The sequence below is a fragment of the Arvicola amphibius genome, chromosome 2, assembly GCF_903992535.2.
Source record: "Arvicola amphibius chromosome 2, mArvAmp1.2, whole genome shotgun sequence".
In the NCBI taxonomy this organism is placed as follows: Eukaryota; Metazoa; Chordata; class Mammalia; order Rodentia; family Cricetidae; genus Arvicola; species Arvicola amphibius.
Genome location: NC_052048.2, coordinates 63,953,004 through 64,241,361, shown reverse-complemented (window position 1 = coordinate 64,241,361; position 288,358 = coordinate 63,953,004). Strand labels below are relative to the sequence as shown.

Genomic DNA, 288,358 nt, shown 5'->3' with positions numbered 1-288,358 from the left:
ACTGTGGCCTAACCAAACCCCAGTCCACAGACCATGCCTCAACTCCACCATTGCACACTACCTGTTCAAGTCAAGGTTTACTGCAGAGAGGCATGCCCTCTGTGCCGGCTGTCAGACTACAAGGGTGGTGTTGAGTAAGTTCAGCAGGAACCAGATGGCCTTTGAGGAGGAAAGAACTTCTCTGGCTCTTCACGAGGCTTGGAGAACCGTTGACCAAGCCTATCATCACTAATTCAATCAAAATAAATATAAAGTGAAAGAAAAATGAAACCACCAAATATGGTTAAATACTAGTTACATGATTCTGAGACTTAGTTAATATTGCTATACTATTTTACTTGTCCTGCACTAAGACATACACACCTAAGGTTGTTATGAGAAGTGGTTTATTTATTTGATATAGAATCACACATGGTCCTATAGGCTGTTCTGGAACTTGTGGCTTTCTCCTGACCCAGCCTCCTGAGTACCTGGGCTGGAGGATGGAGTCACCACACCAGGTTTAGAGGTAAAGAAATTCTTACACATAAAATACCAAGGATCCAGAAGCTGAGAAGAGCCATGTGGACAAACCAGCAGTACAGGGGAGATGCAAACTGATGCAAGAACTCACTGAGCAAGAACCATGGACACTGTAGCTATAATTAGGTGCTTACACTTTTTATTTCAATTGTATAAAAAAATAAATATGTTGAAGTACAAACAGAAAACTAGAAGACAATGACAAATACCTCGACAGGAATTATCTCTAAGAAGTGAAAAAGCAGGCTGATATAGTTTCTTTTTCCCTTTTTTGGTGATGAATATGTTAATTTCATAACCAGGAAAGAACAGCTAATGGTTAACTCTGAGATCATGTGTTGGTATTTGGGAATCTTATAAAACATCCTTTGTTGACATCCTACAAATGATAGCATCCAATAATGTCCCAGTACTCTCTTCTTGTGGTGACAGTTTATACGCCTGTAAAAGTGTATGAGAATCTATGAGTGCTGGCGTGTCCACTCACTGTTAGTACACACATTTCTATGTGGCATCATCCCTTTACTATGGCATTAATGATTTGAAATTACATATATGTTTAAAATGTTCAAAATAGGTGGCAATTAGTCACTCATATCAAATATCCTTTTTAAAAATTATAGTTATTAATATAAAAAACAAATCTCCTGAACATGCAGATCACATTATATCAAACAGTCCACACTATGGATTAACTTCATATAGCCACTGCATATTGAAGAGATCCCTTTTCTTAGAGTTCTCAGTGACTCCATTCTGAATTTTTTCCACACAAACTTGTACGTCCCAGTTCTTTTCACCCACAAATACTTTCCAAGCATCTGTAAAGTTATTTTAGTATTTCTCAACCTCATTTTACTTGTAAGGGTGTTTTGCATGTATGTATGAGTACTGCATGTATGCAGTTCCAATGAAGGCCAGAAGATGGCATCAGATCCCCTGGAACTGGAGTTACAGAAGGTTATGAGCATGCTGGGAATCAACCAATGCCCTCTGGAATAACAGCAAGTGATCTTAACTGCTGAGTCTCCTCTCCAGTCCCACACTATTTCTTAGACGTTCAAAAGGTAATGGGAATGAGAGAAAGCAATGGATTGAACACCATTATTGTATGCCAACTAAAGAGTTAACAGTTCAAAATTCATAACAGTAATGAGCAACCAGCATTGGTGTAATTCATCTACTGAGCTCGTGAAAATGTGCACTACAAACCTTTCTGACTTCCGAGAGCTTTGTGATTTCTGGAAGGCTTTCCAAAGGCACCTGCTGGCCTTCCACTTGAGATATTAGGTGTTGCTGGTGTATCTGTTTATCTCCCTCCTCAATGTAAACAATCAGAACTGAAGTGTCCCTTTCTGAGATGCCAAATTTTTTCAAAGCCTCTGAAATCTATGATAAAAACAAAAACAAACAAATTAACGAAAAAAGAAAGAAAAGGAGGTAGTGCCTTCTGTATGGCCCTGTCTCTGCCTGCTCCCATGGCTGTCCCTGTGCACAGCTGCACTCGGTCCTCTGGACCAAGCCCTGACTTCTTGGTTTGCACATAACCACCCATGCCTCACCTCCAAGTGACCGTCCAGGTCACCATTTGTACTCCCATTGTCATTTCTCTTAGGGCAGCTAACTTTGCCTTATGCATCTGCTTCTCAAGACTGCACCTGTCTCTTCTGCCGCTAGAGCTCTGTCCTGTGCAGGAACATGATGTCTTCATTGTTTCCAGTGACTCTATTAATGGTGACTCTGCTGCCGTGCTGACTGCATTTATAAACTTTCCAACCAACTGTGGTTTAATTCTTGCTTCCTAACCTTCCCCTTGATAATATTAGCACGTGGTTCTTAGTAACAGCAGTAGTAATACGGAAACTTCATCATCAGAGTTCAGACTTTGTCATATGTCACACACAGAATGCCAACACCTCGGTAACTTTCATTTGAAAAGCACTCTTGGACTGGGGAGATGGCTCAGTGGGTAAAGTACTCACCGCACAAGTGGGAGGATTGTGGTTCAAATCCCTAGCTCCCCTGTAAAGCCAGGCACAATAGCGGTTGTCTGAAACCCCAGTGCTCCTACAGCAAGATAGGAGTTGGGGACACAAAAATCCAAGAAGCTTGAAGGCCAGATAGCCTGGTGTACACAGTGGAGAAAAACAGGGACCTTTGGAAGACGGCAAGGACCACCAGGGGTCATCCTCTAGAGCTCCACAAGAACACTGTGGCAGTCAACACATGAACGTGCATACCTCACACACAGACATGCATTCACTCGCATGTCTGGGGGTGGGGGGAGCATTCCTATGACGATTTCAAACCATGGGTTTTCTATGCCCTGGCTGTGTGAGTGAGCAGGTGTCAACTGCTCTACCAGGTTACAGAATTTCTATTTTACAGGGAGAGTGACACAAAATGCATCTATACCTCACACTCTTACCACGTGGGCTTTTGCCAGTTTCTTCAGCAAAAATGCTCAAGGGGTCTACTTAAGACAACGTGGGCAGGGCAGAAAATACCAAGCTCCTGTAGTTTAAACTTTGATGACCAGGAAACTGAATCCACAGCAGTATATGGCAGGCAGCATACACCTCTCTACATATCTACTCTGGCTTAGTGCTAACATCTGTCTTGGAGGACTCTGACCCCGGAGCTACACTGCAGGAGGGGCACCTGCTACCATGACGAGGACAACAGAAATAAAGAGTCACCACATTACGTTGTTATTAGGGGAGAGGTTGAAGATAATTTCAGTAGACAGAGTTCTTGTCTTCATTTTTCCCAGCTTGTGGAGATGAACGGCTTTGTTTGCTGCCACAAGTACCTGAAATGGATCGACAATCTACCAGAGAGAAAACAAGGATTAGCACAGAGAATCAGCAGCTTCCCGCACCATGTGCCCTGTCTGAGGAAACTCTAGTCCAGTCGTTCAGTGGATCACCATTCTTATGGTCTGTATTTAAAAGAGCTGCTGCAACACACACACACACACACACACACACACACGAAAGCTTGTATAAAATCCAAATTTCAAAGCTGCAAGATTATTGAAGCCTAATACGGAACAGGCCCAATCTTAAACTTCAACATCATTTTCTTTAATCCACAATAGTCAATGATATCCGTGTACTTGTGTAACAGATGAGGTAACCAAGGCAAAGATGCTGGAGAGGGGGTGTCGTGGCTGGGTGAGGTGTTCAATCCCAGCCCTGTTGTTACCATGTGGGGAATCAGGCAAGTTGGTACCTGTCTTACATAGCAGAGGAGAACAATGCACAGTCCCCCCCTTGAAGGAATACTGACGGTCATGTTAGGATATGCACCATGGACACAACAGCACACATCTTTATGTGCCAATCAAAGATGGCTGTGTCTTTCTCAGCCACAGTAGGAAGCTCGGGCCTTACTGTGCGCTATTAACCACTCTGCCATTGTGCTGGTTGGAATAAGAATGGTTCCCACAGGCTCCTATACTTGAATATTTGGTTCTCATTGGTGGATTGTTCAGGAAGGACTGGGGGTGCACTGGCTAGTTTTATGTCAACATAACACAAGCTGGAGTCACTGGAGAGGATGGGGCCTCAGTTGAGAAAATGTCTCGTAAGATCAGGCTATCGGCAGACGTTTCCATTAACTAGTTGTTGATGTGAGGGGCCCAGCTCATGGTGGGTGGTGGCACCCAGGGCAGGTGCTCCTGGGTTCCATAAGAAAGCGGGCTGAGCAAGTCATGGGAAGCCAGTGTTAAGCAGCACCCCTCCAAGGCCTCTGTGTCAGCTCCTGCCTCCAGGATCCAGCCCTCTGAGTTTCTGTCTGAAATCCTTTGACAGTGAACAGTAATATGGAAATGTAGATCAAGTAAACCCTGTCCTCCCCATGCTGCTTTCGTCATGGTGTTTCATTGCAGCAGGTGTGACCTAACTAGGAAGAAGCTGGTACCAGGATGGTGGAGTACTGCTGCCACAGTTCTGACCGTGTTGTTGTGGGGAGGATTGGACAAAGACTTTGTAACTGTGGCCTAGAAAAGCCACCAAGAGTTGAGAGCTCAGTGCGCTGTTCTATGGGATCTTGGGAGAGAACTTGAGAGCAATACAGATGATGGAGGCCCAGTTTGTGAAGTTTCAGAGGAAGCAAAGGCTCTACAGGGCCTTCTGTATGAAAACTCTGTGGTATCTGGAAGCTGGGACTGAGGAGTCGGCCGTGATTAAGAGAACAGCACTACTGAAAGAAACCTCTGAGGCACTGGGATGATGGATGCTGGTTGGCTGGAAAGGAGAAATTCTCAGTGATTAAGAAGAGACCAGTATTGCTGAGCCCTTCAGACTCTATATGCTGTTTTAAACTTAAAACACCAAGTGTGACTAGAGTCAATATTTTCTACCTAAATATCAGAGAAATCTAAGGTAAAATTAGCATATTCTTAAATGCCTGGCATGGTTAATTCATTCTCATATTTTGTACTTACCACATTAGGGTTTATCAGTGAGCCATTGAGAGATCCTACCATGGCCTTTTTTCTCAAGTCTCCTGCATTTTTTACGTCTTTAAATAACAGAAGGGTCACTCTGCATTCAGGAAACAGGTCCAGCTGCTGAGAGAACTCCATTTCCTAGACAAGGAGGACGCTACGGGACAAAAGGAAAAGACCACAGCAGGGAGTTATATGTCAAAGATGGTATCCACCTTCCCCACTGGTTTCCTCTCTGTCTCTCGCTATCCTAGACTTGCTCTGTACCTCCATCCCCAGGACCTAGAAATGCTGGTGAAAATACACTCCTCTGTAACCAACTTAACAAAATCCTTGCATTCTAATTTCCTGTTTTTGTCCTAGCTTCATTTCTGCTGCTGTCATGAAACATTGTGACTAGAAGCAACTGAGGGAGGAAAGGATTTATTTGGCTTACACGTTCAGGAACCCAAAGGTTTCTACTACAGAGGAACACTGCTTGCTGACCCAGTCACTAGCTTCTGCTTAATTAGCGTTTTTAATGCAGTCTAGGACCATGTGCCTGTGGATTGTGTTGCCCTCAGTGGGCTAGGCCCTTCTACATCACAAGAGTCAAGGCATCTATCATGAAAGATCAACAGACCAGTACAAGCTGCACAATCCCTCAGCTGAGACTCCCTTCTCAGGTGACTCTGAAGGCTATTGTCAAGGTGGAGGTTAGAGTAACAAGATAATCCTATAAACTACACAACTGTTAACACAAAAACGTCATCATTGGCATCTTCGTAACTGGAGTTCCTAAGTGCGGCTCTTCCATTCATGGGAAAAGCCAAGGGAAGTGGATGGAGTTCTGTCTGGAAAGATGGGTGGCTTCTAAGCATGGCCAAGCGGCCACTGCCCAGGCAGACCCCAAGTGGAGGATGCCAGAAAACGATGGCTCTCTGATTACCCTAGCATTGTGAAGAGCATAATTCACTGCATCTTCCCTAATTCCTAATCTCTTTCATTTACACCTTAGCAAAACCTGGCCACAGATATAAGAAATTAAGTTAAAATGCTCAAATCAATACTTTACCCAAAGATACGGTTTCCAACATGGAATCGACTCACCATGTAAGACTGTGAACTAATTCTCATCAGGTGTGCGGGCTCACACCTGCTATCTCAGACGACCAGCGGGGTGCAAAAGCAGCACAGGGTGCACTCGGTGTGAGGGCTCAGCTGCTGTGAGTAACGTCCTCGGTATGACGGACAGGCCACACTTACACAAAGTAGATTCTAAAAACAATCTCAACCATCACTCTTTTAAAGGAGATTGCGGGTAGGGCTTTATGAAGGCTAAGCATGCTCTCTTACTGAGCTTCAAAAGTACCGTTTAGCTTATTCTTTGGTGGGCCAATCTGCTAAGCTCTATTCATCCCTTATTTCTGGAGGATCCAGTTTTAGTTTTCTTCCTTAAGGAACTAAATGGAAGTCTGAGGACGATAAAATGTTCTTTTATCACCGTGAAAGATTGAGAACAATTTATCCAGCCAATGGCAAGATTTGGTGTGGCTAAATAGCCATAAAAGCTGTCATGTTGGCAGGGAAAATGTCTTAGTGATCAAGCACTTGCTGAGCATGGATAAGGCCGTGCTTAATCTTCAACACAACAGCCCAGCCTTCAAACAAAACCAAACCAATGCTGTGGTGTTGACCAGACAAACCAGGAATAACATTAAGAAAACCACAGAAAAAAAATGGCTAAATGTGTCATTTTAATATTTGTTATTCTCATCTTCCGAGCCAGGCTGGCCTGGAACTCTCAATCCTACCGCTTTTCTGACACTAGCAGTGGGGTCACAAACTTGATCCACCATGCTTGGCCTATGTTCTGTTTAACCAGAGTTTTTATAAAAGTTCCTCATGGGGCTGGAGAGATGACTGAGCAGTTATGGGCACTTGCTGTTTGTGCAGAGCACATGAGTTTGGTTCCAACAGATACCAGGTGGCTCACAACCACTTGTAACTCCAGCTCCTAGGGCACCCACAAATGTTCACATACATATGTAGATACACATATAAACATAAATTGAAAATAAAAATCTTAAAGTAATTAAAAAGCTGTTTATAAAGAAAAGATCCTGAAGAGAGAGCCTAGAACACAGTTCAGTTGGGAGAGGAACAGACTAGCATGCACAGAACCATGGGTTCAATCCTGAGCACTGTGTAAAACCAGTGTGATGCTCATCTACAACCCAGTTCCTAGGCAGTCAGAAGAGGGGTCAGAAGTTCAAGGTTGGAGGAGGTGGGGAGCGTGGGTCTTTACAGTCTTAAAAAGAACTGAAAAGAAAACTAATGTGTTTTGGTCCTTCTCTTGAATACTTGTAGGTAAACAAAGTACTCTAAGCCAAACTGCCCTCTCCACCAACCATGGCAGCCTACCTACTGCACAGAGGCTTCTCCACCAACCATGCAGCCTACCTACTGCACAGAGGCTTCTCCACCAACCATGCAGCCTACCTACTGCACAGAGGCTTCTCCACCAATCATGCAGCCTACCTACTGCACAGAGGCTTCTCCACCAACCATGCAGCCTACCCATTGCACAGAGGCTTCTCCACCAACCATGGCAGCTTACCTACTGCACAGAGGCTTCTGCTCCCGTCATTCAGAAACGAAATATTTTGTCTTTTTTTTTTTTTTTTTGGTTTTTCGAGACAGGGTTTCTCTGTAGCTTTGGAGCCTGTCCTGGAAATATTTTGTCTTAACCATGTCCAGACTGCTTCCAAATACACACAACTGAGTTTATAGGAAGAGGAATTACGTGTAATTCTGACCTTGGTCCCTGGAGCACAAGAAAGAGGCAGCTGGTATCAAGACCTTCCATGTGAACTTGGCGGTGACACCTCTATTAGGTAATGATGTTGGAATTTGTGAGCAGGAATTAAATGAGGGGACCCTGAAGTCATTTTGTGTAAGGGTCATGATGGAAAAAATGGGCTCAGACTGAAATCCAATGATGATGGTCTATCTGATCAGTTAGTCAGGTTAACTATTCGCTGGTTGGTGTGAGATTTGGAAAAGGAGCGACCGGATGAATGGTGAAAACTCCCTGGACTGGAGCTCTGATAAGGTACACAAGGTGCTCACAACAGGCTTTGGAGAGATTAATAAGACGCCTGCTGGAGACAAACCCTTCAAACAGATACTCATCATGCCTAAGAATAGCAGTGGACATGTTCTTTTATCTTTAAAAGCATAAGAAAGCATTCTCAGTGAAAAACAGTCCTCTGGACAGTCTTTCTCACTCAACACAACCTCTGTGAAATCAATGGGCAGAGCACCAGTGGCCCGGAGGATGGGCAGACATACTGCCAACACCAGGAATGCAGTTACTATTACTCCTATGCCTATTTTTATCTCTGCAAATCATTAAGCCTGATGAAGACCTACTCCCGAGGCTCCGATATCATGCACGTACACACATGGCTGGACTCTGCGCCTGAAGCTCCTCCAGAGCAGGGAGCATGACTGAAGGAGGGCCTGTTCATCGCTGCAGATTCCAAGATGTAGCCTCGGCCTGGTTTAACAGACATAAAACTATCAAGAGCCTTTACTGACTTTTCTAGAATAGCTTCTCTCCTGGAAACCTGATGCCTTATCATCCTGACATGCATGGCTGACAATGCTGACTGTGTATAGAACAGTCATGCCCCTGCCCATCCCTCCCCCAGCCACATTTCTGTGACTTTCATTTGTAATACATTACCATAGTGTACTTAGGGTAGATTGCCTTTGACAGCTGGGGTTTTGTTTGTCTTCATTTTCTTGGCTGATGTGTGTAAAATGCCAATTAATCAATACTGGTTCATTTTGTATAAGTATTATTTCAAGAATTACCATGATTATCATTAAAATTCAACTATCTTCACTTATGTGTATCAACTGTTGTCTTAACTATGGTGAGCATCATCAGCTAGGCATGTTGGCACACGCCTTTTACCCCAGCTCTTAGAAGGCAGAGGCAGATGAATCTGTGTGGGTTTGAGGTCAGCCTGGTCTACAGAGAGTTCCAGGACAGTTAGAGCTACACGGTAAGACCTTGTTTCAAAAACAAAAACAAAGCTATAGTGAGCATCTAGAATAAAACCCAAAATATAAAAATGGCTGCCATTAAAAAACATGAAACATGGCTCAGCCAGCAAATCTAGGCCCACAACTAAAACAACAAAACCTAAAATGTTACTTCTATTTACACTGAACGGTTCACTTCCTGAAGCAGCTTACTGGTGCTGAGGACAGCACAGCTAGTTAACAGAACTTGACAGTTTCTAGTATTTGGTAACAGAAACCACTTCTAAAAGCTGTCCTGTCACTTTCTGAAGTGATTTTTATTATGTTCTTAAAATATTATGTTGTACATGTTATGAACTTTCTACAGTCATCAAACAAAACCTAAGTACATATAATCAGGGGAAAATGATGTTCCCTGTTTAAATATCCATTTCACAAAACCGTTTATCTCGAGTGTTTGCCTGCACATATGTCTGTACACTGGATTCTTGCCTGGTACCTGTAGCAGCCAGAGGAAAGGATTCAATGCAACTAGAATAACAGACTTTTGTGAACTGCAATGTGGACATTGGGAATCAAACCCTGGCCTGATTTCTCACAGTAAGGGAGAAGAACTCAGAATAGTCTGTTCTGGTTTAGTGTAAGAGTCACTTAGGCCAGAAACATGGAATCATCACTTAATATTGATCTGGTTTGACGCCTGTAAAATTCATATTGAAATCAGCTCCCACTGTGAGAGCTTAAAAAGTGGGGCCATGTGGAGACTTCAGAAGATGTCAAAAATCATTAATCCCCTCGTGACTATAAAGTTAATGATTTATCTCCAGAGCAATTAGGACTTTGCACTCAAAAATTCTTTAACCCCAGTAATATTATTATCAAAATAATGGTTTATATCTTCAGAGCGATTCTATTATGAATGCAAGTTTTCCTAGCCTTCTAACCTGAGCCCTGACTAGGAGGCAGGCAGATCTCTGAGTTCCAGGCCAGCTTGGTCTACAGACTTAAGTTCCAGAGAGACCCTGCCCCAAAAAACAAAACGAACAACAAAACACCTCACCGTGCCATGAGGTATTAGTAAAACTGTAGTATTAGCAACAGAAGGTAGTTCAATATAGATGCCTCTCTATACACAAGGTCGAGTGCCTGAGTGCTGACTCTACGTCCAAACAGAATTCTGATTCACCACAAGAGCGTTCTCATCAAGGGCCTGCTCACCAGTAATAAAATCCTAGCCTATCAGGATGGTCACAGGGTCCTTCAGGAGGAATCAGGGCTGAAGCAAAAGCCCTAACTTTATGGCACCGGTTTCCATAGGTAGCTTCTGGACCTTGCTTGACTCCTCCCCCGCCCGATGTCCTGCCACACTTTTCAGGGGCCAGATTTCCCAACGGGGTGTCCCTGTCTTCGGGTCATCCTTCTTCGGTCCCTCCCGACAAGGTCCCTGTCCAGGGCACCGCCGGGCAGTTCTCCCACGAGGTCCCTCCCAGTGCTGGGGCCTCTCCGGGGCTTCCCGGTACGCACGCGGCTCCTCCTGCATTAGCCTCGGACACCGCCTGCAGGGGGCGCCCAGGAGCGAGGAATCGAGCGGCCTTCCCGCACGACCGGCGATTCTAAAGTTACATGGCTCTCCACCCGAGGCCTGGGAGGGATCGCGACAAACACTGGCGACAGGAGATGCACATAACGCCAACAAAGCTGTGACGGCGAAGAAAGAGCTGCCATTCGCGCAGGCGGAACTCACCATCAGTCTCCGGTCCGTACAGGAAGATCGTCCCCTCGGAAACTAAGCTGCCACTCCCGGAAGTTCCTAATAGTTTTTCCGGTAATTAGGTTCCGAGCCACCCTGTTTCCGGATCCCGGTGGGAGTAGTCAGCCTAAATCTGTATGAATTGCTGTGAACTTTCTCCACTACTTGCCGCTGCTTGCGGACTCCAAGGAGAACTGGCTTGATTCCGTCTCCTTGTCGGGAGTTACAAAGGACCTAGAAGTTGAGGTATAGCGTTGAGTGTCGGCTTTATTCTCAGCCTATGTTTAACGTCCTCAAGTTCTTCATGTGAACTGAAAACTCTCAGCCAGAACGAGAGTCACAGCTTTTCAGAGACTTTGAGGCTCAGTTTACTGAGTGTAGTCTCGGTAGGAACCGGAGATGCAATCTCACATTGAAAGAGCTCCTCCCGTGCTCGGAGTCTGACAGAGGAAAGAGGCAAATCTTTTGAGCAGACCTGAGGATAGTGAGGCTTCTCTGAAAGGATGCTGGGGTCAAATCCCCGGAAACCACCCGCCTTAGGCAATTTGTGCAAGACTAGAGCACCACTACTCTTGGGGAAGGATGACCGCGAAGGGTAGTGAAACCTGATTTTGGTTTGTGCTACCTGCCAGAGAACCCAAGAAATAGAGAAAGGATTGAATCTTAACATTACGGCTTATCCAGAGAGCCTGCAGTCTGCGGAGAGAGCAGATTAACTATCCTAGACACATGTATTCCATCATCCTCAGCCAGCAGATTATAAACAGAGGAGATAGAGCTGGAAGCAGAGGCAGCCAACTGTCCTGGAGCTCTGTGTTACCTCCCTGGTCAGGTGGTTATCCCATTTCTGAGAGGTGATGTCTCTGTTTGTTTTATTATCCTTGCACTCTTTCCTTATCTGTAGATGTTTAAACTCAGGCACTTCTTGAAACTCGGAATCTTGGTAGTTTCTAATGATATTAACCTTATACTCCTTCAGAGGCATGGGCTAAGGTGGGAAGTTAACTCAGAACAAATGACAGTGTGTCCATGCTAAGCTAATATGTGCATTTTGACTCCTCCTACAGTATGGAGTACAAGTGTTCCTTCATAGTTCAGAATATGAAAGTGTCCCCATCTGTCCCCAGTCTTTCTTCTATGCTAGTAGTAACTCTGAGATCTGTGTCATACGAAAGATGACCATGTACCTGGTTGATTGTCAGAATGGCTTCTTACTTGTAAGAGGAATTCTCCAGCATGTAACCATGTACGTGAGAGCTCACTCTAGCAGGAGCAGCTATAACTTGGAGTGAACATTGCTCAAATATGCCTTTGTCTGAAACAAACATAAACAATAAAATATGAACCAGCATTGGAAAACAGAACTGTTTCTCTGTAGCTTCTTGGTTTTATCTCTGGAGAGTCTGTCACAAGTGACTACATTTTTTTTTATTTCTTTATAAGTAATACCAATCAAAATTTCCACTTCCTCCCCTCCTCCCACATCCCTCCCACTCCACCCCCAGCCCCTTTCCCCTACCCCTCTCCAGTCCTAAGAGAGGGCAAGGTACCCTGCCCTAGCCCTGTGGGGAGTCCAAGGCCTTTCCCCCTGCATCCAGACTTAGGAAGGTATGCATCCAAAGAGAATAGGCTCCCTGAACTGGCCTTGTCCCTTACTCAGACTGATGACTATCTTTTTTTTTTTTTTTTTTTTTTTTTTTTTGGTTTTTTCGAGACAGGGTTTCTCTGTGGCTTTGGAGCCTGTCCTGGAACTAGCTCTTGTAGACCAGGCTGGTCTCGAACTCACAGAGATCCGCCTGCCTCTGCCTCCCGAGTGCTGGGATTAAAGGCATGCGCCACCACCGCCCGGCTACTGATGACTATCTTAAATATCACTATAGTACCTTAGTCTGACGACAGATGGAGATAGAGACAGAGACCCACATTGGAGCACTGAACTGAGCTCCCAAGGTCCAGTTGAAGAGTGGAAGGAGGGAGAATATGAGCAAGGAAGTCAGAACCACCAGGGGTTGGTCCACCCACTGAGACAGTGTGCCTGAGCTAATGAGAGCTTACCAACTCTAGCTGGACTGGGACTGAACGAGCATGGGATCAAAGTGGACCCTCTGAATGTGGCTGACAATTGGGCAGACTGAGGGGCCAATGACAATGGCACTGGGATTTGGGACTACATTCTTGCTGTTGGTTTTGTGTCTAGCCCCCATGAGGACACTCTCCTCCAGCTGTCCCTCTGTCTATTGCCACTTCTGGAGTGCAGGATGGCAAACAAACAACATCTTGTGCAGGGTAATGTGATTCTGACACCTTTCCACATCTCTGAAGAATGTTCTCAAAAGATACTGTTGATTTACTAGAGTGGTTTGATCTTCTCTTTCATCCCTGGGATTCGATCTGCCTCAGTTGGTTTGATCTGATTCTGTGTTGTGTGTGTGTGTGTGTGTGTGTGTGGCGGGGGATATTGACAGATGTCAAAGAATCAGTGCCAATAAAATGTTTTATGTCAAGTTTTAGGCAACTAAGAGGGATAGAAGGAATACTCATAGGCCCAGCTGGAGTCTGTTGTATCCATTTTGTGTTTCTTGTTGGTGATGTTGTAGCATCTTTAAAAACACTACTGGGGTTTCCCATTCAAGGCTGTACTTCTGCAGAGTGTCTGCACACAGTAGCTACGCAATTCTTTAAGGAGAACACAGAACAGAACTAATGGGCAAATATTTAAGGAATGCTAACTTAAAAATTAGGAATTTGATTCAGGAGCTAGCCTAGCAGGCCTGAAATGTGAATTTAATCTCCTGAACACCCCCTAAGGTGGAAGGAAAGAACCAACTCGACAGACCTGTCCTCTGCCCTCCACACCAGGCCGTGACACACACACCGTAACAGTGATAACAACTAAAACTTAAACTTCTAAACCTACTTCTGTATTTAAATCCCAATACCTAATGCCTGTTAATCACTAGAAGCATTGCTCAGAATGTGCACTGTTGGGTCATGTCGAGGTATCCTTCCTTCAAGAGAATAGTCGATAAAGTTAGGAGCACATGAACACAAGCCCAAGTGGCATTGACCGTTTTGATTTGGAGGACAACAGTTTTTAAAACTTTTACCTGCTTTCTACCTGCTGTGGTTTAGGAAGTTTCTATAATACAGGAGGCATAAATTTATATAAAGGAGCCAGCAACAGCATCACATGGAAGAATCACACAAAGACAAAGTGCCCCCCACTTTGTTTATCTATATCAATCTGTCTAGTGGTTTGTTTTTTTTAAAGCAAAATTGATGTGGCTGGGTAGGGTAATAGGTCTACAGTACTGATTATTTTAAAATCAACTTTTGAGCCCACATAGATGTAGCAAGTGGATTATGTATACAGCAACGAGGTATGTCGTTTGTCAAGGTGAAGACATTGAGAACAGGATTTGAAATAGCAGGACTCCCAAATGGCAACATTGTGATTTGTTTTTGTTTTAATTCTGAGTGGTACTGACTAAAATAATACAAATTTCAAAAGAATTATATTGGCCACGATGAATTTTATATAAAAGTGGAGACATGGATCGCTCTGTATGAATTAAATGTCTTTAACTGTAAGCAAATTCAGACACAGATCTTTATACACAGATACATGTGTATTGAATTTACTTGGAAATAATTATTCATAAAAGGGGTTATTTTTAAGTGCTTCATTAAAGATGTAAACATAAATTAGATTTAATGAACGTTGACGTAAGACTGGGTATACTAAGTAGTTAAATTCTGTCAAACTTAACAAAAAGTGTAAGCAATCATCTTAAATACTTAAATTTTTGCAATGTTGAGGGCAGATTAACATCTTACAGGAACTCACTGTTTTAGAATGTGTGGATGTGCTTAATTCTGTCTAAGGACCCCAGTAACATTGTGGGAGCACAGTGCCCATGACTAAGGACTCAGTAACATTGTGGGAGCACGGTGCCCTCTGACTAAGGACCCAGTAATGGCGGCGGCAGACCTTGTACATCCACTTTTTCCATTTGCGACTCAGTTCAGCTTCCTGCTTTAGCCCTCATATTTTCTTCTTTCTTTTTCATTTTCGAAAAATGCAGTCATTTTATCCAGGGCAAAATCTATTTTGCCATACAAAATCCTCCAGTATCTAAAATATTCCCTTTCATTGAGCATGGTGGCACATACCTTTAATCTCAGCACTGGGCAGAGGCAGGTAGATCTCTGTGAGTTTGAGGCTAGCCTGGTCTACATAGTTCAGTGCGGCGAACCCCCCTGGCCAGCAGGGAAGAACGACCACCTAGTTGAGGATTCTTCTCAAATCACGCTTTATTGGAGCCTCTTGGTTAAGGGAGAGCTGAAAGCGAAGGGCCCCGAGCACTAAACGGCAGCCGCTTATATAGGGAGAGTGGACACGGGTCATGCCTGTGGGAGGTTCTGTCTAGAGCCTTGCCTAATATGGAGTTGTTTACTCGGCGCTGCAGGGGCTCAGCGCCATCTTGTGATGGTGGCCAGCAAATCGGCTCCCTGCAGTTCCCCCTTTTAGTTTTTATAGCAAAGTAGGCAACAAGGGGTCTTATTCCTGTTCTGGCTCCTACCTCATGATGTGGGGGCCGATCAAGGGAGGCCCAGGCTTGTGGTACTCCTTCTCCTGTGCAATGGGACAAACCCCTAGGAGGTGCAAAGGCAGTACCTCAAGCGTTGTCTCAGCATACCTTCCCTGGTGCAATGGGAACAAGCCCTACAGGGGTGCAAAGGCTATGCAGGACAAATGCCTACTGGTTCTTAAGAACCGATAACCAAATTTGGGGAGAGTCACCGCACTCCAAAGCGGCTAAGGCCTGTAGGACAGCAACCTTATCCCTATTTGTTTGGGCTCGAAGACGGCAAATCAGCCACAGGCAGACCATGCATCCTCCCAGACAGCATGCCAGAAATATCCCAACCACCACCCATTCCTTAAAAAAGGAGAAAGCGGAATATAGCCAGTCAGAAATCTGTTCAAGGGTGATGGGCTGGACACGAGTATTATTTAGGATAGTGATCTGGAACAATTGATTCTGGAGAAACAGCTCCGCTTCCCGCGACCAGTTCCCTGCCAGATACTCCCCAATTCTTCGTGACTCATTCCTGGAATTGTTAAAGATAAGAGAAGTAATGCACACATGTTTCTGATAGGAGACACATTCGATCTGGACCAGACGGGTCAATTTATCCACCTGAGTCTGTACATAATCTATCCTCTGATTGGCAGCTATTATGCCAGAAAGGATACGATTGTTGATTTTATTCTGGGTTTCTAATGCATCAGCTGTCCTTGAAACCACGTCATTAATTGTGGTTGCCGTTTGCACCTGATTAATCATGGCTATGAACTCTTATATTTTTGGTTGTGAGCCTAGCCTTTAACGGCTGAGCCATCTCTCCAGCCCTGTGACTCTGATATGCTACCAGAAACATTAAGGAGCCAAGTCTTAGTTAATTGTAGCGTCGCCAGGGCTGAGATGTCCATCGTGGCTCCTACTTCATTAGAGAGCAACCATTGATACCAGGACCATCCTGATCCGATAGTAGAATTTTGATTAGACTGATTATAAAGGTATTGGTGACGCCCTAAAACGAGTGGCATTTTTAGGGGTGGATGCACCTCCCAACGGTACCATGGACTCCACTCTCATGGCCAAGGTGGTAGCATTACTGGGCCCTCCTCACCCTGAGGTGGCACCCTGAGTCACCTGGGCTAATGCTGCGCCCAGGGACCCTAACCCAACTTTACTCTGCATCAGGGGATCCATCCAATTGGTCAAGTTTTTGCGTTAAAACCTTATGCAGGATCCCTTCCCCTCAAGGGAGAAGCACAGAGTCCCATTTAGGGCTATCCTTGTAGCATTAAACAACTCCTGTTTAGCGTCCGAGTTAGGCAGACAGGGTGCCTCCAGATCGCAGGAGGTGGAAAACAGTATGGGCAATATGGAGGAATTAGCATGAACAGGCATCGGCATGGGCCAGGCCCTCGTTACCGCCCATAACATCATTGGACTCGCGTTCAGCAGGGCTGTCTCCATTGCCAGGATCAGCATCCATGTTGTTGCAGCCCGCATCTTCAGCTGTTGGTGTCAGGCTCCTTGTCAGCCGTGTCGGTACCCAATGAGGGACTTCTTGACTCTGTGGGAAAACACAAACAGCTCCCCCGGATCCCGCAATGACTGGATCCGGTCCATACCATTTATTATCCAACACATCTTTCCACATAACAGATACTCCCTTATCTTCGGGGGTCATGTTAGCAAGTCTATCAGCCGCTGTTCGGCCTTGACCATCAAAAATTAAAAAATTAAATGTAAAAAATGCCAAGGCAATTCTATCCCTGGGGGATGCTGTTTCTGCTATTCCCCCTTTTTGTATTGTTAGAATATCTTTGAGGCTTCTGTTAGCCCTTTCAATGATCCCCTGGCCTTGGGGATTATATTTTTTATATTATATATATTATATTATATTTATTTTATATATTTTATTATATAATATTATTATATTTTATATTATATTTTATTTTATATTTTATTATATTTTATTTTTCTCTGTCCAAGGGCTCTCTTTGGCCCATTTTCCTGAACTTAACTTTTGGATCCTTTTTCTTTTCCTTTTTTCCTTTTTCTTTTAGGCCTGTCCAAGTCTTCCCCTTTTGATTCCGATTCTGATAAGCTGTCCTGGTGTGTCATTAATGCCTCTCTACCTTTTCTAATTAGATCTGTATTATCACCCTCCCATAAGCAGTTGCCTATTCTTTCCTCATGTTTAGCTCTTTCCAAGTCCTGTCCTAATTTTTCCCATGAGGGCAAGGTGAAATCCCCAGAGACCTTGAACCACGGTGCTGCGTTCTGGTCAATGTCCTTTACGACCGTTATCAATCTTCCTTAATGTGCACTTATGCACGGGCGCCCTACCCGGGGAGCCGCTTAATTTACGGCAGTCTTACTTCCCCCTCAGAGAAAAGCCGTTTTATCTACAACGGACTTACTTTCGATTCTGACTAGGCGCTGTCGCAATAACAAAGGCACTCTCTTGACCAGGCTTCTGGCAGCTCAGTCAAAAACAACACAGGAACACACAGATCACAATTACCACAAAAGCTAGGCAGAACACTCCAGGGCTCAACTCCAGCAATCATTATACCTGGGAGACTTGTTTACCGACGCGTCCCGCTCCGCGTGTTGAGTTCTGGATCCTCTGGCCCCTCGCCCGGTGACTGAAAAATGTCCCGGCGTCCCGGGTTTCCGGCACCAGTTGCGGCGAACCCCCTTGGCCAGCAGGGAAGAATGACCACCGAGTCGAGGATTCTTCTCAAATCACGCTTTATTGGAGCCTCTTGGTTAAGGGAGAGCTGAAAGCGAAGGGCCCCGAGCACTAAACGGCAGCCGCTTATATAGGGAGAGTGGACACGGGTCATGCCTGTGGGAGGTTCTGTCTAGAGCCTTGCCTAATATGGAGTTGTTTACTCGGCGCTGCAGGGGCTCAGCGCCATCTTGTGATGGTGGCCGGCAAATTGGCTCCCTGCAGTTCAGACCACCTATGTAGCTATGTAAAGAGACCCTATCTTAGAAAATAAATAATGCAAACAGAATATTGTCCTTTCTATTTTTCCTGACACAAAAAAATCTCTTACTTTCTTAAAAACTATTCTCATGTTTATGTGGAGAAGGGTACCTCTTGCCTCTATGGTGAGGTGGTGCAGGGAGCCGATTTGCTGGCTGCCATTACAAGATGGCACTGAACCCCTGCACCACCGAGTAAACAACTCCATATTAGGCAAGGCTGTAGACAGAACCTCTCGCATGCGCAGTAGTGCGCAGTAATCATGGCCAATCCCGTGGCCAGGGCATCGAAAGATGAACGTGTAGCCAATCCAGGCACGACCTGTGTCCGCTCTCCCTATATAAGTGGCTGCAGTTTAGTGTTCGGGGGCCCCTCGCTTCCTGCTCTCCCTTTAACCAAGAGGCTCCAATAAAGCGTGATTTGAGAAGAATCCTCGACTCGGTGGTCGTTCTTCCCTGCTGGTCAGGGGGGTTCGCCGCAACTGGTGCCCAAACCCGGGGACGCCGGGACACCTTTTGGTTACCGGGTGAGGGGCCAAGGAGGATTCAGAACTTGACAGGCAGAGCAGCGACGTTGGTAAGCAAGTCTCCCAAATATGATGATTGCTGGAATTGAGCCTGGAGTGTTCTGCCTCGCTTTCATGGTGATGGTGATCTGTGTGTTCCTGTGTTGCTTTTGGTTGCGTTGCCATAAGCCTGGTCAAGAGTGCCTTTGCTGTTGCAACCATGCCTAGTCAGAATCGAAAGTAAGTCCGTTGTAGATAAAACGGCTTTTCTCTGAGAGGAAAGTAAGACCGCTGTAGCTTAAGTGGCTCCCTGGTAGGGTGCCCATACATAAGATCGCATTATGGGTAACACTCATGGCGCTGGTCCTGGTACCATTGACCTGATTAGTCCCTTGCAGGCACTGCTTAAACAGCGTGTCCTGAAGGTTTCTCGGAGCACGCACGATTGATACGGTCGTGAAGGACATTGACCAAAACACACCGTGGTTCGTGGTCTCTGGGGATTTCACCTTGCCCTCATGGGAAAAATTAGGATGGGACTTGGAAAGAGCTAAACATGAGGACAAAATAGGCCGCGGCACTATGCCGCTATGGCGACTAGTGAGGAGCTGCTTACGAGGGGGTGATAATACAGATCTTGTTAGAAAAGGTAGAGAGACATTATTGGCACACCAGGACAGCTTATCAAAATCGAAATCAAAAGGGGGAGACTTGGATAGGCCTAAAAGAAAAAAGGAAAAGGAAAAGAATCCAAAAGTTAAGCCCAGGGAAAAGGGCCAAAGAGAGCCCTTGAGCACAAAAATGGAGGAGAGGAATTGGCTTTATCAGGTTCTTGAGGAGTTCGCCAACCTAGACTTGTTGGACGATGAGCTGAGTCCTCAGGAAGAGGAGGACTTAGAGGAGGAAGTTGCTAGATACGAGGAGGAGAGGTGTGGGCGGTGATGCCTGCCGCGGGTTCCTGCAGTTGGAGGCGGGGCCAGAGGAGGGCCTGGGAGGCTGCTGGGTGAGTCTCCACCCACAGTGCTGCTGCCATCTTCTGCGCAGGCAGCAAAGCCTGACGAAGGCTATCATTTCATTAGCAATAATACTTGGGCTTGTTTGGGCTCAGCCTTCCCAGTGTTTTAGGATGCTGATACACATCATAGGTGGTATGAGCCGGTGCCCTATAAACAGCTGAAAGACATAGTGGCCACAGCTAGGGACTTTGGGCCCACCGCAGACTATACCATTGCGTTATTGCGCAGGCTCTGTACCCAGGTCCTAACACCCACAGACTGGACAGAGATTGCTAGGGCATGCCTGTCCCGAGGACAGTTTTGGAGCTTAAATCCCTGGCTGCTGACAAGGCACAGGTTCAGGCTCGGCTTAATGCACAAAATGGCCACCCAGATTAGACTGCCAAGATGCTTTTGGGACAAGGACAGTTTGCTGGAAACCAAGTTAATCACCCTCTTGAGGTGTACCAGCAAATTAGTGATATTTACTTCCGTGCTTGGAAGGTCCTACCCAATAAAGGGGAAGTGACAGGCAATTTGACCAAGATCGTCCAAGGACCCACAGAGCCATTCGCAGATTTTTGTGGCCAGGATGACTGAGGTCTCTGAAAAGATCTTTGGAAATTCAGATGTGACCCTGCCATTTGTGCAGCAGATAATTTTTGAACAAAGCACTAAAGAATGTCAGCGAGCCATAGGACCAGTCAGGCATAAAGGACTGGATGATTGGTTGAAGGCTTGTAGGGAAATTGGAGGCCCTTTAACAAATGCAGGCTTAACAGTGGTGGTGCTTTCGGCCACTAGATCGGCCCGGGATACAAAAAACAAAGGATGCTTTCGATGTGGCCAGATGGGACACTTAAAAAGAAATTGTCCTAATGGCAGCGGACCGCCCGAACTGCCTACAAAGTCTGGTCCGCGTATGCCAGGCACTTGCCCCCGCTGTAAGAAGGGAAAACACTGGGCCAATGAATGCCGCTCAGTGAAGGACATTAATGGTCAACCTATCCCACAAGCCTCTAGTTCTGAGACAAAAAACGGGATGAGGGGCCCCAGTCCCTGGGGCCCGAAAATATTTGGGGCACTTCAGGCTTCAGCCCCACCTCTGAGTCACCAGAGGCATGCCTGCCAGTCCGGAGAGCCACCATCGGTTCCGCAGGGTTGGAACTCTGTGCCACCTCCGGAATGGTATTAACACCAGACATGGGAGTTCAGATTATGGAGACTGACATGTCAGGCCCCTTGCAGGAGGGGCATGTAGGAATTGTTTTGGGGCGCTCCTCATCTACTATGAAAGGACTGATAGTTCACCCAGGTGTTATTGACCCTGATTATACGGGGCAGATTAAGATTCTTTGTCACGCTCTCCGTGGCGTAATTTCTGTTGCTCCCGGTGACCGGGTTGCTCAATTGTTAGTTTTGCCCTCCAAGCATGAATCATTCTCCTCTGCAGACAGAGTAAGAGGGAATGAGGGCTTGGGGTCCACAGGAGTTGACCTTGCCTGTTTGTCCATGGCCCTTAAGCCCTTAATGATAGACCGATCTTAAAATTGACTATCGAAGGAAAAGTTTTTTCGGGCTTGGTAGACACTGGCGCGGATCGAAGCATTATCAGAACCCAATCCTGGCCTAAGCAATGGCCTTTACAGCAATCCTGCCAGTCCCTACAGGGGCTAGGGTACGCACGTACACCTTGCATCAGTTCTAAGGAATTGACTTGGAGAATAGAAGATCAGCATGGGAAAATACAACCTTTTGTAGTAGACCTCTGGGGGAGGGATGTTCAGCAGCAATTACAGCTCAGGTTGACTAATGAATTTTCAGATAAAAGCAAAGATATGATGAGGTTGCAAGGATTTGTTCCTTCTCGAGGCCTGGGAAAAAATCTCCAAGGCATACCCGACCCAATAATACTGGTCAGTAAGACAGATCGCAAAGGAATGGGTTTTTCTTAGGGGCCACTGACATATCGGCTTCCACAATGGGCTCCATACCCATACATGGACAACAAATAAGGCTGTATGGATCCCCCAGTGGCCCCTTTCCCAGGAGAAATTGGAAGCCGCCAGATAACTAATTGAGGAACAATTGCAATTAGGTCACATTGAGCCTTCTGTATCACCATGGAATACCCCGATCTTTGTTATCAAAAAGGCATCAGGAAAATGGAGGTTATTACATGACTTGTGGGCTGTAAACAGTCAGATGCAAGTCATGGGGGCAGCCCAAAAGGGTCTCCCATTACTCTCTGCTCTGCCAAAGGATTGGCCAATTATAGTACTAGATATCAAAGATTGCTTCTTTCCCATTCCGCTGTGTTCCCAGGATAGGGAAAGGTTCGCCTTCACTTTGCCTTCTGTAAATCATGAACAGCCTGATGCCCATTATCAGTGGAGAACCCTCCGCCAGGGGATGTCAAACAGTCCTACTATGTGCCAGCTATTTGTAGACTCTGCCCTGATGGCTGTAAGGAGACAGTTTCCCACTGTAAAGGTCATTCATTACATGGATGACATCCTGTTGACAGCTTCATCCCAACAGGTACTTAGGGAAGCTTTTCAAAATACTGTTCAGACCTTGGAAAAGCAAGGGCTAATTGTAGCCCCTGAGAAGGTACAGTGTTCTACACCCGCACGGTTTCTGGGTTCCATTATCTCCCCAGATACAATCAGACCCCAGAAGGTCCTTATTCGTACCCAAAACTTAAGGACCCTTAATGATTTCCAGCAGTTACTAGGAGATATTAATTGGATCCGAGGGTATCTACATGTACCAAGGTCGGAGCTACTGCCCCTATTTTCTATCTTAGAGGGTGATCCTGACGTTACTTCCCCACGGACGTTGACACCTGCCGCTATGCAATCTTTACGCAAGGTTGAGGGGGCTATATCCAAGGCACAGCTGTGCCACCATGACCCGTCTTTGCCAATTTCTCTTTGTAAATTAAAAACAAAAAATATTCCAACAGGAGTTTTATGGCAAGAGGGACCTCTATGGTGGCTGCATGGTAATTCAGTTGGGGCAAGAACGCTTAAATATTATTCTGACTTGGTGGCTAATCAAGCCTTAATGGGAATAAAATTTTGCTTGACCTGTTTTGCAAAGATGCCTGATAAGCTGATTATACCCTATACTAAAGAGCAAGTGGAGGTCTTGGCCGCCACTGTGGACAATTGGGCTATTTTGCTTTGCACCTTTTCTAACACTATTGATAATCATTTTCCTAAGCATCCAATTTTGAGTTTTGTGGAAAAGAAGTTGGTGTACTTTCCACAAGTTATCTCCCCTAAGCCCTTATTGGGAGCTGTAACCATATTTACTGATGGCTCAAAAACAGGAGTAGGGGCTATGGTGGTGGAAAATCAGCCACCGGTGGTATTTAATTTTCAACCCGATGCCCCTCAGACTACCTCCATTGTCACACACTCCAGATCTTGGCCTTGGTTTACAATTATTCTGGAGCCACCAAGGAGCTGCCTCTCCGGGTCTGCTGTCCAGAGCAAGGGCAGACGTCAGTTTCTACTTAATACTACTCAGAGGCAGGCACCATTCCAGACACTCCTGACTGTGCTGCCAGGTGAGGGGAGGGAGAGGTAAGGCTGGGCTTCTAGCCCAGTATTTAAAGGTGGGGTGTTTGCGGCTAACCCTTTGCCTTTCCCTGGATCTAGTCTTTCCAGTAGGGAAGGAGAGGCTTTTCTGGAACGTGATCGTGGGAACACAGCTCTGTGACGCAGGGACCCTGAAGAGGAAACACAGTTCTAGGGACCTCACATCTTCGTGCACAACGGTGCCATCTCAGTACAGAAGACCAAAGAGCCTGCAACTGGGTAACGACAGAGAAGGGAAAGTTTCTATGTGTGCCACATACAAGCTGGAGCGCTAACACCAGGGGCTCTTTCTTCCTGGTCCGCGGATGGAGACACACACTCAGGGAGGAAAGGGACACATCCAGGGTGCCTTGACTGGGGTGGATCGGGGAGGACGTAGGGGAGTGATCAGGTGCTGCTGACAGTCTCTCTTCCCAGTGTCAGCATCTGCTTCCTCAGTGGCCACAGCAGAGAGGAACAGGGCCCGCATGGGTGTTGGGAGAGGGATGCTCAGGAGACTCACATTGGCTTCTCTGCAGCACTACATTTCAGCTAAAAATAAGCAGCATTTGCAAAGCACAACATAGATTCTGAACTTAACACTTAATGTAGAGAACACTGTTCTTAATGGGCTTAAAACTACCCTTCGAGAGACACAGGCGCTTCCTCTAACTTCTTCCTGGGAAACGGCAATATTTTATTCATTTTTGAGAAGCTCACAAGGATGGAACACAACCCAAGGAAAGAAATAAAAGCTTCACAAATCATCTCTGTAACGTGCATATTAATAAAAGTACACATTGACTACAGCAGCAGTGCACCGTCCACCGTGCACCATGGAGATGTGTTTAGTAACTGCATTGCTTGCAAGACTGCTGTGGTGCTGCCTCACCCCTGCACTGGCATTCGTAGCGCTGTGGGGCAGCCTCGCCCCTGCACTGGCATTAGTAGATCCATGGGGCAGCCTCGCCCCTGCACTGGCATTAGTAGCACTGTGGGGCAGCCTCGCCCCTGCACTGGCATTAGTAGATCCATGGGGCAGCCTCGCCCCTGCACTGGCATTAGTAGCGCTGTGGGGCAGCCTCACCCCTGCACTGGCATTAGTAGATCCATGGGGCAGCCTCGCCCCTGCACTGGCATTAGTAGCTCTGTGGGGCAGCCTCACCCCTGCACTGGCATTAGTAGCGCTGTGGGGCAGCCTCGCCCCTGCACTGGCATTAGGAGGGTTGTGGGGACCCTCATCTCTGCTCTGACATTAGGAGTACAGACAGCAGTCATCTGGAATATGAAAAAATAAACCACTGGGGAGTTTGTGTCTTTTCTTAATCCCACTCTCCATTAAGGGGAAGCTAAGTTCAATGCCAGGATCCTATGCTACAGTGAAATTAAAAAACTAATTATCAGAATTGTCCTCCGACTCCACATGCACACTGCGGCACACTTGTTCTCCTCCCGCGTAAATAAAGTGAAATGAAGTGAGTCTGGGCGTGGTGGCTCCTGCCTCTAACGCCAACCTTCTCTTTTTACAGTGCTGCTTTGGGAAGAGGCAATGTTACAGTAGCACTGGAGGCCACTAAGGTAAAGCCACTGCCTCCTGAACAGAAGAGTGGACATGTGCCGTCATCTGCTACCTTAAGGGTTAACCCAGGGGCTGGAGAAATCATTCTGTGACTAAGTGTGCTAACTGCTCATCCAGAGCAGGTTCAATTCCAATTCTCCACATGGCATCTCACAGCTATCTGTAACTCTAGTTCCAGAGGATGCAATAGCCTCTTCTGATCTCTGTACAGTCAGATACCCAGACACGCATGACGGCAAAACACCTATCCACGAACTATTACTAAAAACAAAACCATTTCCTCTAAAAGGAGTTAATCCAGTTTGTACATGTCCAAGAGACCATCCCTCAGGATGGTGGATTTACCTTAATGTGCACAGAAGAGATAAGAGGAATAATTATTTAGCCCTTTAATAAGCCAATACCTTTCCTTCCCAGAATCCTTGGCCCTGAAAGCAGTCTCTGTGGCAGCCATGAGGTTGCCTTGTGTCTGCCCTTCTGTCCCTTTAGGGTGCTAGCCAGTGCCTAAGTCCACTTCCGCTGGTGTTCTGGGCTCCCTCACTCTGTCTGTGCAGCCCCCAGTTCTACCATGTGTCTGCTTGTTCGCCATGTGGCTGACCTCGACACCAGGTTAACTCAAATGGCATGTCTGTCTGTCTTCCTCGTAAGCGTCTAACTAGAAGGCTATAATAATCTTGTTTCTAAACTTACCCTCTGTGGTCCATGCATTTTAGTCTTTGAATTCTCAGGATGAGCACTCAGAAGCCACCACTAGAACTGCTTTTGTGACTATCAAGTTACCCAGGATCCTAGTCCTCCAGGCTATTAAGCCTCTATTATTCTCAACAACACCACAGAATTCCCACATCAATTATGTTTAATCTGTACAATTGAATAAGATTCTCTTTTTTCTCCTTTGAGACAGCATCTTGCTACATAGCCTTGACTGGCTTCTAATTCTCAGTCCTCCCCTTCTCAGGCTCCTGAATACTGGATTACGGGGCCTTCCACCAGGCCTAGTTTGAAATCTTATTTTTTTCTGAGACAGGCTTTCCCTTTATAGCCTTGGCTGTCCTGAAACTCACTTTATAAACAGGCTGGTCTCAAGCTCAGAGAGACCCACCTGTCTCTGCCTCCAGAGTGCTGCTATTAAAGGCATCCATCACCACTGCCTGGCTAGGATTTTTTTTAAAAGTAAACAGAATAAGTGGGTTTCCTCCATCCTAGCATCTCAGAGGTACAGTAAAGACTAAAGGTGCACCCAAAACATGGAGCACAAGAAGCCTGAAGGAAAGCTGTTTGTGCCAAAACAAACTTACCAAGTTAGGCTAGGCTGCCTGACTGTTCTATGCTTCTTTGTTTCTGGATTCCCAGAACCAAAATAATCACACTGAAATTGTATTCATTACAACACTGCTTGGTCTATTAGCTTATGCATATTTCTAGCTCACTTTTATCTCTTAAATCAACTGATTTCTATTATTTTATATTTTACCTCAAGGGTTATAGCCTACCAACAAGATTCTTGCTAGCAGCTTGCGTCCTTCTCTTCTGGTGGTTTCACGGCATCTCCTTGACTCTGCCTTATTTCTCTCAGCATTCAATTTAGTTTCCCCACCTAGCTCTGTTTTGCCCTGTTATAGGCTGAAAGCAGTTTTTTATTCATTAACCAATAAAAGCAACACATATAGAGAACTTCCCACATCATTTCCCCTTTTCTGTTTAAATAAAAAGAAAGATTTTAACTTTGACATAGTAAAATTACACACAATAAAACAGCTATCAAGCAAGAATTATAGTCTCAATATTTATATCTATTTTTATTTTAACTAAGGAAAATCCTATCTATCTAGTCTTTAGCTCCATCAAAAACTCCAGAAGGATATAATATCACCTAAGTAAACAGGAAGTTACATTGTAAGCAACTTCCAAAACTCTAGAATTGACAGAGACGCCTCGCTGCCTGGACAGTCACCCAAAGTTCTTCTGTAACATTGGGGCATCCATCTTGAGCCTACAGGCCCATAGTATCCATCAGAGTTTGCCATGAAGCAGGAAATTTTAAGATCTGTTTTACCTTGTCATAGCAAAGTCTATCTGTTGCTTTCTTTTGTGTCCTGAAGAATGTCTGGCAGACTTTTTCATGAAGGAGCTTGAAAGACTGTCTCATCTTTAGGCAAGTTCAGGAGTCATTTCTCTTGGTCCTGCATATCCAGTTCATATAACATAATATCAAGCAGTCCAGGCAAGAGCAGTTACTTGTTCAAGTGGCTACCAAACTGCATAAGTAGCCTCTTCGATACCCATCTTCCTCTTGAAGTAATTGGTGCTACCAGGAGCAGATGTGTCTCATTGTCACAAAAAGTAGTAAGTTCTTAAAACATTTTAAATGCCATATTCTGAAGCTCTCTCAACGATTTGAAGAATATCTATCAATTTTCCTTTTATAATTAATTCAGAGACTTTTTCCATATAAATTTTTAATTTTTTACTTTGTTTATGTGGTAAAAAGATCCATCCTAAGATAATATCTTCCATTTCAATTAAAATTCCTGTAGGAGAAATTCTGGAAGGCAATATGACTAGAATACAATTAAGATTTGGATTCACTCTATCTACATGTGCCTTCTATACATTCTCTTCAATGACTGTCAATTCTTTTTACACTTCAGCTGTTAAATCCCTGTGACTATTTAAGTCCTTGTCACCATCTAAGGTTTTGTTTAAATGAATTATTAAATCAGGTGGTTTAGACTGGAAATGTCTCCTAACAATCGTTGATAGTCATTAATAGTTCGTAATTGGTCTCTCCTAATTTGGGCCTTTTGTGTTCTAATTTTCTGTAAACCTATTTTATAACCTAGGTAATTGACAGAATTCTCTTCTCTGTATTTTTTAGAAGCAATTTGTAATCCCCATTTAGGTAAAACTTTCTTTACTTCTTCAAACATTTTTTCTAAAGTATCTGCATTTGAGTCAGATAACAAAATGCCATCCGTGCTATGGTAAATTAAAGATGGGATTACAAACATGTAACACCACACACAGCCTTTCTTTCTTTCTTTTTTGTTTTCTTTTTAAGGGTGGGATGGAGAGATCCAACTCAGTTTTCTGAGTTGCAAGGCAAGCACTTTAGCAGTTAAGTTATATCCCCAGTGCTCACTTCAGTTTAAGCCAGTAAACTCTTGTAAAGAGCTTATATCAATTCACATACAGAACTGTAGGGCATGAGGCTGTCTTCTTTTGAAACTGGACTCATCCATGACTGAGGTTGAGACTCTTTTCATATGAACTGTTTTATTTTTTTTTAACAGATTTTTTGCTAAGCATTTATCATCTATTCTGATTAGGTTTTCTTTACTACTTTTTGGAATATACATATATGTATATATGTATATATAAATATTCATTTTTGTTTTTAAAGACAGGGTCTTATTGTATAGCTGGAGCCTTAAACTCAGAGGCCTGTATCACCATGCCAGGTCTTGGATGCCAGACTTCTTATGTAATAATGAATTTAAAAATTAAAAGCAAAATGTGGATGTAGCTTGGTGGTAGAGTGTTTGTCTCCTAGCATAAACTGTGGGTTTCACCCCCAAAACTAGGGAACACAAACATACACATATCATTGTATGTAAGACTGCAAGCCAGTTTTCTGTCTGAGAGTTTTTTTTCTTTGTTTGTTGGGTTACTTTTTGTCTCTCTCTTTTTTTTTTTTTTTGAGATGAGTTTCTCTAGCTGTCTGGTTTTCTGAATTTCTGCAGCTCCTGGAACTTGCTCTGTAGATCAGGATGGCCTCAAACTCACAGTGGTCTGCCTGCCTCTGCCTCCTGAGTGCTGGAGTTCTTAAACTGTCGCCTGAAGGCTTGCTCTGCCAGATACACACAGGACTTCCTTCATAGGGGCAAGGAGTCAGCAGAAGCAGTCTTAGGATGATCAAATGTTTTACTTGGGCAGATATCCGGCACTTCTGGAAATGGCGATCTTAGTTTCTGAGGGGAAGGTCTTCCTGTGCAGACAGGAGACTGATAGTGAGTTCCCCTGCTTGTGTCTCCAGTCTCCTGTGCCTCTGTTTGTCCTGAGCCCTCATAGGCCTGGAGTGGAGAGCAATGTCCTATCTGGAGCACAGCTTGGGCAGAAGGTCACCAGGTTGTGAGCACCAAGTTGCCCCCTACAGGCAGTGCCCGAGGCTGATGCAGCAGGAGAGGTGTGCTAACCACAAAGTCTTAGCGAAGTCCAGTGCTGGGAAGGAGGCGCTATGAAGAGCAGCCCAGGCTGTGCCCTGGGCAGTGACCTTGGCAAGAGGGACCTAGGCAGTAAGGACCTAGGACAGGGCTCCCCCTTACTCCGTGGGGAAGAATGGCCACTGAAGCTGAGGGCAGGACATTGGGCAGGAGAGGAGTCAGGCAGTGTTCAGAAGTTATATGCAGGACCCCATGCCGTAGAGTTAGGGCTTTCTTTCAACCCTAACTTCCTTATGAAGGATCCTGTGACCATTGGGATAGGTTAGAATTGCATTACTGGTGGACAGGGTCTTGGGGAGGACGCTCTTGCGGTGCTGTGATGAGGGGTGAGTCAGAATTAGACTTCAAGGTAGTCAGGATATGGACATTGGACGTGGTATTAGAGGCCTTAGACCACCTTCTGTGTTTTGGGTTTTCTTGTGTGTTTTGTTTTGAATGGCTTATTTTGGTCAGGGGATTGGGTCTGACACTATGGGACTAAATAAGCAAGAGATAGGTGGCAAGAAAGACTTAGCCAAATTAGCTATAAAAACATACTCACTTTGGAGATAAATAAATTTTGATCATTGTTTTATGGGATTAGTGCATTTATGAGGACAAAGTGCACATTACGTTGTAAATGGCCTGTGTTTAAAATATCTGATATTGATAAACTTCAACATGAATTTCATGGTGAAAAATGGGAGTTGTATCTACCTCTTGTAAGGGAGGGGGGAGACACATTTTCCTCCCTGTTGGAAATCCTTAGATTGTGTTTGTTCACTGTGCAATGACCAGAATGAAGAGCACAGAATGCTTTGAGAGGATAGCGCTAATCTCAGTGCACACGACAGCTGTGCTGCCAGAGAGCACCTCTGTAACTGACAGCTTCTTGGCCAAGCTCTCTGTACCCTCTTATCTGACATTAGCAACACTAACGATTGAATGTGTATCAAGAATCCATCCCCCCTTTTTTAAAACCTTAGGCAATTTAGGCAAATCAGAAATGAAATTTAACTTTGTGGTGTTTGTTCTTTTTAATATATATATTTTTGTCCATGTTTTTAAATAGACACTGCTTAGTGCTGCATGTGTCTAATCCAAGCTCTTGTGAGGGAGAAGCAAGAGTCTGTGAGTTCCAGGACAGTTTAGACTACATGATGAAACCTTCCAAAAACCCATATAATTACAACAACAACAATAAACTGGACACTTTTGGATCCCCTTTCAGTGACCAAGAAATTTACTTTTTGCTTAATAAATCCTCTCTGTTTTGTGAAATAAGAAAAACTCCACGGTTTAGCTGTGTCCCGTGTTCTGTGCTCAGGTGATATAACCTGTCCTTGCTCTCTCCATTGCTGTCAGCATCACAGCTGTCTAATGGGGAGGGAAGGCAGTGCTGGGGAGGGAAGCCAGGGTTTTCTGCTGTGTCAAACCCAGAGCCAAGAGTGAGCCCAGAACTCTGCTGCAGGGTACTGCAGGCGGTGAAGCTGCCCTGCTTATCCCTACCTGACTGCTGCTGACCCTGGTCATTTCTACACTAAATGTCCTCAAGTTGTACAGATGTCACTGTCTGGCCTGTGTCCTAATGGACAGGCCACACGAATCTTCCTCACACAGCTAGTGCTGTGTCTCCTCAGTCTATACTGAACGAGGCTCCCCTTGCAAACAATAACCCAACTAGGTCCACAGTGTTTTAGACAAACAGGACCTTTAAGCAATTAGGGAACAAAGTGCTTCTCACAGTGCCTAACTCTCAGTTATGGGACAGGGTTCCCTCTTGGGAGCCCAGACTGATTGAATTTCCAAGACACCTTGTTGGCCAGGGGCTTCTGCAGCATGCCACCTGCACACCTAGGACCCTTGTTTAGCCAGGATCACCACATGCCCCCACTACTACACTTGTCACTTTGCCTCCCTGCTGACATGCATCCTCATGGCCTCACGTGCATCTGGAATGGGATATGTGCACTACTTGACTGTGTTCTGGGTCCTGTATAGCCAGGTCCCTGCTGGTGTTAGACACGCGTGCCTTTAAGGGCACTCTTCCCAAGGGCTGTCTCAGGAGCTTCCCTGCCTCTCTCCCCTCCCTGCTCAGGAGATGAACCTTTTCTGAGGTGTTGGCTCTGCTCTGCTCATCCTTCTGAGAAGGCTCACTGTGCTGACATCTCAGCATCTTCTCCACTGGACCTTGTCACAGTTCTGAGAGTGTCCCATTCTCCGCTGGCAGGAAAACTTCCTCAAAGTAAGACTCTGCCCTAGCCTTCACTCCACCTCGCAGAGAGTGTGCTTGTCACAGTGGTTCTGGGGGAAATGGGACCAGTGCAGCTCTCACTGGCCTTCAGGTCAGGGTTGGAGGCAGAGGCCGAGAACACCTTCCACAGGGACACTCTGTAGAGACGGATGTCGCCCTTTCTTGTTGTAGGGAAGCAACACCTCGGCTCACCCATGCGGGACACATGATGTGCAAGCTCTGAGCAGGCCCAGAACTCAGGCAGCTGTGCCCTGTCTAGTGCCCGCCATCTGGATGGCACCATAGCTGGTGCTGAAAAGGACACTAGCACTGACTGAGGCTAGTGGTGAGGAGCAGGGGAGGAAGGGCAGTGTGGGGTCCCCTAGGGTTTATTTTACAGGACCAGGCACAGCATGGACAGGGAAAAGTCCAGCTATAAGGCCCTGTGGCTGTGGCAGGACATGGGAGTCCAGTGTGTGCGTCCAAACAGTAGGCTGCTCTGAGCAGTTACGTGAAGGACCAGGCTGTCCTTGAAAGAGGACAGGGAAAGCTGCAGTCTGGAGGGAACAGTGCAGGTGACAGGCCTTCCATGGGGGTGAAAACTGTTGATCATCCACATTCTGCTGTGCTCTACAAATTATTAACCCAGAGTTCACAAGCTGAATGGGGTGACCTTTCTGATGTCACTTTCCAGCTCTGTGACGCTGAGCTTTATGATTAACGAATATCCAGGAGCCAACCAGTGAGGTGCAACTCAGGTCTGCTCACCAGTTGTTAGGCAGACCCAGGCTCTCTGTACTGCATGCGACCAGAGGCTGATGCCCTTCCAGACACTCTTGGTTGTGTAGCAGCAGGTAAGACTTGCAGCGCTGGTGTTAGGGTCTCAGCCTGGGACTGGAGTCCTAGAACCTGCCTGAGGGCTCAAGGATAAGGGTTTGCAGCAAAGGGGGGTTGTTTCTTTTTGCCAAATCTGCCATCTGAACATTCATAATTCTTCAGTAGGAGATTTGCAGGAATACAAACCTGAGAACACAATGTCTACAATATACAGTCCACAGCAATGAAAAGTAATGGGTACATGGGGTCCATCTGCAGCACTGTGCTGTGTCTATGTATACGCAGATGTCCAGAAGGCTTCTAGTAGTGTAAAGAAGGATGTAGTCAGGTGTTGCTGGACAGGCATTCTCCCAGTGTTAGTGTCTGTTTCCCCTCTGGTGACAGCAGAAATAGACAGCCTATAAGAGGGTCCTGGGATGTTGGGAGGCAGAAGGTCAGAGGACTTACATGGTTTCTCTCCTCTGCAGGACTCAGGGAAAGTGCCAGGCAGGCATACCTGCCTCTTCTTGATGCCGAGATTTGAGACCCAGAAATCTCCCATGGCTCCTTATCACATCCGCCAGTACCAGGACAGCGATTATAAAACTGTCCTGGATTTGTTCATAAGTGGCATGGAGGAGCACATCCCTGCCACCTTCCGCCACATGCTGACGCTACCCCGAACCCTCCTGCTATTACTTGGGGTGCCGCTTGCTATGGTCCTGGTGTCCGGCTCCTGGCTGCTAGCAGCTATGAGCATCTTCTTTGTGCTCCTTCTGCTGAAGCTCCTTGCCAGACAGCCATGGAAGGAGTATGTGGCCAAGTGTTTGCACACAGACATGGCTGACATCACCAAGTCCTACATGAATGCCCGTGGCTGCTTTTGGGTGGCTAAGTCTGGGGGAGATTTGGTGGGCATCGTGGGCTGTCTACCAGTCAAGGATCCCCCATTAGGGAGGAAGCAGCTGGAGCTCTTTCACCTGTCTGTGTCCTCACAGCATCGAGGTCAGGGGATTGCGAAAGCACTGATCAGAACTGTCATCCAGTTTGCACGGGATCAGGGCTACAGTGACTTTGTCCTCGAGACCAGCGTCTTGCAGCAAGGTGCTGAGGCCCTCTATGTGAGCATGGGCTTCCGGAGGACAGGACAGTACTTCATGAGTGTGTTCTGGAGGTTTGTGGATATTCTTACAATTCAATTAAAGCATCCCCTGCCTTCTGCCTAGGAAGTGGGGCTGAGATCTATGGTCCTGTGCAGCAAGCAGGTCCCCTCCACTCTGCAGGAACCAGTGAATCCTGTCATGTCAGAGTAATGAACAATAAAAGCTTCTTGCCGTTGCATACCAGATTTTATTGCATGTTATGTCTGAGTTGGGGGTTTGGGGGTTCTATCACACTCTTGGTTTTTCGGGTGCCTGTGTTTTTTATGTACCTAGCTCCATATTCCTGAAGCATTAGGAACAATGTCAAAAACAATGCATACATTTTGCTGTTGAGTCTGTGCACTAGAATTTTCAGTCAGGCCAGAGGGGCTGTTCACCTGAGCCTAAGGACATTTTGCTGATTGAATGTAAGTGTGGGAAATGAACATGGAAGTCGCTCTGTTCCTATGTCCCGGGAAGCCATGAACTTTGGCCTGTGGTCATTGACCTTCTCAGATTAGTGGCTGATACTTTGAGGCCATCTTTTAAAACTCTATGACAGTTTAACACAGTGACTCAGCAGAAATGGGAATGCTCCCTCTACCTCATGTCATGGCCCTGCAGGATGTCTCCTGCCCTGCAAGATGGTTGCCCACCTGCTAGAAACACACTGGATAAATGTTCCTGAGAGCCAGAAGCATGTGCCTCACTGGGCCTCTGGGAGGAAGAAGGCTCTGGTCTCTGTGACCACGTGCACATGGAGCCATGCCTGAGGGCAGCCACTGTATAGGAGCTGTCTTTGCCCTTGGACTCAGGACTTCTCAGGTGGGTTCTTCCCCCAACTCCATTCTGACTAAGGGACCGAGGACATGCTAGCTCCTTCTCACCAAGGTATCCATTCACACACCCAGGTTGCTCTGAAGTCAGCATGTTGTGGAGTTTGAAGTCATCAAAAACAAAAGGGGAGGGAACAAGTTTGTAGTGATCAAGGACAGAGAGGAGGACAGAAGTTTGAAGACATCAGGATAGAAAAGGAGGGAAGGTTTGGGGAATGCAGACAGCTGGGAATAGACCCTGTCCCCAAGCACGTCCTGGACACAGCACCAGCTCACTCTCCCTCCATCCCCCAATCTCTTCCAGGCCTCCCACCCCATCCCAACACCCCACAGCCAAGTGAAGGCTGGAAAGCGGCCTCTTGCTGCTCTGGCCCTGGCAGAGAGAAGGCCAGTCTCTAGGACAGAGGTGGGAGGGCAGGGAAAGTGGTGGCCTTGGTACAGAGGGCTGGGAAGGCATCTAGGACAGGCAGTCGTGATGCATCTAAATTTTGTCCCAAAGCAACTCACCCAGGAGGCCATGCTTTGCTCTCCACGGTGACTGGACAGAGCTGCAGTGAGGCCTGAAAAAGGGAACAACAAAGCCAGGAGTGGCCTTGAGCCAGCATAGCCCCAGGCTGCTGAGTAGGCACAGATTGTGAAGGGGTGAATTAGGAGGCTGGCAGCAGGAGGCCATAGAACCTCTGAGCCACTGGGATCTTCTCAAATGAAGCTGGAGGCTCAGGGCAGGCTGGGTTCTGAATGGTGGGTGGTTTTGTGCCAAAGATACCTCCTCCATATTGGCTCATAGCCTTGTTTGTCCTTCTCAAGCCTTGGGAGAAACAATGCCCATTGGTTACAAAGCTCTTCATCCATCTTTCCCCTGCTGGCTTTTCAGCCAAGTGTCAGATACATGTGACCCAAGACACCACCACTTTCTGTCTTTCTCTTCCCTCATTCACCCTTCCCCCTCCCTCTCCCCTTCCTCCCCCTTCCCCTCCCCTCCTCCTCCTCCTCCTTCTCCTCCTCCTGCTCCTCCTTCTCCTCCTCCTGGTCCTCCTTCTCCTCCTCTTCTCCTCCTCCTCTTCTTCTTCTTCTTCTTCTTCTTCTTCTTCTTCTTCTTCTTCTTCTTCTTCTTCTTCTTCTTCTTCTTCTTCTTCTTCTTCTCCTCTCTCTCTCTCTCTCTCTCTCTCTCTCTCTCTCTCTCTCTCTCTCCCCTGTATGTAGGCTGTTGTACTTGTGCAGGTGCACACCCATATGGTTACAGAGGTTAGAGATCAACCTCTGATCTCATTCCCCAGGGGCCATCCACCATCTTGTGAGAGTCTCTCCCTGGGACCTGGAACTCACCTAATAGACTACACTGGCTGACCAGATAGCCCTAGGTGTCCACTTGTCCTTCCTCCTCAGAGCCAGGATGACAAGGGCAGGCCGACATACCTGGCATTTTAACATGGATGATGAAGATCCAACTCAGGTCCTAATGCCTGTGTGGCAAGCGTTTGTCTGACTGAGCCATATTCCCATCCCCCACATCCCCTTCCCCCCAGCACCACATTCCAGCTAGAAATGAGCAGCTTTTGCCACAACAACACAGGTTCTGGACTTAACTCTCAATGTAGAGAACACTGCTCTTAAATGGGCTTAAAACTACCCTTCGAGAGACACGGGCACTTCCACTAACTTCTTCCTGGGAAACGGCAATAGTTTATTCGTTTTTGTGGTCAGAGGCTCACAAGGATGGAACACATCCCAAGGAAAGAAATAAAAGCTTCACAAATCATCTTTGTAATGCGTGTATTAATCAATGTACACATTGACTGCAGTAGCAATGCAACCGTCCACCGTGGAGATGTGTTTAGTAACTGCATTGCTTGCAAGACTGCTGCGGGGCAGCCTCGCCTCTGCACTGGCATTAGTAGCGCTGTGGGGCAGCCTCGCCCCTGCTCTGGCATTAGTAGTGTTGTGGGGGCAGCCTCGCCCCTGCACTGGCATTAGTAGCTTCTAACTAGAAGGCTATAATAATCGTGTCTCTAAACTCACCCACTGTGGCCCATGCATTTCCAGTCTTTGAATTCTCAGTTCAAGCACCCAGAAGCCACTGCCAGGGCTGTTTTTGTGACTATCAAGTTCCCCAGGACCCTAGTCCCGCAGGCTAAGCAAGCCTCTGTTGTTCTCAACACCACAGAAGTCCCCATCAATTATATTTTACTCGATAGGGTTGAAGAAATTGTTTTTTCCCCTTTGAGACAGTATCTTGCTGCATAGCCCCCACCTTCCTCTAATTCTCAGTCCTCCCTCTCTCAGGCTCCCGGACACCGGATTACAGGGGTCTTCCACCAGGCCTAGTTTAATTTTTTTTTCTTTCTGAGACAGGGTTTCCCTGTAGAGCCTTGGCTGTCCTGAAACTCACTTTATAATCCGGCAGCCTCAAGTTCACAGAGACCCACCTGCCTCTGCCTCCAGAGTACTGCCAGTAAAGGCATGCACCACCACCACCTGGCTTGAATTTTTTTTTTAAGTAAACAGAATAAGTGGGTTTCCTCCATCCTAGTATCTTGGGGCTGCAGTAATGACTAAAGGTGCACCCAAAGCATGGAGCAGGAGAAGCCTGCAGGAAAGCTGCTTGTGCCAGAACAAACTCACCAAGTGAGCTGGGCTAGCTGAGCAGTGAGCTGGGCGGTGCCCCTGTTTCTGTCTCCCTTAGAGCTGGGGTTACAAGCGTGCAACACCACACACAGCCTTTCTTTCTTTTCTTATTTTAAGTGTGGGATGGAGAGATCCAACTCAGTTTTCTGAGTTGCAAGGCAAGCACTTTAGCAGTTGAGTTATATCCCCAGTGCTCACTTCAGTTTTTTAAAGCAGTAAACTCTTGTAAAGCACTTGTCTCATTTCACATGCAGATCTGTAGGACAGGAGGCTGTGTCTTCTTTTGAAACTGGACTCATCCATGACTGAGGTTGAGACTCTTTTCATATGAACTGTTTTGTTTTGCCTTTAACATATTTGTTAAGCATTTATAATCTATTATAACTAGGTTTTCTTTACTACTTTTTAGGATATATATATGAATGCCAGTCTTTTTTTTTCTAGATATGGTCTTATTATGTTGCTGGTTAGCCTTGAACTCAGAGGCCTGTACCACCATATCAGGTCTTGGCTGCCAGACTTCTTATCTCATAATGAATTTAAAAATTAAAAGCAAAATGTGGATGTAGCTTGGTGGTAGAGTGTTTTCCTACTAGCACAAAGTCCGGGTTTCAGCTCCTAACACTAGGGAACACACAGATACACACATTATTGTATGTAAGCCTGCAAGCCAGTTTTCTGTTTCAGAAATTTTTTTCTTTGTTGGTTTTGTTTCTCTCTCTCTCTTTGAGATGAGTTTCTCTAGCTGTCTGGTTTTCCTGGATTTCTGGTTGAACTTGCTCTGTAGACCAGGATGGCCTCAAACTGACAGTGGTCTGCCTGCCTCTGCCTCCTGAGTGCTGGAATTCTTAAACTGTTGTCTGAAATGCTGCTCTCCCAGATACACACAGGACTTCCTTCTCGACCTTCTCCAGTACTGATTCAAGCTGTGCTTTTGATGTCCTTTCTTCATTATCCTAAGTAGAAGAGTAACGGCAGCAGCCTAGCGTTCTACGCTTCCATTTGTCTTTATTGCACATATCACTATACACCTTCCATGCAAAGAAAACCATAAAGATAAACTCCGAGCAAGGAAAATGGAAAACAAGTTATGTCACATTTAGTCTAGCTGGAAGGCTCAGGGATTACACATCACCTTCTTTTGGGCCCAGATTACGACCCCCCAGAGAGAGACCACCAGAGAGGCCCAGACTGTAATAAGCAAGGTTTAATCAGCATAGTACAAACATGTTTGGAACTCATCTCCATCCCCATTACAACAAGGTAGAGAGGAGTTGTATATCCTCTGTGGGGTAAGCTTTTAAAGGCATAACTACAAAGAGAATCTTTGAAGATGCTTTGGCACGGACTTTTGCTCCCTCCCATTCGGTTAAGTCAGTTTTCTCCTTGTTCTTAGAGCAAGGCCACTGTTCTTGAGTTAGGCCATCTTTATCAGCCTGTACCAGGTGGTTGGCTGGGCTGAGGTAAGTGACCTTGTGCTTGGAATCTCCCGGGTGGGAGGGGGAAGACCACTATCTTCCTGGGAAAACATTCTGCTAGGAAATTTTTTCTTGCCCCTTTGAGAATAAGGGGTGGGGGCTGGAGAGATGGCTCAGCGGTTAAGAGCATTGCCTGCTCTTCCAAAAGTCCTGAGTTCAATTCCCAGCAACCACATGGTGGCTCACAACCATCTGTAATGAGGTCTGGTGCCCTGTTCTGGCACGCAGGCTTACATGTAGACAGAACATTGTATACAAAATAAATAAATTAAAAAAGAGAGAATAAGGGGTGAGGGTCCCACACTTCCTAAACTATTCTAGATAAAGTGACCATATTTTATATTAAATAAGCCTTGGAAGTAAACCGCTGAGGGCTGTGGGGTCCAGGCATGCTCCCCGTGACTGCCGGAACAGCACAAAGCAGAGTCCCCAAGTGGGGTCTCTAGTAGTGGAAAGGTGTGCTGGCTTCATTAGGCTAATATTTCTCACAGGAAGGAAGTGGGGACATCTCTCAAATGCCACAACTTAAACCTTTAGTAGACTCAAAACCTGACATCAATTTCCAGCCTCCACCCATGGCTTGGATCCTTCTACAGGAAGGTTCTGACATGACTGCTCCCCTTCGCATCCACGAGAGAGGAGTCTGCAGAAACACACTCAGGATCATCACCGGCTTTATTTTGGCGGAGCCTGGGCACTTCCGGAAGTGGCGATCTTAGTTTCCGAGGGGAGACTGATAGTGAGTTCCTCACGGTCACAGGTTTGTGGGCTCTGCTTGCATCTCCCGGCCCCTGTGTTTACCAGAGCCCTCCCTGACCCGTGTGGAGAGATATGTAGCTTTCGGAGCGCAGCTTGGCAGTTTAGGCCAGAGGTTCGCTCGGTTGCGCGCGACAAGGCGCCCTCTACAGGCGGTGCCCGAGGCTGATGCAGCAGGAGGAGTGTGCGAACCTCACAGACACTGCGAGGCCCAGAGCTGGAAGAGAACGCATTGGAGAGCAGCCCAGGCTGTGCCCTGGGCAGCGACTTTGGTAAGAGGGACCAAGGCAGTAAGGATCTAGGACAGGGCTCCCCCTTCCCCTTGGGGGAAGAATGGCCTCTGGAAGCTGAGGGCAGGACATTGGGCGGGAGAGGAATCCGGCAGTGTTCAGAAGTTACACGCAGGAAACCATGCCCTAGAGTTAGGGCTTTCTTTCAACCCTAACTTCCTTATGAAAGATCCTGTGACCATTGGGATAGGTTAGAATTGCATTACTGGTGGACAGGGTCTCGGGGAGGACGCTCTCGTGGTGCTGTTGATGAGGGGTGAGTCAGAATTAGACTTCAAGGTAGTCAGGATATGGACATTGGACGTGGTATTAGAGGCCTTAGACCACCTTCTGTGTTTTGGGTTTTCTTGTGTGTTTTGTTTTGAATGGCTTATTTTGGTCAGGGGATTGGGTCTGACACTATGGGACTAAATAAACAAGAGACAGGTGGCAGGATTGATCTGGCCAAACTAGTTTAAAAACAACTCACTGTGGAGATAAATAAATTTTGATCATTGTTTTATGGGATTAGTGCATTTATGAGGACAAAGTGCACATTACGTTGTAAATGGCCTGTGTTTAAAATATCTGATATTGATAAACTTCAACATGAATTTCATGGTGAAAAATGGGAGTTGTATCTACCTCTTGTAAGGGAGGGGGGAGACACATTTTCCTCCCTGTTGGAAATCCTTAGATTGTGTTTGTTCACTGTGCAATGACCAGAATGAAGAGCACAGAATGCTTTGAGAGGATAGCGCTAATCTCAGTGCACACGACAGCTGTGCTGCCAGAGAGCACCTCTGTAACTGACAGCTTCCTGGCCATAGCTCTCTGTACCCTCTTATATGACATTAGCAACACTAACGATTGAATGTGTATCAAGAATCCATCCCCCCTTTGTTAAAAACCTTAGGCAATTCCAGCAAATCAGAAATGAAATTTAACTCTGTGGTGTTTGTTCTTTTTAATATATATATATATATATATTTGTCCATATTTTTAAATAGATACTACTTAGTGTTGCATGCCTCTAATCCCAAACCCTTGTGAGAGAGATGCAAGAGTCTGTGAGTTCCAGGATAGTCTAGGCTACATGATGAAACCTTCCAAAAACCTAAATAATTACAACAAGAACAACAACAACAACAAAAGAGTTGACAATTTTACATCACCTTTCAGTGACCAAGAACTAACTCTCTCTCTCTCTCTCTCTCTCTCTCTCTCTCTCTCTCTCTCTCTCTCTCTCTTGCTTAATAAATCCTCTCTGTTTTGCTAAGTAAGCAAAGCAAAACTCCACGGTTTAGCTGTGTCCCGTGCTCTGTGCTCAGGTGATGTAACCTGTCCTTGCTCTCTCCATTGCTGTCAGCATCACAGCTGTCTTCTGGGGAGGGAGGGCAGTGCTGGGGAGGGAAGCCAGGGTTTTCTGCTGTGTCAAACCCAGAGCCAAGAGTGAGCCCAGAACTCTGCTGCAGGGTACTGCAGGCTGTGAAGCTGCCCTGCTTATCCCTAGCTGACTGCAGCTGACCCTGGTCATTTCTGCACTACATGCCCTCAAGTGGTGCAGATGTCACTGTCTGGCCTGTGTCCTAATGGACAGGCCACACGAATCTTCCTCACACGTCTAGTGCTGTATCTCCTCAGTCTATACTGAACGAGGCTCCCCTTGCAAACAATAACCAACTAAGCCCACAGTGTTTTGGACAAACAGGACCTTTAAGCAATTAGGGAACAAAGTGCTTCTCATTGTGCATAACTCTCAGCTATGGGACAGGTTTTGTCTTGGGAGCCCAGACTGATTGAATTTCCAAGACACCTTGTTGGCCAGGGGCTTCTGCAGCATGCCACCTGCACACCTAGGACCCTTGTTTAGCCAGGATCACCACATGCCCCCACTACTACACTTGTCACTTTGCCTCCCTGCTGACGTGCATCCTCATGGCCTCACGTGCATCTGGAATGGGATATGTGCACTACGTGACTGTGTTCTGGGTCCTGTATAGCCAGGTCCCTGCTGGTGTTAGATATGCGTGCCTTTAAGGGCCCTCTTCCCAAGGGCTGTCTCAGGAGTTTCCCTGCCTCTCTCCCCTCCCTGCTCAGGAGATAAACCTTTTCTGAGGTGTTGGCTCTGCTCTGCTCATCCTTCTGAGAAGGCTCACTGTGCTGACATCTCAGCATCTTCTCCACTGGACCTTGTCACAGTTCTGAGAGTGTCCCATTCTCCGCTGGCAGGAAAACTTCCTCAAAGTAAGACTCTGTCCTAGCCTTCACTCCACCTCGCAGAGAGTGTGCTTGTCACAGTGGTTCTGGGGGAAACGGGACCAGTGCAGCTCTCACTGGCCTTCAGGTCAGGGTTGGAGGCAGAGGCCGAGAACACCTTCCACAGGGACACTCTGTAGAGATGGATGTCGCTCTTTCTTGTTGTAGGGAAGCAACACCTCGGCTCACCCATGCGGGACACATGATGTGCAAGCTCTGAGCAGGCCCAGAACTCAGGCAGCTGTGCCCTGTCTAGTGCCCGCCATCTGGATGGCACCATAGCTGGTGCTGAAAAGGACACTAGCACTGACTGAGGCTAGTGGTGAGGAGCAGGGGAGGAAGGGCAGTGTGGGGTCCCCTAGGGTTTATTTTACAGGACCAGGCACAGCATGGACAGGGAAAAGTCCAGCTATAAGGCCCTGTGGCTGTGGCAGGACATGGGAGCCCAGTGTGTGCGTCCAAACAGTAGGCTGCTCTGAGCAGTTACGTGAAGGACCATGATGGAGGAGAGTTATCTGTCTATGTTTCTTTCATTGGTTAATTAATAAAGAAAACTGCCTTGGCCCTTTAAGAGAACAGAAAATTAGGTAGGCGGAGTAGACAGAACAAAATTGTGGGAACAAGGAAGCAGAGTTGGGGAGACGCTTCAGGCAGTCTCCATAGGAGTCTCCATGCTGCTCCTCTCCGAGACGGACACAGGTTAAGATCTCTCCTGGTAAGGCACACCTCGTGGTGCTACCCAGATTACTAAATATGGGTTAAAGAAAGATGTAAAAATAAGCCAATAAGAGGCTAAAACTATGGGCCAGGCAGTGTTTTAAAAGAATACAGTTTCCGTGTAATTATTTCGGGTGTAAAGCTAGCCGCTGCCGGGTGGCGGGACATGGCCCCGCCGCTTCACACTACAGGACCAGGCTGTCCTTGAAAGAGGACAGGGAAAGCTGCAGTCTGGAGGGAACAGTGCAGGTGACAGGCCTTCCATGGGGGTGGAAACTGCTGAACATCCACATTCTACTGTGCTCTACAAATTATTAACCCAGAGTTCACAAGCTGAATGGGGTGACCTTTCTGATGTCACTTTCCAGCTCTGTGACGCTGAGCTTTATGATTAACGAATATCCAGGAGCCAACCAGTGAGGTGCAACTTAGGTCTGCTCACCAGTTGTTAGGCAGACCCAGGCTCTCTGTACTGCATGCGACCAGAGGCTGATGCCCTTCCAGACACTCTTGGTTGTGTAGCAGCAGGTAAGACTTGCAGCGCTGGTGTTAGGGTCTCAGCCTGGGACTGGAGTCCTAGAACCTGCCTGAGGGCTCAAGGATAAGGGTTTGCAGCAAAGGGGGGTTGTTTCTTTTTGCCAAATCTGCCATCTGAACATTCATAATTCTTCAGTAGGAGATTTGCAGGAATACAAACCTGAGAACACAATGTCTACAATATACAGTCCACAGCAATGAAAAGTAATGGGTACATGGGGTCCATCTGCAGCACTGTGCTGTGTCTATGTATACGCAGATGTCCAGAAGGCTTCTAGTAGTGTAAAGAAGGATGTAGTCAGGTGTTGCTGGACAGGCATTCTCCCAGTGTTAGTGTCTGTTTCCCCTCTGGTGACAGCAGAAATAGACAGCCTATAAGAGGGTCCTGGGATGTTGGGAGGCAGAAGGTCAGAGGACTTACATGGTTTCTCTCCTCTGCAGGACTCAGGGAAAGTGCCAGGCAGGCATACCTGCCTCTTCTTGATGCCGAGATTTGAGACCCAGAAATCTCCCATGGCTCCTTATCACATCCGCCAGTACCAGGACAGCGATTATAAAACTGTCCTGGATTTGTTCATAAGTGGCATGGAGGAGCACATCCCTGCCACCTTTCGCCACATGCTGACGCTACCCCGAACCCTCCTGCTATTACTTGGGGTGTCGCTTGCCATGGTCCTGGTGTCTGGCTCCTGGCTGCTAGCCGCTATGAGCATCTTCTTTGTGCTCCTTCTGCTGAAGCTCCTTGCCAGACAGCCATGGAAGGAGTATGTGGCCAAGTGTTTGCACACAGACATGGCTGACATCACCAAGTCCTACATGAATGCCCGTGGCTGCTTTTGGGTAGCTAAGTCTGGGGGAGAGTTGGTGGGCATCGTGGGCTGTCTACCAGTCAAGGATCCCCCATTAGGGAGGAAGCAGCTGGAGCTCTTTCACCTGTCTGTGTCCTCACAGCATCGAGGTCAGGGGATTGCGAAAGCACTGATCAGAACTGTCCTCCAGTTTGCACGGGATCAGGGCTTCAGTGATGTTGTCCTCGAGACCAGCGTCTTGCAGCAAGGTGCTGAGGCCCTCTATGTGAGCATGGGCTTCCGGAGGACAGGACAGTACTTCATGAGTGTGTTCTGGAGGTTTGTGGATATTCTTACAATTCAATTAAAGCATCCCCTGCCTTCTGCCTAGGAAGTGGGGCTGAGATCTATGGTCCTGTGCAGCAAGCAGGTCCCCTCCACTCTGCAGGAACCAGTGAATCCTGTCATGTCAGAGTAATGAACAATAAAAGCTTCTTGCCGTTGCATACCAGATTTTATTGCATGTGATGTCTGAGTTGGGCGTTTGGGGGCTCTAACACACTCTTGGTTTCTCGGGTGCCTGTGTTTTTTATATACCTAGCTCCATATTCCTGAAGCATTAGGAACAATGTCAAAAACAATGCATACATTTTGCTGTTGAGTCTGTGCACTAGAATTTTCAGTCAGGCCAGAGGGGCTGTTCACCTGAGCCTAAGGACATTTTGCTGATTGAATGTAAGTGTGGGAAATGAACATGGAAGTCGCTCTGTTCCTATGTCCCGAGAAGCCATGAACTTTGGCCTGTGGTCATTGACCTTCTCAGATTAGTGGCTGATACTTTGAGGCCATCTTTTAAAACTCTATGACAGTTTAACACAGTGACTCAGCAGAAATGGGAATGCTCCCTCTACCTCATGTCATGGCCCTGCAGGATGTCTCCTGCCCTGCAAGATGGTTGCCCACCTGCTAGAAACACACTGGATAAATGTTCCTGAGAGCCAGAAGCATGTGCCTCACTGGGCCTCTGGGAGGAAGAAGGCTCTGGTCTCTGTGACCACGTGCACATGGAGCCATGCCTGAGGGCAGCCACTGTATAGGAGCTGTCTTTGCCCTGGACTCAGGACTTCTCAGGTGGGTTCTTCCCCCAACTCCATTCTGACTAAGGGACCGAGGACATGCTAGCTCCTTCTCACCAAGGTATCCATTCACACACCCAGGTTGCTCTGAAGTCAGCATGTTGTGGAGTTTGAAGTCATCAAAAACAAAAGGGGAGGGAACAAGTTTGTAGTGATCAAGGACAGAGAGGAGGGCAGAAGTTTGAAGACATCAGGATAGAAAAGGAGGGAAGGTTTGGGGAATGCGGACAGCTGGGAATAGACCCTGTCCCCAAGCACGTCCTGGACACAGCACCAGCTCACTCTCCCTCCATCCCCCAATCTCTTCCAGGCCTCCCACCCCATCCCAACACCCCACAGCCAAGTGAAGGCTGGAAAGCGGCCTCTTGCTGCTCTGGCCCTGGCAGAGAGAAGGCCAGTCTCTAGGACAGAGGTGGGAGGGCAGGGAAAGTGGTGGCCTTGGTACAGAGGGCTGGGAAGGCATCTAGGACAGGCAGTCGTGATGCATCTAAATTTTGTCCCAAAGCAAGTCACCCAGGAGGCCATGCTTTGCTCTCCACGGTGACTGGACAGAGCTGCAGTGAGGCCTGAAAAAGGGAACAACAAAGCCAGGAGTGGCCTTGAGCCAGCATAGCCCCAGGCTGCTGAGTAGGCACAGATTGTGAAGGGGTGAATTAGGAGGCTGGCAGCAGGAGGCCATAGAACCTCTGAGCCACTGGGATCTTCTCAAATGAAGCTGGAGGCTCAGGGCAGGCTGGGTTCTGAATGGTGGGTGGTTTTGTGCCAAAGACACCTCCTCCATATTGGCTCATAGCCTTGTTTGTCCTTCTCAAGCCTTGGGAGAAACAATGCCCATTGATTACAAAGCTCTTCATCCATCTTTCCCCTGCTGGCTTTTCAGCCAAGTGTCAGATACATGTGACCCAAGACACCACCACTTTCTGTCTTTCTCTTCCCTCATCCACCCTTCCCCCTCCCTCTCCCCTTCCTCTCCCTTCCCCTCCCCTCCTCCTCCTCCTCCTGCTCCTCCTCCTGCTCCTCCTTCTCCTCCTCCTGGTCCTCCTTCTCCTCTTCTTCTTCTTCTTCTTCTTCTTCTTCTTCTTCTTCTTCTTCTTCTTCTTCTTCTTCTTCTCTTCTCTCTCTCTCTCTCTCTCTCTCTCTCTCTCCTGTATGTAGGCTGTTGTACTTGTGCAGGTGCACACCCACATGGTTACAGAGGTTAGAGGTCAACCTCTGATCTCATTCCCCAGGGGCCATCCACCATCTTGTGAGAGTCTCTCCCTGGGACCTGGAACTCACCTAATAGACTACACTGGCTGACCAGATAGCCCTAGGTGTCCACTTGTCCTTCCTCCTCAGAGCCAGGATGACAAGGGCAGGCCGACATACCTGGCATTTTAACATGGATGATGAAGATCCAACTCAGGTCCTAATGCCTGTGTGGCAAGCGTTTGTCTGACTGAGCCATATTCCCATCCCCCACATCCCCTTCCCCCCAGCACCACATTCCAGCTAGAAATGAGCAGCTTTTGCCACAACAACACAGGTTCTGGACTTAACTCTCAATGTAGAGAACACTGCTCTTAAATGGGCTTAAAACTACCCTTCGAGAGACACGGGCACTTCCACTAACTTCTTCCTGGGAAACGGCAATAGTTTATTCGTTTTTGTGGTCAGAGGCTCACAAGGATGGAACACATCCCAAGGAAAGAAATAAAAGCTTCACAAATCATCTTTGTAATGCGTGTATTAATCAATGTACACATTGACTGCAGTAGCAATGCAACCGTCCACCGTGGAGATGTGTTTAGTAACTGCATTGCTTGCAAGACTGCTGCGGGGCAGCCTCGCCTCTGCACTGGCATTAGTAGCGCTGTGGGGCAGCCTCGCCCCTGCTCTGGCATTAGTAGTGTTGTGGGGGCAGCCTCGCCCCTGCACTGGCATTAGTAGCTTCTAACTAGAAGGCTATAATAATCGTGTCTCTAAACTCACCCACTGTGGCCCATGCATTTCCAGTCTTTGAATTCTCAGTTCAAGCACCCAGAAGCCACTGCCAGGGCTGTTTTTGTGACTATCAAGTTCCCCAGGACCCTAGTCCCGCAGGCTAAGCAAGCCTCTGTTGTTCTCAACACCACAGAAGTCCCCATCAATTATATTTTACTCGATAGGGTTGAAGAAATTGTTTTTTCCCCTTTGAGACAGTATCTTGCTGCATAGCCCCCCACCTTCCTCTAATTCTCAGTCCTCCCTCTCTCAGGCTCCCGGACACCGGATTACAGGGGTCTTCCACCAGGCCTAGTTTAATTTTTTTTTCTTTCTGAGACAGGGTTTCCCTGTAGAGCCTTGGCTGTCCTGAAACTCACTTTATAATCCGGCAGCCTCAAGTTCACAGAGACCCACCTGCCTCTGCCTCCAGAGTACTGCCAGTAAAGGCATGCACCACCACCACCTGGCTTGAATTTTTTTTTTAAGTAAACAGAATAAGTGGGTTTCCTCCATCCTAGTATCTTGGGGCTGCAGTAATGACTAAAGGTGCACCCAAAGCATGGAGCAGGAGAAGCCTGCAGGAAAGCTGCTTGTGCCAGAACAAACTCACCAAGTGAGCTGGGCTAGCTGAGCAGTGAGCTGGGCGGTGCCACTATTTCTGTCTCCCTTAGAGTTGGGGTTACAAGCGTGCAACACCACACACAGCCTTTCTTTCTTTTCTTATTTTAAGTGTGGGATGGAGAGATCCAACTCAGTTTTCTGAGTTGCAAGGCAAGCACTTTAGCAGTTGAGTTATATCCCCAGTGCTCACTTCAGTTTTTTAAAGCAGTAAACTCTTGTAAAGCACTTGTCTCATTTCACATGCAGATCTGTAGGACAGGAGGCTGTGTCTTCTTTTGAAACTGGACTCATCCATGACTGAGGTTGAGACTCTTTTCATATGAACTGTTTTGTTTTGCCTTTAACATATTTGTTAAGCATTTATAATCTATTATAACTAGGTTTTCTTTACTACTTTTTAGGATATATATATGAATGCCAGTCTTTTTTTTTCTAGATATGGTCTTATTATGTTGCTGGTTAGCCTTGAACTCAGAGGCCTGTACCACCATATCAGGTCTTGGCTGCCAGACTTCTTATCTCATATGAATTTAAAAATTAAAAGCAAAATGTGGATGTAGCTTGGTGGTAGAGTGTTTTCCTACTAGCACAAAGTCCGGGTTTCAGCTCCTAACACTAGGGAACACACAGATACACACATTATTGTATGTAAGCCTGCAAGCCAGTTTTTTGTTTCAGAAATTTTTTTCTTTGTTGGTTTTGTTTCTCTCTCTCTCTTTGAGATGAGTTTCTCTAGCTGTCTGGTTTTCCTGGATTTCTGGTTGAACTTGCTCTGTAGACCAGGATGGCCTCAAACTGACAGTGGTCTGCCTGCCTCTGCCTCCTGAGTGCTGGAATTCTTAAACTGTTGTCTGAAATGCTGCTCTCCCAGATACACACAGGACTTCCTTCTCGACCTTCTCCAGTCACTGATTCAAGCTGTGCTTTTGATGTCCTTTCTTCATTATCCTAAGTAGAAGAGTAACGGCAGCAGCCTAGCGTTCTACGCTTCCATTTGTCTTTATTGCACATATCACTATACACCTTCCATGCAAAGAAAACCATAAAGATAAACTCCGAGCAAGGAAAATGGAAAACAAGTTATGTCACATTTAGTCTAGCTGGAAGGCTCAGGGATTACACATCACCTTCTTTTGGGCCCAGATTACGACCCCCCAGAGAGAGACCACCAGAGAGGCCCAGACTGTAATAAGCAAGGTTTAATCAGCATAGTACAAATATGTTTGGAACTCATCTCCATCCCCATTACAACAAGGTAGAGAGGAGTTGTATATCCTCTGTGGGGTAAGCTTTTAAAGGCATAACTACAAAGAGAATCTTTGAAGATGCTTTGGCACGGACTTTTGCTCCCTCCCATTCGGTTAAGTCAGTTTTCTCCTTGTTCTTAGAGCAAGGCCACTGTTCTTGAGTTAGGCCATCTTTATCAGCCTGTACCAGGTGGTTGGCTGGGCTGAGGTAAGTGACCTTGTGCTTGGAATCTCCCGGGTGGGAGGGGGAAGACCACTATCTTCCTGGGAAAACATTCTGCTAGGAAATTTTTTCTTGCCCCTTTGAGAATAAGGGGTGGGGGCTGGAGAGATGGCTCAGCGGTTAAGAGCATTGCCTGCTCTTCCAAAAGTCCTGAGTTCAATTCCCAGCAACCACATGGTGGCTCACAACCATCTGTAATGAGGTCTGGTGCCCTGTTCTGGCACGCAGGCTTACATGTAGACAGAACATTGTATACAAAATAAATAAATTAAAAAAGAGAGAATAAGGGGTGAGGGTCCCACACTTCCTAAACTATTCTAGATAAAGTGACCATATTTTATATTAAATAAGCCTTGGAAGTAAACCGCTGAGGGCTGTGGGGTCCAGGCATGCTCCCCGTGACTGCCGGAACAGCACAAAGCAGAGTCCCCAAGTGGGGTCTCTAGTAGTGGAAAGGTGTGCTGGCTTCATTAGGCTAATATTTCTCACAGGAAGGAAGTGGGGACATCTCTCAAATGCCACAACTTAAACCTTTAGTAGACTCAAAACCTGACATCAATTTCCAGCCTCCACCCATGGCTTGGATCCTTCTACAGGAAGGTTCTGACATGACTGCTCCCCTTCGCATCCACGAGAGAGGAGTCTGCAGAAACACACTCAGGATCATCACCGGCTTTATTTTGGCGGAGCCTGGGCACTTCCGGAAGTGGCGATCTTAGTTTCCGAGGGGAGACTGATAGTGAGTTCCTCACGGTCACAGGTTTGTGGGCTCTGCTTGCATCTCCCGGCCCCTGTGTTTACCAGAGCCCTCCCTGACCCGTGTGGAGAGATATGTAGCTTTCGGAGCGCAGCTTGGCAGTTTAGGCCAGAGGTTCGCTCGGTTGCGCGCGACAAGGCGCCCTCTACAGGCGGTGCCCGAGGCTGATGCAGCAGGAGGAGTGTGCGAACCTCACAGACACTGCGAGGCCCAGAGCTGGAAGAGAACGCATTGGAGAGCAGCCCAGGCTGTGCCCTGGGCAGCGACTTTGGTAAGAGGGACCAAGGCAGTAAGGATCTAGGACAGGGCTCCTCCTTCCCCTTGGGGGAAGAATGGCCTCTGGAAGCTGAGGGCAGGACATTGGGCAGGAGAGGAATCCGGCAGTGTTCAGAAGTTACACGCAGGAAACCATGCCCTAGAGTTAGGGCTTTCTTTCAACCCTAACTTCCTTATGAAAGATCCTGTGACCATTGGGATAGGTTAGAATTGCATTACTGGTGGACAGGGTCTCGGGGAGGACGCTCTCGTGGTGCTGTTGATGAGGGGTGAGTCAGAATTAGACTTCAAGGTAGTCAGGATATGGACATTGGACGTGGTATTAGAGGCCTTAGACCACCTTCTGTGTTTTGGGTTTTCTTGTGTGTTTTGTTTTGAATGGCTTATTTTGGTCAGGGGATTGGGTCTGACACTATGGGACTAAATAAACAAGAGACAGGTGGCAGGATTGATCTGGCCAAACTAGTTTAAAAACAACTCACTGTGGAGATAAATAAATTTTGATCATTGTTTTATGGGATTAGTGCATTTATGAGGACAAAGTGCACATTACGTTGTAAATGGCCTGTGTTTAAAATATCTGATATTGATAAACTTCAACATGAATTTCATGGTGAAAAATGGGAGTTGTATCTACCTCTTGTAAGGGAGGGGGGAGACACATTTTCCTCCCTGTTGGAAATCCTTAGATTGTGTTTGTTCACTGTGCAATGACCAGAATGAAGAGCACAGAATGCTTTGAGAGGATAGCGCTAATCTCAGTGCACACGACAGCTGTGCTGCCAGAGAGCACCTCTGTAACTGACAGCTTCCTGGCCAAGCTCTCTGTACCCTCTTATATGACATTAGCAACACTAACGATTGAATGTGTATCAAGAATCCATCCCCCCTTTGTTAAAAACCTTAGGCAATTCCAGCAAATCAGAAATGAAATTTAACTCTGTGGTGTTTGTTCTTTTTAATATATATATATATATATATATATATATTTGTCCATATTTTTAAATAGATACTACTTAGTGTTGCATGCCTCTAATCCCAAACCCTTGTGAGAGAGAAGCAAGAGTCTGTGAGTTCCAGGATAGTCTAGGCTACATGATGAAACCTTCCAAAAACCTAAATAATTACAACAAGAACAACAAGAACAACAAAAGAGTTGACAATTTTACATCACCTTTCAGTGACCAAGAACTCTCTCTCTCTCTCTCTCTCTCTCTCTCTCTCTCTCTTGCTTAATAAATCCTCTCTGTTTTGCTAAGTAAGCAAAGCAAAACTCCACGGTTTAGCTGTGTCCCGTGTTCTGTGCTCAGGTGATGTAACCTGTCCTTGCTCTCTCCATTGCTGTCAGCATCACAGCTGTCTTCTGGGGAGGGAGGGCAGTGCTGGGGAGGGAAGCCAGGGTTTTCTGCTGAGTCAAACCCAGAGCCAAGAGTGAGCCCAGAACTCTGCTGCAGGGCACTGCAGGCGGTGAAGCTGCCCTGCTTATCCCTACCTGACTGCAGCTGACCCTGGTCATTTCTGCACTAAATGCCCTCAAGTGGTACAGATGTCACTGTCTGGCCTGTGTCCTAATGGACAGGCCACACGAATCTTCCTCACACAGCTAGTGCTGTATCTCCTCAGTCTATACTGAACGAGGCTCCCCTTGCAAACAATAACCCAACTAGGTCCACAGTGTTTTGGACAAACAGGACCTTTAAGCAATTAGGGAACAAAGTGCTTCTCATTGTGCATAACTCTCAGCTATGGGACAGGTTTTGTCTTGGGAGCCTAGACTGACTGAATTTCCAAGACACCTTGTTGGCCAGGGGCTTCTGCAGCATGCCACCTGCACACCTGGGACCCTTGTTTAGCCAGGATCACCACATGCCCCACTACTTCACTTGTCACTTTGCTTCCCTGCTGACATGCATCCTCATGGCCTCACGTGCATCTGGAATGGGATATGTGCACTACGTGACTGTGTTCTGGGTCCTGTATAGCCAGGTCCCTGCTGGTGTTAGCCATGTGTGCTTTTAAGGACCCTCTTCCCAAGGGCTGTCTCAGGAGCTTCCCTGCCTCTCTCCCCTCCCTGCTCAGGAGATGAACCTTTTCTGAGGTGTTGGCTCTGCTCTGCTCATCCTTCTGAGAAGGCTCACTGTGCTGACATCTCAGCATCTTCTCCACTGGACCTTGTCACAATTCAGAGTGTCCCATTCTCCGCTGGCACGAAAACTTCTTCAAAGTAAGATCCTGCCATAGTCTTAGGCTCTGCTCAGAGCCTGCTTCTATGGCTACAGTGGTTCTGGGGAAAATGGGGCCATTACAGCTCCCACTGGCCTTCAGGTCAGGGTTGGAGGCAGAGGCAGAGAACACCTTCCACAGGGACACTCTGTAGAGACAGATGTACCTCTCGCTTGTTGTAGGGAAGCAACAACTCAGCTCACCCATGTGAGAAGCATGATGTGCAAGCTCTGAGCAGGCCCAGAACTCAGGCAGCTGTGCCCTGTCTAGTGCCCGCCATCTGGTTGGCACCATAGCTGGTGCTGAAAAGGACACTAGCACTGACTGAGGCTGGTGTTGAGGAGCAGGGGAGGAAGGGCAGTGTGGGGACCCCTAGGATTTATTTTACAGGACCAGGCACAGCATGGACAGGGAAAAGTCCAGCCATAGGACCTGTTGCTGTGGCAGGACATGGGAGCCCAGTGTGTGCGTCCCAACACCAGGCTGCTCTGAGCAGTTATGTGCAGGACTAGGCTGGGCTTGAAAGAAGGCAGAGGTGGCTGTAGTCTGGAGGGAACAGTGCAGGTGACAGGCCTTCCATGGGGGTGGAAATGGCTGATCATCCACATTCTGCTGTGCTCTACAAATTATTAACCCAGAGTCACAAGTTGAATGGGGGTGGACTCCCTGCTGTCACTGGAGAACTCTGTGACCCTGGGTTTTATGATTAACAAATATCCAGGAGCCAACCAGTGAGGTGCAACTCAGGTCTGCTCACCAGTTGTTAGGCAGACCCAGGCTCTCTGTACTTCATGCGACCAGAGGCTGATGCCCTTCCAGACACTCTTGGTTGTGCAGTAGCAGGTAAGACTGGCAGCACTGTGGGAGGGTCTCAGCCTGTTACTGGAGTCCTAGAACCTGCCCGAGGTCTCAAGGATAAGGATTTGCAGCAAAGGGGGGTTTTGTTTGTTTCTTTCTGCCAGCTCTGTAATCTAAAGTTTTATAATCCTTGGGAAGGAGATCTGCAGCAAAACACCTGGAAACACAGTGCCTGTAATGCACAGTCCACAGACAGTGACCTAATGTGTGCATGGGGTCCATCTGCAGCACTGGGCTTGTTTATGTACCCAGAGCTGCAGAAAGCTTCTAGTAGGGTGAAGAAGGGTATAATCAGGTGTTGCTGGACAGACATTCTCCCAGTGTTTGTGTCTGCTTCCCGTCTGGGAACAGCAGAAAGATACACCTTTGAAGAGAGGCTAAATGGGTCTTGGGAGATTGGGAGGCAGAACATCAGGGGACTTACATGGTTTCTCTCCACTTCAGGCCTCAGGTAAAGTGCCAGGCAGGTATACCAGTCTCTCCTGGATGCCGAGATTTGAGACCCAGAAATCTCCCATGGCTCCTTATCACATCCGCCAGTACCAGGACAGCGACCAGAAAAGTGTCCTGGATTTGTTCATAAGAGGCATGGAGGAGCACATCCCTGCCACCTTCCGCCACATGCTGACTTTGCCAAGGACCTTCCTTCCCTTACTTGGGGTGCCGCTTGCCATGGTCCTGGTGTCTGGCTCCTGGCTGCTAGCTGCTATGAGCATCTTCTTTGTGCTCCTTCTCTTGAAGCTTCTTGTAAGACAACCGTGGAAGAGATATGTGGCCAAGTGTTTGCACACAGACATGGCTGACATCACCAAGTCCTACATGAGTGCACGTGGCTCCTGCTTCTGGGTGGCTGAGTCTGGGGGAGAGTTGGTGGGCATTGTGGGTGGTCTACCAGTCAAGGATCCCCCATTAGGGAGGAAGCAGCTAGAGCTCTTTCACCTGTCTGTGTCCTCACAGCATCGAGGACAGGGGATAGCGAAAGCACTGGTCAGAACTGTCCTCCAGTTTGCACGGGATCAGGGCTACAGTGATGTCATCCTTGAGACCAGCATCTTGCCCAAAAGCGCTCAAGCCCTTTACATGAGCATGGGCTTCCAGAAGACAGGACAGTACTTCATGAGTGTGTTCTGGAGGTTAGCGGGTGTTCCTGCAATTCAATTAAAGCATCCCCTTCCTTTTGCTTAGGAAGTGGGACTGAGTCCTATGCTCTTGTGCAGCAAGACGGTCCCCTCCACTCTGCAGGAGTCAGTGAACCTTGTCATGTCAGATAATGAACAATAAAAGCTCCTAGCTGGTGCACACCAGATTCTAATGCTTGTGATGACTGATTTGGGGGTTTGAGGGCTCTAACTCACTCTTGGTTTCTGGGGGTGCCTGTGTTTCATATACCTAGCCCCATTGTACAGTTCTGCCTGTCTACCATGGGACAGTTCATGAGTCAGGCAAGGGGCTGGAGATTGAAACACACACACACACACACACACACAAACACACACACACAGAGAGAGAGAGAGAGAGAGAGAGAGAGAGAGAGAGAGAGAGAGAGAGAGAGAGAGAGAGAGAGAGAGAGAGAGGGTTCACCCTTGAAACAAGAAAACCAATTGTATTGTGTTTCAGGGCAGCTTATATAGGTCTCTCCTTGACTAAAGGTCACACCCTGCACTGGCTCAGGACAATTGTGGGGCAGCCTCTTCTGTGTTCATGCATTGAGAGTACTGTGGAGCAGGCTAAATTGTGCACTAGCATTTGAGTGCAAACAAATGCTCATACCAAAATCCACTCAGCAGTTAGTTCCTTTTCTTCCTCTCATTCTTTCTACTGTGAAGAAGCTAAGTTCAATGCCGGATCCCACATTGGAAGGAAAACCAATTTGCAAAAGTTGTCTTCTGACATGTACTTGCCAGCTGTGGCTCCCTAGCCAGCCCCTTCCCCAAAGAAATTTCTTAAAAAGTGGAATTTGGGTGTGGTGGTTCTCAGCCATAACCTCACGACTTCGATGGTTTTGAGTCAGTGAAGTAGTGGTGTTGTGGTCACTGGATCCAGGAATCGCTCAGATCTGAATCTTTATTCTGGCACAACACTCAGAGTTGGAGAGAGTTTTCAACTCTGGTCACAGCCGTGTGATGCCTTTATAGTGGAGAGACCAGGGTCCCCTCAACCAAGAGTCTAAAACTTGATTCCTCCCTAATGGGGCCAGCAGTGTATAACTCCTGATGAGAGGCCAAAGGAGGAAGTGTGATGTGGTCCGAAGACATTACTCATGACTACTGTTCCAAAGAATCCTGAATAAACCAATAGAGAGTTCTGAAAGACAGGGCTATCTTTAAAAAATCTCAACTTTGATCCTTTTTTTATCATTTTCAAAAGGATAGTTTTAAGTGACAAGGCACACAGGCATTGTAGAGAGATGTGCCATGATGTGAACATCTTACTTCAAATACTTTAAGGGGCACATGCAGGCAGGTAAGTGGAAGAACCCCAGAGAGCAGGCAGCAAGCTGTAGGTAGTGGTGAACTTGTATGAAAGGCACAAGACATACCATTAAATGTTGCATTTCTGTTTTATTCTGTAGCTTTTTTCAGCAGGGGGACAATAATCTTTTTGAGACCCTCTCTAGCTACATAGCCCAGATTGGCCTCAAAGTCTCAATCCTCTGTTTCACCAGGCTTCTGAGTACCAGAATTACAGGTGTCTTCCACCATTCCTAGTTTGAAATTTATTTTGAAGTCAAGAAAGAGCAAACCTGTTTCCTTCCTCTAGTATCCTAGAGCTACAGTGAAGACTAAACCACACACATAGTGTGCCTAGCACGAGCAGGGAGCACAGGAAGCCTGCAGGTAACCTGAGCAGGTGCTGGAGTCCCTAGGACTCTCACTTGTCCGCGTGTGCCAGCACCACACTGCTTATTTTAAAGACTTGTTTTATATGAAGTGAACGAGTGTCCTGCTTCCACTCTGTATGTGTGTGGACTGTGTGCCTGGTGGTGAGCGAGTGTCCTGCTTCCATCTCTGTATGTGTGTGGACTGTGTGCCTGGTGGTGCAGTGAGAAGAGGGATTCAGCTCCTTGGCACTGGAGTTACAGGAGGTTGTAAGCTGCCATGTGGGCTCACACCTGCCTGTATCTCCAGGAGACCTGATGCCCTCATCTAGCCTCTGCCAGCATCTGCAAACACCAAGGCATTAACTCAGACACACAAAGAAAAACAGCATAAACTTTACAGTAAAAGCAGGACAGAGAGTCATCATTCTTCTAAATACTATTCTTTGTTTCAAACCTTTATACCGTGAACATATGTTAATAACCAGGGATGGAAAAAGTTAATGTTTTTATCATGTTGAGATTTTCAGAGATTTCATAAAACCTCTTGCTGACATTATACAAATGACATCATCAAATAATTTCTCAATACCGTCTTCTGTGATAAGAGTTTATATATCTGTGAGGAGAAATGGTAATTTATGGCTTGCTGATATATTTAAGTGCTAATTGTTTTATACAAGCATTTGCATGTGAAATCATTTAACCATTCAGTTAATGGTATAAGGCTAAAAGTGATCAAAAATGCTCAAAAGAGATCCAGCAAGACAGCTCAGCAGGTGATGGCTACTGCTGCCAAGCCTGATCACCTATTCCTGTGACTCATGTGGTACAAGGAAAGAGCAGGGTCTGGCAGTTGTAGTCCATATCTACACCTGGACTCTGGTGCACAAATGCCCAAGGATACACATATAACATAATAAATATAATATACTATAAATGATAGATAAATAAATGTAAGTTAAAAGTATTCAAAGCAGGTGGCAATCCATTACTCATGCCAAATGTTCTATTTGTTATGTACAGTTATGATCGTAAGAAACTGAATTCTCTGAACACAGAAACCAAATGCGGCCTGATCCTGGGCTACATAGTGAGTCTGAGGTGAGCTTGTCTACCTCAATTTCTGTCTCAAAAACAAAACAACAAAAACCTCATTTGATTCCATTTTAAAACACATTTAGATACCAACTTCAAACCACATTCTACAAGTACTTTATAGATTTAATATTTGTTTATTTTAAAGACATTTAGTTTTAATTTATGTATATGAGTGTTGTTTTGCCTGCATTTATGTGTGTATACCATAAGTGTGCCTACTGTGCCCATGGAGGGAAAATGAGGGCGTTGGATTCCCTAGAACTGGGATTATGGATAGTCATGTGTAGGAACTCCTTCAGTCAGTAGCATCTAAGTTATCAGCCTGCTTGGGCGTGGCCTCTTTTACTATAAATGCCAATGTAAAGCACACACTCCCTCTCTCTCCCGGCTCCAGGATTCGGTTGCTATTTCCCGTTCATGCAGAGGACTGTGATCTGTGAGTCTATCCCTTAGTAAATAACCCTTTATTATACTCAATTCTGAGCTAGTGTGGGATTTCTTTTTAGCATCTGTCTTCATCTGGTGCCCGACATGGATCCCAGCTCTGCACCTACCAGGTGGACCAGTCTAAAAGGCCCAAATGGTCCATGGCCCAGAAGGTCTCCTACCCCCACCCGCCTGTCTTGCTTTCACCTACTAAGGGGTTTTTTGTAAAACCCGCAACAGCAGGGCTAAGCACAGTGACTTGGAAATTTCCCAGGCTGGTGCACATTTTCCCCCTCCCCATTGCTGCATTCTGTGCCATGCAGCAACTTGTGCAACTTCCAGTTCGTGTTCCCTTCTGATAAGTTTTGGGCTCCTTGCTCCATGTATGGAGTTGATTTAATCGATTTTAATTTGTCAAGCAAAGCATATTTGTTGGTATTTAACCAGGCCTCAAGGTGAAAAACCAAAGCAACGCAGGACTGCCCATCCACCACCAGTCGTGACTCTTCGCCATATGGCTGCAACCGCAACACCTGCTGGACAATAAAGATTATTAAACTTAAAACAATTTACTGAATCTCATAACAAAGGTAACTATTTGATTAATAAATAAATCAATAAACTTGAAAGTTATATAATTGCAGATAATATTACCATGCAAAATTTTAATAATCATTTTGCTGATACTATGGATTGTATTCTACAAGACTTATATGGTTATTGTGATACATCTATTTATTGGATATTGGGACTCAGTTTCTTTCTTCATGTTATATCCTTTAGAAAATGGTTTTATAGCAGAGCCAAGAATGAGGCACTTTTACAAATAATGCAGTCTTTACAGACTAATAATGAACAGCTAGCTGACAGGATTAATATCATCGAAAAATCAAAGTTACCTGAAAAATTTAATACTCTTGAAAAAGATAACATTAGTTTGACAAGCAAAATTCAATCCATGTCAAAGGGTATCTGAAAGAATTCATACTGCTAAATTTGACAATCAAAATCTGTTAAAAATTATGATAGATTAACAGATAGAGTATCTTTCCAGGAAGGCAATCTGCACACTATCCAAATAATGTCCACAGATAAAATGTTATCTTTAAAGGAAAAACTTCAGACCTTGGAATCACATGTACAATAGGAGTACCAGAGAATAGGTGCCTCAGTGAAATCACCAGAAATATATACAGGCCAAAAGATAGTAGTAAAAAGATTAGAAATGATTGAGGAAATTATTGGAGCTTATGAGCAGGGAAAGAAGGTACAAGGGCAGAATTTAACATCGCTAGTACCTGTCAGAGATGACTTACTAGGGTTTTAGCTTCCTACCCTGTAATCTACTCTGAAAAAGCATCAAGTTCTAAATGCCCAAAAGGATCCAAAGAAGTTAGGTGGTTATCTATAGGAATGAATGACCTAAAAGAAATTAAGCAAGCAGTAATATTTTATGGCTTACATTCTGCATTTGTTAGGGAGATGGTAAAGTCATGGGCTTCTATCATTAAGGATCCCTCATATGACTGGTGTCAATTAGTTTCAGCAGTCCTGGGTGATGGGCCACAATTACTGTGAAAATATTATTTGTGAGAAAAGGTAAAAATTTTAGAACAATAGGGGAAAGCAAAAGGACTTGAGACTTCCCAAGATCAAATTCTTGGCAAGGGCACTTATGCTGGCCCACAGGTTCAATATCTTTATGATGAACAAATCTTGTCCCTATGCCACAAAGCAGCCTTAAATGCTTGGGACAGGATTAAAGGACTAGGAAAATGAATTGAATCATATGCCAAGGTTAAACAGGTCCAGAGAGAACCCTTTAGTGACTTTTTTTTTACAAAGATTAACTAAGGCTGTACAAATAGGAGTATCAGACACAGATGCTAGATGAGTACTTACCGAATCTCAGTGGAACGTCCTCCCACAGGGAATGTTCAATAGCCTCCCTGTGCCAATACTTTGTAAGTCAGCAATTGGAAATAATTTCCTAAACAATTTCCTAAATCTATAACTTACCATTACATGGGTGACATTTTGCTATCTGATTCAAATTTAGATACTTTAGAAAGATTGTCTGAAGAAGTAAAAAAAGTTGTGCCAAAATGGGGAATATAAATCGCTCCTGAAAAAATATAGAGATATTCTCTCAATTATCTAGGTTATAAAAAAATAGGTTTACAGTAAATTAGAACACAAATGCACAAATTAGGAGAGACTGATTGCGAACTCCTAATGATTTTCAAAGATTGTTAGGAAATATTTACATTCTATGACCAGGTGTTGGGATAACACCTGATCCAATAGTTCATTTAAACAAAACCTTATATTTTATAAAAAAATAAAGAATTAAAAAAATAAAAAAACCAAAACCTTAGATGGTAACAAAAACTTAAATAGTCCCAGGGAATTAACAGCTCAACCTGAAAAGAAATTGATTGTTGTTGAAGAAAAATTACAGGAAACACATGTGGATATGGTGAATCCAAATCTTAATTGCATTCTAGTCATATTGCCTTCCAGAATTTTCCCTACTGGAATTTTAATGCAAAGTAAAGATATTATCTTAGAATGGATCTTTTTACAATATAAACCTAGGGAAAAATTAAAAATTTATGTGGAAAATGTCTCTGAATTAATCATAAAAGGAAAATTGAGACTTTATCAACTAGCAGAAATAGACTCAGCAGAGATTATAGTGCCCTTTACTGATGATGAAAAATAATATGCAAAGACAATGAACATTGGCAAAGAGCTTGTGCTATGTTTTTTTGGAAAGATGAATAGCAATTATTCCAAAAGTGTCAGAATTAACCTTATAAAGATAACTACTTGAATCCTTCCCCACATTATGTAACCCGCCAGCCGGTCAGCTATTCAGGGTCTGAAGAGGTGCTACCTGCAAGAAATCATGGGCGGGAGAGAGAAAGGAGACCAAGCAAGATTCTGTTGTCAAGGTCTTCCTTTATTAGGGTTATGGTTGCGGCTTATATAACCCTTGAATGAGGAACTTGGCTTGGGGTGGGGGTAGGGGTAGGAAGAAACTTTGCCGGGGTAGCGAAGGTCATCAGTCAGCATCCCTGGTATAAGCTGAAACATGTGATTCCATTAACAAACATTTTTCAAGATAGTTGAAATATGGGGCAGGTTCCGTAAACAAAAAGTTCTCAAGATAGTTGGAATGTGGGGTGGGTTCTCCTCAAACATCCTTAGGACAATGATCCCTGCTATCTTTTTTTAGGGCAATGGCCCAAGACAACATTATACACGACACACCAATAACTGGAGCCCATACATTCTATAATGATGCATGAAAACCAAGAAAGGCAGGCTACACATCAGAAGATGTAAGCAAGGTAAAACAAAGCCCTTATAATTCTGTCCAAAAGGCAGAATAATATGCTATTCTCATAGTACTAAGGGATTTTTAAAGAACCTCTATTTATAGTTACTGATTCACAATATGCAGAAAGAGTTGTGTTGCATATTGAAACCACTGAATTTATACCAGATGATACAGAATTGACTTCGTTACTCATACAGGTTCAAGACAATCAGAAATAGGGTTTGTCCCATATACACAATACATCTGATCCCATATGGGTCTGCCAGGTCCTCTAGTGCAAGGTAATGCAGAAATTGAACTATTATTGATTGGAAGTATGTTGAAGGTCTCAGAATTTCCTAAGAAACATCATGTCAATAGCAAAGGTTTAGAGCCCTGGATGCCTTTGGAATTGTGGAGTCAGAGAGTGTACCCTTCTCCTATATTCCCCCTACCTTACTAAACCATTACATTCTTAAAGCTTCCCATCATGGTCGATTCCATTATTTGGCCACTTCCTCCTCCTGAGGCTGACTGCCAAGGTCCAGCTATCAAAGAACTGAAGTCCAGATATCAAAAGCCCCCTTTGGCTGCCCTAATTAACATGCCCAATCAAAGTTAAGCACCTCATCCTAAGACAGGGTTTCCCTCTTTCCCTTTCTGTCTCGGCAATCCAGTGGCAGTCCTTTGTCCCACCTGGGCAAATATCCTTTCCTTCTCTCCCAGAAGCTCCATAACCTACCAAAACAGTGGCACCATCTGGACAGCAGATATTCAAACACATGAGCCTGTGGGGGAAGTGCTGGCATTCAGGCTGTAACAGGAGCCTCCCCCAGGAACTCAGCTGCAGCTTCTGGTTTGCCATGAGGAAGCTAAAGAATCATTGACAGTCAAGCAACGAGCTTTCCAAATGTGGCCTTGACCTAGCATGACCCTCGATGCTCTGCCAAAGACTTGTGTGTTCATCCCCATCTGAATCATGTTAAATTTGCTGCCATTGTGGCTCCAAAATGTATGCCCACATGGTGGAGGCTTAGCGGTCTTGATACCTATACTCTGGTCTTAGCTACCTCCATGTTCCTTGAACCTCAGCCAACCCCATGACTTCTTTGTCAACTCAGACAAGACTCTCCTACAAAAGACTCTAAGGTGCTGGCAGACCATGAAATGCAAGATAGTTACTGATGTGGGAGAGTCTTCTGTTTGTCTTGATTTCATTCATTAATAAAGAAACTGCCTTGGCCAGCCCTTAGGTGGGTGGAGTAGACAGAACAGGAAGAAGGAAGTGAGGTAGATGGCTCAGTTAGATGCCACGCCTCTCCTAAGTTAGCCAGACTGCTGTGCCCCTGCTCAGGGAGACAGACGCGATGAAGCTCCAGCCCAAGATGGACGTAAGCTAGAAACTTCCCGGTAAGGCTTCATGGTGCTACACAGATTATTAGATATGGATTAATCAAGATGTGAGTAAGAGGCAGAAAATAATGGGCCAGGCAGTATTTAAAAGAATACAGTTTCCGTGTAATTATTTCGGGTAAAGCTAGCCGGTGGCCGGGAGCTGGGGCGGCGGGAAGGCGGCCTGCAGCTCCACACTACAAGTTACAAGCCTCACCTCTGAGTGAATTAGTGATAATGACATTTCTTCTAGCCAGGCTTACTTTGTAGCTGTGGCTCAAGTGTTGACACTGGTGGGTAGCTTGATTTCACTCATGGTTGCTCTGTGTAACCAGCTGTTTTGTGAGCAAACGGCACACCTTCAATTCACTAGCTCAGATGCTACACCCACCTTTGGGAAAGTCGGCTACAATCTTCTCCACTGATTGATTCCTACATATAGATCAAGTCTCATAAACATACACAGAGTTCATGCATCTCACTAGTTAAAAGGCCTAGTTATCTCTTCCTTGTAAGGGTCCAAATTACATCAGCTTGAAGCTGGTGTTCTCTCCCTTACCTCCCTCCCACATTCCTCCTTACATCCTACCCTTCCTCACTTAGAATCCATGTAAGATGTCTTTCCTCAAAAGTTGTGACCATATTTTCCCCAAGCTGTTTCTTAGCCCTGCTCAGGGAAATCCCGATTACTCTCTCTTTTGCCTGAGAAGCTTCCCTCCCTGCTGGCAGAAGCTAATTAACCTCTCCTAGAGTCTTGACCCCAAGACTTCCCAGGAAAAACCTCTACCTCACTACCTCTCATCCCCTCCCTATATCTTCTGGTATTTATTGCTGTGTTGAAATTCCAAAGTTTTCCCTGTCTCTCAAGCCCAAAATGATCCTGAGAGCCTTCTTTAATGTAAGATCCCACCAAGGCTGCCTCCCATCATTCTCCTTAGAGTTCACCATAGGCCCGGCTAAATGCTACAGAAAAGTGCTGGCTTGCAGATGACCCTGTGCTATGCCCATCAGTCCTGTTTTTTGGTCCTACATAGCTACCTAGTCCCAAGTCCAAAGACTCCTCTACGTTGCAACACATGACTCCTGAGGAGCGTCTATGATGTAAGGCTCCACCCTACCTGCTTGTCTGTTTGCTCCTGAGAGTACACTGTCTCTGCCTCCAATAGGCCCAAACTAACTGTATGGGACAAGTGCTGACTTCCAGCCAGACCCTGTCTAGGAAGCCCTGAGAAGAGACAACAGGGCCCTCACTGATCTGTATGAAAAACTGGGGCAAAGTGCACTCATCTCACAGGGATAGCTTGCAAGAGGAGGCCCTTCTGAGTCTTGTCTGATTTGGTGAGGTACTTCCTCTGCTAATCTGCATGAGGAGTATGATATCTTGGTTCTGAAGAGCTGCCAAGTTCACAAAGCTGAGCACTGTGTGTGGCCTGGTATCTAGACAAGCAATGCAGGGGCTGAGAAGGACTCATCCAGCAAAACAGTCCCATTAACATGGTGGCTGAGTGAGGGCATGATGGTTAGGAGGGGGCAGCAAGTCAGTTTGGACCATCAGGATCCATCATCCTAAAACAACCAGAGCTCAGAGAGAAGGGAAGGCCAGCTTGTCCTGAGCACACGCCTCTCCCAGCAGCTATGTGCCAAGGACCAGGCTGGGAGCCAGAGGTGGCAGAGTGTTCTGGAAGGAAAGATGCTGTGATATGAAGGGTTCAGAGAGGAGAGGGAGGCCCCCACAATGGTGAGGAACTCTGGGCCAGGCAGAGCCAGCTTCCTCACCAGGTGAAGCTTGTGCAGATCTGGAGATGACGAAATGAGGATCCCCTCCCGTGTCACATTTCAGCCCTTGACTTTTGGTTTATGATTGACCAGGAGTCAGCTAAAGAAGTGTCAGACCAGCTCTGCTCCCTAGAGCCTCATCAGCCCCTGGTGCGTTCTCCTGGGTGTCGTTGGAAGCTGAGGCCATCCTGGACATTCTTGCAACTGTAGGACCAGGTGAGGGGACAGGGCTGAGACTCGGGATCTCTATGGGTCTTGAGCCCCACACCCTTGCTGAGGACCCACGGGTGGAATGTTTTTGTTTTGACGCTTTGCTTTTCTGTGGACTGAGTCTTTCCAGTTGCTGGAAAAAGGATCCGCTGATACTTGTGCCTGGGAACACAGGAGCGTTCAGTGTCAGGACCCTGAAGAGGAAGCAAAACCCTCAGAACAACATAGTTTTCCAGCATACCCCAATATCCAAGGTGAGATAACTTGTAATCAAATAAGGAGTGTGACCGGGAAGGTCTGCACATAGCCTACTGTAGTAAATCTTCAGAGCAACCTAGAAACCAGGTGATGATTTACCATGGTCTACAGATGAAGACACACAGGCTCAGAGAGGTCAAGGGACATGTCCCAGGGTCACATGGCAGGAAGAGAAAGAAGCAGGGGGCTGTTAGGTGATGCTGACCTGATGTTTGTTTTCTCCCGGTAGCATTGTCCTTCTTCCTCCTAGGTGTTGACAGAGGCACAGTCATCTGTAGAGTCTCGCTGGTTTCTGGGAGGCTGGGAGAGGTTTGGGGACTGACATGGCTTCCTCTGTCTCCTGCAGGGCTCAGGGAAGCTGTGCAAGAAGGTCTCGCTGTCCCTGTGATCACTGATATTTGAGAGCCAGAGGTCTCCCATGGCTCCTTATCACATCCGCCAGTACCAGGAGAGGGACCACAAAAGGGCCCTGGAATTGTTCTCCACGGGCATGGAGGAGCATGTCCCTGCTGTCTTCAGCCATATTTTGACACTGCCCCAGACTCTCCTGACCTTACTTGGGATGCTCCTGACCATAGTCCTGGTTTATGGCTCCTGGCTCCTGGCCACAGTGTGCTGCCTCCTTGTACTCCTTTGCCTGAGGCTCTTTGTCTGGCATTCTTGCAGAAAGTATGTGTCTACATGTTTGCAAGCAGACATGGCTGACATCACTAAGTTGTACCTGAATTCACGTGGCTCCTTCTGGGTGGCTGAGTCTGGGGACCAGGTGGTGGGCATCGTGGGTTGTCTGCCAGTCAAGAATCCCCCATTAGAAAGGAAGCAGCTGCAGCTCCTTCGCCTATCTGTGTCCTCACAGCATCGTGGACAGGGGATAGCGAAAGCACTGGTCAGAGCTGTCCTCCAGTTTGCACGGAACCAGGGCTACAGTGATGTTGTCCTTGAGACTAGCATTGTGCAGTATAGTGCTTTGGCTCTCTACCAGGCCATGGGCTTCCAGAAGACAGATGAGTACTTTGTTAGCACAATCAGGCAGTTAATGGCCTTTCCTGTCCTTCATTTCACATACTCTCTCCCCTTTGATTGGGAACCACAGATGTGATCCTTCTCCTTTGTCTGTCTGTGAGGCTCCAGTTCACTCTGCTGCAGGAACCAGCAAACCATGGTAGTTTACTGCTGCCAATCACACGAGCTCGTTTTTCATACCTCTCAGATCCAGTCTTGCTGGAGGTGAGCTGTAGGTTTTGGCTCCCTGTTCCTTTCTGTCCTTTGAAGTGTCACCTTTTCCTTCCTGGTGCCGTGATGATACAGCACAGAAGCCAACCTGAGAACATACTGTACACATTTCATGTGTGAAACATTAGCTCTCAGTTTCAGCTAGGTGGTCTCAAGTTCCAGCAGCCCAGTCAGGATTCAGCATCTGCAGAGAGGCGAAACTGAACCCAGAGGGAGCAGGACATTTCCTGGGACACTTGGTACAGGAGAATTGTCTGTATTCTGTCAATCATGTTTTAAATAAATGCTGATTGGCCAGGCAGGAAGTATAGGCAGGACAACCAGACAGGAAGTAGAAGTGGGGAGATGAGAACAGGAGAATTCTAGGAAGGAGGAAGCCCATTCCTCCCACTTCTGTGCAGAGCACCAAACAAGCAAGATGTGACCTGCCCTGCTGAAAAGGTACTGAGTCATGTGGCTAATATAGATAAGAATAACTGGTTAATATATGTTATAAGAGCTAATACGAAACCTGAGTCAATAGGCCAATCAGTTTATAATTTTATAGAGACCTCTGTGTGATTTTCTTTGGGGCTAAAGTGCTGTGGGAACTGGGTAGGACAGAAACCCCAACATGCAAGGCCCTCATACTACAGAATGACGCCCAATGTGGTCAATTAAATCACTTAAAAACCTGAAAGAGCTTAATTTTAAACACAGAAAGAAACCGAGTTTAACAGAGCTTTTTGCTCTTTGCTGGCAGCTTGCCACAAAGAAATTTTCCTGACTCAGCAGCAGGAAAAAACTGGTGGTTTTAAAATGCCGGCTTTCTGGGATGTGCCACCGTGTGACCTCTGTCTCTTGCAGGAGACAGAGCATTTAGATGGGGTTTGTGAGTAAAGTGCTATGGCTTGCTTAATGGCAATGTGGACTCCCTGTGTGCCTGGAACTGTGCACAGCTCAGGGGCACCACAGGGCTCTGAGGCACAAGCAGTGCTGCTCTGCCATGCTGAACTGTGCTGATCTGAGGCAGGATCTATTGTAATTACCATAATAACAGTGCAGTTAAGGTTTAGACTTGGCAGGAAACAGGCAGTACCGTATTACCCCTACATTGTGCAAGCTATAGTTTTAAAAAAGTGCTTAGCATTTTAAGAAGTGCTCCTGGATAGCAAAAAATTACAGATTCACAATAGAATGGATTCAGACATAAAAGACCTCTAAATGGGTCACATTGTTGGATGGGTGTATGTAGGCTTGAGAGAGAGAAGAAATAAAGAGTATGGAGAGTCATAAAATAAAGTTAATGCTTTTAAAAAAGGGTAAAGTCTTTAAAGAGACACAGTACAGATAGTCATAGAGATTAAAGGAAGTAAAAAAAATATAATAAGCCACATAAAGATGGAGAATACACAGGGAGTCTGGATTATACATATTATTGTGTTTTCTTTAATTTTTTGACTGTGAAGGAGCTAAGTACAGAGAGACATTTCATTTTGTGGGCTGCTAAGCCAAACCAGCATGTATATTATAAAGGTATTTGACTTCAGAATTTGGGTCTAAGGATATGATGCTTTGGAAAAGAGGTTCTTCTTTTGTTTTCACAGAAAATGAGAACCTGTGGATTGCTTCCACACCAATAATATTGTTTCATGGACCCCGCCCTCCTGAAAGGTAGCTATGAACACCCTCAAAAATTACTTTGCTCAACTGCTGACTGAGAGGAACCTAGCAAACAGGATATACCATGAAAGACCTGAATAACAGCACCCCCATACAGCAGGAAGCAGTTTGGAGAGAAAAAACTGCACCCATATTCCCAAATATTGTTTATAAATGTTCTTTTACATTTAATCGGGGATATGATATAGAGATGAATAGTTTACATTGGTTTAAATTTTGCTTTGTTGATATAAATTTAAGGTCAATTTTTTATATGATTATGTATTTCTGATCTTGATTAAGGTATTGTGATTGTGTAGTTCATTTAAAATGTAATGTTTAATTAGGAAATATAGGTTGTTAATGGATAATCATCAATAATAGTCAAGCTTGTAGTCATGTTAGATTTTCTAGATATATAGAGATATATTTCACTTAGGTAGGTATTCTTCATACCTTTCAAAGACTACAGAATATGGCATTTAAAAGGTTTTAATAACTTAGGGCTTTTCATGACAATGAGACACGTCTACTCCTGGCAGCACCAAGCTATTTCCTGAGGAAGATGGGCATCAAAGAGACTCCCTATGGAGTTGGTTAGCCATTTGGGCAAGAAATGGCTCTTGCCTGGACTGTTGCATAAACTGGACATGAAGAACCCACAGAGAGAGGACTGCTGAACTTGCCTAAAGGTGAGATCATCCTTCAGGTTCCTGATTTATAAAAGAGTCTGTGAAATGTTCTGCAGGACACAGAAGAAAGTGACTGAGCTGTCTTTGAAATTTCCTGCTTCATGGAAAAGTCTGCTGGATACTATGGGCCTGTAGGCTGAAGATGGATGCCCCAAGGGTACAGAATAACTTTGGATGACTATCTAGGCAGAAGATGTCTCTGTCATTTCTAGTGTTTTGGAAGCTGCTTATATTATATCCTTCTGGATTCTTTGATGGAATTGAAGAATAGATAGATAGTTATAGTTTTCCATTGTTATGATAAAAGATAAAATAGATATAAATATTGTAACTGTAATTCTTGCTTGATAACTGTTTTGTTATATGTAATTTTACTATGTTAAAGTGAAAGCCTTTCTTTTTGTTTAAACAGAAAAGGGAAAATAGTGTAGCAGGTTCTTCTATATTTGTTTTGCTTTCATTGGTTGAATAAAGAAACTGCCTTGGCTTTTTGATAGGACCAAGCATATAGGTGGGTGGAATAGACAGAACAGAATGCTGGGAAGAAGAAAGCAGAGAGAGAGACCCTCCATGGAGCTGCCAGAATCAGTCATGGCTGAATCTCTCCCGATAAGCCACGACCTCATGGTGAACACAGATTAATAGAAATGGGTTAGATCAAGATGTTAGAGTTAGCCAATAGGAGGCTAGAGCTAATGGCCTGGCAGAAATTTAATTAATACAGTTTCTGTGTGGTTATTTCACGGGTTAAGCTAGCTGGGCAGCAGGATGCAGCCCACTCCTCCATACTACAGACTCTGAACTTGTCACACAGGGAGAAATCTAAGACTTGCACAGAAGTGGAGCCTCCTCCAGAGGTGTGGCACAGTCAGGGGTCGGAGTGGCAGCTGTTCTGTGAGGACTGGAGCAGCAAAGCACTTAACTTACTGCTAAGCCACCTTTGTGCCCAGGGGAGGAGGGGGACCTCTCATGCAGCGAGAGCCATCTTGAATGGCCTCTCCTGGGTGTAGTGATCCCTTATGGACGCAGGAGGAGGGTAAGGAGTCAGGAAGTGTCATGAATATGTCACCGTAGAGAAGAATCCCAGAACCAAGTGGCCCTTGGTAGAGTTGGACAGCAGTGGGCCTCTAGTGATCCTGGTTATCCTCTGTAGAAAGATTTCAGAAGCCCAGCCCTAAGTGTCTTACAGAGAAGAGAACCCTGGAATGACAGTTAAGATGACAGTTCAGGAACTGGCACAAAGGCACTCTCACAATAGTGAGGTTGCTGGGTGAAATTCCATGCTGGACGAGGGAGCCTCCCTGAGGTGTTGTAAGCAGAAGCCCTGAGGTCCAAGATAAATTCTGTTGCCTCTGCCTTTGGTTGAATGCCTGACCTAGGGACTCATTCCTGAAGATATCGCATGCCTCAGTCTCAGACTTAAAGGAGTCCAACAGGGAGTGAGCTGAAGGGTTTCTGCTGGGTGAATTTCTAGTGCCAAGAGGACAAGGCAGGCTGCTGAGGGGGAATTGTTGCAGACAGGTTTGTTTGTATCTGGAACCCTCATGCTGTACTCTTACATGCCAGGAAGATGTACACAGTGGGGCAATGCTGCCATTATGAGTGCAGACAGCTGGTTTCTGATTAAACATCCACAGGGCAGACTCCTACTGAGGACTCTAAGCCAAGATCAAGTCCTGTGGTGGTGGAGATCATAGGCCCAATAAGGAGACTTCCCCTATTATTTTATCTTTTATTAGGCAAGTATAACGTGTCAACTTGCCTTCCAAGCGTTTGTGTTTATGCCCATAGATGGCTGCTGTGCCAGCCTCAGTATGAAAGACTTTTCACAGTGGGTGGTGGTTATATCAGAAACTCATAATTGTCAAATTGTTGAGAAAAGTTCCTTTGATATAGCCCAGTCCTGTGTCAGAAATGGAAGAAAATGATGTAAATATCATCTGTTTCAAGGCTTAGGAGAGCTGTAGATGAGGGCGCATAAACATTTAAGATCTGGAGTGGGCAGTGTTTGGTCTGAATTGGAACATCCTCCAGTGGAGGGCTGACAGAGATGCAGCAGACTCAGGAAAGGGCTCTTGTGAACTCTCCCTAAAGTCACCTAGGCAGTAAACATTTCCTAGCAGAGAAAAGGCTCTTTGGAACCCCACTGTTGTGGATTTTGCGTGTTTTTACCCATGCAATGGTGGGCTTTCAATTACTACAGCTGCCTGGCTCACCCATGCTCCTCTAAATAGTCCCTCGCCCATGGTCCTGCAAGTACCTCCAATAAACTGGCTCATCAAACTTGGCTTTGGTCAAATCGTTCCTTTGGTCTCTCCTGGTGCCCTGTCCAGTGCGAATAGATGTGTGCTGTCATCCCCAGGGGAAATCAGACAAACACACTAACATGGATACAAAAAGGATGGCTTTTCTTTCATGTTGTACCCTCTTGGGTAAGCCATACTTGATCCAAATGACAGGAGCAAAAAGGCCAAGTGGGTCCAGCATGGAAAGACTGCCAGAGCAGGAAATCAGCGAGTCCTGGCACCCGGGATACTGTGTGACTCTCCAGCTCATGTGGATCTTTCCTGCTTATGGACTCTGCTTCTGGAAAAACACCCCCAGAACTGCACCTTGACCTCTCTGCCCCTGTCCCTCCCTTTCCTCCAGGGACATGAGAGCAGCTCCAGGGCAGCATCCAAACAAGCTACATTGGTGACCACTGACATTCTCCTCTTCTCCTACTTCCCCTGCCATTATCATATGGGTTCAGCAGCTGCACTTCTGCTGAGAGAAAAGGATGCCTGTGAGCAGAGAAGAAACTCATCCTATTGGTACCCTGGCTTCCATGGAGAGTTATTTCTTTGCTCCATGACCATCAGCTGCTGTGTTACCTGATTCTAGAAGAGGGGACATGGAGCTCCTTACTCCCCAAGGCTAATACCAGCCCTTAAATGTCCACCTGAGCAGTGCCTTGGGCAGGGGTCAAAGAGCCCCCTCTCCAGGAGAAGGGAAAGGAATGTTTGCAATGTTTTTGATTTGAAAGAACCTCTCAGTATAGTTACCGATTCACCATATGCAGGAAGTGTTGTCTTGAATATTGAAATCATTAAATTTATAACTGATGTTACAGATTTGACTTCATTATTCATACAGGTTCAAGATATCATGAGGAATAGGCATTGTCCCATATATATATATATATATATATATATATATATATATATATATATATAACACACATTGGATTCCATATGGGTCTGCCAGGTCCTCTAACACAACGTAAGGCAGAAATTGATTGATTATTAATTGGAAGTATGTTGAAGGCCTCAGAATTTCATGAAAAACATCATGTCATTAGCAAAGGTTTACAGAAAGGGTTTTCTAATACATGGCAACAAGCTAAGGAGATTATAAAGAGATGACCTACTTGTTTTTTTTAAATATTTATTTATTTATTTATTTATTTATTTATTTATTTATTTATTTATTATGTATATGATATTCCGTCTGTGTGGATGCCTCCAGGTCAGAAGAGGGCACCAGACCTCATTACAGATGGTTGTGAGCCACCGTGTGGTTGCTGGGAATTGAACTCAGGATCTTTGGAAGAGCAGGCAATGCTCTTAACTGCTGAGCCATCTCTCCAGCCCACTTGTTTTTTTCTATAACAAAAAACCCACTAACTGCAGGGAGTAACCCAAAGGGTACTCAAATCTGGAAGATGGATGTATTCTACTTTGCAGATTTTGTAAAATTAAAATATGTACACCAAACCATTGACACTTATTCAGGTTTTCAATGGGCAAGTGCCAATTGAAAAGGCCAATTCAGTAATCACACATTTATTACAAGTTATGGCCATCATGGGTATACCTGCACAAATAATGACAGATAATGGTCCCCCATATGTCTCTATGTAAATGAAACAGTTTTTTTGCTTATTATAATATAAGGCATATTACAGGTATACATACCAAACAATCCTACAGGTCTGACAGTTACAGAAATATCAAATCAAACTATAAATGATATGTTAAACAGACAGAAAGGGATGGAAAATACCCCCAGAAATAGATTGCTTAATGCTTTATTAACCTTGAATTTTCTTGACGCTAATGAGAAAGGAGCATCAGCAGCAGACAGACATTGGATAATAGAAAAAACTTCTGAATCAAATCAGCCCATTTAAGGATGTGTTGACCTCGTAATGGAAGCCAGGATATGTGCTGTGTTTGCTCTTGTTTCCACAGGAGAAGAAAAGCTATGGACACCATCAGAATTAATAAAGATTCTGTTTGAAAAAGAGAAACTTTTTGAGCAAGAGAAATGATGGCTCATCCACAAAGCTAACAACCATACAGGTGCTAAGGAAACCTTATAAGAGTTGGGGCAGGATTCTGTTCTTGTCTTTGCAGGAAAATACTCATCTTCAAAATATCAAGAGACCCTGGACATCTAGATGCCTAAAGAGAAAAAAGTAATTATCCAGATAAGATCACCAAACAAAGAGGATTATTACTTATAAGGACAGGTCATCTGAGGGTAAAAATTTATATTTTTATATATATTATCTACTATAATAATAGTCATGACTCACTTAAAAATTAAAGCTGGTTTTGGAGTTGAACAATGGCTCTGTCCTTGTCTAAATCCAAGCATGTTGTAAAAAGAAAAATTCAGAGTTTTTATCTCATGTCAGGAGCTGTCTGGTATGGAACAGAAAGAAGAAAGAATTTAGAAAAAATTATTTTTCTCCATACTTATTTTTGTCTCTATCATACCTTTCACTGAACATGTAGCTGTATAAATGATGTTACATTTTCCACAATAAGCAATCCATTTTCCTGCAGCAATAGTTGAAGCTTCCAGGAAGAAGATGGGGTCCCACAACAACTCCATGTGGTAGATGTGATGTCATGATGCTGATAGCTCCATTATAAGATCTGTTTTGGGTACCAGCTGCACAAGATGGTTCCAATTTGGTTAGCTGAAATGGTGCACCTTTTTACAATGTTCTGGCCAGAACAACAAATAGGATCCCCAGAAAAACTCTACCAAATATTCAGAGACTATTTGCAAGTATACCAGATAGTAGTCTTGAAATTTAACCATCATTTTACTTTCACAGGATTCCATAGAAAGAACATCACCCCCATGTCAGCTGGAAGTAATTCTAGAAGATGATGGCCCCTCTCCCAACAAACTTAGTCTTCAGGTTTAGGGACATCAATTAGGGGTTGTTTATAATTGGTATAGGGTTGGGGGTTGGGATGGAAATTATGTAGGTTTAGGGATCTCTTTTTAAAAAAAGAGGGAAATTGGCTAGGATAATAGATTAATGTGAGCTTATTCACACTATTAATAATAGTGAGTAATAGAGTGAATACTTGTGAGCTATTATTTACAGGCAATTTACATTGGTATAGATTGTTGCATATTGATACAAATTTAAATTATATTAAATATGTTCCTATTTTTGTCTATAATATTTGTACATCTAGGCAAAGTTATTTTGTCATATTGTATGCATGCATGTGTCTACCTTTGCTTAAGACATTTTGTATATTGATACAATTTTAGGATATATTTATCATATTGCAATATATGTTTCTACCTCTGATCAAGATATACATTGTTTACCTTTTGAGTTCAATGTCCTCATTTGTTGCACGGTTGTTTAAAGATTGTTTAATACTCTAACATGAAGTCTTAGTATTTAAGCTATATAGGTATTAAGAATTATAGGTCAATAGTCATCCATATTTGTCATATTTATAGTTAGAATAATAAGGTTCTTTAGATACATAGAGATTGTATTCTAAATAGATAGGTATCCTTCAAATACTTCAAAGATCTGTAGAAGATGGCATTTAAATAACTTAAGGTTTTGTTGACATGAGACAGGATTGCTACTGGCAGCACCATTCTATTCCCGAGAGAATATTGACCACTAAAGACACTTCACTTGGAGCTTGTTTTCTTCTTGGCAAAACGGGCCTTTGGGTAAGGAACTGCCCATGCCTCGACCACTGAAAAAATCCACAATGACCAGATAGGACAAGCAGGATACAAGAAAAAAGACTGTCAAATCCTGCCAAGGCAGGGTAAGATGATGTTGAAAACTTTCCTGCCTCTGAAAATGGTCGGTCAGTTACTCTAGGCCTTAGCCAAAGTTGGTTGCTCCAACGTTGCAAATGAGACTTTGGGTGATTGCCCAGTTGTCTCTGTCATTAGTTGCACATTTTGGAAGTTGCTTGATTGCCCTTCTCTCTTACTCAAGCAATATTATTTCCCTTCTCAGGTCTTCAGTGGGGTTGAAGACTAAATAGTCATAGTTACTTTCCTCTCATGAATTGGCCAGGTTATTTATAATAAAAGACTTAGACTCTTTAGGATAGGATCATTATTAAAACATTTATCACGTTTCTTGTTTGATATTGTTTATGCTGGTTGTAATTCTAAATCTTATACTTGATACTTGTTCTTATTGTATATAATGTTGTATTAGGCTTAGAGCTCTCTTATTTAAGCTAAAGGGGGAGGTGCTGTAGGAACTCCTTCAGTCAGCAGCCTTTATGTTACCAGTCCACTTGTGTGTGGCCTCTTATACTACAAATGCCAATGTAAAGTGTTCCCTCTCTCTTTCCAGCTGCTGGAATGGTTGCTGTTCCCCATTTGAGTAGAGGACTGTGAGCTGTGAGTCTACCCCTAAATAAATAACCCTTTATTGTACTCAACTCTGAGGTAGTGTGGGATTTCTTTTTAGCGTCCTTCTTCAGTTATGAGCCAGCATGTGTGTGCTGGGAGTGCAACTCAGGCTGTCTGGAAAAGCAGCATTGCTTTTACCCACCTCTCCCACCCTGCATGGAGCATACAAATTAGTGATTAACTCATAGTTACAGATAATGCATAGGTGTCACATTAGGAAAGGAAACAAAAGCACTTCCCCTGGAGTCATTTAACCATGATGGAATCCGGATTTGAATTCTCTTCTTCCTGCTCTCCATGTCTTCTGTCCTGTGTTCTTGTTGCATAAGTCAGGATCTCTGCTGCCTGGAGCTTTCTTGTGACTCTGTCCCTGTCTGTGTCTTCTGTCTATGTGTGGCTGTTGATTGTCTGTATGTCTGTTGTATGAGCTATGTGTGTCTGTGCCTGCCCCTCACAAAGGACTTAACTCTCTCTGTATTGAACAGCATAGAAAGCTCAATACACAGGGAAGGTATGGAATCCTTAACACTGCAGTGATTCTCAACATGTGGGTCACTCCCTACCATTAGGAAACACGGATTTCCAATGGTCTTAGGAACTCTCACCCTTAAATTTATTTTGTGGCTACTTCATAACTATAACTTTGGTACTGAGCAGTTTCTCAGTTCATAAGACCACCGGAAATATATGTTTTCCAATGCTCGCCCCCCACAGGTTGAAAATCACTGCTTTACAGAATCTTTAACAGTCTTACAAGAGATTAAGTCTGTCTCTACCTGATCCCAGCTGACCCAGATAGCAAACAATATTGTTTTGATAAACAATACCCATAAATGCTTCTTTCAACTTTTATATTTGTTGCTTTCATCAAATGATACAGATGCATTATCCAGGTCAAGGACATGGAAGAATATATAACTTAAGATTGCAGCTATACATTAGTTCTGGCTGTGCAAGTTGATTTCATAGGAAACCCAAGGCCAGTAAGGATGAGTATTAAATTGTTCTCTCTCCCTCCCTCCCTCTCTTTATAATTTTGAATGACACTTTATCCAGTCATTTCCTTTTTTATTATTTTATTCATAGTAGGAATCAAAATTTCTACTTCCTCCCCACCACCTGCTTCCCTCCTGCTACCCCACTCACCTTCCTACCCTCCCCCTTCAGTCCTAAGAGAAGGCAGGATACCCTGCCCTCTGGGAAGTCCAAGGCACTTCCTGCTCCATCCAGGCCTAGGAAGGTGTGCATCCAAATATACTAGGATCCCAAAAAGCCAGTACATGCCATAGAGACAAATCCCAGTGCCATTATCATTGTCTTCTCAGTCTGACCCAATTGTCAGCCACTTTCAGAGGGTTCAGTTTGATCCCATGCTCATTCAGTCCCATTCCAGCTGACTTTGGTGAGCTCCCATTAGTTCAAGCATATTGTCTCAGTGTGTGGATCATCCCCTCATGGTCCTGACTTCCTTGGTCATATTCTCCCTCCTTCTGCTCTTCAACTGGACCTTGGGAGCTCAGTCCAGTACTCCCATGTGGGACTCTGTCTCTATCTCCATCTGTTGCTGGACAAAGGTTCTATGGTGATATTCAAGATAGTCATCAGTCTGACTATGGGACAAGGCAAGTTCAGGCACCCTCTCCTCCACTGCCCAGGGTCCTAGCTGGGGACATCCTTGTGGACATCTGGGACCCCCTCTAGAGACAAGCCCCTTGCCAACCCAACAATGCCTCCCTTAATTAAGATATATTCTTCCCTGCTCCCATATCTGCCCTTCATCTCCATCTCAACCATCCCAGTCCCCCAAGCTCTCCACAATATTCCCCTCTCCCTTCTCTCTCCTCCTCTCCCCTTCCCTGTACCAACCCCATGCTCCCAACTTTTGCCTGGCGATCTTGTCTGCTTCCAATATCCAGGAGGATCTATATATGTTTTTGTTTGGGTTCGCCTTAGGTTCTCTAGGATCGTGAACTATAGGCTCGATGTCCTTTCTTTATGGCTAGAATCCACTGATGAGCAAGTATATTCCATACCCATATTTTTGGGTCTGGGTTATCTCACTCAGGGTAGTGTTTTCTACTTCCATCCATTTGCATGCAAAATTCAAGATGTCATTGTTTTTTACCGCTGAGTCGTACTCTAATGTGTAGATGTGCCACACTTTCTTTATCCATTCTTCCATTGAGGGGCATCTAGGTTGTTTCCAGGTTCTGGCTATTACAAATAATGCTGCTATGAACATAGTTGAACAAATGCTTTTGTAGTATGATCGGGCATCTCTTGGGTATATTCCCAAGAGTGGTATTGCTAGATCCTAAGGTCGGTTGATTCCCAATTTTCTGAGAAACCGCCACACTGATTTCCAAAGTGGTTATACAAGTTTGCATTCCCACCAGCAATGGATGAGTGTTCCCCTTACTCCACATCCTCTCTAGCATAGGTTATCATTGGTGTTTTGGATTTTAGCTATTCTGACAGGTGTAAGATGGTATTTCAAAGTTGTTTTGATTTGCATTTCCCTGATAGCTAAGGAAGTTGAACATGTATCTTTTGGTCATTTGAAATTCTTCTGTTGAGAATTCTCTGTTCAGTTCAGTACCCTATTTTTAAATTGGGTTACTTAGAATTTTAATGTCTAGTTTCTTGAGTTCTTTATATATTTTGGAGATCAGGCCTTTGTGTGATGCCAGGTTGGTGAAGATCTTCTCCCATTCAGTGGGTTGTCTTTTTGTCTTAAGACTGTGTCCTTTGCTTTACAGAAGCTTCTCAGTTTCAGGAGGTTCCATTTATTCATTGTTACTCTTATTGTCTGTGCTACTGGGGTTATACATAGGAAGTGGTCTCCTGTGCCCATGTATTGCTGGCTATTTCCCACTTTCTCTTCTATCAGGTTCAGTGTGGTTGGATTTGTATTGAGGTCTTTAATCCATTTGGACTTGAGTTTTTTGCATGGTGATAGATATGGATCTATTTTCATTCTTCTACAGGTTGACATCCAGTTATGCTAGCACCATTTGTTAAAGATGCTTTCTTTCTTCCATTTTATAATTTTAGCTCCGTTGTTGAAAATCAGGTGTTCATAGGTTTGAGGATTAATAATCTGGGTCTTCGATTCAATTCCATTGGTCAAGCTCTCTGTTTTCATGCCAATACCAAGCTGTTTTCATTACTGTAGCTCTGTAATAGAGTTTGAAGTCAGGGATGGTAATGCCTCCGGAAGTTCCTTTATTGTATAGGATTATTTTGGCTATCCTGGGTTTTTTGTTTTTCCATATAAAGTTGATTATTGTTCTCTCAAGGTCTGTGAAGAATTTTGTTGGGATTTTGATGGGGATTGCATTGCATCTATATATTGCCTTTGGTAGAATTCCATTTTTACTATTTTGATCTTACCAATGCGAGAGCATGAGGGATCCTTCTATTTTCTGGTATCCTCTTCAATTTCTTTCTTCAAAGACTTAAAATTCTTGTCAAATAGATCTTTTACTTCCTTGGTTAGTGTTACCCCAAGATAGTTTATGCTATTTTTGGCTATCGTGAAAGGTGATGTTTCTCTTATTTCCCTTTCTGCTTCTTTATCCTATGTGTATAGTAGGGCTACTGGTTTTTTTAGAGTTGATCTTGTATCCTGCCACATCACCGAAGGTATTTATCAGCCATAGGAGTTTTCTAATAAAACTTTTGGGGTCGCTTATGTAAATTATCATATCATCTGCAAATAACAAAAGTTTGACTTCTTTCTTTCCAATATGAATCCCCTTGATCTCTTTATGTTGTCTTATTGCTATTGCTAGAACTTCAAGCACTATGTTGAAGAGATATGGAGAGAGTGGACAGCCTTGTCTTGTTCCTGATTTTAGTGGAATTGCTCCGAGTTTCTCTCCATTTAATTTGATGTTGGCTGTTGGCTTGCTGTGTATTGCTTTTATTATATTTAGATATGAACCTTGTATCCCTAATCTAAGACCTTTATCATAAAGGGTGGTGAATTTTGTGTAATGATTTTTCAGCATCTAATGAAATGATCATATGGTTTTTTTTCTTTCAGTTTATTTATATGATGGATTACATTGATAGATTTTTGTATGTTGAACCAGCCCTACATCTCTGGGATGAAGCCTACTTGATCATAATGGATGATTTTTTTAATGTGTTCTTGGATTCGGTTTGCCAATATTTTATTGAGAATTTTTACGTCGATGTTCATGAGTGAGACTGGTATGTAATTCTCTTTCTTGGTTGAATCTTTGTGTGGTTTTGGTATCAGGGTAACTGTAGCTTCATAAAAAGAGTTTGGCAATGACTCTTCTGTTTCTATTATGTGGAACACATTAAAGAGTATAGGTATTAGCTCTTCTTGGAAGTTCTGGTAGAATTCTGCATTAAAACCATGTGGTCCTGGGCTTTTTTTTTTTTTTTTTTTTTTTTTTTTTTTTTTTTTTTTTTTTTTTTTTGGTTGGAAAGTTTTACAACAGCTTCTATTTCCTTGTGACTTATAGGTCTATTTAAATTGTTCACCTGGTCTTGATTTAATTTTAGCATATGGTATTTATCTTAAAAAATGTCCATTTCTTTTACATTTTCCAATTTTGTGGAGTACAGGCTTTTGTAATAAGACCTAATGATTCTCTGAATTTCCTCTGTGTCTGTGGCTATGTCCCCCTTTTCATTTCTGATCTTATTAATTTGAGTGTTCTCTCTCTCTGTCTTTTGATTAGTTTGGCTAGGGGTTTGTTAGTCTTGTTGGTTTTCTCAAAGAACCAGCTCTTTGTTTCATTGATTCTTTGGGTTGTTTTCTGTGTTTCTATTTAGTTGATTTCAGCCCTCAGTTTGATTATTTCCAGTCTTCTACTCCTCCTGGGTGAGTCTGATTCTTTTTTTCTAGATCTTTAGCTGTGCTGTTAAGTCTCTAATGTGAGCTTTCTACGTTTTCTTTATGTGGGTACTTAGTGTTATGAACCTTCCTCTTAGCACTGCTTTCATAGTGTCCCATACGTTTGGGTATGTTGTATTTTCATTTTCATTGAATTCAAGGAAGGCATTAATTTCTTTATTTCTTCCTTGACCCAAGGGTGATTCAGTAGTTGACTGTTCAGTTTCCATGAGTTTGTAGGCTTTCTGGGGTAGAATTTTTGTTAAATTCTAGCTTTATTCCATGGTGATCCTATAAGACACAGGTGGTTATTCCATTTTTTTTTATCTGTGGATGTTTGCTTTTTTACAGAGAATGTGATCAATTTTTGAGAAGGTTCCATGAGGTGCTGAGAAAAAGGTATATTCTTTCCTGTTTGGGTGGAATGTTCTATAAATGTCTGTTAAGTCCATTTGATTCATTACATCTGTTAGTTCTCTTATTTCTCTGGTAAGTTTCTGTCTGGTTGACCTGTCCATTGGTGAGAGATGAGTGTTGAAATCTCCTGCTATTAGTGTGTGGGGTTTCATGTATGATTTGAGTTCTAGTAAAGTTTCTTTTACATATGTGGGTGCTTTTATATTAGGGGCATAAATATTCAGGATTGAGACTTCATCATGATGAACTCTTCCTGTTATGAGTATAAAGTATCCTTCTCCATCTCTTCTGACTGATTTTAGTTTGAAATCAATTTTGTAAGATACTAGGATAGCCACACCTGCTTGTTTCTTAGGTCCATTTGCTTGGAAAACCTTTTCCCAACCCTTTACTCTGAGATAGTATTTGTCTTTGAGGTAGAGGTGTGTTTCTTGTAAACAGCAGAATGTTGGGTCCTGTTTTCATATCCATTCTCTTAACCTGTGCCTTTTTATAAGTAAATTGAGTTCATTGATATTAAGCAATATTAATGACCAGTGGTTGTTAACTCCAGTTATTATTTTTTGTGGTAGTGTTTGTGTATTTCTCTTCTTTGAGTTGTGTTGGTGGAGGGTTGTCAGATGTCTGTGCTATTGTGGGTGTTGTTGGCTTCCTTGGGTTGAGGTTTCCTTCTAGTACTTTCTGTAACGCTGGGTTTGTGGTTACGTATTATTTAAATCTGTTTTTGTCATGAATATCTTGTTTTCTTCATTGATGGTGAAAGAAAGCTTTGCTGGGTATAGTAGTCTGGGCTTGCATCCATGGTCTCTTAGTGTCTGCAGCACATCTATCCAAGAATTTCTAGCTTTCATGGTTTCCATTGAGAAGTCAGGTATAATTCTGATAGGTTTACCTTTATATGTTACTTGACATATAAAGTATACTTTTTTTCTTTGCAGCTCTCAGTATTCTTTCTTTATTCTATATGTTTTGTGTTTTGATTATTATATGTTAAGGGAATGGTTTTTGTTTTTTTATTATCCAGTCTGGTGTTCTGTAAGTTTCTTGTACCTTCATAAGAATATCCTTCTTTAGGTTGGGAAAGTTTTCTTTATAATTTTGTTGAATATATTTTCTGGGCCTTTGAGCTGGAATTCTTCTCATTCTTCTACCCTTATTATTCTTAGGTTTGATCTTTTCATGATACCCCAGATTTTCTGGATGTTTTGAGTTAAGAATTGTTGAATTTGCTGTTTTCTTTATTCAATGAATCTATTTCCTCTATTGTATCCTCAGCACCTGAGATTCTTTCTTCTATCTCTTGTATTCTGTTGGTTATATTTGTCTCTGTAGTTCCTGTTTGTTTACCCAGATCTTCCATATCCAGCCTTCTCTCGGTTTGTGTTTTCTTCATTACCTCTATTTCAGTTTTCAAGTTTTGAACTGTTTTCTTTACCTGTTTGATTGCTTTTTCTTGGTTTTCTTGGGTATACTTGAGGTATTTATTAATTTCTTCTAACTTTGTTTGTCTTTTCTTCCATTTCTTTATAGGAGTTTTTCACTTCCTGTTTAAGGGTCTCAATTATTTTCATAAGGTTACGTTTAAAGTCAATTTTTTCTACTTCTTCCGGGTTAGGGTGTTCAAGTCTTCCTGTTTCATGTTCACTGGATTCTGATGTTATCATGTTGCTTTTCAGGTTGTTGGAGGAATTCTTGCATTGGTGCCTGCCCATCTCTTCCTGTCTGGATCATCTCAGCACAGGAGCAGGAACCTCTTGCCTGGCTTCACAGACAAAAAGGCAGGCTTGGGATGCAGGGTGGGGTGGTACAAAGAAGCTCCAGAGGCAAGGACACTCCCAATGGCTCTCCAACCTCTGAGCCCTGGAGCAAGCTGAGTCGGGGAATTCAAGGAGCTTGCAGATGAAAAGGGGTGCTTGGGGGAAGGCTGGAATATGCTAAAGAGAGCCAGCAGACAGGAAACACCCCGCTGGATGGCCAGAAAGGCTTAGGGAGTTAGAGGGGGCCTGTACTCAGTTCCCTGGGACCGGCCGGCCAAGGGGCCACACACTCACCTATCTGGATCCACTCAGCACAGGAGCAGGGACCCCAGTCATTTTCTTTGCAAGCAAAAATCTGGGGATTCAAAATTAACGTCCGTGCTCGTGAGCTTCTTAAACACGCCAGAGAAAGCTTCCACTTGTCTGTCATATTTTTCTGCTGAACTCTATCTGAATGAACCTGTATGAGCCAGTTGCCATCCAGCTTCACAGGGGTCCTCTTACCCACAATTCACTTGGGAAGACCCAGTCCTCAAGGATGGTGTCTGAACTGCTGTCAGTGTGTGGCTTCTGGGAGCGTTTGTTTATTTTCCCTATGGCTTTTTGATCTGGCTTGGGCAGACTGCTCCTCTGAGCTGCAAAGACAATGTGTTTCCCGCTAAACCTTTTCTCCAATTCACAAGCTAGCCTGGCTTGGATTTTCTGGTATGATTTCAGCTAAGGAACTGGCCAAAAAAAAAAAAAAAAATTAGGATAGTTTTCTGACCGCCACCAATTTCGATTTTCTTGCCATGGTAATGCTGAGTTCTGCCAGCTGCCCCTTGGGTTCTGAGTTCATCTCCAGCTCGGGCAGCAGCTGAGAGATGCCAGGCTCTTCCCAGTCTTGGTGCTTGAGCTGAATACAGCCTCGTCCTTAGGGAGTGCTGCCTTAGAAACACACTGTTTTCTTAAAGGCAGGTGAAACAGTTTGAGTACACAGTAGAATGGCAGTCTTAAGTGACCTTGAGGTACATTATTAACTCTGACTGTGAGCCCAGCAAAAGTTCCATTCTCTTAGAAAGTAAGAGATATTCTCATATTATATCACTACGCAGCCCAAGCTTAGTGCATCTACCATTTCTTGTTATATTTTGCACAAACTCGCACCTCCTGATTCTTTTTTTCTCAATGAATACTCCCATATTAATTTTCCCATATAATTTTGAATATTGCATTAACATTTCTTAATTTCATAGGGAGTGAATACAAGCAAAATCCAGTGATAAACTTAACCTTGCAGGCTAAGTAAATATTAGAGTCCAAAAACAAGTCCCTGGTTATTAATAAACAACACAAGCGTTCTTTCTTCTCTATTATTATGAAAATACAGATTTATAAAGCTTTTGGGGTTTGTGTGCAGTGTGTGTGTGCACATGAGCATATGTGCAGGCGTGCAGGGTTCATGTGCTCAGATGCCAGGGGTTAACGGCACGTGTTTCCTCCCAACACTTCCCACTCTGTATTTTAAGGCAGGGTGTTTCCTGCTGAATCTGGAGCTCACAGTTCAGCTAGTTAGGCCAGGCTTCTTGCTCTGGAGTCTGGAACTCTGCTTCCCACAGGCTCAGCTTGGTATTGGTGCTGGGGATCCATGCCCTGGTGCTCGAGCTTGTTGGGCAAGAACTTCACCCACCGCACCAGTCCCCGGCCCACAATATTTTTGATTTCTTATACTTGTTATTTCCGGAAGGATGTTCAGGGAAACCCGATGGTCTTCCATTTGAGATGTTAGGTAGCATTTGTTCACACCCTCTTCAGTGCTATCAGAATTAAAGTGTTGACTGCTGAGATAGTTTTCAAAACCCCTGATATCAAAACAAAACAAGGCACCAGGGTTTACTATGTCTGAAACACCTCCCAAGCTGCCTTCTCCCTCAGCCACGTTCTTCCTCTTTTTCAGATACTAGTTTTCCTTTCAGATGGTCGAACACAATTTCAGCAGACTTTTCATCGCAATTTTCCCGGTTTGTAGCGACGAAATCCTTTGTGGGTATCCACAGATGTCTGGCACGAGTCAGCAGTCTACCCAAGAGAATAGAAAGAATTACACTGGGTCTGACGCATTCACACACATGAATGTGTGTTCGGTGAGAGGGTAACACTGATCCAGTCTGCATCTCTTGTAGGCTGCCCTGGACACCGTCCTCCTGCCTCAGCCGAGCACTGCCTCCAGGGGGCGCCGCGGAGCGAGAAGGCGAACGGAGCCGAGCGGAGCAGCTCTGTGCCGTGCACCCCTCCTACTGCTCCCTAGCCCTGCCTTGGAGGGAGTGCTGCAAACAGGCCAGAAGATCTGTGCGGTGTCACACAAGAACAGTGTCAGCGCGACGGGAGGAGCATTTCTTCCCGCCAGGCCCTGAGAGCGGAACTCACCTTCAGCCCCGGAAGATCGTCCCCCTCAAACAAGCCGGCCACTTCCGGAAGCCTCCAATCTCCCGCCCCCGCTTCCCCCAGGTAGAGCACCTTCCATGGGAGGAGTCGTCCTCACAGCGGAGTCAGGGTTGCTGGCAGGGAGAGAACCAGGTGGACTTTGAGATGAGGTTAGGAGTGGTGCCTTTCTTCTTAGTCGTTCTCATGGGTCTCATTAGAGGCCCTCAGGGTCTTCGTATGAAGAATCTTCACCAAGGGAAGATTCACTGTCCTTTCCCAGAACCTTCTGACTCTGTCAAGTGGGGGCTTTCGTGAGGAGGATGGGAGGCAGCCACGTGGGGGAGGCGGGGGCGGTGTTTTACATAGAAGGAGCCCCTCAGGTGCTTGGAGTCTGGGGGCAGGTGAACACCCTCAGCAATGACAAGCATTCCTGATATAGTGAATTTTACAAGGGAGGACCCTAGAGTCAAACCCCGGGGGCCTTTGGCTTGGTGTGGGCAGCGAGTGACACAAGACCAAGATACCACTCTTAAGAAAGGGAGGCCACTGGGAAGCGAATGGGAGGCAATGACCTGGCTCTGTGGGTCCCATATCTCTTTATTAGACAGCATGGACTCAATTCTACAGCACACGAATCCAAGGGAGACATTTTTCTGGGTATTGAGTTGACTAGGGTGTGTGTTGTGTTGAGAAGTGGGATGTTGAAGATGGGGTGAATATCAGTAGAAGCAGCTTCTGGTCTGAGCCAGGGAACAGAGGGTTGAACCTGATCCGGCTAAAACCCTCTAGCTTTCCTGAAGGGCTCTTGCAAGGAAAGGGTGCCCCTTTGTGTGAGCTTGCCTGACTTGTTGAGGTACGTTCTAGGCTAATCTGCATGAGGAGTATGATGTCTTGGTTCTGAAGAGCTGCCAAGTTCACAAAGCTGAGCACTGTGTGTGGCCTGGTATCTAGACAAGCAATGCAGGGGCTGAGAAGGACTCATCCAGCAAAACAGTCCCATTAACATGGTGGCTGAGTGAGGGCATGATGGTTAGGAGGGGGCAGCAAGTCAGTTTGGACCATCAGGATCCATCATCCTAAAACAACCAGAGCTCAGAGAGAAGGGAAGGCCAGCTTGTCCTGAGCACACGCCTCTCCCAGCAGCTATGTGCCAAGGACCAGGCTGGGAGCCAGAGGTGGCAGAGTGTTCTGGAAGGAAAGATGCTGTGATATGAAGGGTTCAGAGAGGAGAGGGAGGCCCCCACAATGGTGAGGAACTCTGGGCCAGGCAGAGCCAGCTTCCTCACCAGGTGAAGCTTGTGCAGATCTGGAGATGACGAAATGAGGATCCCCTCCCGTGTCACATTTCAGCCCTTGACTTTTGGTTTATGATTGACCAGGAGTCAGCTAAAGAAGTGTCAGACCAGCTCTGCTCCCTAGAGCCTCATCAGCCCCTGGTGCGTTCTCCTGGGTGTCGTTGGAAGCTGAGGCCATCCTGGACATTCTTGCAACTGTAGGACCAGGTGAGGGGACAGAGGGCTGAGACTCGGGATCTCTATGGGTCTTGAGCCCCACACCCTTGCTGAGGACCCACGGGTGGAATGTTTTTGTTTTGACGCTTTGCTTTTCTGTGGACTGAGTCTTTCCAGTTGCTGGAAAAAGGATCCGCTGATACTTGTGCCTGGGAACACAGGAGCGTTCAGTGTCAGGACCCTGAAGAGGAAGCAAAGCCCTCAGAACAACATAGTTTTCCAGCATACCCCAATATCCAAGGTGAGATAACTTGTAATCAAATAAGGAGTGTGACCGGGAAGGTCTGCACATAGCCTACTGTAGTAAATCTTCAGAGCAACCTAGAAACCAGGTGATGATTTACCATGGTCTACAGATGAAGACACACAGGCTCAGAGAGGTCAAGGGACATGTCCCAAGGTCACATGGCAGGAAGAGGAAGAAGCAGGGGCTGTTAGGTGACGCTGACCTGATGTTTTCTCCCGGTAGCAGTGTCCTTCTTCCTCCTAGGTGTTGACAGAGGCACAGTCGTCTGTAGAGTCTCGCTGGTTTCTGGGAGGCTGGGAGAGGTTTGGGGACTGACATGGCTTCCTCTGTCTCCTGCAGGGCTCAGGGAAGCTGTGCAAGAAGGTCTCGCTGTCCCTGTGATCACTGATATTTGAGAGCCAGAGGTCTCCCATGGCTCCTTATCACATCCGCCAGTACCAGGAGAGGGACCACAAAAGGGCCCTGGAATTGTTCTCCAGGGGCATGAAGGAACATTCCTCTGCTTCTTTCCGCCGTATGTTAACACTGCCCCAGACTCTCCTGACCTTACTTGGGATGCTCCTGACCATAGTCCTGGTTTATGGCTCCTGGCTCCTGGCCACAGTGTGCTGCCTCCTTGTACTCCTTTGCCTGAGGCTCTTTGACTGGCTTTTTTGGAGAAAGTATGTGTCTACAAGTTTGCAAGCAGACATGGCTGACATCACTAAGTCGTACCTGAATTCACGTGGCTCCTTCTGGGTGGCTGAGTCTGGGGGAGAGGTGGTGGGCATCGTGGGTTGTCTGCCAGTCAAGAATCCCCCATTAGAAAGGAAGCAGCTGCAGCTCTTTCGCCTGTCTGTGTCCTCACAGCATCGTGGACAGGGGATAGCGAAAGCACTGGTCAGAACTGTCCTCCAGTTTGCACGGAACCAGGGCTACAGTGATGTTGTCCTTGAGACTAGCATTGTGCAGTATAGTGCTTTGGCTCTCTACCAGGCCATGGGCTTCCGGAAGACAGATGAGTACTTTATTAGCATATTCTCAAGGTTAATGTCTTTTTCTATCCTTCGTTTCACATACTCTCTCCCTTTTGATTGGGAACCACGAATGTGATCCTTCTCCTTTGTCTGTGAGGCTCCAGTTCACTCTGCTGCAGGAACCAGCAAACCCTGGTAGTTTACTGTTGCCAATCACACAAGCTCGTTTTTCATACCTCTCAGATCCAGTCTTGCTGGAGGTGAACTGTAGGTTTTGGCTCCCTGTTCCTTTCTGTCCTTTGAAGTGTCACCTTTTCCTTCCTGGTGCCGTGATGATATAGCACAGAAGCCAACCTGAGAACATACTGCACACATTTCATGTGTGAAACATTAGCTCTCAATTTCAGCTAGGTGGTCCCAAGTTCCAGCAGCCCAGTCAGGATTCAGCATCTGCAGAGAGGCAAAACTGAACCAAGCAGGAGCAGAGTATTTCCTGGGACACTGAACTTGTCACACAGGGAGAAATCTAAGACCTGCACGGAAGTGGAGCCTCCTCCAGAGTGTGGCACAGTCAGGGGTCGGAGTGGCAGCTGCTCTGTGAGGACTGGAGCAGCAAAGCACTTAACTTACTGCTAAGCCACCTTTGTGCCCAGGGGAGGAGGGGGACCTCTCATGCAGCGAGAGCCATCTTGAATGGCCTCTCCTGGGTGTAGTGATCCCTTATGGACGCAGGAGGAGGGTAAGGAGTCAGGAAGTGTCATGAATATGTCACCGTAGAGAAGAATCCCAGAACCAAGTGGCCCTTGGTAGAGTTGGACAGCAGTGGGCCTCTAGTGATCCTGGTTATCCTCTGTAGAAAGATTTCAGAAGCCCAGCCCTAAGTGTCTTACAGAGAAGAGAACCCTGGAATGACAGTTAAGATGACAGTTCAGGAACTGGCACAAAGGCACTCTCACAATAGTGAGGTTGCTGGGTGAAATTCCATGCTGGACGAGGGAGCCTCCCTGAGGTGTTGTAAGCAGAAGCCCTGAGGTCCAAGATAAATTCTGTTGCCTCTGCCTTTGGTTGAATGCCTGACCTAGGGACTCATTCCTGAAGATATCGCATGCCTCAGTCTCAGACTTAAAGGAGTCCAACAGGGAGTGAGCTGAAGGGTTTCTGCTGGGTGAATTTCTAGTGCCAAGAGGACAAGGCAGGCTGCTGAGGGGGAATTGTTGCAGACAGGTTTGTTTGTATCTGGAACCCTCATGCTGTACTCTTACATGCCAGGAAGATGTACACAGTGGGGCAATGCTGCCATTATGAGTGCAGACAGCTGGTTTCTGATTAAACATCCACAGGGCAGACTCCTACTGAGGACTCTAAGCCAAGATCAAGTCCTGTGGTGGTGGAGATCATAGGCCCAATAAGGAGACTTCCCCTATTATTTTATCTTTTATTAGGCAAGTATAACGTGTCAACTTGCCTTCCAAGCGTTTGTGTTTATGCCCACAGATGGCTGCTGTGCCAGCCTCAGTATGAAAGGAGACTTCACAGTGGGTGGTGGTTATATCAGAAACTCATAATTGTCAAATTGTTGAGAAAAGTTCCTTTGATATAGCCCAGTCCTGTGCAGAAATGGAAGAAAATGATGTAAATATCATCTGTTTCAAGGCTTAGGAGAGCTGTAGATGAGGGCGCATAAACATTTAAGATCTGGAGTGGGCAGTGTTTGGTCTGAATTGGAACATCCTCCAGTGGAGGGCTGACAGAGATGCGACAGACTCAGGAAAGGGCTCTTGTGAACTCTCCCTAAAGTCACCTAGGCAGTAAACATTTCCTAGCAGAGAGAAGGCTCTTTGGAACCCCACTGTTGCGGATTTTGCGTGTTGCTACCCATGCAATGGTGGGCTTTCAATTACTACAGCTGCCTGGCTCACCCATGCTCCTCTAAATAGTCCCTCGCCCATGGTCCTGCAAGTACCTCCAATAAACTGGCTCATCAAACTTGGCTTTGGACGAATCGTTCCTTTGGTCTCTCCCGGTGCCCTGTCCAGTGCGAATAGATGTGTGCTGTCATCCCCAGGGGAAATCAGACAAACACACTAACATGGATACAAAAAGGATAGCTTTTCTTTCATATTGTACCCTCTTGGGTAAGCCATACTTGATCCAAATGACAGGAGCAAAGAGGCCAAGCGGGTCCAGGATGGAAAGACTGCCAGAGCAGGAAATCAGCGAGTCCTGGCACCCGGGATACTGTGTGACTCTCCAGCTCATGTGGATCTTTCCTGCTTATGGACTCTGCTCCTGGAAAAACACTCCCAGAACTGCACCTTGATCTCCTTGCCCCTGTCCCTGCTTTTCCTCTAGGGACATGACAGCTGCTCCAGGGCAGCATCTAAACAAGCTACATTGGTGACCACTGACATTCTCCTCTTCTCCTACCTCCCCACCATGATCTTTATGTGTTCAGCAACTGCACTTCTGCTGAGAGAAAAGGATGCCTGTGAGCAGAGAAGAAACTCATCCTATTGGTATCCTGGCTTCCATGGAGAGTTATTTCTTTGCTCCATGACCATCAGCTGCTGTGTTGCCTGCTTCTAGAAGAGGGGACATGGAGCTCCTTACTCCCCAAGGCTAATACCGGCCCTTAAATGTCCACCTGAACAGTGCCTTGGGCAGGGGCCAAAGAGCCCTCTCCATGAGAAGGGAAAGGAATGTCCTTAGTGTTCTTGAACCAATTCCACATGAGGCTTCTCCATATCTTCTTAAACTATGCAAAGGTGGTGCCATGCTGTGCTGGTGGCTGCATATATATGTGCATGGGACTGGCACCACTAATTCAGAGTGGGCTAAGACAAATGTGGGCACGGTTTTCTTAATCATGGAATGGATGTGGCCAGAGCCAGTGGCTGTGCCACTTTGGCTCCAACTGCATGACTCCACCCCCCTCCCCCAGGAACAGACGTGAAGACGCAAATGGAAGCACCAACCAGGCTGTGAAGCCTAGTCTACTTTTCTCAACAGATTCTCTGTCCTCAGCATCTATCTTAGACTTGTGGGACTTGAGGCATTGATAGTTTGGATTCTATGTTACGGAGAATAACTTACAAACTCAGACAGGGTTCGCTGAAAGAACCGGTGCAGGGCTGAAAGGGACCTGAAGCTTCAACTCTGTAGCTTGAAGAGGGTGGTTAAATAAATCGGAGCATTTTGTCCCCTCTAGAGGCGTGAAAGCCCACTGAGCCTATTTCTCACATAAATTGTGTCGTTTTTTTGAAGCGTGAGAAGTACTAATTATTTTGCTGAGCCTGGCCTTCCCTTGGAGTTCAGCTGCAAGTTTCCGACCATGGACATAGACTCAAAGCTGAACCGAGGGACTGAAGAGGGAAGGCACAAGAGCCAGTTCTCCCCACCTGCAGATGCCCTTCATACTGTAGGACTTTATGTACTTGAAAATGGCTGTTGTAGGACTAGCAAGATGGCTCAGCAGGAAAAGGCTCCTGTGGCCAAGCCTGATGACCTGAGTTCAATCTCTAGGACCCACAGGGTGGAAGAAAAGAACCTATTTCCAGCAAGTTTTTCTCTAATCCCCACATGCACATCGTGGCACTTGCATGTATTCATGTAAATCAATGTGATATGCTTTAAAAACAAAATATAATAAACAACAAGCAAAAAAATGGTCGTTTAGTAGATTCCAGGTGTTTTGTGCAAGTGGTAAGAGTCAGACCAGTCATTTTCCAGTCCCTAACCAAGTAACTTAATGTAGAAAGCTGGTTGGTTCTGAAGGAAAGAGTTCAGGAACGAGCATCCTAAAGCATGAAGTAATCAGCAAAGACTCTCCTAAAGCCACACCCTGCACAGTGAATTCCTCTGCCTGGCCACCTGCCAATGACTGCTAGTTCAAGGTGGGAGTGGCCATGTTCTGATAGCTGAACTTGAGAACTACTTAGATTTTATGATTTGTGGTCACGGACCTTTGATCACTAAGGCTTTATAACAGTTCCCATGATCCTTAAAACCTCCCATGGGGCTGGAGAGATGGCTGAGTAGTTAAAAGAACTTGTTCTTGCAGAACTGGGTTCCATTCCCAGCACCATGTCTATGAAGCGTAAGTGGCTCTCTCATTGCTGCCAGCATCAATGCATTGAAAGATATTTTGTATTTCTGTTGGGGTCCTGAGATCTGTGGGATTAGATGTCTTAGATTAAATTTAACAAGGCCGGTGGGGCTCCCTCTAGGGTTCTATGAGTAGCAAATTGTTGGGCGTGGAGAGGGGACTATGATGGGGCTACCAGCCTGTTGTTCAGGGGTTTCCTTTGATGCTGCTTTGGTAAGTCATGTTCTGTGCTGATGTGGGTGCCCATAAGAAAACCCAGTTCATTCCGGCTCCTGCTGTGGTCCGCACTTATCTGGTCCTCACCAGAAGTTCAGGAGGCGCCGAGGAGATGGCTGAGTTGGCACAAACGCGAAGACCTGAGCTCAGCCACGTAGTCATATGAAGTCAGGTGCTGGAGCACAAGACTACAATGTATGTCAGGGAAATGGAAACAGGCAGCTCCTTGAAGCAGAGCAGCCACTCAGTCTAGCCAATCAGTGAGTGAGAAACACTGTCTCAGCAAGTGGAGAAGTAACTCAAGAGTACATCTGTATGGTATGGACTCCTGGCCTCTACACATGTATGTCCACAGATGAGCACACACACACACACACACACACACACACACACTTCATGGGTGTGCTTATTACAGAGACTCCAGGGGTTGACAGTATCTATAGCGAGAGTCCTAGTGTCCACAGCCAGAAGGAAATGAGTGCTATATAGTGTCCATATGTGCATGTGGGAAGAAGCTTTGACAAAAGCAGGACCCTGGGATCCAAATATTGAGTCCTGCTGCTCAGCTCTCTTGTTGAATTAAACATGGGAAAGAGAAAAGACAACGAGAAGGATGGTCATAGTGATAGATGCTCAGAAAGAATGAAGAGCAAACTGATCAACTTCAATGCATTCTTCAGTGACTCCTGAGATAAGGGAGATAGATCGTGAAGGGGATTCCTGCACAGCAGGGGCTTCCTTCGGACGCTAGATTAGGCACAAATCTCACCCCAAATCCTGTTTTCACAGAGAGATCCTTAATATTAGGCCAGAAAGAAAAGCTAAAGAGTGGCTGCTTTCTGACTCAGGCAGGAAACAGCAGCAAATGACCTTGCAGGTGTCATTTTTAAGAGAAGGAAAAGAAGGGGAGGTCTGTGTTAGAATGCGCTGAGATGCAGTGATAAAGGAGAAGGGGAAAGGGAAAGGGGTATCTGTCATACAGGAACAAAGGACTGCTTCTAGATAGAGGGGAGACAGGCATGGCCTATAGGAAAATGGCGGTTTATAAAGGTAAACTGGGAAAGCCCATGCTAGGATGAGGTGTTTAATGTTTAATTTCTGCTCCTCCTCCTCCTCCTCCTCCTCCTTCTCTTCTTCCTCCTCCTCCTTCTCTCCCTTCTTCTTCTTTTTTTGGTTTGTCATGACAGAGTTTCTATGTGAAACAGTATTGGCTGTCCTGGAACTCATTTTGTAGACCAGGCTGGCCTCGAACTCACAGAGATTCACCTGCCTCTGCCTCCCAAGTGCTGAGATTAAAAGTGTGCATCACCACCATCCGGCGAGGTGTTTAAGTTTAATTGGGCATATTAATTAGCTGAGCCAAAGGGGGCTTTTGATTGCTGGACTTCAATACTTTGATAGCTGAACCTTGGTAGTCAAGCTCAGGAGGAGCAAGTGGCCAAATAAGGGACGGCTAGCTTTAGGAATGTAATCTAACAGTTTTTAGCAAGGCAGACTATTGTAGAGTATTTTACTCTTGGCTTTTTGAAGGGCTCTCCTCCCAGCTCTCACATAAATCACACACAGAGACTTATTTTCAGTTATGAATGCCTCGCCTTAACTTGTTTCTTGCCAACTTTTCTTAAATTATCCTGACTACCTTTTGCATCTAGGCTTTTATCTTTCTCTATTTCTGTATAGCTTTCTTTCCTTACTTCTCTGTGACTTGCTGTGTAGCTGGGTGGCTGTCGCCTGATGTCCCCCTCCCCTTGTTCTTTCTTTGTGCCTCATTCTTTATTTATACTCTGCCTGCCAGCCCTGCCTATCCTTGCTCCTACTTTACTATTGGCAACTCTTTATTATGACCAGCAGGCATTTTAGACAGGAAAAGAATCAAAGCTTCACAGTTAATCAAATGTAGCATAAACGAATGTCACACACCTGAAAATAATATTCCCCAGCAGCAGAGGGCCTGGGAGAGAGGGGCAAGGCCTGCCAAAGCCACATGCTCGATGGGCTGGTGTCTGTTCAGTTCGTGTCCCTCATCCTGTTCATTTCCAGAGGAACAGCCATTCACCTGTTAATAGGGCCCCAATGCGGGCTTGCTTGAACTCCACGGTTACCCTGGCTTCCTGGGAGGCCATGCAGCTCTAATAAGACTTAGAGCCAGGGGCCTTATGACCTAGGTCCTTCTTTCTAGCCCTGACCACATGTCCTGTCTATGATTTCTGACATCCCTTTGGTAGGCCCCTTCCTCGCTCTTAACCTGTCACTACCCAGTTCCAAGTCCGTGACAGTGCTGTCGCGGTGAGATGCTTTGGAAAGGGTTAACCTGAGAGTTTGCTTCTTTTTTCTCATCTTGGTAAACCAGCAAGAAAGGCATATTCTCCAAAGATGAGTGACGTTCATGAGGAGCCACTGACCATTGCTGTTGTACCCCTAATTTCAGGTCAAAGAGTTCTCAGAGGCAGTAGTGTTCCAAAAGTAAAAAATTCTGTCCCGGCACCGGGGCTACTCCCTCCACACTGGAATAGGAGAGGGGCTGCGGCAATATTGGAACACACGGACAACATATAGGGAATACGGAGATGTTGGGTTCAACCATTGGTCCACCAATTAGGACAGACAAAATGTTCACAATGTGGGACCCTCACCCCTTATTCTCAAAGGGGTGAGAAGAAATTTCCTAGCAAAATGTTTTCCCAGGAAGATAATGGCCTTCCCGTCTCCCACCCGGGAGATTCTGAGATTCCAAGCACAAGGTCACTTAGCTCAGACAGAGACTCTGAGATCCTAACAGTGACCCAAGGTCTCCAAAGAAGACTATGGGACACCACGATGTCTCCACCTGAATAACGACGATGCTGACCACTGGGCAAGATGCCCCAATGCTACGACCTGCTGCCAGGACCCAGCCCAGACTGTGGACCTTGGAGAATCGATTGCACCAGTTTTGCCCAGACAAAATAAGGTCAGTCTTTTCCATGTCCCTCTTCCACAGGAAGCTCTCACCTTGTGGGCCTGGTAAAGCCTGCTGCTCTGGTACTTCTGCCTCCAATGCTATGGAGACCTGGGTATGACTGTATATGGGCTGGTCTCTGTCATTTTTCTGTTTTGTCTGTACTTAAGTATAATTTATTTATCCTTCTAAGATCTCTGATTGTATTAATGGCTAGGTCAGCTATAATATCAGTCTAAGAGCAAAAAGGATATCCAGATCCTTCCACAAAGCTATAGCCAGCTTGTTAGCTCATTATATATAAAGGTCTAAGGATATAAAAGTTCATAAACATTAAGGGTCTAACAAATAATTGAAGATAGTTCTAATAAACAATAAAACAATGACTATATACTGTTTGGGTTACAAGCTCAGGATTTTCTGTGTTTTTGCTGGGACTCAAAAGTATGAGTCTATTTTTACTGTTTTATAGATATCTGTTATTTGCTATTTCTATAATATAGATTTTAATATGGGCCTAAAAGTTTCAAATGCATTAACTTCTGTTCCTAGTTTAAATTTGTCTCAACAGCCGGGCGGTGGTGGCGCACGCCTTTAATCCCAGCACTCGGGAGGCAGAGGCAGGCGGATCTCTGTGAGTTCGAGGCCAGCCTTGTCTACAAGAGCTAGGTCCAGGACAGGCTCTAAAAAATCTGCAGAGAAACCCTGTCTTGAAAAACCAAAAAAGAAAAAAAATTTGTCTCAACAGGTTTCCCCTTGGTTGGTGGACACAAGCAAACATTAATTGCTGACTACAACCTGCTTCAAATGACTGTGGACCGTGGACTTGCTAAAAAACTGATGTGGACCAGTCTAGCCGATGTAAATGCTCTCTGGCTCTTCAACAAAGTCCACAAACCAAATGTTCCTAAATTTTCTCTCTTTGGCTTGCTTTTCACCTTTGTTAACCCTTGACAACGACACCCCCAAAGTCAGCTAGAAGCACTTAAAAGAATATATCGTCCAATAATCCCTGGTTAAAATGCTAAGTCAAAGGAAACATAAAAAGACTCTATGATTTTAAGAGACAATTTGGCCAAAGTTAGCAAAACCATTTCATGATTGAGCTTAGGACCAAAAGGAATGGGGAATGTGGAACCCTCAGCCCTTATTCTCAAAGGGGCGAGAAGAAATTTCCTAGCAAAATGTTTTCCCAGGAAGATAGTGGCCTTTCCCGTCTCCCACCCGGGAGATTCCAAGCACAAGGTCACTTAGCTCAGACCAGCCAGCCACCTGGTACAGGCTGATAAAGATGGCCTAACCCCAGAACAGTGGCCTTGCTCTAAGAACAAGAAAAAAAGCTGACTTAGCAGAAAGGGAGGAAGCAAAAGTCCTTGCACATGTGACTAAGATTTTCTTTGTAGTTATGCCTTTAAAAGCTTACCCCACAGAGGGTAATGCTGTAACGGGGATGGAGATGAGTTTCAAACATGTTTGTATTATGCTGATTAAACCTTGCTTATTATAGTCTGGGCCTCTGTGGTGGTCTCTCTCTGGGGGTTGTAATCTGGGCACAACACACAAAAATCACAAGAGAGGAACTGCACATTTACAAAAGAGTTTAACTAAGGGCCAGCCAGTTAGAACAGGCAGCACCTTTATAATCCAAGATTAGTTCACATTCAGTGTCATGTGTTAATTACCAGTGTGACAGGTTTTACTATCTCACGCTTGGCTATCGCTAAGATCACAACCCTGCTGGGACAGGCTTTACAATTCCATGTTTTATAATTCCTAAGGCAAATGTTTTTACTTTTGCTTTACTTAGGGAAATTCAAGCAATCCTTTAGCAAACACTGAAGTGGGCCAGATCCAGGTGAGGAATTTAACTCTCTCAATGGCAAAGTACATGTGTGCTCTGCCAAATGGTGCTTCCGATGGTTGAGGCAGGGAGGTTTCTTTCTTGGATTTATTTGTTGTGTGAGAAAACTTTCCCTGGGGAGATGCAACACACGTTACTTGCCCCAGATATGGAGTCCATGATGGACGAAGTACAGACACCACCCAAGTCCAACTCGATGAACTAATGTGTATTTTATTGTGAGCTCTATGGGTGAGGAGCACTTGTAGGAGCAGACATGACTCACAGACTGGTAATCCAAGAGGTTGGAGAGTGTCCTTGCCAAGTGACTCTTGTGTAAATCTCTTCCATGCAGCTTGCTGGTTTCTGCTCTTTCTCAACTGCTGGCCTGGTCTCAGTTTTCTTTGTGGCTTGGCTTGTTTGGGTCTATTTTGCAGTTTTATTGCTTACTCTTTAGAGGTGAGCATGGGAGGAATGAATCCCATAGGTTTCAGGGACTTCCAATTATCAGTTGTTTACCTCCCTGGTTAAGGAGCATCCCTGCAGGATGGAATGTTTCATTCTCAGTCAAAATTGTTTAGAACATATTTTGTGTAAGAGTCTCTGCATGTATGATTCTTTGTACTCCATGCATGTCTGGTGCCCATGGAGGTCAGATGTCAGATCCCTGTAACTGGAGATAAAGATGGTTGTAAGGCACAACGTGGGTGCTAGTAACTGAACAAGTTCTCTTAACAACCCTCCCATCGCTCCAGCTCCAAGGGAAGTTTTAAGTGTTGGCCGTCATGTGACTTCTTCAGGGTATGAGGCCTGAGAATAGCATGAACTGAAAGGTCAGAAAAGATACCATTTCTGTGTTGGGCCCTTTGGGGACCTGGAATTATACCCCAGCCACCAGGATAAACTGAAGGCTGCGGAAGAGCTGAAGGCCGACCCCACCCCCAAGTGCCCGGGATAAACTGAAGGCGGTAGGACCCATCTTTAGGGGAAGCAGTAGCTAATGGAGAAACCTAAGTTACATAGTTGCTGACTGCAGCCCATTCCCCCATTGTTTATGGCTCTGTGGTGGTCTTCTTGGGGGTCCTAAGACTCAGGCACAACAGAACAAATTCTCCTTGTGGCAAGGCCCTGGAGAATCTAACCCATTTAGCAAGACTAATGGATAGTTCGCTGCATAACTCTTGGCATGACCCAGGAGCATATGTCCTACCTGCTCTTCTTGCTTTCTTTATACAAACCATATTGCTGGTTGCCTCTAGTTTTATTTTCTTAGAGCTATGGATGAAATGGCAATTGTATAAGGAAAATATCCCCCTGATGATTCTTCTTTGGGTGAGCCAGAGAGGATGCTGTTAAAAATATACAGTGCACCAAATTCGGCTTAGTAGCTTTGATGTTTCAACTTTGACCATGAATTCAGTATTCTCAAGAACAGGATGTGTTTCCAATGTATCTTGTAACTAGTCTGAAAGAATCACTGCTGTTCATGACAATAAAAACTTGCATAACTGTCATAGAATATTATTTTAAAGTGTGTTACATTTGTTTATGCTGTGGAACATTTGTTGAACAATGTAAAAACTTGTTGCTTTTGTTTATGCTGTTTTTGTTTAACTCTGTGAAGCTGTGATTCTTTGCCTGTCTAAAACTCCTGATGGTCTAATAAAGAGCTGAACGCCCAATAGCGAGGCAGGGGAACGGATAGGCGGGGCTGGCTGTCGGAGAGTGTAAACAGAAGGAGGCATCTGGAAGGGAGAAGGAACAAGAGAGAACAAGGAGAGAGAATATTAGGGGCTGGCCGGCCAGCCACAGAGTAAGAAGGAAAGTAAGATATACAGAATTAAGAAAAGAAAAAAGCCCAGAAGCAAAGGTAGTCAGGTTAATTAAGAAAAGCTGTTAAGAAACAAGCCAAACTAATGCTAGGCATTCATAAGTAAGAAAAAGTCTCCGTGTGTGTTTATTTGGGAACTGGGTGGCGGCCCCCCAAAAGAGAAAAGAGCCAAAAAGGTAAAACAACTACCAACAACACTTAACTGTTCTGGAGAGAATGATTTTAACCACAAGAGTCTAGGAGAAGAAGTTCTAATAGCAGATGAGGTCAGATGTTAATAGGAACAGTCTAGGTACAGGCAATGAAGCAGAATCTTAGAAACCCACAATGCCCTCATTTGTTTTTGTTTTGTTTTGTTTTTTCATTTTTTATTAAATTATATAATTTTTACAAATTTTCACCTCCTCCCCTCCTTCCATTTCCCTTTATCTCCCACCATATCCCCTTCCCCTCCCTCTCCAGTCCAAGCAGCAGTCAGGGTTCCCTGCCCTGTGGGAAGTCCAAGGTCCTCCTACTTCCATCTAGGTCTAGGAAGGTGAGGATCCAAACAGACTAGGTTCCCACAAAGCCAGTACATGCAGTAGAATCAAAACCCAGTGCCATTGTCCTTGGCTGTTGGGGCAGCTGGCCCAATCCCTGCGTTCAGGGGCGTGGCTGCTCCAGCGGGGTAGCATTGCCCTTTAAATAGGATTGGGGGCCGGAAGGCAGCCCGTTCTTGGCGCTTGCCCGCGCTCTCCTTCTGCTCCGTTGGACCCTTGGTTCTGTGAGTTCCCTTATCTCCCTTTGTATTAAAATTGAGTAATTATAAAAGGACTATTTTTGGTTATTTCCAATCTTCGCCGCTTCACGCTACAGATTGGCGCTCCAACGTGGTGACTAAATCCACTTAAAAACCTTGCCCGCTTGGGATCGGAAAAAAAGTTCTCTGAGACCATGCCAATGGCTCACTGCTCCCTTCCTGCACCTGGGCAGATGGCGGAATCAGGCTTAGGCGAGCGGGACAACATTTGCGGATTCCTGCCGCCATAGAGAGAGAGGTATTTTCAGACTGCTCTGCGCGTCAGATTCGGCTGTGACTTGGATTAAAAGAGTTTCTGTGCTGCATGCTCAATATCAAAATTAAACTGCTGAGTGCAGCTCCAATGTGGACTGCTGTGTACCTGTAACTGTGTGCAGCTCAGGGACACCAAATGACTGAGGCAATAGCAGCTCTGGCTCTGCTCCGCCATGCTAAATTGTGCTGAGCTCAAACCGGTCTATTGCAATTACCATAATAACAGCGCAGTTAAGGTTTAGACTTGGCTGTAAACAGGCAGTACCGTATTATTTTAAGAAGTGGTTAACCTTTTAAGAAATGCTCCTGGATAGTAAAAAATTACAGATTCACAATAGAAAAGATTCAGACATAAAAGACTTTTAAATGAGTCACAATGTTGGATGAATGTATGTAGGCTTGAGAGAGAGAGAAGAAGAAAATATAAAAAATAAAGTTAATGCCTAAAAAAAAGGCTAAAGTCTTTAAAGAGACAAAATAAAGTAAAATGATAGAATGAAAATAAGCCGCATAAAAATGGAAAATTCACAGAGAGTCTGGATTATGTATTTTGTTGTGTTTTCTTTGATTTTTTTGACTGTAAAGGAGCTAAATACAGAGAGACATTTCATTATATGGGCTGCCAGTCTAGACCAAAATGGACATCTTAATGGTATGACTTCAGGATTTGGATCTAAGAACATGATGCTTTGGAAAAGAGTTTCTTCTTTTGTTTTCACAGAGGACGAGACTCTGTGGATTGCTTCTATCCCAATATGGTATGATAGACCACGCCCTCCTGAAAGGTTGCTGTGAACACCCTCAAAAAATTACTTCGCTCAACTGCCGACTGGGATGAACCTAGCAGACAGGTTATACCATAAAAGACCTAAATAACAGCGCCCCCATTCAGCAGGAAGCAGTTTGGAGAGAAAAAACTGCGCCCATTTTCCCAAATATTGCTTATAAATGTTCTTTTACATTTAAAGGGGGAGATGATATAGATATGAATTTGCATTGGTATGGATTTTAAGGTCAATTTGTTATATGTATATGTATTTCTGATCTTGATTAAGCTATTGTGATTGTAGTTCATTTTAAAAACTGTAATGTATAATTAGGAAATATAGGTTGTTAATGGATAATCATCGATTAATAGTCAAGCTTGTAGTCATGTTAGTCATTTTCTAGATGTGCATAGATATATTTCAGATAGGCATTCTTCATATCTTTCAAAGACTGCAGAATATGGCATTTAATGTTTTAATAACTTAGGGTTTTTCATGACAATGAGACACGTCTGCTCCTGGCAGCACCAATCTACTTCAAGAGGAAGATGGGCATCGAAGAGGCTACTTATGGAGTTTGTTAGCCATTTGGGCAAGAAACTGCTCTTGGCTGGACTGTTGCATAAACTGGACACAAAGAACCCGCAGAGAGAGGACTGCTGAACTTGCCTAAAGGTGAGAAGGTCTCTCAGGGTTCCTGATTCGTGAAAGAGTCTGCGAGACGTTCTGCAGGACACAGCAGAAAGTGACTAAACTGTCTTTGGAATTTTTCTGCTTCATGGAATTGTCTGCTGGATACTGTGGGCCTGAAGCCCGAAGATGGATGCCCCAACGGTACAGAGGAACTTTGGGTGACTGTCCAGGCAGCGAGTTGTCTCTGTCATTTCTAGAGTTTTATAAGTTACTTATTTCTTGTTTACTTAGGTAGCATTATATCCTTCTGGAGTCTTTGATGGAGTTGAAGAATAAATAGATAGTTATAGCTTTCCTTAGTTATGATAAAAGATAAAATAGATTTAAATATTGTAACTGTAATACTTGCTTGATAACTGTTTTGTTAATTTTGCTATGTTAAAGTTGAAGCCTTTCTTTTTTGTTTAAACAGAAAAAGGGGAAATGATGGAGGAGAGTTATCTGTCTATGTTTCCTTCATTGGTTAATTAATAAAGAAAACTGCCTTGGCCCTTTAAGAACAGAAAATTAGGTAGGTGGAGTAGACAGAACAGAATTGTGGGAACAAGGAAGTAGAGTTGGAGAGACGCTTCAGGCAGTCGCGATTGGAGTCTCCATGCTGCTCCTCTCCGAGATGGACGCAGGTTAAGATCTCTCCTGGTAAGCCACACCTCGTGGTGCTACCCAGATTACTAAATATGGGTTAAAGGAAGATGTGAGAATTAACCAATAAGAGGCTGAAACTATGGGCCAGGCAGTGCTTTAAAAGAATACAGTTTCCGAGTAATTATTTCGGGTGTAAAGTTAGCCGGCAGCCAGGTGGCAGGACGCAGCCCCGCCGCTTCACACTACATTAGGAGATACCATTTATTCAATGTTGCCCTTATTGTCTGTGCTACAGGGGTTATACATAGGAAGTGGTCTCCTGTGCCTATATGTTGTAGACTCTTTCCCACTTTCTCTTCTACCAGGTTCAGTGTGTTCAGATTGATATTGAGATCTTTAATCCATTTGGACTTGAGTTTTGTGCATGGGATCTATTTTCATTCTTCTACAGGTTGACATCCAGTTCTGCCAGCACCATTTGTTGAAGATGCTTTCTTTCTTCCATTGTATACTTTTAGCTCCTTTGTCAAAAATCATGTGTTTATAGGTTTGTGAGTTAATATCCGGGTCTCTATTCGATTCCGTTGATCAGCGTCTCTGTTTTTATGCCAGTACCAAGCTGTTTTCATTACTGTAGCTCTGTAATAGAGTTTGAAGTCAGGGATGGTAATGCCTCCAGCAGTTCCTTTATTTATAAGATTGTTTTGGCTATCCTGGGTTTTTTGTTTTTCCATATAAAGTTGATTATTGTTCTCTCAAGGTCTGTGAAGAATTTTGTTGGGATTTTAATGGGGATTGCGTTGAATTTATAGATTGCCTTTGGTAGAATTGCCATTTTTACTATGTTGATCCTACCCATCCAAGAGCATGGGAGGTCTTTCCATTTTCTGGTGTCCTCTTCAATTTCTTTCTTCAATGCCTTAAAGTTCTTGTCAAATAGATCTTTCACTTCTTTGGTTAGAGTTACCCCAAGATATTTTATGCTATTTGTGGCTATTGTAAAAGGTGAAGTTTCTCTGAATTCCCTCTCTGCTTCTCTGTCCTTTGTGTATAGGAGGGCTACTGATTTTTTTTGAGTTGATCTTGCAACCTGCCACTTCACTGAAGTTATTTATCAGCTGTAGGAGTTCTTTGATAGAGGTTTGGGGGTCACTAATGTACACCATCATATCAATGCCCTCATTTGTAATAGTTGTGCCAATACTGTAGGAAGCTGAGAGGAAGGGGACAAGAGAACAAGAGAACAGTGCCAACTATTGAGAGTAAGTTTTTAAACTATGTAGTTTACAAGATGATAGAAAAAAGCCTGGTATAGTCCCCTCTGGAGCTAGAGTAGTGCAGAATAAAGAACAAATTGATCTAGCTTTGGCTAGTGAGTTGATTGTGGGAACTTAGATTTTTTCCAGAAGTAAATATGAATTACAAGAGGTAAAATTCTCTTTCACTTTGCATAATGCTGTAACTGCAAATGCTGCCAACTGGGCACACTGCTGTACCTGTAGGTGTGCCTAGTTAGACAACTTCCTCCTGTCGTTTGCAACACTGCTTATGCTTCTAACAATAGTGCTGTGAATCAGGTAGCTTACGTCAATGGTTACTGGTAGGAAAGTCGGGGGACAGACGGGGAATGAGGTAAAGGGATGAGCTGGCAATTATTGTAATCATTATTTGTAGATAGATGTTTTAGTCCCTCCTGGTCTCACAGCCATTCAGTACCAAAGAAACACACAGAGGCTCATATTAATTACAAACTGTTTGTCCTGTTAGCTCAGGATTATTTTTTAACTCTTACAACTTAAATTAACCCATAATTCCTGTCTGTGTTTAGCCACGTAGAATGGTACCTTTCTCAGTAAGGCATTCTCATCTTGCTTCCACTGCTTCTGACTGATGACTGTATATGGCTTTCTTCTTCCCAGAATTCTCCTAGTCTGGTTGCTCCCCCAATACTTCCTGCCTGGTTACTGGTCAGTCAGCGTTTTATTAAGCCAATATGATTGACAGATCTTTACAGTGTACAAGATCATTATCCCACAGACATTATCAAATACAAATGGAAATAAATTTGATAGTAAAACTGTTTATACAAACTATTGAAATTATATAAATAAAAACGGTCCAAGCTATCCGGAGCCACTTGTTTGAAATGGGTGGTGATAGTTTCTTTGCCACACCAACCCACTTGGAGTAAGGCTCCCTACAATTGGCACCCCAAACAGACTTGATAAGATGGTAAATACCAAAAGTGTGGGTTGTAAAACGGCTTTTACCCAAGGGACCTGCAGACACACTTCCTAATCCTTTCAAATAGTGCTGGTCTTTAGTGACCAAGCATTCAAATCTATGAGCCTATGAGGGCCACTTTCATTCAAACAAGCACAACTACCACGGTGAATCAGGAAGTTGACTGGGGTTTCTTTACAGGTACCCTCATCAGCACAGAGAATGATTTGTGAAAATAGCATCATTGGAAGCCACTGAACAGCAGGCTGTTCCCTCACCACCCCCAACAACCACTTACTGTATGTATGTATGTGTGTATGTATGTATATGTGTGTGTGTGTGTGTGTGTGTGTGTGTGTATTCCTAGAGAGAGCCTCATGGGCATGATTAGGGTTTGAGAGCTTCCAGAGTCATGTGAACCCTTCTCTCTCTAGGATATGTCTCAGACTGGAGGACACAACTACATAATACACTGCTGTTTGATGAAACTTTAAAATCACAGACCACCTTAAACAGGTCAGATATATCCCCTTCAATTCCTTGGTCTTAAAATTTTTTTCCCTTAACTTTGTCCTCTGTTCTGCCAATACCTTAAACAGGTGCAAGAGACACCAAACATTTCCATACCACAAACACCAGACAGGAGCAAAGAGACCAACTATGCCAGGGTGTGACTAGCACCCAGCCTTCTCAGGTTCCCTCCAAAGACAACACCCGCAAATAAGCAGGAAGAACTCTTAAGAATCCGCCGTCCCAATTCCTTTAACCTGTGGTGCCTAACCTCCCGCCTTATTATTAGAAAAAAAGAGATGGGAATGTAATGATCTGTCTCTTTAAGAGACAAGCCACGCCCATTCCCTCCCCCATCATTCACAAAGACCAAAAGGTACACACTCATGGCAACCAGAACCACTTGTCCAGTGGGTTTCTTGCAGGTCTGTGTGATCTTGATGGGGGAAAAGGACAAGTTTAAAAGCACATATCTAGATACTAACTTCATAATATATGCTAAATGTACCTTAGAAGATTGTGGTTATTATATATTATTATTATTTATTATTATAGTATTAAAGGCCTCACATATGCTAGGGAAGTGCTTTATGCTATATTCCCAGCCTCCAACACATGCTTAATATTTAAGGACATCCATGGCTTTGCTTTATTTTTATTTTTATGTGAATGGGTGTTTGGTCTGAATTCATGTCTGTGAACCGTGGACATGTCTGGTGCCCCTGGAAGCCATCAGCTCCACGGGCTGGAGTTTAGCTTGTTGTGAGTTGCCATGTGGATGCTGGGAATTGCACTTCAGACCTCTGGAAGAGCATGTGGTGCTCCTGACCTACGAGCTCTCTATCACCCCCTACCCTCCTTGAGACAGAATCTACCAGAGAATAAAAAGAGCAGACTGTGCACTTGCGCTCCGTTCACTCCAATCCAGTTGTTGTACATCACACAATTCGTAGTGACTATATTTTCAAAACTGTGTTTAGTAACTGCGTTGCTTGCAAGACTGCTGCAGGGGCAGCCTCACCCCTGCACTGGCATTAGTAGCGCTGTGAGGCAGCCTCACCCCTGCACTGGCATTAGTAGCGCTGTGGGGCAGCCTTACCCCTGCACTGGCATTAGGAGGGTTGTGGGGACCCTCATCTCTGCTCTGACTTAGGAGTACAGAGAGCAGCCGTCCTGGAATACGAAAAAATAAACCACTGGGGAGTTTGTGCCTTTTCTTAATCCCACTCTCCATTAAGGGGAAGCTAAGTTCAATGCCAGGAACCTATAGCTACAGTGAAATTAAAAAACTAATTATCAGAATTTTCCTCCAACTCCACATGCACACTGCGGCACACTTGTTCTCCTCCCGCGTAAATAAAGTGAAATGAGTGAGTCTGGGTGTGGCAGCTCCTGCTTCTAACACCAACCTTCTCTTTTTACAGTGCTGCTTTGGGAAGAGGCAATGTTACAGTAGCACTGGAGGCCACTAAGGTAAAGCCACTGCCTCCTGAACAAAAGAGTGGACATGTTCCGTCATCTGCTACCTTAAGGGTTAATCCAGGGGCTGGAGAAATCATTCTGTGACTAAGTGTGCTAACTGCTCATCCAGAGCAGGTTCAATTCCAATTCAAGCCTCTATTGTTCTCACTAACACCACAGAATTCCCACAGCAATTATGTTTAATCTGTAGGGTTGAAAAAAAATCCCCCTTTCCCCTTTCAAACAGCATCTTGCTCCATAGCCTCGACTGGCCTCTAATTCTCAGTCCTCTCTTTCCTCAGGCTCCTGAACACCAGATTACAAGGGTCTTCCACCAGGCCTAGTTTGAAATCTTTTTTTTCTCCCAAAACAGGGTTTCCCTGTATAGCCTTAGCTGTCCTGTAACTCACTTTATAGACCAGCTGGCCTCAAACTCTGCCTCCAGAGTCCTGGGATTTAAAGTGTGCATTGCTACCATCTGGCTTGAATTTTTTTAAGTAAACAGAATAAGTGGGTTTCCTCCATCCTAGTTTCTCGGGGCTGCAGTAGAGACTCAACGGTACACCCAGAACATGGAGCACAAGGAGCCTGCGGGAAAACTAGGAGGGTGCTGGGTCCCGAGGATTTACCTCTGCACCCCTGTGCCACTCTCCCTTCTCCACCATTTGTGAAGCTGGTATGAATGAAACAAGATGAGAAGAGACCACACTGCATGCTCAGGATCCCACAGCAGCCACGAGCCTTCCTCAGGATGAACTTTTAAGCATGAAAACTTTGTTCTGGGTTGACATGCTTTGGTTGAGAAAAACACTTATCCAGAAGTGGAACTCCGAAAGCTAAAAAGCAAGGTTAGGCTTTCCCAGAACTATGGACTTTGATGTATTAGGCCTTTGTTCTAGTTTTAGCAGGTAGGGTTCTCTGGCACTTTCATTCTGGACTCAGTTGTGCTAAGGTCTTGGGTCCTACCAAGATCTGGGGCCCTGTTACAACTGTAGTCTGTTAACAACACACACACATTCACACACTCACTTTAAAAAAAAGAGTACACAACACTGATTCTGACCACCTAACCATGTGTGTTTGAATGAAAACAGCCCCCATAGGCTCAGAGGGAGCAGCACTTTTAGGAGCTGTGACGTTGGTTGTTAGAGGAAGTGTGTCACTGGAGGTGGCTTTGAGGTTCCAGAAACTCGAGCCAGGCTTAGTGGCTCACTGTCTTTTTCTGCTGATTGCAGATCAAGATGTAAAACTCCCAGCTACCTCTCCAGCACCATGTCTACCTGCATACCACTATGCTTCCCACATGATAACAATGGACTAAACCTCTGAACCATATGCCAGTCCCAATTAAATGCTTTTCTTTATAAGAGTTGCCATGGTCCATCTGATAGAGGACTCATCTCCAAAATATACAAAAAACTCAAGAAACTGAACACCAAAATTCCAAACAATCCAATTTAAAAATTGGGGTACAGATCTAAACAGAGAACTCTCAACAGATGAATCTAAATGGATGAAAGAAAATGCTCAACTTAAGGAAATGGTCAACTTCCTTAGCCATCAGAGAAATGCAAATCAAAACGACTCCGAGATACCATCTCCCACTTGGAGATGGCCAAGATCAAAAACACTGGTGACAACTTATGCTGGAGAGGATGTTGAGTAAGGGGAACACACCTCCATTGCTGTTGGGAGTGAAAACTTGTACAACTGCTTTGGAAATCAGTATGGCGGTTTCTCAGAAAATTAGGAGTTAATCTACCTCAAGACCCAGCAAAACCACTTTTGGGCATATACCCAAAGGATGCTCAGTCATGCCACAAGGAAATTTGTTCAGCTATGTTCATAGCAGCATTGTTTGTCATAGCCAGAACCTGGAAACAACCTAGATGCCCCTCAAGCGAAGAATGGACAAGGAAAATGTGGTCCATCTACACAATGGCGTACTGCTCGGTGCTAAGAACATTGACGCCTTGAAATTCTCGAGCAAATGGACAGAACTAGGAAAAACATACTGAGTGAGGTAACCATATCCAGAAAGACAAATATAGTATGTATTACTCACAAGTGGCTTTTAGACATAAAGCAATGGATAGCCAGCCTCCAGTCTACAACCCCAGAGAATCTAGACAAGAGAGACATACATGGATCCACTTAGGAAGGAGAAAAAGACAAGATCTCCTGAGTAAATTGGGAGTGTGGGGGACAAGGGGAAGGTAGAACAGGAGAGGGGAGGAAGGAGGGAATGTAGGAGAAAATCTATAGCTCAATAAAATCAGTAAAAAAAAATAGTTTTTGTGGTCATGATCATGAAGTCTCTTCATAGGATAAAACCCTCTAAGACATCCTAGTCCTACGGGTTGTGAGGCATAAGCCTTCCCCTTTCAACTGGTGGGCAACAATGGGTACAGCTTCCGTTAGGGCTGGAGAGCGGCCTCTAACCCATGGGTCAGGTGGAAGGAAAATGATGCTGAGCACAGAGTGTCAGAAGAACCACAAGGTCCAGCATGCCTTCAACATGTATTGGGACTGAGGCCACTGGGTTTGGGGGAAGCCATCAAAGATCCGAGAGGCACCCACAAGCCTTTCAGCTGGACTTCTGCTTCTGCTGGATATGACCCAGAATCTGCATGGCCACAATCACAACCTCTGCTCCCCACCTCAGGCCCTTAGTTTAACTTCTGTTTAGCATTCACATGTTAGAGACGATATCGAAATGTCCTGAGACAGGGTGACCCACTGTTGTGTGACTATATTCCCAGGAAGATACAATACTGTAAGGGGATGGTATTGACTCAGGACTCCCAAGACCAAGCACAAAGGAAATTTACTTGCCCCAGAGGGACAAAGGGCAGGGAATAAGAGAAAAAAACTAGGAGACAGAGGACGAGAGAAAGGGGGAAGGAAACAAGGGGGAGGGGGCAGGGATATCTGTCCCAGACAGGAACAAAGGACTGCTTCTGGATAGAGGGGAGACAGATGTGGCCCATGGGAAAATGGCAGTTTACAAAGGTACAGGGTGGAATTTCATGTTAGGATGGGAGCGTTTAATTTTAATTGGGCTGACGTGGGAGAGTCTTCTGTTTGTGTTGATTTTATTTGTTAATAAAGAAACTGCCTTGGCCCATTTAATAAGCCAGCCCTTAGGTGGGTGGAGTAGACAGAACAGGAAGAAGGAAATGAGGTAGATGTCTCGGGCAGTCGCCATGCCTCTCCTCTCTGAGATGGACGCAGGTTAAGATCTTTCCTGGTAAGCAACCACCTTGTGGTGCTATGTGGATTACTAAATATGGGTTAATTAGCCAATAAGAGGCTGAAACTAATGGGCCAGGCAGTGTTTAAAAAAATACAGTTTCCGTGTAATTATTTTGGGTAAAGCTAGCCGGGTGGCGGGACACAGTCGCAGCTTCATCTACAGAGTGGCGCTCCAACGTGATGGACTAAATTCACTTAAAAACCTAAGAGGGGGTCAGAGAGCTGCTTGGCCTGCAAGGGGACCTGACAGTCTGCCAGAGGATCCATCATTCTTTGGGGTGAGTGAGGAGTGAGTGCCCGAACCACGGCAGCTGCCCAGAGAGGGACCACCGACATTCCACAACTCCCCCTGCCACCCGCACACTTCCTGCTCTTCCTGCAGGGGTTATTCTCCCCGGATACTGCCTCTCTCTTCCTGTCCCCTCCCAGCTTGGACCCAGAATCCCCCCATCATCCTCCCGTCTTTGGTGCCACAAAATCCCACAGCTCAGCCTGTTTGGGCGCTGGGGACCTGGAATTGAGTGCACCCAGGCCGGTGGGAGGTCCCCTCCTTCATTAGACTGCCTGCGGCAAGGTAGGCCCTTTGTCAGTGAGCTGTTTGGCCTGCAAGGAGACCTGACAGTCTGCCAGAGGATCCATCATTCTTTGGGGTGAGTGAATTTAATTCATTGGGGTGAATTGAACTTCTAAAAGAAGACCCAAAGGGGATTATTCAGAGGAACAAATGGGCAGGCGCCAATGCAAGAATTCCTCCAACAATTTGAAAAACAACATGAAAGCACCAGAACCCAGCGAACTTATAACAGGAGGACTTGAACACACTAATCAAGAAGAAGTAGAAAAAATTGACTTTATGAAAGTAATAGAGTCCCTTAAACAAGAGATGAAAAACTCCCTTAAGGAAATGGACGAGAAGAATAACAAAAAGTTTGAAGAATTGAGTAAATCCGTAAACGATATCCTAGGAAACCAAGAAAAAACAATCAAACAGATAATGGAAACGGTGCAAGACTTGAAAACTGAAATGGAGGCAAGGAAAAAAACACAACCCGAGGGCCAGCTGGATTTGGAAAATCTATGTAAACGAACAGAGACTACAGAAACAAGCATAACCAACAGAATACAAGAGATAGAAGAAAGAATCTCAGATTCTGAAGATACCATAGAGAAAATAAATGCACTGATCAAAGAAAACAGCAAATCCAACAAATCCTCATCACAAAACATTCAGGAAATCTGGGACACAATAAAAAGACCAAACCTAAGAATAATAGGCGTAGAAGAAGAAGAAGAAATACAGCTCAATGGTTCAGAAAATATATTTAATAAAATTATAGAAGAAAACTTCCCAAACCTAAAAAAAGATATTCCTATTAAGGTTCAAGAAGCTTACAGAACACCAAATAGACTGGATCAAAAAAAAAAAATCCCCTCGCCATATTATAATCAAAACACAAAACATACAGAATAAAGAAAGAATATTAAGAGCTGCAAAGGAAAAAGGTCAAGTAACATATAAAGGTAAACCTATCAGACTAACACCTGACTACTCTATGGAAACCATGAAAGCCAGAAGGTCCTGGATAGATGTTTTGCAGAAACTAAGAGACCATGGATACAAGCCCAGATTACTATACCCAGCCAAGCTTTCATTCACTATAAATGGAGAAAACAAAATATTCCAGGATAAAAACAAATTTAAACAATACATAGCCACAAATCCAGCCTTACAGAAAGTAATAGAAGGAAATTCACAAACAAAGGAGTCCAGCATTGCCCAAAATAACTCAGACATCTAGCGACCCTTCACCAGCACATCGCAAAGAAAGGAAACACACAATCTCTACTACCAAATAAAAAATGACAACCGGAGTTAACATCCACTGGTCATTAATATCACTTAATATCAATGGACTCAATTCACCTATAAAAAGGCACAGGCTAAGAGACTGGATACGAAAACAGGATCCAACATTCTGCTGTTTACAAGAAACACACCTCAACCACAAAGACAGACATCTACTCAGAGTAAAGGGTTGGGAAAAGGTTTATCAAGCAAATGGACCTAAGAAACAAGCCAGTGTGGCCATACTAATTTCTAACAAAGTTGACTTCAAACTAAAATCAATCAGAAGAGATGGAAAGGGACACTTTATACTCATTACAGGAAAAATCTATCAGAATGAAGTCTCAATCCTGAATATCTATGCCCCTAATACAAAAGCACCCACTTATATAAAAGAAACATTACTAGAACTCAAGACAGCCATCAAACCAAACACACTGATAGTGGGAGACTTCAACACTCCTCTTTCACCAATGGACAGGTCAATTCGACAGAAACCTAACAGAGAATTAAGAGACTTAATAGGGGTAATGAACCAAATGGACTTAACAGACATCTATAGAACATTCCACCCAAACAGGAAAGAATATACCTTCTTCTCTGCGGCTCATGGAACCTTTTCGAAAATTGACCACATACTCGGTAACAAAGCAAACTTCCACAGTTACAAAAACATATTAGTAACCACCTGCATCTTATCGGATCACCATGGATTAAAATTAGAATTCAACAACAATGCTACCCCTATAAAGCCTACAAACTCATGGAAACTGAACAGTCAACTAATGACCCACAGCTGGGTCAAGGAAGAAATAAAGAAAGAAATTAAAGTCTTTCTTGAATTTAATGAAAATAAAGACACAACATACTCAAACTTATGGGACACTATGAAAGCAGTGTTAAGAGGAAAATTCATAGCACTAAGTGCCCACTTAAAAAAAAACGGAGAAAGCACACATTGGAGACTTAACAGCACACCTGAAAGCTTTAGAAAAGAAAGAAGCAGACTCACCTAGGAGGAGTAGAAGACTGGAAATTATCAAACTGAGGGCAGAAATCAACAAAATAGAAACACAGAAAACAATCCAAAGAATCAATGAAACAAAAAGCTGGTTCTTGGAGAAAATCAACAAGATTGACAAACCCCTAGCCAAACTAATCAAACGGCAGAGAGAGAACACACAAATTAATAAGATCAGAAATGAAAAAGGGGACATAACCACAGACACAGAGGAAATTCAAAGAATCATTAGATCTTACTACAAAAGCCTGTATGCCACAAAATTGGAAAATGTAAAAGAAATGGACACTTTTTTAGATAAGTACCATGTACCAAAGTTAAACCAGGACCAGGTAAATGCTCTAAATAGTCCTGTTAGTCGCGAAGAATTGGAAACTGTTATCAGAAACCTCCCTACCAAAAAGAGCCCAGGACCTGATGGGTTCAATGCAGAATTCTACCAGAACTTCCAAGAAGACCTAATACCTATACTCCTTAAGGTATTTCATAATATAGAAACAGAACAGTCATTGCCAAATTCCTTTTATGAAGCTACAATTACCCTGATACCTAAACCACACAAAGACTTAACCAAGAAAGAGAATTACAGGCCAATCTCACTCATGAACATCGATGCAAAAATTCTCAATAAAATACTGGCAAACAGAATCCAAGAACACATAAGAAAAATTATCCACTATGATCAAGTAGGTTTCATCCCAGAGATGCAAGGCTGGTTCAACATACGAAAATCTATCAATGTAATCCATCATATAAATAAACTGAAGGATAAAAACCATATGATCATCTCATTAGATGCAGAAAAAGCATTTGACAAAATTCAGCACCCCTTTATGATAAAGGTCTTGGAGAGATTAGGGATACAGGGGTCATTCCTAAATATAATAAAGGCTATTTACAGTAAGCCGACAGCTAACATCAAATTAAATGGAGAGAAACTCAAGGCCATCCCACTAAATTCAGGAACGCGACAAGGCTGTCCACTCTCTCCTTATCTCTTCAATATAGTACTTGAAGTTCTAGCAATAGCAATAAGACAAAACAAGGGGATCAAGGGGATTCGAATTGGAAAGGAAGAAGTTAAACTTTCATTATTTGCAGATGATATGATAGTGTACATAAGCGACCCAAAAAACTCCACCAAAGAACTCCTACAGCTGATAAACTCCTTTAGTATCGTGGCAGGTTACAAGATCAACACCAAAAAATCAGTTGCCCTCCTATATACAAAGGATAAGGAAGCAGAGAAAGAAATCAGAGAAGCTTCATCATTCACGATAGCCACAAATAGCATAAAATATCTTGGGGTAACTCTAACCAAGGAAGTGAAAGACCTATTTGACAAGAACTTTAAGTCTTTAAAGAAAGAAATTGAAGAGGATACCAGAAAATGGAAGGATCTCCCTTGCTCTTGGATTGGGAGGATCAACATAGTAAAAATGGCAATACTACCAAAGGCAATCTATAGATTTAATGCAATCCCCTTAAAGATCCCATCAAAATTCTTCACAGATCTTGAGAGGACAATAATCAACTTTATATGGAAGAACAAGAAACCCAGGATAGCCAAAACAATCTTATACAATAAAGGAACTTCTGGAGGCATTACCATCCCTGACTTCAAACTCTATTACAGAGCTACAGTATTGAAAACAGCTTGGTATTGGCATAAAAATAGAGAAGTCGACCAATGGAATCAAATAGAAGACCCAGATCTTAACCCACAAACCTATGAACACCTGATTTTTGATAAAGGAGCTAAAAGCACACAGTGGAAGAAAGAAAGCATCTTCAACAAATGGTGCTGGCATAACTGGATGTCAACCTGTAGAAGAATGAAAGTAGATCCGTGTCTATCACCATGCACAAAACTCAAGTCCAAATGGATTAAAGACCTCAATATCAATCTGAACACACTGAACCTGTTAGAGGAGAAAGTGGGAAGTACTCTACATTTGGGCACAGGAGACCGCTTCCTACGTATAGCCCCAGCAGCACAGACATTAAGGGCAACATTGAATAAATGGGACCTCCTGAAGCTGAGCAGCTTCTGTAAAGCAAAGGACACTGTCACTAAGACAAAAAGGCAGCCTACTGACTGGGAAAAGATCTTCACCAACCCCACAACAGACAAAGGTCTGATCTCCAAAATATATAAGGAACTCAAGAGACTAGACTTTAAAATGCTAATGAACCCAATTAAAAAATGGGGCACTGAACTGAACAGAGAATTCTCAACAGAGGAAGTTCGAATGGCCAAAAGACACTTAAGGGCATGCTCAACTTCCTTAGCAATGAGGGAAATGCAAATCAAAACAACGTTAAGATACCATCTTACACCTGTCAGAATGGCTAAAATCAAAAACACCAATGATAGCCTTTGCTGGAGAGGATGTGGAGTAAGGGGTACACTCATCCATTGCTGGTGGGAATGCAAACTTGTGCAACCGCTTTGGAAAGCAGTGTGGAGGTTTCTCAGGAAATTTGGGATCCACCTACCCCAGGACCCAGCAATCCCACTCTTGGGAATTTACCCAAGAGATGCCCAATCATATTACAAAAGCATCTGTTCAACTATGTTTATAGAAGCATTATTTGTAATAGCCAGAACCTGGAAACAACCTAGATGCCCTTCAGTGGAAGAATGGATGAAGAAAGTGTGGAATATATACATATTAGAGTACTACTAGGCGGTAAAAAACAATGACATCTTGAATTTTGCATGGAAATGGAGGGAAATAGAAAACACCATCCTGAGTGAGGTAACCCAGGCCCAAAAAGATGAACATGGGATGTACTCACTCATAATTGGGTTCTAGCCATAAATAAAGGACATCGAGCCTATAATTTGTAAAAATCCTAGAGAAGCTATATAAGAAGGTGAACCCAAAGAAAAACATATAGTTATCCTCCTGGATACTGGAAGTAGACAAGATTGCTGAACAAAAAATGGGAACATAGGGGTGGGGTGGGATGGGGGGAGGGGGGATGGGGCGAGAAAAGTGTGAAGTGGAGGATGGGAAGAGCTTGGGGGAATAGGATGGTTGGGATATAGGAAGGGTGGATATGGGAACAAGGAATTATATATCTTACTTAAGGGAGCCATTCTAGGGTTGGCAGAGACTTGACTCTAGAGGGGTTCCCAGGTGTCCAGAGGACGCCCCCAGCTAGGTCCTTGGGCAGCTGAGGAGAGGGTGCCAGAAATGTCCAGATCCTATTGCCATACTCATGAATATCTTGCATATCACCATAGAACCTTCACCTGGCATTGGATGGAGAAAATGACAGAGCCCCACATAGGAGCACCGGACTGAGCTCCCAAGGTCCCGATGAGGAGCAAAAGGAGGGAGATCATGAGCAAGGAAGTCAGTACCGTGAGGAGTGTGTTTACCCATTGAGACGGTGGGACAGATCTAACGGGAGACCACCAAGTCCAGTTGGAATGGAACTGATGGAACAGGGGACCAAACCGGGCTCTCTGAATGTGGCTGACAGTGGAGGAGGACTGAGAAACCAAGGACAACGGCAATGAATGTGAACTCTACAGCATGGACGGGCTCACTGTGAGCCTTAACCTTCACCTGGAGATGGATGGAGATAGAGACAGAGCCCCACATTGGAGCACCGGACTGAGCTCCCAAAGTTCTGATGAGGAGCAGAAGGAGAGAGATCATGAGAAAGAAAGTCAGAACCATGAGGGATGCGTTCACCCACTGAGACGGCAGGACAGAACTAATGGGAGACCACCAAGTCCACTTGGAATGGGACTGATGGAACATGCGACCAAATCGGACTCTCTGAAAGTGGCTGATGGTGGAGGCTGACCGAGGAGCCAAGGACATTGGCGATGGGCTTGGTCTCTACGACATGGACGGGCTCTGTGTGAGCCTTGTCAGTTTGGTTGCTCACCTTCCTGGACTTGGAGGGAGTTGGGAGGACCTTGGACTCAACATAGTGTAGAGAACCCTGATGGCTCTTTGGCCTGGAGAGGGAGGGAGTGGGGGTATGGGTAGAGGGGAGGGGAGGGAAGGGGGAGGAGGAGGGGAGGAGATGGCAATTTTTAATAAAAAATAAATAAACTGGAAAAAAAAACCTAAGAGGGTTTTAAATAAAGGAAAAATAGAGTTAACACAGCTTTTTGCTGTTTGCTAGGACGTGCCATAGAGAGAATTCCTGTTTCGGCAATAGCGACAGAAAAAAATGCTGAGTCATTTTAAAACGCAGCTTCCGGGGCTATGCCGCCAATACAAACTCTGGCTTTAAAGCATTTCAGTGGCTTTTATGGGACTGGATGTTTATGTTCCCACTTGGGATCGGAAGGAGAATGCTCTGAGACCGGGCCAATGGCTCAGCACTCCCAGCCTTCATCTGGGCAGATGGCAGAATCAGGCTTAGGCAGGCGAGAGAGCATGGCGGATTTCTGCCACCATACAGAGAGATGTTTCCAGCCTGGGCAGAGCTCTGCATGTCAGATTTTATTGTAATTTGGATGAAAAGAGTTTCTGTGCCACATACTCAGTCTCAGAGTTAAAGTGCTGAGTGTGGCTCCTACCTGGCGGCCCCAGAGCTAGCAGAAAATGGTATGTCCTCCATTTTGAAATTGGAGAGAGGTGGAGCCAACATCCAGAACCGCCCATGGCTCTGCAGCTCAGAGGCACAACCAATTCAGAGTCACAAGCGGCTCCGCCATGTTGGACTGGGCGGGGCAAACTCACAGTACCTGTTTTTGACCCAGGAATGTCACAGCTTAGATTCTTAAATGCTTAGCGATTTAAAGGCGCAAATCAAAAGTGCTCCTGGATAGTAAAAAAATTACAGATTTACAATAGAACAGATTCAGATATAAAAGACCTTTAAATGGGTCTCAATGTTGGATGAATGTACGTAGGCTTGAGAGAGAGAAGAAAAAAATATATAGAAAATAAAGTTAATGCCTTTAAAAAAAGGGTAAAGTCTTTAAAGAGACAGAGTACAGATAGTTATAGATTTTAAAAAGTAAAAAAATATAAACCATGTAAAAATGGAAAATTCACAGAGGGCCTGGATTATATATTTTATTGTGTTTTCTTTAAAATTTTTGACTGTAAAGGAGCTAAATACAGAGAGACATTTCATTATATGAGCTGCCAGGCTAGACCAAAATGGACATCTTAACTTCAACATATGACTTCAAAATTTGGATCTAAGAACATGATGCTTTGGAAAAAGAGGGTCTTCTTTTGTTTTCACAGAGGATGACACCCTGTGGATTGCTTCTATCCCAGTATGGTATGATAGACCATGCTCTCCTGGAAGGTTACAGCAGTGAACACCTTCAGAAAATTACTTCACTCAACTGCCGACTGAGATGAACCTAGCAGACAGGTTATACCATGAAAGATCTGATTAACAGCGCCCCCATTCAACAGGAAGCAGTTTGGAGAGAACAAACTGTGCCCATATTCCCAAATATTGTTTATAAATGTTCTTTTACATTTAAAGGGGGATATGATATAGATATGAATAATTTGTATTGGTATGGATTTTAAGGTCAATTTTGTTATATGTATATGTATTTCTGATCTTGATTAAGCTATTGTGATTGTGTAGTTCATTTTAAAATGTAAAGTATAATTAGGAAATATAGGTTGTTAATGGATAATCATCGATAATAGTCAAGCTTGTAGTCATGCTAGTTAGATTTTTTAGATACATAGAGATATATTTCAGTTAGATAGACATTTTCATATCTTTCAAAGACTACAGAACATGGCATTTAAGATGGTTTAATAACTTAGGGCTTTTCATGACAATGAGACACGTCTGCTCCTGGCAGCACCAATCTACTTCAAGAGGAAGATGGACATTGAAGAGGCTCCTATGGAGTTGGTTAGCCATTTGGGCAAGAAACTGCTCTTGCATGGACTATTGCATAAACTGGACATAAAGAACCCGCAGAGAGAGGACTGCTGAACTTGCCTAAACGTGAGATGGTCTTTTGGGGTTCCTGATTCATGAAAGAGTCTGCGAGACATTCTGCAGGACACAGCAAAAAGTGACTGAACTGTCTTTGGAATTTCCTGCTTCATGAAAATGTCTGCTGGATACTATGGGCCTGAAGGCCAAAGATGGATGCCCCAACAGTACAGAGGAACTTTGGGTGACTGTCCAGGCAGCGAGTTGTCTCTGTCATTTCTAGAGTTTGAAAGTTGCATATGAGGGGCTGGAGAGATGGCTCAGAGGTTAAGAGCATTGCCTGCTCTTCCAAAGATCCTGAGTTCAATTCCCGGCAACCACATGGTGGCTCACAACCATGTGTAATGAGGTCTGATGCCCTCTTCTGGCTTCCAGACATACACAAAGACAGAATATTGTATGCATAATAAAGAAATAAATATTTTTTAAAAAAGAAAGTTGCATATGACTTGTTTACTTAGGTAGTATTATATCCTTCTGGAGTCTTTGATGGAGTGGAAGAATAAATAGATAGTTATAGCTTTCCTTAGTTATGATAAAAGATAAAATAGATCTAAATATTGTAACTGTAATTCTTGCCTGATAACTGTTTTGTTATATGTAATTTTGCTATGTTAAAGTTAAAGCCTTCTTTTTTTTGTTTAAACAGAAAAAGTGGAAATGATGTGGGAGAGTCTTCTCTTTGTGTTGATTTCATTCGTTAATAAATAAACTGCCTTGGCCCATTTAACAGGCCAGCCCTTAGGTGGGTAGAGTAGACAGAACAGGAAGAAGGAAGTGAGGTAGATGTCTCGGGCAGTCGCCATGCCTCTCCTCTCTAAGATGGACGCAGGCTAAGATCTCTCCTGGTAAGCGACCACCTCGTGGTGCTACACAGATTACTAAATATGGGTTAATTAGCCAATAAGAGGCTGAAACTAATGGGCCAGGCAGTGTTTAAAAAAATACAATTTCCGTGTAATTATTTTGGGTAAAGCTAGCCGGGTGGCGGGACACAGTCACCGCTTCATCTACATTGGGCATGTTAATTGGGTGTGCCAAAGGGGCTTCTGATTGCTCATATTGGATTTTGGTAGTCAGTCTTGGGAGAAGGAAGTGGCCAAACAAGGGAATAGACCTTGGTGGCTAGCTTTAGGAATGAAATCTAACAGTTTTTAGCAAGGCAGAGGTGCCAAGCCATGTTTGTCATGCTCAGACTGACTAGAGTTCCTTTACACACACACACACACACACACACACACACACAAACCTACTTACCACAGATAAGGCTGATGGCAGACCAAAGTACAGAAACCATCAAAGTCCAGCTTAGTGAACCAATGAGTTTTATTGGCTCATAGTTACAAGAGCAGGAATGATTCAAAAACAGCTGCATCATCAAAACTCACCCCATCATGCGTGACAGATAACAAATACAGGAAAACTTGAGCAAACTGTACGCCACCACTTCGGCAGGCTGAAGAGTGTCCTTTCCAGGTGGTGCAGTGGGTCTAAATCTCTCTGGATAATGTGGCTGATCTCCATTTCTTTCAGGAAGTTCATCTTGTCTCCCAGCAGTCTGCCTACTGCTTATATAAACTATTATGCTTGAGGAGGAAAGTGTAGTCAGTCTGGTCAGTTTCAGGGGCTTCCTGAAATTCTTGAATTGCTTAGTTTCTGAGTTTAAGAAGCTTCTAGCAAGTGGAGTAATTCTCCTCTCCTTCAACACTTCATTGTTCTGCCTGCCTATAAACATCCTGTATTGGAAGCTGCTACATAACACCCATTTTCTCATGAGCATTATGTGCCTGGTTAACCTGGAACGCTAGCTTGAAGGTTAACATCTGGAATCGCCACAGCCTCCTTCAGGACCTGAGTTCCAGCCTCTGGTTTGTCATGAAGAATCTGCAGACATCACTGACAGACCATCTCTGAGCTTTCCAAAACTAGCTTCTCCCAACACGAGCTTAGCCATTCTGCAGAGCCCTCTCTGCATCTCCGAGGCCGTCCTCCTGCTCACTGCTGTCTGAGCTCTCTACCCCAGTGTACCTCCAGGTGGTGCAGATTACTGTCTGGCCTGTAACTTGATGGACAGGCCACAAGGCCGCTATTCTTGCTGCTGTCTTCTTAGCCAACCCTGAACAGGGATCCCTTGGAAACAATAAAGCCACTAGGTCCACAGCATTGTAGGCAAATAAGATCTTTTAGCAATTAAAAGATATACTTTGAACTTGTCCCTGTGAGGGCCAGCCATGATAATCTAAGTCTGGGCAGAAAGGAAGTTCTTTACTTCCTCCAACCATTATCACCTAGGACTCTGGCCATCGATAAATTTAAATGGAGTCTGGAGTCTCAATAGTGTGCCCCGAGACAATGTCTGGCAGGCCAAGATTACCTCACCCCCACCCAAGAGCAGACCATTCAAAGGAAATTCCTGGCATTCCAAGCACTGTAAATAGAAACACCTGCTAGCACTTCACCAGGATACCCCTAGACAAATGTCAGCCAGTCAGGGGTCCTGAACCTCAGAGACTCCCCTCACCCCCACCTTTACTACTATAAAAACCCAATTCTAATTGAGCTTGGGGATCTCCGGATATTCCAATACATTGGACGTGCGGAGAGACCACGTTTGCAAACTTGATTAAAATAAAGGCTCTTTGCTTTTACATATGGGACTCAGTCTCCTTTGTTGGCTTTTGTGGAGACCCACGGATTTGGGTGTAACATCCCCAACCCAGCTGTGTGCGGGTTCCTCTTGGAAGCCAGCTCTGAGTGTTATTTCCAGGACATCTGGTTGAGCACAGGCTTCTGCAGCCTGCAGCCTGCACACTGGGGCACCCTTGTCTTGCCGAGGCCATCCAGACACCCGTATGCACAGCTTCCTGTCCTGCCACGACTGACTCAAGTTCACCACCACACCTGTCATTCAGCATCCCAGCTGAAAGCACTTCCCTAGCCTCGTGCATCTGGAATGTGATGTCTGTACTACTCGGCAGGGATGTGGATCCTGTGTATCCAGGTCTCTACTAGCACTAGTCACTCCTTCACTTGAGGGCTATCCTCGGGAGCATCCCCGCTTCTGCCCCTTCACCAACCATCCTTCCTCTGTCCTGACTTCTCAGCAGCCTCCTCCTGTGGCCCTTGTCACTATTATGAGGGTGTCCCACTTTTCCTTGGCCCCAAAGCTCCCGTGAAACTCCTTCTTAGAACTCACTCCTCTCCACCTGCACAGGGAGTCATGGGAGGGGACAACCGGACCTTCACAAGTCTGCTGGTCACATTCGGGGGGCAGAGGAGCATTGCTTCCACCAGGGACAGCTCTGTAGAGCTGGGTGTCCCTCGGATTTGCTCTTGCCCCATAGTAGCTAAGGTATGTGAGATGGAGTAGTCTGCCCCGCTCTCATCCAGGGCCTGTCAGCAGGAAGGCAGCACTTCTGGGGCTGAAAAGGCTGCACAGCAGGTAAAGCCACAGGGCAGTTGAAGGGGAAGGGCCAGAGGTGCTGCAGACTTTGAATAATCACTGTCTTAACACAAGTGCAGGCAAGCTTAGACAGGGAGGAACCCTGCCACAGAGGACTTTGCTGCTGAGCCGTGGACCTTGACTCTTGTCAAGGACATGAGAGCTGAGGGTGGGGGGGGCAGGACCAGGATGTCCTCGGAGAGGGCCAAGTGTGCTGGGTGAGACAGTGTGACTCCAATAAATCAGGAAGAGAGGTGGGAGCTCTCTCACAAGGTTAAGGACTCGGGACCCCTTGGGCCTGCTTTTTCTTCCCCATTCACTCCATGGGGATCACAAAGTGAATGAGAAGGTCCTTTCTCCTCTGTCACATTCTAGTTCATGGCCTTTGGTTGACGATTATCCCAGAGTTAGCCAATGAGGCACCAGCCCAAGTCTTCTCCCCAGAGGAGGAATGGGTCCTGACAGGTTCTTCTGCGTGTCCAGTCTACAGTGTCCTGGGATTCTCCGCTCTGTGCTACCAGGTGAAAGAACAGAGAGGCAAAGCTGGGGGTCTCTGTGAGCCTGGAGTTCTTCAGCCTTCTTGAGGACTCATGGGGAAAGGCATATTTTGGCTTGAGCTGTTATTTTTCACTAAATTAAACTTTTTAATCAGAGGGAAGAGGTTTTTCCTGAAACTTGTACTTGGGAACACAGGATTCTGCAATGTATGAACCCTAAAGAGGAAACAGGTAGATACCAGATCTTCTATCACAGGACACTGTCTCAGGGCCCCAAAAGTTGAGAGAGCCCGTAGCTGGATAAGGAGGCTGGTGGGGAAGGGACTGTACACACACACACACACACACACACACACATACACTACGCATAGGCCAACATGTTAAATCCTCACAATTGGGCAGGAAGCCAAGTGATATTTGACTGCATCTAAAGAGGAACATGTAAGGGATCAGAGAGGTGAAGGATGTGACGAAAGCCACAAAGATGGAAAGGAAGAAACCAAGGGGGTGCTCAGGTGTTAGTGACCTCACACTTTGTTCCAGTGATGCCCTATTGCTTCCTGGGTGACACTAGAAAACACACTCAAGGAAATTTTCCATGGCTCCTAGGAGGCGCAGAGCAATGGTTGAAGAGTCTCGGAGAACTCACATGGTTTTCTTTCTCTCCGGCAGGGTCCAGAGAAGGTGTGCTAGCAGGTCTGCTGTCCCTTGTGGATGTGAATTTGAGACCAGAATCTTCCCGTGGCTCCTTATCACATCCACCAGGACCAGGAGAAGGACCACAGACAGGTCCTGAATGTATTTTCCAGGGGCATGGAGGAGCACATCCCCATAACCCCCATCATTCATTGATGCTGCCCCAAACCCCTCCTGGTCTTCCTTGGGGTGCCCATTGCCCTGGTCCTAGTGTCTGGTTCCTGGCTGCTGGCCATTATGAGCATCTTCCTTCTGTTCCTATTACTGTGGCTCCTTGCCAGACAGCCTTTGAAGAAGTTTGTGGCTATGTGCTTGCAAAGAGACCTGGCTGACATCACCAAGTCCTACCTGAGTGAGCTTGGCTCCTGCTTCTTGGTGGCTGAGACTGGGGGCCAGGTGGTGGGCCTGGCAGCTGCTCGGCCAGTCAGTGTTGATGGAGAGAGGGTCCCTTTGTTTGTCCCAGCCGCCTGGCTAGCTTATACCTGAAATAACCACACAGAAACTGTATTAATTGAAACATTGCTTGGCCTATTAGCTCTAGCCTCCTATTGGCTAACTCTCACATCTTGATTTAACCCATTTCTATTAATCTATATCTCACCATGAGGTCGTGGCTTACCGAGAAAGATTTAGCATGTCTGACCTGGCAGCTCCATGGTGGCTCTCTGACTCTGCTTTCTTCCTCCCAGAATTCAGTTCTGTCTTCTCCACCTACCTAAGTTCTGCCCTATCAGGCCAAGCAGTGTCTTTATTGATTAACCAATGAAAGCAACACATAAACAGAAGGATCTCTTAAATCAAGTCAAGGATCCCCCATCAGGAAGGAAGCAGCTGGAGCTCTTTCACCTGTCTGTGTCCTCACAGCATCGAGGACAGGGGATAGCGAAAGCACTGATCAGAACTGTCCTCCAGTTTGCACGGGACCAGGGCCACAGTGAAGCTGTTCTTTGTACCACTGTGCTGATGCACAATGCTGTGGCCCTCTGTGAGGGCCTGGGCTTCCAGAAGACAGGCAAGTCCTTCTTCAACACAATAGCAAAACTACTGACTGTCTCTTCAATTCATTTCAGGTACCCACTCCCTTCAGCTCAAGAATATGAGCTATGATCTTATTTCCTTATGCATCTGTCACTGGGCTCCAGTTCACTGGGCTATCACAAGCAAACTAATGTTGCAGTGGATCATAAAGGCCTCTATGTGATGCTCACTGGAATCCTGTGTGTTTGATGATGGGTAATGGAGTGCTCCATTTCCTCCAAACCCAACTTCCTGTACAGGGCTGTCAGTGACCACTGACACAGAGGGCTGGTTTTGTGGTCTGACCAGCATATGTGGCCATGTTGACACTCCAGACCCAGTCTCTTGAGCCAGCATGACTGAGTAGAGGCCACATATGCAGTGTCTCTCTGGATCCAGGAAGAGAATGTAAGACTAGACAGTGTCCTAGGTTTACCGCCCTTGGGAACCAAGGCTGGAGTGGCCTTAGTCCCAAGACTAGGGACTCCTGGAACTTCAGGACATCCTTCAAGCTTCATAGGTGAATTAAGACAGTTGTGGGCTGATGTTTTCAAGACTGTTTGCAACTTCATCTCTAGCCCTGACATACTAACATAGATCTGACACCATCTCACTCTGGACATCACCGACCCAGGAGGACCCGCAGATCACAACTGTCGAGGGTGTCCTCATCCAGTCAGCCCTGGAACTACTGCCCACCCTTGGCATTGTGTTCTGCTCACAGCTGTCTTTGAGGGACCCAAAAGGCAATTCTCTGCCATTCTGCCGACTAGTCTTGTCCCAGGCTCATGTATCGTCATGGTGTCTTTTTGGCAAGTCCTAAAATGGCTCCAAACTAAAGTGACTTGTTTCCCAGGAACACATGCCTCCCTCTGGAACTTCTACACAGACCAACACAAAATCTTTCTCCTTACTAGTTGGCATTTCCAGCGTTAGAAAGTGCTATGGAGGCTGTCAGGGGTAGAAGGGAGGGCTGTTGAATCACATCAGGTAAGATATTCTTGCTGGTGTGATAGTGTCATGGTTGCCATAGCTACAGCCAACTACTTTCTGAATGGATTTAAGTATCACTCCATGGGGGAATCAACAAAGTCTGACTTCACTTGGAGGCAAGAACAAGGCTATCTCCCCTACCCTACCCTTTCTGAGGAGTGGATGGGGGGAGGTGGAGGGAAGGATAGAGCAGGAGTAGGGAAGGGAGCAGGAACGGGGGGGGGAGATTACTGTATAAAGTGAGAAAAGATTGTTTAAAAAAAAAAGAAAAAAGGATCACTCCATAGAGCCTGAGTTTGGTACAGTAAGGCAAAGTTGTATGGCTAGGTGTATTTTCAGACCTTGCAGTGTGCCCACAGCCCCCTCTTCAGACCCACCCCCCTCCTTCAGGCCTATCTTTCCCCTCCTCCACACCTCTAACACGCAACAGTCCACCATTTTTCTCCTGCTCACCCACAAGGCTACAGCTATGTAGATGTCTGTGACTGTTGATCTAGAGCAGTTCCTTCTCAAATGGAGGCCCTCAGACTGCATTATGAGTCAGGGAAGTACAAGAATTGCCCTTCCCAAGCCTCTACTGCTCCGAGTTCCCAGGCTCTCCTTACGCAGCGATTCCAGGAGCACTTCAGGAGCCCCAGGGAAGGACACAGGGGTGATTCCAGGTTGTCGCTGTCCTTGAAATGTGCATCCAAAGCAGAGAAATGACTTTTTCTCACCTAAAAGAACACACATAGACTTTGGGTTCTGTGAACCTGTTCTAGTGTGCTTTTCTGCTGCCGTGGTAAGAACGACCACAAACAACGGAGGGAAGTCGGACCATCAGCTCAAGGCAGGACTGACAGCTTGATGACCCTCACGGCCTTCGCTCCAACTAGGGAACTCACTCACAGCCGAGGAGGCACAGCAGGAACCCTAGGGGCTGCTGTTTGCTGTCTGGTTTCTCCTGCTGTCCACAGTAGGCTCAGTCCTCCCTCATCAATCATAAATTAAGACAATCCCTCACAGATGTGCCCACAGAGCAGTCTCAACTAAGACTCCTTCAGAAGAGGCAGCCAGGCTATGCCAAGTTGACCACTGAAACTGACAGAACTTGACGATGACGGTGACGATGACGACGACGATGACAATGACGATGATGATGATGATGATGGAAAGGGTAATCAGGACAATGGAAACATTTCATTGTGAGGTTATGGGAAGCCTGAGCTCATGGTAACATGTGCAAACTCCATCTTGTCACTGGTGAGCCCCATTAGGGCCAGGGTCTCTGCTTTGGGGGAGACTTGAAACAATAGCATCTTTGCCTCCAGATATCACACCAATGACAGAGTAAACAAGCGACTCCCCTAGTCTATCTTGATCAGGCGATGAGCTCATCAGAGTTGCTTACAGCAGCACAGGGATGAGTTGCTTACATCACTGTGGGAGACCCGGCTTGTGTCACCGGAAACCCCCTTGACATGGCAGTGACTATGGAGGCTGCATCATGGGGTTCTTTGAACAACCTGTGAGAAGCTGTGTCATCAAAGTGTTCCTAAGCACAAGTAATCTTTAACTGTTTATGTAACCCTGGGGAGGGGACTCTTGGGACTTCAGCTTTCTTGAGCATTCCAGAAATGTCTCTTTCTCTCCAGCGAGAGAATGTTTTAATCTGGAGTAAATAATTACACACCATTCCACCTCCTCCTCCAGTTCTTACATCCACACAGCTCTCGCAATGTTCCCTGAGCCATGGACCGAAGAAATAGAGTTGTCAATAGTAGAGACCATAGTAACACACACTCACTTTGGTTAGCTGTGAGTCTCCACAGTAACCTCTGTCCACTGAAAGAGAAGAAACTCCTCTCCACAACAGGGACTCTATAGTGAGATGGTGGGCAGACAGGCTGCGTTCCTGCCACCCAGATCCCGGCCGCCTGGCTAGCTTATGCCCCGAAATAACAACACACAAACTGTATTCATTTAAACATTGCCTGGCCCATTAGTTTCGGTCTCTTATTAGCTAATTCTCACATATCTTGCTTTAACCCATATCTAATAATCTATGTAGCACCACGAGGTGGTTGCTTACTGGGAAGATGCTAGCGTACGTCCACCTTGGGCCGGAGCTTCATCGCATCTGCCTAACTTCCCTTCTTCCCAGCATTCTGTTCTGTCTACTCCACCTATCTAAATCCTGCCCTATCAAAAAGCCAAGGCAGTTTCTTTATTAACCAATGAGAGTCCTCCATCAGGACTCACAGAAGCAGCCCTCTTTGGGTATGGATACACATGCTTGGAAGGCAATTTGATAGACATGTACATCAATTAGACACGCTAGAAACAGACTCCCCTCCAAAGCCGTGGGATTTGCTCACTATAGTACCAAACCCAGGTTCTCCTCTGTGAAGTTGGCTTTGCATTCAACAAGAAAGCAGTTAGTTGTGCCCATAGCTATACCACTATGATTACCAGCAGAACCAACTACCCTGGCACGTGCTGGTACCAAGACTGAAGCAATTCTCCCCCAGAGCCTTGAGCAGCCCTTTTCTGACACTGGAAATGTTAACTGGTAGGAAAGGAGTTTCCAACTCAGCCACGTTTTCCTATGTCTTATCACAAGAAACGAACAAAATCTTCACTATCTAGTTCTGACATGCAACCAAATGCAATGGCAATGGCCCGTATTTTATGGAGACTCACAGAGCTCCTGACCTGCAGCTGTAGGGAGATACCTCACCTCTCACACTGGGATATTCAACCATCAACCATATGGCTACTGGGACTGTCCTTTCCCACCCACAGAGGCACGCTGGTTCAATTTTTCCTTTTTATTTTTTTGATATTTACCAAGTGCATATTTAACAGAAGGTAGCCATGTTCTTTCTATGTACAATGCTGATTATAGCAATTAAGCAAATAGCAAAAAAATGTGTGCTAGGCAGAAATCCAAGTGTTTAGCTCTCGAATCTTAAGTCCTTGAATTGAGTAAGAATTGAAGAAGGTAGAAAATTAAAAAGAAAACTTTCCAAAACCCTAGCAGCACTTCTTTATTATTATGTCGTACTTGAAAATTGTTTACTTTTGACTAGTCAACCATAATAACGTCTAATGAGAGGAAAAATAAACCAAGAACGAACAGGGAGGCTTACAAAATTGTCTTTAGAGTACTATCTGAAAAACTCACAGATTTCACAGCAGAGGGGCCCCTGGTTGTTGTTTTTGTAAAACAAGAGGTCATTAAAATGCAAGTCATGATGCAGAAATCTTTTCAAGGGAAGCTGCTGTTCTAAACTCAACCACTGCTTGGAATGAACTGTGCTATTCACAATTGTTTCGTTAAAGGTTTCCTCTTGGCATGCTAGCAGCTTAGCAAAATACCCAAGTCCTAAAGGAAGCAAAAAAACTGAACTAGAAAGATGGGGGACGGATTAGAAAGAGTCAGAGGTTCCAACTGTGCACGGGAAGCCTGTGTGGGCCTTTTTAAAAATCCGTGGTGCTGGGCCATGGTAAGGGCACACGCCTTTAAACTCAGCACTCGGGAGGCAGAGGCAGGTGGATCTCTGTGGGTTCGAGGCCTAAGACTGGGTTTCTCTGTGTAGCCTGGATATCCAGGAACTCACTGTGTAGACCAGGCTGACCTCAAACACAGATTCACCTAAAGGTGTGCAGCACCACACCCAGTCAAGTAGGCCAAGTATTTCTAAAAGCAGCATTGAAAGTGTTCTTCAGATACCCTGCTATGCTCATAGACTGGAGCCTAGCCCTGTCATCATCAGAGAGCCTTCTTCCAGCAACGGATGGAAACAGATGCAGACCCACAGCCAAACATTAGATGGAACTTGGGGAATCCCTCGGAAGAGGGGGAGGAAGGATTGTAGGAGCCAGAGGGGTCAAGGACACCACAAGAACGTGACCCACAGAATCAACTAAGCAGGGCTTGTAGGGGCTTGTGGAGACTGAAGCAACAATCAGGGAGCCTGTGTGGGCCTGAGCTCAACCTTCTGTGTTTATTATGGTTGTGTTGCTTGGTGTTCCTGTGGGACTCCTAACAGGGGGAGTGGGGTATCCCTGACTGTTTATTGGGACCCTTTTCCTCCCACTGGGTTGCCTCCTTCCAATCAGGGTGTCACTTCTTCACAGTGTACAAAAAGATTATTCCATAACACTGTCTTGTGTGTTGAGGCGGACTCTGTCACTTGAGCCTGGAGTTTGCTGGTTTGGGGAGTACAACTAGCTAGCTCAATCTGGGGAGCCTATCTCTGTCACTCACTGGGATTACAGGTGAGCTATCATGCTCACCTGGCATGTGTATGCAGGTGCTTGCCACAGGTGCACGTGTGTGCATGCGTGTGAGGCTTGAAGTTGACATGTGCCTTCTCAATCTTTTTAACCTTTATGTATCAAGGCAGAGTGCCTGATTGAACTTGGAACCTACCAATTTGGCCATACTGGCTGGCCCCATTTTAGTCAGTCAGCACGCTTGCTCGGCTTTTACGTGGGTTCTAGGCATCCAAACTCCCGCCTTTACACTTTGCATGGCAAACACTTTATCCACGGAGCCATCTCCTAGTCCCTGAAACTATTCCTACACAACCTGCAGAACAGAGCTGAATGACTGTTACAGGTCTGATGTGGATAAGAACTCGGCTATAACACACCTAGACACACCCTGTCCACAGCTCTGTCTACGTGTTCACTCTGGGATTCTTTTACAAAAGGCTTTGGAAGGATAATTTCAGCTCAAGTAAGGGACACCTTTTTGCTGTTTATATTGCTTTTGCGGTGGTCTCCAAAACCATAATGCCACATTCACTTGCTAGCTGGTCTTTGTCTATAATAAGGTTCAACTCCTTCATCATCCACATCACACTTTCCTAGCAACCTTCTTCCTGCAGGCTCATCTGCGATTCTAAGCTACTCCTTGTTGGTCCCAGCACAACACCTACCCAATTCTCTACAGGGAGCTGTGAAGGTGGAGTCACTACTGGCCTGCTGGACTATCAGTAACTTGATTTTTTCCTTGTAACTTCTCTATTTTAATCTTAAAGCCTATTCTTCGTCTGGGAATAAAAGTAGCATTAAAGGCATTTTCCGAGAAAAATGCAAAAGGAAACAAACAGTTCTTCCCACGCCAGCGTCCCAGAGCAGGAGCAGGAAGAGCGTCTTCTTTGGGAAGAGCGCCACCATGAGTTAAGTACTTTTTACTGCAGGCGACTCCCCATATCCCAGGCATCTTTGGCCTGAAAGGAAGTTCTGGAGATAGGATCTCACTTTGTACTCCAGACTAGCCTAGAACTCACTATATATATACCAGGAGACCTGCAAGACCCTCCTGGGAGGAGACCCTGACTATGGCAGCGTCCCTGCTGCTGAGCCTTAAAGTCCAAGGGTGGACCAGCTTCGCAGATTCCTGGGAGATGATTGGGACTAAGTGACCTTCCCTTCATCCTCAGTGAAGTTCTCTGGGAACTTCAGAGGCCAAGGAACGAGCTTCATAGTCCCGAGAGCGGGGCGAGTGTGCAGACTGCCTCTCTGGTGCACCAACTCTTCAAGGCCAAAGGAGAATTGTCAGCTCTTGAATCCAGATACATACTTGCATCGTGGCGATCACGGAGATTTAGCCCTGTGTTCCTGAAAGCCTCTTTCCCCACTAAAGTCTATTCAGCCCAGAAGTGGATCCAAAGTATCTTCAGTGCCCAAGGCAAGTAACATGATTCGAGTTTTTCTGGAAACATGAGATCAGTTTCCGGGTTGTTGTAGGGGTGGCGCCTCCTCGAAGAGGTCTGGTACCAAATTATAGTCCAGTATGGCCAGCTGAAGAGCAGACAGAAGGAGCCTGTGCTGCGCAGCTCTGGCACCCTGCAAGCACTGGGAGACTGTTGTTGAATCACACGGTGGGCTAAGAGCAGCAGGAAGGTTCCGTGGTACCTCGGACTGTGGTAAGTAGGAATTGTGCCTGGAGAGCTGAGACAAAACCTGTAGATCCTGACCCGCCCATGCCGAGAGCTTGGGGGTAGCCCAGGTTATCCCAGGTTTACAGACACAGGAACCAGTGAGCCACAGCTGCCAGAACACAGGCTGAGACCTGTCCTGGGAACATTTAGCATTTGAGAAATATTCTGCCACCAAAACGTTGTCAGTAGCCAAACGCTACAAATTTTCACAATGTAAAAGGTTAATTTTATGTTAAATAGATTTCACCAAGAAATAAGGGCATTTAAATAGGTCTAAAGTCGCAATAAGACTTAAAAAAAATCAAAGAGACCAAACCCGTGTGTGCAGTTTTCTTGGGGATTGGGAAAGAGAACCCAGAGGAGGGGTGGGAGTGGGGTGCCGCTTCCCCAAGTGTGGGAAAGGAGACCAAGAACTGAAGATATTCCCCAGAGGTGGAACTAGGATCTGACCCCTGATGGGTTCCAGTGTAATATCTCCTCCAACTCAAAGCTCCACCCTCAGCACTCCCTTTGGCTGTGTGGAGCCTGAGTCATGGGCCACTTAGGTCCTACCATCAAACTATAAAGCAGGAAATCAAATAAGATTTTCAGAAGGGCACATGCTCAGAATACAAGTCTCCTTAGCGGCTCAAACACACGGTTGTTCCACAATTCCAAGAAGAAAAAAAACTATTTGGGGGTCAAAATCAGTAAAAGATCAAAAGGATTTAGCCTTTTTTAGTATCACAGATCTCAAAGATTGACACAGAAAATGAACCTCAAAATTTCACTGGAGATGTGGAATCTGGCTAGGGTTGGGTGAGTCCATGACAACCTGAAGACATGAACTGTGGACTTCAGCACTCAGCAGAGTGGGGGGGGGGGCAGGTGAGGCTGCTCTCAGCAGTAAGAAAGTACAAGACCTTTGTACTCTCTCTGCTATGCTTGGATGTTCCAAACTCCCCAGGGCTGGTTATGTGGGACTTCTGTTCTCCCCAATGCACACTTGACTTCAACTTCAGAGCATTAGAAACAAAGACCAGAAAGAATTTATCAGCTCCCACAAGGCAGGGAAGCCAGTCCAGCTAGCTTCTTCCAGATGGATGCTGTCCCAGTCCTGGATGGAGTTTGTCTGGAAGCTTCCACTCTAGGAACTGAGACCAAGAGCCAGACTGAAGGGACTAAGGCAGGACAGGCACTAAAGCCATAGCCCACACTACTGTGAATGTCCTCTACTCCACTGAACTCCAAAGACACAGACAGGCTGGTAAACCCCAGAACCTCTGTGTGAGTTGTCCCAATCTTCCCAGACTCACTTCAGTCAATTCCTCACCAGATGATGCTTCAGCAAAGAAAGCTGGTTGGTTGCATAGAAGAGATATGTGTCCCCAAGCTAGTAATATGCAGCAGAGACCCAACTAGAGCCACATCTTGCCAAAACATCACCTTAATCTGATACTGCCTCTGCCCAGTACACTGTGGGTGTGGTACTGGTCTGGATGCTGATCCTTGATCCATTTTAATTTCTACCTTTGTTGCCAAGAAAGGTTATGTAAGAATGCTATGTAGTCCTCCTCCTCAATTTCCAGCAGCCTTTGGAAAGCAGGCAGTGTGTTCCATAACACACACACACACACACACACACACACACACCATTGCAATGCTCTGTGAGTCCCCACTGCTCTAGACTTGTGTTTGGAGACACACTCTCTGCTTGTCATTCTAACACCCCATAACACACACACACACACACACACACACACACACACACACACACCATTGCAACGCTCTGTGAGTCCCCACTGCTCTAGACTTGTGTTTGGAGACTCGGTCTCTGCTTGTCATTCGAACACCGTGTGAGAGGGAGGGCCCTCCTAGTCTAGACCTTCCCACCGCTTCTTACTGTGGACACTGATGTCAGTTTGAACTTGGAGCAGGGTGGTCGCACGGTCAGAGTGAGGAAGGGATACGAGGGCTCATGGGTGGGATGCTTAGTGCAGGCCAGAAGGAGAGACAGAGGCCTCTGTTATCTCCAGGACCTGTCTGAGCATCATAATCCACCAGGAAGGTAACTGTGGAAGTCGAGATAAAATTAGAATTCTATTAACTGTCCATCCCATAATCAGCTGAACAGGATAGGAAGGGAACAGAACCCTCAAAACACAAACTCTGGAGCCTCATCATCCTTGAAAATTTACTTTACAAAGAAATATATTATTTTATGCGTGTGGGTGTTTTGCCTGTATGTGTGCCTGTGTGCCATGTATGTGTGCCTGTGTGCTGTGTGAATAAAGCCCCCAGGAGGCCGAAGGAGCCAGCATCTTAACCACTGGGCCATCTCTCCAGCCCTCCTCACCTACTTTATACAGTCTCTGTATCCACTGTAAGCCTCTTGGGTCTTCTCCACACCCTCATGGTGTCTCCACTGTAAGCTTCTAGGGTCTTCTCCACACCCTTATGGTAGCTACAGCCCACCTGTTGGGGACTGTGGACCCCCAGACCCTGAATTTCCTGTGACCCCCTGCCTGCCAGAGTGAACAACTTGTTTTCCTATGCTTGCAGCTGCTCTGAGCAAACAACTTGTTTTGCAGCTGCTCTGAGCATGAGACCCTCAGGAGTTCCTGATGGCAGGGGAGTGGTTTCTGGTGGGCTTGCAGCTGAGAGTTAAGGCATGGACATTAGTCAAGGAGACCCTATATAAGCTGCCTTGGAACACAATAATAGTGCATTCTTGGTGTTACCCGTGTCTCTGTGTGCGTGTGTGTTTCAGTCTCCAGGTTCTTGCCTGGCTCTCGAACAGTACTGTGGTGCTTAGAGTAGGCAATGCACAACACCCACCATGACTCAGCCCCTCACTCCTGCATACACAGAGGCCCTTCATCCCTATCAGGGTGTTTGTACCCTTTAATGCATTGTATTCTCTCGTTCTTTTGGGGTTCCAGTATATCTTACATCTACATCTCTATGTAGGTTTTCTGAGTTCCTAGGGATACTTTAGCTCTTGGGGTGCTTAGGTTATTACACAAGTAGTGGTCTATATTCTGTTTCAGGTACGAACAATCTTGAATTATGATGGTAGGTCTCTTGGAGCCTTGGTGGTCCCACCCCTCCTTCATTGGGATGCTTTTGTCCTTGTCCTCCCTGAGGAGCTCCATCCATGTGGAGTATGTATGCTCTTGCCACCATAAACATCTCTGAGAGTCACTAGTAATCCCGTTACTAGAAGCCATCAATATCTTTGGAGTACCAGCTACCTGAGATTGCAATGGCTTGAATCTCCATCAACCTGGTGTCCCTGGGACTGAACCTTTTTAAGATGACAAGGAACTGGCTCTTAATGGCAGATCCACACTTCCTGTCCTCAGAAAATACAAGTGAACTTGAACTGAGCAGCTAAACATCACTGACCCTGGAAAGCTGAATCAGAGGGAAACTAGGAGGCTACAGCTTTGTGTCAGGAGAGCATTGGTGGAAGAAGGTTCACCCTGCACTCAGAACAGCAGAAAAGCCCATAGTCCAACACACATTCAAGTCGCCGGGGAGTTAGACTACTGGGTTTTGAGAAACCCCAGTGAGCACAGCACACATAGAGACACAGAGGGCAGGGAAAGCACACAAGCTCCTGTCCTTCAGCCTGACCTCGTTTTCTGGTTGTTTTTTTCCATATGAGCCTTAATATTTCTTTTAAGACAAAACAAAAATTCACCAAATGTGATGGTTTGAATGAGAAAAGCCCCCAGTTGTTGGAATTTTTAACTCTCACAAAAAATATCTGAAATCATTACTTGTATACCACCTCTATAGAGTCTACATTTGAAACTGCTGTGTGCCAGCAGGGGTGGGGATGGTGTGCAATGCTTCACCTGGGAGCAATCCCTAGAGTTCAGTTCATGCAAATATCCTTCATCCAGGTCTACCACTGTTGAGATAAGATTCTGTCCCGTGCAGTCCCACAGCCCTTCAGTCCCAAAGAAACACACAGAGGCCTACATTAATTATAAACTGGCTGGCTTAGTAGCTCAGACTTTCTCATTAACTAACTCTTACATCTTATATTAACCCATAATTCCTGTCTGTGTTAACCATGGGCTTGGTACCTTTCATCAGTGAGGCATGCTCATCTCGCTTCCTCTTGGTCTGGGTGACAACTGCAGACTAAGTCTTTCCTCTTCCCAGAATTCTCCTATTCTTGTCACCCCACCTATAATTCCTGCCTGGCTGATGGCCTATCAGCATTTTATTAAACCAATACAGGTGACAAATCTTTACAGGGAACAAGATCATTGTCCCTCAGCATCCCACCCTGCTGGATCTAAAAAGATGGATGGTTGAGTGAGAGCCTGTTGGTAAGAAAGGGGCAGAAGTCAGTGAGGACCACCCAGACCCTTTGTCAAGGAGCAGGCAGAGCTTGGAGGAGAACACTCAGTAAAGAGCCTCTTGTTCCTGAGCCCTTAGACCTGGATTCGTGCTTGTGACAAGTGAGGTCAAAATGAGTGGTTCAGTCCTAGGAGGAACATGTAGAGACCAAGGTGGCATCAGTGAGGACAAGTGAGACAGGACAAAGGTTATAGGCTGAAAGGGACAAGGAGATAGGTGGCAGCTTACCATGAGGTGAGGAAGCCTGAGTCATCCTAGATTCCCCCTTTCCTTCCAGATTAATTCTGTGGGAATCACAAAATTAGCTGGACTTTGGCTCCTGCCTTGTCATAACCCAGCTTCTTCACCCCGGGTTTATGATTATCAGACATACCGGTGCCAGCCAATGAGACTTCTACCCAACTGAGTCCATGGGTAGTTACACTGTCCCATGGTTCTCCTAACAGCAGTGTCTTGGGCTTGAGATAAGATCAAGTATCCTGGGTGAGAGTTGGTATAACATGAAGAAATCAGGAAGAGAGATAGCAGACTTCCACAAGGGTAAGGACCATCCCAGGGCTTGCTTCTCTGTGCTAAACCTGTGGGGAATCAAAGTGAAGGGACCAGGCTCTTTCCTCTGTCCCATTCCAGCTCTTGGACCTCTGGTTTATGATTATCCAAGAGCCTGCCAATAGGGCACCAGCCCAGCTCTGTTTCCCAGAGTGGAACAGACCCTGGCAGGTTCTGGATATCATCCTGGACACTCTGATGTGGCAGCAGCTAAGAGGACAGAGAAACAAAGTTGGTGTCTCTCACTCTAAGCCCCATATCCTTCTTGGGTGTTCAAGCATCACGATCTTTGGGGCTTGACCTTTGCTATTTTGTGGATCAGATATTTCTAACTAGGAGAATGCTTGCTGACACCTGCCATGGGAAGCATGGGATTCTGAAATCATAAATCCTGAAGAGGAAGCACAGCTGAGAACACCCCATCTTCCTTCTGTGGGGAACCATCTCAATGTAGTGAAGATTGGAGAAGTGGAAAGGGGACGGCAATTGCCTGTGCTGTATCAAGCTTGCTGTCCTCAAAATTACCCTAGACAGCAGGTGTTGCTTTACATTGATTTATAGGTGAATTACACAGCCTCGGAAGTTGCATGCCTAGGTTCACGTGACTTGGCACTGGAAGGGTCAGGGGTGCAATGTTCTGGAGAACAACGCTGCCTCCCAGTGTTGGTGTTCTGCTTCCTCCTCGGTGGCAGGGGCAATGTGCACCTGTGAGTCTGGAGGCTGGGATCTGGGTGGTGAGTGGAGATTTGGGAAACTCATGTGGCTCTCTCTTGCTCCTGTAGGGCTGTAAGGAAGCAGTGCAAGCAGACCTGGATATGTCTTGTGGATGCTGAGATTTCAGACGAAGTTCTCCAATGGCTTCTTTTCATATCCGCCAGTTCCAGGAGAGAGACTATGAAAAAGTCGTGGATTTGTTCTCCAGGGGCTTGAAGGAGCACATCCCTGCCTCCTTCCGCCACCTGCTGACACTGCCCCGAACCCTCCTGGTCTTAGTTGGGGTGCCTCTTGCCATAGTCCTGCTGTCTGGCTCCTGGCTCCTGGCTCTTCTGTGCATCTTCTTCATGCTTCTGTTCTTTTGGTTCCTTGTCAGTCATGCCTGGAACAAGTATGTGTCCAACAGTTTGCACACAGACATGGCTGACATCCCCAAGTTCTACCTGAGTGCTTGTGGTTCCTGCTTCTGGGTGGCTGAATCTGAGGGAATGGTGGTGGGCATCGTGGGTGGTCTGCCAGTCCAGGATCCCCCATTAGGAAGGAAGCAGCTGCAGCTCTTTCGCCTGTCTGTGTCCTCACAGCATCGTGGACAGGGGATAGCGAAAGCATTGGTCAGAGCTGTCCTCCAGTTTGCACGGGACCAGGGCTACAGTGACGTTGTCCTTGAGACAGGTGCCATCCAGCAAGGTGCTGTGACCCTTTACTACAGCATGGGCTTCCAGAAGACACGTGAATTTTTCATGGACACACTCCTGTGGGTCCTGGATCTCTCTGTAATTTCTTTCACCTACTCATTCCCTTCTGCTCCCGAACATGAGCTGTGACCTTCTTCCTCTGTGTGTCCGTCAGCCTCCAGCTCACTGTGCTGTGGAAAAAAAAAAAACAGCCCTGATATTGCAGTGGATAAATCATAGAATTCCTTTGTCATTTTCATTGCATTCCTCTCTGTTTGCTGTAGATAAAGAACTAAGGCAAGGAAGTGCTCTATTTCCTTTGAAATAGCTTCCTACAGAAGGGCCGTGGTGGCAGTGATACAGCTGGGTAGCTTACATGGCCTGACTAGCTTGTGTAGTCACCACTGACACTGGCTAACTTCAGTCTATGGACCGTGTGAGTCTCTGCAGGCCATGTGTGGAGTGTTTTTGTGGATCCAGAAAGAGGCAGTGTGGTTGGAGAGCAATTTCACTCCTACCACTTCTTGCAACTTAGGCTGCACCCATCATGCATGGCAAGAACTGGGGGCTCAAGAAACATAGGTACCACAGGCCTGATCTTCCCTTCACACAAGTCTCCAGCACACTGGTGAATAGAATGTGCCTCCATCAGGATTCCCTGTCTTTCGTCTCTACCACCCGAGCTGTCTGGAGTCCCTAGTTGCATTTCCCCAGCTCTGAGAGTCCTGCTGGACACCGTTGTCCAGGTTTCCCTCATACAATCATTTGTGACATTCAGGAAGATCCAGGGCTACTGTTCAGCCTGTCATTTCATTCCAAGGGATTTGTGGGTGACTGTCATCCTGCCAACTGGCCTTGTCACAGGCCCATTCATCTTCCTGAAGTCCCTTAGCCACATGGAGTGGTTCCAATCCCAAGTAATTTATCACCTGGGACTGTGGCCCCCCATTCTGGGCCTCCCGTACAATGCTCTGCCTTTCACTGCCCACAACAAACCCCACAGTTCCCTCTTGAGGTCCAGCTCCCTCTGGCCAGCCTCCCTAGGCTCCTCTGATGACTCAGCCATCCACATCTGCTCCCTAGTCATTCCACTCAGGCCACTGTCCAAACCAAGGAACTTGTTGAAGCTTATAGTCTAGATCAGCTTCATATGCAACCGTGGGCCTCTCCAGATTGCCCTGTGTCGGGGAGGTTTAGGACTTGCTCCCCCAAGTCTCCTGCTCTCCTCATGCAGTGAGATCAGGTTTTCCACGAGTAGCTCCAAAAACATGGAAAGATGGGCCTAGAGAGATCGGCTCTGTGGTTAAGAGCACTGGCTGTTCCTGCAGAAGCCCTGGGTTCAATTCCCAATATGGACACAGTGGATTACCACCATTAACTCTGGTTCAGGGCATCTGGTGCTCTCTCCTCCATGGGCACCAGGCATGGTCTAATGGTCCCTTTTCTTTGAAACACATATCCAATAGCAAGGGAGAGCTCCTTTTTTTTTTTTTTTTTTTTTTTGGTTTTTCGAGACAGGGTTTCTCTGCAGCTTTAGAGCCTGTCCTGGAACTAGCTCTTGTAGACCAGGCTGGTCTCGAACTCACAGAGATCCGCCTGCCTCTGCCTCCCGAGTGCTGCGATTAAAGGTGTGCGCCACCACCGCCCGGCTAAGGGAGAGCTCTTAAACATTTAGGACGCACATGGGCCCCCGATAGTGGGGACCAAAGGGCAGCTATGGGCGTAAACTTCCATAGTGAGATGGTGGAGAGACTTGAATACTGGAGAACAGCTCTTGCAGCTCCAGTTCATAGCTGATATGGATCAGCCAGGATCAGGGCATTGCTGCTGATGTGAAACTTCCTGTAGTGACATGTAGCAGACATGTAGTGACAGCTTTTGCCATAGCTATTGGAACATGATAGCTGAAAGAAACTATTCCTTCCATGCTATCCGATGAGCCAATGCACTCACTGGCTTTGCTTCTAACACCACGGGTACTCGGGCAGTTGCATACCCAAAACCAATACCAACAAGGATAATGACTGGTGGGAACTTTTCCATGGGAATGTCTTGCACAACTAGCAGGCTACCACGTCCCCAAGAGTCCGCCACCTTGGTAATTGTGAACATTAGAGACGGGCCTCCTGAGCCTTCAAGGTCTCTTAGGATTCCATGGGTCTGCCCTTTTCTTCCACACGGAAATGCTTCAGTCTAGAAGAAATAGCTCCACCACACTCCTCACCTGCTTCCAGTACTTAAGCTTCTTCCACATTGTCCCCTGGGCCATGGATGGAGTGATATCAGTTCTAACACTCATGACCACAACACTGGATGCTCAGTTTCCACAGTTTAACCAGGCAGGAATCCCCGTAGAACGGCTGCCCGTCGTGAAAAAGACATGTCTCCTGTCCTGGTGAGCAGCTGCAGTCTATGGGTATAAACACAAATCTTCAGAAGGCAGTTTGTCAGGCACGTGACACCCATTTGAGAAAACAGTACTAGGAGCTTCTTCCTTCTGGCAGTCAGTGGCATTCCCGTAGGTGTTTGACCACTTACAGCACCAAACATGAGCTTCTCCTCTGTGGCAGGCCTTCAGTCTGAGCAGAGAGTTATTATGTGTGACAATCCTGCTCTGTTTGTGACAGTTCTTCCTTAAGCGGCCCAGGTAGCCCTTTCTAGCACTGTCAATGCCTACTGCTTGAGAGAGAATTCAGCTCACAGCAGTGTACTTCCCGTGTCTTCAGCAATAGTCCTTTGCTGTCTAGCTTTGGCATGCTGCCAATAGCAGTGGCCACACCATGTGGACACAGGTGCTTCCCTGGCACCTATGAAAAGGCAAACCACATCTCACAATGAGGCTTTGACCCAACAGCCTTATGACTCCTGGGGACCATGTTTTATACCCATATAGGTACCTTCTTTCAAGTTCTTACATTTTTGAGATAGGATCTTATTTTGTACTCCAGACTAGCCTAGAACTCTCTCTCTCTCTCTCTCTCTCTCTCTCTCTCTCTCTCTCTCTATATATATATATATATATATATATATATACATATATATATATGGCTTTGTCCAGAACCAAGAAGGAAGCCTGTTCTCATGCCTATCTTGCCCTCTGCTTGAGCAATCTTCCCAGATGTGACAGGATCCAAGCTGGTTCCACTGCCACTGTTTCCCCACTGGCTGCACCTGGGTTTTAAAGGGGCCTTGAGGTCCAGGAATGACCTGCACACCGGGTATGTTTTCTTGACGGGAAGGAACGCTCACAGTCAGGGACAGCTATCCATTCCTGGGGCAAGCTGGCTCCTTTTCACTTTTCCCCAGCTCTGTTTCTGTATCTACACACTGCTTCTGTTGCCTTGGTGATTTGGGGAGTTCCCATGAGCCAACACACACTGACCCAGCATCCACCAATGTCCATCCACTCTGCCATCAGTGAGGGCACAATAAACCTGCAGTTCAAGACAGGACCTCCAGTTGCCCTGCACAGCCCTCACCTGCAAGCAGCCTTAGCCACCTTATCCAGGGAGCTGTTGATGTCTTTTCTGCCACAGCAGGTGTCATGGGGATCACCACCATCCCCCTGTCTTCACCCCTTCTTTTGAGCAGACATTCCAGGCAGAAAATCATCAGAAGCTCCCAAGCATATCTACTTTGCAAGTCCTGTCACGTTTGTCTTCAAGTGAACGTTAGTGGGTAAAGCTTGAACCCCCATTTGGGCTGTCAAGACTACTCGGGCAGAGGTACTGAGGTCCAGTCCTGCACTTCTTGGGGTGGCGCAGGCAAGGTCTGCAATGCAAAAGGATTGCCCTGTGGAACAAACTGGATACGGTCACTGCCGGGGTGGGATCCCCTGACTCCTGGTGTCATTGCTCCATACACTGAGGTTCTGGGGCCCTGGAGCGGGACCCTCCACCAGTTTCCCTGCTGTTGGCCTTGGACAGGCAGAAGCCTTCCATCTATATCTGTCTTGGATCTGCAATCATTTGCCCAATGGACCCCCCCTTTTACATCGTGGCCACTTTCCTGGTCTGGCAGTAGTTCCCCGAGTGAGTTGTGGACATTCCTTTTTAAAATGTCCAAGGGCACCACAGTTAAAGCAGGTTTTATCCTCAGTTGTCCGGGATCCTCGCACAGGCCTGATGGCAGTGGCAATCACCTGGCCCTGAATGAAGTGCCCGTCAATATCCCGGCAGATCCGGATGTATTCATTTAAGATTTTTGCCTTATGTGGCTGCAAGGCTTCCTTACAGTATTTATTTGAATTCTCAAATGCCAGCTGCTTAACTATGGGCATAGCTGTGGTCACATCACCAAACAATCTCCCTGCCAACTGCAATATCCTATCCACATAGTCCTGAAATGGTTCTGAAGGCCCTTGTAAAACTTTGACAGCTGATCCCCCACGGCCTTGTTTGGCAGGGGTTCCAAGCTTTGGTAGCTGCAGTTGCCATCTGGAGATATACGGCAGGATTGAGCATAATTTGATTGGCCAAGTCAGCATAAGCTCCTGCTCCAGTTAGCATTTCTAGATTGTGCTGTGCCTGTCCCACTTGCGCATTTAACCTAGCTGTTTGTAAGCAATTTTCTTGATATTCTCCCCTCCACAGTAAGTAATCTCCTCCTGATAATAGTGCACGGCATAGCTGCTGCCAATCGCTAGGTGTAAGATTCAATGCCGCAAAAGACTCTACCATGGCAAGAGTAAACGGGGCCTGAGAGCCGTATACTGCCATGGTCTCTTTCAATTGCTTCATCTCCTTAAAGCTCAAGGTCATATGTTGTCTTAGCATCTGTCCTGGATTGTTAGGATCAGGTACCTCTATAACTGGAGCAACTGTGTGCCGGGGCGAAAACAGACACCTCCTCTTCCTGAGCCCTCTTGGGCCTCCCTGTCATCTGTCAGTCCCCAACGGGACTCCCTCCTTCCCCAGTCCTCATTAAAAGCAGGTGGGGCTGACGGCACACATAAGGAATCCTTCACCTTACAGCGCTTCAGCCTTTTCTGAAGTACCTTAATTTCCTGCGTTAGCTGTGCTTCCTCGTCAGATAAACTATTCTCTGCACTAGAGCTGAGGCTGTCTTCCCCATTTTCTGACTCGGAGGTTATTGCTATCTGGTTTTGCGCCTGAAAGCGGGCAGACTTTGGAGCTAGCCTTAGTCCTGCACCAGATTCCAAAGTTCCCCCTGGTACCTCTGACAGTTCCTTTTCATCCCTATGTGACTCTGCCGATCCTATGGACTGGCGAGTCTCCTCCTCCTGTATTTCTTCAAGTATCTCTTTAACCGTGATGACCTCCGGTCTCACTTTTACTTTGTCAGTAAGTAGGGCATCGCGAACCAGGCGCCATAGCGAAAAGGTAGATATAGGGACGCTATCGGCACCCTCCTTTTGCAGCCGTTTCTGCAAATCCCTTTTTACCTGTTTCCAAGAGGAGATGTTCAAACCTCCACCTGTCAATAACCATGGGCTTGCTGTGGCTATATTCTTAAAAATATCTTCTATAGTTCTCTCTTTGACTGCGGTTCCTTTTTTCTCTAACAATTTAGCTATCTGACATATCAGGTCTCTCTTACTGCTTGTGGATCCCATTTTACCCCAATCCGTCCTTACCGGCCTAGGACGACCCCGTCCGCTACCCCTTCTTTCTCAGATCTTGGTGGGAACCTCCACTTTGCTGCTCCAGCACGGCAACTGTCGTTCTTCTGAGCGAGAGAGGCTGGGATTAACACGCAACACAACTTCAGGTTCTGCAGACAAGCCATTTATTCCACTTTCCCACAATTATATATAGCCCTCAGCAGGGGAGGCCAAACCAGCAAAAGCAGGAAGCTCATCACTGTAACTCAATGGCTTAGGGGTAAACATGCTTAGAAACATTGCTGAAATCAACAGATTGTTCCTGTTTTTGTTCCTGTTTTCAACCAACCTCAAGAGTGCAAAACAGATCAAGTGGGGGTGCGAAGGCCTGTCCTCTAGGGACCCAACAACCTGCCTTCTCATCTCCCTCAAGGAACAGACACCTGAGTCTCCAGGATGGCAGTAAGCTAGATACCTCTCCAGCCACACCTCCTACTGAGAGTAAGCTTACCAACTCCCAACTCTCCCCTCTCCCACATCACCCCATGCCTACAGGAAGTAGCCAGACTTGAGCCAGAGCCCCTATACCAAGAGAGACTGGGATGTTGTGTGGAAGCCTCACCCTAGCCCCTGGCATCTATATACCCAAAGAGTCTGGGATGTTTGGGTTAAGGTTTCACCACAACTCCTGGCACCCCTATACCCAAAGGGTCTGAGATATTTGGTTGGAAGTGTCACCCCAAACCCTGGCACCCCTATATCCAAAGAGTCTGGGATGATTGGTTGGAAGTGTCACCCCAGGCCCTGGCACCCCTATATCCAAAGAGTCTGGGCCATTTGTGTGGAAAGTTCCATTCCAGGCCCCCTCCTGGGAGCTGGCTTAGTCCAGACTCCACCTCTGAGAAAGTCCATCAAACAATGACCCCTCCCCAGAGAGGCTCAAGACCACTCCCATAGGATATTTAAACAGCTCCTCCAGAGAACAAACACGTGGCTTCCTGGTCTTCCCTCTCCATCTCCTCACTGAGGCCTGGAAGGCCACCTGGGAATGTTAGTATCCATTAATCTGGGCTTTTTCTAATTTTGTTTGATTTGGTCTAATTTGGATTATTGCATGGTTGGAGAGGTTTATTGGGCTGTAAAACTTTCTAGCACCTACGGGGGATTATAGACAGGCACATAGAAAGAAGACTCAGAGAGCATGGTAATTAAGAGCCAGCTCCACACGGCTAATGACTCACATGCTCCATCACCAGTGTCTTTTGTATACCCTGCACTGAAGAGTCTCCTCACCAGCAGTAGCGGTTACTGCCTATACACACTTCAGGAGGAGTCCATGAATCCTGTAGCTTTCTTGGGAGTTTTATGAGCCTCCCTTTATCTTCACAAGGGACTATATCAATCTGGAGAAAATAACTACACAACATTGCACTCCTTTCTTCAATGATTTCTTTCAGATCACTCTTCCTTAATGTTTCTTGAACAATGTACAGGGTGATATTGATGCCAACAATACAGACTATAGCAAAAGACACTTAGTCTCAGTAGTTTGACTGGTTATGAGCCTCCACTGTAAGCACTGCCTACTACAAAAACAAATACGTTTCATTCCACAACCATGGGTGACATCCTCAGAAGTCTATATATATAATGTATATACTTGTGTTTACATGTAATGTTTAGAGGGCAATTTATAAACAAATGACATCCATTTAATGACAATAATAAAATAACAATAGCCTCTTTCCTGAAGCCTATGACTACTCCAGTCAAAGATTCCAGCTTACTTATACTGCAAAATGTGAATTCTCTTGTGATGTGTGGCTTAGCTACAATCAGAAAATAGTTGACTGCAACCCAAACAACTATGGCATTTTCACACTATCTCAGTTAGGATTACTAATGCAGTCACAAACCACTCTTATAGCAGGCTTTCTTTTGGCTGCCAACCAGTTCCCAAATCAAGACACAGAGACCTATTATTAGTTATGAATGTTCCACCTTAGCTTAAGATCCTCTCTTGCTAGTTCTTATAATATCTTTGATGTGGGATCCCCCGCTGTATGCTGTGGATATGTTTTATTGCCATTGGTTAATAAGGAAGCTATTTTGATCCATGGCTTAACCAGGCAGAAAAGATATATATAGAGAGAGTAAGCAGAGTCAAATGAGAAGCCACGTAGTTGCCAGAGGAGGAAAATGTCTGCATGCTGGTACTGATAAACCATGAGCCTCATGGTAAAATATAAAATATTAGGAATAAGTTAATTTCAGATTTAAGAGCTACCCAGTAAGAAGCGTGAGCTAATAGGCCAAGCAGTGTTGTAATAAGACACTTTCACTGTTATTATTTCAGGTCTGAAAGGCTGGGAAGGTATGAACAGCCTCTGCCTACAGAATGGCACCAAACATGGAACTAACCCACGTGGCAAGCCATACACTTCAGGTCTGGGTGCTGGTATGTCCACTTGGGGTCAATAAGAAAGCAGCTAAGAGCATTCCAGCTGCTCAGCACCCCCGCCAGGGAAAGCAACCAGACTGGGTCTCCTAGGTGTGCACAGGCTGAAGATCATGGCAAATACCTGCTGCCTTACACAGAGATATTTCCAGGCCATGCTGCATGGCAGATTTAGCTTTTACTCAGATATGCTGCACAGTTGTTGATGGAGGCCACTCATGATTATTTTGGATCTGGGTGACTGGGAACAAACAGACTCTGCTTACTTAGCGTAACCTGTTTCTCTTCATGTTTTGCCTCATTCATTCTTTCCATCATTCTGTACGCTCTCCTTTCCTTCACCCTGTATGTCCTACTTTCACTGCTTGCTCTGTGTTTGGCTGGATGGTGGCTGCCTTAAATCTGGTTCCAGGTGTCTGCCTCTCTTTCTCCCTTGCTCTCTCTCCTCTCTTTCTGCCAGCCTAAATTCTTCCTCCTATTTATTTTCTCTTCCTGACAGCTCCACCTATCCCTCAACTGACTAGCTATTGATTGTTCAGCTTTTTATTAGACCAATCAGGTCCCTTAGTTAGGCAAGGTGAAACACAACACATCTTTACATCATTAAACAAATGCAGCATAAACAAATGTAACACACCTTTGCCTAGTTAAAGTAATATGCCACAACACACTATGACTAAAAGCAACTTGGGGGAAAAAAGGAATTTTTTGACTTACATATTACAGTCCTTGAGAGAATCCAAGGCAGCAATTCGAACATAGTGGTGGGAATCTGGAGGCAGGCACTGACGCAGAGGCCATGGTGAATTTTCGCTTACTGACTTTTTCCTTATGGCTTACTCAGCCTGCGTTCATACAGAATCTAGAAGCACCAGCCCAGGGGTGGTCGCAACCACAGCAGGTTGGGCCCTCCCACACCAGCCACTAATAAAAAATATCCCAGAGGCATGTATGTTTACAGCCTGATCTTATTGAGGTATTTTCTCATTTGAGGTTCCCTCCTCTCAGATGACTATAGCTTGTGTCAAGTTGACATAAAACTAACCAGTATACCTACCACCAAGTGTTGTGGGATATTTGTACACTGTGTGAAAATGTACTGCTGTGATTGGTGTAATTAAAAAGCTGAACAGCTAATAGCAAGGTATGAGGTATAGGCAGGATTTCAAGGGAGAAAATGAAGAGGAGAAATCTAGGCCTCTGAGAGATGCCGGGAGACACAGAAGAACAGGTGCATTACATGACAGAATGTAGATTATAAAAATGGGATAATTTAAGTTATAAGAACTAGTTAAAAACAAGCTTGAACTAAAGCCAAACTTTCATAATTAATAATGTCATTATTTGAGAGCTGGCTGGTAGGACAGAGAAAGACTCATTTGCTGTGGTATAATCCTTGTGTACACTGTGTAAATTATGCTGTGATTTGTTTAATAAAGAACCTGACTGGCCAATATCTGGACAGGACAAGCTTAGGTGGGAGAGTCAAACTAAGGACAGTGACAAGAAGGACAGGTTAGTCACCAGCAGTACACAGAGAGGACGCGGGACGTGCAAGACGAAAGAGATGTAAAGCCACATGGCAGAATGTAGATTAATATAGATGGGTTAATTTAAGTTGTAAGAGCTAGTTAGCAATAATCCTGAGCTGTAAGATGAGCATTTACAATTACTAATAAGTCTCTGAGTGGTTATTTGGGAAACAGCTGGTAGAACAGAGCCGGTTGTGGTCCCAACAAAATACTCTGCCTACAAATGGCACCCGAATGTCCAGCACCTACATTCGTATAAGACCTGAGAAAACTTTGAAAAGGTTTTAACCACACAAAACTGGAGTAAAACATGGCTTCCTAATCCCATGTCTCTCATGCAGGGTCCAATACAGAGACGCCTCTCCCGAGCGCTGCCTGTAGGCTTGAACTGCTAGCACAGCATGGCCAAAGGGAATCCTGCCAGCATGCCATGAACTAAGCCACATGGTGTGTTTAAGTTTTGCTCGTACAGACAGAAAAGATGACAGATGTGCAGGAAAAACAGATCCAGGACCAGAAAGCAGCAGCCTTCCCACCCACTCCCACCATCCCCCACCATGTTGGTGACCGAAGGAGCCACTGGTACCACATGCAAAGACTGGAGGAAGAGATGGGTACACAGCAATATAAAAATACACTCAACAACATAAAGAGCAAAATGGCAGCACAGAAACTAGTGGTTCTACAACAGCAAGACCTGAACCTCCCATCACAGAATAATCAGAAGAAAACAACCTTTAAAATAACTTTATGAGATGATAGGGGCCCTTAAAAAGGAAATGTAAAATTCCCTTAAAGAAATAGAGGAAAAATACAAACATAAAATCAGAAGAAATCAATAAATCCCTTAAAGAAAGCCAAGAAAACAAAGAAAAAAACAAGACTTGAAAGCTGAAATAAAGGCAATAAAGAAAACACAAATTGAGGGAATTCTGGAAATGGAAAAGTTGGTAAACAAATAAGAACTACAGATGGAAACATAACCAATGCAATACAAGAGATAGAAGAGAGAATCTCAGGCATTGAACATACACTGGGGGAAATAGATTCATCAGTCAAAGGTAATGTTAAATCCAACAAATTTTTAACAGAAAAGAGCCAGGAAATCTGGAACACCATAAAAAGACTAAGAATAATGGGGGTAGAAGAAGGAAAAATTCCAGTTCTGCTTGTCATTCTAACACCGCACAAAAGGAAGGGCCCTCTTAGTATAGACCTTCCCACAGCTAAATGCTACAGACAAATGCTGGTTTCATGCTGTGCGGGAAGCCATGAGCCAGGGACTAGCTGGGGCATCTCTTCAATGGGGACATTTTTACACAGAAGTTTGTCTCTCTGAATGGCTGGGGCCTGGGAAACTCATTCAACATGGCAACTGTATCAACACAGTGACTGAGGAAAAGGTGGGGAGGTCAGTGAAGACCACCAGGAGCATTTAATAGGGGACAGGTGCATCCTGGGCAGGTAGAGCCCAGCAGTGAAGTCTCTGAGCCAGGGGATGTGTCCTCTTGTTTGTGATTGGTAAGCTTAGGAGGATCAGAATCCCTGGGTCAACATAGGAACCAGGGAGGGCCTCAGAGAGGGTTAGTAGGCTGGGAGAGAGCAACTGTACCCGGGAGGGGACTAGGGGATGAACGGCAGGCTTTCTGCCCTGAGAGTAATAACCCGGGCCATCTCAGATCCTGATTCCTATCCAGGTTCATTTTGTGGGGATCTTGATGCTGACTAGATCTGAATGGTCCTCGTCACAGCTGAGCTGCTTGGCCTGTGGTTTATGATGATCACATACCCAGCTTCCAGCCAATGAGGTTTCTACCAAGTCTATCACCCCAATAGGGTAGGTCACAGATCAGCTTGAATATCCATCACAAGCACGGCGCTAAGGCTGATCTAGACTCTCAGCTCTGAGCAACCAGGTGAGTGGGGCTTTGGGGGCAAGGTTAGAGGGTCTCTGCATTTGTCTCAAGTAACAGGACATTTTTGGGACCTCCAGGTCAGGTTTTCTCAAAAGTCTAAATGTTCAGAGTTAAGAGGCAGTGACTTTGTTGAAACTTGTTCTTGCAAACCCTGGGTATGCAATGGACAGACTCTAGAGAAAGAGATCAAACAGTTTGGGCATGAAGACTGGCTGCCACGGGGGTCTTAATGCTCCAAGAAATTTAGAGATCTAGTAACAGGGCCAGGAGGATAAAGGAGAAGGGAACTACCATGGCTTCATGTTAGCCTCTGTATCTGTATTAGTTCTCACAGGCCCCTAGAAGGCAAGTGCTTCTTTATCCTCTTCTGCTATTAAAGAAACAGGTCCAGAGAGATTAAGTGCCGTGCTCAGTGTCTCACATTCAGACAGGGAGAGAAATTAACATTCCAACTAGTGTGTCTGCCTTATACTTTCTTCCCATGATGGTTTCCTCTTAGACAATAGCACACACGTGCACACACACACATGCACACACCCTAGAGCAGGGTCTCTGTGGTTACTGTAATGCAGGGTCTCCATGTTTACTGGAAAGCTGGGAACTTGGTCAGGGGACTTACATGGTTTCTTCTCTCTTCCACAGGATTACAGGGAAGCCCACAGGCAGAGATAGTGAGTCTTTTGGCCTTTGAGATTTGAGACCCAGAAGTTTCCCATGGCTCCTTATCATATCCGCCAGTACCAGGACAGTGACCACAAGAGTGTAGTGGACTTGTTTTCCTGAGGCATGGAGGAGCACATCCCCACCACCTTCTGCCACATGCTGGGGCTGCCCCAGACCCTCTGCTCTTACTTGGGGTCCCTCTTACCCTATTCTTGGCCTCAGGCTCCTAGTTTCTGGTTCTTCTGTCCAGTCTTACTCTCTTTGTTTCTCTGTGGCTCCTTGCAAAATACACTTGGGAAAAGTACATAGCAATGTGTTTGGTCACAGAAATGGCTGACATCACCGCAACCTACCTGAGTTCCCGTGACTCCTGCTTCTGGGTAGTTGAGTCTACGGGTCAGATGGTGGGCATGGTGGCTGCCCTGACAGTGGAGGACCCCCTCCTGCAGAGGATGCAGCTAAGGCTCTATCAACTCTCTGTGTCCTTGGAGCACCAAAGAGAGGGGATAGAGAAAGCCATGGTCAGGACAGTCCTCCAGTTTGTGCGGGCTTGGGGCTTCAGTGAAGTCGTCCTCACCACCAGCACATTTCAGTATGTGACCCTGGCTCTCTACCAGGGTATGGGCTTCCAGAAGACTGGTGAGTCCTTCTCCTTTCTCTCCAGACTAAGGAAATCTCTAGTGATACACTTAAAGTATTACCTCACTTCTGCTCAGGAGGGGGACCCATGTGTGTGTGTCAGTCAGGATCTGATTGCTTTTGTAGTAGGAACAAGCAAACCCAGCTACTCCAGGTGCAAAAGCACTAACCCTCACGTTCAAGCACAGCTGAGTCAATGTGTTTGTGGGTGAGGCAAGCAATGGCCACTCTTTGCTATACATGCTTTCTGTGGTATCCTTTATCTAACACTACAGTAATGTATAAAAAGCAACGCTAAGCAATACAATTTTATTTAGCTTGCAAATCTTTGGATCATCTACTGATCCTGGCAGGAAACTTTCGGAGTCTCGGGATGTCTTGGGTTGGCTGAAGTGTGTTACCCTGTTCTAGCAGGCCAGCTTAGGCAGGGTTCCAGGTGTTTACATGGTAACCAAAGCAAAAGCATAAAGAAGTGAGGCCTTTTCCAATATCTGAGGTGTCAGATGCAGAAACATCCAAGACGTAGGTGGAAACTCTCCCAACTCTCATTGAGGAACTGCTGTCACAGAACCAAGGGGCAGGATATGGCCCTGGGAGCAGCGAGGTGGCGTGCTCAGTCACTTCTGCACGGGTGAGCAGAGTGGGTGGGGCCGGAGTGCAGGGTGCTTTAAAAACTGTTCCCAGCCTTTGGCGGCTGACTGGTCTTGGATCTTGTGGAGCAGCATGCTGTCTTCAGGTAGGCAGGCCATGCAGTGCTCCTGTAGTCAAAGAAGAGCTACAGGCTCAGTAAGACCTGTAGATGTCACCTTGGGACCCAGCCTGATCCTAGTATCTACCCACATTGCCCCTGGAGTCCTGGTTTCCCTACATGCCTCCTGCCTAACCATGTGCTCCTGTAAGTCTTGATGTCTTGGGATTGTGACAATGTTTGGATGGCAGCACAAATATCAAATGCTACCAACTTGTGTCTTTTAAAATGGTTAACTCCAGGCATGTGCACGCCTTTAATCCCAGCACTCAGAAGACAAAGGCGAGGCTGTGTTGGAACTAGCATCCTGTGACTATAGATAAAAGCCTTTTAGAATCTATTAATTTGTCGAGTGGTAGCTTCCACCAATCCAAAAGCTAAGACTGCATCAGATAGCATCTGATCCTGTGGTAAAGCTTCCTTCCTCTTGCTCTGCCTGCCTCTTGATGTTCCTATGCATTTTCTTTTTTTTAATTATTACTTAAAAAAACACCAATCCAAATTCCCACTCCCTCCCCTCCTCCTAATCCCCTCCCTCTCCCTTCACAAACCCTCCCCCAACCCCTCCAACCCTAAGGGAGTGCCACGCACCCCACCCTGTGGAAAGCCCAAGGCCCTCCCTGCTACATCTAGGTTGAGCAAGGTTTACATCCAAAGAGAACAGGATCCCATGAAGCTGGTATCTGCAGTAGAGACACATCCCAGTGTCACTGTCAGTGGCCCCTCATTCTGTCCCAGTTGTTAACCCCCTTCAGAGGGGCTTGGTTGTTCCCATGCTTGTTCACTCCCAGTCCAGTTGGAGTTGGTGAGCTCCCATTAGCTCAGGCAAACTGTCTCAGGGGATGACCCTCTCATGGTCTTGTCCTCCTTGCTCATATTCTCCCTCCTTCCACTCTTCAGCTGGATCTTGGGAGCTCAGTCCAGTGCTCCGATGTGGGTCTTTGCCTCTGTTCCCATCTGTTGTTGGACGAAGGTTCTATAGTGATATTTAAGATAATCATCAGTCTGACTACAGGGTAAGGCCAGTTCAGACACCCTCTCCTCTATTGCTTAGTTCCTCTCCATTTTAAACATGCTTTGATTCATGATGTTCTTTATTCTGGAAAACTATACGAACTTCATGAAACTGTTTCCATATTGAAACATGGAATTTGGGATAACCTAAATCTGTGCTCCCAGGCCATGGTCATCCAAAATGACTCCAGAATAAATCTCTGATTTCTTTAAGATGAGAACTGTGGTTTTTGTGTCCAGTGGCGATCAGAATAGGGTGCCAGATCCACTGGAACTGTTGTGAGCCATCATGCGGGTGCTGGGAATCAAACCCAGGTCTTCTGGAAGAACCACAAGTGCTCTTCATTGCTGAACCATCTCTTCAGCCCTGGTTAACCTTTCCAATAAAATCAATGTGAAAGTATTCGGTGGGGAGGATCCAGTTTAAATTTTACCAGTATGGCTGGACATGGTTATAATCCCAGGCTGAAGCATAAAGACAGTGAGTTTCAGGTCATCTTAAGCAACACAGTAAAAGGCTATCTCAAAAACAAAAATAAACAAAATCTAATGCGGGCATTGTTAAATCAAATTGTTTAATGGAGACTCATGGCCAGTAGAAGGCTTGAGTTTTACAATTAGCCTGACTAGACAAAACAGTGTTTAAGGCTTCTCCGGTTTTAAGTGTTTAAGTGTCCAAAACTTGCGTAAAGCACAGATGTTGCAGGAGAAGGTTAAGGGGGCATTTTTCTTACCAGTTAATGTTTCCTGTCAGTTGCATCTTGGCTCAGCCCTGTGTGAAGGAGGGAGGGGTATCGCCTGTCACATAGAGATAAGCAGAATTAGGTGAGCATGCCCTAAGCTTGTGGGGACTAGGAAACAGGGAGGCAGAGAAGTCTCAGCCTTAACTTAAAAACCGGTGGCTCCTTCAGGAAAGCATGGCTTGGCAGAAAGATGGTGCCTGGGGAACTCATATGGTGTTCTGAGAAGGGAGTGGGTGTGACCATGAACAAAACGGAGTACTTTCCCCCAGACACTGCAGATGTGAAAGGCTCTACTTTGGAGACATGCAGAAGCAGCCAGGAGCGTGGTGACTATGTTGAGTAACCTGGATGTGCTTGAACTTAATGTAGGATGGATATGAGGGGCTCTGGAGTGGGCAGATAGATGAAGCTGAATCTGCAGCCCTTGCCTCCCTGGTGAGAGACGGGAAGGTGAGCAGGAAGAAAAGGGCAGGGGACCCTACACCTCAAACTCGCTTTCTTCCTGTCTCAGCCTGGGATTGAGGCATGTACCACCATCCATCAGTAAAAAAAAAGTGGGAACTGGGTTCTTCCTAGTATACATGTTGTGCCCATTCTGTGTCTGGGAGAGTCACATGCTGTGGGACCATGGTCTTGTACCCTGTAAAGATTTGTCACTTGTACTTTAATAAAACGCTGATTGACCAGTAGCCAGGCAGGAAGTAGAGGCAGGGAGACCAGAATAGGATTATTCTGGGAAGAGGAAAGGTTCAGTCTGCAGTCATCACCCAAACACAGAAGAAGCAAGATGAGACTGCCTCACTAATAAAACATTCCAAGCCATGTGGCTAACACAGACAAGAATTATGGGTTAATGTAATAAGCTATAAGACATAAGAGTTAATAAGAAGCCTGAGCTAGTAGGCCAATCAGCTTATGATTAGTGTAGACCTCTGTGTGTTTCTTTGCGACTGAATGGTTGTGGGACCGGGCGGGACAGAAACCTCTGTCAACAGCACACAGCTACCCCTTCCCTGACTGCCCCATGCACATCCTCCCTTACCTTTTTCTCCCTTTCTTCCCATTCTACCTCCTTTCCCCCATTTCTCATTTTTATTTTGTTTTCTTTTTGAAACTTTTAGATTCATGTTCTCATTATTCACGAGTATGTTTTTGTCTTTTTTCGTTGTTTTTGTTTGATTTATGATCTCTTGGAATTCCTGATTTCTCATTTTCTCTTCCCTTTAAAGGCTTTAACTTAACCATTCTAGCTTTATGTCATATCTTTAAACTCTTAAATTTATTTTTATGTATATGAGAGTTTTGCCTGGATATGTATATATGTATCATGTGTGTAGAAGCCAAAAGAGGGTACTGAAACCCCTGGAATTGGAGATATGGATGGATGGTTGTGAGCTGCCAAGTGGGTACTGGTAACCAAACCTAGGTCTTGTACAAGAACAGTCAGTACTTTTACACATTGCCCCATTGCTCCAATCCCTCCCCTGTAGATGGAGTGGCCGGGCTGCGTCCCGCCATCCAGCTAGCTTTACACCCGAAATAATTACACGGAAACTGTATTCATTTAAACACTGCTTGGCCCATTAGTTTCAGCCTCTTATTGGCTAATTCTCACATCTTGACTAACCCATATTTAGTAATCTGTGTAGCACCATGAGGTGGTGGCTTACCAGGAGTGAACTTAACCTGCATCCGACTCAGAGAGGAGAGGCATGGCAACTGCCTATGGCGACTGCCTGAAGCATCTGCTCAACTCTTCTTTCTTTCTCCCACAATTCTGTTCTGTCTACTCCGCCTACCTATGTTCTGACCTATCAGGCCAAGCAGTTTTCTTTACTAATTAACCAATGAAACAACAGATATACAGATGACCCTCCTCCATCACTCCCCCACTTTGGTGCCTCTATTATCTATCCATCTCTACCTCTCTATCATCCATCTATCTATCATCCATCTATCTGTCTATCTATCTACTTGAGTCCACATGTTCCTAGGCAATACATTTATTTTAGCTTTTTAAACTTTATTTAATCTATTGACAATCTTGTCAGCGGGGCTGTGGTGACACATAACTTTAATCCCAGCACAAAGAGAAACCTTGTCTCTAAAAACCCTGTCTCATATACATATATTGGTTTCTGAGAAACTTTATCTATCCTTGTAGCCCAGAATAACCTCAAATTAAAGATTCTCCTGCCTCAGTCTCCCAGATTTTGAATGAATTCTGTATTGTTTCTAACATTATCCACAGTGGAAACAGGTGCCTGCTAACCATGTTCTCTTATCTAAAATTCTTTTATGTAAATAAATCATTACCTATTCTCCCATGAAAAAAACTTGAGTTGTTCCTGCTCTTTGCACTGGTGTGAAGACGCTGCCTTTAACCTTCCTAGGTGGGCAGTGGGGTAGACTGTCCCAGAGTGCATCCTTAGGACTCAGCTGTTTTGTTTCGCGAATCTCTTAGGCATAGTAATTAAAACTTAAAATGTAACTTTGGCTCCCACAAGGGATCTGGAGGGGTGGCTCCATGATTAAGAGCACTTGCTGCTTTTACAGAGGACCCGGGCAATCCCAGTAACCCCATGACAGTTCACAATCGTGAACAAAGATTCCTGAAAAGAAGCTGTGTGACCACAAATGAAAAAGCTCCTGGAAGGAGTCTGTGTGCAGACACTGATCAACAGCCTGGAACTCCAGTCTTGGAGAAATTGGAATGTTGCAGGTTCAGAGGCTAATTACCTTATCTTGGGCTAGTTTTAGCTTCTGGAACAGCCATTCCTTGACCCCTCTGTACTGACATCTTGTGACAATAGATTAAAAAAGCTTTTAGAATCTGTTAACGAAGCAGACGACCAACTTCTATCAACCCCAAAGCTAAGGGTGTCATTAGGTACCATCTAGGCCTATGGAATAGGTCCTCCCATTTGCTGTAACTGTTCTTTAGTGTACCCACCAATGTATTTTAAACTTGTCTTATAGACAGAAGTTTCTGTCCCGCCTGATTCTGCAGATTAATTATAGCAGATTAATTATAAACTGTTCAGCCTATTAGTTCAGGCTTATTAACTAGTTCTCACAACTTAAATTAACCCATAACTCTTATCTGTTTGGCCACGTGCCTTTGTACCTTTTCTCAGAAAGACATTCTCATCTTGCTTCCTTTGCATTTGGCTGGTGACTGAATCTTGGCCTTTCCTCTTCCCAGAATTCTCCTAGTCTGGCCGCATATACTTTCTGCCCGACTACTGGCCAACCAGCATTTTATTAAACCAATACAAGTGGGAAATCTTTAGTGTTCAAGAGCATTATCCCACAGCACTTTTTTTGTTCTGTAAGACTATAAAATCTTCATGAAACTGCTTCCACACTGGAGCACAAAATTTTGGAGTAACCTGAGTCTGTTCCCAGACCATGGTCACTCACATACACTCTAGAATAAGCTATGCTCTTTATTCCTTTGAGGTGAGAGCTGCTTCTTTCATCAACATAATCATCTGTAACTCCGGTTCTGGGGAATCCAATGTCCTCTTCTGTCCTTCACAAACACCAGGTATATGTGTGGTGCACATTTAAATTTCTAGAGAAATTCTTATTTTCTCCCAAAATGTTTCTGCTTTTAACCTTTAGTATTTCTTTTTAATTTTGGGGGTGGGGGAGGTGTCTAAATTAGGGTGAAAAGACACCATGACGATGACAACTCCCATAAAGGAAACACTTAATTGGGGTGGCTCGCTTACAGCTGCAGAGGTTCAGTCCATTATCACCAGGATGGGAAGCATGGCAGCATGCAGGCAGACATGGTGCTGGAATAGCAGCTGAATCCTATATCCTGCAGGCAACAAGTCACTGGATGGTATCCTGAGCAAAGGAACCCTCAACGCCTGTCCCTCAGTGACACTTGCTCCAACAAGGCCCCACCCACTCTAACAAAGCCACACCTCCTAATAGTGCCACTCCCTATGAGATTATGGGGGCCAAGTACATTCAAACTACCTCGGGAGGCATATGTGTACATGCACAGGTGTCTTCCTCAGTTGCTTCCCACTTCATTTTTTAGGGAAACCCTGTCTCGAAAAACCAAAAAAAAAAAAAAAACCCAAAAAAACAAAAAACAAAAAAAAACTTTTAAAGAACCTGTCATGTGTGTAAATGTGAGGCCACCTGCTCCTGCCATGAGCAAGACCCACCCTCCAGAACAGAAGAAATTTATGGATGGCAGACATGTACAAGGAATACCACTGTTACACTAAGCCCTTTATGTGTCATGAGGAAGGAGAGAGACACTTACAGGTTCCAAAGATTTTATTAAATTACCACATAAGCAGGATCATTGATGGATCAGGGCGGGAGGACAAGGATTTGGGGTCTTGTTTCTCCTGACAGTCCCAAGCAGGGGCAAAAGCAGGTTTATAAGTACAAAAATCCCAATTTTCACCAATCAGAAGTTAAAGACTAGGGACCTTCCCTGTGTGGTCCATCATTGCCAACTGACATACAATGCAAACCTTTCGGTCCCATCCATCAGACTGATTTGTTCTTTGACTATGACATAGCATCAGGTCATGTACATTTCCATATGAAGCCTTGCTAGATAAACTTTTGATACTCAAAAATATTTTTTTTAAAAAAATATTTATTTATTATGTATACAATATTCTGTCAGTATGTGTGCCTCAGGCCAGAAGAGGGCACCAGACCTCATTACAGATGGTTGTGAGCTACCATGTGGTTGCCAGGAATTGAACTCAGGACCTTTGGAAGAGCAGGCAGTGCTCTTAACTGCTGAGCCATTTCTCTAGCCCTCAAAAATATTTTTAACCTTTATTTTTGTTTTATATGTTTATATGTTGTACAGCATGGACAGGCAGTGATTGAGGAGGCCAGAGGGCGTCGAATCCCCTGGGACTGGAGTTACAGTGTGAGCTGCCACATGGATTCTGGGAAGGAAACACGGGTCCTCTCCACTGAACCATCTCTCCACTTCATTTCTGAAAGGATCTCTTACTACACCTGGAGCTAATCGAGGCTGACTCCATCAAGCTCCTGGGATAAGCCTGTTACCTTCCTGGCACTCGGATTACAGCAAACACTACCCTGGCTTTTTATCTAGGTGCTGGGGCTTGAACTCAGCTTCTCATGCTACAGGGCAAGCACTTTACTGAATGAGCAATATACCAAGCCCCAGTTTCGATTTTTATAAACATACATAAGTTTATATATAAAGAAGTCTGTGGGTTTGTTGTGCAGGACATTCCGTGCCCCTGTAAAGAATTTCCAACTCCTCTGCTGTTCAGTCATGGCTTTGTGCTGCTTCCTCATCAGCAAGGCTGAGAATAAGTGTCAAGTATCCACACACATGTGCACAGTTCCTTCTCCCAGTCCCCTGTACAGGGAGTGCTATTTGGGGTATTATTGTCTTATTTCTGTGATCAAAGAGCTGACAAGAAGCAGCATCATGGCTTGTTGGGTCTTAAAGTTTGAGGGTGCAGTCTATCATGTGGAGGAACATGGGGTGGTAAGTACAGGTTCAGCTGTCATGGGAAGCAGATAAAATGAGTCATGGTATTCAGGTCACTTCCTTTTTATTCTGCTGGAACTCCAGCCCATGAGATTGTATCATCCACATTCACAGTGGGATTTCTTGAAATGTAAAATGATTGCTCTTATCAATAAAAACCAGGAGTTAGATATCAGGGTAAACCTTGAAGGATCAGGGAGGCAGAGGAGGATCCATGTACACTGTCAAGATTTGTCACTCGAATTGGTTTAATAAAAAGTTGATTGGCCAGTAGCCAGGCAAGAAGTATTGGCAGGGTGACCAACCTAAGGATGATGGGAAGGAGAAGGGCAGAGTCAGAAGCCACCAGCCAGATGCAGAGAAAGATGAACGTGCCATGCTAATAAAGGTCCCACCATGTGACTGAGTGTAAATAAGGAATGAGTTAACTTAAAATGTATAAGCTAGTTAGCAATAAGCCTGAGCCATTGGCTGAGCATCTATAATTTATACTAAGCCTCTGAGTGATTATTTGAGAGTGACTATGGGACAGAAAAGTTTCATTTACATTTCTCTCTCACTTAAGCTTCCCTGGAAATGCCTCTGAAGACATGCCCAAGACGTTTCTCCTGGATTCCAAAGCCAGTCAATTTTACAAGGATATATAAACATATATAGTATGTTTAGTTTAAGCTGAGCTACATAGTAAAACTAGTTCCTTATTCTTCCCCTAGGTTTTTGTTTTCATTGTATATTTATTGGTTATTCAATCTCCAACTGTCCTAAATCTCCTTCACCATCACCTTCTTTCCAAAGCCCCTGACCTCTAATCTGGCTTGATCACTCTTGGTGAAGCACTGTGCAGATTCTTATAGAGCCAAACATAAGTTACAGGTGTACAATACCCAATAACAAGAAGACAATGGCATTGATTGCCTTTCTAGAGTCTTAAGACTTATTTTTTATTATGTATAAAACATCCTTTCCATGTATGCTTGCATGCCAGAAGAGGGCACCAGATCTCATTACAGATGGTTGTGAGCCACCATGTAGTTGCTGGGAATTGAACTCAGGACCTTCTGGAAGAGCAGTCAGTGCTCTTAACCTCTGAGCCATCTCTCCAGCCCCCTGCCTTTCTAGAGACTTTAGTGGGCAATTCAGGAAAACAACAACAACAAAAACATCAGCAACCACTTCTGTAGCAACAAGCTTTATATTTATAGCTCTGTTCTGAGCTTGCTTGAAGCCTTCCTGTTAGGTGACAGCACTGCTGTGCCTGTCACGGGTGATAGGACTATCTAGTCTGGCGGTGTTTGGTCTCCATGTTCTGAAAACAGCAGAAACGCCCTAAAGCTCTTTTTACTATTTCTCAGGTCTTAAATCATGGAATCAAGTGGAGGGTTTGTTCAGTCTTGCTCCATCTGTCTTAAGCTGATTCTGGATTTGGGGAGCAAAGATGAGGATGGATACTAATAGGTTGGGCTCTGGGAGCAGAAGAGTCTGCAGGTGGTACAAAGTACTGCCCACAAGGTGGAGGCTACAAAAGACCTTTGCACACAGAAGCAGGGACACCTCAGCTCTGAGAACTGTTCCCTAGTCCTGTTTCCATGAACCCTCGGGTGCTAGATCTGAATGCTCTTGGAGCACATCTGAACAACCCAGTGTTGGGCCCAACGAATCATGGTTTCCATCCTGCCTAAGTTGCCTTGAAAAGGAATTCTATTGTGAATGGGGACCCACAAGTCACAGCATCTTGGAGCTGAAAAGGGTTTAAGAGTATTGATGTTCTCATTTTATAGGTGGCCGAGCACTCTTCCCCTGCATCTTCTGACATCTTAAGGGTACAAGCACAAGCACTGGGGGCAGGACCTGCCTTCATAACCTCTCAGGGAGTCTTCTGAGGTAGCCACTGGTCCTGCTGCTGCTCCCACGCAGGGGTGGGAGGCGTCTGCTGAGCGTACAGCACATTCTTTCCTTGCCTTTGGGATCTAGCTACGATGCCCAGTTCTAAGGGTCAGAGAGCTTTCTGTATTCTGCCCAGCACCGGATTAAGACCAGCGTGGGAATCGTTTATCAACACTTCTTTTCCAAAAATTGTCCTGTATTGTAAATATTGTTTCATATTTATATTGTGAGATGATGGATGGTCTGAGGCTTCAATTTCACAGACAAATGAGCAAGTGAAGGGAGACCTCCTGGAGAAGCCTGGGAGCCTTGCTGGGAGACTCTGGTGATGCAGATTTCACACAGCCCGTGAGGAGCAAGAGCAGACCTTATGTACCATGCTATGATTAAAAAAGAAGCCACAGTTCATTTTCTGAGACCCACATCCCTCCACACAGCAGGCCAGATGCTGCCCAGCTCCCTGCTCCTCTTCCAGTGGGGAAGAAATGACCTCGTGCTGCTCGTCCCCAAGAAGTCAATCAGCAGTGGCTCGTATAAGAACACACACAATAGGGACTCCTCCATAAGAACACACACAGCAGGGACTCCTCCTCGGCTAGAACCCGGAGTCCACCATACAGTAGGGCCTGTGGGCATGGCCTCGACGGAGAAAGGAGGACAGATTCCCAACCACAGCCGCTCCAGCCACCACTGCCCACACCCCAGAGTACTAAGCTACACACAGACAAAGAGAAAGCTTTATTAAATCACTCATTAAAGAATAAATTAGGCTTCTTTAGGCTTATAAAAAGTATTCCTAGGCTCTGAGGAAAGTCAGTCCCAAGGCACTTTTCTCCCCAGGAGTTGGTTGGTCACTTTCTGTGGAAGAAAACACAGGATTTGAAGTCAGACGCAGTCACTAGGTGGCTGGCCATCCTCACCTCGGCACACTGCTGAGGAGACTCTCCTACATCTTGTGTATGGTACTCACTTACAGACATAATGGCAATTAGGAAAAATGTGTTCCTTAAAGTGTTTTGGAAATACGGTCAATAAGCACACCTTCTCTATAGAAACAGAAGCTAGAATGGTGATGGACTGACAGCAGCTGCCAACACCTAGCACAGCAAGGGCCTATGTGATGCTAACACAGCAGGAAGGCCATGCAGCTCCTGGGGTCTCCCCAATGCCCAGGCTCCTGGATGCTCCAGACACGGTTCGCAAGCCTCACACTAGTCTGGTCTGGTCTTTAGCTTCTGCCTTTCAGAGCCTTCTACATAGTGAGAAGCCTGGGAGAAAATCAGAACTGTGAAGAACATGACCCTTTAAGCAGTGTCCAGTGTGGCGTCTAAGGAAACTAACTCTTGGCAGGCTCCATTCTCTAGCCTCTAACTCCCTGCTGACTCATAGACATTGTTATTTACATTGGAATTGAAGCTCAGTCACGAGGGCTAAAGCGCCTGTGTGCAGTCTGGTTCAGCTGCGGACACATGAGAAGTGCTGAATCACAGCCGCCTAATGTTTGAAGTCTCAGCACTCAGTTGCTGTATTCAAGTGTTAGTCAGGCTGGTTCTATTTCCCTCCGCTGATAGGCCTGATCCATCCCTTCATGGACAGAGAGTCAACCCAGCTAACCGTTTTAAAGTGCTGAGCTCGCAGTCGGTAGGATTTATATTCTGATTTCCTCTTCTCCTCTTCTCTCTTCTTCTTCACTTCTGGAAGCTGCTCATAAATCCTAAGAAATGGCATTCATGAAAAGACAGAAAGCAGTACAGTTATCTGGCATGAAGATACATGATGGCTCTCCCAACACCTCTGGTTCTATGCTGCCTAGGCATCCAGCCTGTGGACAGAGCCCGCCCCTGATAGGCATCCATGTCCATGGATGTGGAAGAGTCTGGCCCTGGGGTGCCCACAATCTGGAAGAGAGATGAATGAAAATATAAAACACTGATAATACTGCTTATTTCCTCAAAAGGAATAAAGGGAATAGGTAAAATTATGTTTTCCATGCTATCTGCAAAACTCTATCGTTTCAATATAACAAAAAGGTATAACTAAGTATATACACAGATGTATACAGACACACACCCCTATGTATGCAATTATTCCTGAGATATGTTGACATAAAGCCCTTCAGGCGTACATCCACAAGTGGTAGCTAGGTCATATGAAAGTTTTACTTTCAGGTGGCTGTAGTGGTTTACATCCACTCCCACAGTATACCTCCTCTCCCCACACCCTCACCAGCATCTGCTGTCATTTGTTTCTTTGATGCTAGCCAGTCATTCTGACTGGAGACGAAATCTCAAGAAGGGTCTTGATTTGCATTTCGCTGATGGCTAAAGATGTTGAACACATTTTCAAATATTTATTGGCCATTTGATTTTTCTGTTGTGAATTGTCTATTTAGTTCATTAGCCTATTTAATGGCTGGATGATTCTTTTAATGTATTTAATCTTTTTATAGTTCGCCTTAGATTTTAGGTAATAATCCTGTGTTGCATGGTATTATGAAATGTCACTCTTGTCTCATATGTGATATAGGTGTGTCTTCTATCTATCTGATGATTTCATTGGTTAATTAATAAAGAAATTTATTAATTTAATCTATCACAGAGGTAGATTGACCTCTGTGACTTCAAGGTGTGGTAGCACACATCTTTAATCCCAATGCCTGGTCTAATAGGTTAGAACATAGGTGGGTGGAGTAGACAGAACAGGAAGAAGGAAGTGAGGTAGATGCCTCAGGCAATCGCCATGCCTCGCCTCTCTGGGGCAGACCACTGTGCCTCTCCTCAGGAAGACAGACGCAGACCACTGTGCCTCTCCTCAGGAAGACAGACACGATGAAGCTCCAGCCCAAGATGGACGTACGTTAGAATCTTCCTGGTAAGGCACCACTTCGTGGTGCTAAACAGATTATTAGATATGGGTTAATCAAGATGTGAGTAAGAGGCTGGATCTAATGGGCCAGGCAGTGTTTAAATGAATGCAGTTTGTGTGTTGTTATTTCAGGGCATAAGCTAGCTGGGCAGCCGGGAGCCGGGCGGGACGAAAAGCAGGCCTGCCCGCAGCTCCTCACTACAGAATGGGGCCCAACGTGGATAACTGAATTCACAGAAAGCCTGAGAAAGCTTGGGAAAGAATAGAGTAAAGCATGGCTTCTTGGTGGCAGCAATTTCTCGGGTCTGCTCTGCTTGCTAGAGACAAGTAAGCACTCTCATCTAAGAGAGGCTTCCTGACTCAGCATTTGCTGCAAAACCCTGCAGCTCTTTTAAGAGGTCCTGCCACGAAACACTTAAATGGTGTTGATGAAAAGCTGAACGTGTGTTTTTCGGTTTTCAGCTGTAGCAGGAAAAAAGTTGCGCTGTTTTAAAATGCCGGCTTTCTTGGCCGTCCCACCAGGGCAAACTCTGACTCTTTCAAGCAGGCGGTTCTGACTATGGAGCTTTTGGTTGTTGTTTAACAGTGATGCAGCTTGCTTGCTGGCAAGGACCTTGAACCACCACAGAGTTGTGGTGAGAAACAAGGCTATAGCCGGTACCTCTGCCATGAGGCTGGAAAGCTAAGGAATGGGCCGGATCTAGCCGGCAAAGCCACGGCTTGAATCCTACCCATATTGCTCAGTAAATTAAAGACTCATGTGGTCAGAAAAAGAGAGAGAGATACAGTAAAGATTCAAAGTCGAATAAAATGTCTAAATGGTTTACTATGTGTTAAAAAATATATGCAGGCTAAAGGTTAAAGTTCTTAAAAGTAAAAAAGAAAAAAAAAGGAAGTAGTTTGGTGTGGTGGTACACACTTTTAATCCCAACACTTGGGAGGCAGAGGTAGATTGACCTCTCTGACTTCAAGGTGTGGTAGCACACGCCTTTAATCCCAATGCCTGGGAGGCAGAGACAGACAGATCTCTTTGAGTTCAAGGTGTGGTAGCATATACCTTTAATCCCAGCACGTGGGAAGCAAAGGCAAGTGGATCTCTGTGAGTTCAAGGACAGCCTGGTCTACAGAGTTATCCCAGGACAAAGATATAAAATAAAGCCGCATAAAGATGGAAAATACACAGAAAATCTTGATACTGTATGCTATTATGCTCTCTTTGAATTGTTTGAATGCTGAGGAAGGAGCAACAGCTGCTAAAAGATATTTGCGTATAAATGCTGCTAAACTATTCCAGAATAGATATTTTGAAAATACCTTGACTTCAGAATTTGGATCTAAGGATATGATACCTTGGAAAAGAGACTCTTCTTTTGTTTTTACAGAAAATGAGACCCTGTGGACTGCTTCTATCCCAGTATGGTATGATAGACCACACCCTCCTGAAAGGTTGCTGTGAACAATACCTTCAGAAAATTACTTCACCCAACTGATGACTGAGATGAACCTGGCACACAGGTTACACCATGAAAGATCTGATTAACAGCGTCCCCATTCAGCAGGAAGCAGTTTGGAGAGAAATAACTCCGCCCATATTCCCAAATATTATTTATAAATGTTCTTTTACATTTAAAGGGGGATATGATATAGATATGAATAATTTGTATTGATATGGATTTTGCTTTAGTGATTTAAATTTAAGGTCAATTTTGTTATATGTATATGTATTTCTGATCTTGATTAAGGTATTATGATTGTATAGTTCATTTAAAAATGTAATGTGTAATTAGGAAATATAGGTTGCTAATGGATAATCATCAATAATAGTAAAACTTGTAGTCATGTTAGTTAGATTTTCTAGATATATAGAGATATATTTAAGTTAAATAGGCATTCTTCATATCTTTCAAAGACTACAGAATATTGCATTTTAAATGTTTTAATAACTTAGGGCTTTTCATGACAATGAGACACGTCTGCTCCTGGCAGCACCAATCTACTTCAAGAAGATGATGGGCATCGAAGAGGATCCTTATGAAGTTTGATAGCAATTTGCACAAGAAACTGCTCTTGCCTGGACTGTTGCAGAAACTGGACACAAAGAACCCACAGAGAGAGGACTGCTGAACTTGTCTAAATGTGAGATGATTCTTTGGGGTTCCTGACTCATAAAAGAGTCTGCGAGACATTCTGCAGGACACAGCAGAAAGTGACTGAACTGACTTCGAAATTTCCTGCTTCATGGAAATGTCTGCTGGATACTATGGGCCTGTAGGCGGAAGATGGATGCCCCAATGGTACAGAGGAACTTTGGGTGACTGTCCAGGCAGAAAGATGTCTCTGTCATTTCTAGAGTTTTAGAATTTGCTTATTTCTTGTTTACTTAGGTAATATTATATCCTTCTGGAGTCTTTGATGGAGTTGAAGAATAGATAGTTATGGTTTTCCTTAGATATGATAAAAGATAAAATATATATATATATATATACATAAATATTGTAACTATAATTCTTGCTTGATAACGGTTTTGTTATATGTAATTTTACTATGTTAAAGTGAAAGCCTTTCTTTTTTGTTTAAACAGAAAAAGGGGAAATGATGTAGGTGTGTCTTCTATCTATCTGATGATTTCATTGGTTAATTAATAAATAAATTGCTTGTCTAATAGGTTAGAACATAGGTGGGTGGAGTAGACAGAACAGGAAGAAGGAAGTGAGGTAGATGCCTCAGGCAATCGCCATGCCTCGCCTCTCTGGGGCAGACCACTGTGCCTCTCCTCAGGAAGACAGACACGATGAAGCTCCAGCCCAAGATGGACGTACGTTAGAATCTTCCTGGTAAGGCACCACTTCGTGGTGCTACACAGATTATTAGATATGGGTTAATCAAGATGTGAGTAAGAGGCTGGATCTAATGGGCCAGGCAGTGTTTAAATGAATGCAGTTTGTGTGTTGTTATTTCGGGGCATAAGCTAGCCAGGCAGCAGAGAGCAGGGCGGGACGAAAAGCAGGCTGGCCCGCTGCTCCGCACTACACGTTTGACCACTGGGTCCCCAGCTGGTGACACTGTCTAGAGAGGTTGTGGAACCTCACTGGAAGAAGTGAGTCATCAAAAGGGATGGGCCTTGAGCTTGGACCTACTTCCTGTTCACTCACTACTTCCTGAGGGGTGCAATGAGACCGGTCACCCAGCCTCCTGCTCTTGTCACCATGGCTTCCCTGCTGGCTGCCACTAAGATGGCCCTTCTCCCCCTGGAGCTATAGGCTAAAACAAACCCTTTGTTCCTTACAGCAGCAAGAGGATAACTAAGGCGGAGAGACAACTAGCGAAGACTTCCTTCCATTCTGCAGCCGTCTCTTCACTCTGCCCGTTTCTTTCTTTGCTATGAGAACAGAAACTTTAATTTCATGAAACTCCATTTTTAATTCTTAGGATTATTTTCTGTGCTTTTCAGAAAGTCTTTACATATCCCTGTTATCTTGATGTGTTTGGCCTCTAGCAGTCTCAGTTACTATTGTATTTAAAACACAGGAAAACAAAGTACTAGAACAGCTGTCCCTGTAAAATATACAGTTAATGGAGAAGGGACACTTACTCTGTGGAAAGGGCCAAACAGGCTTCAGGAGCTTAGGCTTACATTAGAAATGAAGAATCATTAGGAACAGAGCCAGAGAAGGGAGGAAAGTATCCAAGCTGGGGATTGTGCACTGGTAGACACGGAGCTACAGAGTTGTGGTACAGGGAAACAGGTGGGGAGAGGCTGCAGTGATGTGAAACTTACACTTCATCCTACACAGATAGGGTTCAGTGCCCCTAACTTCAAGCTGAGAGGAGCTAAAAAACAAGACAAGTGCGTGTAGGATGGAGGGAAGAATTGTGAGTAATTGTTACTTTCTTCTTTCTACTTCTAAAAATATCTGCGGATCCCAACTAGGACAAACTGAGCCCCTGTCACTGGAGACAGAGCTAGGCCTGATTAAAACAGGCCTGGCAGAAACCAGAGAAGCAAATCACTTAGTAGGTGGGAGAAAGTCAAGTGGGCGGGTCAGTATGAAATTGCCAAGTTACTGTGTGCGAGGAGGGCCAGCCCAATTGCATAGGGGTTCAGCAGGCATGGACTCTAGCCCCACATTGGGTGCCAATCTTTTGCAAGTTATAATAAAACATTACCACATTTTCCAAAGATTATTACAAGTCAAAAAACAAAAATCATTGAAAAGAAAGCAGTACCAAGAGTAGTGGCAAACATCTTTAACCCCAGCTTTCAGGAAACACAGGCAGGATCTCTGTTGAGTTCTAAGCCAACCAGATCTACAGAGTAAGCTCCAAGCCAGACATGAAAACAAACTAACATCAATAAAAACAAACAACCCATTGTGTCAGCAGCTCCACCCAACTACCTGACTGCTCATCAGCTTCTGATGAGCCCCTAGAAACAAACTCTGTAACTTAGTTTTTGAATGGCATTCTCATGATCAATATATGTATATACCAAACTGATTAACTCATGAGTAGACCATGCTTGCAATGGCACAAGATTAAAAAAGTTTCTGAAAAACTGGTCTGAAGAAATGGCTCAATCTCAGTGGTTAAGAACACTGGCTGCTGGAATTGGCATAAAAGCAAACAGGAGGACCAATGGAACCAAATCAAAGACCTAAATATCAATCCACATACCTACAAACACCTGATTTTTGACAAAGAAGCAAAAAATATAAAATGAAAAAAAGAAAACATATTCAACAAATGATGCTGGCATAACTGGATATCAACATGTAGAAGAATGAAAATGGATCCATATACAAAACTCAAGTCCAAATGGATCAAGGGCCTAAACATAAGACCAGCCACACTGAACCTCATAGAAGAGAAAGTGGGAAGAACACTTGAACGCATTGGCATAGGAGACCACTTCCTAAATATAACCCTAGCAGCACAGACACTGAGAGAAACAATTAATAAATGGGGCCTCCTGAAACTGAAACACTTCTGTAAAGCAAAGGACACAGTCAACAAGACAAAACGACAGCCTACAGAATGGGAAAAGATCTTCATTAACCCTATATCAGTCAGAGGTCTGATCTCCAAAATAGACAAAGAACTCAAGAAATTGGTCACCAAAAGAGCACATAATTCAATTAAAAAAAATGGAGTACAGACCTAAACAGAGAACTCTTAACAGAGGAATCTAAAATGACTGAAAGACACTTAAGGAAATGCTCAACATCCTTAGCCATCAGAGAAATGCAAATCAAAACAACTCTGAGATTCCATCTTACACCTGTAAGAATGGCCAAGATCAAAAACACTGATGACAACTTATGATGGAGAGGATGAGTAAAGGGAACACTTCTGCATTGCTGGTGGGAGTGCAAACTGGTACAGCTGCTCTGGATATCAGTATGGTGATTTCTCAGAAAATTAGTAAAAAAAAAAAAACCTATCTCAAGACCCACCAATACCACTTTTGGGTATACACCCAAAGGATGCTAAATCATACCACAAAGACATGTACTCAACTATGTTACAGCAGCTATTTATTTGTCATAGCCAGGACCTGGAAACAACCTAAATGCCCCTCAACCAAAGAACAGATAAGGAAAATGTGGTCCATTTACACAATGGAGTAATACACAGCAGAAAAAAAAAATACTGACATCTTGAAATTTGCAGGCAAATGGATGGATCTAGAAAACATCATATTGAGTGAGGTAACCCAGATCCAGAAAGACAAATATAATATATAATCACCATAAGTGGCTTTTAGACATAAAACAAAGAAAAACCAGCCTACAATTCACAATCCCAGAGAACCTAGACAACAAAGAGGACCCAAAGAGAGACATACATGGATCTTATCTACATGGGAAGTAGAAAAAGACAAGATCTCCTGAGTAAACTGGGAGTGTGGAGATCATGAGAGAGAGTAGAAGTGGGGAGAGGGGAGGAAGGGAGGAAAGCAGAGAAAAATATATAGCTCAATAAAAACAATTAAAAAAAGAGCACTGGCTGCTCTTGCAGGGGACCCATGTGGCAGCTCACAAATGTCTTTAACTCTTGCTCAAGGAAATTCAATACCCTCTTTTGGCCTCTGGGGACACTGTATGCATGTGGATTTGCACACTTATATACATATGGGAAAAACATTCATATACACAAAATAAAAATAAACCTTAAAAAAAAAATCTGGTCTCTCATATCCCTATGCCCAGGATCCACTCAGTTTTTGTTTCCCAAAGGGAACCACTATTACCAAGTCTTTTGCAACTTACAGAAATATTTTATGCATGTATGTACAGGTCTACACAGCTATAAAAGCAAACGCATTTCTTTTTCCAATGCAGCAATGGACTGAAACTGAACATGCTTCTGAAACTCAAGTTCTTAACTTAAAGTCAATTTCATTATTTCTTACTGTGTTGGAAAAACTCCTAGTAATAAGACTGTTACGATAAAGAATGTGGCCCAAAATAAAATCTATTTTTATTTCAAAATTTTTTTTAGTTTCATCCTGATTTCTAATCAAGACAAGCTCCTCCTCAGCATTCCCCTTCTCCCTTTGAACAGGAACAACTCACACCCTATCTTCTATTTCTCTCTTCCTTTCTTGAGCTCCGAGAAGCGCCACACCACTAACCTCACATGCTTCCAACCGCGCATGCTCTGCGGGCTGGGAAGCAGAGCGATCACCCGGTAACCTGGAGTGTAGCTCATAATCACTCTCATGTCTCAGACCTACCGTTTGGTCCTCTGCATCATTTCCTTCTTTCCAATAGTCTTGTTCTTCTGGGCAGTCAGGAGGGCTAGACAAGGGAGAAGTTATTAGTAGACAGCGGACAAGGAAAGGTGCGGTGCTGTGGGGCTGTGCAGAGGAGCTGTTGGGCCCTAACCTAGTGGGAGGCACAGGGCAGTGAGGAAAAGACCAAGGGCAAGGCCAAAGCCTGAACTGCAGTAAGGGCACTGTGACCACAGTCTATACCCACTGGCAGGCCACAGTGTGAACCAGCTGACAAGTAAGGTGACAGCTTTGGGTGGTTATTTCACATTTTCGCTGCTTTCTTGTGTTATTTTCTTGAGACTCGCCACTTGGTATAACTGCTAAGTGCACAGGTCTTGGCTGTGAACCCCAGCTCCTTCACTAAGAAGAATGCTGCCTTGGGCGAGCTATTTAGTCTCCCTGGAGTAAGAGTATAAATAGAGCAGCGCCGTTCTCAGTCAGGTGCTGTGAGAGCCGGGCTGGCGGACCTGGGTCTGTGTTACCATTACTGTTTTCATAGCACACTCGGAAACCAGGCACACAAGGCTCTTCACAAAAGAATCATCCTTATGGCAGCTCTCTTTTTAAAGAGATTTCTATGCAGTGACAAGGCTAGCAGAAGTGGGGTTACTGGGGTCACAGATGAGTGGAAAGCTAGATTGGGCCAGTCTACTAACTAAGGAGACTCGAGTCTCAGCAAGCAAAGCCACGTTCAGCGTCCTTACTGTGGCCTGGCGTCCAGCAGCGCTCGTCAGCACAGCAGCAGCCATTCAGCAAAAATGACAAGAATCACCTCTCCTAGGCAGGACAGGTGACAGGAGGCCCCTCTCCTAGACAGGACAGGTGACAGGACGCCCCCTCTCCTAGACAGGGCAGGTGATAGGAGGCCCCTCTCCTAGACAGGACAGGTGACAGGAGGCCCCTCTCCTAGACAGGGCAGGTGACAAGAGGCCCCTCTCCTAGGCAGGACAGGTGACAGGACGCCCCTCTCCTAGACAGGGCAGGTGACAGGAGGCACACCTCTCCTAGGCAGGGGCGGCACCGCATTGAACAGAGCCTCCCGCTCACTCTGGAACAAGTTCTGTAGCTTCCTCTCCTGGACTAGTAGCTTCAGGCGCTTTATCCGCTCCCCAGAACGGGAGATGAAATCAGGTCTGTGAAGCTCAAGAGATTCCTAAAGGAGAAAAACCTCACATTAATGACATGGCCTTTGCTCAAGTGCCCAGAAAAATGGCACCTGCCCCACAGGCTTGAGAGTCTGCAGGGGAGGGCAGCCCCAGGGAAACCAAAGGGAGCACAGAAATGCCTTTGGAAAAAGCTGAGAACTAAGGTGGGGTCACCTGCAGCTCTTCTAAATGAAGGTCAGTTCATTCTCTTCAGACAAATTCACCATTAAATATCATTTTCTTTAGCAACCAAGGGACTTGCAAGGCCTGGGGAAGAGCTCAGGGGTGAGCACTTGGCTAACACTGGGAGACCCTAGAACAATGCATCCTGACAAACCAGGCCTGCTGTTGCATATGTGGGAGCCATACAGAGCGAGCAGTGCCAGAATACCCTTCTCCTCTGTGTCGTCAGGAATGTGAAATGACCAAAGCCCAGCAAGCCAGTCACACATGTTCCCACTAACAATATGGCTGAAGTCAACCTGACGTCAATGAACCTACCTGCAGGGTTGCTCTCACAAATGGCCTGAGAGGAGCCCGGCCACCATCTCCACCTGGGGCTCCCAGGGACCCACGACTGTTCATGCACTGCTCCTGCCAGTTTTGTTCCCTCAGGGGCTCTCTCCAGGGTTTAGTTTTGGTTACTGGTTCAAACCAGGAGATACCAGGGCCATAAATCTTCGGCAAGTTTTCCTTCTTAGATCCAGACTTTCTATTCTCCACAGGAACAAACCATGAGACACCTACAGGAAATATTTTCAAGTAGAAATTGAAAAGTTTTATTTTTTAATAACTGTACCCAACTACAAAGACATATGTAACACTGACTTGCAAAGGACTCATCTGCTAGGGGTGACAACCCCTAGGGTGCCCTTGAGATTCTTTAAATGAAGTTCTAGTTACTTTAAAACCATGCCATGTGGAGGCTAGTGGTGTTAACATAGTCCTCAGAAGCAAGGGATCTCAGTGTTGCTAGTGACTTAGACACACCTTTGTGAGAGTCCCTGCTACCTGGAGTTAGAACTGGTCTTTGAAAGAGAAACAAACCAACCTTCATAGGAATTTGGCTTGTTCTTCCTTAAGTTTTTGTCCCGCAGATAACTGGTAAGGAACTTTTTCTCTTTGGCTTTTTCTTCTGACCAAGAAGTCACATCACTGTCCTCTTCCAATCTGGCTTCACTAGGACTGGGAGTTGGGAAAGTCACTCCAACATCACGAGTGTATTTTTTGACACCGGTCACAATCTCCAAGTTACCTGAGGGGAAAGACAGATGTATCTGGGAGCAGACTAGAAGCCTGGCTGGCTGGCTTAAAGTCAGGGGTGAGTCCCTATTAATAACTCAAAGATATGCTGCATGGTGCGGGGGAGAGGGTCGGGGGAAGAGGGCAAAAAGGCAGACACAGGTTTAATTTCTAAGTGGGTTTAGCTACCACACAACAAGAAATATAAATTCAGTTGGTTCAGAATTTCAACTCCAAGGGAGCAAAACCATAAGCACTTCTGGACCTGCTGCCAATCACCTAGTAAGGATGAGGAACCTGCATAAGACCAAACTAGGCTCTCTGAATGTGGGTGACAGTTGTGTGGCTTGGGCAGTTTGTGGGGCCACTAGCAGTGGAACCAGTATTTATCTCTACTGCATGAACTGGCTCTTTGGAGCCCATTCTCTATGGGGCCATACCTTGTTCAGCCTAAATACAAGGGGGAGGGGCTTGGTCCTGCCTCAAGTGATATGACAGCCTTTGTTGACTCCCTGTGGGAGAGGAGGTTGGGGAGGGGGGGGGGGAGAAAATGGGAGGAGCAGAAGGACAGGAGGGAGAGGAACTGGGATTGGTATATAAAATAAGATTGTTATATGCAAGCAAGCACTCCTGAGGCATAAGCTTCAGATTCTCCTGGCCCTCTCTCACTGTTTACAAGTCAGGACCCCAGGACTTCACTCACTTAGGCCATTCTCTTCCTCTTTGTTTTACAAAATGCACACAGCAGCAAACTGTACATGTTCTCTACCTTGATTTTTCTTTTAGAATATATATGCTGGGGACCCCTGTGTATGTTGGGAACTGAACTCAGGCCTGTGCAAGAGCAACCAGTGCTCTTAACCATTACTCCAGCCCCAAGAGAGCTTCCTAGTTCTATGCAAAACTATAATAATTAATTTCACTATTGTTATTGATGGCTATCAAAGTTGATTTTAATATTCTGCTAAAATAACCCTACTTTTTACACAGAATTTTGCACATATTTAAGTATATCTATTGGTCAAAACAAAACAAACAAACAAACGCTGGGTCAAAGTAAAATTAATATGAGCTCCCAAACTGCTCTTCACAGAGGCTGTAGTATTTGAACCCTGCTACAAAGGCACTTATTTCCCTACACTCTTGCTTATAAACTTGGATTTTTTGCAATTAATAAGCAAAAATAGTATCCAAATATGCAGGTGCTTTTAATCTTTATACCCTTTATCATGAGGGAGGTTAAATAAGTGTGTTGAAGAAGCATTTTTATATCAATGCAAAATTTAAATTCAAAGGCTTTACCAGCTTGTACACCCTTGTTCAACGTATGCACACTTTCCTCGTCGTAAAGAGTAGAGGCCAAGCTCAAGAAACTACCAGCAGATGAACCGGAGTCAGAGGAGATCTGGTTTGCCACCTGGAAAGACAAAAGACCCTGTTAAGAGTGATCGGTAGCCAGAGGAGTGGTCAGCTACAGGCAAGCCAGTCCTCTCTAGTCAAGCTGCGAGGACATAGCTGAAGGACGCGTGGGACCCATGTGAACATGTGTCTGTGATGTGAAGAATGCTGCTCGAAGGACAGGCCCAAGCTATGGCAGTACAAAGAGAGCTGGGAATTTCTCTGGGATTTGAGAAAAATGAAGAAGCTGGGAGCTAAACCTTAGCCTGACATACCTCTAGAGTAAAATTCTCAGCTCACACCTATAGATAATTCTGGAGCTAAAAGAGATGCTAACTAAAGTGATGAAGTCCAGAGGACTCCCTCAATCAGAGCAGATACACTTCTTATCTGACAGACAGACACCAAAGAGCAGCATTGCACCTTAAGAAATCCCAAATGAGTCAAGCATAAAATACACGAAAGCCCCAAGGCCCTTTTTATTTAAATTTTTTTATATTTATTTATTATATATACAATATTCTGTCTGTGTGTATGCCTGCAGGCCAGAAGAGGGCACCAGACCCCATTACAGATGGTTGTGAGCCACCATGTGGTTACTGGGAATTGAACTCAGGACCTTTGGAAGAGCAGGCAATACTCTTAACCTCTGAGCCATCTCTCCAGCCCCCGGCTCTTTTTAACTATATTCAGAGCAAGTAGAGCACCGAAGTCAAGTTAAGGGATGAAAGCGGACATCCCTTTGGATTTCACCTGGTGGGTGAAAAAAATCTTCATAAACTGTTTTTGTTTTATTTGTTTTGTTTTGTTCTTGATAGGGTTTCTCTGTAGCTTTGGAGCCTATCTTGGAACTCATTCTGCAGACCAGGCTGGCCTTGAACTCACAGAGATCCACCTGTCTCTGCTGGGATTAAAGGCGTGTGCCACCACCACCCGTCAAAAAACTGTTTCTTAAAAACAAACAAACAAAAAGCTGTCTGTATCCAAGCGCACAAACACAGAAGAGGGCAACAGCAGCCTCCTCCATCGCTCTCAATCTGGACTTCGGGCTTACATTTTCACAGCTAGATTGGGACGCTAGGAAACCCCAGCAATCCTGCCTCTGCTTCCCTTCCCTCAGACCTGGAATTATAGGCACATAAATGATGATCAGCTTTTGGGTAGGTGTGGGCACCTGAACACTGGTTGGCATGGCACAGCAGGTGGTCTACCCACTGAGACGCCTCTCAAGTGGGCATGTTTAAGCTCATCATAAAAATGTAGAGGGATGGGAAAACTTGGGTGGGGTGGCAGAATCTCTAGGGGAGAGGTTTGATCATCTGAAATTTTAATTAATGCCAAATGGCATTTTCAAAGCAAGTTTGATAGAGGTGTATTACAGCTCAAACCAGGTATCTACTCCTTTAAACTATAAAAACTATACTCCAAGGTTTCCAGGAACTTAGCCCAGAATCCTGGGAAAAAGGAAGCCATGATAAGATATCTGACAGCAGGAAACATTTTGATTTTCAGAAAGATAACTATTGGAAACTGGTGAGTTTAACACCGTTGACCTGTCAAGTTTAGAACTCAACATTAATCAATCTGTAGGCATGTGAAAGTCAAAGCTAGCAAATGTCTGAGCATGGGAAAGACGACAAAAACTGGCCTGCCGAGGTAGTAGCTTTCCTAGTAAACATGGTCCCTGAGTGGCAGCATGTACAGTGTACTTGTATTTGAACAAAAGAATAACACGTTTAGGAACTAGACAGAGTTCCAAGGATTGAAATGGCAACACACGCTGGCAGAACCACGATGAGTTAGTCCACACTTACCCTAGCGTTACTTCAACACTCAGAAAGATCCCGAGTAGACATCTTGCACTGCACAAATCCCCACTGAGCACCCCCTGTGTCTCTAGGCTTGGCCATTCTTGCTTCATGTTTTATATATAAATGCCTTGGAGATTTGGAAAGCAGGATTTCTACATATTAAACACCAGAGTGCCTGGGAGGCTCTTAAGGAACAGGAGTATTGTCAAAATAAAACAAAAGGATGTTTAGTAGTGAAATTATGTAAATTAAAGGCCAGAGAGCACTGTGTAGATAGAACGAGGAAATTTTTGATGTAGGAGGGACCCCCCACAAAAAGGACAAAGTCAACTCCAAGGCTATAATCCTAAAACTTGAGCCAGTGTTAAATCCTGCTTTTACTTGTCGTCTCTCAAGACACAAAGCTGTCTCTTTGTGCCAGTTCCTTCACTTAGACATGGATCTGAGGGTTTTGCTCCTGAAATTTCAGGAAAAGTAGACAGAGGCTGAACATGCTGGTTTACACCTGTAATCCCAACACTTGGAAGCTGCAGGAGGACTGAAGCCTAGGCTAGCCTGATACACAGTGAGGCCCTGTTTCAAAACAAACAAATGAATAAAGGCATACATATAACAAAAGAAATAAATCAATAAAAGAAATACTAGAAAAAATAAAATCTCAGCTCTTCATGAGTTCAAGACCAGTCAGGGCAAAAAATTGAGACACCATTTCAAAACAAACAAATAAAAAAAGGTTTTGATGATAGACTATTAAACACAACAGGGCTGGAGAGATGGCTCAGAGGTTAAGAGCATTGCCTGCTCTTCCAAAGGTCCTGAGTTCAATTCCCAGCAACCACATGGTGGCTCAGAACCATCTGTAGTGGGGTCTGGTGCCCTCTTTTGACCTGCAGGCAGACACACAGACAAAATATTATATACATAATAAATAAATAAAATATTTAAAAAACACAACAAAAACCCAACTAATGTAAAACGTTGAGAATGCTATGATGTTAAAAGGCAAAAATCTGCAAGTAGAGAAGAGACCTGAGTGATGGCAGGTAACACAACACAGCCTACAGTTGAGACACACAGTACAGTAGGTGCCCGAATGGGCGGAGTCTCAAGAGAGAAAAGTCATTTCTGCATTCTAACACTGAGAAATCTGAAAATAAAATTAAGGAAACAATCTCATTCACAATAGAAAATCTATAAAGTATTTATGGGAGAAATTAAAAATATTTATAAGACACTCATAAGTATGAGTCAGAAAACTCAAAAACTGCTAGGATGACAAGTCTCCTCAGATTAATTTGTAGGTTCTCCATAAGCCTAAAACATCCCAATGAACCTTCCTTAAGAAATCTGTAAGCTGATCTCAAATTTCCATGGAAAGGCAAAGGATCATCAGAGCCCAAAATTATTTTTTTTTTTTTTTTTTTTTTGTTTTTTGTTTTTTTTTTTTATTTGATTTTTCTAGACAGGGTTTCTCTGTGGCTTTGGAGCCTGTCCTGGAAAATTATTAAAAAAAGAAAAAGAACAGATTAAAAAACAGATAAAAAATCATTTCCTGATTTCAAAGCAAAGCTACAATGATTAAGACACAGTATAACTAAGGCTACACCAGCCAACAAAGAACCGAGATGATAAAGTGACTCTTAGGAGTGTGGTCAGTGATTTTCCAGGATGGCACCAAAGCTATCCACTGCAGGAAAGGATAGACCTCTGGACAAGGGATCCAGAACAAATGATCTTCACATACAAAAGAGGACTTTAGAGACATCACATACATTTTACTGAGCAGAGCTAAATAATTACTAAAGCAAACAGATATGTCCAAACTTCTTGAGTTTGCTACATGACATTGCCATCCATAAATGGCACAATAGCTATCCTGAAATACATGGGGACTACAGGTGGGACAAGCCTACATCAAATTTTAAAATAAAAACATAGGAGAAAAATCTTTGTGATCTTGACTAGGGAAAAACATTTCAGATCTAATAGTAACAGCACAATTCACAAGGGGGGTGGGGGTTTAAACCAAACTGCATTACTCAGCATTTGAACATCAAATTTTATTTTAAAACTAAACTAGGAGAGAGTGCCAGAACAAGAGGTCTTGTCCTCAAGTTACACACTGGTGAGACCCGTGACAAAAATACAGAGCTGACGAGACCAGACACGGCACTTGATCTTACACAAGGCTGACAGGGGACCAAATACACAAAACTCTTACGAGCTGAACAGGAAGACAGACGACCTAACTTAAAAACAGGCAAAATATCTGCGTATTCTTCCCACCAAAGACAAGAACACAAAAAGATCTTCACTATCAAGCCACTGGCAAAGTCCAGATTAAAAGCATCACGAATTCCTTCACATCATTTAGGATGGTCACCACAAAAACACGAATAATGACAGGCAAAATGTGGAAGAAATGGAATGCTCAACACACTGCACATGGGCATTTTGAAAAAACACAGTCAGTTTCTTAAAAATTTGCCATACGTCATAAAGAAAATAAAAGAAATTTAAATGCTTACATAAAACTTCTAGACCAATGTTCACAGTCATATTCCAATAATTAAAAACAACCTAAACATTCTAAATGTCCACTAGCAGACACAATGTAGTAAAATCATATAACCAACTACAACTCAGCAGTAGGAGGAATTCCTGACAACATACCACATGGGTAAACTCTGCAATCAGCATGCTAAAGCAAGCAAGGCAGAAGCAAAGGCTGCATCATCAGTGACTCGATATGAACTGTGCAGAATGGGCAGGATGAGGGGTCCCAAAGCTGGGAAAAACTGTAAACAAAAACAAGGGAGCTTCCTGGATAGAAAAGTCTAAGGCAGATATGCTGATAACTGCACAACCCACTGTGAATGCACAAGCCATAGAAAACCCACAATTATAGTGCATTTTGACAAATTGCTATGAAAAGCCAAACATTTAAAACTATAGCCTAAAACAAACTCCTCCCAACAAAATGTACTTATTCAGCCCTCTATGATGGTGAAAGCAAATACTAACTGGGATGCTGAGAATCTGAAATGTTCACACTGCTTGTGAGGATGTGAACTGCTAAAGGCACTTTTCCAAGTCTGGCAGTTCACCAGAAATGAAGAGAGTTGCATGAGATCAACAATTCCACCCCAGACACATTCCTAAGAAAATATGTACATGCTCACCCAGTTTTGCTGAAATAGGCAAAAAAAGGAGAAAATCATACCCATGAACTGAATGACAAAACAAAATGTGGCGTTCAGCTAAGTGGATATCTAACCACAGAAATAATAAATGTGCTACGGTATAACGTAAGAGCATTAGGTGAAATGCAGCCCACACCCCAGAGCAAAGCACGAGGTATATGGCCGGTCAGCAATGGTGCAGGGAGTACTGACTTCTACCCAGATTCCAAAGTCACCATGAGAAGACTTGTACTTGTGTCAAACTGGCTTGGGGATCCACCATGGGACACATGTTTAAAAATTCATCAACAATGCTTCTGGAAAGCAGGAGACCAGATCACTTTGTCCAAAGAAGGATGCAGGCACCTGTTATCAACCTCCAGATTTGAGTGTAGATCAGCTCATTCTGTTTTCCTACATGGGGCTTTCCTAAAAAAAGCGTTCCCAAGTTTAAATGGCATCAGTTACCACAGTGTGTGCTTCGGCTGTGTGTCATCCTGGAGGAAGATGAGCGCTAGCGGGCTGCTTCTCTCTAGCGTCTACTATGAGAGCAAACTCACCTGCTGTTGCCTGGCTCTACACAGGGTCAAGGAACATGCCACTATTGCAGGGCTGTTTTTGTACAACGTTTGTAGAACCTTTTAACCTAAAAAGTACTAAAAAGTACTAGATAAGACCCATTCCTACGTTTACTGATTAGACATCAGAAAGATCCAGAAAGGAAGCCTTTAAATATTGTACTTATAGAGACAGGATCTCATGTAGCCCAGTCTGGCCTTTAACTTGCTGAGCAGGCAAGGGCAACTGAATTTCTGATCTGCTTGTCTCAGCCTCCCAAATTTGGGGACTACAGGCAATTGCCACTATGCCCCAGCTTTTTAAACCACTCAAGAGTCTAAAATTATCTCTATTTCATTAAACATACCAGTCAATAAACAGACAACCTGTCAGGTGTGATAGTGTATACCTGTCTTCCAGCACTTGGGAAGCAGAGGCAGGAGAATCAGGAAATCAAAGTCATCTTTGGGTACACAGCATTTTAAAAGCCTGGGCTACTTGAGACCCTGTCCAAAATAGAGAATTACTCTGGATATAAAAATTGAGCTTGGAAAAGTTTACTTGTTAGCTTAATATCAGTGGCCTTCAGTCAGCTAGGCACCACAGAGGAGAGTTTTGTCCTTCTGAGGAATGAAATGATTACAGCTACCTAAGCTTAAGTCAGAGACACACTCTAGTCAGTCAGTCAAAATCAGAGGACCTCTATGGCACCAAAACATGCTTCTTGCCAAAAGGCTTTTAGAAATGTCCAGATCAAGCAGGGTGGTGGTGGTGTACGCCTTTAATCCCAGCACTTGTGAGGCACAGGCAGGCGGATGTCAGTGAGTTTAAGGCAGGCCTGGTCTACCAAACAAGTTCCAGGACAGCCAGGGCTGTTATACAGAAAAACCCACCTCCCGAATAAATAAATAAATAAATAAATAAATAAATAAATAAATAAATAGATAATACATAAATACATAAATACATGAATGAATGAATGAATAATAAATGAATGAATGAATGAATGAAACAAACTAACAGAAAAAGACCAGATCAACTATAGTTGATGTCTAGATAATTTATAGTCTAGTGATAAAATGTATTGGCCCACTAAGGGGTGACATAATTATGTATCTGTACAAAAAATAACCTTTGACATGTAATTCCTAGAGACAAAAGTTACGAACGAGACCTAGAGGGTAAATGATACCCATTATGAAAAACAACTGGGAATGGTTGCAGACACCTTTAATGGGAGGCAGAGGCAGGCAGATCTCTGTGAATTTGAGGCCAGGATAGTGTACATAGTGAATTCTAAATAGTTGGGGCTATGTAGAAAGACCCTATTTCAAAAACAAAAAATGTGTGTCAAACCTTCCATAGAAGGTTAAAATGGCATTGTATCTGAATAGGTTCTTGGCTTTGGGTTTTTTTCTCCTGGTACCCGTGAGAGTGAGGACTGAAGATAGGAAAACAACTATGGGTGACCCTAACACTCAAGCTGTAGCTACCAAGGTGGCTAACATGCTATGGGGGCACTATGGTTGACATCAGGAAAGTTCCCAGATATAGCAGGGTTGAGGAACAGAGGAAGAAAGGAAACCAAGGACTTCAACTCCACCATCAATATGTGGACAAGGAAGTTGACACACGATCACAAAGCATTGCAGAGCAGGATGGTAGCCACTCAAAGGTTTTCTATTAAGATGGAAACAATATGGTCTGAAAGTGGCATTTTTCTTTGTGCTCCCTTGAAAACCTTAGCCCCTGGCTCTAAACATCCAGAGGGGTCATGATCATTCCCCAGGTCGCTACCACCATTTGACTCGGGTGGCCAGCTGCACCTGATGTTAGGTTTACTTGGAGGCTCTGATCCAATTTTAGCATTAATGAATAAAACTGTATACTTGAGCCAGAATTAATTTCCACTTCAGATCTTTCCATTCTGATCAGGTCCCAATATTTCAACTGTTTTAGATTAAAATTTCAAAAGAAAAACATGCTATTCAATTACTGAGTCTTAATGGTTAAGAGTCCAGTTAACAAAGGGACACCAGATTCTTAGTAACTCTATATTACTTTCTTAATAAAAGATATCTACTGATAATTAGAAAAATTTACACACAAGATAAACTATATACATTAGCAGTTTAAACGTACTGCTTCCTTACCCCTATCTATTTTTTCAGTAGGGAATTTGTGTTTATAAGCTTAAGGGCAGGCTCGCAGAATGAATAAAGAAACAATGTTATAACATAATTGCAGTCCAACCAATGTTTAAGAATCTATAAAGGAGTCTTCAGGGAAAAACAAAAAAGGCTTTTATAGACAGCGTAAGAAATATAAATGGAAAATCTTAAAACTAAATTTTTAAAAAACACATTTCAGAGTACTAGCAGACGTTAAAAAGCTGAGTCCCTGAATTGGGCCTGGGGATAACACAGCACACACTCTCAGACCTGCGGGATGGGAAACTTGTTTCAAAACACCTTTCCAGAGGGGTCACATTCAGGGCCAAGAGGTAGTGGGCTGTAGATTACAGAGAGCAATTCAATTTTGATTAGCTAAGTCTATTTCTTTCAGCTTATGTTTTCCTCAATAATCATCCACTTATATTCTAAAATATATCTGCCTAAAACAACCATGAAAATATTACCTTTGTCCCCATTTGATGCACACACAAACAGGCAAAACCACGTACATAAGTCTAAGAAACATCCCTTTTGTCTGTGTCTGTATCTCCATTATCACTTTCTTTCTTTCTGTGGCAAGAAACCAGAGAAAACTACTATTCTGTTAAAGGGTCTGCTCTTGACTATACTCATCAGTCCTGGGAATGGACTCCTATGGTGGACATGCCCTTCTCACCACAGATTTTGCCACAACTCCTAGTTTTGGAATAACATTATTACCTTGAAATGTAAAACAGTGTATTTAATTTTAAAATATTTGTTCAGTCTAGTCTCACAGTGTTGTGGTCACAGAAGACTAGCTTACTTACTTTGGGATTTGTCAACATTTTGCTTAATGTGCAATTACTTTTTGTAAATATTCCATAGATGTTTGGAATTAACTATGGATGCTAAGTTTTGAGAACAGAGTTTTACAGAGATATTTTAAAAGAAGCTTGTTAATACTGTACCACAGTCTCCCACCCTTTCTTCATGTATATGTGAGCATCCACTCCAGGGATCACATTCCATATTAGAAGTCTTTAAAGCTGCTCTGTTGACAAGGAAAGATATGTCCCCATGTCATGCCCACAGTTTATGAATATGGTACACACAAAGACAAGTAACATTCACTCAGACACAAAACAAAAACACACACAAAGCAAAACAAAAAAAATCAAATTGAAGGCTGAAATCAATAAAATAGAAACAAAACAATTCAAACAATCAATAAAACAAAGAGCTGGTTCTGTGAGAAAATCAACAAGATAGACAAACCCTTATCCAAACTAATCAAAAGGAAAAGAGAGAATATCCAACTTAACAAAATCAGACACAAAAGGAGACAACACTGAGCCATGTGGCGAACATAGATAAAAATAATGGGTTAATATAAGTTATAAGAGCTAATACGAAGCCTGAGCTAATGGGCCAATCAGTTTATATCTAATGTAGACTCTCTGTGTGATTTTTCTCTGGGACTAAACGGCTGTGGGAACTGGGCAGGACAGAAACCCCAACTGCCAAGCCCTCATTTTACACTAGTCAATATAGTAGTGGAGCACTAAGACAACAAAAGGAGATCAAGGGGATACAAATGGCAAAGGAAGAAGTCAAACTTTCGCGATTTGCAGATGATACAATAGTATACAAATGTGCCCCAAAAATTCGATGAGGAAACTCCTACAGCTGATAAACACCTTCAGTAACGTGTCTGGAATCAAGATCAACTAAAAAAAAAAAAAAACAGTATATATACAAATGATAAAGGGGCTGAGAAATAAATCAGAGACATCACCATTCACAATAGCCACAAATAACATAAAACATCTTGGGATAACACTAACCAAAGAAGTCAAAGACCTTAACAACAAGAACTTAAGTCTTTGAAGAAAGAAACTGGAAGGACCTCCCATTCCCATGCTCTTGAATAGGTAGGATCAGCAAAATAAAAATGGCAATCCTACCAAAAGCAATCTACAGATTTAATGCAATCTCCATCAAAATCCCAACACAATTCTTCACAGACCTCAAAAGAACAACTTCATATGGAAAAATAAACCAACCAGGATAGCCAAAACAATCCTGTACAATAAAGAAACTTCTGGAGGTATCACAAGCTCTATTATAGCTTGACATCGATCTCTATTATAGAGCTACAGTAATGAAAACAGCTTGGTACTGGCATGAAAAGATGGGCGTACCAATGGAACTGAATTGAAGATTAATCCACACACCTATGAACACCTGACTTTTGGCAAAGAACCTAAAATTATACAATGGAAAAATGAAAGCATCTTCAACAAAAAGTGCTGGCATAACTGGATGTCAGCATGTAGAAGAATGTAAATAGAACCATATCTATCCCCATGCACAAAACTCAGGTACAAATAGATCAAAGACTTCAATATAAATCCAGTCACACTGAACCTCACAGAAGAGAAAGTGGGAAGCAGCCTTCACATATGAGCACAGGAGACCACTTTGTAAATACAACACCAGTAGCACAGACACTGAGAGCAACAACAAATAAATGGGACCTACTGAAACTGAGAAGCTTCTGTAAAGCAAAGAACACAGTCAATAAGGCAAAACGACAGGGTACTGGATAGAAAAAGATCTTCACCAACCCCACATCAGAGAATTGATTCCCAAAATATTTACAAAACTCAAGAAACTAGACATCAAAACACCTAAAAACCCAATTTTAAAAATAGGATACAGATCTAAACAGAATTCTCAACAGAAGAATCTCAAATGGTCAAAAAGACACTTAAGGAAATGTGCAATATCCTCAGCCATCAGGGAAATGTAAATCAAAATAGCTTTGAGATTCCATCTTACACCAGTTAGAATGGCTAAGATCAAAAACACCAATGACAGCTTTTACTGGTGGGAGTGCAAACATGTATAGCCACTTTGGAAATCAGTATGTCAGATTCTCAAAAAATTGGATATCAACCTACCTCAAGACTCAGCAATACCAAACTCTTGGGCATATACCGAAAGAATGCTCAGTCATACTATAAGAACATCTGCTCAACTATGTTCATAACAGCATTATTTGTAATATCCAGAACCCTGGAAGCAACCTAGATGCCCCTTTACCAAAGAATGGATAAAGAAAATGTGATACTTTTACACAATGGAGAAATGATCCGAGGGAAAAAAAATGACATCTTGAAATTTACTTGCAAATAGATGGAACTAGAAAAAAACCATCCTCAGTGAGGGAACCCAGACCCAGAAAGATGAGCACGATATGTTCTCACTCATCAATGGATATTAGAAGAAAAGCAAAGGCTAACCAATTGATAGTCTACAACCCCAGAGAAGTTAGGTAACAAGGAGAATCCTAAGAGAAACATACATAGATTTCCCCCTGGGAAGGGGAAATAGACAAGATCTCCAGAGAATATTGGGAGCATGGGAGTGGGGGAGAAGGGAAGATGGAAGGGGAGGGAGGAGAACTTGAGGGAACAGGATGATCGAGATGGGGGAAGGACAGAGAGGGAGAGCAAGGAAAGAGCTATGTTGAATGAGTTAGCCATTATGGGACTAGCAAGAAACCTGGCACTAGAGAAATTTCCAGGAATTCTTAAGGATGACCCCCCAGCTAAGAGTCTAAGCAATTGTGGAGAGGATGTCCGAACTGGCCTTGCCCTGTAGTTAAGATTGATGACTATAATCTTCATCCAGCAACCGATGGAAGCAGATGCAGAGATCCACAGCAAAGCACTGGGGCTGAGCTCCCAAAATCCAGCTGAAGAGAGTTGAAGAGAGGGAGGAGCAATATGAGCAAAGAGCTCAAGACCATGACAAGGATACCCACTGAAACAGCTTACCTGAGCTAATGGAAGTTCACTGGGCCTGGAAGCAGGGGAACCAGCCAGCATAGGACCAAACTTGGTCCTCTGGATGTGGGTGACAGTTGTACAACGAGGGCAGACTGTGGAGCCACTGGCAGTGAGTACGGGATTTATCCCTACTGCTTGTACTGGCATTTTGGAACCCATGCTCTTTGGGGAGATACCTTGCTCAGCCTAGATATAGCGGGGAGGGTCTTGGTCCTGCCTCAAAATAATGTGCTGAACTTTGACAACTCCCCATGGGAAGCCTTACCCTCTCTGAGGAGTGGATGGAGGTGGGGTAGGAGGTAAACGTGAAGGAGTGAGGAAAAGGAGTGGAAATTGGGATTGCTATGTAAAATAAGAAAAGTTTTTTTTAAAAAAAATATAAATTTAAAAAATATTATCTTTACATGGTATAGAAATCCGTATTTCTTATTTTCATATGAAGACTAGACATTACCAGCTGAAAAGTAGCAATGGAAATTTTTATACAATTCAGGCAGGAATAAATACTAAAAGAGAAAGTTTGTACTCTTGTATGAAATTAAATACTTGTGTAGTTGACCCAAGAATCCCACTTCCAATATAGATACAAACGACTGTCACAGAGAGACAAACTGCTTGTTTTGTGTGCTGGACAGCGGAGGAGTGTCCAGCAGAGGACATGGAAATGTGAAGAGACTCCATGGAATATTACACGGTGATGAGACACCTGGGTTAGATGCACCTGTGATGAGATGCCAGCGGATTCTGAACTTATGAGCATCAAAGAAAAAAAAAACGGTGCACATTTTATACCAAAATGCATGTCGCACACACGTGTACACACACATACATAAGCACGCCACACACAAGTTTTTGTGTTTTTCTTGAGACATGGTTTCACTGTGTGGCCCTAGCTGTCCTGGACTTGCTTTGTAAATCAGGCTGGCCTCAAACTCAGAGATCAGTATGCCTCTGCCTGCCGAGTCCTGGGATTAATACACAAGTATTTTTAAGAAACCATGCAACCCAAAATATATTTTTTAAAGGCCAGCCACATGATTGAAATAAGAATGGGTACAGGGAAATTTTTTTAAAGGCAAGCATGAATGGGAACACATTTAATTCAACTAATTCTTAGCACTAAAGTTATTTTTTTCTCTGTCAGGTATGACGGTATTATACTGGAATGCTACAATTTGGGAGACTGAGGTTGGAATTACAAGCTTGAGATCAGCTTTGGGTTACACAGTAAAACTATGTATATGAGAAAAGATGATGATGAGGAGGAGGAAGATACAAAGGGCACAGAAACTGCACAGCACTTCTCTCCCGTTTCTCTTTCGCCACACTTGAGAGGATTTCCATGACAAAACTCGAGGGTCAGATTATCATTCAGGCGGAAAATTGAAATTAGCAAGAGACATGGAAACCCGCTTTCCCTGAACACCTATTAACATCACACAAACACAATTTTGGGTGGGGATGGGAGCTGGAGAGACAGCTCAGAGGTTAAGGGCACTTTTTGTTCCTTGCAGATGACCAGGGTTTGATTCCCAGCACCTGCATAGTGCTCAGGCCAACTAAACTGGTCTACATACTAAGTTCAGAGCAGCCAGAGCTACACAGAAAGACTGTGGCGGCGGGGGGGGGGGGGGGGGGGGGGGGGGGGGAGACGGACGGGGGACGGGGGACGACAACACATGCTTTCAAATCATAGACCCATCTAAGAATTTGCAATCAGACTTTGACTAAAGAAACGTTTTTAAAGTCAACGACATAAATAATTATTACTGGCAGCATTACCGTATTTCCAGTTTAAAACTTCTGAAAAAAAAAAAAAACAACAAAAAAAAACTTCTGACTTCTGTCTGATTAAAACAAGTACATAGTCTGTTGCGGTGGCGCATATCTACAATCCCAGGAAACAGACAGTCAGTTTTCTTTGAGTTCACAGCCATATAAAATAAAATAAATCTTTTAAAAATAAGTAATGCCTATTAGAAAACACAAAATACAAAAACTGACTCAAGAAATAGAAATCAAAGAAAAATACATGAACTATGTCTATGGCAATCACTGATAAATTCTATGAAGCACATAAAGAATTAACATTAATCACAGCATTAATCCTAACACTCAACATCAAAACACCAAAGGAGACAAACTCAGTCCAAGAGGCTGGTATTATCCTAACAACAAAGATGGCAAAAACATCAAAAGAAAACTACAGGCCATATGAATATAGATGCAAACATCTTCAAAAGTCTAGCAAATTGAATCCTATGGCACATGCAAAGGATTGTATAACATAACAAAATGGGAATTATACCAGGAATGCAATATTGGTTCAACGTGTGATTATCAATTCATGTATACCGTATTAATAGGAAATGGGATGGTGAGGATCATTTCAGTAGATGCCAAATCTGACTAAAACCAAAACCTTTTTTAATAGAAATAAAATCCAGACGAAATGGGAACTTCCTTAATATAACAAGTCACAAGAGAAAACCCCACAGTTAACATGTTCTCAGCTGTGAAGGACTGAAAGTATTCCTCCTGAACATGAATAAGGGTACCTGCTTTTACCACATAACAAGTTCTTGGTAAATCAGAAAAATTTAAACCATCCAAACTAAAAAGGCTAAAGACACTCTATTTGCAGATGAAAGGAAATTCTACATGTTCTACAAGAAAATTAAGAGTTAACAAATAATCCCAGCACTCAGGAGGCAGAGGCAGGCAGATCTCTGTGAGCTCAAGGCCAGCCTGGCCAGTGAGTTCCAGGACAGCCAGGGCTACCCTGTCCCAGGGGGGAAAAAAAAAAAAGAAAAAAAGTTAACATATCAATCTAGCAATGCTGCTAAGGTAGAAGATCAACATGTAAAAAGTAGCTATGTATCTATATACCAACAAATAATCCAAAAATGAAATTAAAACAATTATACTTACAATGACATCAAAAAGAATAAAATATTTGCAAGTATGGGCTCTGAAGGGACTCTGAGGGTCAAAACAACAGCACAGTTCTATCAAAACTCATAATGAAGATGTACTAAATTCAAACTGGTACCGCCATAAGGAAAAACAAACCAATAAAACAAAATACAGAATCCAAATGTGGGCGGACATATGCATATTCATGACTTCTGATGACAGTGCCAAGGAACAAAGGGTAAAAACAGTCTAACAAATGATCTTGTCAGAACTAGACACAACACACCAAAGGATGAAGGTAGACCCTTTCTGAATATCATATATAAAAATTAACTCAAAATAGAGTTTCTAAATATGAAAGCTAGACTAAAAAGACAAAAACCTTATGGCACCAGGTTTGGAAACAATTGCTTAGATACGATCCCCAAAGTACAGGTAATAAAAAGTACATGCTACACTATTAAAGCTGCTGTCTGTCACAGACACAATCAAAACGTGACTATGTGAGAGGCTGCTTACAGAATGGCCAAATACATTTTCAGATTATACATTTAATAAGGAGTTACAATACTGAAGATATAGAAAAGTTTAACAACTTCAGTACAAAAAGTTAAGCAGCTAAGTTTCTAAAGGTTAAAGGACTTTTTAAAAAAGGTTAAAAGAAGATATACAAATGGTTAAAATGTATATCAAAACCATAGCAAGAAACCACTTCCTACTCAATAACACAGCTAGTAGACAAAATTAAAAAAACAGAAAATAAATCCTGGCAAGGATGTATTAAAAGGAAATCCTTGTTCAGTACAGGAGAGTGTAAAATCATGCAGTCACAGAGGAAGAAGCAGCAGCAGCTCTCAAAATACTGCTGGGAGAAGCATAAAAGGACAGGCACTGTGGTCTCACCAGCAGGGCAGTTCTTTAGTAAGAGATAACTGGCATATGATTTGGCATTGCTACTCAAAAAACTGTACATAAGGACCCCAGGATCAGCCCTATTCACAACAGCTATATGTATATGTATGTGCATAGATTTGGCGACTGGAACCATAGCTTGGTGGTAGAGAACGTGCCTCAAAGGGAAGGTGTCCCTGTTCAATTGGGGGGGGGGGGGAAGGTGCAGAGTCTGACAAGATCACATATAATATGGCTGTATTTATATGAAATGACCAGAAAAGACAAGTCCCTAGAGACCGAAGATTATTGGTTGCCAAGGGCTAATGAAAAGGGCAAGACATGGATGATTATAAGCCCCAAATGCTGTTATTTAAGTGGGGGGGGGGGCATCTGGACTCTTGAGATAGGGTTTTGCCAAGTATCTCAGGATGGTCTCAAACTCACAGGACTCTTCCTGTCTCATTCGTGAGCAGTTCAAACACAGTTATGTACAACACCCAGCTCAAAAACAAAAGCTTTGTGCTATGTGGTCACACATAAACTTTCTACCGGGGCCCTTTTCCCTTTCCAGTGTTTTTTCCAGTTTTTCTCTGATTTAAAAAGAATTAATTAATGTATGTATGTAGCCACTGTCATTTCATATCTACGCAAAGATCAATGATGAGAAATAAGTAAACTAAGCACCTCCTGTCTCCTTCCCTATAGGTCAGCAGTGTCCATTAACTCCTACCAACAAAATACTTTTGAGCACAAATTGCCAAAATAGATATTTATTTATAAATTATTTTACTAACCATATAAAATATACAAAAATAGAAAATTTGAAAGTTTGAGTAAAATAAAAATAAATTCTATTTTCCCTACTCCAATTGAACAGAGCATCTCTCCTTGGAGAACTCTTCTCTAGATCTTTGTTTTTTGAGACAGGTTTACACTAAGTAGCTAAGGCTGCCCTCAAACTTGTAATCCCCCTGCTTCAGCACCCTGAATGCTGAGAGAGCAAGTGTGTATCACCATGTACATGGCTCTAATTTAACTCTTGGGTGGAGGATCTGCCTTTGTCAACTCTTTTCTGAAGTAAGGTGACCTCCGACTGCTGTGGCATCTACCACGAGGGTGCTAACATTACCCTGTCAATGTCTTCTTTAAAGACAGATGAGGAAGCTTCACTTGGGTTTTTGTAACTGAATAAATAACTACGGATTTTGAAATTCTGACTTGCTTTTATAGCATGTTAAGTGATTACAACTTATCTTCTAGAGTATGTAGCACCAAACGTGTAGTTTATTTCTGGCCAACACACCCATTCACCAGGTGTATTTATCCCCTATGGCTTTAACTTGTCTTTCCATCTCTTAGTTCTTTTATTTATTTATTTTAAATCATGTTGTGGCTGACCCCATTTTCAATTTTTATATGATTTTAAATTTCATTTACTTAAAAAGTGTTGTATTATATGTGTGTATGCGTTTAAAGGCAATTCAAATACTTCTCAAAAGACAGGAGGAAAGAATGAAAAACAGATCCCACCTTCACCCCACCCCACCCCACCCCTGCCGACAGAGGCCACACTAAGCTCGACGCTCCGGGCTCTATCTAGCGCAGAGCTCTGCGTGCACGGGCGGCTGGCAGCGTGTGCTGGGGAAAGAAAGACAACACACAATGGCGGTGCTACGCTTTCTCACTCTTTTCCAGCTGGGCAGAAACGGATAGTGAGGAAAGGGCAAAATGGCTTCTTTTTTCCACCTGTGTGAAGAGATTAACTAAAAAGTCCACAAAAAAGGCAGTCACATCCCAGCTGGAATTTGTAGCCGTGTACCTGGATGTGCCTCCTTCTGGAGTACTCAGAAGTCATTTGGGGATAGCCTGTGCTCAGTGCCTTCTTGCTGTGCTTATACTGCTTCTCCAGAAATCTCCTCTGTTGATTAGTGGCACGGCTGTATAATTTAATTCGCCTGGGTGACAAACACAGTTTTTCATGGCCAAAAGCTTGGATCAGCCGGGCTGTGTCAATGGTGGATATGGAGCTACTCCTGTCATTTAAAGTCACATCCCTGTCAGTTTGAGTCCATACATCTGAGTCCAGAGGAGAAGTAGTGCTGGAAAAAATGTTGGGACTATCTGTGAGCAGCTCACTTTCGTCTGAGGGTCTAGAATCTGAGGAGGTATTGCTGACATAATTAAAATCCGGTCGCTTTCTCAGGATGTATTTATCTAATTTAACCTGCTCAATTTTAATCTGATTGGATTTCCCACTGTGACCCCTCTCTAGGCTCTTACACTGCTTCCTCTGCAGCTTGCCTTTGTGCTGACGCCGCCTCCTCCCAGTCCAACCCCTCACACCTCGGCCCCCTCTGCTATCATCTTGGGTACTTTCTGAGGCCTGGAGGGAATGTGTGACGGGATTCTGAAGCAGTTTAGCCAAACGATCAAGTCGTTCCACCAAAGACAGTTCTTTCTTTTCACAACTACCAGGCGGTTTCTGCTGCTTCTGTCGCTCCTGGTACTTATTCCAGAGTTCATTCAAACTCACAGCACACTGTGCTGCTAGCTCTGGGATGACCTTCTGATCCTTTTTTGGGTCATTTGTCTGTCTTTTGCCTTTTGGGTCTCTGGGCTGGTTCTTCACAGTATTCGTCTTCTCATTGTCTCCCAAATTCAAATTGATGCTGAGGCTCTTAATTCTGGTGTAATCCATCTTGGTCTTGTCTGCACTTGTGCCAGGGGGAGGAAGGCAGCTGTGCTCTGAATGATGGTGAAAGAAATCCTTCCAAGAATGCTGCATGAAAACACTCCTTCCCAAAGACTCGGGGCAGAAATCTTGCTCGTGGGGCAGGTGCACAGGATGATGGAAATAAAACTTGGCTGACCTGAAGACAGAGCGTGTGGTGTTTTCAAATGCAGAACGGCATTCGGACTCTGAAAAGAACAAAGAGGAGAAAAAGATTTCCAAAGAATTTAGAAATATTTGTATTCCTTTTATAAATACTATGTTTTCTTAACACACAGAACATGTGCTTAGCAACCAGACTGGCGTGAGTCAAAATATGTGAATTCTGGGCTGGATCTCAGATGAAAGAGTGCTTGCCTAGCATGCACAAAGTCCTGGGTTCAATTCCCAGCATGTTATAAACTTCATTTATACTCCCAGTACTCAAAACACAGAGAAAGCAGGATCAGGAGTTCCAGGTTATCCTCTGTTATACGAATAGTTCAGGTCAGCCTGAACTAATTATATGGTTTTGAGACAAAGGTCTCAAAAACAAAAATCAAGAGCACTAGAGAGTACAGAAGTCATTGGACCTCTGTTAGTTCAAGGCTAGCCTGGTATACACAGTGAGTTCTAGGCCAGTCAAGACTACTTTGTCTCAAAAACAAAACAACAATAAAACAAATCTGGATGGGATTTTTCCATCATTTAACAAAGTTGTGTGCCCTGTAGTTCTCCAAACTATAATTAGTTCCCTTATACATACATGACCAGTTCTTTATAGGCTACTTTTTGTATGTGTTCTTTCTTTTAAAAAAAATTCACCTTGTTAGTAAGATCTAGATGGATACGATATCTCCAGCTAAAACTCTGGGATTTTACCATCAGCATTCAGTGGGCAGAGTAAAAAAAACTTGTAAAAAAAAAAAGCCTCATGTTTGGACAATCATCATTCCACATCAAAATAGGTACTGTTTAATGCATTCATATCTCACAGTTTGCTAGAACATGTCTCTCTGAATGCACATTAAAACTGCATCCCTTGATTCAGTCCTTGATTGATGGATGGACTATTCAAGATCACGGCAGAAGCATTCAGAAAAGCCTTGTGCTGGCTCATTCCTCTGTTCCTCTTCACAGTCAAGTTGCTAAGATAGCAAATATATATTTTCCTGTTCTCTAACTCATTCCCAAACCAATTCTCTTCTAATTACTCCTGAGTTTAGCCATACCACTGGATTATAACAGCTCTGACGTGACCAATGGTCTCCTCAAACAGCGAATTCTATCTAGATAGCATGATGTTCATACCCAAAATTCCCGTTCAAGAAGATCACACTTCTCCTCATGGTTTTTACTACCATTTCAGTGTCAATATCTACTCTTAGATTTACACTTCAAGCTATGATTTCTCTCAATCCCAGGTTTATATCTATGTATCATATATATCAGTTAGATATACAACCACCTTAACTTTTGAATGTTGTTAACCAAATTCTATTCTAGCCTTTACTAAGAAATCCATAAAAAAATTGAACTAATAAAAAAATTTAGGTAGGTTTCAACTTAGACATGTGTTTAAAACTGCAAGCATGAAGCACAGAATCTGCATTGGGCCTCTGCTAGGATTTCCTCTGCTCTGCCCTGGATCTTCTGAAGGACAATGGAGAAGATCTTGCTACTATGGCACAACAGACTAACGCCCCTGTAATCTGAACAGTTCAGCTTGCCCTTGTGTATGGGAATTATGACTGAGTGCTTCCATTCCATGGGAATCACTTGGTGTTCCATATCTCTCGGAAGAGTCTGAGAAGCGCCTTGGCCTCTGAGCCTACTGAAGTCACCTCCAGCTCCTCCACCGTGGTATCATCCATTCAGGGGCCTTCCTACATTTCTCTCCCTTGATAGCTTCCTCTATCTCACTCCTGTCAATATTTAATATTTTCTCATCGTCTCTGGTATTGGAGTGGCTGCTGAGGTGTTTCTTGTTGTAGTCAACATTGACAGCATTAGAGTCATTGTATAGGGTGTTAAAGTATTGTCTCCACCTTTGCTTTACTCCCCCAGGTTGGTAATAAATGACCTTGGCCATCTTTAATCATCTGAATCTGAGGAACATATCTAGCACCTATAAATATATGGTGGCTTACAAATGACTATAGAATTATTAAATTCCTATATACAAATTCTTTAAAAATGTAACTCAAGTCAAAATAGCATAAAAATAAGACACCAGAAAAGAATCTAATAAAAGAATTGCAAAGCCCATAGTCTGAACACTACAAAGTATTGCTATAAAATTAAAAATCTAAATAAATGGAAAAGAGTTCATTCGTAGAGAAAAAACCATCGAGCAGTAACACTCTTCAGATTGTTCTACAGATCCAGTGCAATCCCTATCAGAATCCCAGAGTGTTCTTTTGTAGAAACTGACAAAACAATTCTAAAATTTGTATATAATTTAAGGAAACCTAAAGGAGACAACATAATTATGAAAAATAAAGTTGAAGGCCCAATAAATGCCTAGGTCAAACCTTACCAGAAGTCAATAGTAATCAAGACAGATTAGTACTATCACATGATCAAAACATAGATTAACAGATACTATTGACAGTCCTGAAATAAAATTTTTAAGTTGGGTTTTTGTTTTCAAGGTACACATGATCCTTATACATTCTAGGTTTAACTCTCAACAGACAGATAATTTGGGAGTATTTTCCCACTTCTGTTGGTAGTCTATTTACATTCTTGCTTGTTTCCAGGTGAATAAGTTTTTAAATTGTTTTAACAGTTTCATTTGTCCATATATGCCTTTGCTGTCTGTCAGAGAAGTGATTACAAACACAGCTTCCTGAAGCCTTGCTCTTATGTCTTCTACTAGTTTTAGGCGTTCAGGTCTTCTGTTTATGTGTCTAATCCTTTTTTGATGTGATTTTTATGTAAAGTAATGTTGTTACTTCATTCTTCTAATATCATTATCCAGTTTTTCTACACTATCAGTTTAAAAGGTTATCTTTTCCCCACTGCACAATACTTGTATCCTTGGGAAAAATTATTTTATATATTCTAAATGTGAGGAGCTAATAGGAACTCTTTTCCGCATATAGTTAGTAGACTCAATTCTTTGCTCCTTTTTCTTACATGGAAACTCTTATCTTCAAACAGGTAAAATTTGACAGCAGAATAGTAATGGTTTATGTTCTGCATGCTCCTCTCTTTTGTCAGGGCCAAAGACAAATATAATTCATTTAATTTAGCTTTTTACTATTATCTTTCTCAGGATTCTAGAGTAATTTCAGGTCTCCATGTTTCAATACTAAGATATGATACTGTACTTCTAACATCATTAGACTTAGAGGGAGTCATTCCTCAGTATCTGGTGGAATTGGTTCCTGGACCTCACAAATGCCAAAATTTATAGATGCCAAGTGCTTTAAATAAAACAGGGAGAGGCCTGCACAGAGCTGTGCACATGCATGTGCATCAGTAGCTCTACACTGCAAATCACCACTAGATTACTTTAACACCAGGAACAAGGTGAGAGCTAAGTCAACAGTCATCAGCCTGTGCCGTCTGTGCACAGCAATAATGAAAAGAGGCCAATGCACGGCCAACAAAGACAAGATTTTTCTCTAATGTTTTCTGCACATAGTTGATGGAATTGGGTATGGAAGGCTGAATATACTTATATGCTGCTTCTACATATATTTCCCTAGAATTAACATTTATTTTTACAAATCTATACACATATCCATATAGACAGAGCAATATTGAAATGATATTTATAAGTAAAACAGAAAAGATCTTATTTTCATCAGAATGGACCAGAAACACAGAGATACTAGCCCTAGGTGCACACACTGACATATACTTCATTACCTGAAATATCTATCTCTAAGGATCCTTCTTTCTCTGGGCAGAGTTCCTGAGGGATGGTCCTTTTAACATGGATCTCCTCCTTCTGTATGATGGATTTAGTATTGGAGAGGTTTTCAGCTTTTCTGTCTCGTACAATGGTATCACTGGAACCTAAGAGAACAAAATAAACACATTAATACATAAAAGAAGTTGAACCAAAAAAGCCTCTAGCCACCTAATATGTGAAAGTCATTGCTAGTGGCATTGCAAAATACAAATACCTATACCACAATGTTTAGAAAAATGTAAACTGGAGCAAAAAAGCACACATATATAAACATTCATATAGAGAGCTACAGAAGCACCATAAGGCACTGGAAAGATGGCTCAGCGGCTAAAAGTACTTGTTGCTCTTGCAGAGGACCTGTTTCACTTTCTAGAGCACATGGTGGCTTAGATGACCAGTATGTAACTCCAAGGGGATCTGACACACTCTTCTAAATCCTATGGGCACCAGGAATTCAAGAGGTACACATATACACACAGGCAGAACACTCATACACTTAAAATAAAATCAATTAAAATCTATGCTTTCTATTTTTTAAGTTTTAAAAACAAAAAAAATCTATAAGAAAGAACATATGAAGAAGTATTAAGAAAGCAAACAAAGAGAAAAATAATTCTAGCAAACAATACCATAGAAGAACTCTAGACAACTGATAGGGTCTCTGAAGATGGAGAACATTTTGAAGTAGAAATCAAGTCACTGAAAGTAAAGGAGCTGCATAAAAAAGACTGGAATCAGGAAAGCCACTAAATATCCACAGGTTACAGTGTTTATAATGAAAAGAGGGTAAAACAGAGCAGGGAAGCTCTTTGGAGCTGGTCCTAAGGACAATGAAAACTCAAGTGTCCCAGGAGATGAACAAAATCAAGATGATTTCAGAAACATTCATTTAGCAACAACAAAAAAGTGGTAAAGTTTTGGAATGTTTCCCTGAATGCAATTCTACAGTCTTAAGAAAAACAGTATGTAAAAAAGAGAAGTGCTTTATATTCTAAAATAATGTCTCTAGTTCATAATTGTAGCATAAATTCCAGCTGTCCTCGAATACATATTTTCTTTTTCCTCTAAAATAGCTGAGCATGCAATTGTACCACAAAGTCATGTGCTCAACAATGTTCACAGCAGCATTATTTGTAATAGTCAGAACTTGGAAACAACCTAAATGCCCCTCGACCAAAGAATGAATGAGAAAAATGTGGTACATTTACACAATGGAGTACACACAGCAGAAAAAAATGACAACTTGAATTGTGAGCAAATGAATAGACCTAGAAAACATCGTATTGAGTGAGGTAACCCAAACCCAGAAAGACAAGTATCATATGTACTCACTCAAAAGTGGTTTTTAGACATAAAACAATAAAAAAAAGCCTACAATTCACAATCCCAGAGAACCTGGACAACAAAGAGGACCCTAAGAGAGACATACATGGATCTAGTCTACATGGGAAGTAGAAAAAGATAAGATCTCCTGAGTAAATTGGGAGCATGGGGACCATGAGAGAAAGTTGAAGGGGAGGGGAGAGGAGAAAATATATATCTCAATAAAAACAATAAAAATAATAGCTGAGCCTGTTACCAGAATAAAGGCTCAGACTCCTTGGAAATGCCAGTTATGTGAGCACATGACTCAGGCTGACCTCTAAGATGGAAGGGAAGTGTAACATCTAAGAAGCTCCCCTAAGGAAGAACAGGCTTTTCTCTTTTCCCTTTCTTCCTGCTGGGTGGAGTGCCAGCTGATGGTACAACTTGACAACAAAGGCCAGAAAGGTCAACAATAGAGGAAGAAAGAGCATTGTTCCCCGAGCTCTGGAGCTTTATAAGAAATGCTTTCTTGTCTGTTTTGAACTCTGTTACATTTTGGGTTTTTATCTCTTAGAGCCAAACCTAAGTTAAACATGTTACTACAGATAATTTCAGCATAATCCTATTGAAGTAAAATAACTTCCAAAGTAAACAAGTAGAATATCTAAAGAGTAAAACACTTTTGCACAACGATATGAGACTATCTTTATAAAATATTATACAACCTATATTAGAGACCATTTTAACTCAGTTAAAATGTATAGCAATGATGTGGGATTCCTCTCTGTCTGTTGTGAATACCACTGGTTAATAAAAAAACTGTCTTTGGCCTGTTATAGGGAAAAAAAAAAGAGCAGGGCAGGGAAAACTAAACTAAATGCTGGAAGAAAGGAGGAGGAGTCAGAGAGAAGCCATGGAGCTGCTGGAGACAGACATGCTGAAACTTTGCTGGTAGGCCATGACCTCGTGGTGATGCACAGATTAATGGAGATGGGTTAGATTAAGATGTAAGAGTTAGCCAATAAGAAGCTAGAGCTAATGGGCCAAGCAGTGATTGAAATAATATAGTCTCTGTGTGATTATTTCAGGGCTGAGCAGCTGGAAATCACAAGCAGCCTCCTCCAACATAGCATAGTTTAATAAATTCAACAACTGGTATCACTGCTATTCATTTTTAAAATATTCTAAAATGTAGAAAAAATTAAAAGGAGCTATAAAAATTCAACAAAACAAGATCTTACAGACATAATCTAAACATGGTAATACTTCATAATAATGACTAGGAAACTGTATGCAAAGTAAGAAAGGAGAGAAAATAAGAGGAAGAAAGTCTGCATTCAAAATGAATCATACAGCAACAATTAACAAACTATGTAAGGCGAAACACCAGAAATTAGGGGGAAATGTAATAGTTCTATCAGATAGAGGATTAATTTTATGAACAATAAAGACAAAAACAAGAATATGAACAAGGATTATGGTAACAAAACAAACAAAAAACCCTTGTCAAGCCTTACATAATTTCATGTGGAAAGTATACTGTGACAGTGAAATGAACTACATCAAAAGGGAAAAGCTCCTGTAAGTCAACTTCTGATGATAAGATTCAAAAGTTCTGCATAAATATCTCCAAAAGTTTTTAAATATCAACTTTATCCATACCAAAGTCAACCAAAACAGTAGCTAGAACCCTCAGCTGCTTCGCGTGAGCAAGCAGGAAGGAGGCCTGGAGACAGCAGAGAAGAGAATGGAGAGCACACGGCTGCTTGGGTGGCTTGTGATTTTCAAGCAACAGTCTTTGCAGGAGAACAGAGGAAACCAGGGCCCAAAAAAATCCAGTTCAGCTACCTGCAGTGTCCTGCAAGGAACTTCTTTCTTCAGGCCATGCCATCTTGGTCACAACCGGTCTACTGATGGTTTCTTTCTGTTTTTCGTCTGAGACATTCTGATCCCCAATGACGGGCACTTGAACTGGGGCCTCTGGATAAAAACATTGATTCCAGAGAGAAGAAGATAATAAACAAAAGGCAAGCAAATTTCCTGTCCCTCCCTAACACACAGACACCCCCAAGTATAAATGGGGGGGAAAGACCCTAGGCTCTGGTTTGGAAGACTGTAATATGAATTAGAAAGTTTGCCATATCTTTCAATGCACAACATCAGTTTAAATAAAGTAACATTTAAAAATCTTTTACTAGTCTGATGAAACCATAACCTCCTTTCTTTCAAATCAATTATGGTTTTCAAAGTAGAAATGCAGGTTTAAACAATTCCTTGGAGTTCTTTGGTCTTTTCAAAGTTTTTACCAATTGTGGAGCTAATTAATATACCATATAGTCAAGAAAAATACTTATACTATCTAGACTTTATATACAGCATTCTCTGTATCTCATGTAGCTAAAACTTTTAAGCTTGTCTGACACTTCTTCCCTCCTTGGTCATACATCTTCTCTTACCTCTAACTATCCATCTTTTTCAAGAGAGAAATCAGACAATGTAACCAACAATGAAACACACAACAAAGAGCCAGCCTTGACTTTACTTACCCAGAAGTCTCTTTTCTTTCAAATCAATTGTTTTTCTCCTTATTGCTATTACTTCAGTCCTAAATTTTTTCATCTAATTCTCTAGAATCTTTAATATTTAAGACATATTAGGAGCCTAAAATGTATTAAAAACTTGACTTAAAAAATAAAACATTACAGATATAGTTACCTGACTTTATTCCCTTCTTAGTAGCACCCTTTATACTGGACTTGAGTAATCTCTCAATATCTTTACAATGTTGCATTAATAAAAAAATAGTTTTAACAATCTATACTCATAATTTACAGCCTTAGAGCATGCCTTCACACTTAATGTGCCTGAGACTAGTCATAATAGTCAATATATGCAGTATTCTTCTGTCTTAACCCATCAATCCATCTACTGACCAACATATGGCTATTTGTTTATTTTTATGTTGAAAAGCAGTACACTGAGCATTCCAGTAACATTTCCCATTGATTTTTACAAGTTCCAAACATCTTTTTATTAAAAAAAAATCTGTATCTTTTAACAGATTACAATATCTTTCATGTGCCAAGTTTTTCATGTTAATAACTTCATCAGCCACCCTCCGGGAATCCATGTGTCATGTCGCTTCTAGACTGCGGACTGGAGATGCAGCTCGTTGCTGAAGTGCTTGCCAAGTAGCATGCACACATTAACTCTTGGACTTGATCTCCAGTACCACAGAAACTGGGACTGGTGACTGGGTAGTGGTAGTCTTTAATCCTAGCACTCAGCAGGCAGAGAAAGGCGGATCTCTATGAGTTCAAGGCCAGCCTGGTCTACAAAGCGAGTTCCAGGAGAGCCTCCAAAGCTACAGAGAAACCCTGTCTGGAAAAACCAAAAACCAAAACCAAAACCAAACAAAAACAAAAACTGGGAATGTTGGCAAATGTCTGTGATACCTATATGGAGTGGTGGAATGGGAGGCAAACCAGACAGCAGTGGTTAAGCTGAACTACATAACAAGTTCAAAACTGGCCTAAGATACATGAAACAGTGGTGGTTTTAAAGGAAATGGCCCCATAGGAAGGGACGTTATTAGGAGATGTGGCCTTGTTGGAGTGGGTGTGGCCTCACTGGAGGAAGTGTGTCACTGTGGGGACTTTGGGGTCTCCTATGCTTAAGCTACATCAGGGCAGCACACAGGCGCATCTAGTGCTTGCAGATCAAGATACAGCGCTCCTTCACCAGCACCATGTCTGCCTGCATGCCACCATGAAGATAATGGGCTAATCCTCTGAAACTGTAAGCCAGACCCAATTAAATGTTTGCCTTTATAAGAGGTGTTGTAGTCAAAGTGTCTCCTCACAACAATAGAAACCCTAAGACACTCTAGCTCAAAGAAAGGATGAAATTCTGAATTATTTCAGAGACATAGGGGTATAAATTTTAAATTTTGCTTTTTTATTGCATATGGCTATCATATATTTTGTTCAGTGTGCAGACAGGATTTCTCTGACTTTTCTTACATATGCTATCAATTTTCTAAGCACTACCATGACGGGCACAGCATCTCTCTTCTAAGTTCCCACATTTGTTTGTGATCCCATTATGCTTTACTTGTTTATTTTTAGAAAATAATTTACTTTTAGAGATTATAATTATAACATTTCCCGAAAGCATGATTAATAAAACCTCAAAGAAAACTGGGGTTCACCAGGCAGTGGTGGTACAAGCCTTTAATCCCAGCACTTGGGAGGCAGAGGCAGGCGGATCTCTGTGAGTTCGAGACCAGCCTGGTCTACAAGAGCTAGTTCCAGGATAGACACCAATAACTACAGAGAAAGAGAGAAAGGAAGGAAGGAAGGAAGGAAGGAGGGAAGGAAGAAAGGAAGGAAGGAAGGAAGGAACTAACTGGGGTTCAACACAAAGGCCCTAAAAACAAAGCAGCCAGCCACTGGCCCTTACCTCAACTTCAGTCCGAAATGGCGATCCTGCCTCTAGGAATCTCAGATTGAGACTATGTCTAAGTGCTATCTCCTCCCATTTTATAATCTTCTCTAGGGCTGAAATTAAAGACATGCACTGCCTGGTTTCTCTGGCAACTAGTGTGGCTACTGGGATTAAAGGTGTGTGTGTGTTACCACTGCCTGGCTGTAAGGCTGACCAGTGTGGCTGTTTTACTCTCCCGATCCCCAGGCAAGCTTGCTTTATTAAAAACAATTGAAATTTCACTACATTTCCCCTTTGCTTCTCCCCAAACCTTCTCCTGTAACTCTTGCTTCTTTTTAAATTCATGGCGGCAGCAGTGTGTGTGTGTGTATTAATATGTATTACTAAATATATAAATACAACATGATCAGTCTTATGTTACTTGTATGTTTATGTTTTCAGGGTTGACCATTTGGTGTTGGATAACCAATTGGTGTGCTCTTCCTCAAGGAAGACTATTTCTCCAGCTCTCAACAATCTTTAGTTTCCTATAGTTCTTTGTCTAGAGTTGAAGCCTCATAAGCTTTCCTTCCATGATAGTATGTCTATTATTGTTGCCTTTACTAGACACATCAGTAAGTATAGTTTTCACCCCTCATAAGGAAAACTTCTCTTTATAATAGACAAAGCACATTTACAGAAAATCACAACTGATCAAAATACAGAGTTGTATAGCTCAGTCCCAACTGACCCATCCATAACTCAATTCCTGCACCTAAGACTCAGGGATCACTGTAGAAGAACAGGTAAAGGGATTTTACGAATCAGAGAAACAGGACATTTGTTCTGAGATTCTGTCTCGCAGAAATGTCAGACACCATACCCATAAAGTCTTACCAATATGGTTGCCTCCTATACTTCTGTTTTTAATCTTTTACAAACAATATTCACCAAGTTACATATAAAATTCTGATGCTGGTACAGCAAGCTCTCTTATTGTGCCCAGAGATTAATTTAATGACAACTGAAAACTTTTATTACTATTATGTTTAATTCTCTAATTATGTAGGACTTCCTTAATAAATTTCAATTTTAGAATTGTCTCTATGGTACTCTTACATGTACTTTAGGCTCATTTCTAGTAACCTTATCTTTTACACATCTTTTTAAAAAGATTTTAACTGTCCTAGTAAACATTTGTATAAAAATGTAGGACTGTCACTAATTATTGAACAATATGTGTGTTCAAGAAATAAAATCTGATCAGCAGATCAAGAAATAAAATCTGAACAGCAGCCTATTACTCATTCTTTCTTCCCAATTTATTCAAGACTTGATTTTAAGATTCATAAAAACTGAAGAGAAACCAGAGTGTGTAATACCTGATTTTAAATACAACAACTTCATCAGAAATGCCTGAACTGTGTATAAATGGTAAATACAAAATATGTTTTCCTTTCTTCCTTCACACTATGTTTATACAGTTCGTTATGTGTTGTTACATACACTTACCCTTTTCTCCGTGTAAGTATTCAATAGTGTTAACACCACAAGTTACCTATTTTATTAAAGAAATATTGGCCACTTGAGTGGGTTCTAGCTTGAAACTACTACAAATAGACTGAAGAATCCATGTGGGGCTCAGAGTATAGCTCAATGACAGAATGCATGTTTAGCCTATGTGAGGCCTGAATTCAAAACCCAGCAACACACATACACCATCAGAATATTAATTCACACTCTGACTGGCAGTGAATAAGTTCTTATTGTCCACAGCACAGCGTTTTTCATTTCAGCCATTCTAATGAGTATAGAAGGCTACTGCTTATCAAAAAATAAAAATTTTATATGCAGTTACTGGGTATTACATAGTCTCTTTTGTTCAATTTCTACTGAGCAGAATATCTTCTTCATACTACTTCTTTACACATTCAGAATATATTCTATGGAATGTGCACACTGTAATATTGACTTCCACTCTGATTTGCCTTTATTTCTGTTCACATTTTATAGAATTTTTTTACTTTAACATTCCTTATCCAGCAATAGGTGCCAGTTCTACTTTCTGTTTTGGTTTTTGGAGAGGAATCCAGTTTAATGAAATTTTTCCTTTTTTAAAATTAAGAAGGCATATTCTTCCATTTCTTATAGAAGATCTACCTATCAGTTCATCTACTTTCCTATTAATCTATGTTCCTATGTTTTGGTTTATTTTTTTCTAAAACAGCATCTCACTGGAACTAGCAATCTTCCTGCAATTTTAAATATATTATACTTTCAGAAAATGGCTGCCCTCTATCTAGAGAAAAAGTTGAAAATTCAACAGTTTGACCCAAGAAACCAAGTGTCGGGATCTGAAAGGACTGATAGAGCCCTGATGTGGATGTGAGAGTGACTGTCCTGTTGACAGAGCACAGCCAGGGCTCAGCTGAAGGCGACCAGTGTCACAGAGAAATGTGAGCTAAGGGTAGTCACACATTCTGCCCCCCCCCAGAACACACACACACACACACACACACACACACACACACACACACATACACACATGCCCAAAAATTGAATTTTCACAGGTTGACAGCAAAATCAAACATCATGTGAACTCTTAACTCCCTGTCAAATCCTGCCAGAGTGCCACTCTGCAACATTTGGCAGAGATAAATTCATGAGAATTTTAATTAAGATTTTCTGATATTTAGTATTCAAAATAAGCTTGACTTAGTGTTTATTTCAACAGCTGCAATACATTTTATTTATGTGAAAATGAAGTTTAAAGTTTTCCAATCTCTCTGAAGCACTTTAAATATTCTAACATTTAACTTTGCCATATATACTTAATGTAGGACAAAGTTTCCATAACAAACCAGAAAATGAATAAAGACAATATTCTCACTTCAAATAAAAAGGTTTAGGAAACAAGCTGTAAAACAGGCAAGGTCATCCATACCTGCATTATCTTTCTGAGGGGGCCCCTTTGTTGCGGCCCTCTTACTATAGATCCCTTCTGTATGCTTAATGTTCACAGTGGCGGAAAGGTCATCATCTCTTGTGCCTAGCACTTGAGGTGGAAAGTCTGGGGCAATAGCATCATTGGATCCTACAGAAAAATGAGAAAACATTACACAATTAACACTAAAATAGCCTTGCGGTCAAGGAAGACTTTTTCTTCCCTTAGACCACATCTATGAAAAGAACACACGACGGGGAAGCTGCAGGCCAATCAGACCATCAGTTAAACTGAAACTCAGAGACATATGTAGAATAAACTGCAAAATTATCAGACAGGGAAGAAAATGACAACAGACATGACAAAAAAAAGGGACAGTGATTAGCTCTGGGGACGACCACCAGCTCAGGAAAGCTGCTGAAGGAAGGAGAATGACAGGGAGTGGCTCCTGGTGCTGATTAAAGGAAAAGACACATTCGGTAGTAGTCACCATACGAACACACACAACATGAATGGGAACAAACTGGTCAGGCTGGGCAGTGGGGTACATGAAGAGGAGTACTATTTAAACGTAACAGCAGCGTATGGAATCCTAATCCCCAAGACCATAAAGTTTACTGTACATAAATGAAATATCAATCAAGACTTTTTTTTTTAATCATGGAGTAATTTATAAGCTTTGACTCAGGAAGATTTGTCTAATGTTGGGATGTTCTATGTTGCATGAATAAATTGAAGAGGTCAAAGATGAAAGATTAAGGCCTGTGTGTCAGCAGGAAGGTCCAGCCTCTGATGAACTCAACTTTGAACTACTGTACAAAGGTGTATTTACTGATTGTTACAAAGTTGTTTTTCAAGGTGAAGTATTTCCTCACACCAGGGTCCCTATTCTAATTTAAGTCTCTCTAAAGGAAAGCATCACATGTCCCTGGTACTTTAGTCCTCATTGTGTTGTTTGCAATCCACAATAATCCAAGAGCTCCAGGTGCGTCAGAAGCATCTGGTGACCAAAGCCATGCAAAGACTGTAATGCCCCCAGAAGAACAATTTCACAAATCACAGAAAACAACCATCATTTTCCACAATGATTTTCAAGGTCAAATTACTCCTAGAAAACAACTAGTAACTCTAATGATTTACCCTAGATACAGGGACCCTGCTAGACTCCTACAACACAAAATACTGAAAGAGAGCTACTCATGTAAATCAGAGAAAAGAGCACATATATGTCTAGCCTATGTGAGGCTCAATTCAATCCCCAGCACCATAAAAAATTTTAAAAAAATGTAAAGACAAAAGAAAAAAACTGAAAGGAAAAATTTATGTGACAAAGATTTGAAAGAATTAAGCTTTCTTTTAAATGTATTTCAACATTCCTATATACAATGACAAACAGAGAGATGGCTTAGGTTAAGAGCAATGCCTGCTCTTCCAGAGGTCCTGAGTTCAGAGTTTAATTCCCAGCAACCACATGGTGGTTCACAACTATCTGTAATGAGATCTGGTGTCCTCTTCTGGCCTGCAGGTACACATGCAGGCTAAAGACTGTGTACATAATAAATAAATAAATCTTTTTAAAAAAATTGATAAACAGAAACTAATCTGTTATGTCACATCTATAGGCAAAAACCATTTCTGGACATGTAAAAGCTTATAGTGACTACAAACTTCTATAAAACTGCTTGTCTTTCCAGACCAGGATCCCACACTTTGTATATTTCCTGAGCTCCTAATACTTGCATAATTAATATATAGCTGTTATATTGATAGAATGTTTATGATAGTTATGACTGAACAAGTACCAATCTCATTGATTTAAAACAGCCTGCAAGTTTCCTACCAAGTCTTCTAGATCAAGTCTACAGATGACATGAATCTTCTCATCTTACCTGGTTATCACTTTCTGTCCCTTGCCACTTAGCTCTCTGGCAAGTTTTATTATCCTTTCTTCTACCAAGTCTCCAGAGCTACAGTTCCTCCACAACCATACCTTACTCTTCCTAGGTGTACTATAACTACCAAGGAATGGTTGGTAAAAATAAATGCTTAAGCAAGACATAGTGGCATATGCCTTTAATCCCAGTACTTGGAAGGCAAAGGCAGGTGAATTTCTGAGTTCATGGCCAGCCAGGTCTACACAGTAAGTTTCAGGACAGCCAGTTACATAGAGAGACCTGTCTTGAAAAAAAACAAAAAAAAAAAAAAAAAAAAAAAAGACCAGTGAATGAATGAATGAATGAATGAATAGCATAGAGACACCCTGATTTGAAAAAAACCAACAAATAAATAGACAAATAAATAAATAGATGCTTCCAAGAGTTTTCTTTTATGCTTCAGATTTTAACAGTAAAGGATACAGGTGTACCATTTTAATAGAAAGTAAAAATAGATGCCCCTTCTCTATATATTTTAAGTTACTATATATCATGGTTCAACACAACTCTAATTGGTAGCTATTCTTACCAATCTTTCTACAAACCAGAGCACATGTCTGGAGCAACAAACAATATGAACAATCAGCCCACTACCCTTTTTCCCCCAAGAGTGGTGACCAGGTCAGTTGGGTTAAGCACAACAGATAATTTCTCACAGTTGCAGTGGATGAGCAAGAGAATGCCAGAGAGGCTGAGAGGCAGCTGGAGAAGAGCGCAGACAGCATGTACACAATAGAGAGTATGCTCTTATTTTCCGGCATTTGGGCAGAGCTGAAATACATGTGGATATGGATTTCTATCTGGGGCAGAAAGAGTTAACTTACTTCTTCCAGAACAGTAATTAGAGATCTGGACCCTTCTTGATCATTTGTGTATTTTCATAAAAGCATTCATCTATGATGCAAATAGAGCCTCTTCATGTTACCCCTTGCCAACATCTTTATGTGGCTGTATAACAATACCTCTCTATTCATATGCCCAAAGCAGATATTTATATCATCTTCCCCACATCTGCTTCTTAATCTCCATCTTAGGAAATGTCATTCCTACTCACCCAGTGTTCACTGTGGGAAACAAAAAATCAATTTTTCCAATTGCCTTATCCTACACTCTTGGCATTCTAACAAGTCCAGAGGAAGTGTTCCCTGTGTCTGCTGACTCCTTCTGTATGATGTCACTCTAATTTTTTCCCAGTACTACAAACCCTTCTTCTAAGTGCTGTCTCCACTAACACTTTGGCTCTGAATCTCCCACTTCCCATCTACAAGCTATTATCTCCATATGGAAAATTGGAAAAAATTTACAAATATAAATCAAACTATAGCTACCTACTGCAGCAAAGCACAAATGCTTTTAAATTGCTTACAACCCTGCATGATCTACTGTCAACCACATCTGGCCACCACTCTGCTTTCTTTCTGTTAAAGGACCCTGTACCAGGACTCAGCAAAACAGATCAAAATGGAATCACTTGTGCTAATGACATGCAAGCAAACTCAAACTGTAAGAAGTAGGATCCTGAAGAGACCAGCTTTCAAAATTATACATTTTCACCAACCAGTTGAAAAGAATCAGTTCAGCCTGAGTGGAGGAACAAAGTAAAAGTAACAAACACGTTTACCAACCTAGCATGGCATTCGGCTGGAACATGTTAATTCCTTTTAATACTCACTAGTTCAAAGAACAAATAATGCAGCATGTATCAGAATGGTGTTACTTTACAAAATCCCAAGAATTATAAGTACTCCCTACTGTGTTCATTCATCATGAATGACAGACATATGAGGTACACATTTGGCTACTGTGAACACTACCTCTATGTGTAGTCGGAGGTCGACCACTGGCAAAAGGCATGCTGTCCAGACAAGACAAGCAGGATACAAGAAAAAAGACTGTCAAATCTTGCCAAGACAGGGTAAGACAGTTTTGAAAACTTTCCTGCCTCTAGGCCTTAGACAAAGTTGGTTGCTCCAAAGTTACAAATGAGACTTTGGGGTGACTGCCCAGGTAGCCAACTGTCTCTGTCATTTATAGGACATTTTGGAAGTTGCTTGATTGCACTTCCTATTTACTCAAGTAATGTTCTCACATCTTTGATGGGGTTGAGGACTAGACAGATGTAGTTACTTTCCTCGTTTGACTTGGCCAAGCTTTTTATAAGACAGACTCCTTATGATAGGATAATTATTGAAACATTTAGCAAATGTTTCTTGCTTCATATTGTTTATGCTGATTATAACTCTAATTTTTATTTGATATTTGTTCTTATTGTATATAGTTTGTAATAGGCTTAGAACTCTCTTATTTAAACAAAAGGGGGAGGTGCTGTAGGAACTCCTTCAGCCAGCAGCCTTTAAGATACCAGCCCACTTGGACGTGGCCTCTTATACTATAAATGCCTACGTGAAGCAAACACTTGCTCTTTCTTCCAGCTGCTGGATTCAGTTTCTGTTCCCCGTTCATGTAGAGGGCTGTGATCTGTGAGTCTACTCTTAAATAAATAACCCTTTAATATACCTTTTTTTTTTAAAAAAAAAAAAAATGCTGATTACCAAGAAGATGTGCTTAATTCTTTTGTGTTTTGAATTCCTTTTTGAGCTCTCTCAGGTTTTATGTGGATTTAGCTGGCACATGTTGGTGAGCCAATCTGTAGTGAGAGGTTGCTCGTTCATTCCCAGCTTCTCAGACCCAAAATGATCACACAGAAACTGTAATAATTAAATCACTGCTTGGCCTATTAGTTCAATCTTCTTATTGGCTAGTTTCTTACATCTAAAATTAACCCATTTCTATTAATCTGTATATCGCTACATGGCTGTGGCTTACTGGCAAGGTTCTGGCGCATCTGTCTCCCGTGGGTGGCTACATGGCTTCTCACTGACTCTGCCTTCTTTCTCCCAGAATTCAGTTTAGTTTTCCTGCCTAGCTCTATTCTGCTAAGCCACTGGCCAAAACAGCTTTATTCATTAACCAATAAAAGCAACATATATACATAAGGACTTCTCACACCATCTATGAGCATGGATACACAGATGATTATTTAACATACTGTTTTCATTACTTAGAAGCAGAATTGCTCAAAAAAATTGTTTGGAGTTCTGAAAAATTGTCATGCTGTTTTCCACAGTGGCTATGCCATTTACAGTCCCATCAGCACAAAGATTCTAATTTCTTCATAGCCTCATTGACAAGTCTTTTATATTTAAAGGAATTAGGAGTGATTCTATCAAGTGTGATGTGTGACCTGTTACTGCTTTGGGTTGTAACTGCCTGTGATGATTGATACAAAGTATCTTTTCATGTATTTGTAGATTTAGATTCCCTGAGCATATATAAATCAAAGTATTTTGGGGGCTGGAGAGATGGCTCAGCAGTTAAGAGCAATGCCTGCTCTTCCAAAGGTCCTGAGTTCAATTCCCAGCAACCACATGGTGTCTCACAACCATCTGTAATGAGATCTGGTGCCCTCTTCTGGCCTGCAGGCATACATGCAGACAGAATATTGTATACATAATAAAATAAAAAGTGCAAAAAAATCAAAGTATTTTGTTGTTTGTTGTTGAATTGTAAGTTCTTCACATTTGTCTGGATATTAATTCCTTATAGACAAACATATGGTTTGCAAATATTTTCTCTTGTCCCATATTGGTGGAACATGCCTTTAATCCCAGCACTAGGGAGGCAAAGGCAGGAGGATCTCTGTGAGTCTGAGATCAGGCCATCTACATAGTGAGCTCCAGGCCAGCCAGAGCGGCATATTAAGACTCTATTAAACAAAACAACCTCATATTCTATGAATTATCTTTTTGTTGATAGGATATTCTTTGGTGCACAAGCATTTCAAGTTATTTTTCGATTTCTTCTTTGTTATTTATATTTTGGATATCATGTTACATTTTATGAAGATGTCATTGCCCTATGTAATTTTAATCATCAAGCTTCACATGGCAGCTCACAACCATACAGCAAAGGCAAGCCTGATATGGTGGTGCACACCTTTAATACTGACTCAGAAGGCAGAGACAGGCAGATCTCTGTGAATTCTAGGCCAGCCAAGTCTACATAGAGCAGTGGCTCCCTACACAGAGCAGCCTGTGGGTTGCAACCCCTGGGAATTTGAATGACCTTTCATGGGGGCTGCATATCAGATATCCTAAGTATAAGATATTTATATTATTTATAACAGTAGCAAAATTACAGTCATGAAGTAGCAGTGAAATAGTTTTATGGTCGGGGAGTCACTACAACATGAGGAATTATATTAAAGGGTCATAGTATTAGGAAGGTTAGGAACCACAGCTCTAAAGGGAAGCTCAAATGGAGGAAGTATAGGATCATAGCCATCATTAAGTCCAGGTCTGCCATGAAGTACCCTGCGCTCTTATCAGGAAAGACACAATTCTGCCAGGCGGGCAGGATGACACTGGGAAACAACTGTTCAAAAAAGAACACTGATGTACTTAAAATAATTCTGTCGATATGGAATAGCTTTGCTGTGTAAATCTATCTGCCTAGATGGCCAGATTTATAGTCTCTTATCTGTGGTCAAACTGTTCTGAGCATAACCTGGGCCAGGGACCCAAAAGAAATTTAAGAAGTGCACATTGAATGATTGAGGTAAAGTCTTCTGTTCAATGCCAACTCTTATTTGGATCTTAGCCCCAGTCAGCAGGCGCTTTAATAAAATGTTTTCCTTTCACCTCTAAGTGTACAGTATTTCTCACTGGGAAGGCACATCATTAATCTTACACTTTTGCTCCCGCCTTTGTGGCAACTTAATGGTGTCCCACAGAACTCTGGTATTTGTTCCTTCTCTTTTGTCTGTTCTCACACGAAGTCATCTCAATGGACCTATCGTTAGAGTCACTGTTTCTTCTGCCTGATCGTCTTCTATTGAGCTCCTCTAGCAAATTAATTTTTCCTACTGTGTTTTTTAAGTCCAGAATTATAATATGTCCCCTTCTTTATAATATGGCCCCTTCTTATAATTTCTATCTCTTTATAATGTTGTTTATCTGGTAAGGCCTTAGTTCTCAAAAAGCCATTTAAGTTAGATCACTGAACATATTTTAACTAGTTTAGTATTTGTCTAGTAAGTCTAGTAAGTAAGGGATTCCTCAGGTACTTTTTTTTCTTTGTATGGAACATACTGTATCTTGTGTTTTTCCTTAATATTTTTAGCTGCAAACTTGGACATTTAAATAATACAATATAGCAACTGTTAGAAGTTAGATTCTACTCCCATTGTGTTTAGTAAGTTCTGAACCAAGACTATAAAGACTACACTTGACTGTGTATGGCCCCTCAAGTTTCTACTCAACTTGCATAGTGGTGAGCTAATGCCTGTATCAAGACTGCCTTAAACAGCTGAAACCATGAGTCTTCATGTCTTTAGGCTCTATGCTCATTCTAAAGGTACTTTGACACCAACCCAGGCAGTTGTCAACTCAGTTTTAGCCTTCTCTTTTTTTCTTACACAAAATAACTCACTTATAAATCAAACAACTCACTTATGAATCAACCAGAGGTTGAGCATCAAAACCTCCATATTTCTCTGGGTTTCACAATCAACCAGCCAATACACTTTATTTCTCAAAATAAAATCTTGAATAATTTTTTGCATAATACCTGAATGTGAGCTCTCAACAGTGGTATCTGATTTGGAATCCAGATCTGAAGATAATGTTTTTAATTGTGGAACATAGTACATCGTTGAACTTCCTGATGGCTTATATGGCAACAGTACAGGCTGGGCTGAGGAGTAAAGATCAGAACCATTAGTAAGAAAGCAGCACCAACTCTAACACATGCCAAGTACTTTACACCTGCCAGGCAGTGTTCACATTAAGTGTAACACATATTGTGAAGGATTAGGAACAGGAAGGAAATCAAACCAGGATGAGACTTAACTAGGATGAGGGGGTGCATTTTCAGCAATTTATTCCATAAGCAGATAGCTCTAACTATAAAGCAGTTTATCTTATACAAAATCCAAGCCCCTGCTTACTTTACTCCTACAGACATAAGAAAATAAGTCCACTTCACTTTTTGTATAACAATTTCAAAATAAAGTTATTATAAAAATATGATTTTGAACATTCAGAAAATATACAGATGTAAAAAAGACAAGGTATGACTAAAGATAAGTTTAATTAGATTCTATGTTTTTTCTTCTGTTTACACACTCGTTATTGTAAAATAAAAAGTTAGAGTTCAGTTCTTCTGTTTTATAATAATAGAATATTAATTTTTAGCCTATTCATACATAGAGAACTCTGATATAAATGTAGGTTTAAAATTTTTTAACAGTTGAGTCTCTCCTCTTGTGTTTCTGCCACCACCATAAAAGCAACATATTCCTGGCAAGACTGCAACTGTCCCATATCCTAAATCTCAGAAACAGGCATTTGGAGGCACACCTAAACTACATTTGCCACCTGAGACCTAACTCTGCCAATCTCCAGCTGGCTCACAAGCCTGAGACAGAAAGACAATGTTTTTATTTTAAACAACAGAAAATAATACATACCTGTGTGTAAGACTATGTATGAATTTATATATATTTGGTAATACTACAGACTGGTCCAGGACCTGATACATGTTAGGTATGTATACACATTATCATTGAGCTACATCTACTAGCATCCATGGAAATATTTTTTCATTTGTGTATGTATGTGTTCATGTTTACCCATATGGGGGTGCATGAGCACATGTGCACACATATGTTCACATTTCCATACAGTAGGATTAATGTTCAACCTGAGTAACCAGTGACAGTTTCACAAGCAAGAAATACAAGCTGGGAGGTGGTGGCACATGCCTTTAATCCCAGCACTCGGGAGGCAGAGGCAGGCGGATCTCTGAGTTCGAGGCCAGCCTGGTCTACAAGATCTAGTTCCAGGACAGGCTCTAGAAACTACAGGGAAACCCTGTCTCGAAAAAAAACCAAAAAAAAAAAAAAAAAAAAAAAAAAAAAAAAAAAGAAATACATCATCACTGTGCACTATAAAAAGTCTCATATGTCATATTACTATGAGCCAAACACCTGTCCTAAAAACAGTTCTTACATAATAATAGTATTTTTACAAAAATCATAGGACAATGTCAGCCAACAATAAACAGCATGAATTGCAACATACTCTTATTAACGCCTTCAAAATTAAGATGGAAATCCTATTCTTTTCACAGGTATGCAAACAAAAACTGAATATAGTAACTTTGTAGCAAAATGAGGTTTAATGATGAGAAAAACAGTAACATTTCAAAGACAATTACACATAAAAGGGATGGTTATGATGTAAAACTCAGTTATTGTCCCTTACTGTCTTTGCCAGGAGAAGATGTGATTTCTTGCATCAGAGATGATGAGGCAAACTTGGGTGGCTTTTGACCCGTGGAGCCCAAAGCTTCCTGTCCATAATCATCAACATTAATAAAAATTTCAGAAGAAAACGTGGTCTTTTCTGGACTTTCTGTTGTTATTTGAGTGACTGCATCAGATGATAACTTCCCAGAGGATGTAGGAAAGGGAGCCTTACTCTGTTCTTGTAAACTAATGGGGAGGGAAGAAAAAAAAGGCAAAACAGATCATATCTTTGGTAAAAAATATTTAAGTAATTAGGCATTTGTAAATATAGTGATCTCACATGTAATAACCCATTTTCACAGTATTCCTCATTTTGATACATAGTAAAAAGTGATCAAGCATGTTTCTTATTATTTATTCCAAAATCTACTTTTAATCTTAACTTATAATACTATTATGTAATTTGACTGAAGAAACAGTACTTTCTAGTTGAAATTAATATATATTCATTTATATATATTTAATTTGATAATTACTATAAAACTTTACTAAATCCCAGAGAACACAAAGATAAACATGAAACCAAGTCTTATATTTCAATGGTAAACAAGAAGTTATAAAGGGTGTATGTGTGATAAAGATTATTGAGAATTTTAAATGCTTAAAAATGTTTAGAATTTTTTTTAAAAAAAAGCAAATGAATGACTGAATAACAAACATGTAGACAAAAAGGACAGTTTTACTTTTGAAGAATTCCACTGAACATGCAGATACCTCTCACCCATGAAGTAAAACTCCCACACAAACTCCTAATATAGGCTGGACTTAGTGGCTATATTTCAAAGAATACAGACTAAGAAGTGAGGAAACCAGCCAACACCTGATCAAGGCTGACATCATAATGATGACTTATGAGTATAATTTCCCTGTCTGATTTAAGGGTGAATTTCACCTACGAAAGGCAAAGAGACATTTGCATTGTCATAAGAAAAAGCTATAGGATATGTAGCCTTTAAACAGAATTCACTGATCACCATTCTGGAGCCTGAGAAAGCCAAGACTGAAGCAATGACAGATTCTTTGCCTAGTGAGGGCCTATTTTCTGGTTCACAGATGTTGCCTTCTTACCATGTCTTTACATAATGGAAGGGTCTATACAGCTGTTAGAAGGGGGATCATTTGACAAAGGCATTAATCTCATTAATGAGGTACTCACTCTCACAATCTAAAAGCTTCTTTGAGGTCCTATCACCAAATACCATCATAATGGGGATTAGATTTTAACGTGAATTTTGGAGAGACTAAGTATTCAGAACATAGTATTCTGCTCCTGGTTCCCAAAATTCATGTCCGAGCATGCAAACTGCATTCATCCCATCCCTAATCTTAACTGCAGCAACAACTCAGAAGTTCTGCGTGTCATCTAACATCATCCACACCAGATGCAGATTCAATGTTCAATATATCTGAAAACAAAATGTTCTCCATCTGAGAACCAATAACATAAATCATACCTTAAAATACAATGGTAGGACTAGTATATAATACTCATTGCAAAAAGGAAAAGGAGAAAAAGGTCCCAAGCAAGTCCAATCTTGAATCTCAGAGGCCGGCCTCCAGGTTCCATGACTCTGGCAGACAATGCCCATGGGGCGTCTCACGGTGGAGTCACACCTGAGACAACTAAGAGACGCAGGGACAGAGTATGAAACGGAAGTGAAGCAGCACTGCGCAGTGAACACAGAAGATTCACAGGAACCTGAAATGTTTCCTCTGAAATTATTATGTCCCCAGGATCCTGCGCTCTGGCTCATCAGTGGGAGTGGCACCAATAGTATCTGAAATGCCTTTGGATACAGTCGTTAATTTCTTAGTGAACTGCACCTGGTTGATTCATACTTATTTTATCATATGGCCACTTGGTCATACTACTGGTGCTCTCTGCCAAACACACTATCACATTTTTATAATACAGAAATGCTAAATATTTTCCAAGTTTTAAATCTCCGCTTCTTTTCTTATTAACTACATCTTTAAATCATTTCCTTCATGCAGAAGAGGTGGTGAAAAGAATGGAAGAGCTGGACAGGGAGGGAGGGGCTGCTCTGAAACAGTATCTTTTGGACATACATGGCCATTGCGATCATGAACTCATAGCAGCTGTGGTACCTACACAAGACCTGTGCAGGTTCTAGCCTGTCAATATTCCAGCATGAACAGAGAAAGGGCTCACTGTAGGGTAAAAAGCACCAGTGAAAGAACACCACTAGTCCTACGATCAGAGTCAAGCAAACACACCCTGCCCCTATCTAATTCAGGAACTGAAATCCAACCAATCCCAGAGCACACAATCAATCAATCCCTGAGCATGAAATCCTCCCATGCTTAGGAATTGAGATCCTACCAAATTCCACCATGAAAATCTCCACCTCCAAAAGCTCCAGCCCTATGAAACCTTATATAAGCTCCATACCTGAACAGTTTGGGGCAGCCACTATCCTGGACTCCTCCCTCCCAATAAATCTCTTGAATGGGGTTTGTTCTATCTACTTTCTCCCCAGACTGGAGCAGAGCAGAACCGCTACACTTCCTCTGGGAAACGCCATTAGCAAAGCAAAGCTTAAGAGCTCTCACCAAAGAGGAGCAGAGTGGAGCAGGAACAGAGCAGAACTGTAACACTTTGGCTGGGGAAACTTTCCTTTGCTGGAGCAACATGTTAGACTCTGGGGAAAATGAGCAGAGCTGGAACATTTCTTTGGAGCAGAGCAGAGTTGGGCCAACTTCGCTGGGGTAAACCTCCCCTGATGGAGCAGAGTTATTACACATGCATTAGGGAAACCTTTCTCGGAGGAAGGATGTAAAGCTTTGCTGGGGACAGTCCCCTCTGGAGCAGAGCTGCAACACTTTTGTTGGGATAGCTTTCCCTTCAGAGCTATAGCATTTACTCATGAAGGCCCACCCCTCGATGAGGGATTATTAGCAATTAAAGGTTGCTGAATCAGGAAGAGTTGTCTTCAGGGTGTAGCTATTTCTAGTTAAGTTGCCGATGACCCAGTTAATACTCTACACATATGCAAAATAATAATAAAGTAAAATGAATCAACACTTCTAAAAAAAAATCACTTTTTTCTTGTGTTGTATAACCAACATCTAAGGAAAAAACAAGCTCCACCCTCAACACATTGCTTAGAAATTTCATCACTTACAAGTTCTTTTAAAAACCATTACAGCATCTAGTTTTCCTAACATACATATTGCTTTAAAATCTAGAGCCTGTGTATAAGAGAAAGCTATCTGTGATATTTGTGATTCTGACTCTGGCTTCTTTCAAGCTTAACTTAATATCTCTGCCACTATTCATTTTCCTACAAATGAAATAACTTAATTTTTCTTTACGGTTGAACAAAACTCTATTGTTCATAGCATATTTTCTTTATTCATTTATGTCTTGATAGACATCTAGTCTGATCTCGTGACCTGACTATTGTAGAGAGTGCAACAGTCCGCACAATATGCAGCTGCCTTTATGGCAAACTGACTTAGATTCCTCAGGAATATTCCCAGAACTAGGAGAATGGACCATACAATATTACAGTTTTAGTTTCTGAGGAATTGTCACACTACCTTCCACAGCAATTGTCTTAAAATTTCTCTTCCCGCCAACACTGTACAAGAGTTCCTGTCCACCTTTCTTCTTGCAGCGTTTGTTGTTATCTGACTAGAGTGAGATGGACTCTTTCAAGAACTGCTCATTTGCCCACTGGCAAAATCTCTGAGCAACTGTCCTATTTTAATAGTGAGATGTTGGGAATACTCATTGTATATAGGAACAAAATAAGATTGTCAACATTCCTATTCAACATAGTCAAAGCTGAAAAATAGAAAAAAGGTAAATAAGTCAGAAAGGAAAAAGTCATTTCTTTGATACTAGATATTATGTACACAAATAACCCCCCCCCCCAAAAAAAAACCTATATAGCCTTGGAATAAGTGACTTAAAGTTGGAGGATACAAAATTTAAAATCCATTAATTTTTTTGCATATCAAAAAAGTTAAATTTATAAAATAGAAATATCATACATAATACTATAAAAATATCAAATATCTAATGAGTATAATAAAAGATACAAGAACTCTATCAATGTAGGAAGAAGTTAAGGATGACCTAAAGAAAATTCTAAGTTTCAATCAGTAGCAGATCATTAATCCTATTGAAACAAATTTTAATAAATTTGCAAAAATCATGGCTTAAAGGAGTCAGAGTTATGGAAACAATCAGGAAATATCAACTAATACTCTAGAGAGAGGCATCCTGGCGCTCCAGGCAGAGACCTGGTAAAAGTAGACACACTCTCTTAAACACACAAGATCATGAGAGTGTTCCAAAAAACATGTGGGTTGGAATGATAGAGCAACATGGAGCAACATGACCAGCTGAGTTCTCAATTAGACAATTTTGAGCCAAGACATTAGATCACCAGACTTTTTAAGTAAGTCACATCATTGGACAGAGGAACTGTTGAAAAGCACAGTGAAGGTCTTCCCCAACCCCCAAGGAAAAGAGGATTCTGAAGCTGTCTACAACAGGAACATTGAAGGTAAGGAATTAAAAACCCACCAGACTCTTAATCAAAAGTCAAAAGATCACTCGGAATCTTAGAGCCCTAGTGAGATGAAGTTCCCCTGGAGAAGGTGCAAATGGAGCAAAGCAAGCTCTGTAAGGGCTCAGTTCAAAGACTTTGAAGATGGAACTGAGACTTTCACAAGAAGACTAAAAATTTATGGAGTATAAAAGTTACCCAAAACTTGAGACAAATCAAACAAATTAAACAAACATAAAAACCAAACCTGATTTAAAGAGGATTTGGTGGGGGACAATTCTGTGTTCTGTCAATTACGTTTTAAATAAAGGCTGACTGGCCAGTAGCCAGATAGGAAGTAAAGGCAGGGAAATGAGAACAGAAGTATTCTGGGAAGAAGGAAGTTCTTTCGCAGTCCTGCCCCGCTGAAAAAGGTACCGAGCCATGTGGTTAACATAAATGAGAATAATGGGTTAATTAATGTAAGTTATAAGAGCTAATACGAAGCCTAAGCTAATGGGCTAATCAGTTTATCATTAATGTAGACTCTCTGTGATTTTCTTTGGTGCTTACTAGCTGTGAGAACCAGGCAGGACAGAAACCCCAACAAGCAGGCCCCTCATGTTACAGGTATTCAGATTTTGGGTCCCTTCTAGATCAGCATAGATAGGTTTTTAAATGATTAAGCATTTGCATCTTCCTTTCCTACAACTGGCTACCTGCAGTCAACTGAAGTCTGAAAATAGTATAGACAGTAAGATACACATTGCAACTTGATTAGTAGTTACTAATCTTACTGTGCTCTATAAATTAAACTATGCTACTGGCAAATATTTATAGGGTTCACAGTATATAAAGGTGTCAAGACTACCTACAGTTTCAGCCATCCTATATCAGACCCCATAGACAATGAGACTACTATAGAAAACTCAGGAAAAGTCCATAAAAAACAACCACAGCAAAAAGAAAAAGAACGGAATGAACACATGATAGGGTATGATACTCAATGGATAAAGTTCTATAAAGTAGTATACATATAAATATATTCCCAGAGGAAAAGATATTGTAAAATCAATACATAAGAGTTAATGTAGTCCGGATATGATGACAAAAACCTATAATCCCAGCACTCAGAAAGTGGAGGTAGGAAAATCAGGAATTCACAGTTATCCTCCATTGTACAGTAAGTTCTATGTTATGAGACCCTGCTTCAAAACACCAGCAACAGCAACAGAATAAATAGTTAAGAATTTTTCAAAACAGCTACCAATCTATTAAGACATTAATTTAAGTTAAAAAAAATTCAGTGACTACAAATGAATTAAAAAGCAAAGAAATAACAAAAACATTACACACACACGTAGTATCGGAGCAGCAAAAAGTGACGGCTCAGCAGTTAAGACCACATAACGCTCTTCCAAAGGACCTACATTCAACTCTCAGCACCAAAATCAGATAGCTAACAATCACTTTAAGACCAGCTTCCTGGGGTATCTGACTCATCTGACCTCAGTGGTCACCTGCAGTTACATGCATATACCTACATACAGACACATACACACTTACACATAATTTAATAAATAATAAAAGTCTAAACAAACAAAAAAGCCCACCCTAAATTAGGAGTGGTGGCACAAAGCACTTAATACCAGAGGCAAGGGACTCTGAGTTTTCAGGCCTGCCTAGTCTACATCGTGAGTTCTAGGACAGTTAACACTATGTGGAAAAACACTATCTCAAAAAACAAAACAACAAAAAAACCCTAAAAATTACATTTGACTTTTCAACAAAGATAATGGATCCTTTTAAGATGCTAAAATATAAATTTAATTCTATAATCAAGTGAAACAAATACTTTAAACCTACCAATAAAAACTAGGCAAATTAGAAACATGACACAACAAAACTCTTAATCCCAGCACTCGAGAAGCAAAGCCTGGAGGACTGCAGTTAGAGGCCAGGCTGGGCCACACAGCAGTGCTCAGTCACACACACAAAGGGAAATATGTACCAACAAATATTCACAAATGAAACACAACCTCAGGAAACACTACAGAAAATCGTACAAGGTTTCCCAGTGTAACCACCCTGGCTGTCCTGGAACACTTTCCATAGATCAGGCTGGCCTCGAACTCACAGAGATCTGTCTGCCTCTGCCTCTGCCTCTGCCTCCTGAGTGCTGAGATTAAAGGTGTGTACCACCACCACCACCTGGTCTACAGAAAATCTTTTAAGTTAAAGTAAAATAATCCAACACAATTCAGAATGGTATAAATGAAGAGTATTTCAAAAATGTGTGTAATTTTATATATGTACATAAAAATCTACATTGACTGCATACATTTATATTGTTTTATATTATACATAATACACACAAACCCATAAGAAATGTTATCCGTTCAAAAGAGTAAAAGTCTAGTAGAACAGATATGTACGACAAAAGCATACACAGAAGTGGATAGTGTGTACAATGAAGAGTACTAACCCAAGGTAAATTATAAAGTCAAGAAAATATTTCATTTTGTTTGTTTGGGTGTTTTGCCTGCATGCATGTTTGTGCATATGAATGTAGCAGCTGTGGAGGCCAGAAGAGGACATTAGAGTCCCTGAGACTGGAGTTATGGATAGTTCTGAGCTGCTACATAGGTACTGGGATTTGAATCTGGGATTTTTAGAACAATCATTTCTCTAACTGCTGAGCCATCTCCCCAACCCCAGGAAACATAATCTTTACAGTAACAAATATTAGAATAATAGGAAAGGCATATGACAGAAAGCCAGTAGAGGAGAAAATGTGGAATAAAAATAATTAAAAGACAAATAAGGAAAAACAAATAGTAATAACTACCTCAACCATATGAAGTCAAAACAAACCAAACACCAATTAAAAGATAAAAAGTAGCAGAGATTTAAATGAGTAACATTCAACTACATTCTACTCAGAAGTGACAGGCTTTTTTTCTTTGGCTTGAATTTATGTCACTGAGCTTGATCTTGAACTTCTGATCCTCCTGCCTCTACTTCCTTATGCTGGGGTAATAGATGTGTGGCACCACGGTTGGTGAACAGTGAAATACAGTGATATATTGCCATAGGTAGGAATAAGGTGAAGGAAAGGGAAAAGATATACCAGGCATATATAACCAAATACAGCTTTCTCTTCCCTTCCCTTCCCCTTTCCTTTCCTGATTATTAAGGTCATTGGGTGATCAGAACAATGTGATCACCAGCAAGACGTGGGGTGATAAATGCCTACAACAAAATGCCAAGAGCACCTCAGGATGAGGAAGATGGGTGTAAAGGAGAAGTCTAGCAAAGGGCAGAAGAAGCCAAGCAGGGCCAGAGGAGAACCCCTATGGAGATGTGGTCCTCTGGCTTTAACAGGACCTGACTGAGGAGCTGAGGAGCTTCCACAGAGGTGGGGACAGCCTGATAATGTGTTGTCAGGACATACAAGAAATGAGTTGGTTGTTTCTAAGCCTTTTGGTTAAGATCAAGCTTAGAAATGGGTTTGTGTGTGTGTGTGTGTGTGTGTGTGTGTGGACACAGTGGTAGAGCTAGAGCAATTAAGGAAAATATTTTATATACAGGATGGCTTGGGAAATAAAACGCCAAACAGGATCTGACGGACCATGGTGCCACGGTCTAAACAGGTTGGGAGATAGCTTGGCTTAGAATTAAAAAATCACAATGAAGATGTCGATTTGTGGTAGCTAGCATCTGGAGTCAGATTCTGAACAGGACAAAGATGGCTAAGTAGAGGGGAGCCTAACAAGCAATGTCACAAGCCTGGGCAAAATGAGGGAGACATTACATGCAGATAGTCAAGCATAGGGATTCAAGCCCTAGTAGGGAGTCACTCTGAGGAGACAAAAGCATTTTAGGGACACCATGGGGGTGGTATGCAAGCTGAAAGGTAGTCTAATATAATCAATGAAAGTCCAAACGAGATGAGAAGAGCATGCTCACTCTGAACGGTAACCACAATGTAGAATCAACATTCCGTACTGAGTGAGGGAAAGACTGACAGAAGAATGAAGAATGACAGGTAGTTGCAGAGCGGTTGACTGATCAGAAAAGGGAAAGCACAAACCATACTAGAGATGAAGTTCCAATCTGGCCATCTCTGTCTCTCTACAAACGTGTTCTCTCCTACTCCATAGAAAACTCAAAGGAAGGAAAAGGGGGTAGGGAAGCAGACTCTCAACTATCTCCTGTCTTGGGGGTACAGATGATAGACAAAGGTCTGACTTTCAGAAAAGGAGACCTGACCAATTAAGTTCAATTCATTATGTAATAACTAGCTCACTGGAGTAATAAAGACCTCTGCTTTAAAGATCATAGCTAAACTACTAGAAGCATTTATATAGATTCAAATGAGGTTACCTGTGCTGCCATTCAAAAGGACAATACGAGGTGAGCCATGCTGCCTAGAGAGGTTGAAAGCAGAGACTGCAGAATTATTTTAGTTGTCATTAACAATCAAGTAAGGACTCGGAGTGTAGCTCAGTGGTGGAGCACTTGCCTAGCACACGGCCCTGGGTTTGATTCCTATCACTATGAAAGGAGGGGAAGCACTGCTTGCACATGATTAGGGACACTAAAAATCACCTGAAGTCAGGGCTGGAAAGACAGTTTAATGGTTAAGAGCCTAGCTATTTTTGCAATTGAACCAAGTGTGCCATGAACTCTGGCCGTTGCTGCTGCTTTGCTCTTTCATTTTTATTCAAAATATACACAGACTATCAGATAAGCACAAAATAAGCCAAGAAAACTGAATGTGGTGGCCCAGGCCTATAATTCTAGCATCCAAGAGTCCAAGTAGGATTGTCATGAATTCAAAGCCATTTTTTTTTTCAAAAGCCAAGGTTCAATTCCCAGCACCCACATGGTAACTCCTGTCCCAGGATCCGAAGCCCTCTTCTGACCTTCACAGGCACCAGGCATACATGTGGCAAACAGATATACATGCAGACAAAACATTCACACACAATAAATAAAAATATTTAAACAAAAGTCACCTGAGGTCATAAGCCTATTTGAGACTACATGTAAAGAGATAACTTTAGCCGGGCGGTGGTGGCGCACGCCTTTAATCCCAGCACTCGGGAGGCAGAGGCAGGCGGATCTCTGTGAGTTCGAGACCAGCCTGGTCTACAAGAGCTAGTTCCAGGACAGGCTCCAAAGCCACAGAGAAACCCTGTCTCGAAAAACCAAAAAAAAAAAAAAAAAAAAAAAGAGATAACTTTATTGACAGCACGTTAAAATATTTGAGATGTATTAGTTTAAATAGAACACAGTATTATTAATTTTTGTTAAAAGAAGGCTGGGGAGTGTTGGTCACTGGTTCACTGGTAAAGTGCTTGCTTAGAATGACCAAGGCTTTTAGTTCAACCTCAGACATTAAGAACAGGAAAAGAAGGGAGAGAGGGAGAGAACAGCCAATCTGAACAGCAGACCCAGGAACGGGTCACTGGGTAGAGCTAAGGAGGCTGGGAGGGGAGAGAGAACACAGAATGGCAGCACAGGGGACCACATTTTCACTTTTGTAGAATGTAGATGGTAGTTACAGAAATCTGTACATGTGAACAAATTGCATAGATTTAAACACATATACCTTAAGCAAAACAAAACACTGAGTACTTTTTTTAAAAGGCAAGATCTGGTTAAGGTCTGCAGTCTGATAAATGTATTTGGTTATGTCAGTTACTGGTTTGATAATACTCTTCACTTATGAAAGATACTACCAGCAGGAAAACTGAGTAACGGATACTTAGGACAGTTCAGAACTTTTTTTTTAAAAAAAAAATCTACTTATTATTTATTTTGGTTTCTTTTAAAGACTTTTACTCTGTAACTCAGTACACAAAAAAAAATTGGCTTTGAATTCATGACAATCCTACTTGGACTCTTGGATGCTAGAATTATAGGCCTGGGCCACCACATTCAGTTTTCTTGGCTTATTTTGTGCTTATCTGATAGTCTGTGTATATTTTGAATAAAAATGAAAGAGCAAAGCAGCAGCAACGGCCAGAGTTCATGGCACACACTGGTCACCCCACTGGGAGGCACATGATTATAAGTGTGAACTGGCCTTTACTACAAAGATCCTACACCAAGAACAAAAATGGGCCAGGAGTAGTGGTGCACACCTCTAATTCCAGCTCTCTGGAGGCAGAGGCAGAGGCAGAGGCCTCTATGGGCTAAAGACCAGCCCGGTCTACATAGTAAACTCTAGAACAGTCAGAGCTGCACAGTGAGAACTTGTCTCAAAATAAAAGCAGAAGAAAATAAAAATAAAAATAGTAAATTATAAACCACTCAGTAAGAAAACATGATTCATTATAGGTATAAATAATAAACTAAATTTGCTAAACAGTAAAGTATTTACATAATTTCAAAATAACTCACATAAAATATTCAGTTACATAGGAGGAAAGAGTAACTTTACAATGGTAACATGTAACTACCATAACCTTACTAAGCAATTAAAGTGATGGTTTCCAACCATGGGACAAATCAAAACTGTGCAACATGATAGGGTGTAATAAAGAAGGTCAATATAATTTGTGTGACATAAATAACAGACATGCAATTATGGTAAAACTCAAACTTTTCACAAAATAATTGTTTTATAAAATCTTCAAAGTGTCAAGGTGATGAACATCAAGAAAGTACTGAAGCTGGATGTGGTAGAGCAGGCCTTTAATCCCAACACTGGGGAGGCAGAGGCAGACAGATCTCTGTGTGTCACAGGCCAGCTTGGTCTACGGAGTCGGTTTCAGGTCAGCCTGGGCTATTATTTAGAGAGGCCCTGTCTCAAAATACTCAAAAACAAAAGAAACCACTGAAGAAACCACTTCAAAGGAAAAATATTAAACATGTATAATAACTAATACAATATGCAATTCTGAATTGTTTGCTTTGCTATAAAAGACACTAGGAGAAATAGACACCTGTAATGAAGCAATATCAATTTCCTGACCTGATGTTTTCATGTTGTTACTAGGAGAACTTTTAGGAAACAGGAAAGCTTTTCGTCTTAAATAGTCATTCAGAGAGGAACTGCGGGCAGAGGGAGGGGGGAAGGGAAGGAGGGACTAGGCAGCTTCAGCAGCAATTTGGGATAGTTGCAAGGTCAGTGGTTAGAACACCTGCAGTTAGTGATAAGCAAGGAACAAAGGGGCACTCTATGGTGCTTTTCCGACCTTGAGTCTCTAAGATTAACACTCAATGTTTCAGTTAACTTTAAGTTTTCTGTCTCAAGGTTTACTTCAAGGCCCTGTGAGAAAGGAGAGGCCTGAAATGGCCCTTGACACCTGACCTGATGTTTTCGTTGTTGTTATGTAGGAGAACTTTTAGGAAATAGGAATGTGCCATACTGAGCGATGGGGCAGGTCATTAACTCCTTCCCAAAAGACAAAGCAGAACTTACTCCAAAAGAATTCAAAATAAAATCAAAGAAAGGAGAAACATAAGAAAATCATACCTGAAAGTGTGACTACATGTTACCATGTAAAATGCTCCCCTTTTATGCTGATTAACAAGCAGCCAAACACAGTAAAAGGAAAGATTCAACAGCACACCTGACCAGATTGTTCTCCATCCCACACACATCTTTCAACCACAAATTGGTCAAAATAAAAATATCACTGAGCAATTCTTATTGCCTAAATATAGTGAAATCATTAAAAGTAATCACCGTGGCCACAATGCAGTTAAGAAACACACAGCACTAGTCAATGGGACAAGGAAAAAAACCTGAAAACTACATAAAAACTCTATAAACATATTAGAAAAAAGCTAAAAATTAACTAAAAAGGATGAATGCAGTTAAAAATAAACATTTACTTTCAAGAAGGTAGAAAGACAAATATGCAAAATAAAAGATAAAAGTAGAAATTAACAAAAGTGAAAACACACAATACAGAGGCTTACCAAAACCCATATTTTAAAAGCTTAACAAGAATGATCAGATTACCAATATCAGAAATAAAAACCTAATGCCACAAGTTTACCACCATGACAACTTAAAATAAGACAAAATTTTTAAAAAGTATTTTTTCAAAACTGACACCAGAAAAAAATCATTATACAATCATATGCATTAAATAAGTTGAACCAGTAATAAAAACTCCCATCTATGACAATTTCATTGATGAATTCTACTAACTGTACAAACCTATCTCCAAATCTTGACAGATTACCAATACTTTCAGGAAGTCAGTTCAAGCCTGGAAGATTACAAGTGAATACTTCTCATGAGCACAGCTGAAAAAAATCTTTAAATATCAGGCAACTATATCAATATAGGATATAATAAATTAAGGATATAGATAGTAATCTCTACAACCACAATAATGGATTCCCTTCATTTCTGGTGTTCAATCACCAACTTCTTTTTAAGATTTTCCCTTCCTTCCCCACTTTGATTCCTTAGCTGGAGAGGTTGGCAAGAAAGTCTATGCTTCCTTTGGTGCCAGCAGGAAGCTTAAGCCCTCCATGCCTGTCTTCTGCTCCAGCTACCATTAGCCCAACTCACCTTGTATGCTTTGTTCAAGCTAGTCCAGACCTATTAGGGCCAGACCTTCCTGAGATATTTTTGTGTGAATGATAAGCTTCCTTTCAAACTCTCTTGGTGTGATGAGAACAGAATTTTAAGTATGAATCCGTCTTGCTACTGCCAGATACTGTGATCCATGTATGTCTCTCCTAGGGTCCTCTTTGTTGTCTAGGTTCTCTGGGGTTGTGGAATGTAGGTTGGTTTTTCTTTGCTTTATGTCTGAAAGCTACTTATGAGTGAATACATATTTGTCTTTCTGGTTTTTTCTAGATCCATGCACCAAATCCAGTTCTTAATCACTTCAGCTTTGTAAAGGGCTTTGAGCTTCTCAACCCTTTCCTTCTACATCTTCTCAGAAGTGTGAATTAAAATTAAATTGAAAAAAAATGTAGATGAAAGAAAGTTCATCCACAAGAAATGTTAAGAAATGTTCAAGAATGTGTAAGACCCAACTATGCAGGGAAGTGAGTTCCCGCTTTGCTTCAATAAGCTGTTACTGCACCATCTTCTCCCACCAGCACCATTTTGCACAAGGGACAATGCCTTGGTTTCCCAGTCAATCACAGAATCAAGTTGTCATGAAAACTAAATAAGACTGTATATTAATGTCACTTATGCCAGTAGATTTTGAATAAACATTTCCCTTTCCTCCTTGGGTTTTCCACTGTAGTATGCTACCTTCTCAACCATTAACACAAAATTGTTAGCCATAAAGACTTATGAAGAAGCCAGGCGGTGGTGGCGCACGCCTTTAATCCCAGTACTCGGGAGGCAGAGGCAGGCAGATCTCTTGTGAGTTCGAGACCAGCCTGGTCTACAAGAGCTGGCTCCAGGACAGGCTCTAAAGCTGCAGAGAAACTCTGTCTCGAAAAAAAAGATTTATGAAGAAAAAACTAAATCAGTGATGAATTACTAATATTAAGCTGAGTAAGACAAACCTAATTAACCTGCCCAGAATTGAGTTTCCATTCCTATAACACAAGGTAAGAGAAACTTCACATCCAGAAACATGATTTTTTTTTTAACTGTTGGGTTGGCTAAAGTGCTTATATGCTAGGTGACTAAATACTATAAAGTCGTAAGCCATTTTTTAAAAAAATCTCTTGTAAGAACTAAATATAATAGAGAACTCATAGCTAGAAAGGGAGAAGAGAAATACAAGCAAAGAGAGCATGCAAGCAGAAATATGGTTAGTCATGACTGTAAACCTGACTGGATTGAGAAATGACTGGATATGCCTGAGGGTATTTGCAGAACTAACTAGATCATGACAACTCTGATCTAGGAATAGTTCAAACTACTGATGGACTCAAAATATGAACAGACTACTGTGAGATGGCAGCACTGTCCAGCGTGGACAACAGTTGGAGAAATTACATCACTGGGGGCATTTTCTTGGCGGCTCCTCCACCTCATCCCCTTATGCCATCTATGATGATGAAACAAGCAAACATCAGCTGCCCCCTCTAAAACCATGACCAAAATAAATCTTTTCCCACTTATGTTACAACCGCCCAGGAAATCATCAGCGCATCTCCAACATAAAAATATGTCAATTGTACCAACGGATAACCAAAGTTTTTTTTCAAAGTTTTAGATTTCTATCTGATGTCAAATCTTGCAAAATGCTCTTCCCATGTTACTTCACATGTTCACTTACTTACATACCTCTTAAAAAAGACTTCTATCAGACCAGTTAGTTTCAATCTTCTGTAAAGAAATCACACTGCTCTCTGCCCTCAGTCCCACCCCACAGTCTTTCCATTTACTTATTTTAAATCCTTTGTTATACATTCCATCAGTTTGCCTCTTATTACAGCAACTCACCCATCTGCAGATACTGGAGTCCCCTCTGGTTTGGAATATCCTTCCAAATCTGAAATGTTCACTTGTGTTTGCCTTGACGTTACTATCTGGCTATTCTGAGTAGGTTTGGTTTTCAAGTCCTGAGAAATAGTCTCACTATCTGGAAGAGAAGACTGTGCAACTTGCAAGTCCAGTGGAGAGTTATGTCCTAGAAAACCTAAAGATTCTTGATCCTGTGCTACAGGTTTACAGGTCAGTAATTTGGAGGTTGGTTCCAATGACCTAGAAGATACAGTTCGAAGATCAAAGTCAAACACACTATTAATTTTTGTTTTAGAAGCAGGATCCAATGAATGAAACCTTTCATCTAAGGTTCCACTATCAAACTTGGAAGAAGTCTTGGGACAAAGAGTTATATGAAGACATGAAAGTGCTTTCCTATTTGGAGGTGGAATAGATGCAGATGTACAGTGGTCAGGGGCTGACTGGGAGATCAAATTACTGACCTTGGCTTCAACATTTATCGTATTAGTAAACTGTGACTGGGGTATATGCTGAGTCTTTTCTCCTACCCAATCCTGACCTTGAGAAAGAGGAAACTGCTGTTTTCTCATGTGGTGATCTACAGCTGGGGATTTGCATTCCTGCTCATCAAGAAAATCGGGAGAAGGAAGATCTGCAATTATATAATCCTGGCACTTAGCAAAGAAAGAATGGTCTTCTCTGTTTTCACGATCTACATGTGGGGCTTGGCTTTGCTCAAAGAGTTCTCTCTTTTCAAGAAAAATGCAAGAAGCAATGTCTGGACAAAATGGAGAAGAGTATTTCCTCATCTGGTGATCTGTATGTGGAGTGTGGCTTTGTTCAAAGAGCTCTCGTTGTTCAAGGAAAATGCAAGAAGGTAGACCAGGATCTACAGTTACGTTCTTCTCTTTTACATCGGGTGTAGTATTTAGTTCATCTGGGTTAAAAATGGTATCCTTACCAGAAAACTGAATTCCCTTGAAAGTGCTATAATTTGGACTGACACTGGGTTCAGAAGGTCTGGCTTTAAACTCTGATCTTTCTAAGAGTTTTTGTTTTTGATGAGAATGCTGAAAATCAAGAGGTAATTTTTGCCTTTGCTTACTACCTTCCGCTAAAACCGTCACTGGTGAATGACTATGCCTTTTAAGTGATGAAGGGGAAGAGGTTTTCTGTTTACGATCTCTAAGAGAAATCTGTTCTTCAGAGATATGAGACTTAAACACTCCTAAAGAGGGTCCAGTATACTGGCTACCTTCAGTAACACCAACCTTAAAAACAGAGGAATCAGAAATGTACTTAGAGTGTTGGTGAGAAGAAAAAGTGAGGGAGGTAGAGCACTGCTCCGTGGGCTCAGGGGGCAGTGTTTGTGATGAGGAAAGAAAATCCATTTCTTTAGCTGGCACACAAGTAGGCTCTACTAATCCCAATGGCTGAGGGTCCATGTTTGCATGGAATGGCATTCCAACACCCTTGCTAATTTTGATGTCATCAGGTGCAAGTTTTTGAACTGGGGGATGACTCTGTAACTGAAAGGAATTCCAAACTTTGAAACGGGTATTGCTCTGATCTATCGATCTGGAAAGGTTGATGTGCCTGCCTCTCCTTGATGATGGGCTCCGTTGTCCTCTAATCAAATCTGAAGGTTCAACAGGTCGGAAAACACCATGGCGGCTGTCTGGTTGTGGTCGCTCAGCAGTAAGAGTTCTAAAACATCCTTTTTCATGACTCTCAATAACAATGTGACTGCATACAGCTTCGGGCACACATCCTATTCCCCGTGGACTCTGCAAACCCTAGAAGATATAAAACGGTTCCTACTTAAAGTAGCCCAAAGTTATATACCGATGAGTTTCATATCCAAGCTAAAAATGACCATGAAGGTCATCTTATTTGTCTACAAGACAGGTCAAAGGATCAGCAAGAAAAATGAAACTTTACAGGATAAAATAGCTCATGATAATGAAGAGGACTTAGGAAACTCTTTGAAAGTTGTTCTTCTTGGGGCTCAGTGGTTAAGAGCACTAGCTGTTCTTCCAGAGGACCCATGTTCAGTTCCAAACACCCACATCAGGCTGGTCACAACTATCTGTAATTTCAGCTCTGGGGATTCAATGCCTCCTACATGCACACACACACACACACACACACACACACACTTATACACTGTTAAAAAATACTAAATATATTGGGGTGTAGCAGTGCATGCCTTTAATTCCAGCACTTGGGAGGCAGAGGAATCTCTGAGTTCGAGGCCATTCTACTCTACAGAACAAGTTCCAGGATAGCCAGGGCAATGCAGAAAAACCTGTGTCAAAAAAAATCAGTAACAGTAGAAGTAAATAAGTAAATCTTGAAAAAGAAAACATACACACACACACACACACACACACACACAAAACAAAACAAAACAAAAAGCAAATAACAAAACTCAAAACTCAGCAGTGGGACTGTGAGTGTCAGTGGTAAAGTGTTTCCCTACTGTGTATGATGGTGAGCTTGATTCCCAGCATAATACACATGCAAACAAACAAACAACAAAAAATAGATGTCAATAAACAGGACATAAAAAGATGAGAGAAATAAAAAAATGAAAAGAATGTTCAACACATGGGCTGGAGAGATGGCTCAGAGGTTAAGAGCACTGACTGCTCTTCTGGGGTCTTGAGTTCAATTCCCAGCAACCGCATGATGCCTCACACCCATCTATAATGAGATCTGGTTCCCAGACCACTGTATACATAATAAATTAATTAATTAATTAATTAAAAAAAAAGAATGTTCAACATCAAAAAAAATTAGGAAAACGTAAACTACAACTACAATAAATACTTAGGAGCCAAGGGCAGGCAGATCTCTGCAAGTTCAAGGCTGGCCTCACTGTTCCAGGAGAGCCAGAGCTACTTCTTAGTGAAACCATGTCTCCAAACAAACAAACAAAAACACAACACAGTGTCTTTCTAGGGGCTGGAGAGATGGTTCAGTGGTTAAGAGCACTTACTGCTCTTGCAAAGGGCCCAAACTCAGTTCCCAGCAACCATTATTAGTCCAGCTCCAGGGGATACAATACCCCCAAGCTTCCATGGGCACTTGCATGTACACATAAATATGCATGCACACTCACATGCACATAAACAAAAACTGTGTGTGTGTGTGTGTGTGTGTGTGTGTGTGTGTGTACTGTATCTTACATTTCCTGACAAACCTAACAGAATAGCTAAAAAAAAATACCAAATGCTGTTGAGGATACGGATAAGTGAATCACTTATCTTTAAACAATATGGCCACCAAAAAACCCAAATTGAACTCCTGGACACTGACACCACAGAAACAAGTGCATGTTCCCACACAAAGCAACATGAATGCTAGGCAACCTTTGTTTATAAAGCCCAAGATCGAAAAACCACTAAAATGTTCTCTTTTTTAAAATAATTATTTATTTATTATTATTTTATGTATATTGATGTTTTGCCTCCATGTATGTCTGCGTGAGGGTGTTGGATCACTTGGAACTGGAGTTACAGACAGTTGTAAGCTGTCATCATGTGGATGAGGGAAATTGAACCCGGGTCCTCTGGAAGAAAATCCAATGATCTTAACTGCTGAGTCATCTCTCCAACCCCCTAAAATGTTCTTCAAGGCAAATATTTAAACATACTGTGGGGCATCCAGAGCAATCAAAGGGAAAGTTATTGATAAAAGTAATACCTCCCTAACTTTCTAAAGAATTATTCTTTATTCAAATATTTCAGTTATTCTGAATGAAAAAGGCCAATACAAAAATGACTTCATTTTTATGACATTCTTGATATTACAAAATATAAAAATAGGGACTAGTCTAGTGGTTGATAAGTGTTACAGAAGAGGTAGCTATGACAGGGTAGCCTTAGCTAGTTTAGTTTTCAGTATCCTGACTGTATTAAAGTCAATGTCATAGCTAGAATCATTAAAAATTTGCAAAACATTGGCTGGGCACAGAGGTGCATGCCTTTAATCCCAGAACTTGAGAGACAGAGACAGGCAGAGACAGACAGGCAGATCTCTGTGAGTCTATAGTGTAAATTCCAAGAACAACCAGATCCTGTCTTAAACCAAAGGCTTTGCAAGATATGATCACTGAAGAAGCTGGGAAGCAGGACACATACCACATACCCTCTCTTCAGACCACTTTTTATAGCTGCATGTGATACAATTTAAAACATTTGACTTAAAAAAAAAATCAAGTATACCAAGTTGCCATTTTTTAATCTGACACATCACTAGGAAATCCAAGTTTCCTCCAGTTTAAAACTGGAAGGGATTAGATTGATACTTACCTAAACTATGTTTCTAGCTCTGTAGCCTACTTTCTCCTGTGACTTCTATGAACCACTCCATGGCCTACCTTTCCTGTAGCATCTTTCAAGTTTTAATAAATCAAATTTTAAATGATCTTCCCACTTTAAAACTTTTTAAATTTTGGGATGGCAAGATGACCCAGTATGTAGACGCTTACTTTTAAGCCTGACTAAGTTCAATCCCCAGAATTCACATGGTGGGAGAAAGAATACACTTTTGCAAGTTGTCCTCTGACCTTGGTGTGGTACCCTCCCCACAAAATGAATATATGCAATTTTTTTCTAAATTCTTATTGCTTTAGTTGTGTGGAAGGTCCTTCTATCTATGTGTTGCTTTCATTGGTTAATGAATAAAGAAACTGTGATGGAGGATTGTCATTGGCTAATAAACAAACTGCCTTGGCCAGCCCTTAGGTGGGTGGAGTAGACAGAACAGGAAGAAGGAAGTGAGGTAGATGGCTCAGTCAGATGCCATGCCTCTCCTAAGTTAATAAATCGCCATGCCTCTGCTCTCTGGAGCAGACTGCCCTGCCTCTCCTCAGGGAGAGAGATGCAATGGAGCCAGCCGTTAAGACATGCTGAATCTTTCCCAGTAAGACACCACTTTGTGGTGCTACACAGATTATTAGATATGGGTTAGTCAAGATGTGAGTAAGAGGCTGAAAATAATGGGCCAGGCAGTGTTTAAAAGAATACAATTTGTGTGTTGATATTTCCGGTGTAAAGCTAACCATGTGGGATCCAGGCAGGACGAAAAGCAGGCCCGCAGCTCCCCGCTACAAAACTGCCTTGGCCTGTTGATAGGCCAGAACTTAGGTGGGGGGGAGAGACTGTACTGAATGCTGGGAGAAGGAAGGCAGAGTCAGACATGCCAAAACTTTGCTGGTAGGCCACGACCTTGTGGTGATATACAGATTAATAAAAATGGGTTAAATTAAGATGTAAGAATTAGCCAATAAGAAACTAGAGCTAATGGGCCAAACAGTGATTTAACTAATACAGTTTCTGTGTGACTATTTTGGTTCTGGGCAGCCGGGATGAACAAGCAGCCCTCCTCCAACACTTTAGTATCTGTCAAACATTATTTTTAAACAACTTTTCCTAAAATATTACAATAAGTCAACATATTAATAGGTATGTAAGAGGATCTCTTTTAAAAGGCTTAAAAAGTTAATAGCCAAGACATGGTATCAAACTAAGTGTCCAATAGGGATGATGGAGAAAACAATGTGGAATATGTACAAAATGGAACCTTACCACTCAAAGAATGGATACATATGCAGATTCTTTTCTTATATGAATATGAGTGTTTTGCCTGCATGTATATAGGCATACCATATGTATGCCTGGTGACTTGAGGCCAGAAGACAGTGTCAGACCCCTTGGATCTGGAGTTACAGAGAGTTGTAAACTATAGTGTGGGTGCTGGGAAATGAGCCCTGGTCCTCTTCAAGGATAACAACAAATGCTCTCCACCACTGAGGCATTTCTCCAGGCCCACATCATGCTGACTCTTAATTCAAACACACACTGAAGAGCAGAGAGTCAATGCAAGTCAGGGTAAGAAATAAAGACAAAACTAGGAAAGGTGACCCAAAACATTTCAATGGCATTTGTCAGGGGTGGGAAGGTGTTGGTTTAGTTCAGTTTTTGAGAAACAATCTTGCTAAATAACCTTGAACTTGCCATCTCTGGCCTTAGCTTCCCCAATACTGGGGGTTAAAGTACACATGCCCAGCTCAAATGGCATCTGTTAATGTTCTATTTCGAGTGTTGGACTGTAAACACAGGAATAAACTTCTCTTTAGATAAGTGCTTCTGTTCAAAAAACAGTTCACTAACGAAAAAAATAAATACTTAAAAAGAAAGCTGTTTTAGATAAAAACTAACTTTATTTTTAAACATAATATATACTTTTGAAACTGAGTTTTCATCTGAATTGCAAGATGTAAAAGAGACATTTAACCTCTCAGTTGTAAAAATACACTGGCAAGCTGGGCAATGGTGACACATGCCTTTAATCCTAGTACTCAAGAGGCAGAGGCAGGTGAATCTCTGAGTTCGAGGCCAGTCTGGTCTATAGAGTGAGTTCCAGGACAGTACAGACTTGTCTTGAATAATCAAACAAAACAAAACAATCAAATTAGCAAAACAACTCAATTCTTGTTTTACTGCTATGATAATTTGGAATTAATCAAAACTTACACACACTAGTCCTCCAATCTTAATTTTTAGAGAATTTAAGACTCTAATAAAACTTTATCCCGAAATCACCAGCAGCTCCTCTGGAGTAACTGATGCCAAGGAAGAGCTCGAATCCCTACTGCTCTTTCAGAGTTCCAGCGTTCATTCCTAGATTTCCTCAATACCTCAGACATGTGAGCTGCTCTTCCATGACCAAACAACTTCGCCTTGATCTCTTCTACTTTCCTCCTGTCATCTTCATTTAATTCTGAAATGGAGTATCCATAGTCATGTCCTAAATTAAACTTTAGATTCCAGGCTGGAGAGAAAAAAAAAAATCACAAACAGTTGATATTTAAAAATTGTAAAACTGCTAATTTTTCAATGACTACATGAGCAAAGAAAACCAGCAACATCTGCCCCTTACTGCCCAGCACAAAGCTGAACATGTGGTCTTAAATACGTGACATATCAAGAGCTCTTGTATGTGACATACTAAAGGCTATCTACTCTCCAAAGCAGGGTATTTCTATGTAATCCAAGGTAACCCTGAACTCTGATCTGTGTGCCTCGGCCTCCAAGTGTAGGGATTACAGGTATGTGCCATCACACATGAACTAAAGTCTGAGTTTTGGAAAACATCCTCCACAGACGTACCTTCAAAGAAGCCACTCTTCATTAATCTTAATTTTTCTTCTGATCAGAGAGAGACTCTTTACCTCTCCTCTTAGTATCTGCTATAGTTACTAATGCTTCTATGATACCTAATACTTTAAATTAATAAACAAAACTAGAGACATCTTGACAGAATCAAAATGTACAAGGAAGAGCACAGTCAGTTGACATCAAGATTCCGAGTCAGTCTTGAAGTCAGTGTTTACGAGCTACTTACAAGGTACTACCCAAAACATTTCCTCATGTCTTAAAGATTGTTATGTACATTACAAAGATACTCTCAGATATTAATGAAGTTAATAAATATCCTCTTTTAGACTTCTAACCAAATTTTAGTACTAAAGACCTTGATAAGTGTTTTTCCCATACACCTTAGATCAGCTCCAAAAATTTCATCAGAAAACAAAGAGAAAGCATACATAGTTGCAGGACACAAAATAATTTACAGAAAAGCAAATTGGAGGCATCCGTGTCCCCAAAACAAGGATATTACAATGAAAAAAATTAAGGAAGTTCAAACTACTTTCTCAATGTCCATCTGACATGAAAATCTCCTTATCCTAACACCAGAAGCTCAGACTAGCACTACTGATCCTATAACTTATTTATATCTTTGCTTTTGTTTTCCGGATTTTAGGTAGAAAATATAGTCATTCTATAGTTCTATAAGAAAATAAATTCAGAAATTCCAATGTCTCATTTTAAACTGCTAAGCTGTAATGTTCACAAGCCTGCATGTGCCTGTATAAGTCAGTCCTTACCTTGGGCTCGGACCCGACACTCCTCTTCCTCTGCCTTTTTAAGTATCTGTTTGGCTTGATTCAATGAGGATTCACACTGCAGAAGGTACTTCACATGTGCAGCCAGTGAATCTACACTACCACAGCCATCCTCACTCTCTGACAATCCCTCCTCTTCGCGGCTATCTGTTATGCTTGTCTTGGGTGAAGTATATGGAAAGAAGTTTAGAAAAACATCAGAAACAGACTCGAAAGACTCGGGTAAATTACTGTCCCATGAGCAGCAGCCATCACTTACATCACTGTTCGAGTCACTCTTTACAAATGTCATCATAGGGATAATAATTTTATTCCCAAAGCCTGTACTGCAGCCTTCAGGTTCAGACCTCATTACAGACCTGGAAGCTCCCACCTGCCTGAAAGTTCCATCAAATGCCACTCTCGTGCCTTCTGCTTCCTGTAGAGGACTTCTAATCGTAGTTGAACGAATAAACTGCCAATTTTCAGCACCCCTCTGGCACCTGAAATTTGTCTGTGTGCCAATGTCCTTCTGTACACACTCAATGTGAGGGATCTCCTCTATAAATGGCTCCCTCTGGGTACAAACATCAGTTGTGGAGGGTTCTCTGAAGCAAACCACCTTCTTTGACTGTATAAATGAAACATCGTTAACATCTCTGAAAGGAACCAAAGGAGCAGGGAAATTGCATCGCTTCAGTGCTATATTTTCTGCCTCCATTAAAAGAGTCTGAATTTCTTTAAGAGTTTTAGAACCATGATCTATATCCCGGATTTCCTCACAGCCAACATCACCAAAACCTGAAGATTCTGGTTTACATATGATAACTCCATCATCAACCTGAGAATTAAAAGGCATACTGTTTGCAATGAGAGAACAAGACTCAGGAGAATTCAAATTATCTATCAGCTTTTGGGCATGTTCTGAGACAAGTTGGTGCTTTTCACTGTGTGAATAAGTACCAGGAGAAACTGTAGGTAAATCAGAAATCTGGTCAGCTTGACCAAGACAACTTGAAACCTTCAGAGCATCTTCAGTTAGATGTCTGTCTGGCAGTTCCTGGGGGTATCCACAGGATGTATCCAATTTCTCTCTATGTGAATAAGAACCAGGCAGAGGTACTGGTACACATGTGCTTACAACAGTTGGTTCTGAGACAGTTGAAATCTTCGGAATATCTTCACTTTGATCTCTATCTGTTAACTGCTTTTGAACAAAAATAGCAGGCTTTACTTTCTGAGGACAGGAACCATGAAAAGCTGTTGGTAATGGACTCCTTTGATCATCTGGTCCAATCACAGATGAAACTGCAGGCTTCTCTCTATGTAGGTAGGACCTATGAGTAACTGTTGGCAACTCAACCTTCTGGTCATCCAGCAGATCTGCAGCTGAAATCTTATGTTTCTCCTTATGTGAGCAGAAGCCAGATGAGACTGTGGGTGTCCTATTCTGGCCAGATAGTCCAGGAACAGTTGAAGCCTTCAGAGATTTTTCAGTTAGAACATGATCTGGTGAGGCTTTTTGATAAAAATCACTCAACTTTTCTTTATGTAAGTAGGAACTAGAAGGCCCTGTTGGATTCCCAGGTGTCTGTGCTGTAAGTGTAGAACCAGCTGACACTTTTAGGCCCTCTTCTGTGAGATGACTGACTGGCAACTCCTGTGAAGAGAAAACACTGGCCTCTCTCTGTTTTAAATTTAAAGGTTCTGTTGTTTTCCCAACCTTCTGTTTCATTTGTCCAGGATGAGCAAAACCACCTAAAGCATCCTCACCAGTATTTGGCAATTCCTGTTGATGAAAATCACTGAGCTTCTCTCTACTTGAGAAGGAAACTATTTGTGCCCGAGTCTTCTGATCAGTAGAGTCAGGTCCTACTGCTTTCAAAGGTATTTTAGTAAGATCTGGTGACTCTTGCTGGTAAGAGATGAGGGGCGTTGCATCCTTTGAGTTAGGGCTAGAAGGCACTACTCCAGAATCAGCTAAAATTTGCAAAGCTTCTTCAGTAAGATCTGGCAACTCCTGCTGATAAGAAACACTAGGCGTCTCTCTGTATAAGGGAGTAGAGGGCACTACTTGTATTTCAGGTTTCTGTTCAATAGCTTCAGTACCACCTAAAACTTCCAAAGCTTTTTCACTAAGATCTGGAAACTCTTGCTGGGAAGTAGAAGGCACTGTTGATATCCCAGTCTTCTGGTCAGTTGGTCCAGGAACAACTGAAACTTTGCCAGCATTTTCAGTTAGAGGCCTATCTGGCAACTCTTGGTGGTAAGAAACAGTGGTATTCTCTAGATCTGAGTATGAAGAAGAGGTGATAAAAGGTAGCCCAGCCTTCTGGTCAGCTGGCCCAGAAGAAGGTAAAACATCCAAAGCTTCTTTAGGAAAGTGACCATCTGGCAAGGTCTGTTGGCAGAAAATAATGGATTTCTCTCTAACTGGATAGGAACCTGATGGTCCTGCTGGTGTGCTAGTCTTCTGTTCAGTTAATCCAGAAATCCCTGGAACTTTGAAACACTCTGCAGACAGAGGGTTACCTGACAAGCCAGGCTGGTAAAAAATAATGGACTCCTCTCCAGGGAAGTAAGAACTGGGAGTGACTGCTGGTGCCCTAGTGTTCTGGTCAGGTGGTCCAGGAGCAGGTGAAACCTTCAGAGACTCTCCAGGCAAATGACCACCTGACGGAGCCTGCTGGTAGAAAATCTGAGGCTTCTCTCTTTGTAAGAAGGAAGTACAGGTTACAGTTGGCATAACAATGCTTTGGTCAACTGTACTAGTAGTAGCTGTAGTAGCTGAAGTTTGTAGAGTCTCTCTATATAGAGAACCTGCCAGGGCTGGTTGATAGAAAATACCAAGCCCCTCTTTTTGTGAATAAATAGAGGGCAATGACATTGTTGGGGTCCCTGTCTTCTGGTCTACTGATCCAGTGGTACCCAAGACTTTCCGGGCCTCTTCAGTTAGGTAGCTGTCCGGAAACTTCTGCTGATGAGAGATATTGAGCCTCTCTTGATATGAGTAGGAGGCAGAGGTTATAGTTGATATTCCAGAGAGCTGACTATCTGGAGGGGTTGGCTGGTAGAGCAAAATAGGCTTTTCTCCAATTGATGGAGAAGTAGGGGATACTGTTGACAGATCAGTCTTCTGTACAGCTGGCGTCAGGATCAATGTTTTTGTAGATTTTTCTGTTGAATGACTATCTGGCAACTCCTGCTGATAGAAAACACAGGGAATCTCAACATATGGGTGAGAAATTCCAGACTTCTGGTCAACTGGTCCAGATACAAATGAAACTTTCTGAGTCCCTGCAAGTACATGACTGTTTGGCAACTCTTGGTGGTAAGGAACAGTAGGTTTCTTTGTATGCTGGTAGGAACTAGAAGACACTGTTGGAATGTCGGTCTTCTCATCAGCAGATACAGACTCAGTGGAAACTTTCACACCTTCAGGCAGGTTCTTTGCTCTGTGAGAATAGGAAAAAGGTAATTCTGATAGTAAAGGAGTTTTCTGGTCACCTCGGCCAGGAGTAACAGAAATGGGCAATGCTTCTTCAGTTAGATGACTGTCTGATAATGTCTGCTGGTAGAAAGCTTTAGCTATCTCTTTATGTGGCTGGGAAGCAGAGGTTACTGTTGGGGACCAAGTCTTCTCAGCTGATCCAGAAATAGCTGAACCATCCAGAGGCTCTTTGCCTGGGTAACTTTCTAACAGAGGATACTGATAGAAAATAGCAGGTTTTATTCCCTTTGAGTAGGGACTAGAGTGTACCGTTGACATCTCCGGCTTCTGACCAGCTGGCCTAGGAGCAGATAACACTTTCCAAGTCTCTTCAGTAAAATGCCTATCTGTGGAAGGGCCTACTGCTGCTCCAGTCTTCTGATCAACAGGCCCAGGAGCAACAGAAACTTTCCAAGGCTGGTTCAAATAACTTCCTGGCAAAGCCTGGTAATAGAAAGTATGAGATTTTTCTCCATGCGACAGAGAAGGAAAAGGTGGTACATTCTGGGTAGGTGGTCCAGGAAGAGCTGAACCTCGCACAGTCTCTTCACTTAAATGACTCTTTGGCATTTGTTGGTAGAAAACATTAGGTCCTTCATATATGTAGGAAGTAGGGAGTGGAGCTGGACTATCAAACTTCTGGTCAGTAGGCCTTGGAGCAGCTGTAGTTTTCATAATGTCTTCAGGTAAATGACCACCTGTTAGGGCTTGTTGATAGAAAATGCCAGGCTTCTCTCTTTGTGAAGCAGGGATTGCAGGTGATTTCCCAATACTTGGGGTAACTAATCCAAAATGAGCTGAAGTTTGGGGAGCCTCTTCAGATAGACGGCCTTCAGGTACAACCTGTTGATAAAAAATACCAGGCTTTTCAGGCTTTTTTCTATGAGAGTGCAAAATGGAGGATACTACAGGAATCCAGTCTTCTGGTCACCAGCTCAGAGGGAAATGAACCGTTCATGGCCTTCTAAATTGAACAGCTCTCTGGAAATCCCTGCTGGGTTTCTCACTGTATGAGTATAAAGAAGAGGGTACTGCTGTTGTCCCAGTCTTCAGGTTGGTGGGTAACAGCAGAAACTGTTAATGACTGGCCTACTGCATGACCACCTAGAAAAACACTCAACTTTTCCCTATGTGGGTAGGAAGTAGAAGGTGCTGACAATACCTTCTGGTCAGCTAATTCAGAAATATTTGCAATGTTCAGACTCTCTTTAGTGAGATGCATATCTGTCAATACTTTCTTGTTTACAATATAAGCGTGGTGATCAACAGCATTCAGAGAACTTACAGCAAACTGAGATAAATCCTCAAGGGACAAAGGTGAGTGTGTTCCAATGTCTGAATCTCCAAGAGTGTTAGTGATATCTGGTTTCAACTTGGATTGAGTAATTGCAACTTTGCCTCCTTTAGAAGTGTCTCCTTTAAAAACAAACAAAAAAGGAAAATAAAAAATACAATGATTTGTTAATGTTATATAAATACATATTTTTTCAATTAATTTTTTTCTTTTGACAATGAGAGATGAGTCAGCAGATAAAACACTACTGAGCAAGCCTGACAACCTGGACTCAGTCCCTGAAACTCATGTGAAGATGGCAGGAGAGAACTAACAAAGTCTTTCTGAGCTCTACTCACGTGCCGGAGTCCACACACACACACACACACACACACACACACACACACACACACACTAAAAAAATTTTGAAACTTTAAAAATTCCTTTCTTTGTACACAAATATAAATTAAGAAAGGAAGCTTTATTACTTCAGGCCTTTAAAACTTTAGAATTCTATAGAAATAACAAATGAAATAGATGTAAAGAAGATATTAACTATAAGGCAAACTAAAGTAAAAATAATTAGCAACAGAATTAATAGCGCAAAAGTAACAGAATATGCATTTACAAATTGTTATATGGGTCTTAAAATTGGGAGTTTTTAAGGATTTTCAACTGAATGTTAGGTCTGGGATTTGATTTCTTCCTACTTTCAATCTAAGAGCCTGCTATTTACTATGAGTGGTGGCAGGAGACATAAGACCCTCAGTAACAGAAAATAAGAAACAAAATTATTATCCATGGTCCAACAAACCACCAGCTTAGTTAGCTTCAATGTTTCTCTGGATAACCCAGGTCTATTCCCAGTACCCACACAGTATCCTAACAACCATCTCTAACTACAGTTCCAGAGGATCTGATGCCCTCTCTTCTAACCTCCATAGGCACCAAGCACACACATGGTAAAACATGCATGCAAACAACACAGTCATACAAATAAAGTAAAATAATCTAAAAAGTAAAAAAATAAATTAAGAAGAGATTTCTCTGGTCCTCAAGTCCAGTGGAGGCATTGAACTACAGAGCAGATGGGCACTATGCATGTATAGATTCAAATTACTTTCTCTAATATTTATTTTCTTAAATAAATGAAACTGTACAAGTCTCTAAGAAGTCTGAACTACATGGCACAGGGAGTTATTAACAGTTTTGATAAGAACCATTCTCCATAAATAAAAGGATTCAAGGTGGGTAGAAAGGGAATGTGGACATCTGAGCAGCACAAGCTAACAAAGCTTTCCGTAATGGCAGACTTGTTCTATTTCAGTCATTTTAAAACAATAATTTTAAATGACGCTTAATCTGTCTGAATAGACATTTAAATACATAACACAAATGTCAAAAGTCTGACAGTTTGCTCAATCATCCAATAATTTACTTAAGAAATATATGTACTATGTGCTCAGACATTGTTCCAAATACAGACTATCAAGCAAGAGACAAACAATCCTACTTCACATACTTTACAAAATAGCAGAAAAATTCACAACAGATAAACTGGCAAAATCATGGTTTGTCAAAAGTAGGCAATAAGATTATTAAATATAACAAATATTATCTATACTTTACATGCAAGAAAGTTTCTTCTCTCCAAAAAAGAACTATATGATCGAGTTTCTAAATGTAGGGCTCTTGCTAACATGCACTCTTGATTCAGCAGGTCTCAAGGTAAAAGCTGAAATTCTATACTTCTACAAGTTCCACAGTGACCCAGTGCTAGAGTACTTCACACCTTTCAATTCTACTTCTGATTTACAGATCCCTTCTACTCCAACTAAATCCCCTTCTCTAAAGCTATTGTTGAACATCAATTGATAACTGAATGTTGAGAGAAAGAGGGTGAGCAATGAGTTGCAAAGACATAGAAGTATCAAGTGTTAACTCTTCGAGAAAACAAAAAGCAAAAGAAAATATGAAATGCAATATAACCTGAGGAGAAAATGTGGGGTATGAATATTTTTCTGAAAAATATTCATGAAGTTAATAAGCTAAAACAGATCAACAAAGCAAAATCTTATTTCCCCCAAAGACTTTCCAATTTATCTAAGTTTTTACTTCCTTTTGACTATTACAAAAAGTATTAACAACACCATGAAGGAAGCAAATGAGATGAGTGGCCAAGGACTGAAGACATAACCCAGACCTCAAAAGATGGAGTGGTTTATATGCGCTAATGAGACCTGGGGAGAAGGGAAAAGATTAGTAAAGGAAACTTGAAGAGGGGGTAAGAGGTAAGCTGCTAAAAGGGCGAGAGACTCGCAGTGTTAAAGAAGAAATTTCCCTCCAGCTCTATGCAAACTTAAAGGCATATACTTCAAAATGTCAGAAGCATCCATGTTCATAAATCTAGTAATTATATTTGGAAATGTTTGTACAGGTAAAGAATTCATGATGACAGATGGCTAATTGACATAACTGTAGGGTGCTTTTTACTCTCTCAACCCTGGGAGAGAGAAATAAACACACCAAGTATTACTACTTAGCTCCTGAATTCACAAAGATCATTTTCAGAACTGGGTTGATTTAAAGTTTTGATTACAGAAAAGAAAGGATATTGCCAGAGGAAAGCCATTAATGGACCATAATTTCCTTCCAATGTGAAAGGTGCACCTAATAGAGATGTGATCGAGACTAGAGAGTCGGTCAAGATTTGCTCAAGAACTCTTCCCAGGAAGCAAATGCTTATTTACCTAGAGGCCTCCTTAGGAGACAGAACAGCATACGAGGACCTCAAGCAGTTTTCAGCCTGAGTTAATAATAAAGCAAGTCCTCATTGCTCACAAACACCACAAGATGCCATCCCAGACTTCCATTCTACAGGTGACTAAGGGCTGCTTACTCATCATTCCAACTCAGTTGCTGGGCGTATTAACACTAACACACCAAAACAGATCGGTACATTTCTGAGGGTTGGAGAGATGGCTCAGTAGTTGCAAGAGCATTTGTTCTTGCAGAGTTCTGGATCTGGGTTCAATTCCCAACAGCAAAATGGCAGCTCAAAACTCCAGTTCCGGGAATCTAACCAGTTCCAAGGAATCTATCATCCTCTTAGCCTTTGAGAGCACCAGGTATGCACAGGGTGCATATAAAACAACCATACACATAAACAAAAATAAATAAAATTATAGAAAAAATAATGGACTTCAGAATAAAAATGGGCTATAAACAGGAGTTTCAAAGCTAAAAACCTATAGGTGGTAGGGAAGGCTCACATGCTGCTCTTGGGCATCAAATCTTAGCAGACTGGCCCTGAAAGAACGTTTCTTTCTTCTCAGAATCGGAGAGATTAAAGGAGATCAGGGAAATGAGGGCAGTGAAGACAGATACTTTAGCCCACATCAAGTGACTGACGGCACTGAGACAGACGCTGCAGCTCTGCATAAACAAGTGATGTAACTGGGAGATGGAAGTCAATTCTCTTGACCAGGTTTCTCTGTGTAGTTTTGGAGCCTGTCCTGGATGGAACTCACTCTGTAGACCAGGCTGACCTTGAACTCAGAGATCCACCTGACTCTGCCTCCCGAGTGTTGGAATTAAAGGTGTGCATCACCACCAACCAGCTATTATTTTTATCTAATTAATATTTATTTCTATTTTTACTCAATCCTCCACTTTTTTAATTTTTGAAATTATAATTGAATTTCTCCCTTCTTATTCCTCCCCATCCTCCTTCAAACTCACGGCCTCTTTTTCACTAGTTGTTACTACATGAGTGTGAGTGTGTGTGTGTGTGTGTGTGTGTGTGTGTTCCTAAATATAACCTGCTTAGCCCACATAATGTGACGTGTATGCATGTTTTCAGAGCTGACTATTTGGCATTGGACAACCAATTGGTGTGCTCTCCTGGGGAAGATGACCTCTACTGCTCCCAGCTTTCCTCAGCTGCCTACAGTTCCTTGTTAGGGTTAAGGCCTCATGGGTTTTTTCCCCATCCAGTTTGGTATGTCCACTGGCATCGCCCTGCTTATATGTAGACTGTTATGTTGGTGAGACTCCCCTTTTGTTCTTCTCTCCCTCTTCCCTATCACAGGCCTCTTACAGAGACTGCCTTCAGTCATACTGACTAAATCAGACAGAGCAGCTCAAATACAACTCAATTCATTTTTTATATCTCCCGTTCTTTCATTCATTTTTAAAACTGCCTTACTTGACAATTTTTTTAGATCAGTTATTTCTGTATGGGAGAAAGGCTCTCTCACAACACACATGGTGGTTCAGAGCCTCCTGAGTGCTGGGAAGTTGCCTGACTCTATTTCTTTTCTCTTCCCATTCTACCTTTCATTAGAGCCACCTTATACTCCTCCTTTTTTCCATGTTGTTACACCTTTCTACTTACTTTTCTGTTTTTCTCCATTCTAGTCTTGCTCTGCTTATTTTTCTTTGTATTCCTAATGTCAGTAACTAATATCTTAATATGCACTATATTGGCCTTGTTATTTTATTCCTCAAAACTCACTGGAGTTGGAGGTTTGATGGTTTTTTCTTGGCTATTCCTATATCCTCATAATAGTGTTACCCATCAATTGTGGTTACTTCTACAGTGTATATAGTCTGCACTTGCTGGAGCTGAAGACCGTGTCCAGTGTCCAGAATATGTGTGCTAAAGGTTAAGCTACAAAGAGCAATGGCTACTGAGAAAAACTACACTTCATCCTCATCACAGTAACTTAGTCCTGGATGAATAATGAAAATACTTAAACTGAAAGAAAACAAGTGGTTAAAGAAACCCATCTAATTCTGTACATGCCAAATTCCAATACAGAAATATAAGACACATGAAAAAAAATCAAGGGACTGCGATTCCTCTAAAAATTCCATTATAGTAACAAATTTCAATGAAAATAAAGTAAAAACCAAAGACAAAGGAATTCCAAAAACAGGTTTTAAAAATGTCCAAGAAAATCAAAGAAAGCATGAACAAACTCCTGAATGAATTCAAAAACAACACCATCCAACCGAAATAAGAAAGCCAATACAAGATATAAAACAAGAATTCAACAAAGAGATAGAAATACTAAAAAAATCAAATTGAAATTTTGGAAATAAAAAGCTAAGTCAACCAAATACACTGGAAATTCACACCAAAGGAATGGATTGGGGCTTGAAGACAAGGTAAATGAAGGAGCACATTCAGACAATAATAAAAATAAGAAAAAAGTATGAACAGTACATATGAGACTACTGAAAGACTAAATTAACAAATCATGGGCACAGAAAAAGTACAATCTAAAGGCAGAAAAAAATGTATCAATGAAAAAAAAAAGAAAGAAAGAAATCTCTCCTAGAGAAAGAGGTAGTCATCCAGATAGATACAAGAGGCATTTAGAACACCAAACAGACAAGACAGAAAACGAACGTTGACATGACATACTGTAGTTAAATCATTAAGTATATAGATCAAAGAAAAAATATTGAAAGCTACAAAGACATGCCAGTCACATAAAGGAAAAACTACCAGAATAATAGCACATTTGTCACAAGAAATTTTAACAGCCTAGATGTGAAGCTCACTATAACCAGCAATGTTGTCCTTCATGAATAAAGAGAAATGTTCTATGGTAAACATAAAGTAAAGGAGTTCATGGCCACAACTAAGCCAGCACTGGAGAAGATTCCTGAAGGACTCCTATACACTAAAGAGAGAAAAACACATTCATAAGGTCACAAAGTAAAAATAAGATCTGTTAGATGAGTAACTTTTTCAAATGAAAGGACCAAATCTGATAAACAACAAAACCAAAATGATATCCCTCATATCATAATTCTGACACAATAACACAGTAATAGTGGATTCACATCACTTGCACCAATAGACATGGTATTGGAATAAAAAAAAGAGTTAATCAAACAATAGTGAAATGAACTTTAAGAGACTTCACAGACCATCCCACCCAGCTTCTTAGTAGCCTGGGACTGTTTCCAAAAACAGACCATACTTTAGCAAAGCGAGTCTTAACAATTACATGAAAATTAAAATAATTCTTATATTCCATCTGGTCACAACAGAATAAAGCAAGAAACTAACAAGAGAAATTACAGAAAATATGAACAACACACCACTGATGATAAATGGATTAAGAAATCAGGAGAGAATTTTTTTAAGTACTAGAATTAAAGCAAAACCAAAAACCCTATGGGAAACAATGAAGCAGTTCTGAGAAGGAACTTATAGCTATACATACCAACATCTAAAGTCAGAGCTTTGAAATAGAAAAATAAGAACAAGCCAAATGTGAAATCAGTAAACAAAAATAAGGATCAGAATAGAAACTACTGAAATGGAAACACAAAACAAAGAACAGGGTGTCAATGAAACAAAGAATTGGTTCTCTGACAAAATAAGGTTAGCAAATCCTTAGCCAAACCAGCTGAAAGAAAGAATACCCAAATTAATAAAATTAAAGATAAAAAGGGGCAATATTACAAAAGATAATAATAAAATTCAGAAGATCATTAAGGCATACCAATATGAAAACTCATATGGCAAAAAACTGGAAAATATAAAAGAAATCAGATAAATTTCTAAGTACATATTTGTCTTAGTTACTTTTTTATTGTCATGGACATACAGTGACAAAGGCAACCTATAAAAGAAAGCATTTAATTTGAGGCTTACAATTTCAAAGGGTGAGCCCATGACCATCACGGCTACTAACATGGTAGACGGCAGGCAGACAAGCAGGTGTATGGTCCCAGAGCAGTAGACCTTACATCTTGACATACAACCACCAGGCAGAGAGAGAGCTGAGAATACTGTGGACTTTTGAAGCCTCAAAGCCCACTCACAGTAACACACATCCTCCAACAAAGTCACACCTCCTAATCCTTCCCAAACAGTTTCATCAACTGGGGACCAAGTATTCAAATAAATGAATCAATGGCAGGCTATTTTCATTCAAACCACCATACATGCGAACTACAAAAATTAAACCAAGATATACATAACTTAAACAGATCTACAACAAAGAGTAGTTTTTTAAAAAAATCAACTAAAAACATCCAGGCCCAAATGGTGTCATTTGCTGAATTCTACTGGACCTTTTCTAAAACTCTGAATATTTTCTTAGTGTGTTGCACACACAAATACTAGCTGAGATGGTTAAACATGAATGGTTCCCATAAGCTCATATATTAGAACGCTTAATCACGAGGGAGTGGAACTCTTTGAAAGGATTAGGAGGTTTAGGAGGTGTGGCTGTGTTAGAGGAAGTGTGTCACTGGGTATGGGCTTTGAGGTTTCAACAGGTCTTGCCAGGCCTGGGTTCTCTCTTTCTCTGCCTGTGGGTCAGGATATAAGGGTCCCAGATACTACTCCAACCACGGTCTATGCCGTGCTCCCCATCATGACAATAGACTAAACCTCTAAAAGTATAAGCAAACTCCCAGCTAAACACTTCCATTTATAAGAGTTGCCTTGGTCACGGTGTCTCTTCACAGCCATAAAACAATGACTAAAACACCAGTGTAACATTGTGTATTAGAAGTCAGAAGACAACATTCAAAAGTCAGTCTCTCTTTCTAGGGATCAAACCCCATGTTTGTATAGAAAGTGCTTTTGCCTACAAATCATCTCTCTGGCTCTCTACCAAACCTTTTTTTAACATTATTTATTGATATGAAATATATATATATATATATATATATATATATTGATATAAAATAATGTGTGTGTGTGTGTGTGTACACCACATACATGCAGTATCTGTCATGTATGTAGAGGTCAGAAGAAAATGTGAACTGGTATGAACTGGAGTTACAGATGTTGTTAGCTACCATGTAGTTACTGGGAATCAAACCCAGGTCCTCCAGAAGAAATGCCAATGCTCTTTAAACATCAAGTCATCTCTCCAGCCCTTACTAGACCTTTAAAGAACATTAAAGGTCCTCAAAGTATTCCATATAATAGAAAAGGAAAAAACACTACCAAATTCATTTTATGAAGCCAGTATTACATTGATAACAATGATGGATGGATGATGTAGGTGTGTCTTCTATCTATCTGATGATTTCATTGGTTAATTAATAAAGAAACTGCTTGGCCTGATAGGTCAGAACATAGGTGGGTGGAGTAGACAGAACAGGATGCTGGGAGTGAGGCAAGACGCTTCAGGCAATCGCCATGTCTCTCCTCTCTGGGAGATGGAGCCACCCGCCAGGTCAGACATGCTGAATCTTTCCCAGTAAGACACCACTCGTGGTGCTACACAGATTATTAGAAACGGGTTAAGCAAGATGTGAGAATTAGATAAGAGGTTGAAACTAATGGACCAGGCAGTGTTTAAAAGAATACAGTTTGCATGTTGTTATTTCGGGGCATAAACTAGCCAGGAGGCCAAGAGCCGAGCGGCGGGAAGGCAGCCTGCTGCTCCTTCTACAGATGAGGATCCACAAAAAAGAAAATTATAGACCAGTAATCCAGAAGAACCCGAACACTTAAAACCCCAGTAAAATACTTGTAAAACTAAATTCAATAACACATTATAATGATCATTTACTATGAATGACCAAGTTAAGAGTCATTCCAGGGAATGGAAGAATGATTTGGCATTATGTAAGTCAATAAGCACCAAAATAGACTCAGAAATCATACAACCATCTCAACAGATATAGAAAATACATCTGTCAAAGTCCAACGTCCCTTAATAATGGAAGCCATGAAGAAACTAGAAACAAAAGAAACATCTCAATATAATAAAGGCTACATCTAAGCCAACATTTTCCTAAATGGGAAAACTGTAAGTCTAAGGGTATCTACCCTTTCCAATCTGATTAAATATATTATTTGAAGTCTTATGAAGTCTTACCTATAACAATAAGACAAAAATAAAAGAGATGCAAATAGACAAGAAAAAGAAGTCAAAGTACTCCTGTTTGCACACAATATGATCATATACTTAAGAAATAGGTCTTAGTAAGATGATTCAGCAGGTAGAGAGTGTTTACCATACAAGCCTGGTAACCTGAGTTCAATTCCCAGAACCCATAATGGAAAGAGAGATCAACTCTCAAAACCTGTCCTCTAAAGTCCAGCAGACACCAAAGAGACAGAGACAACTGAATTTCTAAAGTGATCTGACCAGTCTGCCCAGCAAATGATAGTTTCTAACTATATTTTCTTTCACAGTTCTACTTTAGTGGTATCATCTATGTGAACAATTAAGGAGACCTTTCTGGTCCAACACTTAAGGACTTAGAATGGCTGTCCATTTTCACAAAGAAAGGAAGAAGAAAATCTTAGATGATGGTGCTTGGAGATTTAAGGTTTGGCAAGGGCATCTTACAAATAGAGGACACCATTGTACTGTATTCATATTCAAAGAGGGTGACAAGGAATCATTCCAAGGTCCTTACTTTAATTGGCACTAAGAGTCCTTGTGATCTTATTCCCCCTACCAAAGGTTCCACTTCCTAATACTATCACTAAACAAGTAAGAATTTCAGTGTGAACATTTCAGGAGACACAATCATTCGAATCATAATGAATTTCCATGTTCACAGAGGAACACTTTTCATGACTTAAAGGCAATAGTAACTGAGCTCAAGAGAAGTGTGGATGCAAATAATCTTATACAGAAGAGCATGGGAGATCATTTTGAAAAAGAAAGCAGTATTATCTGCTGAGGGAGGTGGTATGATGTGGGATGTCCTTCTGTACACTGTGAATGTGTGTTGTTTTAAACTGCTTAATGAATAAAGCTGCTTTGGTGTATGGCAGAGTAGAATATAGCTAGAAGAGAAAGTAAAACTGAATACAGGGAGAAAGAAGGTGGAGTCGAGGGAGACACCAGCAGCTGCCTGAGAAGGAAGGTATGAGGTGACAAGCCTCAAACGTCATGGTAAAATATAAACTGATAGAAATGGGTTAATTTAAGTTGTAAGAACTAGTTAACAGTAAGCCTGCTAATAGGCCAAACAGTATGTAATTAATATTAAGCCTCAGAGTGATTATTTTAAAAGTGGTGCAGGACCAGGCAGGACAAGAAACCTCCAGATATAAATGGCACCCACTGTCTAGCATGGGTCCACAAGAGACCTAAAAAAGCTGTAAAGGGGTTCTAAATGCACAGAAACAGAGCTGCACTGGGTTTCATAGTCACTCATGCCATTACAATACAGAGATGCATTTCTGGACAGCTGCCCACGAAATGGAGCCAGCTGCCAACTACCATGAGCTAAGCAGCATGGCGGACTCCCGCAGTCTCTCACTGGCTGCAGTACAAAGAAGCTTCTCCCAGCCACTGTCTGCAGGCTTGAGGACACAGCCAGAGGTCTAAGAGCAAAGCTGTATACTACTTAGTACTGCTTCCCAGAGTTGGGAAGGTTAAATGTGACTCGCCTGGGTACCTCTGCCATGTTGAAAAGTTGAGCAGGGTAGAACCAAGAGCCAAAGCAGCCACTTTGGTCTTAGCCATGCCCACTTACCAATTTAAAGCAGTGATCAGAAAATAATTACAGATACACAATAAAGGCAGATTCAGACAAAAAGCCCTCTAAAAGGGTCACAATGTGATAAATATGCATAGGCTTGGGAGAGAGAAGATAAAGGGTAGACAGAGTCATAGATTAAAAGAATAAAGATAATAAACTGAGGTTCTTAAGAAGGACATAAAGTAATAAAAATTATAATAAACCATGTTAAAATGAAAATGCACAGGCAGTCTATATTATGTATACTATTGTGTTTTCTTTGAATTTTTTGACTGTTAATGAGCTAACTGCAGAGAGACATTTGATTGTAAGGGCCGCTAAGCTAAACCAACATAAAGGTATTTTGAAAATTTCAAAATTTGGGTCTAAGGATATGTTGCTTTGGAATAGAAGATCTGTTTAAAAGATCAGAAGCTATGGATTCCACCCAGATTAATATGCTTTGATCAAGTAAGAGCCCTGGTCTCCATGGGAGCAATGACCCAGGTGACCCAACATCCAGAACAGCTTCAAGGCAACTGGCTGAGACTATATCGCCTCACAGACTACCACAGCCAAAATTTAACTATAATTCTAAATTTTCTCAGTATTACAATAAGATTGCCAGTGCCCATTATCATTAAGTAGTATAGAAAACCACGTCCAAGGGGCTGGAGAGATGGCTCAGAGGTTAAGAGCACTGGCTGCTCTTCCAGAGGTCCTGAGTTCAATTCCCAGCACCCACATGGTGGCTCACAACCATCTATAGTGAGATTTGGTGCCCTTTCCTGGTATGCACGTGTTCATGCAAGCAGAAAGCTGTATACATAATAAATAAATCTTTAAAAAAAGAAAAGAAAAGAGAACTACGTCCGAATTCCCAAAATATTGTTTATGTTTATGTTTCATTTAAAGGCTGTTAGTTACAAATGGTTAATGATCATAGTCAATCTCTTTTTAAAGAAAAAAGGGGGATATGATATAGAAATAATTAAAAAATGATTATTGAATCTACTTTAATCCAAAAAACAACTGTTAATCTAACAATACTTTATATTGACATGGATTTTGGTTTATTGATACAAATTTAAGGTCAATTTTTGTTACAATATATGTATATTTCTACTCTTGTTAAGGTATTATGTTTATGCAGCTCATTTAAAAATGAAATATATAGTTAAATACAAATAGTCATCTATAGTAGTCAAATTTATAGTCATGTTAGTTAGATTTTCTAGATATGCAGATATATTTCAGATGGATAGGTAATCCTCAAACGCATCAAAGACCTACAGAATATGGCATTTAAAAATGTTTTAAGAACTTAGACTTCTCTCAACAGTGACACATGTCTACTCCTGACAGCATTAATTTCTTTAAGAGAATGATGGGCATAAAGAAAACTCCTTATGGAATTTGCTTTCAATGTGGCAAGGCTAGCCATTTGGGCAAGAAACAGCTTTTGCCTGAACTACTTGACTGTATACTGTATACACTGGACATGTAGGGCCCACAGGAAAACTACTACTAAACTTCATAAAAATAAGGCAAGATACTCCTTTACGGTTCCTGCTTCACAAAAGAAATCACCAGACATTCTGCAGGACACAAAAGAAAGCCACTGACAAACTGTTAATACAGGTTGAGCAAATTTCAAATTTCCTGCTTCACTAAAAAGTGAAGATACTATATTACCCTACAGGCTAAAAGATGGATGACCCAACATTACAGAACTTTGGGTGACCAGGCAGTCAGATATTTCTGTCATTTCTAGAGTTTTAAGTTGCTTACACTTACTGTTTATTTTGGTAATAGTATATCCTTCTGGGGTCTTTGACAGAGTTCAAGACTAGATAGTTATAGTTTTCCTTAGTTATGATGATAAATTAGATATAAAACTTAAAACTCACAAAGAATAGATGATAGAGTATTTTCTTTAATTTTGCCAAATATAAAGACTAAATAATTATAACTGTAATTCTTGATTGATACCTGTTTTGCTATATATATAATTTTACAATATTAGAGTTAAAGCCTTCCTTTTTAATTAAACAGAAAAGAGAAGATGTTATGGGATGTCCTGTACACTGTGTATATATATGTTACTTTTATTGGTTGATGAATAAATATATTCTACAGCAGAATAGAATAGAGCTAGAAGGGAAAGCTAAACTGAATATAGGGAAAAAGAAAACAGAGTAGAAAACTAAGAATTTTCCAGGTATGGTGGCATACACCTTTAATCCAGAGCTCAAGGTAGAGGCAGACAGACCTCTATGAGTTCAAGGCCAGGCTGTTCACCACAGTGAGTTCCAGACAGACAGAGCTACATAGTGAGACCCAGTCTCAAAAAAAGAATATAGAAAAAAGAAAAAAAAGAAAAAGGGAACAGAATTTACATTGAAAGGAAAACTAGATGAAAATGACTAAATAAAAAAAAGATTGGAAGATAATTCTCAGAAGTAAATTGACATTGGAGACAATGATTCTATGATAATAGCCTAAGGAAGCTGATGGTATTACTTATCCAATGCACAAAAGCCTCAAAGTCAATGATGCCAATAGTGTTACTCAGTACAAGTGTAAGGGCTGAGAAACTGCCTAAAGGTAAATAACCTGGTTTTCTGATATCTAAGGCAGGAAAATGGTATCCCAGTGTGCCTTTTTGTTCAATCCAGGTCTCAACCAATTAGATGGGCTCACAATTTGGTCTACTTATTCAAATTTCTTCCTCATACTCTTACAGGTATATATAAAAATACTGTTTACCATTTATCTAGTGTGTAGGTTAATTTTTTTGCCAACTTATCCCAAGTCACAGTGATCTGAAAGGAGAAAAATCTCAACTGAAAAAATGTCTCCATAAGTTCTGCTTGTACACCAACTGTGGAGCATTTTCTTGATTGATGACTGATGTGGGAAGGGAACGCCTAGCCCATTATGGATGATGCTAACCACTGTGCAGGTGGTTCTGGGATATGTAAGAAAACAAATGGAACAAGCCTGTAAGCAGCATTTCCTCTGTTGCTTCTGCTTCAGTTCCTGCCTTGAGTTCCTGCCCCGACTTCCCTTAGTTATAAAGTAGACCTGAGAGTTGTAAGATGGCCTAGGTGTCATCATAGTAATAGTGGGGATCCCTTAATCCACCTAAACTGCTAGAAAGGCATGGCAAGATAATATTCATAAACTAGATAAGGAGGACATGTAGTGTCTCCAATTTCTAGATACATACCTGTTGACCGTGTAAGAGCTGTTGGTTGAGTGTCAAGAGATACCCTCAACATTCTGAGATTGGAGGAATGATATTTTGACTCACTGGTTGGTTCTTGAGGAACAAATGAAGATAATGGAGATGGAAAAGGCTGGCTAATGTCCAAATTAGAATGGTCTACCTATGAAATTAGAAAAGAAACGTTAAAATAACAAAACAAAACAAAAAGATTCTATTAATTTGACACTTAACTTGGCTAAAAAACAAACTTCATTAAATGAATACTTAAGAGGTTCAATAATTTTATTTTAATCTTTTTAACTTTAATTTAATTTTACATATTTGAATGTTTTGCCTGTGTGTGTGTGTGTGTGTGTGTGTGTGTGTGTGTGTGTGTGTGTGTGCGCGCGCATGTGCGTGTGTGTGTGTGTAACTCATACAGTTCAAAGGAAGTTATTGGATCCCCTGGAACTAGAGTTACAGTTATGAGTCACCATGTGGATATTGGAAATAGAACTCGGGTCTTCTTCAAGAATAAGCTGAGCTGGAGAGATGTTGCGGCAGTTAAGAGCACTGGCTGCTCTTTCAGAGGATTTGAGTTCAATTCCTAGCACCCATATGACATCTCACAACTGTCTGACTCTAGTCTCTAAGGATGCAATACCCTCTTCTGGTTTCCAAGGGCACTATATACATGTGAAGGGAAAAAATCCATACATAAAATAAAGTACATCTTTAATAGAACAAGTACTCTATAACCTATCTCCCCAAACCAACACACTGGGGAGTTTTACCAGTTATTTACGATTATATTCTTCCCAGGTGTGGTGGCATAGGCCTGAAATCTCAGAAGGAAGACTGAGGCAAAAGGATCGCAAGTTTGATGCCAGTGGAAGCTAACAGTGAGATCTGGGCCAGTCTAGTAACAAGGTGACACTCATATTCTCAAGTCATTTAAATTCATATACATATCACATTTTGTTTGGTGAAGACACCACTGATGGTTTTATGGTTTAGAATGCTGCTGTACAGAATATCATATATCACTAACTAGTGGCATTAAAGCATAAACATGTGCCTGGCAGTGGTGGTGCACAACTTTAATCCCAGCACTCAAGGAGGCAGAGGCAGTCGGATCTCTGTGAGTTCAAGGCCAGCCTGGTCTACAAAGCAAGTTCCAGGACAGTCAGAGATAGAGAAACAAACAAAAACACACACACACACACACACACACACACACACACACACACAAAGGCATAAACATGCATAATTTCCATGGAATTCATAGGATACTTAGGTAAAAATATACAGCACTATTTGGTTTATAAGATTACTTTAGTCATGCCATCTCAGAACAGAATAAAAAAATAAACATAAGCTTGATTTCATTCATTATCTATTTATTTACTTATCTGGAGATGGGATCTCTGTCCATCCATCCATCCATCCATCCATCCATCCATCCATCCATCCATCCATCCGGGGCAAGAGCTCATGTAGTTTGACCTCAAACGCTTCCCTACATAGCTGAGGCTGGCTTTTAACTTCTGATCCTCCTGTCTCCACCTGTCATATGCAGGAATTACTGCATACATAAATTATATTTTTGTTTGTTGGGTTTTCAGTTCTCAGTATATATGGAATGAACATATATACATAAACAAACAAAGATAAATTAAAAAAGAATGATAATTAAGGGGCTGAAGACCTTCCTTAGTGAAAGAACACTTTTCTAGCATGCCCAAGGCCCTGAGTTCATTACCCAACAGCACACACGCAGATTTAAAAAATGGGAAATAAATCTTAACATTTTTGCTTTGATTCCGCTCATTTTCATACAGTTCCTCGGGTCTCTGGGTCTATTAAATACTTCTCACTGTTTTCATTCTACATTATTTTCTCATTACTTGGCTATAGCCAACAAAGTTATGTGTATTTTCTTTGGTATTACCTGCTCTAATAGCTCTGTATGTTTGAAGATGTGATAATAGTACTTTTTATTAAAGTTAAGGCTATAATAATTTTTCTCCCTTTATTAAATCTCTTGTATTCACCTGTCTCTTTCCCGACTTCTTACTCTGCCTTTCTCCCACAAGCTATACTGAAATCAATCTTTATGAGCAGGATTCTTAAAAATTTTGAGCTTTTCAGAACTTATATTTTGGGTTATGTATTATTTAGCTGACCTAGGCAGCCACTTTGTATTTTAGTCTATTTTCTGGCATCTCTAGCAGCTCCCTATCCTACTCCTCTTGTTCTTATCAGTTATGACTGAAATATGTTTCCTGACACTGTTGTATTTCTCTTTGCAAGGTACAGGACTTTCCCAAAGAGAGCTACTAGGCTCAGAAAGGTATTCAGGGAAATAGAGAGAGAGTGCTGGTATTAAAGGTTTCACCACCACCGCTAGCTAGAAAACCAGACCTCTTGAGAAGAGAGGGTAACAGGTCAAAGGCTGTTCATCATAAAGTAGTTACTTCCTTACTGATATCCTTGTACACTGAGTCACAATCCTATTAGTATTCATTGTAAAGTGTAGATGAAAATAATCCACACTAACCCAGCCTGAGGACAGACTACGTGGACTACTATGCACCTGTGATGCTCTTGGCACTGCACCCGAGCAGAGTGTCAGCCATTATATCCCCACTCTCGTCACAATGCCTACTTTAAAACACTAAAGAAAACAAAATCGGCCCCACGAAACTTTCTTACATAGTCAACAACCTATACATAAAAGCAAAACTCTTCATGCTATCTTTGCTCACTTATCTTCTCAAACCAACTTTTAAACCTGAATGAGATACAAGGACACATCACAAGTGAGACCCAGGTTGGCCTGACAGCATCACACAATCAAGGGTGGGATTTAAGGAATATTAAAGACAAGATGGTCCAAAAATCCAAACAAATGAAGTCTTATAAAGCATTTTAAAAAGTCCCTAGAGTCACCATTTTTCAGTACAGGTACCATAATAGGGGCATAAACAGATGTGGGGAAGATGTGTACAAGTTTATGCAGTTCATAGAAGGAGGCAGAGTTAGAGCCCTTCAGAAAGACGGACTAATTTGGATTCTAAGCACTGCAGTATTCTTCCCATGGAAGCAATGATGCTTGAGATTTTCTTAAATGCCTGAAGTCAAAATTTTCAAGAACTTCTAAACAGAAATACTTGAGTATTTCAAGGCTAGCACATTAAAGACCAGAGGGACAGCACAATTGAATGTCCTCATGAATGTGTCCAGTTTTCATATGTTTCAAAGATTCTTGTTGACCCAATACAAAAAAGATACTTCAAGACAGAAAGCCTGGAGGACCAAGTATGGTGGTAGACACCTTCAATCCTAGCACTTAGGAAGCTGAGGAAGGAGCTCTCCTGGGATCAAGGCTAGCCTGATCTACACAACACACTCCAGGGCAGGCAGGACTACATATAGATACCTTGTCTCAAAATTTTAAAAAAAATAAAAATTAAAAAGTCTAGAACTCCAAAAGATGTCCTTTTCTAAGACACCACAGAATTCATGAAATGAAGTCAGGTAGTGGTGGCACACACCTTTAATTCCAGCACTTGAGAGGCAGAGGCAGACAGATCTCTGTGGGTCCAAGGCCAGACTGGTCTACAGAGTAGTACCAGGAGGAAAGCCAAGGCTATACAAAGATATCCTGTCTGCAAAAACTAAAAATCAAAAAAATAAATAACTTGTTTAGTGTCATGGTCTATGAAACAAACATTTTGTCAACATTTAGATCATATTCCTGGGTATGAAATGAAGACCACACTGTGAGTCAGAATTGCTATCAAAAGATAAATGAGCCTTTTTACTTTCATTATCATTTTCTTTCCAACTAAAATATTCCTTTACCTATCCATAAAATAGGTCGAGTAACTTACAGACTTGTCAAAATGGCTCTCCTCAGATGACAGTTGTGAAGTAGGTAGCCAAAACAAGGAGCTGTCGCAAAGATCATCAAGCATTTTCTCTAAATCTGCGAGCTCCAAGTACTCACTAGTTAAGCCTTGTAGGTCCCATGTCTGGGAAATTGTAAAAAGTAAAAACAAACACCATTTCCTGAATCAGTACTGAAAAAGGCCACATTTCTACAGCTATCACTTCATTGTATCTTACCTCTCCTTGCACTTCAGAAACTCTTTCACTGTGTACACCGGTAGTTTTATATAGGCTTGAGTACTCAGCATCACCATGCAGAGTAACAATGCCAGACTCAGCCTTCTGCTGTAGGCCATCTATTTAAAAAAAAAAAAAAAAGTCATGCTGCACAAATGTATATACAGTGAAACTGGACTCAGCTCCCCAGGCCAAGGAATTTCACCTTAGCCTTCTTCAGTTTCCTTAGCCCACTAGAATCAGTGATGCATCACCAGTCAAAGTTAAAGCAAAGAGGGACTTGCATCTCATGCTGTCAAATTTACTGAAAAGCTGCTCCATACAGCAGCAGATACAGCCTTACCCAAATTATAATCTGAGGAATCTGAAACTTCTTCAAAGGTCTGCTGCTTTAAATCTTGTAAAACCCAAGATTCAGAAGTTGATACTTTCATTGCAAAAATAATGTTTGAAGATCCTACCTTCTCTGTAAGGTCAAGATTGTTTATATGATACTGAAATGAAGGTGACTGTGTTTCCCCAAGACCAACAACCCAGTTGTAAGCTTTTTCACTTAAAGAAAATGACATAAGCTCTGGAATGACAGAAAGAAGCTTACTGAGCATGTTCTGAGGAGCATTAGGGGGTGACTTTAAATCTGGATCCCGAGATAGGGAGCTACCACCACCATCTTCTTTATGCAACAATGGTTTTGAAGCTGCTGGTTCCAACACCCCAGGAGTAGACTGGTATTTTGGATCCTTAAGCTTATCCATGAAAGAGTTCTCATCACTATAATTTAATGGGGAAAGATCTGGTTTGGGGGGTTCTCTCTCACGGCTGTCATCTGCTAATGGCTTATTGATGTTGGTTTGGATTTCACTTATAGGACTCTCTTGCTTGGAAGGTTCAATTGAGGCAATAACTGCCTCAAAGGCTACATTTTCAGTAGCATCAACATTTTTCTCACCAAAAGTAGAAGCTGCCTTTTGGTTTCTTTCCTCTTGAAAATACGGTTGTTCTGATGTCTCATCCAAGTTGGCTTTAACTGTTCGAAGGGGGCCACCAGAAGCCTCTAGTTTGGAGATTTCAAGTCCTCTAGAGAGTATATGTGCTTCTGAAACTTGTTCATGACTATCAAGGACGACAGCCATCCCAATATACTCTGGAGATTTGGCATGCACCTGAGGTGATGGCAAAATATTTCTAATCTCCTTTTGCTTAAAAAATGGAGGTAATTTTTTCTTCTTATCTTCATTTCCTTCAAAGCCCTCCAAAGAATCCATCTTTGGACTCATTTTATCCTCAGATGGAGACCTTAAACAAACATTCTCAAGATGGTTAACAGAGGTCAAGGGAGCCCCTTTTCCTCTTTCCAACATGCATCGCAGGAAAGAATATGACATTTTATTAGGAGGAGTAATTTTGCTTGGGAAGGAAGCCTGGTCTGTACGCGGTAGACATGCTTCTGACTGCTGTAATGTTTCCTGTTTCCAATACTGAGCATGTGAACAAGTCGAATCAAAGTCATTGATTCTTCTACAAGTTATGCTCTCATCACTAACATCAGATAAAGTTGAAGTGGAAACCTGGTCTTTATCAGCCAATTTGCCTTCTGGTTGCTGAGTACCCTTTTCTGACTGCCATGATATATATGAAAGCAGGGCATCATAGTGATCAGAACCATTAGGGCCTTTCAGTTCATCAGGAACATTAGGTGGTGCATTCTCTCCATTATTCTCTTGTTCAGATGGGAAAAGAGAGCGCTGAGACCCAAAAGTTGTGCTACCTGTAAGTGGATGCTGAGATATACTAAGGCAACTGTTAACTAAGTCTGAAGATGTTTCTGAGGTGGCCTGGAATAAAGCTTCTCTAACTTCTGACGGCCGAGAAAGCCATTCAGTATCTTCCGATTTATCAGGAATCTCTCTGAAAATACAAAGTTATAAAGAAATAGCTCCTTAATACTTTAATTTTCAAATACTAACAAAAAACACAAACCCAGTGTCACTAAAATTAGGTTTACTTGAAACTACATTTCTGCTGTGTTGTGGGATAATGCTCTTATACACTGTAAAGATTTATCATTCGTATTGGTTTCAGGAAGTATAGGTGGGGTGACCAGACTAAGAGAATTCTGGGAAGAGAAAGGTACAGTCAGTTACCAGCCAGATGTAAAGAAAACAAGATGAGAATGCCTCACTGAGAAAAGGTACCAAGCCATGTGGCTAAACACAGACAAAACATAGACAAAAACATATGGGTTAATTTAAGTTATAAGAGCTAGTTAATAATAAGCCTGACTCAGAGGTTAAGAGAACTGGCTGCTCTTCCAGAGGTCTTGAGTTCAAATCTCAGCAACAACATGATGGCTCACAACCATCTGTAATGAGATCAGGCGCCTTCTTCTGACCTGCAGGCATACATGTAGGTAGAACATTGTATGCATAATAACTTTTTTTAAAAAAAATAATAAGTTTGAGCTAATAGGCCAAGCAGCTTATAATTAATATAGTTTGTGTGATTATTTGGATCTGGGTACCCAGGAAATAAAAGTGCAGTCTCTGTTTTCATTCTGGGCGGTGGTGATGCATGTCTTTAATCCTAGCACTTGGAAGACAGAGTTTGAGGGCAGCCTGGTCAGTTTCAGGACAGCCAAAGCTACACACAAGAACCCTGTCTCAAAAAACCAAAAATAAAAGAAAATAAAAAAGTTCTAATCTTCAGTTCCTACAAGGCAGTTAAAGATGAAACAAAGAAAAGTTTGCAATTAATGAGTGAACCCAATATTGCCTTGACATTCTCTAAAATAATCAATTTCAACACACAAAAAAGTTTAAAATAGCATTTTAAAAAGTTTATGGTTTTAAATACATGTTATCTATTATGAATTAATAGTCATCTAACTTGTATTCCTCTGCTTACTGGTCAGGTATTGTGCTTATGATCTACTCCCAAAATACAACAAAGCTTCATCACTTTGATAATCTAATGTGAAGAGAGAGCTATGCAACTGTGATTCTAAAATAATATATACAGTATAATGACAGGGTTTAATAAACATCTAGAGTTTTGAATTTAAGGTAGAATTTTCTTTCATTCTAACAGAAAACAAAGCCTTGGACAATTCCAAGTATATTTTGAAGAATTATAGAATGTCCTCCCATTTTAAATGTTCTAAAAGATATCAATTTGAAATGTTATTGTAAAAATCTTACTTGATATTTGTACATAGTATAAAGAAAGCTAACAAGACTAGTTCAATAACATCTGAGCAACATGAAAGTGCAGAGAAATCAGTGTCCTAGAAATGGCTGCATTCTTTGCATATTTAAGGAAGGATGGAGAGGAAGGACAGTGGCAGCATACAGAGATTTAGAATAAGGAAACACAGGGTGCTGAGTATGTCTAAAGTATGCCTAAAGGGATATACAAAACCATATGTTATCTCTAAATGAACTATAGTCACCTAGTACATCTCTGCATGCAAAACACTGCACCAATTTAATACCAAGAAGGTGATAAGAATATCTAGCTCCTACTCCAAATCCCACTTTAGCCTGAAACCATTAATACTAATAACAACTTACAGTATGAGTAGAAAGTTTAGAAGGCAAAAAATGAATCACCCTACCTCAAAGGTGCAAATTCTAGTTCACTTTGTTGGAGCAAAGAATCAGGCTCAAATTCCTGTTCTTGTGTCAAACATGTCAGCAAAGGCAAATCAGGAGTAGCAAAATTATCCTGGATGACTGCAAAGTTTCAAACGTAAAAAAGCTGAGCAATCAAGAAGTGCAGTGTTTGGTGTATTCATACAATACTTAAGCGTCTAACCACACTACCAGCTGGAAGATGCTACAATCATTACAATAATATAACAACAGTAGCAACCATCTATAGAATCTGAAAGAGCCCAATCATTTAGCACAGTATTTCATTTAATCCAAGACAACTTTGAAGATTAAGTATCAATTACTATACATACAGGTAAGGAAATATGATTACAAAACTTACTATTATTAAATAAATAATCTCTTCATATATAAGGTTAAGTGCCTGCATTCCAACTTCTCTGCAAATTACTATACTATATATATTATAGTGTTTGTGAACAATTAAAGCGTGTCTCTTTTACTGCATTTCTACTCTGCGTGAGTGGTCAGGTGGGTGGATAGATGTAAGCATGCAATGGTGCTCAAGTGGCGATCAGGAGACAACTGCAGTAATCATTTCCCTGCTTCCATTATGTGGGTCCCAGGTCAAACTCAGATCATCCAGTTAGGCAGCAGATACCTCTGCCTACTTAGTCATCTTACTGGCCCCTCAATCTTAAGTAACATAAAAACTTATACCATTATATCAAAGTGTAATCTAAGGGCTCTCAATGATAAGGATCAAAATTATATTCAATATTGAAACAAGGCCCCCCTTCTAAAAAAAACATTTATAGTTCTCTATAAAACTATGTATGATGTTAATATGTAAGTAACAGTGTAGCCAATTTTAAATCAACATTTCTTAAATTTTCTGTTTAAGCTCTACTATGAGAAGATATCACAAACACAAATGTTCTTTGGAGTCCTAGTTCTGAAATATATAAAATAGGTATTACCTCAAGAGTTTGAAAACTTGCTTTAAAGAAAAAAACAGCATGGTTTCCTTCCATCTTAACTAATTAAGTAGTAGTTGTTGGTTCAGGGAATGGTATTTCTGGTTTTTTGAGACAGCTCTCTCTATATAAGCACTTGGCTATCCTGGAATTCTCCATATAGATTAGCGTGGCCTCAAACTCAGAGATCCTCCTGTCTCTGCCTCTCCCTCCCAAGTGCTTAAGTAAGTCTTATGTCACTAAATATATAAACTAGTATAAAATCCTTATTTCCAATAGCACTTATACAATTATAAAGCAAAAATTAAATATTCATACAAAATAAAACTATTTCTAAAACAGCAGTTTACTAAAATTGGCTTTAGTGATGTGTTGCTAAAACTAAACCTCTTTTTCAACATGAATTTAATGACTACTACAGCACACTTTCTTGATTTCAACTATTTTTTTTTTTACTATTTATTTTTTGGGTTTTTAAAAATTTATTTATTTATTTATTTATTTATTTATTTATTATGTATACAATAGTCTATCTATGTGTATGCCTGTAGGCCAGAAGAGAGCACCAGACCTCATTACAGATGGTTGTGAGCCACTATGTGGTTGCCGGGAATTGAACTCAGGACCTTTGGAAGAGCAGACAATGCTCTTAACCGCTGAGCCATCTCTCCAGCCCTATTGTTTGGTTTTTTGAGACAGGGTTTCTCTGTAGCTTTGGAGCCTGTCCTGGAACTAGCTCTTGTAGACTGGCCTCAAACTCATAGAGATCAACCTGCCTCTATGAGTGCTGGAATTAAAGGCTGATTTCAACTATGTACACAATGAGGACTCCACCCTGGAACTCCCACAAAGGATTTTTGCTCACAGTGATGTTATAGTCCCTTACTTGGGGCCTTGATCCGCTCACTGCTCTGGATTCTGCACACTTGCTTGGTTCCTCTCAAACAAAGCTGCTTTATCACAGATATATCCTCAGTGACAAGTGAAGCATCAGCTACTCTTAGTAGGATTCCAATTAAAACTATTTAGTGAATTGGTTAAAAATATGAAATGGGTAATAACTTTCAAAATAAAATTTTAGTCAGTAAAGTGCTTTCTGTTCAAGCATGAAAACCTGGGGTCAACTCCATGAAGCTATATAAAAAAGTTAGGCATGGTGTTGCACACTACCAGTTCCAGGACTGGAGAGGTAAAAACAGGCAGAAACTGACTCACAGGGCAGCCAGTGAGTGACCCTGTCTCAAAAGAGAAAATGACTAGCTCCTAAGAACAATACCCGAAGTTGTCCTCTGGCATGCACATGCACAGTATACACTGGAAACACAAACACATGAAAAACTTTAACATCAGAGAAAATTTAATATGGTTCATCTTTGGCACTGAGTTAGAAAATCATTTTGAAACCTTCAAAGCAGATGATTTCCATCCCTGAAAGAATCAACAAAGTTTTTAAAAAGAATCTGAGGCTAACAAAGGACTTTAGTGGGTACAAGAAATTATTTTCAATTAACTAGGTACAATGAGCATTTAAAGGATCTGGTAATCTTTTTAAATATTAGTTATCTGGGGCTGGAGAGATGGCTCAACGGTTAAGAGCACTGACTGCTGTTATCCAGTGGACCTGAATTTGATTCCCAGCACCCACATGGTGACTTACAATCATCTGTAAATCCAGTCCCAGGGGATCTGACACTCTCTGTCACTAGGGTGGTACACAAACAAGCAAAACACCCATACACATAAAATAGTATGAAAAATAAATAGTAAAATTAAAAATCAGTTATTCCTAACCAAGTTCCAGAACTTACAGAAATCACTATTATCATAAATATTGACATATAGCCAAAAAATCAGTAAGTTATAAGCACCACGTGAACAACTCCACAAATATTTAAAAATACATGAGTGGAGTTTGAGAGCTAAGTCAGGTAAGTAGGAAACCGCATTTCCTAAGGGAGCAGATGAGAATTAAACAGTTAATTTCCAAGCATGTCATCTATATGTGTATAAGAGACAGGAAGACTATATAGCAAACTGGCAATGCCTTCTTCATACTGCTCTCAACTGTTTCCTTACATGTGGACAGACTGTTATTAGATGAAAACTTAATACCATGATGACAGCATCCATGAAGGACAGATTAGCAGGAATGGCATGTCCTACTGTTGTAGAAAGTTAAGGCCTACCAGGTCAAAAGGAACCAATATGGGTGGGGAGGGGGATCCTGCCTGGAACTGTCAGAGGTCCTGATCATGCCTAGCCAATGAGAGACGAGCATGAAATGTCAACTGAATCAGAACACCTGGGTGCTGGGAAGGTTATAAGTTTTTCCCCATTGTTAAATAAATGAGTATGCCCTAAGTCCTCCACCTGACTCCCGGAGTCTGTGTTCGATGTTGGGCTTTTTCACCCACTCCCTCAAGGAAGACATCAGGGCCCAGCAACATACTGTAAAGGTAAAACTGCAGCTACATACACAACACATTAGGACACAAGAAAATGCATTGTATAGTCTCTCAATGCTGAAATATTTCTATTATAGAATTTTCCTTGACATCTTGCCATAATAGAACTTACTTTTTTTTTTAAACATTACACTACAGATTTATTATGTATATGGTATTCTGCCTGAGTGTATGTCTATACAACAGAAGAGGGCACCAATTTTATTACAGATGGTTGTGAACCACCATGTGGTTGCTGGGAATTGAACTCAGGACCTCTGGAAGAGCAGCCAGTGCCCTTAACCTCTAAGCATCTCTCCAGCCCACAGAACTTATTTTCTATTGCTGATATATTACTTTTTGTTTTTGTTTTTTGAGACAGGGTTTCTCTGTGTAACAGCCCTGGCTGTCCTGGAACTTACTCTATAGATCAGGCTAGCCTCAAACTAAGAGATTTACTTGCTTCTGCCTCCCAAGTGCTAGGATAAACGGCATGCGCCACCACCGATCGGTTTACCTTTTTAAAGATCTTATATTGATTTAATGCAACGTCCTATACTTTATATGTCCTCATTTTAACTTCTACACTACAAGTTAGCAAGCATTTTTGATCAAAAGTCAAAAGAAATATTTTAGGCTTATTGGTAACATATGAACTTTGTAACACATGTACATTGTTTTCACAGTCTTTTAAAAATTCAAATGGTGGGGCTGGAGAGATGGCACTGCTCCTTCTTCCCAAGGTCCTGAGTTCAATTCCCAGCAACCACGTGGTGGCTCACAACCATCTGTAATGAGGTCTGGTGCCCTCTTCTGGCCTGCAGGTAGACATACAGGCAGAACATTGTATACATAATAAATAAATCTAAAGAAAAATTCAAATGGTGGTGGCTGTAGCTCAGCAGTAGAGGATTTGCTAAAGCCCTGGGTTGCAGCCAGGGCACCATAATAATCTCAGCACTTGGAGGTTAAAGCAGGAAGCCCTAGAGTTTCCAGGAGGCTATGTCACAAGGCTCTTTCTAAGAACAACTAAAAACAATAAATATGGAGAATACGCACTTTTAGAATTGGTACTCACAGAGAGTACAAAACCAGGCCTCAGCCTGTGGGCTACAGTGTGCAGACAGCAGCACTCATCTCAGAGTACTGCTGTCTTCTGTTTAGAGAACTTTCTTCACAGGAGAGGAGGTAAGCATTCATCTATCTACCCTTGGATCAAAGTAGTCGGTAGTATGTGTCCTGTAAGTTAACGGACAAAAAAAAGGAGTTGCTTTCTCCTTAACGGCAACCTTCAATCATTTGGTCACAATTATCTCCTCCCACCAAGGTTGTCCTAGTTAGGGCTGCTATTGCTGCTGTGAGGAGACACCATGACCACGGCAACTCTTATAAAGGAAAACATAATTGGGGTGGCTTACAGGTTCAGAGGTTTAATTTATTATCATCATAGCAGGACATGGCAGCCTGCAGGAAGACATGGTGTTGGAGGAGCTGAGACCACATCTTACAGGCAACAAGAAGTAAGCTGAGATACTGGGTGTGGCTTGAGCTTATGTGAAACCTCAAAACCCACCTTCACAGACACACTTCCTTTAACAAGGACATCCTACTCCAACAAAACCACACCTCCCAATAGTGCCACTCCCTTTGAGAGACATTTTCTTTCAAACCACCATATTCCACCTTGGAATAAAAAAGGCTTGAAATAAATAAAGGCTTGGAGCTATATCAAATGCAAAGATGCATTCAGTCTAACTTCAAAAATCTCCATAGTCTGCAACAGTTTCAAACTTATTTAGAAGTCTAAAGTTCAAAGTCTCTTCTGAGATTCATACAATCAATCTCTTAATTGTAATCCCCTGTAAAATTAAAACCAAAAAGCAGATCACATACTTCCAACATATAATGGCACATGATATACATCACTATTCTAAAACATAGGGAAGAGAACATGAGAAAATACTGAACCAAAAACCAACTTGGCAAACTCCAAACTCTGCATCTCCACATGTCAAAGCACTCTTCAGCTCTCCAATTCCTTTTCAACTTTGTTGACTGTAACACATTTGTTTCTCTTGGGCTGATTCCACTCCCTGTTAGCAGCTTTCCTCAGCAGGTATCCCATGACTCTGGCATCTCTAACATCTTGGGGTCTCCAAAGCAATCCAGGCTTTAACTACACAGCTTCACACAATGGCGTTTCTGGGCCTCCATTCAGCGACACCCCTAACATATATCTGGCCTCAGCAGCTTTCCTTAGGCACAGAGGCAAATTCCATAACCCCTTTCTTCTATACTTGACTCTAAAGCCAGAACAACATTGCCAAAGATGCCAAGTTCTGCTGCTTGCTGGGTCTAGAACATGGCCCCGTTGTTCAAAAACATCTTCATCAGCTTTCTGTTTTCAGTGGTTTCCTTCACTGTCTAAGGTTGGTTGTCCTGGGACTTGCTCTGTAGACAGGATGGCCGTGAACTCAGAGATCTTTCAATTACATCTTCTGTTTTTCGATGACTACCTTCACTGCCTAAGCTTGGTTATTCTGGAATTTGCTCTGTAGACCAGGCCAGCCTCTGAGTGCTGGGATTAAAGGCATGTGTCACCACATTGTGCTCTAAGCTTTTCTTTAATTCCATTTCACATATTGGAAATTTAGCTGAGTGGTATATGCCCTGCGGTCAACACTCTCTTTATTCCATTTCCTAATCTGTTCATCTCCTTAGAACACATGACTTAGCTCCATTCCCCTTCCTGGTTGCTCCTTTTCTCCTCAGATTTCACATTTTTAATTTATCCTGCTCAGTTTGTTCCTTTTCATTATTATTATTTCATTATTATGTGGTTAGAGTTACCACCAATAACCACATAACAGAGTCTATACTAGGCTGTTTTGAGCTCTCATCTGTCAATAGAATTAATTGACAATCTCTTCACTTTAGCCTCAGACAGACTCTTCGGACAAGGGCAAAAAGCAGTCACATTCATCAAAATAACACAAGATGAGTGAGTCTCTAGGCCACATGCAATCTTCTCTGAAATCTTTTGAGCCAGGCACCTACTGTTCAAATCACACTCAGACCACTGTCTTCAATGTCCCTAATAGGATGACCCATTAAGCAGCACTTAAAGAATTCAACTGTTTTTCTAATCCAGTCCCAAGGTCCGTATTTCTTCAAACAAAGGCCATGGTCAGGCCTATCACAGCAATACCCCAGTTCCTAGTACCAACTTATGTCTTAGTCAGGGTTTCTATTGCTATGAAAAGACACCATGAACGGCAACTCTTATAAAGAAAAACATTTAATTTGGTGGTTTACAGACCAGAGGTTCAGTCCATTATCAACATGGTGGGACATGGCAGTGTATAAGTATACATGGTACTAGAGAGTTCTACATCTTGTAAGCAACAGAAAGTGAACTGAGATACTGGGCATGGTTTGAGCATATGAGACCTCAAAGCCCACCCCCAAAAGGACACACTTCTTCCAACAAAGCCACACTTCCTAATAGTGCTATTCCCTGAGCTTTTTGGGGCCCACTTAGGTTCAAACTACCACAAAGGTCAACACGTTTCTCTAAGAGAAGCATACAATTGACTTTAATGGCCCACAACACATAGCACAGCACTAGCATCTCGGCTCGCACATTAGCTTGTTTTGAAAAGAATAAGCCCAACTGGGTCCTAGTCTGCTTCTCTACAAAACTCCATAAAACCATCTTTATGGTTAAATTCTTTGATTTGAAAGGTACTTTTAGTTTATCTTTGGTAGAAAGCTAAGAAATCATTCTCCACTAAGAAGAGCAGTAAGATCTGTCGAAGAAATTATTCAATTCCTTCGTCTTAATTGTTTTGTTCTCAAAGCTGAGGATAACAATAGCTTAGAATGACTCTATACAAACCTAGACACATATGTGAAAAAGGAATCTAGTTGAGAAATTGCCTCCATCAGATTGCCTGTAACTGAGTCTGTGAGGCATTTTCAAAATCAATGATTGATAGGAAGGGCTGAGCCCACTGTGGGTGATGCCACCTATAGACAGGTGGTCCTGGTTGTATAAAAAACAAAAACTAAAACAAAAACTAAAAAACGCAGGGAAGGAAGGAAGGAAGGAAGGAGAGAGAGAGAGAGAGAGAGAGAGAGAGAGAGAGAGAGAGAGAGAGAAAGAAAGAAAGAAAGAAAGAAAGAAAGAAGCAAGCAGGCTGAGCAAGCCAAGGGGAACAAGTCAGTAAACAGTGTTCTTCCATGGCTTCTTCTTCAGTTCCTGTGAGTTCCTGCCTTAGCTTCTCTCGATGGACTGTGATCAAGATATGTAAGCCAAATAAACTCTCGCCTCCCTAAGTTGTTTTTGGTCATGATCTTTATCTCAGAAATGAAAAGCAAACTAAGACATAGAGATATTAGGAAACACTGAGTCTCCACTGATGAGGGAACACCAAAGATAGTATGAGGTTTTCCCAAGAGCAACTGTGCTATGGAAGACACATACCCATTAGAATGGGAGTGGTCTCCTTTCAGCCTTCTATGAATAGTGGGGTATGCTAAAAAGCATATATAATATAGCTAAGCCAACCAGCCAGTGTGAAGACCTAGAACCAACTAATTCTTCTGAGTATAGCTCTAAAGAGATCCTCAACTAAAACGTTAGTTAGGAGCAAGGCTAATAAATGTGCATGTATGCACACACACAGTTTTTAGAATTTTAAGCTATTACCTCTGGTTAAAGACAAAGAGGAGCCAAGCGGTGGTAGAACATGCTTTTAATCCCAGCATTTGGGAGGCAGACGTAGTCAGATCTCTGTGAGTTTGAGGCCAGACTGGTCTACAAGAGTTAGTTCAGGACAGCTAGGGCTGGTTACACTGAGAAATCATCTGGGGGGAGGCGGGAACAAAGAGGCACTGGGGCCGGAGAAAAAGCTTGTGGTTAAGAGCACTGGCTGCCCTTCTAGAGGATCTAGGTTTGACTCCCAGTACCCATAATTCCAGACCCAGGGAATCAGATATCTCCTGCCCACCATGGGCACCAGGCACGGACATGGTTCATAGACATACATGCAGGTAAAACACCCATACACATGAAATAAAAAGATATTAATAAAACACAGGCATTACCTAGCAATGGAGAACACAAGAGATTTAGCTTTGGTTTCATGACTGGACGTTCTGACTGAGCCAGTTCCCTTTTCTCCAGAGAGGGGAAGTCTATTACTTTCATTCCTTCTCTTCTCACATCAATCTCAGTCTGGGGCGTATCCAAGGTTTGGGAAGAGGCCCTTTTTTGAGGAAGATGATGCCAAGATTCTGCTCTCTGAAACAATTTTAAAGGAAAAGATGCTGAGTCATTAACTGAGTCACACAGTTTCGCTTAGACTACTGCCTACTCAGCATATTTAACAATACTCTCACAGAGTGGTCAAAAGGAAGCTGTTTCTTCTATGTGACTTCTTACTACACTGACCTCCTTCTAGACCTCTTCCAATCGCTACCAGCTCCTAGCACCATGTAGTCACTGACACCTGTGTTATAGTGTAGGCTCTCACTGTTAAATCAACCATTTGGTACTACATGACAAATCCATACTGTGGTCATTTAAAAAAAACAAAACCAAAAACCAAACCAAAAAAAAAAAAAACTGAACAAATATTTCTAAACCTAAAGCTACAGCATTCCCTGGGCAAAATGGAACAGATACTTCAGAAGATAACATAGTCTTGTAAAGTTAAATATAGCATTTTAATATAATTTAGCTGATCTATTCCTAGGTATTTACTCAACAAAAATGAAGTTGTGTTTACTCAAAAACAATGAAAATTTATTTAAAGAGTTGATACATGCAAATGTGCTAATTTCAGAAGAAATCAGATTTTTAAAATCCACACACTGTAATTCTAAAAAGGCAAAGCAGAACTACCAACTATAGGATGCTTGATTTAAGATAAGGGACTGGAGAAGGTAGTAATTAAAATAGTATTCAGAAACTTTCATCCACAATAGCAATGCTATAGGTCAAGCATAGTGATATTTACATAACTGTATACTTCAAAGATTATCTGAAAAACTGTATAACTAAAACAGTTCACTTTTCTATATTTTATAGCTGTATCTCTCAAAGTTCATTTGTCAAATGTATAACTAAAACAGTTTACCTTTCTATATTTTATTTAAACTTAGCTGTATAAAAATGGAGGTAGACAGCTGGGCAGCAGTAACACACAATTTTAATCCCAGCCCTCAGGAGGCAGAGGCAGGAGGATCTCTGTGAGTCTGAGGCCAGTCTGATCTACAGAGCAAGTTCCAGGACATAGAAATCTTATCTCAAAAAAAAAAGAAAAGAAAAAAGGAAAAACAAAACAAAACAAAAAAAACCAACAACTTTCCTTTAAATTTTTCTATTTATACTCAGGTAATGATTTTGCAATTCTGAATGCTTTAATTTCTTGTATGCCAAATATCCCATGAGATAATATACGTATACACAAAAATATATACTTTTGAAGAATATAGATTATAGAGACAAAGAAGCAGGGATGAGCTTCCTAGTCTACATAAAATTATTGTGTCCTATGGGAACACTGGAATAGTAAAGTATCCACATCTTCACATTCCTCATATTACAGCATTTCTGTGCTGCTGGTAGAAAAAAAAAAGAATTTGCCCCAGACGCACCTGTTCCTCCCCAGGACCCCACTGGACTGCTGTTTCCGATGACACTACACCCGAGTTGGACAGCTGTGCTCTAGAATTGTCCTGAGAGGATGACTGCTGCCACCCATGGCACGTCAGTGAGACCACCTGAAAATCAAAGCACTAGAGCTGAGTAATGCTGGGACTGCACAATAACAAAGTAGCCATGCTAGAATACACTTCTTGCTCTATAAAATGCTTTCATGTTATCATAAAATGTTATTCTTTAAGCATAACAGCATGACCATCTTCATCAGAAGCAGCTCTCAAGACTGGGCCTGTTGACCTTCCCTCATAGGAGGATGGAGGGAAAGTCATTATAAGGCAGTCAAACATAGGAAATAGTTTAGAGGCTCGGGACCCTATTTAGTTTGGAGCATGTACACACACAGCCTTGTAATAATGCACTTGGCAGTCTAGCTCCTTCACCTGCATGTACTATGCATACACATCCCTCTCCCAACAATGCAGCTAATAACCTCAGAACCCCTCTACTCTCCACCTAATTGGGACTCTTGTACACTTCACTCTGAACAACAGTATAGCTTCTTGGCCCCAACAACAATCAAATTTGGACCATTAAAGTACAATCCCAATGTATCTGAACAGAATAAAGAGAAAGGCTGATCTGGCCTGAACTGGTTTGGGGTACACGTACACTAAGACAAACCATATTGTTCCAGTGAATTTTATTGGAAAATTCCAATTTATAATCTTATGCCTATGTATAATTGGGCATGCATATGAATCAAATTGGATGCATTGTGGGAAGAGACATGTGCAGTAGGAAAAATAAATATATGACCTAATCTATCAATTAAAATAAGAGAACACCCAAAGTACACCCAAGTAACCAGCCCCTCCTTCTTAAGGCCTTGAGTACTCTTTCTGATCTCATGCTCTTCTAAGCTCAATAAATGCATTTGACAACAAGGTTGGACTTGGAATAGTTACTTTGACTTATCATTGATTCCCTACCTGTGGTCATTAAACGTTTATTCACATCTCCCCAGGAAAAGTTCACAACAAACTCACTCACTCTCTTCCTCTCTCACTTCATAATCACTATCAAAATTGTTACTTATGCTCACCTAAAAATAGCCAGGGTCTTAAGGTTAACCAGTTAGATCCAAACATACTTTTTACTAAACCTTTCCCATTCCTAAATCTTCTATACCTACAATAAAAGCAATCAGGAAAAAAAATGAAAACTGTCTATTTTCTAATCTTACTGCTTTTACAGTGATAAAATTAACTTTAATATCAGAAGCTTCGATCAGCTTCTTCAGTTTCTTCTTCTCAGAAGAAACAGAGAATGCCCACCACTAAGATATAACCACCACTCCCCTGAGGTTCAAATGTCTGGCTGGCTCAGCGTCCAGAATTTGAGCACAATTTTTAAAAACACAAAACAAAATAAGAACTGTTTGGGCGGAAAGTTCCACCCCAAGCCCCCTCCCCTGGGAGTTGCCTCAGTCCAGACTACACCTACGAGAAAACCCGCCAGATGGTGACCCCCTCCTCAGAGAGACTCAAGTCCACTCCCACAGGGTATTTAAACTGCCCCTCAGAAAACAAACACATGGTTTTCTGGTCTTCCTTTCCTCTCTCCGTGGTTTTCCAATCTTCCTTCTCTGTTTCCATCCCTGGGGGTCTGGAAGGCCACCCAGGAGCATTAGTATCCATTAAACCTGGGCTTTCTCTATTCGGTTTGATTTGGTCTGATTTGGATTATGACATTGGCAGAAAGGTTAATCGGGGTGCAAAAACTTTTCAAGAACCAAAACCGCTGTGAAGATCACCTGTGTAAAGGGATTGGCCTTTTCTGAGGCACAGTTCAACAGAACCATGCTTAAGGCCAAAATGTAAGGTGACCTATTTTAATCAATTAAAGTCCTTTTCTCAGCTATAAACCAGCACTTTTGATAAAACCTTTCAAACAAGATAAAGCAACATTTATAGTCAAAACATGTTTCCTCTCCCTCAGACCTATACAGAGGAAGAATTCCTTTAACCTGTTTTGACTGGCTCTTATCAGCATTCATCTGCAAACACAAAGCATCCATAAATCACTTATAAACTTGCTAAATAAAAATCTTTTAGATAAAATAAGTTATATTTAGTAAAGATACACCACACACACACACACACACACACACACACGTAGTAACTATTAATGAAAAGGAGGTCATGAATTTGAAAGAGCCCAAGGAGGGGTATATATGGGAGGGTTCGGAGAGAAATGATGTGATTATATTATAATTTCAAAAATAAAAGAAAAAATAAGCATTCCAAAACGTTTTACTTAATCTTTTTGTTTTGTTTTGTTTTCATTTTCCAAAACTGAGTTTCACTGTGTAGCCCTGGCTGTACTGGAACTCACTTGGTAGACCAGGTAATTGATTCACAGATCCACTTGATTGCCACCCAGGGCCATGGCGTTGTCTGGGACTGGGCTGGCCCTGATGCAGCCACAGTCGGTGCTGATGTCCATGCCTTCCGATCCCACCAAAGGCAGAGAGGACAGGATTTGTACAGAGTTGTCACCACCTCTCACTGACTACAATACCAGGGAGAACTGGTCCTGCTCCTCACTGGCTGAAGCACTCCGGAGAGAGGATTTTATACCACCTCACCTGGGCAGCAAAATAAAGCTGACCCTCTTTGGGGGGATGGGAGAGGCATGGGTGAAACTGGCCCTGAGAGCATGAGAACAGAAGAGCAAGTCACATCCCTCTCATCCCCCATCAACAGATAGGTGGTTTGGGGAGAAGGAAGAGCAGGTGAGAGGGAAAAATAAAAAGCACAAGTAAACAGATAGTCCATGTCTGGAGACTGAAAGGATTAATACTGTTAACATAGCCATACTGCCCAAAACAAATCACAAAGTCAATACAATCTCTGTCAAATTGCAACGACATTCTTTACAAAAATTTAAAACAAAAAATCCCAACATCCATATGGAACCACAAAAGACCCAAACAGTCTAAGCAATTTTAAGAAAGAAAAAGCTAGGTATCATATTTTTTTTATTTTAAATACATAAGAAAAATAACTCAAAATGATTTTTTTAATGTAAAAACTAAAGTTATAAGACAAGAAAACACACTGGAAAAGTTCTTTGATTCTGGTCACACCACAAGCTCAGGGTACAAACTGAAAAGATGAACTGTATCAAACTAAGAAGCTGCACAGCGCTCGCCTGACATCCATGAGACCCTTAGTTCAGTATCTAGCACAGGACAGAGAGAGAAGACACAAGAGACAAAACAGCAGGAGGGGGAGGGATAGCCACAGGAGAAGAGGAAGGAAAAGCACACTATAAAAAGTGAGAAAACAGGGGGCTGGAGAGATGGCTCAGAGGTTAAGAGCATTGCCTGCTCTTCCAAAGGTCCTGAGTTCAATTCCCAGCAACCACATGGTGGCTCACAACCATCTGTAATGAGGTCTGGTGCCCTCTTCTGGCCTGCAGGTATGCACACAGACAGAATATTGTATACATAATAAATAATTATAAAAAAAAGTGAGAAAACAATCGCAGTATTTACAAACTCTGTATCTACTGTGTTTCTCTGTGAGTTCAAAGTTAGTCTGGTCCACATAGTAGTTCTAGGACACCCAGGACTACACAGAGAGACCATGCTTCTAAATAAATATATGTGATATATATTGATTTTGTTTTGATAAAGGTTGCCTGAAGTCATAGGGCAGGACCAGCCACTAGCTGACCATAGAGGTTTGAAGAACTGTAGAGAGGAGACAAGAGGTAAGGCAAGGCTCAGAGGATCTCTGCCCCTTTTGGTCAGAGGAACCAGAAAGGTAGGAAGTCACTGTGGCTGCTCCCCTGCTTCTCTGATCTTCCAGGTTTTCACCCCAATATCTGACTCTTGATTTTTTTAATTTATAAAGATTAATTAGATTAATTATTGATAAAGATTAATTAGATTAATGCTTTACTAGAAAGATGACCCAGTGGTTAAAAACACTGGCTGCTCTTGCAGAGGACCCAGCATGTAGCTCCCAGCACTCACATGGAGGCTCACAACTATCTATAGCTCTAGCCCCAAGGGATCTGACACCATCTTCTCACGTACCAGGCATATATTTGGTGCAGATATACATAGCAGCAAATATTCATACACATAGAATAAAAATAAATAAATCTAAAAATGTACTAAAATAGATAACAAAATATATATGAGATTTCGACTGATACATGCAAAGCCCTGAGTCTTTAAGACCCAATTGGAAAAGCCCAAATAAAGAATGGGCAAAGCTCTAGACATTTCTGTAAAGTAAATGTATGAATGATCAATAAGCACAAGAAAATATGTTCATCGTTACTCAGACATGTGAACAGGAACTGTCATACAGTGCTAGCGAGAACGTAAAGTAGCACAGCCACACTGGAAAACAATCTGGCAGGCCCTTAAAGGGTTAAATACAGAAATGCTAAAATGTCCAGCAATTCCACCACCAGATATATACTCAAGAGAAATGAACTCACATGTCCACAAATAACATGTATGCTTAAAGCAGCAGCATTTTTAACAGCCTAAGACAAGAAAAAACTGAGCTTTCCAAGAGTCGTTTCCTCAGATGAAAAGTAAATAAACCTCTACAGTGGCATATCAAAAGAAAATACAAGCCGGGCGGTGGTGGCGCACGCCTTTAATCCCAGCACTCGGGGCAGAGGTAGGTGGATCTCTGTGAGTTCGAGACCAGCCTGGTCTACAAGAGCTAGCTCCAGGACAGGCTCTAAAGCTGCAGAGAAACCCTGTCTCGAAAAACCAAAAAAAAAAAAAAAAAAAAGAAAAGAAAAATACATAAAACTAAGCCGGGCGGTGGTGGCGCACACCTTTAATCCCAGCACTCGGGAGGCAGAGGCAGGAGGATCTCTGAGTTCGAGGCCAGACTGGTCTACAAGAGCTAGTTCCAGGACAGGCTCTAGAAACTACAGGGAAACCCTGTCTCGAAAAAACCAAAAAACTAAGAATGAGAATTAAAATTGGCACATACAAAAAAAAAAAAAAAAACAAACTAGAGTCATTGTTAAAATGAAGGACTTTCTGGGAAAATCATAAATTATCAAATTGACCAAAGAAACACCAGTCTATGTATACAGACCACAGCTGAGAGGAACCTGAAAACACCATTTGCTTCAGGTACGGCTCAAACATTAGAGAAACATTTCCATACAACTAACCTGTTCCAGGGCATAGAAAATATTCATCCCAGCACCTTTCACGCAAATGGAATGGAATATCACAGACAAGGCTAAAAGCTCTGACCATGTATTCTTTCTTCTGAAAAAAATGGCAACCTGCTGTCAGAAGAGATGCTGAGCACTAGCTGGAAGCTGGAGGGTAAGAGGAAAAGGGAGGAGGGCTGACAGGAAACTTCAAAACTTTGCAAGCTGGGTTCATGATTCCATTAAAAGTTGAACAACAAGAACCTCCTCTAGCGCTACAACCCATGAACATTACAGTCTCCCAAAAATATTTTCCTTCAAAATGCAAGCTTCAAGGAGAGGTGTTTGAAATCATCTAAGCTGAAAGATCCCCAGGACTAGCAGGAAAACAAATAACAGAGGCTCTGAATCACTCAGGTCTCAACCAAGTGTTTGAAAAGCAGAAGGGAGAGAGGAAACAGAGTTGGCTCCACCCGTAAAGCCTAGTGACCTGCGTTCAATTCCAACACAAAAGGGAAAACCGAGTCTACAAATTGTCTTCTGACTTTCACCTGCATTCAATCCAACAGAGTTCCTGCTCTGTTAGAGGGAGACACGATCCCTGGAGCTTGCTGGTGGATCAGCCTAACCTAGTCCAATGAGCTCCAGGTTCAATGACAGATCTTGTCTCAAAAAGTAAGATGGAAGGCGTGGTGGCACACACCTTCAATCCTAACACTCTGGAGGCACAGGGAGGTGATCTTCATAAAGATCACTGTGTAGAGCAGCCCGGTCAAATTAAATAAACAAGGTGGGAAGCAATCAATATGTACCCATACATACATGCATATGTGCACACAAACACTACACACACACACACACACACACACACACACACACACATACATACATACATACATTCACGCACGTCAAACTTATCATTACAACAATCTTGCTACTTCGGAAGAGACAGAGGACAGAGGAATTGAGTACTACACAATAAACACATTTTTAAAAGACTGGGAGTGGGGCATAGTGGCACACACCTTTAATCCTAGCACTTGGAAGGCAGAAGCAGGTGAATCTCTGAGTTCAAGGCTAGCCCAGTCTAAGTAGGGAGTTTCAGAACAGCCAAGACTACACAAAGTGAAACCGTGTGTGTGTGTGTGTGTGTGTGTGTGTGTGTGTGTGTGTGTGTGTGTGTGTGTGTATGTGTGTGTGTGTGTCTAGGGGTAAGCCTGGGGAAGGAGGGCTATAGCTCAGAGAATACTTCAAAAGTATTGCTTCATTATGTATCTAGATAATGAAGGACTTTTAGTACTTTCTAGCCCAAACCCTTCTCTAATCTTCAAAACCAAACTCAATCTTAGCATCCACCCAGCCAATTCACCACCAGCTCAAAGATGACCTGGCCACATCTCCACATCAGCACAAGCATTTACTCACTAACCTAACACCTGGGCACTACCATCCATTACTAAATGTAATGTCTTTACTTTCTAAGTGTCAATCTGTTCTGGGAGGGATGGTTTGTACCAAGCCATTCTAATCTCAGAGCAGGCTACACTTCAAAGCAAAGCCCCTGCGGCCTCCAGAAAAACCTAGCTAGCTTAGTAAGGCCTGGTTGCAATCTGTCTCAGGGCACACATACTAACACCACTGTCTCCACTCTTTAATGAGCACATCAGACCATCAGAAATCTGACCGAATGACCCATACCTGCCCTGCAGATAACCAGTAGCAAAAAGATAAAACATACAAGGAGTCCCACCAGAGAAGAGACAATGCCAGAAAAGCCTCCCATTAAAGAGCCTAAACTTTCTACTTCTGCCTTTTTGTCTTGGTGAATTCATTCACAGCACATGTCACCAGTCTGCCAACACTGTCCCTGGCATGATAAACATCTCTTGAAACAACCTACTTCTCCCTATTTCCATCAGTACCTCCCTGTTCTATGTAGACCAGGCTGGCCTGGAATTCAAGAGCCCCCTCCTGCCTTTGCCTTTAAATCAGTGGTTCTCAACCTGTGAGTCTTGACTCCTTTGGAGGGTGAATATCAGATATCTTGAATTTACATTACAATTCATAACTGTTGGTTCCAGGGGGGTCGCACAAAGATGAGAACACCACCAAGTCTGATAAATCAGAAGCAAACTTTATTCCAGAAACCAGATCCCAGGAAAACCAGAAGCAAACATAAAAATAAAAAAATTAAAATTAAAAAAGACCGCGGGGCACAGTAGCTTATCAGCTGGCTGAGACCACAGCCAGAGGTGGTATTTGTTAGGCTGTGGCCAAAGGCTAGTTTCTGAACCCAACTTTTATAGTTAGGGCACCAAGCATTAGGTCTGAACAAAGAAATTTTTACGATCTTACCCTGACCCGTGGGTCAGTCAACGCAGACCCAAAGGAGGGGAGTGGGTTCTAACGTCCATAGGTAGGCAGCTATCATGAAATATGTTTCAGAGTAATTACAGAGAAAGTCACTAATTGCAAGAAACAGGTCTTGCAGTTAGTCAGAAAAGGAACTGTTAGTAATACCAGAGGGTTGATAAATCAGAATAATTGGTTCTTAGGCTGGGAACTGAGAAGATAGCAGAAAGCTTTTCACACTATCTCAAGGTAAAACTCAGGTATTGACTGACAAACTTTATAACCTCCATTATCAGAGCTCATTAGTCAAATCAGGTGTTTGCACAGTGGTCAGTTTCTCCTAGTACCTCCAGGCAGTGTATACTGAAGCCCCGAGCCTCCCCTTTGATGGTGCCAGTTTTTCATAACAAAGACAGGGCCTAACCCAGAGGTCACCAATCTCTGTCTCCTAGAGGTTAACTCAGTTCAAATCTGTTGTTCAACAAGGATGGCCAGGACACTACTCTCAATTTGCAGAGAGAAGCTCCCGCCTTGTAAATAGAACATCCAGTTGTAAAATTAAATGACCTAAACTGATGGAGGAAGCATCTGAGAAAATAGCTCACTGTGAATGACTGACCCTTGATCTACTGAGAAATCTGCTGACAATCTGTTTGCATTCTCCTAGACTTATAACTTTATATTTCTTTATTTCTACATTCTTATTTTTGGAATCTACATTTTTATTTTCTTATTCTTGGACTCTTCAATAACAATAGAAAAATTAGTTGCGAAGTAGCAATGGATTACTTTTATGATTGGGTCACAACATGAGGAACTGCATTAAACGGTCACAGCATTAGGAAGGCTGAGAACCACTAGTGGCTCTAAATCCTGGAACTAAAAAGTATATGCCATCACACCCTGCTCATTTCCTTGTTCAAAAGACTTTTTGCCTGACAGTATTGCAACGACCCTCTAATTAGTGTCCTTCATTTATTCAGAACACTCTCATCTTCCCCTATGAGCACAGCTATCTACACTACTCCTCTCTTGCTGAAATACTAATCTAATCACAAACATCCTTTAAAACAGTTTACTGACATCCCGAAACTCCAGGAATAAAGCCTTGAAATCCCTGAAATAACACATAAAGCTCTGTAATCCAGACTCAACTTGCTGGCCTTTAATTCCTTAAAATGTCATGCTTTAAATGATGTGGCCCATTGGTAGACAAAATGTTTGCCTAGAATGCCCAAAGACTAGGGTTCAATCCTAGTCCTACAAAAAAAAAAAAAATCAAATTCAAATGTAAATTGTGAAAATATCACACTTTCCTTTCCTCATCTAGGCTTCTTGTTAAACCCTTGTTTAGTAAGCCTCACAGTCTTCAAGGTGCCTGCCCAGCCTTCACTGACAAGTCCAGCGTATCTGCTTTACGCATCCACAGCATTCCAGCATATGCCATTTTCACTTAGGAGAACATGTGGGTTGTATTTGCCTCCCTCTTTAGAGTGGGAACGCTAGGAAGGCAGGGGTTTGGTTCACCAAAATTTTCTTCGCGTCAAGTACAATGTGTGGCACAAGGTGAATGCTCAAAGTCTCAGCCGAGTGGACTGAACACTCCCTGCCATACCTAGCAGGCTCTTCACCAACCACAGTCCGTGCACCACTGTGATGATGGAATTGTTCTGTAACTGCCATGTCCAATGTGACAGCCCCTGAGCTCGGCTATCAAGCACTTGAAAAGTGATCAAACGGGGCCGCTGAATTCCTAATTTTAATAACCCCCCCACCCCAAGTACTAGGGCTTGAACTGAGAGCCTTGCACACACCTCCACCACTTGCAAGATCTCTACCACTTAAATGTACCACCAGCCCTTCTATTATTACTAACTAATTAATATGTAAAGGACCATACGTGGTTGTGATGAACAGGAATGCAGTTCTTGGCAGTTAAAAAGCATTAATATTAAGAACATGGTTAGTTTCGAAATGATCTTGGCAAGACCTCTGTAAACTCGGCTCTTCCTCCATTTGGTCTTGACTTAGTGCTTTCTAATATTTCAAACCAGAGCTGATCACAAGCTGCTTCCATTCCAAGTTCCTGCCATTGGCTAGGGACCCATTAATTGCTACAAATGCGGTTCCGGAGACACACAATAGACTTCTCGAGACAACTCACGCAGAGTACATAATCTACACTAATTCCTGGTGGGGGGGGGGGGTGAGTCTTGCACTTCAATAAAACTAAGGTGCCAAATGTCTCTCCGCTAGTTAGCAATTCCCAAGTTCCCTCCTCAGCTCCCACCTTCTGCCCAAGAGGCCTTTCTAATTGCACGCTCAGGGAGTACCGGCTCCCTGCGCATCTGTCCTATCTGCCCAAGTTCAAAAGAACCTAAGAGGCCGGAGAGACACCGGAGATGTCACTGCCAGGAAGAACCCGAGACTGCGAAGAGTGTGCCAGCCCCAGCAGGGGTCTCCGGCTCGTAGGCGTGGCGAACCGCAGCGAGCAGGTTCCGAGATCCTGGACCAATTTCAGTAGTTCAAACACCTCGACTGACGCTTGGGCCTCAGCCCCGCTCCTCCCCACAGCACCGCTCCTCCCCACCGCCCCGCTCCTCCCCACCGCCCCGCTCCTCCCCACGGCCCGGCTCCTTCCTACAAGCGCCGCTACCCACCTCAGTCTCGCTTAGATGCTCCACTGGAGCGTACAGGTACCGCGGGGGCGGGGGCGGAGGGAAAGACCTGCCAGGTTGGGCAGGGTGCGCCTGCAGCCAGGCCTTAGCCATCTCGTCCTCCTCTTCGTCCGTGCTTTCCCGCGTTTGGGACTCGCAGTTAAAATCCAAATCCACCTCGGGCCCCGCCTCTTCAAATTCTATCTCTTCCACTTTCACAGTCTCTTCAGAGGTCCGGGCCTCCCCGATCTCCTCGGTTGCCGCCGGGTACGCGTTCTCCACCTCCTCCTCCTCCTCCTCCAGCTCGCCGGGCCACGGTAGGTCCTCCGGCTCCATGTTGGCGTCGCGCTCCAGGCGCTGTGCAGGAGGAGGAGGAGGAGGAGGAGGAGGAGGAGGAGGAAAGGGGAGGGGGCGGGGAGAGGAGGGAAAGCGAGTTGACTGGCGGTTGCGACCGCGCGCAGGCGCACTTGACGCCACCGCCCCAGGAGGGGCGGGGCTGCGAGTGAGCGCGCGCGCGTTGCTAGGGACGCCCCGCGGGGCGCGCGGGAAGGCTGTGGGAGAGGAGGTCTGTGACCTGCTTCGTCACCAGACCTTGCTTATAGTACTATATGCTCACAATAAACCTAGACCTGGCTCTTCTGGGGGCGCTAGGGCACTTCCTGCTCAATTCACTCCTGATTTTTTTTTTTTGTCTCTCGCCCTCAAACCCTAGGATAAACCCATAAATGGATAAATCACATTCGCAAATTACAGATGTTTAAAGAGTTAGTGCCTTAAGTGACAGTCTACAGCTGGCATTTGAATCTAGCAGTGGTAAAGCGTAAGGGAATGAGTGAACAGTTTTTTTAAAAAAAAAAAATGGACGCTGGAGTCGAAAACATAGGAAGTGGGATCTGACTTTACCACCTGCGGTGGTGTGAAAAGGAGCACCTAGAAAACGAGGTTAAGAGGCCCCTGCAGGTCTGGCTAGGTGGTTCCGCCAGCAAGGCATCTACAACACGACCTGACTTCGATTCCCAGAACGCATATAAAGGTAGGAGGAGAGAACCAGTTCCGCTAAACCGTCCTTATTGTGCGAGTGCACAGCAAGGAGAAAAGAAGGAGGAGGTGGCTGGTGTTAAAGAGAAGGAGGTGGGATCAAAGGCGTGTGCCTTAACACGCCTTTAATCCCAGCACTTGGGAGGCAGACAATTGGGTCTCTGTGACTTCAAAGCCAACCTGGCCTACAGAGGGAGTTTCAAAACTACCAGGGTGACATAGAGAGGCCCTATCTCCTGATGGAGGAGAGTTATCTGTCTATGTTTCTTTCATTGGTTAATTAATAAAGAAAACTGCCTTGGCCCTTTAAGAGAACAGAAAATTAGGTAGGCGGAGTAGACAGAACAGAATGCTGGGTAGCAGGAGTGGGGGAGATGCTTCAGGCAGTCGCTATATGCAGTCGCCATGATTCTCCTCTCTGAGATGGACGCAGGTTAAGACCTCTCCTGGTAAGCCACTCCTTGTGGTGCTACACAGATTACTAAATATGGGTTAAAGGAAGATGTGAGAATTAGCCAATAAGAGGCTAAAACTATGGGCCAGGCAGTGTTTTAAAAGAATACAGTTTCCGTGTAATTATTTGGGGTAAAGTTAGCCGGGTGGCGGGACACAGCCCCGCGGCTTCCTTCTACAGATTGGCGCCCGCCGCTTCGTTCTACAATCTCCAAAATAAAAAGAGGGCAGACAACATGGCTTAGCAGGTAAAGGCCTTGCCCATGCCACTCCCACCCTGCATGACAGGCTTCTAGCAGCAAAGCTGCACCTCCTTCATCTAAAGGCATCACAAGTATTCAATTGACTGAAACATTGAACTAAATATTTCTAATTTAAACCATCACAGATAGACATTTGTTCAGGTCTCCATAGAAAAAGCCACAGCAAGTATGCCCAGTGTCTGAACAAGTATGCCCAGTTTCTGGCCTTTAAGGAGATGCTCAGTAAACACTGTCAAATCAAATGAAGTCCAGATTGAATTGTCTGGTCAAAAGATGATAAATGGAATACAGGGATAAATTTGGCTTCCCTTGGAGTTCCTATAGCTGTCTGCCTACTGGAGAACTTGGACTTCCTGTCCCAGCTAGCCCTTGGGGGCATCAGATAGACAGAAAGTGAAGTAGGTGTTCCTCCAGATGTTTGTGTGGCTGGAGGGAAGGTGATTATAACTTGTAGTTGACTCCAGATGGCAAACCCTCACAGCATAAAACATTGCCACCGACAGCTAAAGAAATCCATTAACAGCTCCAAAAAATGATAATTACATAGGAAAATACAAAAAGCTTCTACCATACATATGCATATATGTGTATATATACATATGAGTTTGAAAAAATAGATGGGCAAATAAAAACACATAAAATATGAACAAAGAGTCAGAAAATTTAGAAATAAAATCATAAAGGAAAAATAGAATAAACCAGTAAAGGTAAAATGAAGCAATCAGTAAGTTTCTATTTGCTCTAGTTTCATTTCTGTTACTGGGCCAGGCAGTGGTCGTGCATGCCTTAAGGCAGAGGCGGGCAGATCTTTGTGAGTTCGAAGCCAGCCTGGTCTACAAGAGCTAGTTCCAGGACAGGCTCCAAAAGTTACAGAGAAACCCTGTCTCGAAAAACCAAAAAAAAAAGAAGAAGGAGAAGGAAAAAAGAGGGAGAAGGAGAAGAAGAAGGAAAGAAAGAAAAGAAACGAAAAGAAAAGAGAATTCATTTCTGTGACTGTGATAAACTACCTAGCAAAAGCAATTGAGGGAGAAAAGGTTGATTTTAGCTCAGTGGCCAGCTATTTACACTCTCCCGCATCGGCAGTCAAGAACAAAAAGAAATTAACACCTGTACGCTTGCTTGCTTGCGAGGGATTGTCTTGTTAGCTGAAGTGGGAAGACCCCACCAGCTGTTTAAGAGAAACTGAACTGAGGCCAAGCAAACAGACATGCATTCATTTCTCTCTGCTCAGGACTCTGGGTGTGTGTGACTGGTCTGAAGCTCTTGCTACCAGAACTTTCCCACCATGACGGATGTACTCTCAAATTGTGAACCAAAATAAACCCTTCCTCCCTTAAATTGCTCTTGTCAGGTTGAGTCTTCTCCAGCCTGATGACCAATTCCAGATATACCACATTTTCAAGACCTCGTGTTTGAAACCCACTCGTAGGTGTCTACTCCAGCGGTGTTGTTTGATAAGTAATAGAAGTGACTGGTCAATTTGTTTGTTTCCTTCCTTGCTCGTTTGAGACAGGATCTAACTCTGTAATCCAGGTTATCTGAAATTATGTAGCTGACCTCAAACCTGGGGGATCCTCCTCCTTTAGCTTCTCTAGTGCTAGGGCTATAGGCATCAGCTACATGTCTGGCTTCTTCTAGTCAATATAGTTGAAAAAGAAATTTATAGAAAACAAGTAATCTAACTGTAGCTCGCGTACTTTGCAAAACAGAACCTCTCAGTTAATTCAGTCTAGAAAAATTGAATAAAATGTTATTTGAAAACATCAACATTTGCCGGGCAGTGGTGGCACACGCCTTTAATCCTAGCACTCGGGAGGCAGAGGCTGGAGGATCTCTGTGAGTTCGAGGCTAGCCTGGTCTACAAGAGCTAGTTCCAGGACAGGCACCAAAGCTACAGAGAAACCCTGTCTTGAAAAACCAAAAAAAGTGGGGAGAGGGGAGAAAAAAACATCAGCATCAGTAACTAAATCACCTTGTATGAAACAGAATGAAATTACAAGAAACATGAAATGGCACAACTGCATATCAACAATTTATATGCATAATGTAAGGAGCAACACACTAACCTCAAGACTCCTCATCTTTGCAAGTGGACACAAACTATAGAATATCACTTTAGCTCTGTTCATATCTACTTCCTGTCTCAGCCTGCATCACAGGGTCTTTTATCCATTAGAAGACCCCCAAACTCCATTTCTGAGGGGGTCTTACCTTTATAGGGTTGCTATCATCTTCCATTATATGATATTGCTAGATATGCCATTCTTAGAGAATGCCCCAGAAGATCACCTGTGTTTCTGATATATTCCCTTTTAAACATTTTTTTCAGGTTCATTTTAAATGTGTATTAATGTTTCATCTGCATTTATGCATGTGCACCATGTGTGTGCCTGTACCTGAGGAGGTCAAAAGAGGGTGTGGAATCCCTCAGAATTGGGGTTACAGGTTGTTGTGAGCCACTGTCTGGGTCTCAGGACCACTGCAAAGACAAGTGCTCTTAACCCATATGTCACAACCCAGTTCTTTCCATATATGTAATCTCCTCACTCCATTTTGTAGCTCTCTCTAATTCCATTTGATAATCACAATCAATTACCCTTGCCAAAAAGAAAGCCCCTTTCTGGTCTATTAAACCAAGTGCATGAAAAGTAACCCATCAGGTGACAGTTTCAACTTCCAGTTCAGTGGAGCCCTTGTTGTGTTCATGTCGGAGACTATTTCCGTCAAGCCAGAGACACGGAGACAAAAAAATGTGGCAAAAAATCAAAGGCAATGAAGCAAACAATGAAAAACTAATTCATGTTTCCCAGGACCACGAATTCTGACTGTGAAAGAAATTTTACTTTTTCTGAAATGGAAACACCTCAGAGGTAAGGTTCGCCCTTCCCTCTCCTAACGCCCCTGGTTATCTCAGGTCTGGCCCAGGAAGTCTCAACAGCCCAGTATATGATGCTGTAAGCTCAAAGTGAGGAAGTTCATGAGAAGACCTGCAATTTCTGTGGTATTCTTTTTTCTTAGCCAGTGTACTAGGCAAAGTGAGATGGGGTGTTATAGAGATATAGATACGAAGGACAATAGGAATTCGTTATAACAATTGGGTTACGTGATTATGGGGGCTGAAAGGTCCCACTGCAAGTTGGAGCCTCAGGGATCTTGGTCCAAGGAATCTCATATATAACTTTCAATCTTAATCATGAGGACTCAAGAATCTGATGCGATTCAATGACTGGAGTTCTATGGTTCAAGAGCAAGGACATAAAGTATCTGGGCTCCACAAAAGATGGAATTCTACCCAGGCTCCCAGATGACTGGATGCCAGCCTACAGAGAGAAAAGATCTTCCTCACTCAGTCCACCAACCCACATGGTAGTCTTTAGAAAAGCTCCCTTAAATTCAGGTTGTGGCACATGACTTTAATTCCAGCACTTGGGAAGCAAAGGTAGGCAGATCTCTCTGAATTCAAGGCCACTCTGTTTTCTATAAAGGAAGCTTCCAGCCATCCATGGCTACACAGTGAGACCCTGTCTCAAAAAACAAACAAACAAACAAACCCGCTTTTAGTTTGTATTTTTTAAATATTTATTTATTTATTATGTATGCAATATTCTGTCTGTGTGCATTCCTGCAGGCCAGAAGAGGGCACCAGACCTCATTACAGATGGTTGTGAGCCACCATGTGGTCACCGGAAATTGAACTCAGGACCTTTGAAAGAGCAGGCAATGCTCTTAACCGCTGAGCCATCTCTCCAGCCCTTTTAGTTTGTATTTTCAGTAGGAAAGGGGATCACTAAGTGCTTCCGTAAGCCCTTTCTACCACAACCCACGATTTTAAGGTCAGGGAACAATGTATTTTTCTGTCAGTAGTTAGATATCTCTACTTCGGCCATAAAACTCAAAAAAACTAAGAAAAAAAAACACAGGATGCCCTTGAAGATCCATTGGGCCACTGTGAAAAGAATGTGAAGATTCTGGGGAAATGGCTCAATGGAGGAGAAAGAGCTCTCACTACACAAGCACCAGGACTTGAGTTAGATTCCCCACATCCACGTAAGCCAGGTGTGGGAACAGGTACCTGTAGTCCTGGGGCAGGGGAAGACCAGACGGAAGCAGCTCTGGGGCTCACTGGCCAGTCCGTCTACTGAGCTGCAAGTTCAGTGAGATATCATCTCTCAAAAAAATAAGATGCAGAGGGTGGAGAGATGGTTCAGCGGTTAAGAGCTCTCGAGGCTCTTGCAGGGAGATTGGTTCCCAGCACCCACATGATGGCTCACAACTGCCTGTAAGTCTCATTCCAGGAGATCTGATTCCTTGTGACCTCCACGGGCACCAGGCATGCATATGGTGCACATATGTACATGCAGGCAGAACACTCATACCCATAAAAAATAAATATAAATAAAAGAAAAAAAGACAGACAACAACTGAGATGACACCCGACTTTGACCTCTGGACATTTGCACCCACACTTGCACACACACACACACACACACACACACACACACCTACACCTCAGCCCAAGTGCAATCACCTAGCTCTCCGAAGTCCCACCCTGAATGATGTTCCACAGTGAACTCAGACTCCGCAGGTAGATGAGCTTTGGTTTAGAGCCAAGTACAACTCCTGGGAGGTCTGCCTTTCTCACCATGGTTCAGTTACCATGGTGAGTAGGTTATGTGTCCCCTTGGGAAAGACAGAGAGTGAGAGTTGCTGTGTGTTTCTAAGTGACATCAGGGGACTTGCCCACTTTTGTTCAAATGGTTCTGACTCAGAAATGGGAAAGAAGGGAGAAGCCATAATTTTTTGTTTTGTTAGCTTACATCAGGACTCCACATACTTAGAGTTCTCCTGCTCCTCCTTTTTCTAGTTTTACAGTTTAAGTAGAACCACGGTGAGTTGTCCTTTTGGCTATCAGTGCCCACAGCAACCACATCAGAGTTCTCTGTGGCTCAACTATTTTGATTACCATGAATCCACTGGGGAGTCAGGCCCAACTTTCGTCCATTGTTAAGGTCACTTTGTGGCCTCCACTACTTATGATCATCTATCTCTACAGCAAATTCAAAGAGCATATTTCAGTAGGAAAATACCATGAATTACCCATTTTCTTCCTTTTCTATTTTTCTAGATTTATTTATTTTTATTTTATGTGTATGAGTATTTTACATACCTAGTGCCTATGGAAGTCAAGAGAGGGCATTTGGTTTCCTGGAACTAGAGTTACAGACATTTGTGAGCCACCATAGGTGCTGGGCACCAAACCCAGGTGAGAGGACAGCAAGTGGCCTTACCTGCCCAGTC

The 288,358-nt window shown here is 42.8% G+C and overlaps 7 protein-coding genes, 1 long non-coding RNA gene and 2 pseudogenes across 35 annotated transcripts; 6 read left to right on the top strand and 4 right to left on the bottom strand.

The window, feature by feature from the left end:
• Positions 1–639: 639 nt before the first annotated feature.
• Tprkb (TP53RK binding protein) lies at positions 640–10,813 on the bottom strand. Of its 4 annotated transcripts, none has more exons than XM_038320338.1 (5): positions 10,755–10,813; positions 4,973–5,132; positions 3,230–3,352; positions 1,735–1,911; positions 640–963 (listed from the first exon to the last, which is right to left on the bottom strand). In XM_038320338.1, exons 2-5 carry the CDS (start codon positions 5,111–5,113, stop codon positions 877–879), a joined length of 528 nt encoding a protein of 175 aa, XP_038176266.1. In that variant the 5' UTR covers positions 5,114–5,132; positions 10,755–10,813; the 3' UTR covers positions 640–876. The 4 variants fall into 4 exon arrangements, with proteins under 4 accessions (XP_038176266.1, XP_038176264.1, XP_038176265.1 ...); XM_038320336.1 differs by lacking the exon at positions 10,755–10,813 and adding an exon at positions 10,229–10,748; XM_038320337.1 differs by lacking the exon at positions 10,755–10,813 and adding an exon at positions 10,535–10,748.
• Positions 10,814–31,074: 20,261 nt separating this feature from the next.
• LOC119808025 (probable N-acetyltransferase CML1) lies at positions 31,075–54,274 on the top strand. 10 transcript variants are annotated; one of them, XM_042054594.1, is made up of 5 exons: positions 31,254–31,451; positions 31,632–31,785; positions 32,172–32,293; positions 32,744–32,959; positions 53,629–54,274. In XM_042054594.1, exons 4-5 carry the CDS (start codon positions 32,786–32,788, stop codon positions 54,151–54,153), a joined length of 699 nt encoding a protein of 232 aa, XP_041910528.1. In that variant the 5' UTR covers positions 31,254–31,451; positions 31,632–31,785; positions 32,172–32,293; positions 32,744–32,785; the 3' UTR covers positions 54,154–54,274. The 10 variants fall into 10 exon arrangements, with proteins under 10 accessions (XP_038176256.1, XP_038176255.1, XP_041910528.1 ...); XM_042054593.1 differs by having other exon boundaries at positions 32,134–32,293; XM_038320320.2 differs by lacking the exons at positions 31,254–31,451; positions 31,632–31,785; positions 32,172–32,293; positions 32,744–32,959 and adding exons at positions 44,567–44,793; positions 49,421–49,882; positions 51,967–52,111; positions 52,832–52,953 and having other exon boundaries at positions 53,413–54,274.
• Positions 38,936–44,175, top strand: LOC119808027 (probable N-acetyltransferase CML1). Of its 6 annotated transcripts, XR_005284389.1 has the most exons (5): positions 38,936–39,364; positions 40,642–40,692; positions 41,462–41,608; positions 41,789–41,942; positions 42,706–42,766. XR_005284389.1 is itself a non-coding variant. In XM_038320332.1 (4 exons), the coding sequence occupies exon 4, from the start codon at positions 43,358–43,360 to the stop codon at positions 44,051–44,053; it is 696 nt and encodes a 231-aa protein (XP_038176260.1). In that variant the 5' UTR covers positions 38,962–39,364; positions 40,646–40,692; positions 41,462–41,608; positions 43,316–43,357; the 3' UTR covers positions 44,054–44,175. The 6 variants fall into 6 exon arrangements, 5 of the variants coding, with proteins under 5 accessions (XP_038176260.1, XP_038176259.1, XP_038176262.1 ...); XM_038320332.1 differs by lacking the exons at positions 41,789–41,942; positions 42,706–42,766 and adding an exon at positions 43,316–44,175 and having other exon boundaries at positions 38,962–39,364; positions 40,646–40,692; XM_038320331.1 differs by lacking the exons at positions 41,789–41,942; positions 42,706–42,766 and adding an exon at positions 43,316–44,175 and having other exon boundaries at positions 38,962–39,364.
• Positions 54,275–63,416: 9,142 nt separating the features above from the next.
• Positions 63,417–75,796, top strand: LOC119806384 (N-acetyltransferase family 8 member 2-like). 3 transcript variants are annotated; one of them, XR_005284207.1, is made up of 5 exons: positions 63,417–64,022; positions 64,147–64,270; positions 73,727–73,926; positions 74,472–74,518; positions 75,411–75,796. XR_005284207.1 is itself a non-coding variant. In XM_038318090.1 (3 exons), exon 3 carries the CDS (start codon positions 64,693–64,695, stop codon positions 65,371–65,373), a length of 681 nt encoding a protein of 226 aa, XP_038174018.1. In that variant the 5' UTR covers positions 63,421–64,022; positions 64,138–64,270; positions 64,621–64,692; the 3' UTR covers positions 65,374–65,873. The 3 variants fall into 3 exon arrangements, 2 of the variants coding, with proteins under 2 accessions (XP_038174019.1, XP_038174018.1); XM_038318090.1 differs by lacking the exons at positions 73,727–73,926; positions 74,472–74,518; positions 75,411–75,796 and adding an exon at positions 64,621–65,873 and having other exon boundaries at positions 63,421–64,022; positions 64,138–64,270; XM_038318091.1 differs by lacking the exons at positions 64,147–64,270; positions 73,727–73,926; positions 74,472–74,518; positions 75,411–75,796 and adding an exon at positions 64,621–65,873 and having other exon boundaries at positions 63,420–64,022.
• Positions 75,797–81,445: 5,649 nt separating this feature from the next.
• LOC119807177 lies at positions 81,446–82,626 on the bottom strand (annotated as a pseudogene).
• Positions 82,627–83,743: 1,117 nt separating this feature from the next.
• Positions 83,744–86,917, top strand: LOC119806383 (N-acetyltransferase family 8 member 2-like). Of its 3 annotated transcripts, none has more exons than XM_038318088.1 (4): positions 83,744–84,064; positions 85,360–85,482; positions 85,609–85,732; positions 86,078–86,917. In XM_038318088.1, exon 4 carries the CDS (start codon positions 86,150–86,152, stop codon positions 86,828–86,830), a length of 681 nt encoding a protein of 226 aa, XP_038174016.1. In that variant the 5' UTR covers positions 83,744–84,064; positions 85,360–85,482; positions 85,609–85,732; positions 86,078–86,149; the 3' UTR covers positions 86,831–86,917. The 3 variants fall into 3 exon arrangements, with proteins under 3 accessions (XP_038174016.1, XP_038174015.1, XP_038174017.1); XM_038318087.1 differs by having other exon boundaries at positions 83,744–84,150; XM_038318089.1 differs by having other exon boundaries at positions 83,744–84,150; positions 85,600–85,732.
• A 33,297-nt stretch (positions 86,918–120,214) lies between these two features.
• LOC119807176 lies at positions 120,215–122,736 on the top strand (annotated as a pseudogene).
• Positions 122,737–126,434: 3,698 nt separating this feature from the next.
• Positions 126,435–134,217, bottom strand: LOC119806385. Its single transcript, XR_005284209.1, has 2 exons — positions 134,160–134,217; positions 126,435–129,711 (listed from the first exon to the last, which is right to left on the bottom strand). It is a non-coding gene; the product is annotated as an uncharacterized LOC119806385 (long non-coding RNA).
• Positions 134,218–134,318: 101 nt separating this feature from the next.
• On the top strand, positions 134,319–136,121 carry LOC119806382 (N-acetyltransferase 8-like). 4 transcript variants are annotated; one of them, XM_038318083.2, is made up of 3 exons: positions 134,638–134,711; positions 134,803–135,187; positions 135,263–136,121. In XM_038318083.2, exon 3 carries the CDS (start codon positions 135,335–135,337, stop codon positions 136,016–136,018), a length of 684 nt encoding a protein of 227 aa, XP_038174011.1. In that variant the 5' UTR covers positions 134,638–134,711; positions 134,803–135,187; positions 135,263–135,334; the 3' UTR covers positions 136,019–136,121. The 4 variants fall into 4 exon arrangements, with proteins under 4 accessions (XP_038174010.1, XP_038174014.1, XP_038174011.1 ...); XM_038318082.2 differs by lacking the exons at positions 134,638–134,711; positions 134,803–135,187 and adding an exon at positions 134,319–134,471; XM_038318086.2 differs by lacking the exon at positions 134,803–135,187 and having other exon boundaries at positions 134,626–134,711.
• A 23,148-nt stretch (positions 136,122–159,269) lies between these two features.
• Alms1 (ALMS1 centrosome and basal body associated protein) lies at positions 159,270–281,642 on the bottom strand. Of its 4 annotated transcripts, XM_038318483.1 has the most exons (24): positions 281,310–281,642; positions 271,089–271,214; positions 269,535–269,730; positions 261,007–261,124; positions 258,343–259,301; positions 257,394–257,512; positions 253,284–253,443; positions 239,597–239,727; positions 234,825–239,154; positions 233,574–233,707; positions 226,865–228,663; positions 211,911–212,140; positions 210,214–210,339; positions 202,652–202,801; positions 197,131–197,262; positions 193,932–194,081; positions 189,162–190,261; positions 171,876–171,990; positions 170,383–170,586; positions 169,833–170,074; positions 169,186–169,339; positions 168,148–168,211; positions 160,161–160,260; positions 159,270–159,404 (listed from the first exon to the last, which is right to left on the bottom strand). In XM_038318483.1, exons 1-24 carry the CDS (start codon positions 281,640–281,642, stop codon positions 159,360–159,362), a joined length of 11,217 nt encoding a protein of 3,738 aa, XP_038174411.1. In that variant the 3' UTR covers positions 159,270–159,359. The 4 variants fall into 4 exon arrangements, with proteins under 4 accessions (XP_038174411.1, XP_038174414.1, XP_038174412.1 ...); XM_038318486.1 differs by lacking the exon at positions 170,383–170,586; XM_038318484.1 differs by lacking the exon at positions 202,652–202,801.
• Between the last annotated feature and the right edge of the window lie 6,716 nt (positions 281,643–288,358).

What these genes read in the sequence shown, in the direction of transcription:
- LOC119806384 (XM_038318091.1), top strand. Translation starts at nt 64,693, where the DNA reads ATGGCTCCTTATCACATCCGCCAGTACCAGGAGAGGGACCACAAAAGG.
- LOC119806383 (XM_038318088.1), top strand. Translation starts at nt 86,150, where the DNA reads ATGGCTCCTTATCACATCCGCCAGTACCAGGAGAGGGACCACAAAAGG.
- Tprkb (XM_038320338.1), bottom strand. Translation starts at nt 5,113, where the DNA reads ATGGAGTTCTCTCAGCAGCTGGACCTGTTTCCTGAATGCAGAGTGACC. An exon ending in CACTGATAAACCCTAATGTG is followed by an intron (nt 3,353 to 4,972) that starts GTAAGTACAAAA and finishes TCTCTCTGGTAG; the next exon opens with ATTGTCGATCCATTTCAGGT. An exon ending in ACCTCTCCCCTAATAACAAC is followed by an intron (nt 1,912 to 3,229) that starts GTAATGTGGTGA and finishes TTTTTATCATAG; the next exon opens with ATTTCAGAGGCTTTGAAAAA.
- LOC119808025 (XM_038320327.2), top strand. Translation starts at nt 32,786, where the DNA reads ATGCCGAGATTTGAGACCCAGAAATCTCCCATGGCTCCTTATCACATC. An exon ending in CCCTCCTGCTATTACTTGGG is followed by an intron (nt 32,960 to 53,628) that starts GTGCCGCTTGCT and finishes CCCTTACTTGGG; the next exon opens with GTGCCGCTTGCCATGGTCCT.
- LOC119806382 (XM_038318082.2), top strand. Translation starts at nt 135,335, where the DNA reads ATGGCTTCTTTTCATATCCGCCAGTTCCAGGAGAGAGACTATGAAAAA.
- Alms1 (XM_038318483.1), bottom strand. Translation starts at nt 281,642, where the DNA reads ATGGAGCCGGAGGACCTACCGTGGCCCGGCGAGCTGGAGGAGGAGGAG. An exon ending in CTTGTGTTCTCCATTGCTAG is followed by an intron (nt 261,125 to 269,534) that starts GTAATGCCTGTG and finishes GAAACTTTGCAG; the next exon opens with TCATCCAGGATAATTTTGCT. An exon ending in TGTTGAGAGCTCACATTCAG is followed by an intron (nt 202,802 to 210,213) that starts GTATTATGCAAA and finishes ATTTTTCTGTAG; the next exon opens with GATCCAATGATGCTATTGCC.
- LOC119808027 (XM_038320335.1), top strand. Translation starts at nt 43,358, where the DNA reads ATGCCGAGATTTGAGACCCAGAAATCTCCCATGGCTCCTTATCACATC.